The 288,153-nt window shown below is 39.1% G+C and overlaps 1 protein-coding gene across 3 annotated transcripts; it reads right to left on the reverse strand.

The window, feature by feature from the left end:
• Positions 1–2,644: 2,644 nt before the first annotated feature.
• On the reverse strand, positions 2,645–223,711 carry grid1a (glutamate receptor, ionotropic, delta 1a). 3 transcript variants are annotated; one of them, XM_069692942.1, is made up of 17 exons: positions 223,141–223,711; positions 221,366–221,521; positions 94,285–94,569; positions 79,785–79,990; positions 48,617–48,670; positions 40,456–40,629; positions 36,962–37,123; positions 35,658–35,777; positions 23,886–23,987; positions 22,230–22,427; positions 20,999–21,329; positions 18,229–18,367; positions 12,008–12,203; positions 10,073–10,239; positions 8,174–8,414; positions 4,632–4,770; positions 2,645–3,566 (listed from the first exon to the last, which is right to left on the reverse strand). In XM_069692942.1, exons 1-17 carry the CDS (start codon positions 223,217–223,219, stop codon positions 3,154–3,156), a joined length of 3,162 nt encoding a protein of 1,053 aa, XP_069549043.1. In that variant the 5' UTR covers positions 223,220–223,711; the 3' UTR covers positions 2,645–3,153. The 3 variants fall into 3 exon arrangements, with proteins under 3 accessions (XP_069549043.1, XP_069549042.1, XP_069549044.1); XM_069692941.1 differs by having other exon boundaries at positions 4,632–4,773; XM_069692943.1 differs by lacking the exon at positions 4,632–4,770 and having other exon boundaries at positions 223,141–223,709.
• Positions 223,712–288,153: the final 64,442 nt, after the last annotated feature.

Below are 288,153 nucleotides of genomic sequence, written 5' to 3' on the forward strand. Positions count from 1 at the left end.
CTCTCAAACTTGAGCAAAGCAATTTTCAAGTCCTTACTTCTTTGTTGAAGTTTTCTTTATTAGTGGGCACAGCACAGTCAAGTGGGGCCACCTTTGATAGAAAACTTGGACAAGCACTATCCTAACATCTCCTAGCATTGCAAAAAAAACTGGCCAGGTGCTACACCAGTTAACACAGTGGGAAGTGTTTGCAGTCAGGGACCACGTCCTTCTTTCTGCTGTAGTGACTCCTACAGGAAGTTTCATTGTTTTGTCCTGGTGAGATTCTTTGCCTTCCAGTGAAATCAAACAGATGGTGAATTAGAGGAGGCAGATGTTAGTCTATACCCTCACCAGGCCAAGAGTGCGGGTCAGTGGCTACAATGACCGTAGTACATAGAAAACCAAATTGACAACAGGAATTCCTCCCCTGACATGCAAAAGTGTTGGTGAAGAAAAAACTTCCACTCATACAAGCTGTCCTGACTCATGCAGTCATAGCACCACTGATGATGAGGAGAAGCATGATGAAAAAGCTTCATGCATCTAAATTGTTGCAGAAATTTTCTATTGCACCAGGTTTGGCTGCAGCTACGCACTGAGAAACTTTTCGACTTTCAGCAGATGAATGTCAAACAGCCTGAACATACATGAAATCGACATCTTTCTGCACAGTGAAACATCCACGAGAAGTAACAATAACCAAAGTATATTTTTCAGTGGAGATGGACTTGAATTGATCTTATCCCTCCTGTAGCAGTTTCTTGTTTTTCTTGGAAGTATTTGCACTGCTCTTTTCATGACTGTTGACCAATAGATCATTACAAAATGATTCCGGGAAAGTCTGCATCAAGTGGCTATTTTGATCTATGTGCAGCACATGGGAAGTCAAACTAAACATCTTATAATGCGCACCTGGTAGGCAGGTGTTGGGTTGTACCCTTGCACACGGTCATTGATTGTGTCTTAATAAATTGTGAAAAGAAGTTTAGAATTATACATTAACCAGAAAAACTGTAATACTGAAATTGCCATTTTCAGTCCACTCTTTTTGACATTTTATTCCAAGGGTATTTCAAAAGCTGGGTCCGATTGGTTGAGTGGAAATTAGGTCTTGAGGCTGAAGGGAGAGACTTACCAGAAGTCGCTTGATGAGTTGTTATCAGCAGTGGCAGTCTGCAAGATGAGAACAAGGACCTTGTAGGTTATAAACAGACATCAGCAGAGAGATCTATGTGGACAAGAGATAGCAGGTCAGCGAAATCCACAGGAGAGTGGTGAGGAATGCTTTATCAAAGCGCATCGCTCTACATTTGTTAACATCTCACTGGCTGAACACTGAACGGTTTGTGTGAGCTCATATAGAGGCTTTTCTGTCAAAGTCAAAACAGATAAACAGTATGATCCCCATCTCTCTTACTGTTATTTTATTGTTTATCTGCTTCATTGTTACGGCCCAAAAACATAAAATGAAATATGGAAAATAAAAAAAATGGCCTGTTTCATTTAAATCCAGGGTGACCTCCGCAGATTGCTTGCTAGTAGAAAACCCCAAATATGTTCAGATTACCATCACATAAGATAAAGACAGTCTGAAATCCTCTAGGAGTAGAGCGTATTTGACATTTAAAACAACAATGAGTGTAAATGAAACCTGGTAAGAGATTCACAATGTCATTAATTTGATACATTCAGTTTTTTTCCAGCCTTAGCTACATTTATTTGCCCATTTTGATTGTAACCTCCCCACATAAACATGATGACACAAACCAGCTCTGCCCCCAGCTATTGTTCCAATGACCACATTCATTCCTTATGCTGGGACTGGCATAGGGGTCCATTTTGTTCTTACAGGCCCCGTGTGTGCCTGTTTGGAGTGGTGGTGAAGTGACAGAGGGTTGTGATTTGGGCTCAATGTGAAGAGTTATCCTCAACCTCCATGTGAAAGTTTTTTTGTATCCCTTTTCTAAATGATTGTTGTGGCAAGCTGGACTGTCAGCGAGGCTGTTGTGGAGCAAACCTGGGCAGGAAGGGAGATTATCAATTGGCATTAAATTAACTAATCATGTGGAAAATTGGTTTTTGGGTGTTATTCTACTTTCCCAATCCAAGTTGTTGGCTGGAACAGGAAAATATTGTGGACCAACAAATGAGCTACATGATTAAGGATTCACCCTTTCTTCATAAAAATATGCAGAACTCATTATTTTTAGTTTTTATGTTTTCTTTAAAAAAAAAAAAATACATGTAGTTTTAAAGAGATTTTAACTTATGTACTTATTTACCAAAAAGCCATTTCCTTCTGCAAGAATTCTTCTAGCAAGAGAAATGGAAGAGGACATTTTGAGATAATGCCATCCAGGTCACATTGGCTTTGAAAAATACCATTAGCAATGAAACCACTCTAAATTTATCTTTTCAATGTTGTTTTAAAGATATTGTCAATACCAACTCCTCAATTTACTTTTTTTTTTTAAAATGAAGCATAAAAAAACAATAATAATGAGCCTTATTTCATTGTTCTGATTGTAGTTGTGGAAAAAGGCTTTTATTACCCTCCTATTGCGGTCCAAAGCAAACAATTGTATTGATCCCCGAGTCACGGCAACACACTGACACTATGACACTGGTATTCTTGATATGTATTCAAACACACGTCTGGATGTTTTTGTATTACACTTTTTATTTTTTTCATATGAAACAAATCAGTTCTTCCAATGTCTTTGAAGTGTGAAATGTCTTTTTCATGAATTCTCACGGTACATTCAATTAATGTTGATCTGAAAGAAAACATCTTTGAACTTGGCACTTAGAAAACAACCACAAAGAATTGTCACCTTTATTCATTTAGAACAAAATTTACAAAGCCATTCAAACAGTCATTTTTTTTTTAATACTTTTATGTTTTTTAAACTCAACTGTTGAGAATATTCAAAATACACTTTTTAATGTTGCTTCTCTCTCTCTTTGTACTTACAAATATGTACATTAAAGTCTCAGTGTCTTGTCGTGTTGTCCCTCTGACTCTTCATCACTGGTAATAAAAATCCTTTTTTTGTGTTTTATTTATATCTCTTCACACTGTTGGCACTCAGTTTAGCTCTCCACTATTCTGTTTGAGTGCAAGTGTCTGTGAGTGTTCGACGTGCTCAGATGGATGTCCCGTGGCTTGGCTCACTGACTTTTGGGATGGGTCCTCCTGGCACTGGTTGGTAGGACATTGGCATGGGTGTTTTGACTGGGCTCTGCCGGAAGAGCGCCCCGTTGGGAGCCCTGTGTTTGCAGCGGATAGAGGGCATGGTGGCACTGCTGAGGGGCAGGGGCAAGGTCCTGCCAGCGGCCACGCCCAGTGTCCTTCCTGCCCCATGACCCTCCTGGAGGAAGGTGGTCACAGAGAGTGGCGGCGGCCCCCGATGTGCTGGGTAGTCCCGAACAGACAAAGCCTCCAGGGACTGGCTGGGCTGAATGCTGCCAATGTCCAGGGCAGAGATCTCGATAGACTGGCCTGGCAGCTGCTTGTGAGCTAAATCCTCGTCCAGGAGGCTGTTCAAACGCTGGTGGACCTGTTCCAGGTTCACCTCTTTGTCCTAAAGATAGATGGAAAGAAAGGCAGAGCCAAAGAGTGTGTGTAGAATAAAAGAAGCCAGTGGAAAGGATGAGGGATAGAGGTTATAATGGAAGGGAGTACATGGATGTAATTAAGGAGGAGTGTGATAAAGGAAAAAAAGTGAAAATGAATGTACAGTGAAAAGGGGTATAAGTTTAAAAGAAAGAATGGGAAGAGGGCAGAGAGTGACAGAAGACAGAAAGACAGGTTATATTGGTTGTTTCATTGTCACCATCACAACTAGTTTTCTTCAGTACATGCAATGCAGTCTTTGGAACATCTAACACACATCTAATAATGTTCAAGTAAATGATGCTGAAATAAAACATTGGCTCATTTCAGCTTCATTCAAGAAACCAAAAAATATAAATTAAAAACATACTGTAGTTTTCAAGCAGCCGGCATCGAGAGAGACATTACCTTAAAAGAGTAAATGTTAAATATGGTGCCATAAAAGGTAATGTCTCCACTTTTGAGATTAACTTAAATGAAGATGTTACTTCATGCAGAAGTGTTTCAATTTTTTGCACAATTAGGTGACCACACATCTGCAGGAAGTGACTCTTGCATGAAGAGCATTAGTATTAGTTAACAAGACAGGCTCCAATGGACGCATAAATCCAATGAGTCAGACTTTGGAACAATAAAATTCAAATGAAGAAAAATTTGTTAATATCAGTTAATTTAAATTAGTCAAAAAATATTACTTTGTTCAATGAAGGGACATATATATATGATATGTGTATATATCATGATATGATATATATATGTGGGAGAGAAAGGGGAGAAGCCAACTAAAGAGCACATGATTGTTTATCACACAACAAATGTTAGCATGCTTGCTTTTGGTATTTTTTCTGTCATCATGCACCCACTTAAGTCGAGCCACACTGAAGACAGACAACACCAGACAGGCAAAGAACAGGAGAGACCATGGGGTGAGATGACAGATGAAGCAAATACAATCTACCCCTGCCCATGCCCCGCCCCTTCGCCCTGTCACAGCCAATGACCATCCAGCACAGAATGCCAGGCCTCTCCTGACCTGTGTCAAGAGCCTCGGCCTCCTCCCAGTCTCTCTCTCTGTCTGTCCATATGTCCCGCCTCCCTTCTGGTGAAGGGCTTCTTATGTCATTATATGTCAATGGACCAGAAACCCTTTGCAGACCATAATCCTTAGTCACCTGCTGGAGATCATAGACAACGATACATTACCAAAACGGTCCCCTGTGGATTCGGACATTGACATATAATTTCAAGTATAATAAAAGAATTAGCTTGACATTTTGGGAAATACTCTTATTGGCTTTCTTTCTGAAAATTAGATGAGATGTCTCACACTAGCGTCCGTGTGTTAGGTGGGGAAAGTTAAAAGAAAATCTAAGAAGTCAGACTGCTCTAAATACTTAGTTTGCGACGAGCTAACGTCAGATTGTCGCAGATTTCCTTATATGGTCATCACAGGCACAGCAAACCGAAGAAGTACACGGATGTGCTCATCCATCTATGCTCAATGTGTCTATAATAGCAAATGCTCAAGCAAAATAAGCCTATCAAACTATGTTCATACATATTTCCCACATGTATAACAGGTATATTCAGAAAGAAATCATGTATTGCTTGTGTTTGAAAGACTAAATCCACTGTTACACAAGGGTGGATCACTGACGTGTGCATACTTACTCCTGAAGGTTACAGCTTCCCCCTGCTCTCTGCACGTCAATGTGGTTGCTCTGTTTGCGCGCAACAGGAACAATCCTGGAACGTTTTTATTGCACCTTTTACAATAAGCAGGTAATGAGTGTGGTATTTACCAAATATCCTGTTGTGGTCTTTGTTACGGCAACTATTTGTGCTGTCCACTCATATTTTGGATCAGATTCACTTGTGTGGAAACTAATAAAATATTTGATTCAATTCTGCTTCTGAGTCAGCGTTGGATTATTTTAAAACTGTAGTGCTATTCAATTGCACTACGAATAAATATACTGTCTGTTCTGAAACATTAATCTGATAAAGAACAATTTGTGGTTTATGAGCAGAGTTCGTGGAATCTAAACATTTCTTGGTAACAGCTAAGCACAGCGACTTCCTGGAGTCTCGTCACTGTGAGGTTGCCAGGCAACCAGCAGATGCTGTGGAAAAAGCGTTGGGTTTCAAGAAATAGTTACACAATCTAACTCTTTGTAAAACCACAAATGAGTGAGAGCAATGCCAGATGTTCCCCCACTTCTAGTCTTTATTCTATGCTAAGCATCTATTTTACAGACAGATTACGATAGTGGTATCGATCTCCTCTAACTCTTTACAAGTAAGCAAATAAGAGTATTTCCCATTGTGTCAAAGTGTTTGTGATGTGTTCAGGCTTGCAGTAGAGTTTTGTTCGAACTGGCTGTCATAATTCCCACATACGATGTTTTTATGCTGTTATGTTGCCAGCAATGCTTAAAACATTTTAAAGTGATAATCCATCCAAAATCTTTTGATTAAAAATCACTCGTTTCTCACAGGCTTGAAATCTAGCTGAAACGTTTTTAAAGTAAAGAACAGCAGAATGAATGTTAAATGCATCTCTAACCAAATTCTTTCAAAACAATTATAATATTTTTTTATTGAACATACTGAGCGTTAGGATTTTTTTGAAAAAGTTAATAGTTGCGAAAAACTTGAAAAAAAATATAATTTACATTTTCCATAACTCAACATAATGCTTTTAAACTGCTTGTTTGGTCAGAGCTGTTAAAATTCAAAGGATATTCCAATTACATGGATGTAAATCTGGAAATACACACATTTGAGGAGCACAAACTACTTTTTTTTTTTTTGTACGTTCCCTTTATCAATCTTTTTTGAAAATTGTTGACCAGCTAATTCACTATTTGACTACTCATGTTTTCATTACCAGGAAAACTATCAGCCTTTTAGTGTGAGGGAACTGAGAGACATCCCCTCACTGATCAAACAGCAATTTGTGCAGTATAGATACGATTGTGCTCTTTGAGTCCTGCTGTTGCTTATTGCTGTGGCCAATGCTATGATCATAATATCATAATCTGCTATCATAACCTGACAGCTCTCAGACCATCTGTAAATCATTTTTATTCTGGGTTTTTTGGACTAGTTCTTTGCTTTATTGGACTGTACCAAGTTTAACTTTGGAGAGGGGGGGATTTAATTTAGGCTTCACATATGTTTTTTTCCAGATCCATTATTTGTATTTCCATAAAGAAAAGTTGATAGTTTTATGTGGCCATTTGTAAATACACAGAAATGTATTGAAAACAATGTGTAAGCACCCTTATTTATCACTGTGAGCAGCATGGTTGAACCAGACATTGTATAGGGAGCATTGCTGCATCTGCCATATCTGCTGTGAGCTGTTTGTAAGTCTGTTGCTAAGCTGCCTTTGTAAAAACTGAATAAGGAATACAGAGCTCTGGATATGTGACTGGACTCATACTGTTCTTTTCTATTTTTGTTCTATTTTACTTTTCCATAAACTTTGCTGCTGGCTGGCACCGAACTTTTTACTTTCCGACATAAACCCTACAGAGTCACATTTCTAGCCTTCAGAGCGTGAGTGTTTTATGCTCAAAAGATAGATTTTGGGTGGAAACGGCTTCCAGACGCATCTACAAACACAATATTGAGGCACGCAACCGTTATTACAGTCAACACATCTTGTGCCCTATAAATAATGACGGTGATATTTTTCTGTTGTGAATCTCACATGACGGCAGTATGTGGTCATTATGAGAGCAGCTGCATACAAAAGACTGAAATAGAAATCAACAGCAGTAACTCAAACTCTCATATGCACAAAAAAGCAACACTGATGGAGTTTGATTTACTGTGTGCTTTCAGAACAGGACTGGGTCTTAAATGGGTGATCTCATCCAGTATTGTTGGACTGTCAAGTCAAACAGGCAGGTCAAGGCTCAGATTTTTTACTATCTGCTTTTGCTCACACTTTAGTTTAGGGATCCATGTCAAGCCTTAGTTGTCTGGACGCCTCATGCAGAGGGGCTGCCCAGTCGACAGCAGCAAGATAAAGTCGGAGCTCTAAAGCATTAAGACTTGAATGGATAAGCTAAAGAGAGCTATTGTACAGCTGAAGCACGTATCGACTCAGAAGTACAATTTCAGTATGTGGTTTTGAATTTGCAATTCAGTGTTTAATATTATCTTTTCTGCTGCGGTTCTCTCACATGAGCACCAGTGATGATTTTTTTTTTTATGTGTCAGCATGAGAGAGAAGCCTCAGAGAAGTCCCTAACATAGCACCCCAACCTCTCTCCCAACATGAGAAGGAATGAGTAGATTGATCACATGATGTCTGGACTATCGTCAGGGGCACACCTATTATAACTGGGTGTACTGCAGCTCTACTAAATCGGGGCTGGTGTCAGCGCCTGCTGGATCCATAAAGTAGAGTGTGGCAGTGGCATCTCTGGGCAGGACCGGGGGGCCCGGGGGTCTGGGTCTCGACCGGGGCCTTGGAGGGGCAGGGGGACCCGTGGTGGCCACCATTGCCCGGTTCTGGGTTAGCGGGCCCGGGCCCTGGCCCGACGAGTTGTCAGTGGTCACCTCTTTGGGCTGCTCTCGCCGGCAGTGGTTGTTGTTCCACCATGTCTCCAGTGCAGCCACCAGGAGGGCCAGCAGCAGGCCGGCAGCAAGGATGCAGAAGACACCGGCAAAGCTGTGGAGACGCAGCGCCCGTCCCTCCGGCTGGGCGTCTGCGTGGCTCTGCAGGTCACAGCGGCCTTTCTTTGGCCACCATTTCTGCTTCAAGATGTCGAGGTCACCTTTTTCCTGAAGCTCCAAAATCCTGTGGAGAAGAAATGCGAAATAGTTCTTTCAAACACAGAAGGTGCAGTTTTGTGCAATAAGGACAATGAACAAATTCTTCAGAAGCACTGATTCAAAGTAAAGTTTGGCAAATCAAATTACAATGACAGCAGAGTAGAGAGTGGAAAATGTAATAATTTTCATAGACAAACAGGAGTGATAGAAAATCAATATATTGCTGTTCTGAATGATTACCATATTACTATCATGTAACAACAATTAAAAGACAATATTGTGTAGCTCATTAAAAAAGCTAATGGAAAAAAAGAAAAGCGCCCTATTAATGTACGGTATTAGCATCGACTGTAAGCTCATTAAAGACCCGTAGAGGGTAAAATGCTATTAAACACTACGGGTTTTAGTTTACAACTGTAGAGTGCAAGACTTGATGCTGATTGATTCTAAACAAGAGCTAAAAGCCCCGGCTGTATGAAAACAAGGCAAAGAAAAACAATCCCAGCTTCTTGAATAATCAGTTTCATATCAAATCGTATAAGTGTGAAAACAAAGATGATCAAACACTACAGTCAGCCCATTAATTAGCGCACAGAGAGCAGAGATAAATGGATGGCTGTTGTGAAGGAGAATGATGGCAGCTGAGTGCAAACCCAGGCGAGACAGTTCCCACTGGAACAGTTAGTTTTGTGAACAGTCGTTATTCAAACTATTCAACAGGAACTGGCACAAATGTGGCTGTGCACGAGTTTTCACATTCATTCAGAGCAAATAGGCAAACACGATATAAGCACAGCTGCCAGAGTCATTTATACACTTGTACACTCATGCAACATGATAATGTTTTCAAATATTCACCATTTCTTTTCCTGCAATTAATCAAAAAAGTTTGACCTTTCAGGGATTAGTCCCCATTTTTCAGATATTACCCACGAGAATTTACAATTTACACTGAAGAGCAACTTCCCTGTTCACTTGTAATATTGTGAGACTCCACTGAAAGTTCAACCAGACATGTTTTCACGAGAAATATTCTGGTTGCAAATATTGAAATTCTTACTACTGTAGATATCATTCTAAGTGTAATTTTTACAACATGATTATTATTTTGTACATCAGTTCTAATGGTTGTGATAACACTAACTGGAGACACAGTCACACTCTAAAAAAAAGGTCAAAGGTAAGAAATATGATCTTTCAGATGATCATACACTTTGTAAACACACATCTAGGTTCGTAAAAGTTGTTTGAAAAAATAAAAAAATAAGACAAACTGAAACACAGTTTACAGACCTACTTTCTGGTTCAACCTTGACCTGCAATACCTGCTCTAGTTATGTGCACTCATGGGATTATTAATGCAACAGGTAATTATTAATGAAAATGGTTGGATAATGTTACAAATGTTTACAACCTTTCTGATTGTCTGACTAACTGTATTTCATGCTGTTATTTTCAGGGATGCTGCTGTATTCTCAGATCTGTGGTGGCTATAGTATCATAACTGATAACAAGGATGGGCCGAACTACAGAGACAAAGGCCACTGATTTAAAATAATTAACATTTTGGATGATACCGACATCAAGAAATATCCTTTGGTTCCTTTACTGATCAGCTATAACTACTGCTTTGTAACTGATTTCTATCAAAAAACATTAGAAAATGCATGACGAAATACATACTTCTGAGAGAAGAGGTCTCTGTAAGGGCTGCCGTGCTGCAGGGCCATGCCATAGCCTCTGGTGCTCATGCTGTTTCCTGCTATAGTCAGTGTGCAGTCGTCGTCTGTCAGAGCAGCATACTCTACCACCGCCATGTCCCACAGAAAGGCATACGACTCTCGCTTTGCCTGGAAGTTTGGAAACGTTTCCGTGATACAGACACAAAAACAGAAACAGGATAATTGCATAACAACATGTTTTATAGTAAAGTGACAGTAGCTTAGCTATAAACCATTTTTTTTTTTTTTTTCAGTTTTGGTTTGCTCATCAGAGACAGAGATTGGACTGTACAGACGAGCAAAAACACTTTTATACACAACTAGATACAAAGTGACTCTACCACAATCAGTAAAAACTGTTATTTCTCTGTTTTAGCATTTAGCACTTTAATTGTATGGGTTAAATCATTTTTCTGGAGTTTACCCTGGTCGTGTCCCTTCCAAGCACCACATTTAACCCTCAAATGGCATGTTCAATTACAACAACATGCTATTTTCTCGTCATTTGGATTATTTAAATTTGGAAAGGATTGAAAAACACATTTCCTTCCATTTTTATATCTTTAACTCATGTCCCCGTGTTAGTGGAGGGGTACTCAGAAAGATCACTCGCTGGAAAAAGCATTGAGTAGACCAAAACTAAGTATTTGCTCAGGAATTAGCACAGGCCTTTTGCCCTCTCAGAGCAAACACTGAACAGCTTGAGATTTCTTTACAAAGACGAGAACAATAGTTGTATCCGTATTTCTTTTTTTTTTTTTTTTCCAGCTTTGCATTCCTCTGCTTGCAGCATATTTTCAGAGACACAATCATACGCTATAGCCTGAAGGGAACACTGTGTAGAACAACCAAGGCTGAATTCTATCTTAAATCCCTTTGGTTCTGTATTTATTTATTGTTGTGTACATATTTCTCTGACACAGGTTCCCCTTGTGGTTTTCTTACATCCTACATATTCCAGAATAAAACTGCTCACAACTAATACAGACGAACAAACGTTTTAGCTCACATCTCATTCGGCTTACAAAGAGCTGTCAAGTTCACTCACCTTTGATACATAAACACATGAAGGAGACATTCCCATCACACTCATCAAAGTATGAAACTGAAGTCAGAATGAAGAACATGCAGTAGTTGTTTTCTTTGTTAGCTATGAAAGGCTTTTTTCTCAATAGATATGTTTGCTGTTAAAATTGAGAAGAGTTTTCCTCTGAAGTATGTATCTGTTCATTTCCAACTGGTCTGATGACACAATAATAAACAGTAACAACAATAAAGCTGTTAACTGATAAGTGCATGTGTCAGACTGTAATTTGTCTAATCAAGGATTATTGTTCAGGCAGCCTTTTGTAAATGTGCTTGTGTTAAAGAGACATGTAAGAATGCACAAAATATTAGTTTAGCAGCACATATGGTTTATGAGAATAATTAGAAAAAGCTCACTTCAGTAGATTAAATTACTGCACTCACATGCCTCAGAGAATCAGGCATGAAAATGATTCAGCTAATTTTAAGTTTGTTCCTACCTGGTTAGTAAATCAGAGAGAGTTAATTATCTTCAAGACTGCGCTTATGTTTCACAGTATTAATATCTCCCTGAGCTGAAAATATAATTTTCAGAAAATATAATTTTCAGAAAATATAATTTTCAGAAAATTATTTTACAAGTATTTGGAATACAAAGACCATCTTACATTGCCTGCTTCTTGGACTGAAACGGTTTGTTGAGTAGTTTAACATGGGAACAACTGTTCTGATTGAGTCTGACTACTCGTATTCTGTTGTTCCGTGTCAGGAAAAAGTTACCATAAAAGAGCATAAAGTTATGAAGTGTGGTCTCAGCAGGAAAAACAAACATGTCTTAATAACATTTTCTTCATGGAGACCAAATACTGACCTTCTTGATGCCCTCTGATGGGCTTGAGACAGAGTTGTCAAAGCCGTTGTTCTTGTTAATGATCTTCCAGAGTTCGGCAAACGTGCTGTCCTGTTCCAGAGGGTTGGTGCCTTTGGCCCGGAAATACTCATACACAGCCGAGTCCCTCACTGTCCCATAAACCAGGTCCACCTGCTTAGACAGGTCCTGGAATGACCTATAGTGCAGACACATTGGAGAATTAATGACAAATAATAACAATCTGAAACTGACATGTCTCATGTAGAATACTATTTTATTATAAATGAAAGCAGGAAGTATGACTAAAATGCAAATTAAAACATCACAAAAACACTGTTAAACCTACTTTAAATAAAGCAGTAATTTGTTTCCCCCATATGTTTACAAATATAACTTTTTAAAGCAGTGGGGGAAAAAAATGTTGCACTAATCTGTAAGTGTATGACATAAATTTCCATCTTGTGGGGAATACATTTGGTTTATATTTGGATCATAAACTGAGGCATTAATCTCACATTATCGTATTATTATTATTGTTATTATCATGAGAAACAACACAGCTCAAATCCTCTATAGTGCAAAATATTGACAATCACTATTCTGCAAGACAGTTTTTTGATGCTTATTTATCACTAATCTAGACAACCTATTCTGTATATGTGGGATATGAAGATTTGTGTACCCGCGTGTAGCAGAATCAGAAAAGGCAAAGTGATTCAAGCTGCTACCAGCTCTCTATTTCTCTTTCATTCCTCCACATAAGCCTCTTGGCTTGTACAGTATTTGCCCTCTGTTTAAAATTCAAGATTTAACTCCCTCTAGTTTCACTCAGACCAATCAGTAGGCTTTAAATCTGACCTGCCTTGCTAATGCACATTGGAGCAAATCACTAATCAGCGTGCCCTTATCAACTAAATTAGCTGCACCTGTAGCATGCTTCTTGCTGCTTCTGATGTCGACACCACCGCTTTCCTAGCTCTGAATCAGGCTGGAGCACCATAACTGCAGCCTGGATTCACAGTAATGATGACCAGGATGTGACTTTTCCATTCCTGACCGATTACAATTACTCAAAGAGTTTGCACCACTTCCAACTAACTCGGATCTCCATTTTAGTATTTTAAAACTTGCCTCTCTGGATCAAATTGTCCATTATACAAATGCTGTGTATGAAATAAGCTCAGAAAAGACGCTCAGTGCAGCAAGTGTATTTTATGTATAAAGATAATTGCTCATTTTGCACAGCATCATCTGTGCTAAATGTCAGTGTCAGCGCAATTAGAGTTTGCTTCCAATGTAATCTGTCCGGGAGATTACCTACTTGCTTGACTGGTGTTAGTTTGAAATGTCTGACATGCTGTTCTGTGCATTCCTTAAAAAATATATATATATATATATATATTAGAATAACCACAGTATATTTATAGAATTTACATTGTCTTATTCCAATTTTCTAAAAAGTGAGAGAATCAAACAGTTTATCTTGAGATGATAATGTAGGACCAAATCAACCATTTAATTAGAAGCCTATATAGTGTGGCAGGGATTGTTAGGGGGAAAAAAGGCGAGAGAGAAAGAAACAACTGATTAGATATTTCATGGTCTCCCGCTTATGCTGTCAGATTAAACGACAAGGTTTACTGCGCCGAGTAAAATATTCAGCTTTAATTTTGTCTAACAGCTTACTTTTATGTAACTACGCAAGCTTTGTAACCTACAGTGCGCTGTGGAAGTATATATTTAAGATAAATCAACGCTATGAATATTTAGATGCACCAGCTGGAGTGAAAAGAATGAATAAAAAAAAGTGAAAGACCTTTTATTGTAAGAACAAATAGTAAAAACAACACACAGATAGTGCCACATGCAAAATCAAAGATACAGTAAAAGTAAACCACTAACAAGTATTAATATCAGCTATTTGAAGCAGACACTGTATACTGTATGTACTGAGAACATCTGTTGTCGATTCTTGAGTCCTTTTTCTTGTTTACCCTTTCTTTCTAATAGCAGTGAAAAATTCCCTTTAATTTGTGATCAATACAGACAGGTAAAACCTAGCTGCTCTGTTCATTACCACTAATGACTGAACCAAGATTGAAAGATGCCCAACACAGCCACATTTCTTCCTCCCTTCCTTCTTCATTCTTACCACTCACTGCTACAGAAACACATTGCATGTCAAGAATATCCTTCTCTTAAAATCATATGACTTTCTGTGTGCATGTCACTAATTTCCATATATTTTAGTCCGAATTAAATATACTGAATGTTTGGCTGCACAGTCAGATATGGTTATAGTTAGGTTTTTTTAAATATAAAACTGGCCAAAGGAACAACAACAACAACTAAAAAAAACAACCAAAAAACATAACAAATAAAAGAGTTCAGCCAAAGAGTTAATCTAATTAGTATGAATCCATGTGATAACCTGGAGGGAATAAGTAATCTGATGGTCTCTCTTTTGCTCTCTCTCACACTCAGTCAAGAAAAAAACATTAGCTTTAACGTTGTAGAAAAGAAATTCACCTGTGTCACTCGGCGTAGGAGTTTTGTAATGGCTCATTTTCACAGAGGGTAAACAAAAGGGGAAGAAGCCATGAAGTGTTCAGAAACATTTTCTAATATGCAAATGTTGTCTTAAATAACCATATTCTTGTTTATTGTTCCCCTTACACCACAATAATGTATCATGCAAATACACATTTAGAAACCCTGCAGAGGCACACATATACAGTATCTAAATTGAAGGTATACAGTCTCTCTCTTGACACTAAAAATCCAAACTGCTGCTTTTTGGCAGTGCACTAGCGTCTTTAACTTGACTTGTGGAAGAAAGTTGATTTCTCCAAGAATTATAACATCTTGAATGTGAGTATTAGAGGAGCTTTGGTCACCATTTGTAATTTAAACGTATTATCTGGTGTTGTCTGCATAAAAAAAGAGACATTACATTTATCAATGAGGGTGCCAAGTTACAGCAAAGGGGATTAAAACGATGGAAGCCATAACTGAGCAATGAGTGAACCTTTGCAGTACAGTGGGGAAGATAAAAAAAAAAAACAGTAATAGACCAATCCTAATTTTTAGAGCAGTCTATGCGTACTTCAGTGTGGGTAATAACAACCCAGCTCTTCTGCCTTGACCAAAATAATAGCATGGACCCAGTTGTGGAGTTTTAACGAAGCAAAGGCATCTTCATTCTTCCTCTTTGCTTCTTGCAGTACTTTTTAGAAAATGAAGTTTGCATCCCGTGTCTGAAAGAGTTATATTCCCAACCATTTACATAACCCTGGACTACTGTCTCCTTGACAGGGGAAATATTTTTGCACATTTTATCCTCATTGGAAATGCATTTCTTTCCGGAGCCAACCTGCAGCATGTCTTATAGAACAAAAGGAAAGACAGCAATAGCTGCTCACAAAAGGAGTCAATTTTTGTCTCTATTTTCTGAACCATCTGTCCTCCAGTGGTTCTATGAATGTGCACAAACAGACGTCGCCCTCAAAGGAGATTTGCATTGTGGATTTTAAGGTGTGTTTGTAAAAATGATGCAAAGGCAGCGAGTTCTCACTCTGACAGAAAGCCTCTACACCAAATATTTATCAGGTCTCAAAAGCCTTAATATTTGTTCAGAAAACAGGCATACACTAACTAAACATTTATTTGTTTTTGAGAAATAATATTAAAGACAGTTACATACTAATAAAGAATACAGAGCGATGTGGCAGATTACTACTGTGGTTTGTTTTTGATAAACACTGATTTTGTAATAATAAAACAACAAAGAAAAAAGACCGGCAGTCTCTTTAAGGATCTTGGAACAACATCAAGAAGGCAGGTGGAGAACCACAAACAAGAGACAGAGAGAGAGAAAAACAAAATACTTATTACATCAAATAATAGATCTGAGAGGTTATTTCTTTATCTCTGATAAAAAACGAACAAATCACATCCCCACACTTTGCTGGTCAGATGTGACCAAAGGAATGCAAATTTTGTTTCATTTTAGTTTTGTTAATAAAACAATTATCTACTTTCTCCACCTGTCCTAAATTTAACAAATTATTTTTTTTGGGGGGGGGGGGGGAGGTTTGTCTCACTTTAGATACGAAGGGGCACATTTACTAAAGTTACAAGCAAATTACAGATTTCAGTCAAAGTGACTGCAGTTCTGATGGTACGGCTTGATGCTGGCCAATTTAAGAAGTGACTCATGCATATCAGTAAAGCAACGGAGAACAAACGCTTGTAGCTGTAAATACTGGTTGAAGACACCAATAAACATTTTGGAATTTTAAACAAAAGATATTGAAGAATATCAAGATATATAGTATGTAGGCTCTTATACTAAATAAGTACTGTAGTCCTGTGCTATTCCTGCTCACATTCTCCTAACAAACAAAAAGTGTAATTTTAGTGAATACAAATAATTTTAGCAGCTAATTTTAGTTTAGCACGTTTACCATCTCCAGAAGATTTGATCTATTACAATATGTCTCAGCTACCTTGTGAGGCAGCTAGATTCACAAGGTAAAAAAATCCGTTGTGTCCGAACCAGCTGTAGTTCAGACCAGTGAGCATCCTACGAGGACCCACTGGCAGCTCCAGGCGTGATTCAGGTGCAACGGAAAGTAAATGATTGTTCAAAAACAAAACTTATCTGATTGGTTGAAGTTAGTTTGTGACAGACAGTTATAGACAGATGGCTTATCCAGTATTTTTTTAAAGGTCCTTGCCCTTTTCCAAACAGTTTCCAAGGGTTGTCTTCTCAGATGGTTTTGAGTAGCAAAGCATCTGGCACATCTGGTTGATGTCTCCGGTTTCACTCCTCAAAGTCTGTTCAGATTTTCTACTCAGTCTGTTTAGATTAGCACAATGTTAAATGCAACACAGGTTATTTCTATAAAGTAGTTACTTCTGAGAACAGCAGACTACATGTACATCATGTGTCGTGATTGTTCCAACTTAAGATTTGTCACATTAACCTTCCCGTTAACTCCTGAATGCAATCATTTGCAGATAAGTTTGCTTCCTAAACTGTACCAGAAAAAAATGAATGTCCCTGTATTTGCCATTCCAGACATAAACACAGACAAGGTCTCTTCACAGGTGAGCTGTGTGCTGCTTAGCATTCACTCCCTCCACTCAGAAATCCACATGTTGCTATTTGTTCAACAGAACACAGACCCAATGCAATCAAATGCCTCTCTAGCCCAGTCTTTGGGGAGAGACAGCACACCAAATTGGATTCACTGACAAATAACATTTGGACTGAGGACAGGCTAGTTGTTAGACAGTGGGTCAAAAATTACAGAAACACTCTGCACCAAGTGGAGCTGATGAGAAATGCACACAGATCAATCTTCAACCTGAGCCATAACACTTGTCTTTATATTCACAGTATGAAAAAGATCAAATGTATCGTACCTCGAGGAACCTTTCCACGCTGTAGTGCATAAAATAACACCTATATGTGTTTCCACTCTGCAACGAACTTACTATGATAGACATACCTCAAGAGATATACACACATACATTCAAGGCTGAGGGACAACATGATTATACGAAAGCATTTAGAAGCTTTAAATAGGATTTTCCACATCACAGCTTGTGTTCAGGTGTTGGAAGTTTCTACTGCATTTGTAAAAAAAAAAAAAAAAAAAAAGTTGTATAAAACCTTTTGTGACTGCATGAAGTTCAATGATTGCCTCAAGTGATGTCACAGCAGTCAGCTCGATTCCGGCTGAAGAGTTCAAGTTTGAAAATGAAAGAAGTCTGAGAATGTGGAGTAAAATACTTGAGCTTAGCAAGACTCTGTGGCCTGCCCCTCGTCTCTGCTTGAGGCTCAAGGCAACATTCGCTGCTACTACCCTGAGACACCCAAATCTTTCACAATTTATGTTGGTCGTTGGGCTACATTGAGGGTAAGGCACAAGCGAGCTTTTTACAAGGAAGAAAAATATGTGGAATATATATCTCTATATATATATATATATATTCCACATATTTTTCTTTTATATATAGAATCTATAGATTTAGATCATTTGTTTTAAGTGTGCATTAGTCTGCAATGCTAAATTGTTGGTGTACTCCTTTAAGTGGTCATCAATGCTAATGTTTTTAAATTTAGAAAATACATCAGCATTTTAAAGAGAGTCCTTATACCTTGGCCATCTGACTTTGTTGAAACACTGTAATAGAAAAACACTGTGTCTTACCGGACAGCGTTGTCCATGCGTGACACGGTGAGGTAGGCAGCCAGGTTTGCAGTGTAGGACGAACACACAATGAGGGTGAAAAGCCACCAGCTGCCCATGACGATACGCAGAGCCACTGATCCCAGGATGGAGTCGCTGCCTGTGGGGGTGCAGATAGAAACACGCAGGGTTAAAAGCTACACACGCCATTATCTTTACCATCTGTTAAAGAGTCACATTAAAACATCAAGTAACGATTACTGTTATTATTTATTTATATGACAATTATTTTCTCAATTACTCTATTGTTGTTCTGATAGTCAAAAATGCCAGTTATAATTTACCCAGCCAAAGCGATGTATTCAAACTGCCTGTTTCCTTCAAAATGTCTTTTCATAAATGACAAAGACAGCGTTGTTGTCACAAGTGAGAAGTTACAGATATCAAAACTATGCTGTTGCTTTTGATGGCAATGATTTCCTGCCCTTCAGTATTGTAAGGTATTTCCTTGTCATTTATCTCTGTAATTATTATTACTATCATTATCATTACTATTATTGAACAATATGTTTTGTGTTATCTACATTCTACTTTCTTTGTTTGGGTGTTGTGGTTTGATGGTTATGATGTGTGGGTTGGTTGGAGAAAATGTATTTTCATACATTGTATATGACCTTGTCTGTTGTATCGTATTGTATGTTTATATTGGACCCCTTAAAACAAGGGGGTTCCTCTCAAGGGTCTGTCTGTTAATAAAGTTGAAATATTGAATGTTTCAGTATTTCAAAGATGAAGTACTGCTCAAAAGAATCACAAAAAACAATTGATTTTCAGAATAGTTTCAGAAGTGAGTGAATTCTGGTGCTGCCAAAATGCATGGGTTTCCTTTGGTATTATCAGGGCCTTATTGTTTCAATTAGTTTTTATATCATAAGCGAGCCAAGATAATAAAGATTTATTTATCTTAAAATTGTACATTTGGAGTGCCATGGATTATTTCCTTTATTTCGAATGAGGACTTTGGCTAATTCTGAGTTGTTTTTTTAAAATAAGTTTTCTCACTTTTGAGATAGTACTCCTATTTGCATGTAACACCTGAGCAGCTGATTCTGTGCATATGAAAAATCGGTGTAATAACTGTAAGTTTTAATCATTTATTTTCCCATGGGCTGTGTCTATTCAAAACATTCTACCCTGAAATGTTACTTTCATTATTTTACATTCTATTACACATCTTCATCCAGTTTTTTTTTCAAAGAACACACTACTCATTAAAAGTTGTTCTTCTTTCTCTCTTTCTTCACATCTTTAATCATTACTTATCCTTATATTCTTTGAGGTTAAAAGACTGTTTCATATTAGCTTTGCTATCTTCCACTTTTTGACTGTAATACTAACTTGTTCTCTGCAAACATCCCAAAACAGCTTATGAGGTGCATGAGAAAAATGTCAGCATGCATTCTAATTTTGAAGAGTAAAGCCACAGAAATGTCATCTGAAAGTTTCAGGAATATGAAATGTAATGAAAACATATTTGTCTGAAAGTGTCACAATCAAACAGCTGCACCCCTAGGACAGCTTGGGAAAAAAACTGAGGGCCTTGTCAGATTCATAACACTCTGGCATCAGTCATTTTTATTACATATGGCTTTGACTGATTTCTTAAGGTCATTGAATGTGAAATGTGCATCTTGGAAACTTTACTTGATCTTCCTCTACTGCAGTGGTCTGTGGTGCAGTCTCTTTCATCATTGAAACAAATTGATTAGACCCTTTAATCATCAGGAAGAAGTGTTATTTTCTCTCGTTCTCCAAGGCAGTTTCAGATTATTTCCTCCCTCTCCCTGACCTCCTTATGGAAACAAAAAGAAAGGCAGCCACTTGGAAAAAGGCAGTGGTGAAAGTTAGTGTTTGGGGTGGATACTTTTTTTTTTTTTTTAAAAGACACGCTTTGGCATATCATTACGAAATCATTGGGGGGAGGGCGGGGGGGGGGGTGTTATGTTTGCCAAGTTTATGCACTCTGACAATGGCACACCATGCTTCAGCAGTCAGATCCATATCAAAGCGACCTACGTCATCCCCACAAAAAAAAGCAATATACTTGACTGAAACAAAAAGTGGCAACGTTGGAATATGAGCCAGATTTGAGAAGGGGAAAAAAAGGCACAGAAAAGACATGAATTTAGCTTCTCTTGAAAATATAGTGGGTGTTGGGTTAAAAAAAAGGCTCAAAGGCAGTGTGCCAGACTTTGATAGATGCAGTTCAGGCTATAACATCAGTTGCTGAAGTAGTCATTTATCCAAAATGGACATACCTGGATCTCCACCAGACATAAAGATGGGATATTCTCCTTGAGAAGGGCACCTTTAGAAAATGCTAAGGTATGCGTTGTCCCTCAAACTACTGAATCAGCATGTGCTGTTTAGTGACATCCACATGTGTGTTTCAATAGATTGGAATTTTTTATTTTTATCTTTAGTCTTTAACTTCTGGATTAGGTTTAAATGTTTCTTCTTCACTTTTTGTTCTGCTTCATTTCAGGTTTCACGTTAAGAACTGCATGACTGGTGCTTAGTATCCAATGACACCGCAGACAAAAAGCAGACAGGTTTTTACTCGGTGACAATGGTTCTATCAATGAACACACCTTTAAAAATAGTAAAGTAGAGACAGATTGGAGAGTGATTCGTTAGATTTAAAACCTTCCTAGGCGTGGCTATCCAATACACGATTTGTAATGGCTGTCCTTGCATGTTGGCATTGTGAATCCCAAACTCTGTCACCCACCTTGTTGCACAAAAGCACCGTAGACAATCCAGATAGCGCTCTGAAGTGAGGTGGAGACAGAAGGTGGTGGGTGGCCTCCTGTATTGCTGTGGCAGCGCACGGCCTGGATACGCCTTAGCAAGAAGATCATGATGCCCACCACAGGGATGGCTGCGGCAATGCATGCCCACACTGCCAGGTCAAATGGTGCCAGTAAAGAAAAAATGTTGATCTTTTCCTCTGACTTGTGCATCAGGATTCCCACTGAATAGTCCAGGTAGCGCTTGCTGAAGTCGACCACACTCTCGCGCTCCGGCGTGATGGTGATGGCTGATATGGCCAAGTCAGCTCGCTGTGAATAGAGTCACATGTTACCATTTTAGTAACTTTATAACATTTCTTTTTAAATCAATATAATATGTTGTCACACATCTGAAGAGAAATATATGGTCAATGTCTCCTCACCAGTTAGAAGTTTGTGTTGTTTTTTTGTGGCTGTAACAAGATATTAAAACCCTGTGGCTGAATTTTAAAATTGAGTCTTAGCTCCCATCAGGTACATCACACTTATAACAACAACTTTGCTTTTTTTAATTCACAACTGTATTATGATACTCCGTTCTACATTGAAAAATACAATCAGCAATCATCTACATTTGTAACAGTTGGGCTGAGGAAACACTATTCATGTGTTTTATCAAGTCTGTTTTTTTCTAAACAAAAAGCATCAGATTTATCACATCGGTTTTGATTGTTGAATTTAACATCACATTGTTCACAATGTCATTGTTTAATCACAGCTCGAGCTAATAATTAATAATATTAAAATCTTAGGGAAAGAATGCATATGACCTGCAGAAATAATCTAGTCTAAAATTGTCAACCGTAATATTATATATTGTTTTTTTGTCAAGTAGCTGCTGTACCTCTCAAAGATGTAGTATATAAAGCCATTTATTTCAGCACTATGAAATGGAAAACCTGTTAACTTTATCCTCTACTTTGCCAAGCATCCCTTCAAACAGCAGAAATCTGAGCCACTTCTATCAAACTGTGATGCTATCCACTGGAAAAAAAAAACTGATTTGCAGATAGAGGTTGTTGGCCGGTGCAATGTTTGATCTTTCCACTTTACTCAGGCTTATAATTAAACCCCCATTTCAAAACAAGACAATATGGTCTGACTCCACAGTGAAAAAAAAATTTGGTTTGCAATCTGGCCATTGATTGAATAAAAAGAAAACACGCCAACCTTGCCAATGAGTTCTCCAATCATGCCATTCCAGGATCCATTAGGGAGTGCTGAGCCATACTTCCCATCTCCGACTTGGTAGATGTCATACTTGAAGCCCAGGATCTTGGCGAGTGCGTCCAGCACATCAATTGAGAAACCCTTGTATCTCTTAGGTTGGCCCAGAATGTTTTCTGCCACCATCACAAAAGGCTCTTCCTGTTTAAAATAATAATGTTAAAAATGGTTAAATTGATTTTCAGATAACTCACATAATGATAATGCTGAGAAATGTGTGTGGATTTTATCTGTGCGGTCGTGATTGAGACTCAAACTTTGAAAAGAGAAGCGTAAGTGTGTATTTAATCACCGGCATGTCATTTATCAAGATGCACCAAACTCTCCTCAGGGCCAGATTGGCAACTGAAGCGAGGACACATTCAGTCATCTTAAGAATGGTGGGGTGACACCTTTATGAAGAGCTTCTAGGTGATCTAAGTTAAACTTCATCTTAATAAAATAGTTTCCGTAGCAACTGTTGACCCAAAACACATGGTGCCCTGGCAAGTGTTATGGTTCATCAACGTGGAAATTGCCATTTCAAATTTATTGCACCGACCCATGGTTCTTCTTTATGGTTTGGAAGTGACAGGGCAGAATTACATGGGTGAAGGTGAAGTAAAGTGAGCTGAGAAAGCTAGGGGAGAGCGACAGGGAAGAGAGGAGGGTAGTTAAAGTGGGCAGGGGCAAATGACTTGATTAAGTGACACTGCCAGGAAAGGGCTGAGCAGAACTTATGTGAATAAATATGGTGCAGGTAAATCATGTGTGAAGAAGAGGAAAAACGGGGAGGGGGGAGAAGTGACTGAGGGTAAGGACGAGGGTAGAAGAGACTTCACTGGAATAGATACAGTTAGTTTAAGAATAGCTGCTGCAGTGTAGCAGTGATTTTTAATGGCGTTGGTCTAGAAGAAGACCTAATATTCTTGTTTCCTGTGTGTGTAGGTGTGAAGTGTCCTCTGTCACAATGTTCATCTTAATATTTTGAGTAGAACTACTAAAAAATGTCAATGTACTTCCTTCTAAACCACTGATAATTTTCAAATCCTGAGTTAAGAGGTAAGTCTTGGTATAGGACTTTTTCATTGACCTTGTCTGAGTTTCACTCTTGAGTTGAACTTGTCTGTGTTTATTCTTAGACTGAGGTGTCTTTAACAGCCCGGTCATTATTTATGAGCACTAGGGCTGGGCAGTAGCATTGTATTGTATTCTGCTTTATCATTTAAAAAAAATTCTGTTGTTCAAATGAAAGATTTCAGGCAAACTTTAAGCAAAACTTAAGCCCTTATCTTCCCTGGAAAGTAAAACTCTTATTGTGAAACATCAGCAGTATCATTAACAGCAGCTTAACACTGAGAAACCAAGGTAATGCAGAATTAATTACAGTGAAATTAGCCTATGAAAACAATAATATTATGTCTGTTAAAATAAATGGTTCACATGTGAAATACAAACTGTTTCAGTGTTTATTTTAGTTCTTAATCTCTTAATCTCTTGGTGAAAAACACAATCTCATAAATGTGTTGATGTGTTTTTACTGTTGTATTTGATTTTGTACTCAGATATTTGCTTACTCAGGCCAAGTGTTAATAGATTTAGTTTACTCCCACAACTTACCAGTAACGTTACAATCTTGAGCGTTACTCCCTGCATACCGCTCTCTATCCGATTCTCCTTCAGGCTACCATTCAAACCGCGAGTGGAGTCCCAAGATGCAAGCTAATAGGAAGAAAGAGAAATCATATAGATGAGGAAAAGAGATAAAAAATGGAAAATCCTCTGCAGGACAAAGATGCTGAAGGTGCTATCTTGCAAAATCTATCACAGATCTAATTAAAGCATGAATACTGTGCAAGACAACAAAGTGAGAGAACAATATCTTTCTATCTGTCAGTTTGTGGCTCAGTTGGTAATGATCAGCACTGAGTCACTGATGTCTACTTTAACATCTAAACTGGTTACCAAGACAACAAGAGCTGTCCATTAGCATTCTATCTGAACCTCTATTCAACTTCCATCGCAGAATACTGACATATTTTGACACGCTTTCTAAGCAATCTTCAGCATACTTAACTTGTAATCATACAGACAGAGGTGGTGATGCAAATGAAAATGAGGAGTATGATTATGATAAGGGAGAGAAAAATAATCATACATTTAAGTATAATTTGAGCGTAATGCAAAAATTGCAGAATAACAACCAAATAGATAACATTTCAGACACAGTACATGGAGTTAGTTTCCAGAATTTAAACTACCCCTCTGCTTTAAAACTCTCATTCCACTCTGTCAACATTTTGAGTCATGTCTCAGGTTGTGAAGCTGATGTTTGTTAAATTATTAATCAGTGCTGCTAGCTGGACAAGGATTCTCAAGGATCTGACATGTCATTTGGAGTGGTCTTTGAGATTTGAGCTGACAGGACAAGAATGCTGGCCCAAGGTCAAACAACCAGCCTTCCTGGCCACAGCACACATTCAGAAACACACTGCACTCTACAACATAGAGAGACAATACTGAAAGTATGTAAAATGCCTTTTGTTTTGTTACATTACTCAAATATCGAGGTAAATCTTTGCGTTCTTATTCCAACTTTTTATGTATTACAATAACATTTTGTTACTTGCTACTTGCCTTTTCTAATCAATTCAATTTACTTAATATAACAACATATATTTCAGTCCACTCATTTATTAAATGTTTGAGATAAGTTAGTTTATCTATTTGTATGTACTTGTGTGTGTTACTGATGCCAGTCTATCTTAAGGTTGTTTTTTTCTGACGAGGACAAACTGCACACGTTTCTTATGAGGTTCCATTTGGCTACAGTTGAGACTGATGAGAAAAACAAAGTGAACAAACAAAAACCTGTGTGCCTGACTGACACCATTTGCAGAACCAAAATTAAAATTACAAACAATTATGCAATCAGGATAAAACAACAATTTCTACATATACCAAGGGCGGCAAACAAAGGCATTCAACTGTGAATGAAGCAGAAGAAGCAGGCAATCAGAGAAGTTTGCAAAAACATTCATAGACTAGTTCACGATCAGTTAAATCTTTTGTTCTGCACGAGCCATGTGATCCTACAAATACGCTTGTTTTAAGAGTACACTGCGATGCTATCTTTAGCTTTACTGCAAACTGATCAATAAAGTGAAGTGATGAAGTGAATCTTGCTTATAACCCACCAGCTTGTGTGGGTATATGTAAACAGTTTTGTGTGTGCCAATGTTATAGAGATCAGCAGTTAATTAAAATAAAAAGTAGTTATGCAGCACAGTATGTGTGCACACATCTTCGTATCTCTGATAGCTGTTTGCTGAACTGCACTTTGCTTAAAAAATGTGAAATAAATATTCTTGTGACAGCAGATCTGGAGCCATAGGTGGCTTATGAGTACAGCTTTGTCGGCATGTACTGCACAGTCTTATTGTAGTAGTGTCAACTTGTTTGTCTGTGTATGTAGATGTAGACTGATGAGCCAAAACATTACGTCCACCCCTGACTAATATGCTGTTGGTCCCTCATGTACCGGCAAACAACTCTGACTGCTGAAGCATGCACTCAAAACAAGACCTGTGAAGGTGCCCTGTGGAATCTGGCACATTAGCAGCAGATCCTTTAAGTCCTGTAAGTTGCAAGGAGTTGTTCCACGCATCCTGCAACTCCCTGTGACCAGTTCATGGTGTGTCCTCACTTGAACCACTGTTAAGAGGTAATCACCACCGCTGACTAGGAGTATAAGCTTGGTCGTTTCTGCAATGCTGACGTCTTTACACTAACATGTCCATTTGTCTCACATCCAACATGCTGAGTAAGAGAACTGATGTTATTTGCTTCAGCTGTAAGTGGTCATAATGTCTTGGCTCATCGGTGTATGTGATTGGCCGGTGTGTTTGCGTTTATGAGTGTGTGTTGGGGGCAAAATGTCAGCTTGCGTCGCTTGCTTCACAGGGGGCTATTTTCTCCATGAGCAGCTTTGTCCTCAGTGAAAAACACTGAGCAATCTCTGCTCTGTAAACTGAAGAACACTAAAGAGGAACACTTCTACTTCACAGAGCTTTGCACACCAGCATGCCACTGGGAAGGTCACAAACAATACATACAGCGGAGCCACACCGAAAGTATTTTAGTAGAGGAGGTAAAAAAAAAAACAACAACAACTAAACTCCGGAGACTCAGAATTTGCATCTTTAATACATGTTAAGATACGTCATTGTTGTTTCTTTTCATAATAATGAAAGCAGTGGTGGTAAATTAAGTCCATAACCACTTTACTCTTAAAATTGAACAAAGTCCTCATCACATTTAGCCTTTGTTGTGGCTCAAACAGGAAAAAGAGAACTGAATTGTCAAACTACCAAAATTAAGCAATATAAACTTTATAAAACAGGTTGCATTTGTTAGATTAAAATGAATGTTGAAATTCAAGCATATACCAAAGGACTTATTTGACATCAAATTTAAACTCTCAATCAATAAAACTGAGACTGGGATTTAAATAACAGGCTGTACTTAATCAATATAATATTCACTGATTTTAGAAGAATAAATCATGTTTTTTGTCATGCAATTTTAAGGCAGCTTCTTTCACTCATAGATTTAGGTGAGAACCAAGTCACATATTGCAGTGCACCAACTGTGAGATTGTGAGAAAGTGAGCTTTTTCATTCATTATGTGAGGGTCCATGCTTTGTTTTTATCCCACAATGGGACGTGGTGCTGATACGATCTTTCAATGTGCTTTTTAAAATGTCTCAATAATAATAATAACAGAGCTGCTATTTAGGGAATGGTCAAAAGGCTCAATACCTCTGAATAATCATCTGTAATGGGGCTGAGTAAATGCTAATGACCATTTGAAATCAACAATGGGATGGAAGTCAAATAGCTCAAATAACTGTCTCAATTACAGCATCCCCTAAAAGTCTTACAGGCTGCACTTGTTTCCATTTCATGGAACAATTTAAACTGCATCATTATGGACATGGAAGTATCATTTCAGCTCGTTGCAGCTATTCCGGCTCTCTTTTTGCCTGCTTCTTTGTTGCATAAGGTGCCTATATATTGACCAGCCTATCATCCAACAAGCTACTTATGGACCCCCTCTCCTTTATCTAACTCTTGGTGAGTTGTGTGAATGTGTGTGCCTGTGTGTTAAACTGCGTTAATGTATATGTCATACTGTAATTGCCTCCTTCATTTACTATTTGCATTTTTCTCAGGTGTGTCTCTGCATGTGTCCCTGAATCCATTGTTATTGTTACCAAAGTGTCTTCAAGGCCAAACATCGTAACTTCTAACAATGCAACAAAAGTCAGTTCTTGTCATGTAAGATATAAGTTATATTTCCAAGCGAGTACCACTATTTTTGGATGTGACGGCTGAAAGACACCGTGTCATGTGTCCCCGAACAACAAGGTTTGAACAAGAGTTCTGACATCAAAGCAAATACACCAAGGACAGACACCTTAGCAATGGGTGGTGAATCAGCCACCAAATACCATATAAGAACCAAGAGGAACAAGACTACAACAAACATGTCAAGGGAAATGGAAAAAGCCTCCACCAACCAGTGTTAAGTGTTACAAGTACAGCGAGAGGGTGACAAATAATGGACGAAGAACAGAGGAAGAAGAAGAACAGACTTGGAAATGGTATCTGCTTTACTCCATTGGTAACAGAACATCTAACTGTGGTTGCTGTTTTTTAGGTGGAAGTTTGGCGTGGGTATTATTCTTTTCTGTTATTGCTGTATGATTCATTATTGAATTGTGGAGATGGTGAAGCTGCAAAGTAAAGTAACCATCAATTTATATTCAGTGGAAGCATACTTTATGCAAACATTAAGTTAAACAATCTACTTTATAGTCTAGCATGATGGGGTTTGTCTTGATACCGCAAATAGTAAAGTTTTTTGTGTCAGCAAGTCTCACATGCTGTCTTCCAATTATCAAACCCCGAATTATGCAATTTATCGTTATGGTTTCTTACCAGCTTGTTATCTCATAAATTTGCAACCTGGATTGACTTAAATTGTCGTCCCTGTTGAGGGAAGACCCTTCCCTTTGGCTAGTCACTCAGTCAGTGTAAGGATAGCTCCTAGCAACTATATTTTAGTACACTGCTGCTGTGGGTTCAGACAGATGTCATGGTAATCGGATTAGCTGTATGCTGACAGCACAAATGCTATTTGCTGTTCTTTTTTTTTTTTTTTTTTTACTGAGATGATGACTTTGTGTTTGCTGCATGAGCAGTTGATAGGCTGTGGTCCAGTACCCTTCAGTGCTCAAACTCAGAGCCCAACAGAATTTAATGTGGCAACATCCTGGCAGAACCACTTGTGGCAACAGTGTCCACCCTTCCTGCTGCTCAGCAAAAGTTATGTCGATCCATGTGTGAATCCATGTGGTCATAATGTGTCTTTACCAATGCATAGAATACACTTATTTCATTATGTTCCACTTTGCCTCCCACATTCAAGAGGACAAGGCTGAAATGGTGCCGTACGTGCTATCTCTAATCACCAGAACCACATAAAAAAATAAGCCGGCCATTTGAATTAGTCAAGACAGGAGACGTCTTATCTGTCCTGATATACTCTAGTATAGATGAGCCTGCCAGACATGGCGCCAGACTATCACTCTAACCTCTAAAAAGTAACATGAGGCAGGATTCACTTTATAGGACAGAGAAATGGAATAAAGGGGAAAGGCAATGAATAAAAAGGAAAAAGAAACAAGGAAAGATGAAATTGTATTCCTCTGCCAAATAGATCAAAATCAATAAGAAACATATCAGGAAAATGAAAGCTTCCAATGATCACATTTTCCCCTGTTTTCCTTCATTCCTGCATTTATTTACTGAATGTCTTTCATGTAAGTAGTTTTCAAATATACACTAATGTGTTATCTTGTCATAGTATCAGTAGTTAGATCAGTGCAGTATAGAAATAGAGTTATCTTTAATCCTCACTGTTTTTGCATTTTTTTTTCCCCTTGAAGAAAGACGGAGTTTTGCACACAGTGTAAGTTTCAAAGATAATGCCAGACTGAAATGCAAAAGTTATCCTAAAAAAGTGAAGACCTGATTCTGTTTCCAACTCATCATTTTTACTTCTGACCTGAAACTTTTTATTTTGTATTTTTTTGCCAGACCTTGTGAAGTGAGAGCAACAAAGAGCAGGTACCTTAGATCATGTTGTGCATTTGAAATCAAATATGTGGCTGTAAGGTTGGTGACATTGGTTCTGTATTATTTTCATGATGGATTGGAACACATGAGAGAGAATACATTAAGGGATGTAGAGAAATATCATCCTCTTCTCATCTAACTATTTGAGACTCTCAAGCGGGTTTACTTTTGCCAGTGCAGAATAGCACTAAGAGCCACTATAAATGGGTATGGACAGTTTAATGCTTTGTTTTTTAATTCAGACGCTTGTGAGAAAAGGCAATTTTCAAACGGTAGCAGTTAAACATATTACAGAATTAGATTATAATGCTGCTGTGATCTACTTATAAATGCAGATACAACTTGGCAGATTGAATACTGTGTTCCACAATGCTAAATTGGATATGGTTAAAAGAGCTTTAAGTAATTTGTTAATTTTAGTGATGTCAATTGCTCCACTGAGGAATTCGATAATCAACAGGTATCTGGCACTGCTCACAGTGGCATGCAATGGATTTTAATATAAAAGCCTAATTATCACTTCAGAGATGGGTAATTATCTAATGAGAGCACAGACCCAGCAAAAATAATTGATGAAATGTTACCAGTACTGTATTATGGTGCAAAATATGCAACCTAATAATGTTTCAAATATATTCATGGTAATACTGTTTTTATGTTTTTGGGGCTCGTGAAATGTTACTGGCTCATAGCACTGCCCTTAATCCACCAGTGGGTGAAAATCCAGGCAGGTAGAAGAGGTTTCAAAAACACTGTAGGAGTAGGAAAAGTGAGTTTCAAAAAGCTAAACATCTCAGTGACTGGCAAATTAATCGCTGGATCAACAGCCCCATCAACCCTCTGCAGATCTATTATTGGCAAGAGAGAAGTGCCATTTAGAAACTATTTAAAGATGCTGTAAAGCAAATTCCATGATTTACTTCTCAGTACATTATATACGTGTGAAATGAGTCACTGAAAGCATGTGCAAAGCTAGAAAACGTTGTCGCACTGAAATGTTGAGTTAGACCGTTAAACAGACGTTAGACCCGTTTTCAGCTCAGGTTTTGTTTAGGCGGAGCTAAAACCTAACCTATCTACCTCACAACTACCTATCTACGTCAGATCACAGCCGGTTTATATAACCTTCTGCATGGCTCCTCCTCTCACGCGGTGAAACGCTATAAAAGCCTGGAGCTCATTTGCATAAGAGGCCATTCCACTCGACTTCAGTTGCTACTCCTGCCGTAGTCAGATTGTTATTGTACATCAGCTCGCTGCTGCAGGATGTCTCCCGGTGTAACGTTACAATCAGCGACCCTCTCGGTTACATGTACCGGTACCGGTCCGGATAAACGAGCCCAACTACATGTGCAGGAGGCTGCAGAGAGCAGGTGGAGGTGGAGGTGGAGGTGGAGGGACATCAGTGAAAGAGAAAGACTGTCGGCTCGACCTGAGCAGGTTCAAAGTTTGAATTGATGTGACGTAATGAATTGATATGATGTAATGAATTGACATGTGATATAATGCAGCGTTGTGCATGTTGCAGTCGTTACAGAACTAAATCAACTCCTCCGCTCTTATTATCTCCAGTATTGTAATTTAGGTGCGTTAGAAGTAGTTGGAGACTCACTGTCTGCTGTCTCTGGTGTCCAGTTTTACTCCTGTGTTACAGCTCAGGGGGACGAGCTGGATTTGATTGCATCTGTATGTTTCACTCATTGGACAAATAAATTCTGATTCTATTCTGTTTTCACAAAGCAGGCTGCCCCATCCACCAGAGAGACAGAGTGCCAGTGTGACATCATGCATAAAGTCACCCAAGAGGTTGGATGTCAGTTGGGAAAAGAACTGCAGCCACAGGACTGTCATACAGAACACTGAAGACCTTCCAGCGAGTGGACGGAGCTTCAGCTCCTTCAGGCGACACGCCTCCCCAGTCTCAGAGCAGAGAAGACTGATGATTTTCTCACTATTTCAAAGCCTAATTTAACATACTTGTCGGTGTTTTTTTTTTTTCATTCAAATTTGGATGGGCAGTTAACAGCCCATACTTCTGTGGTGTGATGAACTTAAAACTCATTTTCATTTCTACTTTACAGCATCTTTAATGTCTTTTCTGCTTCAGGAGTTAGTGAGAAATAGGGTTGAGGAGTATGATGAATACATCAGCTATCAACTACCTTTCCACATGCAATGTGGCACATTAGAGCTCAGGTGACCCCCTACATACCCTTAATCAACATCAGCAATCGCCAGCTGAAGGGTGACGATGGCCAATCGGAAAATTGTTGTCCTTTCATCTGAACTTAGTGGCTGATGCAACAAAGTGTCGGGACACTTGTCTCTTCCTTGGCATCACAGGACCAAATGTGAGCTGGCTCCGGTCATCGCTGAGCTGACAGATTTGGCTCGGTTTTGAGGGTATGGATTTAGTCTGCTTTAAGGATAAGAATCAGCTCCCGTTAGAGGCACTTGGGCTAGTTTTGAGCCAGTGTTGGCAAACAGAGTTGGATACATGCCCTTGTTCTGATTTTGGTGTTATTCTTTAAATCTGGCAAGGATCTAGCGACCAGATGTTCCAGACAGAGGCTGCTGATGACAAAGCCATTATAGCTACCTGGGAGAAGATATAATCTTGTAATAAGCAACTGAAATCGAAATAAAAGCTATTACGGTATTGTAACTAACAATACAGAAAATATCTTTCAAATTTTAAACCTGATTTCTAAGGTTAATGGAATAGTAACATTTCTCAGGCAGCCACACTATACATCATTTCCAGCACAGTTTAGGCTCTCTAGAAATGACACGAGTGGTACTTTTTGTACAGACATTACGCCTAGAAAATTGGATGATGACAATTTGCAGCGGCCCCTTTGAGAGAATGCACACCATCAAACAGACATACAGTATTAAGGTGATATTAATAGTGTAAAAATGTGATTTTGAAAAATACAACAAACTGTTATTGTGGACACGTGAGAAGTAACTACTGCATGATGCATGCAAGAACTAGGAGGAACAAGTACACTGAAATGAATTGACTTTTCCCTATGAGAGCTTCGAGTAAGCTGGAAGTCATTAGCAATATCTGCTTAGAGACGAGCTGACACATCAATAAGAGCAGAGTGGGAAACCAAAAAAACAACAACAACAGCATCGATCACTCTGCATCAGCACTGGATGGTGGGGAAAACTCACAGTAGCCATCCAGGAAATAGTATTTCAGTCTTCATTACAGTTTCTAACCAGAGAGACGCCTCATCTAAGAGCCATCAGGCTGGGAAGAAAATGGACTGAATGCAGATAAATGATGATGGAGAGGGAGGAAACCGGGGCTGAGAAATGAGGAGAAACAGGTTACAGAAGAAGGGAAGAAGTGACCAGAGAGGGGAGGATGAGGAGGATAGGAGACAAGAAGCAAAGTTAAAAGAGAGGAAAAAAGGGATAAAATGAGGATGGCTCTGAGAGGCGGATATGGGTCGACAGGTGGAGCACAACATGGAATCACTGTTACACTCTGCTCCAAAGAACACAGAAACATGGCATTATACCGCAGAGAAAATGATCTAATGGACAGGTATTTTTCAGTGGTAGTCATCAGTTTTACACAATACCAGGCAAGAAACATGCTGAACGTATACATAAATAACCTATTACAGAGGTGAATATATGTCTGTTTTCTCCCAGTAACTGGTTCTGACGCACAGACATGCTAGATAATGAACAACAGTACTGAATGCATTTGACATCCCATTATCTGGCCTTGCTGTCCCCTTCTGCCTCTAATGATTTTGAGATACAAGTGCCCACATGTTAGTGTGCTCCCTGGCCTCTTTGTGTCTGACATCCCAAACTGTGGACACAATACATGTTTATTTTCTATTTGTGAAACACACTGTTTGAGTTGTGTATTAATGTGTGACTCTGTTGATGGACCTGAATGTGTATGTACAATATGTTCTTCTGTGTGTGTGTGTGTGTGTGTGTGTGTGTGTGTGTGTGTGTGTGTGTGTGTGTGTGTGTGTGTGTGTGTGTGTGTGTGTGTGTGTGTGTGTGTGTGTGTGTGTGTCCTTCGAGCTAATGCTATTGGCCACATTATGATGAATTGGCTTCATGATTTCAGTTAAGCTGAGTGGTGATTAAATCTTCATTACTGCTTCTGGTCAGTCCTGCTCTACATAGATTGCCAAGAAACTCAATTCTTCTTCATTCTGCAAGAGGTCCCTGACTGAATCAGGACAAACAACGACAAACAAATTACAGCTCAAAGAGGGGCACGCAAATACTGCTCTCAAGCTCTCACTTAAACTCTACGACACTCAAAGATCAAACATGTTTCGCAGTAAAGAGACCGCAATCTGCTCACGGAGCTGGCTTGTCAAACATGTAAATGTCTGTGCTCATCACATAACCACAGATCAAACATGTAAAGTGTAAGTACTGTGGGTTTTTTTCTCGCTAAAATAAACCCTAATACACAAACATAGCTTGTTTGTGAGTACAGGTGGCATGAAGCGCACATTTTATTTATTTGAACTCTTTGGTTATGGCAGGCCAACATGGTTTGTGTGATGAAATGCAAGATTAAAGCAGAATATCTGTTTAAATTGGGCGCTCCAGTAGATGGCACCCGTATACCTGACACCTCACTGACAAATGTTAAGCCCTGTGACCACAGTTAAGGAATCAGACTACAGCTGATTTTCTATCTTACCAGTACGTTAATTGAATTCACAAGACACCAGCAGAGGGTCCATGGGATAATGAGAAAATATTTAATGTCACTTGTATTCCTCTTCTCGCATAGTAAATAGTCATAGTGGGAAAAGTCAAAGGAAAGCCCGCTTCACCAGATATTTCACAGTACCTGCCATTCCATGAACACCTACAGAAAGGACATTTTTGTAAGACCTTAAAATTGTATCTACTGAGAAAAAGCTTCTAAAGTGGACATCTATATAGATCAAGAATATAATTTAAAACTCTCGATGACTTACAAAGCTCTTAATGACCAGGCTCCATCATATCTTAGAGATCTTATAGAACCATATAATCCTAGCAGAGCACTTCGCTCTCAGTACGCTGGTCTACTTGTGGTTCCTAGAGTTTACAGAAGTAGAATGGGAGGCAGAGCCTTCAGTTTTCAGGCTCCTCTCCTGTGGAACCAGCTCCCAGTTTGTGTTCGAGGGGCAGAAACCCTCTCTAGCTTTAAGATTAGACTCAAAACGTTCCTTTTTGATAAAGCTTATAGTTTGGTCTGGCTCAGGTAGACCTGAACCAACCCTTAGTTATGCTGTTATAGGCCGACGCTGCTGGGGGACTTCGTTACATGCTGAGCTTCTTTTCTTTCCTCCTACTCTTTAACTGACTTATACCTCACCATCCTTTTCTCTCCCATAGCTTTTTCTTATTGTCTGTTGTCTCCATTCAGTTCCCTCGCTCGCGTAGTTTCTCTTCTTTCTTTTGCAGATGTCCCGTCATGGAGCTGTATGTCTCTGCCTTGCGCTTGTCGTCTCCACCAACAGTTCTTCTCTTCTATCTCTATGCTGTCCTTTTCTCTCTCTGCTCTCCTCTCACCCCAATCGGTGGAGGCAGATGGCCGCCCACCTCTGAGCCTGGTTCTGTCGGAGGTTTCTTCCTGTTAAGAGGGAGTTTTTCCTTCCCTCTGTTGGAGGTTTTTCTCCCTTAAAGAGGAGTTTTTTCCCTCCTAGCTTATGTGGGAATTGTTGAATTGTTGGGTTTCTCTATATTATTGTAAAGTCTTGCTGTAAGGACTTTAATGTGTTAAGTGCCATGAAATAACCCATGTTGTGATTTGGCGCTATATAAATAAAATTGAATTGAATTGAATATAGGAACTTTAATTGTCTTCTCTGCTGCCTTATGCATATAACTTGGACATGCCACCGTTGTCAAATGAAAAAGGTACAGCACCCCACAGTGAAATAGATTAATAGATTCATTTAGTGCACAGCAACATGATTATTTCTGTCAGCCTGAGTGGAGAGAAAAAAATGGACCACTACAAGCATTATTGAATCTCTGAGCGGCGTTAAAGTAAAAAAAATAAAAATAATAATACATTTTTCAAAAGATAAGTCATTTGCATTTAAATTTCATTTAACACCATAAAATCTGGCCTAAAACATTCAAATATTTAAGTTAGTTTCTCATGAGGTGTCCTGACCAGACAAGTGAACTCACCCGTTTCACGTCCTTCCCAAATGTCTCACTGTAGCTGGTCCCAAGAATCTCAAACTGTACATGAGAATTGGAGCCTTCAGCGCGGAAGTCCATCAGTCCTGTCAGGCCACTGATCCGTCCCTGTAGCAACAATAGCAGAATATAGTTGCTGTTTGAGACATCACGACACAGGAGTGGAAGAGGCCATGGTGACTTAGAATTTTATTTGTGTGTGTGCGCCTGTTCTGTTTGTGTAGGCAAAGAAAATTAGCACACAATTAGTCTAATACAAATGCTAATCCTTTTAACACATTATATTTTTCATCAAAATGTTAAAAAAATTTAAATGTTAAAATAAATAAAAAATAAAGTATAAAAACGTTTTTATAAAGTATATATAAGTATAAATATTTTATATAATATATAGAAAGCACAGCATGTATGGGAAGAAATTTTAACAACAAAAAACAGAGTTGTAGTTTTGGTAGCATTGTACAGAATTGTGATGTTTTACAGTAATTATTAAAGGGAGCATTTCAATGTTGTTTATCATCCATCATACCGTAAAATGTATGTAAATTATCCCTTTAATTGTACACTCACAACCCTGACCATATATGTAGCTCATTGGGATAGTATGACGTTATTACAGAGATTTTTGATTTGAAGGTTTTGCTGTTAAAGTAAAATCACTTTTCATGAATAATTCTGATACATTTCTGAAAGTTTGACATTTGGTTTGAATGATGCAAACAACACCATAGGATGAAACACCATGAGCACTACTGCGTCATTGTTTCTTCATGCCCGACTTGGTCCTCTTGTGTTCCACTTGAGATTAAACCAGCACAACTCTTTGCAAGAATGAAAAAATATATTATCAGAATAAAATGCATTACATCAAGCTACTTTGTAGTATCTGAGGCCTTATTTCAATGTACAAACTGAGAGGGTTACACAAGCAAACAGAGCTCAGTCAGCCACAAATCCATTTCAACATCAAACATGGAGATCACATTTATTAATCAGCTTCCTTGAAGGCATTTAGAAAATAAGTGAATCTGAATGTGAGTCTCCGGCAGGGTTCATAGTGTAATGCACTTTCAGTTTACATTGAAGAGTGTTTTGACTGTATAAATCCCCTACTTATACTTGCTAGTGCTTCTCATAAAAAAATTGTATGCACATTTTCTGTATGTAACTACTGATATAATCATCCATGACAGAATATTGCTGAAACTATCATTTAGCATTTTCTACAAAATAGCAAATACAAACCAGAAGCTAAATTCAACAAGAAAATTGGTAACTTCAAACTGGACTACCTTTTGGATCGTGTCCAGCATAGACCAGCCTCCATTCCACGGCTTGGTGGACTTCCTCATGCAGTTAAGGCTGGCCATACTGTGCCACTTCCTGTCCTCCAGTTTCCTATAGAAGGCGTTGGCCAGCATCAAAACACTGTCATATAGGTAGAGGTTGGACACCTGATAGGTAGGGGGAAAAAAACATGCAATTTTAAGAAGTGTATTCTTGTATTTTCTGAGGTCTGCATTGCAACTCTGAACAGCACACAAACTCTGGATACAACAAATAAAAAGACAAATATATGTTTTCAGGGCTTAACGAAATATCAATTGGCCCCCATTGGGAACCCTTGTGAGTGACGCAGTGACACAACTGTACTTGTTTTCAGTCTTGCTGCAGTTTGTAAGGTTGGATTCTGAAAAAAAGAGTCTGACAGATGAATAAAATCTTCCTGCTTGAAAAGAGAATGGAGGTTACAGCTGGTAGGAAGATTTTTGTTTTCCCAACAATGTCATGGCTACTTTTCGGTTATGACAGTCTTGACTGTCCACATTAATATTTGCATGAGAGTTTCTGATCAAACACCTAGGTTGATTTGCTGAATAATGATGTGATATGACTACATGCAGCTGGTGGAATTATTTACTTGACACAACACTGGCAAAAGACAAAGGTGACAATAGCACTGTGGTGTGATATGAAAAGAACAATTATTTCTGGTTCAACAATCTTGTCTAATGAATTTCAGAACTGCCATCAGTCCAACTGTCTCCCCTTCAACTGTAGCACACCCTGTTAAGAATCATGTCTGCTGCCTCCTGTCCATGTGTGACAGGAAATTTGATTGGTCCTTGAGGTCAAAGTCAAGTCAAATACTCGCACAGCAGAATATTCGTAGAAGCGATACAAGCTACCACTCCAGGCATTCAGTTAATGACATGTTTAGACATCATTTCAAGCCTCACAGTGTTAAGATATCCTACAAGTCAACTACACATGCCTCAAGGTCGCTGAGTCTGAAGCAAAGCCCAGGTGAAATGCAACTTGGTACTGTACATAGGGTCAGGATTTCTGAGGTTACAACACAGCTGTCGGGTTGTGAACGTGATTAGAACAGGAATGCACTGCAGTCAACACAGCGTTTAACTATTCTGATGAATGCCTAAACTGCCATTACCCCATGCTTAACCCTCTTTCATTTAAATTATTGAGGACTATGGGTGCACACACCACATGGTTTTGCCATCTGTCTGGAGTATGGATAAAAAGCAATTTGAACATTTCAAAGGAGCAGCAGGGAGCACAGCCATTGCACTCCAGATGGATTGAGGAAAAGAAAAGTCTGAGAGGTGTAAGGAGATGATCTTAGGTCTCTGTAGAAAGTAAGTGCCAAGGTGAACAAGGTTTCGCTGAAAAACCAAAGAGGAGAATGACATTGTGTTGGAGAGATAACTGAGTTGTACGGCATATTTTCTTTACTGACCCTCTTTGTCATTGACTGAATTTATCTTATGTTGATTTCCTGGTTGATAAAGCCTTTGCACACATCCTAGATAGCAGTATTTGGTTTAGAGCATGTAGTACTTTCTACAACAAAAGTCTTTGTTAAGCCTGTGGTATTTCAGTAGTTTATTAACAAGTAATATATGGATTTTAGTTTATCTACAATTTGGGTGTATTCATATTTTTAAGATGATTTGCATGTCAATAAAAAAAGAAAAAAAAAGAAGAAGCTTTCCATTCATTTAAAACAATAATTTACTCTGTTCTGCCAATTATTCCCTGGACACAGTGGGCTGCAGTCATTTATATTCATGGTCATTCATGTCCATCATACTTGTCTTACCTAGGGAGTGCAATATGAATTCAGTAGCATACATAATCAGTTCATATTTGTATTCATGTGGCACTTGTCAGATGCTTGCCTGTACTGTCCCACACTATGGCTGCATGCTTATGTTGTACAGTCACAACTAAAAGTGTGAAGAATGCATCAAATTAAGCAGCAATCACGCTCACAACCCCTTAAAGCATTTGTGCTATCTGCAACACAATTGTTGTTTTTGTGTTCCCCTGAAAGTGGATGAAATATGCTCGATTCTCCTGAAACACAAAGTTACTGCCCTAAAAATACTCACAGCAACAGGGATTAAAAGTAAGAAAGAAAAACACAACCTTGCCACTATTCAAACACTCGGTACGGTTTCATCCATCATGCTGGTTCTATGTTGTGCATAACCCATCCTCAAAGCTCAGAGTCTGAACCTGAAAGTAACTTATGCTGGTGAATATGTGATTGTTTGGAACATACTGACAATTTCAACGGACAATGGAAACTTCACAGTTGAGATTTTGCATTAGATGTTTTGCTGTTTTTTACTGATAAAAAACAAAAACAAAAACAAAAACAAAAAACTGCCACTAGAATCCATTGTAACTGACTGAATTCAAACTGACTGTATGTAGTAAAACAACCTTATACAGCTGCCTTTCAAGCCAACGACAAGCAACCATTTGAATTCACACAGAGTATCAGTATAATTATGAAATACTTTGGATTTTAAATAATTTTCATCTCAATCATGTATCCTGATGCCATTTCTATTATCTGTTCTCAGAACATGTTGCATTCCTCTATGTCACAATATATTCTGCTTCTTTCATGTTTTAGTGCTATAGTTTAATGATTAAAGTGCTACACTTTTCTTAAAATGTCATTAATTTCTGATGAGTTCTCCTGGTTGGCTTGTTATACAAATCTTTAGGAAGGGAGCCTTTTTGATGCAGATTTTATTGATACTGTGCAGGAAGGAAAGGTTATTGTTTGCAATGTAACCTTACAAAACATGTAATACGGTTGTGACATTATGCTTCTCTCCCAATTGGATACTATCACATGTCAGTAGTTTTATTTTAACCCTTTAGCACTCTCTTAAGGCCTTGCAAATAAAAAACCCATCATTGGGAACACCACTTACCAATATGGCCTTCTTCCTGTTAGTTAAATAAATTACTGTTATAATGAAATAAATCAAATGCTCAAATCAATATCAATCAAATCAGTAAATTATTACCACTGGAGCTTTGATTCTTAAGCACGAGGCTCATCACGAGCTGGAAGTGTTGCTTCCAGTGAATAGACAATCAGAAAACAACACTGTATTGATTCAGGAATCACACATTGATTTAAAAATGGTAAAATAAAGAATCCCAATACTTAAATGAGTTGATATTTTGCACCCATCCTAATATGAAAAACCTTATCTTTGTGTCTGACAAATGATTTAGCACTGTAAAAGCCTTTTTAAAATTTTTTTTTTTATGTATTTTTATTCCAGGTGGGTTGGACACTTGTTAGTGCATGACACAATAATATCACTATCTAACATCCTAGCTTTTGATTTTGTTTGTTTGGAATTGTTTTTTCACATGATGACCCCTGGTCAGCCTGGGCAGACCAATACAATCTGCATAACAATAATTTAGCTTCAATAGTTTAAATGGTTTTTACCTCCAGGGACTGCAGATAGCCTTCCTGCGGGTCACAGAGCAGCGAGGAGATGCGATGATTGTTTCTCATACAACGAACGTTGGTGTCCCTCCACAATGGGAAGATCTGACGAATGATGGTCATGCGCCCCAGAGAGCTGTGAACCAGCTCCATGATGTCAGCATCGCTCACCTCCTGAATACAAAGATGACAGAGTAGAGAGAGGAGGTGAGTTTTACCCGGCTTTCCATTGAACTTAAGTCAAGTATAATGGCACACTCTTTTTGTGTAGAGTGCAGAGTGGAAATTTGGATAAGACAGGAAACTTTGGAGGGGATTGGCTGTGCCTGCTTCTTGAGCAATTAAAGTATCAGATGGCACCCTTGGGGGATATAGAGAAATTAAGTGAAATAGCTCCAACAAGTTAAATGGAGATAAATGATAGAGGCTAGGGTTAAAATTTCAGCTTTATGTGCTCAACTTCATTTTTAGACTGACTTTTTCCAGCTTATTTTGTTATTGAAATTAGATTGACAAATCAGTGAACATTTCAAATATATTCTTCAGAATTATAGTGCAGGTGACCCTTGGTCCACTTCTGTGGAGTTTGCTCGTGTGGAGAACCGGATCAATATTCACGAGACACAGAGCTGCCTGCTAGTCTCCAGAGCAGGACAGTGGTCAATGCTGAGGCAGATAGAGGAGTCACTTGGGAGATGTTGGGTTCATATACTATCTGACAATAAAGCTGTGAGTTTACAGTCGGGTCGAAACTCAAGCAGCTCGAGGTTGATATAATCCCTCACCATACATGCCTCCATACATGTTCTCTATCTGTTTTCCTAATCAGACATTTTGATCTCTCCCTTTTGCATCGACCTCTCTTACTCCTGGTCTCTGTCCACAGTCAATGTTAATTTCTCCAGGCTTCTGACATTGTAGTGCTTTTCTCATTTCATCCTAATGTGTTCAATCTCTTATTATTGTGCCATCACTCTTAGTCTTTCTTTGTATGTGTACCCTTCTTCCATTGTGCTTTTTTTTCCTGAATTATTTGTCCAAATTTTTGTTTAGCCACCTGCAAATTCCTTTGTACTTTTAAGCCTTTTTCTCAAATATGATTTGCATGATATATACGTATTTCAGAAAAATAAAAGACTATATTATGGAGATCAAAGTAAATAGATAATTTTAGTAAAACACTCAGGTAATTCTAGCTCATCTAGTTTTTTCCTCTGACTCCTGGAGTGACTCTTCACAGTCACTCAGGTGGAAAGGATGAATATTCATGAGTTGCCATCACACATTAATCAGACAAATTATGTCGCATGGTTCACAGAGCTGAACCCTCACGTCCAAGTTAATAACTTATGTTGCCATCCAGTCCGAGTATTCTGTCAGCATCACAGGGGACATTTATGTCATAACCTGACCTGGTGGTGACAGTGACCAATGGAACATGGCTCAGGGAGCATGTGCCTTTTTACCTCTGTTTGAGGAGACTGTACAGACCATTAAGCTACAATTTGGACAGCACTGTGATATCAAGTATTTTACTTATACAAGATGCAAAATGATCGACTTAAAAAATAAAAAGGACACATACTTGGCCGCTGACTACAGTGGTCATCCCATGCAGTTTTAAGGCAGTTGACGGTTTATTAGTCTATATGGGGCAGTGTATTTGATTATGATAGTCTAAGTGTAAAATTATATTATTATTTCTGACAGATCAAATACAAACTCCTATAAAATGATCACGCATTTACATGTACGTGAGTAGTTAAGCCCCTGAAGATAACCGAGTCAAAATTAAAAAAAAAAAAAAGTGATTAGCACAGCCATGTTTCAATGACAGCTGATGACCAAAATATATTAATCAAGTCTACTTCAGCTGACAGAAAGACTAAATTATCCTCTTTGTGCTGCTCAGTCCGTGTTATTAATCTCTTACCAGAAATAAATAAAACAATTGACCAGTAATCACAGTCCTTTAATTAGAAATGGAGGTGCTTTTTGAAGCTGCAGCAACTAAGATGACAGATAATGGGAGTCAGGACTGAAGAACAAAGCATTGTGTGTATGGTGAAAATATGAATTTTCCATGCAAATAAAACACATGCATACATATCTTTGTATTCAATTTAAATGTACGTTAAAAGGTAATACATATGTGGAAATAACCACAAGGTTACTTTATTATCCAATTATTGCTGTCTTATTGTCTTACAATGTATTTCATACTTCTAAAAAAAAAAAAAAAAAGCCTTTGCTGATTTGTGAGACTACGACATATATCTGTGGAGGCATTACTCATCATACAATAGACATGATACCTTTCTGAGGGTTCCTTAATTAAATCAATCCTATTCAGGCGGTGCTGCTGTGGTGAAAATGGATCAATAAGTGTCACACCTGAATTCATATTAAATGTTGCATATAACAAAGAGAACAGAGATGATGTATGTACTTGTTTGTTACACTGAGGACAAATATAATACAGCAGTCTTATAGGAAAGCATATTTACTACACAATACTGTTAGATTGCGTGTTATGTTGGGTACAGGCATCGCCACTTTTCATTTAGGATTTCACACATGCATGGGGCATTATAAAGTGACTTTTACTGTATATATTAAAAAGTGTCTTAACATCAAATCACAATAAAATAAATAAGATCTTAAAAATGATTCCTACAAAACTTAAAGCTATTACATGTACCTAAGTTTATTAATGTTTGTTCTGCATGTCTACAAGATTTTCATTAATAGCTTGAAAACTTACATACTAAAAGTGGCAGCAGTAAAACAGCACTATGCCAATGTTTAGTCAGACTAAGATGACATATTTGAGGTCTCTGTCAATCTCAGTCTCGTTTTGATGATTGTTTAATCCTTACATTGATAAATTACGCTAATGATGATTAAGCAATGGGTTTTATCTAGTTTTATTAATAATGCTCTGAAGTACTGACAGTAAAAACTGATTAAAAAACCACAACAGCTGATTGCCACTTCCCCAAAGGGATGAAAGCAGTTTGTTCATCTTAGATATCCAGTGGTGGGTGAACCACTGTCAGCTTTAACATACCATAGGTCTATGGCGTTTTAATTTCCTGAAATAGGTTTAAAATGCATTAGTTTGAGCAATCTGTGGGTGCATGCACACATTAAGATGGGATGTGTTTTAATTGTCACTGCCTCCCTTCATAATTTATCAATTAATCAAAACAGCTGCGTACGTTGCACATAATAATGCACTGTAACTGTAAATACTGTAAGAAAAGCAATGATCTGGCTGCTCACAGCTCACGACTTTCTGACAGGAAAGACTGAGTCAAAGGAAGTACCATTTGCAATAACATATGGTATGATCAGGCAGAAACACAATGCAATTTCATGCCAAACTGCACTTCACCGCCTGATCTGCATCAACATAACCTTAGCGTTTTCAACCGTCTCTTTGCTATTCTGCTTGTTGTGAGCGGAAATTCACTAATCTACTTCAAGTGCAAAAACATGGACTTTGACCAAAGAGGCGAACATTATGACTGTGTTAGCACTTCTGATGAGTTTGGGTAAGAGGCTGCTTAATTGGAACAGGATATCTTAAATGTGACATGCAAATAATTACAGCAATTAATTGATTCATGTGCTGCTTTTTTTTTTTTACTGTATAGTGCAATCCCATTACACAGATCATTGTTCATGAGACCAGTGTAAGCTGACTAAGTGATATTGGAACAGGAAGTACAGTGCAAACAAAGATCTGTGCTTGTGTTACATTTTAAGATTTCATTGGCACAATGAAACTTGAACTTCATCCTGGAGGAGTAGTGTGACTGTACATAATTTGAACGGCTCTCTTATGAACCCCAATGACTGTCAGTGCTGTGATATTGAGATCAGGTGGTTCATGAAGGGAGTCGCCTGTTTGGGTTCCCTTACATGTATGACCATGACAGAGGATGTCCCCTTTGGTCACCATTTTGACTTCTGAATTGGGTTTCCGCATGGATGCTCATTGTGATTAATGGTATAAGGGATCCCAACAGTAAATCCGGTGTTTTGGTAAATGCGACTTTATTCAATTCTCTATATAAACAATTAGAAGATTGAAAAATATATATATATTATTTTGGTCCTAAGTGGCTTCTTCCGTAATCGACTTTCCAATCCGATAATCTAGTATGGCGGAGGTCCCATCAGTAGAATAGGATTTCCGTCTGAGTTGCTTGATGGGCAGTTACCCAAGACATCAGTCATATCATGACTGTCCTTCTCGACTCTGTCTGTCAAAGCAGGCACAACCACCTAATCCATCAAATGTTCTCAAGTGTCACCGTCCCGCCTTTGAAGGGGAAAAAAATAACAAGAAATCCTCCCAGGATGTGCAATCCATCTGAGTCGACTAGACAGTGTCAGAGGCAGCCAGCCTTCTGTGTGCTAGCAGCTGGAGCACCCCGGTTTAGTGGGTGGTTTAGTGAAACAACTGTCGGCCTATCATTCCTGTGCCCTCCTGCTCACATCTAGCCCTGCTGCAGTTCTTACACACTGATTTCAAAGCTTTTCTCTTTTTTCCCTCAAGATTACGTTTGTCAATTGTGTGAAACTTACTCAGTGTAAGTTTCACATCATGAACTGTTTGCAATTCAAACCCACTCCTTTGGTTTAAAAATGCATTAGTGTCAATCCAAAACAAAAACTGTTGTAACTGAAGAAAAGTTATGTTGGGAGAAAAGCTTTTTGTTTTTAACTCAAACATTTTAGATATGACAGTTTTACATTGCATAATAAAAACAGAAATAATGGGCAACTATTTTGGAATCTTTCTACTTTCATTTGTTTAAGCAAAAATGCAAAAAATCTGCATATCCAACTTTTCAAATGTGAGTATTTGATTATTTTCTTTGTCGTAAATGATAGTAAACTTAATATCTTTTGGTTTTGTAGTGTTGGTGACACAAAACAACACAACTGAAGATGTCACCATTGACTGTGGGGAATCATACGTCACATTTTTGGAGACTATCAGAAAAGAATCTGCAGATTGATCAATAATGAAACTAAACGCTATTTTTAGCGCTGATAATGTCTTCTGTAAGTCTGGAGGGAGCATTGTTATCATTATGACAAATGATAGTAATTGAGTAATTTCAGTTTAGGCCTGCATTTATCAATTCATAACAGAAACTGTGCATTGCAAACTGGAGATATCAAAAAAAATGTGGTCATATACCAGTCAGGGAAGGTCTAATGAAAACACATTCAAGTTGCATTGAGAAAACATTGGTGATTTGTTCAATTTGGCCCATACTACAGACTAAAGGTCAGGATATATTGACCTCTGCTCCATCAACGAAGTTACTGTAAATCTTTTTTGGTTGTTTTTTTTGCAATGCAAGTGTAATCCTCCTGTTGTCATAGAGTAAAAAGACAAATCAGCGCATCAGTTTCTTTTGTTTGTCAATTATCCTTATTGTTTTTCGACTTGTGATTATACTGATGCATCGTCATTTTCCTTCTCCATCCCTCTCACTGTGGGCTCTTATCGCATTTCTAACTTGACAACTACATTCATTGTGATACTGATTGCCGAACATTTTGTCACGAGAGTTGCACGAAATGTGAGACCTCGCTTTGACTGCGTGAGGTCTAAAGGCCCGCTGGACTGCAGGGAGCTGATGGAGGTGGGAAAACGACAGCGAGCCTCACAATCACTTGGTTAAAATGTGTGTCACAACTCTGTCACGACCAGCTGAATAGTAGCAACTGTCTGCAGGGACTGATGGGGCATTCAGGGGAAGGAGGTAACGGGAAGCTGTTATTTCCCTGCAGGGTTTTGTAATAGAGCTGCACTGCATCTGGTCAGGCTAACGGGATTTTCTGATTTTGCATGCAGGAAACAGTATGTAGGTATATTATAGCCATGTAGCAAGGTGGGATTAGAGAGTCCGCCAGCAGCTGCAATGAAAAGAGAGTCATTCCAAGCAGATGCGGTTCGTAAAATGACTTTGTCTCTTCTCTCGTGTTTGAATGAATTAGAATAAAACATGTGCACAATCTTTGTGCCATAAGCCAAGTTAGGAGCATCTTAGAAATATAATCACAGGCTAATGGAAACAAATGAGCTTTGCACCTTCCTTTAAATCTCCTTCCCCTTTAGAGATAAGCAGGCGCTGTGGATAAATTGTTTATAGTTACATACACGCCTGGATTCAGTTTACAGGGTGATTCTTGTTGATGGTAACAGTGTCAGATGAGGAAAAAATAGAATTTAAGAAAAAGATGGACTTGTTAGCAGATCACAGTTTTCATGTTAGTTTTTTGGTATTTGAGAAGAGCTCTGGAGGCCAACGTCTGTGAGAAAAATAGGTCGGCATGAGCAGTAATTTAATTTTCTTGTTCGTCCTCTGAAAATGTCTGCGTTATTCTCATTTCAAGGTGATTGTCAGCTTCATGGCCAGTTTATCCTGGGTGATGAAATGGGAGGCAGGGACAGACGGAAAGTAGACGAAAGGATAAACAAAAATTGCACAGAGTGGGGCAGAGATGAAGCAACAATTATTTTCTTCACTGTCTTGGAAGAGAACAAGAGGGGCAGAGGGAAATGGAAACTATATATTGAGAAAGGGAAGCTGAGGAACAGTGAAAAAAGTGAATGATGATGTATTTTATAGTTTACAGATACAAACAGGCACTTTATTCCCCTTTAAAAGTGTACCAGGGAGAGATAACTCTGCAGTGAGCCACATCACATCGACCATTAAGCGAGTAGCATAGAAATTAACATGCCATTAGTTCATACTTTCCCAGAGTCTGATGCAATTAAAGTTAATGTCTTTGTGGAGGTCTGTAGTAAATGAGCAAGAGGCATGGATGGCTTTGTATGTGAATACTGCTTCAAATTACAGCCTCTATCTAATCATCTCATTTGAGACTACAAAAGTCTATCAGCAAAAAAAAAAAAAAAGATTTAAACTGCCAGATACAGAAAAGATTTTGAAGGGCTTAAGATCTCATTAGGCATTTTCAGTCAGTACTTGAGTCGTGTGCATGCTGAATGCATGGTAAAACTGTGACATTATATTAAAGCTCATTATAATCTAAAAGTAGGTAATTCAGGTTGCTAGACAGCAGGTTTTCAATACAATGAGCCTCACTAATCAAAATATAGATGACTGAAATATACAGAAATTCTGCACTGGGAATTTTTTATAAAAGCATAAGTAACTTTTTGTACGTTGGTTTGTCCGATGTGCATTGCAGCCAAAACGGGTTTTAAACTTCTGTTCGAGGTAATTGGTACACTGTAGAAGCATTCTCCTGAACTGCAGTGTCTTAATATTCTTACAAACATGGCTGTCAGGGGAACACAAGCACCTTTATCATGCTCTATGGATTATGAATCAATACGCGTCATGTTTTGTTTGCAATAACATGTTCTTACAAGTGAGGTGATGTTTCATTAAAATTCATTGGTACCTCCTTGAATAAGAGATGATACATTGCAAGGGTTTTGTCCTGATATAGTTAATTTGAACAAACATACAATATGTGGACACTAAGGTACGTTTGTGTCTGTGAGTACAAGATAGAGAGAGAGCCTGTTAAGCACAACAATGCTAATATTCCTGGTAAATAATCTGTGAGCAACTTCTTACCGGCTTTTACCTTTTTAACATCTTTTCATCCACTGCTTTTAGTATTTCGTGAATCTGATACCTCCCTCCACCCCATCTCCAAATCACTGAATCAATGGAAGTGCGGTGCTGAGGCGCCACAGCTAAAGATCCCTGTGAGTCCACTGTTCTGTATTCACAATGTGCACCTGAATGTTTTGCTGTTACAGCTACTTTAGAAGACTATTTAGGTCAATGTCAGACCCACTGAGCAGTGGTACAGAGAGGGAAAAGGTACACTAGTATCAGCAATTAAAGGGAGGGCAATTATACAATATCAAATAAAGGCCTAGTAGTCCCTCTGGCGGCAGAGATAAAATACAGACAAGCGATCCTCTGCTGATCTAAGTGATGATTATGAAAGTGTAGTTAGTGACAGGCTCAGAGGTGTTCATGTGTATGTGGGTGCCATGGCAGCACATGAAATGCTGTGTTGACAGAGGCAAACTGACACGAAGGTCTAAATTCACTGAGGTGCGTATCCAGGAATTTGGCCTCACCTCATTGGCGTAGACCCAGTGACTGTCCTTGGATGCCAGGTTGGTTTCCACGGCCTGCATTGATGAATGAAATGAAAAGGAACAGAAGAAGAGAGAGAGAAGTATAATTTGAGAACAGAGTGTGAAAATACATTGAGGTTTTACGATAGTTCGTGTCAGTCAAAACCCTCTGGGGTCTCTGGAGATTAATTTGTAAATGAAGACATCCTGGATCACATGTAGGGTGCTGGTCTGATGTCTCAGGGAAAGGAACAAAAAACATCATGGAACGGACCAAAGTCACACTGCCTGTAGCAAATTTGACAAATCAGCAATTATAAATAATGCTATGCTAAACAAACCAATTTTTACATTAGATGTGAGAATGAAGTCTGGAGTTGAGATGAATTTAATATGCCCACTCCTGTCAGATTCACTTCAGTTGCTCTAATTTCACCTTGCTTTATAAAATACATTTTGATAATGACATAGAAAACAGCCATAAGAAGTAAGTGCCATTACTGGATAGAAATCTGTAACCTGAGATTCTGTGGTGCAAGAGGTTCAACTACAAAAACAAAAACATGATTAATGGGTTGAATGTATACTGATTAGTAACGTGTGTAATGGGTTGTAATGACTTAGACAAACAGTTTTTATCATATAAGATATCAAATTTAGTATTTATATCTATACTGCACAGGAACACAATTTCTGGTATTTATTTTGAAACAATGCTTCTTTGCTGGGAGGACAGATTCCATAGTTAAAGCTCATGGCCTTTTGGTGCAGCACAAAGGTGTCTAAAATGTACAGATAGTCAAATGTCAAGAGGTAGAAACCTTATTTAAACACATAACAGCTGCTCTGGGAGCATTTTGGCTTAATTCACATACTGAATAGATTCATTTAAATACATAGGTTCAGCAGCTATTCAAGTATTAATCTTTATTTTGATCCTGCTGCTCTACTATCACAGCAATACATTCCCTGTCGAAGATCTAAACCAGATTACACATGTACAGAACTAAGATTTTTATTGGAGAGATTTATGTTGGAAAATCATATTTCTCTTATTCCCTACCCTCATCGTTATATAAGATAATATATAACTTTATTAATGCCCGGATGGGGGAATTTGGGTACAAGGTAGAGTTAAGACAGAAAGTGGACTAATCTGGTTACTGAAGCGTATGCAAATGTAATAAATGACCCAAAACCTCTCAGTAAAGGTAAACAACTCCCTGGAAATTACCAAAACCATCCCTGACATTATGGAGTTCCTCCACCTGTCAGAAGACTGCACACATTTGACATCTGTCATGCTTAGCGTCTGAATGCATGCCCTCTTCTGCAAATTGCTATCATTAGTGTCTAAATGAATCCCCTTCACATGAAGCAATGAAGACTGATGCCTGAACATATAACCAACAGAACCTTGCTGCAATTTTACGTAACAACACCATGCTCATCAATAATAGCCAGTGCAGAGTACAGCACCAAAAGCTGCAAATCGATCTTATAACCTTGGAAGAGTCATGATTTTATTTTAATACTTCTCTCATTGCCAGATTTATCTAATCAAACTGCAAGAGGACCACACCAGTGCAAGAGAAATATTTGCCTCCACGGTTGAAATACCATGTGTCATACTTAGAATTAACGAGTCATGCATTAAAAAAATGACCTTGAAATTCAAATGAATAGGCCAGCATTATAAGTGGAGGACTTGAATCACCAGACAGATGTTATTTGTTTCTACCCTCAAATATAACCTGCAGGAGTGTTTCCTAAATTAGTGCCCCTGGTTAGACACTTGGTTAGGAAAAGATAAGGGTTTGGGTTAAAATCATTTCTTAAACCTTGTTGTACATAAGAGTTACTTTTTTTTTTTTTTTTAAGTTATGCAACCTTCGTCTTCATGGCAACAGTAAATGTATTTTTTTAAAACTGTCCTGACTCACTGGAAACTGGAAGTGAACAGCATATCAACTTCATCTGAACTTCTTCACTTCTCCCGAATGTTGTTAATTATACGATCAGTAAAGGTCGCATACTTTAAAACTGTGGGCCGAAATAAGCTGCTTGGACAGAAGACCTGTTGGGTTATTTTTTTGAAGGACAACCTTAACAATAAATGTGCCTTAATGAAAGATCATGGTGCACTTTCCTCAAAGATAGGATCATGAAATATATACATTCACAAAGTCGGTACACTCAATTATATTACTATTTATGTAACATAAGCGTTTATCACACTGAAGGTGGCATTTCACATGATCAAGATAAAGGCAGCGAAAAAAGGACTACTGTGTCAAAAAAACATCCGGCACAACACTGGAGGGAATGTGCTTTCGTGTGTGTGCCTGCGTGCAATTCATTTCAGTGGTGGCTAAAAGATTAAAAGATGAAGGCTAAAATGTTCAAGGTTGAGCTGTGGGGACCACAATAGGCAAAAGGTAACCACAATAGGCAAAAGGTAAACAAAACAACAAAGACGCCAACGGATGAAATTGGGGCTTTTCTGTGTGTGTGTGTGTGTGTGTGTGTGTGTGTGTGTGTGTGTGTGTGTGTGTGTGTGTGTGTGTGTGTGTGTGTGTGTGTGTGTGTGTGTGTGTGTGTGTGTGTGTGTGTGTGTGTGTGTGTGTGTGAGAGCATAATAATCTGAACATTGTTAACCTTGTCTTAATGAATATATTTTTAGAGAAAGGTTTTAATAAATGTTTGAGCTTTACTATTTTAGCAGTAATTTTCCATCTCTTAATCAGCCGTGTAAAAAAAAAAAAATTGCCTTTTGCACATGGTGCAAGCCCATTTTTTCCACATGGTTGATTACATTAACACTTGCATCAATCGTGAATAACATAAACGGACAGTTTGCATTGACAAGAGAAATAACTTGACACATTCTCTTATCAGTAAAATGTGACTTGTGAAGCTAGCCCATAGACACACAATTCCCTTCAAATCTAAAGGTTAAATATATAAGATCATGAGATCACATTCTTGTAATCTTTTCAATGGGGAAATATCAGCAAGCTCCTTAATGTGTAAGTAATCCATTCATTCAAATTATGATAATGTCTCCCAGCCAGAAATAAAATCTGACAATGATAACTATTGTCTGCCTTGAAGAATAACTTTGACATTCAAGAGAGACGACAGCTCCTTGAACTGCATTCATTGTTGCAAACAAAATCTGTCAGATTCCATAATGGTAAAAACAAAGTCAAGTGATGTAGTGTGGGTTAGTTAATGTGTACCAGCTGGGAGGCAGTGTTTTGTTGAAGCCATGGGCACAACAGAATGCAACACTTGTGAGGTTCAGTATCAGTTCACAGCACAACCAAACACTGACAACTAAAGGCATAATGGAAATACTGTATACCCTTCTGAAGCTAAATTATATTTGTTTAACCTTGCTTCTGTACGACTATGAAAAACCCGTAATTGTGATGACATTCTGAGAACTCATTCATTTTGAGATAGTGTTGCTATTTTCTCCGAGATCATCTAAGAAAGCAAAAAGGGACAACGCCTACTGTTAAATGTGAACTGATATATATTGTATACAACAGAATAATGAGGTAAGGCCTAACATTTATTGTGTTTTTGTGTGGCCCATAGTTCAGGCAGTCCTCTATTCAAACATGTGAAATTAGTTTTATTGACAAGAACCTGGATGCTGAGGTCTCGGAAATACTGTGCTTACAGTACCTAAGGGATTTGCTCAGTAGGATTCAAAAATAGCAGCAATACAATACAGTAATACAAAAGCTTCATCTATTTAAGTACAATTCCGACATTATTGAGCCTAATCAGCCTCCCTCTAATTGCACTTAGACTTGTTTCTAACCAAGGTTTTTTCTCCATTTGCCTAAAATTCATCACACCAATGCCTAAAAATCCATTTGAGACATTAAACGTTATCAACATCCAGGCAGAGTAATGTCTGCTTTGTGTGTTTTCTTTCTTTCTATTCACTTCGGGAGATGATGTAACAGTGAAACTCTGGAGAGCAATGTGGTTTTGGAGAAGGAGGCATAGACAAAAGCCTGGAGTGACATCTGAGGAATATTCTATACTGTTGATACAGCCGACAGTAAGATCTCTAATCAGAGAGGCAAAGTACCTCAGGCATGTTCTTATACAGTAGCAATGCCACAAAGGCAGCCAAAGAATGCCAACTCCAATTTGAAACCGTGACAGCCGAAATGGGATTGAGAGGAATGGCGGTTTGAAGCATGTGAAAATTGAAGGGGGGAGGTTTGGGCAAGGTTCAGACGACTGAGGAGGAATCATCTGAATGTGGAGATGAGAGCGCTCAGTGTAAACACATCCAATTCAAATATTTGTTACAGTTCAAAATTATATTTTAAATGTTTGAAAAAAAAACCCAGTTAATTTGGATTGTACACTCAGCTGACTAGCTGATTAGGTACAATTTACTAAAACTAATACTATCAAATGCAACAATCCTGTATTAAACCATACCTTCATGTAGGTTGTAAATATTTAGATTTTGTTGAAACTGTTTTGCAGAGGCGTTTAAACTGTATGATCATTTTAAAGGCTGCAGTTTGTGGTACTGTTTGACTGTAGTTATATCGGTGTTTTTATGATTTGGACCCGTTCCCAAAGGTTGGATGTATTGCAGCACTGTAGCATTAGGCTGCATGTATGTACCTGATAAACTCATATATCTGCTACACCGCTTTTTCTGCTGAAGATGTTCTTCTATTAAATTGGTACAATAATACACATAGTTAATATTGCAATGCACATCTACTGTCTATAGATAGACACATATGTATATGTATACATATATATATATATATGTATCTATCTATAGACAGTAGATGAATACTGTGCAGTATACACTATATGTATGTATGAACAGTATAAAGGTATGCATACTGGAGTGGGAATGATCTGATACCACACTAAAATATATTATATTATATATTGTTACAATGCAAAATTGCAAAATTGCAATGCAAAATATTGTGATACTATCCCCCAACCCTTAATGAATACCTGTTGGTCTGATTATATCTAGGTTTCTAACTATTAAAAAAAGGCATCTGATTGGTTCCAAATTAATTTTGGAGCCTGACAACCAGCGCAGCCAGAGCATAAAAAAAAAAAAAAAAAAAAAAGAAATACAATAAAATACTTATTGACCCACAGCTTTGTGTGCAAACCTTGTTTCTGTAATGGTCACAACTTTCTCATTTGCTCACAGTTTAGTATGTAGAACCTATAAGTGAAACAAACCCTCATCCTTCATCTTTGAGCTAATGCTAGAAATTCAATGTATTTAAAACAGGTATCTACAGGATTAACACGTGGAGAGAATAAGCAGCCTTCTTCACAGCTGGGAAAAGTAAACTCACTTATTTGTTCACTCTTTGTTTGCTGTTCACATGTGACAGTGGCACCTGCTTGTTATTTGTTTGCACAAGATAGCATATCTGATGTTGAAAGTTTTCGATTGCTTTAATGATTCATTTTAATCCCTTCAGTGTATTTATTTTAATCTCAGCCTACACACCTACAATATTGAAATCTATATTATAAACTGAATAATTGCAAAACATGCACCTTCTTCAGGACACCTGCAATGCTAAAATAAATCTCAGACTATCATGATCAACATTACTTGAAAAAAATGTAGTTCATTTGCTGTGTTCATCTGAGATAAACAATATTCAGTCTTTTGAGGAAAAAAAACTGAACTGGCTAAAAAGTCTTCTAGTGCCTCTGTTTGTGTTTACTATTGTTTGGGTGGTAGTAGTAGGGCTTTTTTAAATTCAGCATATGAAATAACAATCAAAGAAACAATTGATGTATTAATTACACATTCATTATTAAAAAAAACATGTTTTATTAATAAAACCTTTGCAGTTTAATTAAATTGTGTTTGAAATGCAGTGTATTGTGTTGGTAGAAATTCAACAGTATCACTTTAGGAAAACCAATTACAGTATATGATATGTATAGATCATAAATCTAAATACATACCCCGTAGTCAAAGAGGGAAAGATTTGCACTGCTAACATCTATCTGTTCTTCCATTCTGTGCTCCCCCTTTTACATCTGGTATTAACATGAAAACTGTATCTGCATACATTATCTGGATAACGATATCCAATCCATGGTTATTAAAGTGAGTTCTGGTTATCTTGATTATGCCCACAATTTGATCACTTTGTCAGTCTGACCTTCTACAAATGTGGTCCGACTGTTACGATCGCATTCCGTTCCCAACGGGTTCTCCTTGCCTTAGCATGTGTTTTCCCTAAATCCAGGTACGTTATCTGGATACATTAACGTGCAGATTGTTAGAGTTTCTCATCTATGAAAGGCTCTCAAAATGTAGATGTGTTGAATTTATTCCTATTTCTCACACACTCTGCTCCCTCTTTTCCTCTGGCTCAATTTGTGAGCTCAATGATCACAGATTTGTCCGTATTTGAAGCAAGCCACCTCAGCTTTGAGGTCAAGGGTGGGTGCATAGCAACCAATGGCTTTTGTTGCTTTTGAGTGGGGGGCCTTTCACTTTGTCCTTGTAATTGACCATAATTTGAAGAGGGTGGACAATCAAAAGGTTTTGGTAACTTTCACACCTTTGTTTTCTTTCTGCTTTAGGATCTCACAATGAAACCAGGAAGGAGTAATGTGGCTTGTCATAAAAGATTCACAATGGTCCCTCTGAACCCAGCCGTGTCACCGTTGCTGTGGAAACCCACCTTCAGAGCACTTAATCTGCTCCATCGACACAGCATCGGACAAAAAGATGACAACTGCCCTCAGTAACAGACCCACTTAAACCATACAGGGATATACAGATTCAGCATTACCATCTTACTATAAAAGTAATGCTTGATGGTTAAAATATACAGCAACTGATGACATCAAGACTAAAGTCGGTCAGTTCTTAGTGATAATACAACACCTGAACAAATCTCATCTGACCTTACACTGCCTGTATTGAAGACCAGGTGGCCCTCCCAAGAAGATGGCACATGTGTGTCACATTAAAAACAAATCATGACTCCCATCTGCCATGGCACTAAGGCTGCTAGTTTCTCTCTGCATGTAGTTAACTTCCCACAGGCTTACGCTTTAAACATGAGTGGAATAGCTAATGTCCCCACTTGGAGACTCACCACATTAGCCCTGTTACGTGAACTAAAATTGGAGGAACCTTATCATTATGTCCTTGGCTGCAATACAGTGTCTGCATGTATTGCTTATTATATAGAAATCTGCAAAAGATACATGTCAACAACCATGTTTGGGATTTTTAAAATGTTTCTGTAGCCATACGATGTTTTGAAAAAATACAACAATCACCAACCATATATTTGAATCTTTGGTTATATGCTGAGTTATATTTTCCTCATCATTGAACTGATGTTTGCATTGCCAAACAACCCTCACTAACAGCTAAAGATGAAAAGGGGCGCTGATATTGTATATTTCTATGCTTAAAAACAACTCTTAGTAAGAGATGCTACAGTAATTTGGCATTGTTGTATTCTCAAAGTGGCCACTCTTTACTTCTCCTCTGACACATTCCTTCTGTGGGCTGCTGCACTTATTGTGAGCTATAATGTTGTGAGGGGGATTTCTGAAGAGTCACTAACAGGATTAAAACTAGGTGTGAAACTTTATGAATACCATAGCAGGCTGAAGAGCCTCCTGAGTGAAGGCGTTCAGTGAGACTGTAAGAACCTTCCGGGTGAGGGTTTTGGAGCTGTTGCTACTTTTTAAATATTGCAGTGGACATGGATTTAGCATGCATTTAACCCACCAAAACACGACTACTTTGAGACAGTCTTATAACGAGAGGAGCAAAACCCAACTTAAACCGGATCCTGTTACTGTATATTTATCTGATGCTTCTCTGCAGTTGAATTCTATACAATATTTATACTTTGAAAGTTTTGCAGTCTTTGTCAACACTTCATTAGCTTAGTTGTGACTGCTATTATAACTCAAAAATGTTTTCCTCATTTGTACAAAGCAGCCCACATAGTTCCTGCTGTTTGAAAAAAAAAAACCCCATCAAAGTACAAAGTTGCTGACAATACAGATATATTATCGGTTACATACAAATATTGCTTATCATTTGTTCTGAGCTTGTTGTAGAAACTACAAAATGAGTCTGACTGCCAGGTAAAGACTTCGATTGGTGACAAACTATATACAGCCAAGTTGTATTGATTTGATTTTAGTCTGTAGTTTAACTCTATTAAATCTCAAGGCTGGCTGCATCTCCATGATACTTAAGTTCAAAATCCAATATTTTTCGTTAGGTTATCACATACATGTATAGCTGCACGGAAACCCACATAAAACTCATGACAGAAAGAAATTATTTCAGTTGTGCAGCTTTGTAAGCCACAAAATTCAGGCTTAGCAGTTTAATGACATCCAAGTACACTTTCTGAACATGTCTTTGCAGAGGATGAGTTACTTTGCATTTCTGCAGGGTGCCCTTGGGGAAGCACTGAACATAAACTAAAGCCCTGCACCGGGGTAAATTTATGTTGTGGATCTTTGATGATATTTTCAATTGAATTTTTATTGCACAGCTGATGAATGTAATAGCCAAGGATAATTAACAAAGCGGAAACTGATTACCTCACCAAAAGATATTTTGTTCATCTGTGACTACAGTTACAGCACAAGGACGAGCAGATATATAGTCAATGTACTGTAAAAAGCAACACGAACCTATTCAATGTATACACATAATCACATATGTAGAATTACACAGTATATTAAGAATGGTATTTAAACACAGTGTAAAATGGGAGGAAAATAAACTGTTAGTGTGTGCTGCATGAAAATGGTATTGTTAAAGGCATGCAAAGGTGATGTAGTTATTTCCCTAACATCTCGGAAATCTTTCGGTTTACTTTTAAAAGGTTTATAAGAGGCTCTCTACAGGACTGAAACAGCTTTTTGATGCTGTATAGTAATCAAGGCTGAAAAATAAGACACCCCTGACCTGGGGGTAAGAACTGGCAGATGACCTGGAAAAGGATGCCTGAGCAAGACCTGCAAGTTACAATACTTACAGTGAATTTGGCAAGCAAAATCCCATAAAAATCTAAATCTGGAATTCATGTGACAAAGGATAGGAAAAAGAATGCTATTTAAATGCAACTGAATAATGCATAGCACCATTACCTAACATTAGTTGAGGTGAGTAAAATACAATAATTGTTTTCCATAAAGCACTTTGTACCATTCCAGGCCATTAGCTTTGAATAATGAATCACAGAACTTTCCTTTTACACTGAACTTCACACCTTAAAAACACATCTTAAAAGAGAGGTAAGCGATAAATAATTAAGCTCTCCCTTTAGTCAATGTTGCATTCAAGGCAGGATAGGTAGCTCCTTACAAAAGCTGAACAAAAATAAATCTCTGAATTCTTTAACTCAAACTTCTTGAAGCGGTTTTGTGTTGAGAGTCCATCGAATGCCACTTTCATCAGTTGTGTTCTACATAAAAATTCATTTAGTGGGAAGCTGAGAGCTATTGCTCCTTTCTGTATAGCCAGTAATAAACCACATTGAGTACATGCTAAGACATTTGCACAAGAATCCTCCATCACGGTATAGTTACACAGTCCTCGTTTTAATGACCACCATAATCTTTACAAAGCAGAATCCTTACACAAAACCCATGGCTCTCAAAGGCTCCCAGTGCATGTGTTGTGGACGTCTTTCTCACATTGCTTCTAACTATTTCCCAACACTTCTGCCTGCGTTGTGTTCTGGCTCTAACATGACCACGGGAGCTGAATGCTGCCATTCTAGTCAATGTGTGATATTCCACCAAACTCACCACAGCATCCCAGAAGCGGCTTGGCACTCTGCTGCACTAAAGATATACGCAGAGTCTATTTCTGACAGAAGTGGGATGGCGATTGCATCAATCTGCACAGAGCAGATCAGCCAGGCACTTAGTCAGACAGAGGAAAGCATCAAGCCTCCAGTCAATTTTCAAAATAAAACACTCTGTGCAGACTCCCAATCCTACACCACATTACTAAATCAATGTCTATCCCCCCAGTCTTTCAAGTTTGAGAAGAAATGCATTATCCTCCTGCTACAGACACTGTATGTTAAAGAGTTAGGAAATAATTATGGGGATGATTTTTTTTTTTTAAACAACTAAAACACAGCAAACTGTACTTTGAAGGCTCCACTAAAGAAAAAAATCACATGAATTTCACGTAAATAAAAACTCAACACGTGATTGTGCACATGCGAAACATGTGGCTTTGGAACGTTTTCATGGTGAAATGTGTGAAGCCCATGTGGATTACCATTTCCATATATTTTCCCAAGCTCATTACATGTTACAACATATGGTAAACAGGTGTCAATCCATGTGATCACGTGGCCTATGGAAAACATGGGAAAGTAGGAAATAACAAAATAACACAAAATAGCACATAACACAAGATATCATTTAACAACGTCCATCCGCTAGATGCACGAATTTAGGAAAAATGTCAGACAAAAACAGGCAGACAAAACACTCTGCTTCTGAAACCCTCCCAGTGGGTTGTGAAGCCATGCAGAAGACAGAATAAAACAGCATCTCTTGCGCGACGTAGAGGAACCATGTCTGGTAGAAAATGCAGGTAATAAAGCACTGCCCAGCAGGTAAGAAAACCTAGACAAGTTAAGACAACTCCAGACACAGTGCTATAATCTCTGCTCCAGGGTACACTGTCATACTGAGCTGCCTAAACTGCCCCAAAGTCGCTGTTCACAGAGGAAAACTGGAGAGAAGAGTGAGAACAAAGTTGAGGTGAGAAACTGGGAAAAAATGGAGGTGGTATTAAGATATGACAGCTTAGTCAGAATGTGATGAGAAGTGCCATGTCAGACGAGATTTTATCTCATGTCATCCCCACCTTTTTATTGTTTTTCACTCTTTTAATAAAAATGTTTCTGCTGGGTGGTGTGTCTTCGTAATTGCAGTAACCTGCTTCAAGGAAATGGAGCATATGTGGGAAAGAAGTACTCCAATTTTTATGATTAAATTCTTCCCCAAAAAAAGAAGAAGTGTTTTAGCCCCCTCCACACTGCAGTTTCTGATCAGCTTTCAAGGCTAACCCTGCTTGCATGCTACACCTGATGGACAACAACTGCCAAAACTTTCTGGGTGGAATTCATGCTCTAGTATTTTTGTTCCAGGAACGCAAACATGTACATATAAAAAGACATAAATCAACTTTTTCCTATGAAATGTGTACAAAAGAAGAAAAGCATTCGCTATATTTCATTTCTGTCACAAACCTTCTCTGAATGTGGATTTCCCCCCTTGGATGCAGTAATCTTTTATGTTATTTAATAGACTTCCTCAACTGAAAAGTCAATTTTGTTTTTGATATCATTCTAAAGTCATTTGTGGGCCACTCCTTTATTATTCTGCCCTGACAATGACTCTTTCCTTATTCACTGTGACAAGTGGAATACCACAGAAGAAGTCGTGCCAGGACAAAATAATGTGGAGAGTTTGATAAAACAGCTGCTTTTCAAAATCTGGACATTAACACTTGATAATTGGACAGGCGGAGTCCAATTGCTCAGTTATTCATCTTAATGCCAATGGTGTATGGTAAACAACAGGCATGGCCATCTGGATGTTATGTGCCAGTGTTTTGGGGATTTTAACATCCCCACCTTAAGCAAGGTTCTTACAATGGTGCTCAGTGTGTTGTGATACTGTAATGAGACTGAAGGTGCACTGGGCAGCTCTTTGTTGTAATACAGACGTGCGTGAGGCAAAGAGCCCCTGAAAAAGACCATTTAAATGAATTAAAAAAAAAAAAAAGAAAAGGTAGCTGTCCAATGAATAAAAGGTGCGCTGAAACATTTTGTCTTACAGCAGTCTTTTTTTTTATCATATAAAAGTGAGAGTCCGCAATGATATTTATTAAACCTGAAAGTAGAAACAGGAGAAGTGATTGCGTGTGTATTTTAGTACGACTGAAAGGTACGTATAAATCAGATAGGCAAATCTGGAGAGACGGTTGCTCTTATTGTGGTGAGAAGGAGACGCAGGAAACCAAAGAATACGTTGAGAACATGGTTTTACACCCGTGGAAATATTTTAGAGATGCTAGAGGGAAAAATTATTCAGACATATCGTTTGTCCAGCGATGACATTTCTGAGTTATTGAATGAAGTGAATGATGACTGACAGCCAATAACAAAGAGGAGCCACGAAATACTAGCAATGTCAAAACTTCTGATGACTCAGCATTTTTCTGCCTGTGTCATTCCAGCGTGTCGCTGCTTGGATATCCCACCCAGTCCCGTTACTCAGGTGTGCTGTCACTGTGTCCCACAGAATTCACAGGTAGCTTCATAAGATTCACGAGCACTCACGAGGCACTGAATGAAACTAACTCACCTGCTCATCACAGAAAGATCTGGACCTGCTGATCGGTGTTTATTAGAGGATCTCACCCACCATCCCTCCTGTAAATTGATGATGTTTTATTATTAAGCCTTTTTTTCCGCCTTTTTGTTTCCCTCGCAGTAGTGACTTTCTTACTAATAATCTCCTATATAGCGTTTTGTTCTTGTTATATTTATATTTCTTAATTTCAGTGGGATCAGATTTCCTTTTCCTTTTGTGGTTGTTCTGTGTTTTTCATACCTGGGATCACTTTAACACACGCAAACCCCTCATTTAAATGCAGCGATTTGCAACGGATTTCAATGACGCAATTACTCTTAGTAAATCACCTGCAAAACGGGTGAAAAAAAAAAGTGCAAACTTTTGGAAGAAACATGCAATTTAGTACCCTTTATTTGAGATCTTAGTAAATCAGGCCCAAAGTGTTTTGAAGTGAAAAGCGAGTGAATACATGTTGAGTCTAAAAAGAAAAGATGACGATACAGGAACAGTGGCCATAATGAATGACAAACAGGCACATTAGGTACATGGTGTTAATGCTTTGTTTTCTCAGAAAAAAAAAACACCACCAAGTAGAGCTCTTTTATAAATCACTGTGATGGGCCTGTATTGACACCGTCATCCTACTCTTTGCAGAAATCGAGAGCTTTTTCATGTGGGTGAGTGTCAGAGATCAGGAGACTGCTTCTCTGCACCAAAACTCTGCCTGATTAGGCACAAGTAAGCAAAATAAGTGGGCTGACTAATAAAAAAGAAATAAGAAAAGAGGGAGCAGGAGAGGTAACTGTGGGAGGTTAGCCGGGCCAAAGATGAACATGGATCTTATCCTAATTATTCCAGAACAGGGTGAGACTTGTCTTCTCAGAACACCATGGGAAAGAAGAGGTGTAAAAGAGAGTGGGAGTGAGAAAGTTAGGTTTTGACATAACGCTAATTCAAAACAGCGCTGACAGCCATGGAGGCTGCAGAGATAAGAGGAGTAGGAGGCGGTAGTGATGACACTTCTTCAACTACATCTCCTAACAATGTTGGGAGATATTATTAAGATATCTGTTTGTTTTTCAAATGTTTTGGAGCTGTTTGCTTAATCAGTCCTGTGTATACAACAATGTGCCTTGTTCAGGGCCACATGGAGGCTTTATAGAAATTACAAATTACAAGTAAACCACGCAATTAGAGCAAAGTCTGACTCGGCTGCAATAGTACAGACAGTAAATTAATCAAATGCACTGTAAATAAAGCATTTGTATATTATTGTTTGTAGTCCCTCGAGACCACTGTGGTTGCATCAAAGATACAAAGATACTTTTTGTCTGAGCAGGGGTTTACGTCTTTGCTAGGGAGGAATCTAATTTGCCAGGATGCTCTTTGTAGCGGCCTCAAGTAATGGTTATGCTGCTTTATAGCTGGCACAAGCTTTTCAATACACCTGAGGAGCACTTTAATTTAATCTGTCTCATCAAGATCAATAAATGTGTCTGAACTGTGATTCTGTGGGACATAGTGCCCGTTAATAGGCCACAATGATTTTAGAGTGACCATTTTCTACAACCTCATATATGCAGTTTGGTGCTCTGCTATACTTGAAATCAGCTTTAATCAAGCCTGGGGCCAGAATGTACGAAGGAAAAAAACGTTCTTATTTACATTAACGGAAGTCTAAAAGGGCATAATATGAAAACTCGTGTTTTGTGTAGTCGTTTTTTCATGCAGACCTTTTCATACAGTATGTAGTGGAATGCACAAGGAGGGCTGTGAAAAAAGAAAGACATGGGAGGTTGGGAGGAGAGGGGTTCCCAAAGCTGAGGAGAAGGCGGAGTCGTGGGAGAGGATAGGGGGTGCATGATCAAAGCCTATATTTTGAAATCACTTACTTCTCCATTAGTTTGATTAATGGGGCCAGCTTCACAGTCAGACAGAGGCAAGGGGCTTGAAAAATGATGCAATTACTGCTTTTTGAATGGAGGGCTGAACAGGCCTGTTTGAAAGAAGGATCTGGAGGAGATTCTACAGGGCATCCTGGACAGCAGACTCTCTGCTCTTCATCCATCTATCCCCCCACTGCCACACACCCTGAAGCCTCACAGCACTACTATAACCCTTCCCCTCCAAGGCGTCTCTCATCAGGTTTAGCTGCATGCTTCACTGGCCCTCTCTAAGCTGGGGAAGCATATTACAGTATAAATTGTGATTAATATGTATCAACAGCATCTTTCCATGTTTGTGTCACATTCTGTTTAACACTCAGATGATACTCCACTCCATTGCCTCAAGGCACTCTTTATTCATGTCATGGTTTTTTTTTTGCAACATGTATTCCTGCACATTTATACTAATATTGTTTAAACAGTCATTCAGAAATCTTAAAATAATGTTACGTGAATCTCTTAAGTGATCATAGCTTGGACAGAAAAGTCTTGAGTGCCACTTCCAAAGATGTTTTAATGAAAAATTATGACAGTTATCTCCAACGGCTTTGAAATGTCCACCTTAATTGGGTGGACATAATTACACATAATGCATACAACAAAGGATGCTGTTATATCATCCTCTTATACCATATCTAAAGTGTGTGGATCTCCATCATATTAAAACATAAGACAGTTTACTCTGTCTTAATATCAGGGGGATGTAAATTGTCAATTAAACAAGAAAGAAGAAACCTGATTTGTAAAAATCTTCTTAAAGGAGACTGTTCGTTGAATAAAGATACTTAAAGTGGAGAAATGCTTTAAAGATTTACAAAAGCACTTAGACAGTCGTTTCATCTGAACATGATCCGAGATGAACTTTACAATAGATGTCATTGAAACACTTAAACACCCATTGCCTCATTCTAGCTGCTTTTATGAGCCATTGTGTGTGGAATGCAGTCTGTGGGAGACAAAACAACAAATTGGTTTCTTTGTTCAACTTTACTAATGAGCACAAGTGACTGCACCATCCAGAGAATGGGAGGAAGAGAACAAAATTAATTAACAGAAGCAAAGAAAACCTGTGACAGTGAGAGAGAGAAAGACGGGCATGCAGGGAAGAATTCCTACTTGTCGAAATCTTTGTAATCCACTGCATTTAAGCAGGTATGTGGCAACTCTTCTGGAAAGTAGAAAAGGCAGGAAAACCTTTACTTAAATGCCACCTAGTGCGTGTAGTTTTGGATAGTAACTTATTTTCAACCACTTTTTCTGTTGTAACTGTGATTACATTTTCTTCTCTATTCGGGGAGTCCTGATTATGACAGCAATGAGACTGCAAATGTCTCTTTTCTGTCAAGTCTGGACAGTTTTTTGTTTTGGAAGTTTTTGTTTTTTATCTGCTTAAGGTAAAAATAGCTTTTTGTCAAAATGTGGCCTCATGTTATATCAGTGTGTGTGTGCCTGTATAATTGCTTTTGTGTGTGTGTGTGTCTGTGCTTTCAGGTAAAAACGTTCATCATGAGTTTTGAAACAGAGATACAGAAAGAAAAGAAGTAGAAACACTAGAGGAAAACCGTCAGGGATCACTCTTGGGAGAAAGTTGAGCAAAATTTTAGAAGAGCAAATGGATGGAAGCAAAAACCAAAAAGTGAATTTCTTTGCTCATTTATGTAGTATGTTTCTAACGTGGTACACATTTAATTTGACAGGAGACATGTCAGCATGATAATATTTTAAATATTTCAGCTTTAAACTACATTTAAATTAATTATGAGATAATGGGGAAGTGTTGTCATAATGAATGAAGCAACATTCTTGGCAGAGTGAAATCCTAGTTTGAAATATGTCCCTCTGCTCCTTTAGACATTAGCATTTACAGTGATTCTCTTCTATGTGCTTTTTGGGTTGGAGTTTTTAGACTAAAATCAGTTAAGGATTTTACACAATGCTCCCAATGCACCGTAAATTCACTAATGCGATTGCAGAGGCACTCGCGGCCCTATGAAACTCCCACAGGCTTGTGGGAAACGCTTTTCTCACGACAGCAGATTTCTGCAGTGGGGTGCTGATGACCTGTTGCAGGAATAATAGCCCCGTTAAGTGATTGGGACAGCATCCGTAATACCCATGATTATAGATACTCAGGAAATCTATATTCCTTGGTGAAATGTTATACTTTGTCAATCACACCATCCAGAAATGAGTATAGCACACCATGCTATATTAATTTCGGGAAAGTTGCTTGTTTATTTGTGAATTCCTTCATAATGAAAATGAACCTAAAGCAACCAACAAATAACAAATAGCTGCAATATCAGGCTATTCTGGTAATTTCCGAAGAAACTGACCAATACATGAGGAGAATACTTATAAGTAAAGTAATTCAAGCTGCCGATGTATTTTTTTTAGAAAATGTCAATGTTCACCAGAAAACCAATTTAGATTTTACAGATCACATACCTCAGTGAATGCACCTGCATATCTTCCATACTGTAGTTATGCATAAAATGAAATACAATATATGGGCATATCTTTCATATATGGGTGTTAACACATAGCCTGGCTCCGCCATACTATTACATCAAGCTTCAGTTTTCATTACTGTGATTATTGTTTGGAAACGCGGCTCAGCCACTCTGAAGGGTGGCTGAATCAGGGGCTAGTGTCAGTGGGTAAGTATGATGATGTTGAAGACGAGTGTTCTTAAAAAACAACACGTAGTTGCAGCAGTGTTAGAGTCTTGGCGCATACTGATTGGTTAAAGCTGCTCCAATCACTTCAAAATTACCCCAACGTTGACGCCCAGTAGGATGCAATGACTGCAAACAATTCCCTAGAGTGTATCCAGACTCATATATGCACAAAGAGAATTTGGGTGTGGTAACACCAGACTAGTTAACACTTGGACCTGCACATGAGACATCACAAGAACATATGAATATGCATGTGCACATGCTGGACACCGACTCATAGACTCTTGGGTAAGAACAACATAGGGAGAAGGAAACAGTAAGCAAGTATAACAGGTTAGAAGAGGGGTAAAAGGACACCTGAACCGGCATTTATATTTATATTCTTCCCACTGGGCCTGTACTTTAATTGAACATTTTCTCTAGAGCTTTTGGACTGTGATAGGCTGTGTGCTGGGTACCAATACAGTTCTTGTTTTCCAAGTGGTTGGCTTTGCAATTACCCTTATAACTCGTACTGTATTTTGAGTCTGCCACTTGGGAATTGGGCAATAATCCTGAGCCCACAGCAACAATTTCACAGAGACAGAACTTTCCGATAAAATTGTAGGGTTTTGGTATAATTGCATCCCATATTATGCTGCAGGGAGACAAATATACAGAATGATACAGCTATTAACACACAAAGACAAAGTAACTGTGTCTTGACTATTCCCGTTTTACAATAATATGAGCTACATAGGGCTTTAGCAAAAAATTTGAAATGGCTCAAATGATTCTACGACACTAAAAATAATTATCATGCATTAAGTATGAGTGCATTTAAGAAATTCAAAGCAGCAGTCCGATAAACTGTGATCCTACTGCAGGCTCACTCATGGAAAACAACGAGAAAAACAGGCTCTGCATGAGCACCTCGCTATTTAAAGAACTTCTGACACTTATGTATAACTCTAGGGGTCACCAGATAAATGAGATAGACTTCACTAGGTGCCTTTTATGAGATTAACTGCTCTCCCTCCAGAAGAAATAAAAATTACCCAAGAGGTTTACTGTTTCAATAATGCTAAGCATGACTCATGATCACAAACATTAATCAAAGTTTATCACCCTCTGTCAGGACAAGGATGTGTTTTGGGTCCTGCCACTGAAATACATAAACTGAGAAAAAGGCCTGATTTATACAGCTGACTGTTTCATATTTCCTTTCCTTTCAAAGTAAAAGCATAAAGAACAAGGTTAGAGCAATCACAGAGGCCAGAAAGCCACTGATGGCCGGGCCTTTATTGTTGTTTTCATCACTTACCTCATTATCATTATGATAATCACCTTTACTACTACCACTTTCACCATCAGTAGCACAATGCTGGAGTTATTTACCCTTTGAAGGCCCTTGCCCACATTTAAAAAAAAGTCCCCTGACGTTTATTAATGTGAAGAAATAAGCCATCACTTCGAATACACCGCCGCTTTAATTCTCCATGCCTTACTTATGAAAAGGCAAATTATTTATGAAAAGCTCTTTAACTTCAGCAGATGATTCATACTTGTGCAAGTAATAACAATCCATCAAGTAAAGAGCTTGCCAACTGCCCTGGTTTCAGTTTTAATACTGGAGTTTGGATATACAACCATTTCTCTTCCTTTCTTCCATGAAATATGTACATGAAGATGTGGTTTTATTTAGGTTTTGTTGGAGTAAACTACTTTGTTACAAAGTGCTGCGGTGTTGGAGGTAAACTATTGTATGCACAGGCAAACTCATCCTGAATATTTAATGTTCACAGTTACTGAACGTTGCCGAGTTTCGCACGAGCTCCTCAGGAGGTTCCATTAATTGATCGTGGAGCCATCTATTATTTACCTGTCAAGTTCTGGCATTTATTCGTCATGCAAAGCAATTACGTTTTCTCTGTGTGCACTACAGTTTCTCCATGCTCCATGATAATAACACTTGACTCATTATGTAGAAAAATCACAAAGGGTTGCTAAATTTAGTCACAGCCAGCTAAAGTGTTCTGACTAAAGCCAAAGACAGGAATAGAAATGATTTATTGGAGTGTACTAAAGCTACAAAAAGATACTTCCACTAAAACATGTTTCCTAATATTGGGGTATATTATTGTCTGTCCTGTGATTATTTCCACATTAATAAATTACTGCAAGAGGTCTAATGGTATGAATCTATACCATAATGTACCTGTCTATACAGCAAACAGAAAGATGACACAACAAATAAAGAGAGAATATTACAGAACAAAACAAGTTAGCAGAGAGGCTGAAGAAAAATGAACACAGAAAGAGAAATGGAGACACAGATAAAAGTATACAGTGCAATAAGAGGGCAGAGCAAAGGAGATGAGGTTATGGGAAAAAAGCAAGGGCAGAAAGATAAAGTGCCCATGTAGGGGGAAACATGAAACCATTAAGATGGGAAAAATACAAAGAGGAAAAGAGGGAATGTCCTGTAACAGGGACAGAGGGGGAGAGAGAGACAAAGAGAGAGAGAAGAGGAGAGAACAGAGGGCAGCAGAGGATGAGATGTAGGACAATGATAGATCGTTTTCTGGCAGGCTCAATTTGTCATGCTGTTATTGGGAGGAAAATGGAATAGAGGAGCGTCAGTGAGGGTCAGAGAGAGAGGACAGGGGTCCAGAGGTGGGACCATTAAGCCAGGGGGGAGCGATGCCTGCGGATGGTAAGCGAGATAAACTCCACACACCTCTTCACCTCTGGCCTTCAACAGATGATCACTGAGTTTACAGGGCTCTGATCACTCCATCCCAGTAACCACTGTCCGACACTGGTTGATAAGTTGATGTCTAAACACATCTTTATCAGTATCAAAGAACACTCTCCGAGAAAATGATGATATGACCAAAGGTTTTGTTACAACCTGGGTATGTCAAGTTTAAATACATGTACTTTTATTACTATGACAGATACAGTTTGAAGCTAGAGGGACTAAAAGTCAGGATACTCTGCTGCACAGATTTTTACCATTATTTAATAAATTGTTTCTCCCCCAACTTTAAAGGAATTGTGTTACATCATTTCTCAAGTGCCCCCTTGAAAAGTGTGTTTTATGTTTTTTGCATCAATTAGCACTATTACATCCCAAATTGCCCTCTCAGCTTACAGTTGACAGTGGAGTTTAAAGATACCAACCCAACTGTAATTGAGCTTAAAACAGGTTTCCCCTGTGTGCACTACAGTTCCCTTGTAGTAAAGGTTTAAGTTATTGTGGATAAAAATCAGGACATTTCGGTATTTGTGGGCCCTTTTGATTAATATAACACAATCATTGACTGTAGCTTTAACACAGGCAGTGAAATTTGACGCTTAATAAAGTTGCAATTATTGTTGCAATTATTTTAACATGTAATAAACTTAAAATTAATTATCTGTTACCTATGTTATTTGTGGTTAGGAAACATTTTCATTTTACAACCCCAATGTGAATAAATAAGAAGAAATATCAACCTCTTGATAGAGTCAGGGGATCACCAAACACATTACACTTCAACATGGATGTCCAAATAGAATTTGGGGGCAAGCCATCCAAGGTTTGGTGAAATATTGTATTTAGTCTGCACTAAAGTGGTGGATAGTGCTGGGTATCGAACTTCGATACTGTTATAGCACCGATCAAATGGTTTTGGCAAAATACCTTTTTATTCAGCACCAAATTTCGATACCTTATATAAATTCTGCATTGTTTACACACTAGTGAATCTCATCAGCGTCAAATCATTTACCATGTGTAGCCTCTACTTTGGTGGCCCGCCCACATAGATAACAATTACTTGGTTTTCAACTTCTGTAAGTAAATCTTACATTACAACACCTTAATTTAGTCTTTTTAAATAGATTTTTGACCATACAAATGTCTGAGTTGCATGTGCTGCCATAACTAGAGATTTCTCTGTGTGCAGGTGTCAAGCTAGCATCTTCCGATAGCATGAGAGGCATTGAGTATTGGTAAATTGTAATGTCTATAGCGATAATTTGCATGTGAGGCTTTAAGGGGACATCTGTTAATTTTAGTTACAAAAAACAACACTCTCCCCCTCTAAACTGCATGGAAACTATGTGTACCGTAATATGAAATGTCATGTTCTTTCTAATTTTCTGAATGTAATAATTGATAAAAAAAGTATTGTTTAGGAACTGCTATCTAAGTCAAGGTATTGGTTTAGACATTTTTTGAATAATATCCAGCCCCAGTGGAGGACTGACTGGCCAACACTGGCTGCCCTAGAGTCCAGGTACTATGACTGTAAACATCAAGAGTCATGATCAAACATGATTACATTCCCAGACTGCAATGATTGTCTGTTTACACAGTAGATATATTCCTAATACTGAATAGGCTCTTATAATTTGTCCTCTATTTAAAACTTTACCAGCACTTCACCTGCTAAGTACAAGGCATCCCTAATGTGTTGCTTTGTTTGTCGCCTTTAAAATGATGCCACTCAATCCACCGTGGCCTTCATTTGTATTCTGGGTCAGTTTAATTCAATCTTCTGGTTGGCTGTAAGTGTGTTTTTCTATCATGTTGATACATTTTTTTTTTTTAAATTAAAAAAAAAATAGGCTGCGCAATACTTTTGGAGCTTTTTAATTATACCTGGCCTCACTCATTAGCACTAAGGGAGGGGGTGTAGACAGAACTGGCAGTGATAAATCTGGGGAGGGAATCAGGGGTGACGCAGTGAAGGTGTGCACGTGTTTGGGCATCCTTCTGTGTGTGCACAAATGCAAAGGATGTTGTTTGTGCCAGCACTACGCTTCCCTGCACCAACACCATGCTCTCTGTGTCGGGTTAATGAGTCATGCTGGGATCCACACCTCCAGGTCATGGCCAACTTTATTCCATCTGAGAGAGAGGGGGAAGTCCAGGTGCCAAGACACAAGTGAATATTTTGTTATAAATGTGAGAAAATCGACTTATTGAGAATCGACTGAAGATCAATATTTTTAATATATCAAATTGTAACGTGTCATCTGTGAAACTAAGAAATGCTGTCAAAAACTGGAACAACAATAGAAATTGGGTACAAATGGGAAAAAGGCAAAAGAAAAAGAATTGGGTGCAGAAAATCAAGACAGTCTAGACATCAGGGATATAAGCTTTTACTTCTGAAAGGTGCTGGAGGTGGAAAATTGTTTTAGACCTTCTCCACAGTTCGATAACAACTTGATCTGGATTAAAACATTGCAGGTAAAACTTGAGTAAATTACTTTTTTTCTCCAATCCTTCAAGTTTTGTAAGCCTGCAGTCTGTTATTTAACATTTCAAAAAAAGAAAAAAAAATCCCCTCAATGTAACATTAAAGTAGATGAAATCTCCAAAACCAAATTTTTCTTCCATACTGTTTCAACCTGTGACAGGCACTTTGACAAAACAATTGTGAAGGACATAAAAATGTTACTAAAAGAGAGCTTACTGTCAAGAGGCACCTACAGTATATGGTTTTGCTGTCAGAGAGCTGTGGGTAAAGTGTGTGAGACTTGCATGCATGCATCTCTGTGTGTCTCTGTTGTGCCCCACTAGCTGTCATGTCAACAGCACCAAATTTCCCGAGCAAGAAAAGCCATCATAGCCATCTTTTTTCCAAAGCACCCCATCATAGCATGTCAACTGGGGCCGCGTTTAAATCGACGTCCACAAGCGTTTGTGACAATAAGACGGAAGAGTCCTTGGCATCAAAACACAATTCATAGCAAGGGCAAATGTGTTTATTGCGTCTCAAACTTGAGTGTCACTGGGGTGCATTTTTAATCAGCAATTCATGGTGTCAAATCTTGACAAGTGAATTTGTTTCCAACACTGTAACCTCATCTGCCATGCAGTCCACCAGGGCGCCCACGTTGTAGAAGCCCGTCTGTGATTCTGTTGTCATTCAGACAACAGGCACCAAAGTCATTTTTTTAACTGTTAGTTGTGATTTTTTTTTTTTAGTCACAGAATGACATTTAAAAAGAGCGAGATGACAAAACAGAGAAAGTATTTATTGAAAACAAAGAAAATTATTTTAACTATCAAACTGTATTTGTTGGACTCTGCCAGAGTTATTCTGGCTAAAGGCAACCAAATAAAAAGTCAGTTTTATGCTACATTTCTGCTCAATACACAAGACCTTGAGACAGTGCACAAACAGCTCCAGCATATTTGCTCAGTGATGGCATTTAAATTGCCTCCTACCCTTTAAAATAAATATTTTGATGTTGGTTTCCGTGATCATTGATGGCACAGATTGAAGAAAAAGCAAAATACTCAAGAGCATCAGTTACGATTTAAAAGGAGGCAGGAAGGAAACGCAGTAATCCACAACCACCAGTGTAGCAGATGAAGGTCACATGCGGAATGACTTCAATGCTTTGGCAGTTCACACCGAGCCCAGCTGACATGATAAGGGGCATGTTTGCTTTGGACACTACAAGGTGGAAAACCCAATATACAGAATAAAGAACCGTGACAGACTGTGGATATCTGGGTTTCACTTTGGGTTCTGTCACAAAGCTGAATAATGATCATATTTACTTTTAAAGACAGTTGTGTATAAAATAGAATATCATCAATGCTCCACAGTTTTTTCACCATTTTTCATTTATAGCATAAATATAACTGAAAATTAGCAGGGCAATATGCACCAGGGGAATCTTCTGTACATTATTTTAAACTGCAGACAACCAATATCCACTGAATTAAAATATGATGATTAAAAGATTCTCTGTGCAACATAACAGTATTTTAAAATGCCATCAGCATATAGTTCATGCAGGGGATACGTTTTCATTCAAGATTAGATAGTAATAAGGTACAACATAGTCTTTGCTGACTTCCTTCCAGCTCTCATAGCAGCAGATACGCATGATACACCCGTGAACAAGTTTTCATCTTTTCCGTGTTAGATGTGCAACGAGGGTATGATTTCATAGGCTAGATTTAAATGTTTACAGCTGCCAAAGTATATTACTTAATTGACTCTCAGCACAATGGCCATCTATTTCTGCTAGTTTAAAATCTCCCATCTTCAATAGGTACTGTTTGTCACAAACCACACAGTCACTCAGCACACGTCTTTTGTCTTTCTCCACTGCCATCTCTTCCATTAGATTTCACCCATTATTGTTTCATACAGAGGTGCTTTATTATGTTGGAGGAGCCCCTCTAGCTCCCCATCTCTTTCTCATCGTTGACCTTTCCTCCCTACATCCATCTCCTTCTGTCCTTTATTTCTCTCTTTATTCTACCTCTCCTGTTTGTGCTCTCTCTCTCTCTCTCTCTGTTCCTATCGTCCCCTTTTAAGCCTCCTGGCACCCTGCACAGCATCTCTCCCTCTCTCTCACGTTACCTGGCAGCGGGCAGCGGTGCTTGTCAATCTTGTAGCTTGGTGTAGCTGCTGCACAGGAGGCACACCTCACCCTGCGTCTCTGTCCCATCCATCAACTGCCCTGCAGAGCTGGCATACCAGCTGACGCCACCCACTTGGAAACGCTGGATTTCTCACTTTCTGATAATCAGTTCCTCCAGGATTTTGGGGGCTTTTTTTTGTGATTGTTGCAATCAAAAATGCCTGATTTTACAGAAGCTTTTCTCAAAAAGTGCGATGCCTTTTGAGAAAGTTTACTTGTTGTTTTTTTCTTCAGTGGTACAATTTCTGGAATTGCCAAAAATGTCATGTCGAGGGAAGACATTTTGAATTATTTTTATCACCAAATAAATCAAGAATCATGTAATGCATTCGTATGATGATATGCATACTGCACATTACAGAAATAGCCTAAACAACTTCAGTTCAATTGCTTTTATTCCCTGAACTTATACAACATTTTATTTAACACATGATTTAGGGAAGCGCGATAATTGGTAGAATAATTCTCATTATACCAAATTTCCCATAAACCCATCAGTTTTGGTTTTGGCGTTTTTTTTCCAATCGTCAAGCATGTGGTTTGTTTTAATGATGAGAAGAGGTTGAAGGTCCTTGCTAACTATGACAAAATTGCAAAGCCCCTGTAAAAGTTGTGGGGATTAGATAAACGTGCATTACTTATTGTGATCACAAGATTTCCTGGAGTGATGGAAAAATACTACACTAAATTTATAGTTGTATAATTGAGTGTATTTATCTTACAATCAGAGTTCGCATTCAGAACAGTTATTTCAGTTTCTTGAAGCATTTTAAACAGCGGTGATGAAAATAAATAATTATCTCTCAAAGACAGAGCTCAGAGAGCCAAAAACCTAATTTGAGTGTCTTCACGATATATAGCTTGGAGCTGCTCCGTTGACATTAATTGGTAAGTGACTTTGGTAACTCATAAAATGTGTCGAGTTTTTGTACCTAAATGCGCATCATTTTAAGTAAGTGATTTAGCAAATGCTTCTCGAATACAACCCAAGGACATCAAAATGAGACAGTTGAAAGCTTAAAATTCCACGTAATGGCCCTCTAAAAGGCTCGCGTGACTCAAGTGAAATTCCCCTATCATGAAGGTAACAGAGAGTAGCTGGGTGTCAAGAACGAGGCGGCACTGAATCTGACAGAAGACGCTACATCCTCTCATGGCTGAAGTAAACAAGAGATGAGATGGCAACTGTCTCGATGAGAGAAAACAAGAGCCCCGAATTTTAGCATGAAGCCACAGACACTGTCAATGACATATGCAGCTTGTTCAAAGTATGAGAAATGACTCCGGCCTGAGAGTAGACAGGGCGAGTGACAACTGACTCATGATGGAATATGTTATGCTGGGAAATAGAGCATCGTCAGAATAAAGTAGATTTGAGTAGAATATGATTTAGGATGACCTTCCTCATGTAGTGGATTAAAACAACTTTAAATTAAAGTTAGGAATATTAGGTAATGGTTAAAATAGTCCTTTGACAAACTGCCGTCCGACAAAAGTGCCTTTTCTTCATCTGACCAATATATATTCAGACAATTTTTCCTCACCTTCATCTGACCTTGACGAAAAAAAAGTAGGCATGAACAGATGAGAAAGTAGGCCCTCAAGCATAGCCATGTAAACAACCCAACACCCTCCAAAACAGGATGAAAACGAGACTGAAATACAGTGAGAGGCCATTTCATTTGTAGTCATATAGTTTTTTATATTTTGTGTCTCTTGCTGGTTGTTTGCATTTCTCTACTTTTTTTTTAATTCTCTTTATAGTCGTCTTGCATGCCAATGTAGTTGTTTTGGGTCTCGTTGCAGTCCTGTTTCCACTCTTCATGGTAATTTTGGATCTCTTTGTAGTCCTCTTGGGTCCCTTTGGAATTCTTTGTGACCATTTCACATCTCTGTTGTCATTTCGCGTTTCTCTGTCATCCTTTCTAATCTCTTTGTAATCGTTTTCCATCTCTATGTAGTCATCTCATGTCTCTGTATTCCTGTTGCATCTCTCTGGGGTCATTTTACAGCTCCTTGCGGTCATCTAAAGTCATTATTTATCTCGTGGCTTCTCTTTGTAGTTGCCATGGGTTTATTGGTAGTCTTTGCACAACTCTTTGTGGTCGTTTTTGCTTCTCTTGTCTTTGTAGTTTCCATTGGTTTGTTTTTATCTCCTTTCATATCTCTCTGTAGTCCTTTTGCATCTCTGTTGTAGTCATTGTGCGTCTTCTTGTTGCTTTACACCTCTTTGTGGTAGTTTTATTGTGACCTTATAGGTCTTCTAAGTAATGCCACTATGTACTATACGTAAGCACTGAAAATGAATAAAAGTAAAGCAGAAGAGAGGAAGGGAAAATAATAGAGCACAACAAACTCTGAATCCCACAGATGACAACTTTAGAGAGCAGCATTAATCAGAGCAGGTCGCTAAGGTAAAGAGCACCACTACTCTGTTACAACTGATTAACACCACACAGTTTCACAGACAATACTTAAACCCTACCGTAATGCATTTTGTCACACCTTGCACAAATCTTTGAGACAACTAATCAAATTAATTCCAGTTGGTTATTAAGATTTTTTTTTTTTTTTTTTTTTAACCATTTACATTATTGCCGTCTGCGATATGTTTTTGATCCAGAAGTTTATGAGTACTCAATTCTCCAAGGTATCATCATCATTCTCCATTTATACATTAGGCATTTTTACATTTTCTGCCCCAGCATCTCTAGTGAGGAGTGGGTACACTCTGCGACTACAGCTACCGAGTTATTAATGAAGCTTTGATGAATTTACAAATCTCCTCCACTTCTAATATATTAACATATTCAGAGGAGCATGTGGGGGCTGTGCTGAACGTGAAGCTGTGCTTATTTCTTAGTCCCCAAGATGCCTCATGTTAATTGTATGAGGGATGATAAGGAATATGATTAAATGCAAACTTATGAGAAGAAAAGATGTCTGCGGCAGACTGTGTACATGTACACACACACACAAAAAAAATCTCAATTCATTGGAGCAGAGGAAGATCAAAGGAGAGTGCCATTAATGAGACTTGAAAGCCTCTGTGTATTCAAAACCTGTGCACTGATTTATTTGTGTGTATTGTAAGCACTTCACTTTTAGAATTATAGTGGAACATTGACAAGAAGCTAATTGGAATGCAGGTCAGTGTCTGAAGACTTGTTTCTACAGTATTTGCTTACAATCGATAGAACAATAAAATGAGTAAGAGCAGAAGATTAGGGATATGCAACCCAACCTGACCCTTTCCAACACCTGTTTTAAATACCCTCCAGTGAAAATCACGTTTTTAACCTTGTTAGCATGTCCATGTGGTGGTTCTTATATAGTAGAAGACACATCATGAATAAAGTAAGCAGCAAATGCCTTGGCTGAGCATTTTTGTTTTGGAACTGCATTGACAGTCTGACAGTCACATACTCAAGGAACCAATCCGGTCAAATTGTGGGGTGGCGCTTTCAATGTCTTCAAGCTACAGGAGAGTGGGTCCAATTTTTCTTTTTGTTTGATGAACATAGATTCGTTTTTAGAGGTTCAAACAATGCCAGGAGAGGAATTTAAGTTTACAAGACAATAAAGTTATGGTAAGGATTACCATTAGGTAAGCAGAAATAAAAAGACAAAATAAGGATATACATTTTCTTATGTAAAGCAATGCAATATATAATCATGCCTTTTTTAGTTCCTTTCATCAGTACTCTAGCACTGTCTCCATCGTTACCAACAAGATGAATACGTATACTTTTTGTGTCATGTAGAAATGCCTTAATTGCAGCACTTAAGTCTCATATTTCTGGCAGGTGACATTACAGGAAATATGAAAAGTTTTTTTCATCAAGAGAAAATAACCCCCCTCAGCATCCTGGAAACAAGCAGATTGAAATTAAAATAAAGCATAAAACATCAATATATTTGTTCTGATTCACAGTCTCTGAATTTACATCTCTCATTGCCTTGATAGAAAGATGCACATTTTTGTTTTGTTCAATCTTCACTAATTAGGCTGGATAAGTGGCCTTAAGATATGTTATAAATTTCGTCTTTCTTTCATGGCAATAAAGGAAATGTAAAAATGTTTTTTTTTTTTTATCCATTGAAAATGATGGGCTTGATAAACAAAAATTCTTTCTTAAGTAGTAACTTATGAGCAAGAGTTATACGATGCTAAATCTAGGCAAAAATGTGCTGGGTGCTAGAGCTAATGAGGTTTTTAAAAGAATCATGGGCAATCTGTTGTCTGTGCGCAGAGGACTTTAGGCAGTCCATGCAAAGGAGTTAAATATAATGATTTAGTTTGACTTCACTTGCATCTGTCCAATTACTGTTGAACATTTAAACTTGGGAACTATGTAATAAAAAGACTGTATCTTCCACTCAAAATGCTCTATATTGATGCAAAACTACTCAAATTGAAGAGACCTGGTAATTCAATGTAGAATCCTTTGTTATATTTTTAATTAAATGTGTTCATGCTCAGAGTCTGAAGGACAAAAATTGCTTAATTGTCCAAATACTTCTGATCTGTACTGTAAATGGGATTCTGATAGACATTAATTTATCTATCGCAACCTTTTAGTTCGCAAGGATGCATGAATAAAAAGAGATACAGACACATGGCAAAGACCACACAGCACAACCAAGGACTTTGTTAACGTTAAACAGGGGGTGTAACTGGCATATTTTCTTTTACCTACCATCCTATTTTAATGGCCATTTATCTACGGCCCTATTTCAAATTTTTCATTTGACTCGGAACATCTTCAGTGTTTTATCAGTGTTTCTCTGTCCTTGCCAGATATGCAAAAGATTAAGTATCAGATTGTAACGTGTTTCCTGTCTAACCACTCAGCTTACTTTTATGTTGCCATATTTTTCACTGTCTCCAACATGGCCAATGCTATGCTACCCTATTCTTTAATCACACCAAAGCACTATAGCACATCATTATTCGACAGGGTTTAACCAAGTGGTTATCATGAGAAAAAAGTATCGCAAATGATTAAAGGAAACTTTCCACTTTTGGCAGCCCTAAGAGAAACTTGTTTGTTATTTTAAGGCAGCAATTCATCTTTTCTGAACTGTTTTGAGGGAAGGGCAGCTAATTAACTAATGCACTTTGAACCTTGAAGGTGAGACAAAAGAGGAAGAGATGTTTAAAGAATGGAGAGTTAGATGCATTAACTTCTGTACAGCCCCCTGATCCTAACTGCTATAATTAGCTGAAATGATGTAGCAGAAATGATGTAGAAGGGGCAAATGGATGAGAAGTCTGCAACAGCTTCCAAATTAGGAGAGCAGGAGGTAATATGAGCAACGAAAGATGCAAATCCTCTGGGGCTGTACACAGTTTATTCCGACTGTTTTTTTTTAACTTCGCCTGGGGTTATATGCAGTGCTTTGATGTGTACAGTAAAAAAAACTTCCTGTATTGGCACGGAATTGAGGAGTGAATGGATGTTTTAGAAATACGGTTTCTGCTGTCCAAAGATATGTTTGTAATATTTCATGCGAAGGTGAAAATGTATCTCTTTCTGAACTTTGCCCTTTTTTGGGGTTTCTTCTCAACTTAAAACTGGTGCAGACAGGCCAGTGAGTCATTTTTTTTAATTTTTTTTTATCAGTTTTAAAGGGAAGAGTCTCGAGTGTGCCCCGAGTGTTAGATTAAGCAATATTACACAAGAGGGTGTGCTTTAATGTGATTATTGGCAGGACAGTGATGCGGTCAGGACCGAGGCGCTTGCGATTATACAACAAGTTACCATGTCAATAAAATAAAATCAAAATGTATTCATATTATGGGGCAATTCCCTCTTTAAGTATAAAACTTTTTGTTAGTGTGATCTCCATTTCCATGGCAATACGTGACGAACAACTGGGAAACAAACAATCAGTCGCATCAGTAGAAGCGAATGTAATGTATGCAATGTTTACCACTCCAAGAAGTAGTCCGAACCTTAGTAACAATGTCGCAACAGAGACGAGATCTAGTCCGTTTTATTGCTTTCCAGAGATTGTTTCTCAAACTGAATAAATACAGCATATAGAAACAGTAAACAGCTTATCTCGCTCAATCTTGTCGTAACTAAGATATCCACTGAAAAAAGATATTGATACATTCATGTATTTTTTACGATTTTAGCACCATGTCATGTTGAAACCAAACCGTTCAAGCTAGCGGCCACTATCATTTTAAGTGCCCGACTATCTGTGGTGTTACGGTATAGGTGCTCGGAGCGACAAAAAAGGACCAAAAGATTGCACCAAATGGGTCACATTTAAACGACCTATAACAAGTAAAACAACATTATACTGCATATTATATGAAATTCAATTCCAATTATATATTCCCATTGAGAAGGCGGAGCGATATTTCAAGTAATGAGCAGGGTGTGCTTTATGGTGATTTGAGCACGTTCCAAATGTACAGTTGACCAATCAGATCGCTGGGTTGGAACTACTTGTATAATATCCATTGAAACCGAGGTCATCTATCTCCATGGCTATTTTTTTTTAATGTTTTACATTTACTACAGTTAAAACTCTTGAATGTTTGATCAACTGTCAGATTAGGGAAACTACAAGTTTCAGTTCATGGATCTTTAATATGCTTGTTTTATGTCTTGCTCTTTGACACTGTTCGTGTTGCTGATCACTTAATGAAAAAAAAAAAGTATTCGCTGTATAGCCTACCTGGTGGATGAACACCTGTGCGCCTCGAGGGCTCATCAGCAACACGGCCCTCCGTAAGGTGTCCCGGTACCGGTTGAGCTCCTCAGTGCGCATCGTGCTGAAGAGGTCGGTGAAGACTCGACTGATGTTGCGGTCAACCCTCTGTAAGGAAACGTCCAGACCCAGCCGAGACGCCTGGTCCATAAAGGTTTGCAAACCCCGGATATCTGATGGAAGAGAAAAGATGGCATGAGGATGTGACAAAGGCAGAGACACAAACAGACAGAGACAGGGAAAGAATAACGCCTCAAACAGGTGCTGTCTCATATTGTGCTTTATTCCTGGAGCATTTAATTAGAATTGTGAATAAACAACCTGAGCTTTTTGACACCTGCACATACACTCAAAATTTTCAGGCTTCGTTCCAAGGGCTTCAAGGCGGGTTTTGTTCTTTGCTCCTGATCTAAAGCGTGACAAAACCCAACTAGCCCTCCTGTCTTTCTGTTTCCTGGGGTTTACAGGATATGAAACTGCAGGCAGGTGTTGCTGTCCCCAGAGATCTTTGTGCATGTGTCTGTGCTCACTATACAGGGAACCACTTAAAAAAGCCTGCACTGCACACACAAATCGAAGATGATGTGCAGCAGAGGGCTCACAATAAGCACACCAATCCTAGCAGTCACAGGGGGAGCAGCCACCTGGGGTGCGTGTCAAGTTATGCTGCATTGTTAAAAAGAGAGTTTAGGCAAAATCACCAGGGCCAGACCTCTCTTTGTATCCACAGTGGATGTATGTGTGTGTGTGTGTCGGGGCGGGGGGAGGGGGGTAGGTTTTCCCTCACTGCATCTCTGAAGGTTTGATGAGTCATAGAGTGCCCTACTGTTCTAGTATTGAGAATAGACAATATACAGTCATAGAAAGGCAAACCGGCTCATAGACAATATATGGCTGCACAAATTCACGACTCGCATCCACACACAGAGAGACACACATTGTAGGGATATGGTGCCTAGTTGAGGTAATATAGTAAAAGAAACTGCACATATTTTTTTGCTGCTCAGGGCCAAACTCTAAATTAGTACAATATGAAAGCCCTGCCCTGGTCTAAGCAGAAAGGCAACATATTTGTACATCATCCCCATTTCTCTCTCCTCCTCGGGGCGAACTGAAGTAGCAATGTGACTAAATACCATATGAAACAAATCATAAGAATTAGATGCGATGTTTGATTTTGTTTGTGCGGTTGTTGTATTGCAATACATTTTTTGGGTAACATAAATACTCACATCTGCTGCTGGATTCTCTTCAGAATAAAAATGTTCAAAGGGCAGAACAAAACGTGAAATTAAATCATTCATCATTTTGAAGCGTCTCCAGACTCTTACTGCAGCATTCTTTGAAAACCCCCTTCCTTTGCAAACACACACGCATACTGCTTTCTTCTGTCTCTGAATTGAAATGGTTACCCTTGGTGCTATAGTTTGAATACAATGGGTAAAAGCTCAACCTCTGAGAAATCCCTCCTTTTGTTAAAGCATAAACACAATTTGCAAGCTAATGATGGTTTCTTCTCTCGTGTCCCACGACTGGATTCTTACAATTAGAGGAATTCTGGCTACAATACTTTCTATATACAATATTCTCTGCAGTATTATATACACTAACTCTGCATACTTTGTCTGTACTCTGTCAATCAGATAGAGATGTCCACGATTATTATTTTCCTGCTGATATCAAGAAATCACAATGATCACAGTCTTACTTCTGTAATGTAAAACCAGTTGTTTGTGATCATTTTACCTTTAAGAATTCTGAAAACTATACTGTGCCATCTGACAGAAACCTGTATCTCGATTTTCCATATGACTGATCCTCCATCTTTATGCGATGGGTCTATTTTTGCTGAACCGCATGCATCTCCGAAGCGTGAAATTTACTTTTGAATGTTTGTAAGTATGCCTTCCATTTGATACTGACCTTGTCTTAACACACATGAAGCAAAACCAGTTGTTTGTGTTTATAATTAGAGTGCGAGAGAATTAAACCGAGAGAAGGAGGGAGGGAGATGGTCGATTTCTGACTTCTGTTCAGTCTTCGACACATTCTGTAAATGCACATACTGTGCTGAGCCAAACTCACCATATGGTTGTTATTATTTGTTTATTAACTAAGAAGTAGATTGAGAAGTAGTGTGAAATCCCTTTTGTAAAATTAATTCAGACACTTGTCCCGTTCTAGACTGTCGTTCATTGTGAGCCATCCCTGTTACATGAAACCTGAAGGATATAAATGAATAAACACACAAATGAACAGTTAATGTGTATGGGTTATCCAAGAAGATTTATCAACTCTGTTTAATGATGTGACAGCTCAGATATTGACAACATGATTAACAATGTGATGTCTTCATATGAATGCAAGTTTTACAACCTGTATGAATGAGATTCCCCTATACAGATTTTTAATATAACAACAACCAACCTAATGAAAGGCTTATCAATTCTTTGAACGATGCACTATAGATTGAATCAATATGACAAAAAATCTTGACAACTGATCAACAGTTCTTCGTAGTAACATGAGCTGTTTGGTGAAAATTTGTATGGAATGAAATGTACTGTAACGAAACAAACAAGGGTTTTTAATCCCATGAAGAGCCAAGGGAAAGCTACCATGCGATAACCACTCCAGGACCCCGATAGAAACATCGGACTTCAAAGTCAGCGATCCAAACCCAAAGCAGGCTTTTTCACGGGGCGACCGTGTCAGCCCTGGACAGGGCTGCAGAAAAGAGGATTAACGTGGAATTAAAGGTCTGATTTCTGGACATGTTTACCCAAGCGTCATTTCTGAACACAAATCTGGTTCTGAAAGTTTTAGATATTAAAACTTACCCTTGCTGTGGGCCCACTGTATCAGCCTCAACTTTCTCACTCTGAAAACTGGAAACTTACTTGCAACTCTTGATTTCAGTCTGTCCCTTTCCTTTTTTGCTTAACAGCATGTCCCCATTTCAGAGAGAACAGGAAAGATAGATTTAGAGAGACCTAGAAATGCCCCTTGAAGATACTCCAAAATCCTTTTCAGCTCTATCTTACTCAAGTTGAAACTAAAGTGGGACTCCCTTTTGAATGGGAGCAGTGCAGAAATGAGCATATCATGATCAAAGGGCTCAGAGGTTTTTACTGAGCTGTCAAGCTGTATTGCAATCCAAGTGCGAAAGCCTGACAAATGGGTACACTATTAGCCTGTGTTTACTCAAAATTGAGATGAGTTTGTTAAAGCAATCACTATTATTCCTGCAACAATAACATCAGTTCATGATATGCAAAATATATATATTTTTTTAATTTGCGATGTATCAGGCGCCACAAGAGCAATTAACACAACACAGACAGAAAGCATAAAGAAATTATAGCTTCTGTTTCAATTCACCGTCTTTTTACTGACTGCAGATCCTCTATGTCAACACAGTATCGAACAGTGAGTTTGATTTTATTATATTCATTTTCTGAATAAAGGGACAACAAAATATTTCTTACAGCACGTTATGAGAACCATGCATCTCATGACTTCTGCTTAAGCATCTGTCAAATAGAAGACGGACATTTGTAATATCCTCTTATATGCAGGCTAATATGAAGTTTCGACTCATTCTTTTCTGCGTTTGCCAATTCTCAGGAAACAATGCACTGATTTTTTTTAAATAAAAGACATCGGTTTGGGCCAATTTTCAGTTTGGTTGTATGGCTACATTCAAACATTGTGTTTTTCACTGCAAGAAGACAGTGATGGGAAAATAATTAACAACAAATGAGGACCGCTTAGAAATAAAGTAACCTTAGAAAATGCTTCCCATAACAAAAGTAATGAGAAAAATGGGGGGACCAACAAATTAATTTTGAATTAAAAAAAAGTACCAGCTTAATCACTGAGAATCTGTGCTGCAAGTTGCGCTGATAAAATCCAGTTTTTCAGTCATATTTCTGTATTACTGATTTTTTTCATTACCAATTTTTACTATCTAAAATAAGCACATTTTTTTGCTTAAAAACAAACAAACAATTAGCTCTATCAAAAAGAGACAGGACATACTCTGGCATGCTTGCATACAAAATACATATACATAAATAAAAAATGTTTTTAGGTCATTCTTGGGATCGTAGCACAGGTTTCTGTTTTGGGGCATGTATGTGTGGATGTGCTAACATACCTTGTCACTCTTTATCTATCTGTATGCATTTATTACTGTATGTGTTATGGACTGTGACTTGAAGATCAACAAACCCAACACCTTGCAGAATAAAACAGGAAGTGAAGAAAAACGTATTATGTTTTTGCACCATTCCAGACACCATGAACAATGCGTTAACATCGCCTGCTTGGCCTCTAACCTTGCTACTACAACCGACTTTTCTGGACACTCCTTTCACACCGAAAGGCGTGTCCAAACAGGTCGGTTATGGTAGCAAGGTTAATTGGTTCATCCCTAAATGCTGGGCAGAGTTCAAATTCATAACAGGCTCAAGAACAGGCAGTTTGTGTCTATGCCTTTAAGGCGCATTGATGATCTTCTCCACTGATTGGTTGACTATTTTTAAGAGATGCACTCTCTGGCCAACCACAGGTTTTCTTTGGTTGTGTAGCTTGCTACAACATAATGAACACTCACTTAGCAGTGTGTTGTTCTGAGGGCGGACATATGACATGAGTGTGAGTTTGTGACGTCACAAACTTACGGAAGTCCAAATGACATAGTTGCTAAACATGGGCTGGGTGCATTTCTCTGTTGAATAAGCGTTCTGACACTTTCACAGTATTTAAATGGGACCTAAACCTGCTTTGTAATAAAAAATAAATTAAAAAAAGTAAGAGAATCTGAACCTTTACAATACAGGACCTTTAAATTAAATCCATCACTACTGAGCTTCAAAATCTTGTCGATGCTTTTATGTAATGTTTGGGTTATATTTGTGTTGGCCTTTCATTTGGTTGTTTTAGACTAGCTGCTTACTGATATACTTTTAATGACTGAATATTTGCATCACTTTCTGTTTTGCTGAAAAACTATAAAAACATTTTTTAAATAAAAAAACGAAGGGAAGCACAGTCAACAAAATGTTTCCAATATAGGCAGTATGGTGTGACTATGTAGAGCAGGCTGAGATGGAGTTACAGTCCTGGACTGAATCATTATTTCAGTCTGGGCCTTGTGAATGGTCTGAAAGATACAGAACAGTGATTGCATTTTTGGCTTACGACATCACCATGTGAGACGTAGTCCAAGACGGAAATAAAATTAATTGCCCCACTTAAATTTGGCTGACATGCTTTTTGATAATGATTCAATACTGTGTGCTCAGAAGGGAGGCAGACCAGAATGCAACAATTGGAATGATAAAAATGTTATAATAAAAACTGGCATTAATGTAGAGTCAATAAACAGAAAAATCATTCCTGCACAAAATTGTAGGGTGACAACAGTGCAAACTATGTTTTTTTTTTACACTTTAATAAAAAGGTTATGTGGCTCCCATATGGTCGTGCAGGATTTATTTGTTCGGTTCCCAACATCTATCAAGAGTAAAACTATTCCCTGCTATCTATATAACTACATACTAAATTACATAGCTCAAAAATATTCCCCATATTTTTACAGTTTCTCTTCTTTTACACACCTTTCCTCCTCTTTTTTACTTTCTCTTTTATCTTCTCTTTCTCTTTGTTCATATGGAAAGCCAATTAATATAAGGTTGCATGTACGTTCACTGCCTCGGAAATTACCTGACATGTTAGTTGGCAGTGTTAAAGACCTTATGGCCTAAATGTAGCATTAATTAAGATGAAATAAAGTAACATCATAAGAAGTTTATGAAAGAGTATGTCATTATACAGAAGCATATTCACTACTGTTTCTCTAATATGCCACCAGCCCTAATTGTTTACAGTATGCATTACAGACTTGATACAAACTCTGCAGGAGATACCCTTTGTGTTTGTCTGTGTTCAGACCTGGCCTGTGTTATAAATGCATGTTTTACATTAGGAATCATCTCCTGCGTGGGACCAAAAGCAGCTTAATCAATCTCACACCTAATACCAGCCTAATTCTCTCCTCCTCTAACAGAGAGACACTCACCACTGGGAGGACAAGGACAGATGTAGCTGCTCCAGTCATTACTAAGTGCAGGTTAACGCAGACCGACCTGCCAAGGAGCCTACTGATGTTCCAGAAAATCGACCCCTTTTTTTAGAAATCCTATAATCGTGCCTCTGTCACCTTTTATGTTCTCCTTGTTATGATAAAATGACAAAGCAATTTTATAGAAGCTTTTGTTTGCATATTGTCTACCCACCCTCATCCCACCTCCTCAGAATCAATAACTGGCTTCCTTTTAGATACACAGAGTTGTGAGTACTTTGTTAAGCACACCTGAAACAGAATTTAAAAAGCCATAAACATTACACATTTCAAGCCATGCTGGAAGCCCTGTGAGGCTGTACTGAGGTACAGCAATGCAAATGTCCATGATGATGCAAATATGCAGATGTTAAGCATTTTGTTTACTATGTTAACCATTGTAGTTTAGTGAAACCAGTGCCTTTTGACAGCCAACACTTTGGTTTGGATTTATCATCTAGACAGGCAGGGTATGTTAGATTTAAATCAAACCTTGGCATGACTGACTTATTGAATCTGCAGCCTTTCTGTTGAACAGTGTCCATTTTAATGGACGATGTTTCTTTATAAAATAAAAATTAAAAAAAAAATTTAAAATAAAAAAAAGCAGAGAAGAGAGCAGGAACCTGGGTTGTGTCTGGTCATGTTGAGATCTAAAATATAATATATATATATATATATATATATATATATAAAAATGTTGATTCACAGCACAAAGTCAGTTAAATCCTGCCCAAAAGGCAACAGGAACAATTGTTTGTGTATAAAAGTTGAATTTGATAAACTCGCTTTGAGAACAATACCCACAAGAGGCTGCCTGGTCTTTAATGACAAAGTAAGGGTTTGATGTCAAGAAGTTTGTTTTTCAGTAGGAGAGATTAACTGTCACGACCTTGACATACACCGAGTCAGTTTTGTCTTTTTAAAATAAAAAGCTGAAGCATTAGACTACTCTTCAGGACTGTCAAGGAGCACGGTTCAAATGATCAAAAGTAGGATTGTCTGAAGGAAGAAAAACACCACTGGCTATAATAATTGCTACTGATGAGAAAGAGCAAACAAAACAGTAAAAGAAAAAAACAAAACAAAAAGAGGAAAGAGGAGGGAAAGAACAACAAAAAGGAAAAAGCTGAAAGGGTCTGTTGGTTAGCAATGGTTTGTTATAGTATTATCATATCATTTTGTTCTCTCCTATTCTCCAGAAAGCACAAAAGGCAGAAACACATAATGATGCTTTGCAGTCGTAATACAATGTCCCCCTGCCTCTTATGGAGCTATAGTAGCATTGGAATTAGGTTATCTCTGTTCCTTGTGACAGAAATTATGGAAAATGCTCTCTCACAACAGAGAATCAAATTATTTGGTGAAAATGTACGATTACAAATGGAACCAGAAGAGGTGAAGCTTTAGAAGTTGTTTACATAATGTGCTTTTTATGCAACTGATGCATTGTTGGAGACGAGAATGTATCGGCTCCCCTGATACACTTCATTACACCGAGCTACTCTTTGCCACTGAGGTCAGGGAAGACAGTTGTTTAAGCTGCGATAAAACACATATCTCGGTCCATACACCCCGACTGCTGAGTCGGTTGTTACTGTCATTTTTCAATAGCAAAGGATTCAAGAAACAATATAGATTATAATTGTGATTTCTAGGTTAGTGCAACATACCTACTGAGGTTTTGGATATCTCTTTGTGCATAATTGCTACAGTGTGATGCCTGGAGCAACATCTGAGTGTGTGCTTTTTCTCATTTTCTCCATCATCATCTTATGCAGACTAATGCACCATCAGCAAACTGATGACACAGCATCCCAGCAACACGCAGCCTTATCACACCACATCCAGACATCCATCACACAAAGTTCACACCCCCTTTAAATATAGCGATGGCCTCAGTATAGTAATCCTCCTTCTAATTAATTTTAAAATTAAATATCTTATCAACATGTTCTTTCAGACAGTTTTGGTCAAAAGGCTTAAATATCAGATAAAAAATAGAACAAAATTATATTTTTTAAATCTCTGAAACGGTCATGTTTCTGAAGACAGTGATACTCTACATTTACTAGATTGAGATTCACAGACTAAATGCTCTGATGCTCCCCGATTAGCACGGTGCCTTGTCACAGTCAATCAGCAAATCTGATTATGGTTATTGAAAAAAAGACATCCTTAGGCAATGCTGATGATATTCTACGGTCCAAAATAATACTGTAACTGTAATTTAATGGTTAACATCTCAATGCATCTTGCAGCCATGTTATTGTTATGTACATAATAGGATATAATATCACAGCAATCCAGATGTACACAATCATTTGAGGACCCTGGGCCAATTGCATATTTTGTTGAATAAAGATGGAAATAATCAGCAACAGCAAACAGATATTAAAACCTGCAAAAAGTAAAAGCTCTGTTATTTCATAGACAAGTACAACCCTGTTTCCAAAAAAGTTGGGACAGTGTGTAAAGTGTGAATAAATCATTGTATTCTGTTTTTATTTACATTTTACACAGCGTCCCAACTTTTTGGGAAACAGGGTTGTAAAAGAAATCAGAATCAAGTTAACAGTTGACACACTGTGTGCAGATGTTAAACATATTGTGCAACCAAAAATGCTAAAAAGTCTCTCAAATCTGTAAGTGATCTGCAAGGAAGAGCTGCAATTATGAAATGTTGAAAACAAAGACCCTTAGCTGGTTACATAAGGTTATGATAGCTGCTACTGCAGTGCTTAATAAATGCTGACTCAGTGCTTTAAGTACATGCCACAATTACAGATTTTTCTTTTTCTATTTGTTTGAGTTCATTAAAGAAAAAGCAATAGTGCACTTACATTTGAAAAATGTTTAATGTTTTTTTTGCTGCAAGGGATGTATTTACTTCTTTTCATATGAAAACAATTAACAACATATTTTATTTGCTCCAGGGGCTCAAACCTTTGCATACAACTGCTTCTGCAGCACAATGATGTGTTAAAGGTATTATAATAACAAGTTTTCTGCTTACCACTTACTGCCCTTATGTATTAGACCAAAAGAAAAGATTTCCATCCCACCAAATGTCATGAAACTTGAAAGGGGAGCGTGAGATTTGTGGCAAACATTGATTTTGATAATGTTATTACATTTGTATTGGTTCCAACGCTAAAAGCAGCTATCTGCTTATCATATTTTTTTTAGATTTTTTATTTTATTTTTATGAAGCAATTATACTGTCTATTGTTCTAGGTTCCAAAAATTGACAATGGCTCAAGAATGTGACAAATATCATTAAAATAAACTTTCCTGATTACCCAGCAGTTTTAATTGGAAAATGTACTGTACAAACCTGTATTATTCAGAATAATTTCAAGAATAAGTTTTCATTCAAATTCATTTTTTTTTCTTTCTTGTGTATTTATTGGCTACTGGGCTTACATAAACAAATAGATCATCTCCTGATAATTGCCAAAGCCCAAGATCTTTACATTTGTGAAATGTCTTTAATGTCTGTAGTTAAAAATATGTCATCAACCAATGTTTCAAGCTTTTCTGCCAACAGAAAGTGTTTGAATATTTTTAAATCTAAATCTGAATCCACTTTTAGGAAGTAGCACATTTGCCCTCCGGGTAAATAAATTAAGTGCAATAGACCAAATGTTGTCGAATTAAATGTTGTGTATTTTTTTCAGTCCCGCTTCCCCAGGTTATGATAAAGTAAGCAAACCGAACTAACCTTGTATTACACGTCTCAAGTGCTTTAACACCAGAAAAAAACAACTACTAAAATTACAGCAGCCAAATAATTGAGTGAATAAATTATTTGATAGACTAGAAGTGTTATTAATGCACCTAAAAAAGCTTTCAAAGTGCTTTTCAAGTGATGTATAAAACGTATAGTATGTTACAATAACAAAAATAATTTTTTAGACCAAAAATGGTCAAATCAATGATTTAATCACAAAGTGGTTTATAGAGTGAGTACTTTTGATTAAGAATGATTGAGTGGATAATTTTATTAAATTCAGTGGAGAACACATTTGTTTTTCAAGGTAGTCAGTCTTTGTGTAGTAGAGTAATAAAAAGCTGCTTTTTGTGGCTGTTTGAGTAACAGAACATCTAAGATTTGAGAAGTCTGTCTCCTTATGTTGAATGAAAAAAAGAGTTTTGTTGAAAAACATGTGCTATGTAAACTATCAAAAAGGTATTATTATTGAAACTCAGGAATTGTATTGACACTCGTCTTGCCAATACAAGCACAATACTCCCTGCAGTTTGGAAAGGTAAATACAACTCAAGCAACTCAACGAAGCTGAAGAAAGTACACACTGATCACATTTCTTATACACACATTTATCAGACACACACATGCAAACAAAAATATAATACGAGTAGAAATAATTGAACTGCTGCAGCTACTTCCCCCTGCTCACTCGTGCGAAGTATAAATTCAACATTCCCCGAGTGCCAACACAGATTTGCAGAGAGTACTTCTCTCTGCAGACGGTAGTGTGGGTCACTGTAGTACTGCTTCAAGGCAGGCACCACGGGTATTTTGACTGCTCTGTGATGAGGATCCTAATTAGGCGCTACATTCCTTAATTAAATGAGTGCACAGTTAAACAGTGTAACACAAGCACAAATGTCAATGGTGCCGACTTAAAAAAGGCTATTTTGTTCGAACAGTGCCTTATTAAACTGAGCCTTGATGCATTACACATACAGTACTGTGCAAAAATCTGATGGACATTCGATGTTCAGATTCTTATCCACTGTGCAACACCATCAGGGAGGTGATCTATTCACATTCAAATTCATCCTGCAGCATGACAGTCAGCCCAAACATACATTCACAGTCATAAAGAATCATCTTCAGCGACAAGAAGAACAAGGAGTCCTGCTACAGATTGTATCGCCCCTACATACTGTAGCTCTGATCTCAACAGCATTGAGTCCGTCTCTTCTATCTCTTTAGTACATGCAGAGAAAGAAGCGGTTAAGAAAGCCTGAATCCACAGAAGAACTGTGAAGTTCTCCAAGATGCTTGGAACAGCTTTCCTGCCAAGTACCTTATAAAAACTGTACCTAGGAGAATCACTACTGTTTCAAAGGCCACAGCAAATATTGATTGGATCTATATATTTTTTTCTGTTTACGTCTGTTTGTATGAAGTGACTTTATTAACTGTGCCACAGAGACTCCTCCAAGTATCAACATGGACTCCTCCCCTGAGAAATGTGAGGAATTTTGCCAACACAGTCCAAAGCCCCCCTGCACAAGATACAATGATTTATTTTTAAACTGCCTCATTCTTTCAGTCAGAGGTGATTAAAATAGTGATGCCCTCTGTGTTTGATCTCAACATGCTGCCAGTGAGATTATAGAGAAGTGTATATTTCTGTCAGCCACTTTCTCTATAACAAATGTCACTATTGACCCATTCAGCCCCATTTTATTTTAAGAGTGCAATTGCTCAAAACCATCTGAAAAATACTTGCTTTAGATGCCAACTCCCAGGACATTTTCAGACCAATCTCCCAACTACCTTTTCTTTCTAAGGCTCCTGGGAAAATGCAGCTAAACAATTGATTTCTCTTTTCTTTTCTTTTTTTTGGGGGGGAGGGTTAAACTAACTATTTGAGATATTTCAGTCTAGATTTAAGGCAAACCACAATATTGAGCCTGCACTCCCTCTAGTGCTGAATGATCTGGTTGCCACTAACGCTGGAACATCTTCAGTTTTAGTTCTGTTAGACCTAAGTGCTTTTTTTGATACTGTTGATCATTTTGTTTTATTGGAGCATCTCACTAACTGGTGGGTGTCTCTGTTTTAGTTTAAAGTGGTTTATTTTCTACTTAAACGATAGATCTTCTAGTGTAGCCATTTGCAGGTCACAGTCACCCACTGTGAATATCACATGTGGGATACCCCAGGGTTCAGTCCTTGGTCCACTCTTGTTCTATAAATATTACCCCTGGGGTAAGTCATCTGCAGACATAATGTGAGGTTCCAATCATATGCAGATGGCACACACTTGTACCTCTCATTTAAAGGCAATTATATTTTTATAAAATGAATGCACTCAGTGACTGAATTTATGACCTTAAATACCGGAGTGCACAGAGCTTTCTGAATATTGATAAAGCTGGGGTAATTATCATTGGCCTTGACACAGATAATGCCCCAAACTTCAGAAATGTTTGTGTCATCTGTAATAATCACTTCAGACTCTCCAAATTGATTTCAATATTATTTAACAGATATCTTCAGACTGTCCTCAATGCTTTCAATTCCTCTCGTTCTGACTTTTTTCACTCACTCTACAGATGTCCGAGTCATCATAGTTTACATAAAATACAGTTTGTCCAGAATGCTCAAGTTAGTCTCTGAGGAAGAACATTACTCTTAGTTTAGCTTCTCTTTATTTGCTCCCAGTTCATTTTAAAAATGTATTTCAAGATATTATTGATAACTTTAAGGACCAGTCTAGGCTCAAGTACATTTCTGATCTTCTGATGCTGTATGTGTCTGGTCGCAATCTGAGATGATTAGCCAAGGCTCTGCTTGAGCATTCCACAGTCCAGGCTGAGGACTAAGGGCGACCATGCCTCCAGGCCTTTTCTGATAGGGCCCCTGATCTCTGGAACAAGATTGGTGAGGTCCATACCTTCTTTTAAATCCCTCCTAAAAAAATATTTTTATAAGTGCGCCTTTATATGGTTTTATATTATATTTTAAGTTATTTCTTAAAACTGATCATATACAAAGGCATTATCTTACTTTATCTCATATGTAGCTCCTTAGCGTTCACATTTCTTTTCAATGGACTATTTAATTTAAACTTTGCTTTTAATTATAATTTTTCTTGTAAAGCACTTGCAATGTAAACAAAGTATATTATTGTCCTTACTTTACTTCAGTGCCTAAAACAGTACTGTACGTTCCCTCTTACTGGGCTGGCAATTAAGTGCACTGTGCTGCATACTGTTATCGTGGTTTCTGATAGAATAAGATTTAGTGAATGGATGTGTATTGCCACAGGGGAAAAATATGTCTGAAAATTCTCTAAAATACAGATGGATCCATCGATCGACAAACTGCAAAACAGACACATAGAAAAACAACCTAACTAGTCGCACGGAGACATAGACATCTATTTAGTTGAAGACACAGAGCTGGTTAGGGAAGCAGCTGATCAGAAATGAGATGGATAGTTAGCCAGACAGTCAGTACCACAAACAGAAAGCAAGCCAGTCACAGAAAAAGCTCTCGAACGAAACAGATGGTCAGACACATGGTGACCTAGCTAGTCAAACAGAGATGTAGGGAGCTGGCTAGTCAGAAAAGAACAAGACAGCCAGTAAGACTGCTTGTTAGAGCAACACACAGGCAGACAGAAAAACAGACAGACAGATACTCTTCCACGGTGGAATTTTTATCAATCCAACTCAATGCTGAGAGAGCGCTTTCTAAAGGGGATTCCAATGTCAAAAACAAGTCCAAGGACAGATCTCTGTAAATATCACATGCATTCACACAGATCACTGCCTTAGTGTCGAAACTCTGGTTTGTAAACTTGCATGGGTTGTTGGGTGGCTGCATTCCCTGGAGGGCTTGCTTTACTATCCACTACATCAACTGTAGCGTAGCTGTTTCGAGTACTGGAAAAATAAAACAGATTTATACTCCCTTCTAGATTGCACTCTTCCAAGTAGTAAAAAGATTAGCCAGCAGAGGCAGAGTCTCATCTGAGGAATGGCAATGCAGCAATATATACTTGTTTTCATCTTTCTAGCCTTATACTGCCTTGCCTATCATTCCTTTATCCACAGTGCCTTTAGGCAAATGTAGGTCAAGAGCGGTCTGGTCCACAGAGACATTGTGGTGAGAATAATAAAACAGAAATGAATAACATTTGAGAACATATAAAGTACAGTTGGGATACATCCCAACAGAATGAGGGTGCCACAAATGAGCCAATTCGGCTCAGATTTATCTCGTCATGAAGATGCTACTAATGGTGAATTCAGCAACCAGATCTTGTTTTTTCTTACAATTTCTACTGAAGTTTTGATTTATTTTTTACAGTACAGTATGTGTGTGTCTGTGTGGGAGGGATGATCTTATTTCATCTTAGTTCCCACTTGGTGTATTGTTTTCTGCATATTAATTATCAGTGTGAATACAGCTTTATTTCAGCTGCAGCCTGATCTCCCCCTGACACTGCTGGTGGTTTTGGAGCGTTTACATTTAAATGCAAATCGTGAGATCACGTGAGATCATCTCACATACAAATGCTATGTTTATGAGATACATTTAACGATCAGGTACTCTCATTTATCTACACTCACCGTAGTCGCTTTCGTAAAAGATGATGAACTTCTGCCAGTAGAGTTCTGAGATAAGGGTGAGCAGGACATCGCTGATTCGAACAGGTGGGCGGGCGGCCAATGTGTAGCTCTCTCCGTCTGGGCTGGGGTTGAGCTGGCAGGCAGTGCGGGGTCCACCATCCCCATTTCTTTGAATGAATAAGTGGGGGATGTGCATTGCGTCCGTCAGAGACTGCAGCGCACTTGCAGCTGCACAGCCAGTGGATGTGACCAGAGCAAGGATCCCCTGGTTCATCAACTCACATGCTAGACAGAGGAAAGAAAAAGAGAAAGTGTGAATCCAGAGAAAAGAGTAAAGAAATAATGCAAGGAGATGGACAGACATTAGGGCGAACAATGCAAAACCATCATGCCTCCAGCTACAGCTGTTGCTGGAACAGAGGTGTAAAAACCAAGAGCAGTACAAAACAACAGATAGAGAAAATCAGGATCAGAAGAAGAAAAGGAATGAGTTAAAACTGAAAAAAAAAAAAATGTCATCAATTTAAACATCTTGCTTTTAAAAATATTTTCTGACAGCACAGTGGACTTAAAAGTTTGAGATGGCTCTGTGTATTCATTTTGGGATTATGTCTGAGCCTCTGCAGTTGAGAACAGATCACAGAAAGTCAGGGGATGGCACTGAAGTTGTATTATAATGTGTAGATGAGAGATTCAGAGAGGGGCATCCTCTAATCCTTTTCCACAGTAAAAAATTAGACAGCTGATTAAAGGGGAAATTGTTGCTAAAGGTAACAGCCACTTGAAAACAGCAGATGACTCAAAGCAACAGGAGACAGCGTGGTTCTTAGCAAAACAGAAGAGAAGTGGAGCCTGAGTGGGAGGAATCTGTCACAAATAAAAATGAGGAACATTTGAGCAGCATACAGTAGAGTTAGATGAAAAATGATTCCTCACACTAGTCTCAGCTAAATAATGTCCCACATACCTTTCACTCTGTCTCTCACTTTCATGCACGATGAATATCTGTATACAAGCAGGGATTAAGACTGCAGACACATGCTTGCAATGTCTGTGGTGGGTCTTAACGTCCCTACATTTTTATTTACACATGTAATTTGGGCAAAATCTGTTTTAGATCGTCTTAAAGCAGTGATAATGTCTGGTGGGGGAAAATGCCAAAAATCTTTCAACCATGAAAAGGACATCTTTGAAGTTTAAAATTGACAAGAAAAGCTGTTCTAAGCAGTGGTAAATAGTTAAGGACAGCAGGTAGACTTCAGGTTGAAGTGATCTGGCATATTTGACGTGTGTTATTTACTCCTTATATAATCTGACATGAACAATATCCTAAAAAGACGATTGAGTCAACCAAAATGAAACGATGTTTAGTCCATATTAAACAGACTTTATTTTTGCCACTGTAAAGAATTACACTACAACATATCTTAGGCCTTTCTTTTGCAAAATAATTTCAAACCTCTACATTGCATACCGATAGATGCAGTGTTGGTAGGTAAGACACATCATAGCTCATCACATCTACAAAATGGGATAATGATCTTAATTTCACAAGCAGGCTAAAACTAACGACATGCAACCCCCATCAGGTAATTTTAATAAGATACAATATTCACTCTGATCTGATATCACATTCTCATCTTATATTCCTGTCATGTTTCTTTGTGGAAAATCACTGAACATTTTCTTAACCATCATAATTTCCGGTACTGTCCCAGGCATCAGCCTGCCAAAGTTGCTCTTGTTCCGCTTTGTCTTTTTATACTCTTTTCTATATTTATTTACATCCTCTGGATTTCTGTTTTTATGAAGTAGAAAGCTGAAGGAGCTGAAGAGAAAATACCAGAGCTGCAGAGCTGGGAGGAAACGATGGCTAAGGAAGAGAACATACTGACCGTGTCTTTTACATTCATTACAGGGACTGTGAGATTGTTGGCGGTTAAAATGGACGAGTTAACATTACTGACAAAGCGAGAGTGTTTTTCTGAGACATGTCTGCAAGGCAACATACAGGTGAGATGGAAATTGTGGAACTGATAAACTCTGTAAGAAGCTTTAAAAGATCCTCTAATGTTTTCAACAGAAAAATTCACTGATATACTCAATAGAGGAAAGTCAGAGGAACATGTCCCATAGACTGTTCTACACTTGTAGATAATGAGAGGCTTCACTCGGCACACTGCAACAAGTCTTCCATAGTCATAATTTGCATTTTGGAGCACTTCATCCAGTGACTCCTATTGTTTTACTTTGACGACCCACAACATTTATTCTGTATGCATTTTATCTTAATTACTCTGTTGTTTTTTCTTTTTAGTTATTGTAACTTTTAAGAAACATCTGGCACTACCATTTCCTTTGGGATTGAAAAAGTTTTATCCTATTTTATCCTTCTTGATTATTCAAATAATAAAGCAAAATGTATTTGTCTCCTCTTATGTTACAAAATGCAAAACACAGAAAAAGGCAATTACCACAAAAGAGAAAGTGATGGGAATCCAAATGCAAAACAGTTAACATGAAGAATATTGGATTTGCATTTAATTTGAAGCGTTATTTCTGTTATGAGCTGCATAATCATCTACTCCAGGGATTGTCAAATTTTGCGTGTGACACAGGACGGGCTTCAGCAAGCGCTGCTTTTAAAATTCAACTCACTCTTTTTCACACAGCAGGGATGTTATAATTTCAGCACAAAAAGTTGAGCATATTGTACAAAACAGCAATTAAATGTTCTCACTGCATTTCATAATACAGCCTCATTATACTGTATAGTCTGTATAGTGTCTGAAAAGCAACAGCGCTGCGACCATCTTATATCATACAAACCTTTGAGACAGAACACTATAAGAAGACAACATGAACATGTCAAATCCCATGATGTCAAATCCACCATGATATATGTCAAGATGTGAAGAAAAAGGAGAGTGGTTGTGGAGAAAAGACATGAGGCGAGAGGTCTGAGAGGGAAGGGTGAGGCGGAGGGGTGGGGGGGGGGGGGGTTCTGAATGGAGTCATACTGGCAAAGGGTTGTGTATGCATGCCTTAATGTATGGCAGAGGGGAAGGACTATTAATGTGACAAATGACAATTTTATCTGCTGACTGCAAGCACACGACTGCATTAAGGCACTGTAAATCATGAGTACAGGGAGTCCAGGGAAACTAAATAACATACTAAGGAGTAGCTGGAAAGTAGAAAAATCACACATTGGTAGACGCAGATGCACCGTAGATGTTGTAGCGGAAGTGCAACAACAAAAAAAGAGTGCAGAGCAAGAAGGAAAAATGGAAAGGGTATGAGAGAAGGGCAGATAATGTTACTGTTTGTATGTGAGTGTGAGTGGGAGAGACAGACACAGATGTATATGCATGCCAACATGTGAAACAGGGCACTTGGCAAGTATTCTGTAATTCACCATGAAATGCCAGCACTCTGCTCTGTAAAAGTCATGTAACTGACAGTACTGCAAATCTAGAGCATGCTTTAACTCTGATACAATGTTTAAATGAGTCATTTGGCACCAATAAAATTTGTATTGCACCAAACTGAAAACAGAAACAGTGTGTTCCTGCTAGTTCTGAATCCCTTTCAACAGCCGGATCAGTATAAACTTTACAGGAATGGATATAGTGTTATTTTTGTTTAGACCCTGCTTGTTCATTTATTAAATCTGAAAGTATTAGTCCATTACCAGAAAATACATCTGCAACAGTTCTGATAATTGACTACATGTAAAATGACAAAAAAATATTTAATTTAAAGCATCTTTAATGTTGTGGCCTCCTTTCTGTTTTTACATATTCATAATGTTGAAACTGTTATGAATGAAGATAGTTTGCATCTTGGACCTACTCAGACCTTCCCAATGCCTTCTGTGCAAGCTCAGCCATCCCAATGAGTGAGTTGAATCTATTTTTTGTCATTGTATTTTCTGAGAATTTACATCTGTGGGTCTCAATTTCAAACAGCTGACAATACAGTCATTTCCTGTAGTAGCAGTTGTACTCCCTCAAAAGGGAGGCCACTTGTGGAGTGGTTAAAAAAAACCACAGGACTAAACAAGTAATTAATAATGAATCGCTCCTTTAACAGATGGATCGATAGTAAATATAATCAGTAGTCACAGCTATACCAGATGTCATGGTATAACTACTGCCAATAAATGAGGCAGCGTTCAGAATGATTGACAACCTTTGTTTTTTCGCCTGTGTTACTGTTAGCGCTTCTGTTTCCAAAGTTACTGCAGTATCATTTTCATCTCACATGTTCCACCATCTGCCAGTCCAAGAAGTTGAACTCTTTACTCGAAATCGTGCTTTAAGATTAATTGAAACTTTTTTTTACTTTTAAAGAGCCGTTACCGTTAACCACCCTCCTTCAGCCATTTTTACCAGACTGTGGCTAAAGTGCATCTGCAGCCATTTTGGCTTCATAATGGACACCCCGGGCGTATTATACAGCAGACAGCCAACTGACAGGAGGGAGGAGTGCTCTACAGTCATTGGCAAGGATGATAATGGTGGAATAATGACTCTTAAATGTTCTCCCTGAAGTGGACAGAGGCCATCATTCATTTCCTACTGGCTAACTGACATTTAATGTCAGCATATAACTGCAGTCTTATACATGCGTCTCAAAGGAATAGCTCCCCTTGCCAGGATGTAGCATGTGACGTAACCAAAAATCATGCTGTGACTGCATGTAATTATGTATATTTGAAAAAAATGGATGAATATATGGATCAGGTATTGAAGGATAGATGTCTTTTCACTAGTTTTTTAAGAGCTTACGAGGAGTAACATTGGGGAGATGCAAACAGCAGCTGCTTTATTTGGAAAGAGATTTACTAATGTAACAAGCCCACTGTGGAGTCATTTTCTTCTCAGTGTGGTCGATCGAGGGATGATGAATTCAGTTGAGGTGTATGAATTTTTAAACACTTCTAATCAACGTTGCATATCTTTAAGACGCTGATACAGTTACCATCACATGCATCATGTTTTTATTTCCCAAACTGTCAGCAAATGAAGCGACCAAATTAGAGAAGGGGCTTGAAGAGCGCATGCAGTATCTTTCATGTTCCTACACTCATGATTGAAAGTGTTATAAAGGACATCTGGCCTGTGGATTAGGGCTGATCAACTAAAGCACATGGCATTTTTCTGCATAAATCCTTGCCTCATCAAACCAGATAAGTTATGCGCAGATGGGCAGGAGATTAGGAAAAGTATCATCAAGACACCAGGCTGAAAAAAAGAAGATATTACAGCGTTTTGCCTTACAATCTGCTTTGCCATTAAAAGTGGATGTCGTCAGTGTCTTGCCCTGATTTTACCAATGTAATATGAAGGGATGGAACAAACCACCACACCACTGCTGCGATGAATATTGCATGAATTGGGTCTGTCTCAGTGATTTCACAGTCTAAATAAAACGATCTCATTTAGCAATTCTAGGATTCAGAGGAGTCACCACTGAGATAAATGTTTCAATGTTGTCAACACTACTCTACCCTGCAGCAACAATAGTGTAACTCTGATTTTATTGAGACAGCTTGTAATACATTCAATGAAAATGGTGTGATTTATATTAATCAGGGAGATGTTTGAAATGGCTTTGACGTATTATTATATTCCTTGTTATTGTCAGGATTAGTATACATTTATTCCTTCTAAATATGAAATTATGAGATAAGGGAAATGATTCAACGTATAAATTGGAAGCTGATTGAAAAAAATAGTTTTGGTTTACAAAGAAAACAATCTTTGACTTAATATATAATTCTAATCTTGACAAGGAAACTACAACAGCTTGAATACACTCTTGAATTTGTGCTTAAATTGTTGGAGCAAAAACTAAACTAAAAACTGTAAGAAAAATGAAGAGCTATCACACATATTTCTGAACTGTCAACACTAGATTATACTCCTTAAGTGTTATCCAAACGCAACAGGACATGCTTGAAGTTTTACCCGTCATCCGAAAACCTTCTTCAGTTCTAACTGACTGGTCCTGTTGCCTTCAGTTCACACTATAGACTATGACCTGGATGACTGAGATTCTTCACAGTTACTGATCACATTCCTCCTCTTTTCAGCACAAAGTACTGATCACAAAATAAAGTGCTGACATTTAGTCTACAGCAAAATTAGTGACAAATGTTTTTTTAAATATTCAGCAAGGAAATCTGGTACATGGTGCTCTTCTTTAAAGCTGTTTTATCTGGTGAAAATGTCATAAGAGGTTTAAAAGATCCATATCATAGTCATCAATGTGGACACTGATGTTGTGTTATTTCCTTATAAATGGGCCCCTTCCACTCTGCTTTTGGCAACATCCTACAACATAATAGTTCTTCACCACACAGAAAGGAAAGATCACGATTATATGGCAGCTGTGCCAAGGCTTAGTTCAACATTTAAGAGTACAGCAACGTTGCATCTCGAGTAAGAATGAATCTCTCTCTCGCTCTTCTTCACTCACTCAGTCCCGTCTTGTGCTTTCGTTTGGAAAGATAAACATCCATGGCCTTTCCCCAGGACCTGCTCTCCTGCTGTCAGACTACGATAAGGGTACATATGCCTGTCAATACTATTGATGCTAAGACTGCCCATGTCATCTGAACTGCTATGGTGTATTTCACTGCAGTAAATTATACCCTCCAGACAACTGACAGGTAGAATAGCAGTATAAGGCTTTGTGCAGCATACTGTTTATTTCCAGGACATAGATACAATAATAGCAGGACCTGTGCTGTGCAGTGCAGTGCAAACCAACAAAACAGCACTGTAATAAATATGACCTTGGTGATGCTTTACTGTTCAATTTCTGTTTTGTCTTGTGGCGTCAGGATAACCTCACATTGCTGTATAATGCAATTCAATACAACACAAAAACCTTTCAGCCTCGAAAATTAACTGTCTGCCCAAAAATGTCTTACCTTACAGAGGATGCATTTGTGGGGGTGTTTTGAAATGGGATTGCAGGTGGGTCAGGAATATGCTGACAATGTAATAACATTATCCCTGATGTGGCATGTCAGTCCCGTCAGTTTTGTCTGTCTAATAATCTTAAAGAACTAATAAGATGAGAAAAAAAAATTGCATCACAGTATATTATTCATGTCAATGTTTCCACTTCTTTATATGGTAGACACTTAAAAGCCCTAAAAAATCTCACCAGTGCTAAGATTTAAAAATAAAAAAAAAGCTGTTGAATGATTCCAAGAAGAAGAAAAAAAAAGGTGATTAAATGGCATATTTTGAATTGTTATAGTACTGTCATAGAAAAACCGCTTAACATTCTAGAGCTGCTGTCGTTGTCACAAAAGAAATATATTCCGTTACGTAGCATAATATGGGAACAGTATTTCTTCGATCTTATATAGCATGCAGAGTAAATCATATTAAAGTGACCAGAGACCACAGGACTGTGTTTTCATTGGTAGGTTATACATAGTTACATGGTCTGATAATTGTCTTAACCATGTAGCACAATCTGAAAAAGAAAATCTTCCATTAAGCAATTAAAACCTTGTAGAGAGTTTCAAATTTACAACCTGAGTCGCCATCTTTTGATATCTTACCCTTGTTTATATTTAATGATAACCGGGTTAACCTTTAAAATACACAGACAAGGAACATTTGCCTCCAGGTACACACAAAGAGGAAAAATGTAATTATTATGAAGAGATGATTATCATATAAATAATGACAAACCAGAAGAACAGAAGAAAGAAGAACTGAGTTTACTATGAGACTACTGAACTAAATACTTATATTCTCTGATTGCAAAATCAAATCAACTTTTCTCCTAGAGCTAGAACTCAAAAGTAAATGGCTCTTGTTGCTATTACTTATCAGCACTTCTTGACTTCCTACTGTCTGAAACGGCTCCACTAACTTCTAAATGATTCACTGTGATGGTGGAAGCGTTGCACTACAAGTAGTAGGCCGTACATTGGCTAGCATCTTTGTAGGCCTTAAACCATGCTTCACAAGTCTTGTTAATCTTATCGGTCACAATATGTGACAACACAGGAGTCTTCACCTTCACCCCAGCCATTTTTCAAAATTGTGTGTTTTATGCAAAACATATTTTATAATTGCTTCGTGTGCTCTTTGTTCAGTGCTTGAGATGCTGCAGTTTCTTTTTTTTTCTTTCTTTTTTTATATACAGTGTATTGAAAACCAAAATGGCTTGTGGGTTGACAATAAGACCCAATATGTTATGTAGTGCTTTCATGTCTCCTCGACTATGTTCCTATTTTTTTGAGAGCTGGTTCTCATTATTTATGACATCACAGCTGACAAGACTAGACAGCTGCTGCGCCCTGTGAAATTTATGCTCAAAGATATTGTTTGGCAGCTGGTACCCAAGGAAAGAGGCCCGGAGTTTGTATTTCTGCACCCCTGGAGAAGAGCTTGACCTAATGCAACCCGCTCTATACATTTGGTAAATTAACACACAGAGGGGTGGCACACCCAATGCACCGTTATCAGAAAGAGTCACTAACTGCTACTCCATCAATGAATCATATGCCACCAGCCAATGATAAAAACAACAACACCATAACATGATACATCTTGCTGCCGTGTCTCGTGGCATCAGTTTCTACTGTTGAACAATTGGTAGTGACTTCACCCTTTTCCCCGAAGCACTGCGCGTTTCATGTACTTCACAGAGGAGACATGTGCGGGAAGTCTCAGCCTGCAACATAAAAGATCGTGACTTTCCTTCCAACATTATCTTGATTTCGGTTATAACAAAACGACAAATGTCACTCTGAAACTGTGTTTATATGAAGCCATTTAAATGCGTCCCCACCACTCTGTTTCCCTCGTTATCTCTCTTCTCCTTCCATCCTCTTTTAGAGTGCTTTCGACTCTGTCACTTGTTCTCTCATCAACTTAGCACAGCCACTGTTCCTTCCAGGGCTAATATGGTCAGTCTAATGTGAATAACAGTCCTTTGCAGACGCAATGATGCGGGTGTGTTTTTTTTGTTTTGTGTTTTTGCTTGTATGAGGTTGATTAGCCTTCTTACTATCAACATGCAGCTGTGCCTGTTGGGACAAGGTGCTCTACTGGCAGCAGTGAGCTGAATGTTGAAATAGGTGAATAGGGAGCCTAGCTTTTATATGGCAAACATGTGTTTGGGTTTTGTGGTGATTGATTTGGATGGTGCTATTGAACAAGATATGCTTGCATTTTCAGAGGATAATCATGACTCATTCACCACTGGGAAAGGGACAGACTAGGTGGAATTAGGAAACATCTCACGTTCTCTCTTGGTAATGTGTCATTTGCTCTGATACCATCTCTTTTTTCCTCTCTGTGTCTGTTGTTTTCTGGTCTCCTTTTCTTTCTCCTTGTCTACATATCTCCCTCTGTCTTTTCTTTCTCATTTGATCCCTCTGTGTTTGCCTCTCACTTGTCCTGTTAATGTCACCCTGCATGTTATTCATTACAACCTGCCCTTGTCTTTCTCAGCTCATCTGCATCTCAAGCATGCAAAAATAAATAATGAAATATTACAAGTTCACTCAGCGTTGCTCTCTTCCTCTGTTGTACAAAGTCAGGCCACAAGGTTCAAGGATTAAACAACATGATTGGAATAATCTGTCAGCAGGTTTTGTTTCTCCTACAAGCAGCTTTTTAAAAGTCTGCGTTCAACAACGGTGCTCAAATATCTGGCAGCTCTTTAGGGTCTAATAATAGGACAGAGTTGCAAAACCAGTGGTTGCATCAACTCTTCACAAAAAAAACCAAGCCTATGCCTTTCCAATGAAAATCAAAGCTAAATGTAATATGTAAGGTTAAGTCAGTCTGAATTTCAACATATGCTGCTCAGTCCCTTATTCTTTCATCTCCTCAACTGCGCTAACATGTGGTATATGCGATAACTGTGTAAAGAAGTAGTTGAGGGCTCCAGAGTAAAACCTCTTTAAGTGCCTAAGTGATTTAGTTTTCCCCTGACATCTCGCAGACACATGTTTTTAAATTCATTTGGCAATCCTGCTCTCATTTCATACATCGACTCAGTCTGTCTGCAGCAGCTAATATTTTCGGTAGCAAAAGCGCAACTTTACACTGAAGTACATCTGTGAGTTGTTTGAGAAGTGGCCTGTGATGTATTCTAGCCAGATGTTGAATAGGTATAAATGCACATCTTTCTTAAAGATGCATACATTCTCTTTACCTCCCACAAAATGTCATTAAGTATCATGAAGAGCTCATGAGGATGATACAACTAAAGCTTAGTGTATTAATACAATTCATGGATGTGTTTGTTTCAGTTATGGACAACAGTGAGACACTTTAAATGATAAAAAGGAGGAGACATCTATACATTAAACAATATATGTGGTGGCGAACACAACATAAAACCATGCAGTAAAGCAAACAAACATCATATCAATAGGGAACAGCAACACACTTGCTTTTTTTTAGCAGATTAGGAATACTATGAAGAAAGGCAGTTACTTCAGGATGTCTCGTACTACTTTGACAATCTGCACCACTGCAAGTGTCTGCATGAGTCACCACCTGACTTTCAACCTCCTAGTGCTTCTGAAGTGATTGGGTATCACCTAACATAATTGGCAGTGAACAATTCCTCATCACATCAAAGGTATTTGTTGCACCATTTATGTCAAATTTGTGTAAAAATGTAGGCTTTAAGCAACTAAAGCCCTCCAGTGACATTATTTGCAGTGTTTTAGACATGTCGGTAATGGTAGTCCAATGCATTAAGAGTTAGTTAGCCAAACAACCCCACTGTCCCCATTGGCACTCAAATCCCCAGCCAACTCTTCCCAAAGCATGAACAAGGCCGGATATATGTTCATATGCAAGCCTGACGGGAAATACTGTATTTACCCATTTTGTAAAGTAACTTCAATCGTTAACTGAGACCTGACTCAGTGTTAAATCTGCTTGATGGGCTTATATTGCTGATTCATTCTGCTGAGTTAAGCAATACACGGATGAAATGGCAAGCAGTTAAAAGACACAAGACCTGTGTAATGTAGCATTTGGCATCAGTGCTGGACAGTAAGGGACATTTGACCACCCCCTCAATGCTGAAAACGCAAATAACAAAATTACAGCGAGGTGCTTTAACATATTTTACCACATTTAAATAAAAATGCATTAAATCAATAAACTAAAAGGTCTGAAGAACTGTTGTCCTCTAACTGTTTTAAAGCCACAAAGCCAACAATGATGTGTCTTTCTCCTCCGTGAGACCTGTAAACTCCACAGGCAGTCGTGACATTTTAAAGGAAGTAAATATTAATGAAATTGCAATTAACACTAGTCAGGTCTTTAGATGAGGGTAATGGTGCAGGCAAAAGTAAACAAACTATAATAAGGCAGATGGGAGAAGGACCGATTTAATTTTAAGTTCTGTTATGCAGCTATGGTTGAATTGAAAGGTTGGCAGTTTAACCCCAGGTCCTACTTTCCAAAGCTGAGGTGTCCTTGGGCAAAACTCTGAAGCCTAAGTTCCTCCCAATGGCAGGCAAGCATCTTGAATGGTAGCTCTGCCACAGTTGGTGTGTGAATGTGAGTGTGAACGGGAGGCAAATTGTAAAGTGTTTTGAGACTGCCAAGGTAAAAGGCGTTAGAAAGTGCAGGACATTTACCATATACTCTTAGAGATGCCTTTATAGGGGTAATTTGGAATGATTCAAAACATTTTGAAAATTTGTATTTAACTAGATCTGTTAACTCACTATCTATCACCAATTGAGATAACATAAAGGGGATTGACCCACTGATGAAAGGGCTTACATTTGCAGTATTAGGAATTGAATGAGCTTGGTGTTTTTGGCAACATTCCTAAGAAAAATCACAAGTTGTACACAGTTTGTGACGCGTTTTTCCTCCCACATAAGTAGTTGTTCAGCCAGAGAGGGTAGACGAGTCTATTAAAACAGTCTTGCTCTTCAACTCACCTGTTTGCTAACTGTAAGTACAGCTTATCACCACAGGTGTTGCCAAAGAGAACGAAATGGAGATCTTCGAGAGCAACTTTAAGTAAATTGTGCATAGACCAATTCATTAATGCAAAAGGTGTAACATTTCTCTCTCTGTATTTCTAATCTGTATTCAAGTGTTTTTAATTCTGAGCACCAAAATCTTCTCAGTCAAAAAGCTTATCTGGATTTCATATGCACTAGTTGCACAAATAAGGAATTATTTTAATTAGATCAACAGCAGCTTATCCATCATCCATTTGCTATTTAATAATGTAATTAAGAATTCCTCTCTCTAACTTATCACTCCTTTGGTTCTATTTTAAGCAAAAACAAATATTCATAAATCTGTGTTCTTGTGTAAGAAAAAAAAAGAAAAGGTATATGTTGTGTATATTCTGTAAACAGGAAGAGCTTGTTGCTTTGCTTCGGATTTTGTAAAAACAAAAAAAGTAAGGCTTTTGGTGGCAAAAAGCTGTTCTAGTTTTACTCTTATTTTCCATGTTATTACATGGAACTAAATAATGAGCATGTACTGTCAAAAACCAAAGAGCTAAAGCCCTAATAACCGAGAACAAATTTGCTTGAGGACTTGAGTACGTCCTCTATATCTCAGAAGAATTTCCTGTCTCATAAAGGTACGGTTCTTTCCTTTTTACCAAAGAGGCGCTGACTTTTCCCTTGAAATCTGCTCCCTTCTTAACGTTAGCACTGTCCTGTTGAAAAACAAATTAGCTCATTATCCTTGAAAGACTGGGCACATAGAAGCAGCATGCGTGACGAGCCAAGCCTTTGGTTGTGCCAAGCTGAAAATGTCAACATACTACCTTGAGAGTGCGCATTAAACTCAGCCGGTAATGGCTGTCACAAGACAGATCCCCATTATCAAGTCCATTAAGGCACCACACTCCTTCCCAGTAAAAAAAAACAAAAAACATCCAACAAGCTGCAGGATTTTAAAGTTCAGAATGAGCATCTGTAGATAAATGCCAAGGTGACACATTATCCATGGCACTGCCAACAACACACATCCCTGAGTTCAATAAATATCAACTGAATGAGACATTTGTGCTAAAATATCCTTTTTAAATATATTTTCGTGCATGTATGAGTGTGTAAGCATGTCCAAGGTCAGCCATGTGATGTGTCATTAAATTTGCATGAAAACCTAATTTCAATTCCCATACGGGATGAACAGTGAAAATGAACTGGCATAATGTCACCTCTTTTACTGTCTATCTTTCATTCAAGGTGTACCATATTAATCTGAAAGCCATTCTAACCCATAATAGTATTTTTCCCCCCCAAAAAAAATCTGTTCTCAGTGGTAGGAGCTGTGTCTCTAACATAATCTACAAAACCAACTTCAAACAAGTTAAATGGGCATACAGAAGTTGTTTGTCATGTTTTTTGTTATGATTTCATTGATGCCATGATACATTTCCTGTCAGCTACCAACACTATTTGGACAGAAACTGTTAACTGTAGATACAGCTCAAGTAACCGTTTCAGGAGTTCTCATTGTCTCACATCCTAAATAGCAAACGACTAATCATTTCTTGAATTAGGATCCAATTTCCTAATCTCCAGCCTTTCTTTCTGTTCTGTTGTGTTCTGCACTCTAGTTTTTTTTATTAATTTCCTCTTTTGGGAAATGAGTAGTGAGCAGAGAAACAACAAAATGCGGAAGGGAGGTCCCTCATGCATGAAATGAAAGAGAGCTTTGCCCTCCTGTAGGGGCTGACATTGACGTATTCCCCAAAAGTAAAAGTGTGCATTCACCCCAGCCACTTATTACATTTCACCAACAGACCCTCTATATTTGTCCTCTTCAACTTTACATGGGTGCACATCCTGTCACTCTATAACAACCACTGGTAACCACTTGACAACTGTTTCCCTGGTAACAGGCCCATTCAAGATATTAGCCATACTTATAGCTGTGTGTGTGTGTGTGTGTGTGTGTGTGTGTGTGTGTGTGTGTGTGTGTGTGTGTGTGTGTGTGTGTGTGTGTGTGTGTGTGTGTGTGTGTGTGTGTGTGTGTGTGTGTGTGTGTGTGTGTGTGTGTGTGTGTGTGTGTGTGTGTGTGTGTGTGTGCACAGTTCAGAATATAAGCAGGGCGGTACATTAACCTTGTTGGAAAGATGCAGTTGAACAAAACAAAACTCTACATGCAAAAACACCATTGAGGTCAGTATGTCAGTGCTATTTGTTTTTAAGAAAATCATGCAACTGAGTGCCCTGCATGTAGGAGTTTAGTGTGATCTGATTATTGTAAGGGCTACAGCATCACATGTTTTCACCATTTAAATAGCCATTATACAATATAATGAGGAAGGAAGCATCTACATGTTGTTTCTTCACGTGTTATTCAGGTCCTGCTTTGAAATGTCACCAGTCTGTAAGTATCTACTATGTGTCCACTATCATTTGCTGCAAGGGTTTTCACATTCACCACACATACTTTATCACCTGTTCATAGCAGAGTGTCTCAGTATGTCATTCATTACCATGAGTTTCTTAATTTCTCGTGCTGAAGGAGCCAATCAACTGGCCTGATAAAAGACTAACATAATATTTATTGTATAACTCCAAAGTCACCCATTAATACTGACAAAGTTAAATAATATTGCCACTTTTTGAGTAAAAAACAAAAAAGTCAGTTTATTCCTTGTATCAAGTGAAAAATATATTAACTAGTAGTAGCACTGGATATACTGTAATTGAATAATATCTCAGCATATTATTCATGAGGCATTTTGCCCCCTTTTGTTTTAGTCTCTGTTAAATCTTGTATTGCTGTGACAACAGAATAATCTCCAAGGGTATCAATAAAGTACAATCTAATCCAAGATTAACCCTAATGTACTGCGTGTATCTCCTGGTACCGCTCGAAGCAACACAATGCCACATATTTTCCAGTGTGCCAATTCAACGAGTGGCGTGAGAGAGACACACAGGCTGGGCCATCTGCTTATGGATTCAGAGGTGAATGTGAGCAGACAGAGAATCTAGTGAAAATATGATTTAGTTTATGTAGTCCCTAAGTAAGCTGTCATCCCCCATAATGCATGAAGGGAGCTGGCAAAAGTAGGTCTATTACCATGTTGATAACATCAATTTCAAGTGTCAGTACAGGGTGAGCTAATACCCCATCCTGCAAGGCTCCTCTCGTCTCCTCAGCCACAGGGGTTCTGCTTTGATTAAAATCACAAACTAGCCATTCTTCCAGATGCCTTGCAGCCCTCTACCTCCAATGGTGATAAGATTTATTTAATACCTCCAGGGTGTTTTCACTTTTGCTGGAGGGTGCTGCATCTACTGGTAGAAATGTCAAAAATGGTGTTTCTGAAGGCTTTTACCCTATTAGAGGGACTTACTGGTTTAAGGTCAGGACCACCACACTGCCGCGATGATGGATGCAGTGGAAAGTGAAGTTTGACTGTGTATTTACAATCATCTGTCAGTCTAGACTTTGCCCCTCAAACTTTGTAAAAGTTTGTATTGACTTTTAGGGCATTATAAATGTAATCATCTCAAACTTTGGCACCCCCCCCCACACACACACACACACACTAGTATAAAAAAAACATTTTTTAAAAAACAAAAAAACTTTGGGGCAGACGGCAATAGACCTTTTTTTTCACAGCAGACATTTTGACTGGTCATTTTAAGGAAAACACAGGACAAGCCAGGACATGCACAAAAGCAGGACGTTCCATAAATGGAAAGCAGCCAACATTATTACACCTATGCTTTCCCTACAATGACAAGTCAAAATGTCTGACATGAAAAGAAGGATGTATTTATGGTAAGAATCCCTGAGGAATTTCCACCATATTGTCCATCAAGCTGTGTGTGGAGAAGAGCGGTGAACTCCTAAATATATAACACAGTAATACATCACTAAGTAGTGGTTTGAGTACCAAAAACAGACTTTTAAGTATGCTTGACAAATATAGATCTGTTGTTGTTATCATAGTAGGGATTCAAGAGGGGTAGATCTGCACAGTTCCACTGCTAAATATAAACGAAGAGAACAAGAATGTTTGGACCAGTTATGTTTGTAATTATCTATTTGTTGCTCTCTTATACAGCTTTTTTTTGGTATGACACACAGGTGGCTTATTGCTGAATCACCCTCTCCTGTACTGTGCTCCAGTGAACACTGATCTGAGTGACCCAGCAGACCTGAGCTGCCATCTGCTTCAGGATCCCTGCCGTCTTGTCTCAGTCTCTCAGATGTTAAACTGATCTGTGTGTGATGTTTCCCAACCCCAAATCCTTTTGTCTGTCTGCTTCAATCCTCACCTTGTTTTTCTCTCTGCTGTGTATCCTTTCCCTCATTTTTTACAACTTGACCTCCGAACAGCACAATGTATTTACAGTACTTCAAAAGTTTCTACCCACAATGCAGTGCGGCAGATACATCATTGATCATTAACAGTGCAAACATACTCGTCCTGGAAAACCGGTAAAACATTTCACAGTTAAATGATATCGACTGCTACATCTAGTGTCTCATATAGGCACTGTATCACCTACCAGCACAACAGCATCATTAGAGTGTTCAAGGTCTAAGCGAGAATTAATACAGGTCTCTAGTTGAGAGACCTTTATTAATGTATGCACCGTACCAGAGAGATTCTCTAAATATACACTGTGGTATAACAGACTAGCTGCAGCAGCTGCAGGAACTCTGTATTCTGCATACCACAAGGTTTGAATTTATGGCTCCATCATACAAAATAGCAATTAATGAGATACATTAGGCCCACTTGAACACTAACGATGGGTCATGAGTTTCATAATTTGGAACAGGCTACTTATAAAAAATACAAAAATGAATTGTTTATGTTGCTTTACGAATGCCAGGTAGTAATGCATAGCTCCTGCCAGGAGGTGGCAGTAATACATATCAAAGCTGTTTGCGAACCACTATTGAACAGACAAAGAAGGAGAAGAACTTGTTTCTACCAGGCTGCTATGATGCAAACGGTTTAAACATGCAAAGACAGCCATCAAAAAGTTCTGCGTGGAACTCCTTCAAACGAAACTGAGGTAGTGCAAACTCTGCCAGGTAAAGCTAGCATATCATAAGTTTACCGAGGCTGTGCAAAGTCATTTGAGAGCGAAGCATGGAGCAGACACTCCATCCAATGATCAAAGTTTGATGTTAGACATGCTGAGTGGCTCTCATCTCAGAGATGCCAGCTTAACGCATGTTTTCCATCAGGTTTGTCCAAGGTAAGAGTTTTCGAAGGTTGAGGGCATTTGTTGAGCCCAAAGTTACATTTGTCTTTGAATAATAGTTGCCAGTAAATATCGCCTCGCAACTGGCTCTCTTTTTCACCTCTCTCCCTCTCTCGTAACTACTCTTATATCCTTTCACTGCCCTCCTAGAAAATGTACCATGCAGATCTCTCTCTTATTCTGTCTGATTGTACTTCCCAGATTTTGGCCTCATCTCCAAGTCTCTTTTGCTCCTTGCTTTTGCCATCTCTCTCTCTCTCTCTCTCTTTCCCTCTCTGTATTGTAAATAAGTCCAACAACCGAGCGAGCACTCAATTTCCCACTGGCTTTGTAGTTGTTTAGCCCTGAATTCAAAATGATAGCCGAGGGAGCACAGAGCAAACCACGCAGGCCAAGATCAGTTGAACTTGTTAATTCTCATAGGAGCTAACAGCAAAGATGTTTTTTTTATACTATATGTTTTCATATACAGTATTACAGTGCTATATACTATCAAATAAAGTAAAAAAAAAACGTGAAAAATGATAGGATATGGTTCAATAACTTAGGAATCAAATTTATTTCTTGCCGATGAGATGAGAAGATTGAAACCACTCTCATGTCCGTCCACTGAATGAGAAGCAGCAGCCAGGAAACAGTTGGCTAAGCTTGGCAGAGAAACTGGAAGCTCTGGAGAAACAGCTAGCCTGGCTCCATCCAAAGGTAAACAAATCCACCTACTAGACCTTTTGAAGCTCACTAATTAACATTTTATATCTATTTTTATTTAGTTTTATCTTTGGTCACGTATAGCCGCACTGTTCTCCTCTGATTGAAGTCTAAAATTAAAATACTTATTATGATAAATAATTATTTTAAGGGTTAAGAATGCTGTTGAGTTTGCAAACATAATTTTTGATTCTGTAAATAACACTTGAACCTCAAATGTGTCCTCCTTCCTCGTCAAGCTGTCTTGGCATAACCCCGCTTACTGTAATTCAGCGGTACTGGTAATTATGCACTTATCCTTTAATAGAGAACAAATTCAAGCCTTTGTTCCTTTGGCTGTTGAGCAGATTACTTACTGAAGAATTTAGATTTTAACAAGGTGTAAAGATCAGATGGACCATGCCCACAAAGTACCCTGTTCTTCAGTTGCTATCAAACAGCTAACAAGCAGATGCCTCCCGCTCGTTCTCCTTTGCCCACCTGTCTGTTCGCATTATTAAACTTACAAGCTTCTAGCAGGCATTTTATGGACCTTGTGTTGCTAATTGGCCCATCCCACACTCCGGTTCAACTAAGAACCTGCTGCAGGTAGTGTGCAGATGCTGACAAGAATCCTGCCTTTCCTACTTAACTCTTGATGTAGAAAGTACCTTAAGTGCCTTTTTCACACAGTAGCCTCAAACCTCCGATGATATACTGGACAGCAGATGGTAATGTATTTTGTCTGACTGAAATTTCAACAGACTTGAATCATAAAAACATGTTCCGATCCTTTTTGGCACAATATCATAATTATAAAACACTACTGTAAATCATTTCTTCGAACATGAACAGAATACTGCTATTTATCAGTTTTCAACTTGTCCTCTACTTCATTTGAAAGGGGATAAAACAATACAATTGGTCTTGATGCAATGGTGGAGGTGGCTTTAGCAACGTGCTGATGACACACTGAGAAAAGTCTGGGCTCTATCTGTAGCATTAATAGATGCTGACGATCGACTAGAACCATGCCATGTCACCTAAACTCCCAACATTTATCCAGAGCCCTTTCAGCAGGGCACCTGTTGGTTCACAGCTCCACCATGACTGATGGGTGAAAATTAAAGCTCCCTTTGAGGGAACAAGAGATTTATTACATTCCCACCACAGGCCAACTGTTTCAAAGAATGAAGTGAAAACCAACGCTGCCTTCTGACACCTGTTGCTAGTATAGAATGCTGTCTAAGACAATTTTCAGCAAAAACATGCTAAATTGCTGCTACAACTGTTCCAGACGTATCACCGAATGAAACAATATTGTTCATTTTTAACTAGGGTATCTTTAACGTTTTCTACGACCACTTTGAATAAATGTAAACCCTCACATTTACAACATGGCAAAAGTCACCAATAAATTATGATTTTGCGCTGTCACAATTATCCCATACTGATTTTCTTTACACTTTTCCACATTTAGTTATTTAAACTGAAGCCAATAGGAAATATCTGACCACACATCAATAAATCGACATCTGTAGATCCATGTACAGTAAATGAGTGGGCCAGAGTCAGCTCAGATTTTTGTAAATCAATTTCACAGAAATGGGTGTAATTAAAATAAGTTAAATGTCAGTCTAAAGTATTCTTTGGTTAGGTATGGGTATAATAAGGTTGTAAACTATTAATGAGTCTGTAGTTTTGTTTACCCGTTTCAGTATAATCCAAAAATAGTGACTGAAAAATGGTACAGACGTTTTGTTGCATTTTGGCTTGCTAACGCAGAACTGATTTAGTTAAAAGCTAAAACCATCACCAATGAGGTTCCCGCCTATATATCTATATATTTTTTTATTTTTTTATTTTTTTAATTGAAGTACGATTCATCCAAAAAAAGGTGTGCTTCAGTGAAATATTAGTGTATGGACTGAACATTTTATAACTTATCAAAGTAAAACTTTTATTACTTTAACTTATAAAAGACAAAAGTTATTTTCTATACTATGCTTCTTGTGCTTTTCAAGTGTTGAAGTCATGTTCCATCTTTCCTGCATTGCAACATGGAGGCCTTCTGAGAATTATATTTATGAACATTAAAAATTCTCTCTCATCTGTTGCCTCGGGTTTTATTTTACATCTTCTTAACTCACATTTTGCCTACCTGTTCGAAACATCGATCGCTCGAGGCATTCTTCTTGTGGGCTCAGAATCTGATCTTTTGTTGAATGCCAGCGCGATAAAAAAAAAAAGTCTAAATATATAGAAAAAAAATACTTTTGATTTGTACTGTCAAGAAATACTTCATGCATCGAGTCTCCATTTAATGCCACACATTGGCTGCCTTTATCAGACTCATATCTGTTTCACTCACTGCCACTTCTGTTCATTCACTATCATTGAGGAGATCAGGCGTTTAATGTGTGTAGAATGTGGCTATCTTATCCTGTAGAGTCCCCTAGGCCTATTTGTTAGCTGTCAGTGACTATCTACCTTCATTCCTACCCCATTGTGTTTGCTGGCTCATGCTGCCAGGAACTGGATCTGTCAAAAGGCTGTCCCCGTAGGGTAATAGCAGAGCTCAACATTTTGTTAAATCGATCCCGGGAGAAGCATTAAAAAAAAGAACAAGAGTAGGAGAGTAAGGATGAGAGGGAAAGCAATACCACACCAGGAAGAGAGTTACAGGGTGATGCTGAGGAATAAGCAGACACGTGAGGGCTAAAAGAGTTTAGAGATTAAAAAAAAAAAAAAAAAAAAAAAGAAACAAAGAAAAGATGATGGATAGTGGAAATGAAAGCGAGGTAGCAAGGAAAATCTCCTAGCACAACAGATGGCTGGTAGGTGAAAGGAGATGAAATGATGAGATGAAGGATGTGCAGAAAAGAAAGCTGGAATAAACTGAATGGAAAAGAAAGATAAGGAACATGCATCGGTGTTGCATTTTTGGGCAGAGCAGTGGTTATTCAGCCCATTAATATGTAGCATGTGTGATATACCTTTGATCGACCCCACACACCTTTTCAACCCCACTTCCACAGACATTGTAGAGACTACCAAGGAACATGCTAACAAATAATGTGTGTGTGTGTGTGTGTGTGTGTGTGTGTGTGTGTGTGTGTGTGTGTGCGTGCGTGCGTGCGTGCGTGCGTGTGTGCGTGTGTGTGTGTGTGTGTGTGTGTGTGTGTTACAGAGGAAGGGAAAAGTGAGTCCAAGCCAAGGTGAAATAAAGACACTGACCAAATAGGGGAAGGGATGGAAAGAAAAGGAGAAAAAGAGAATGACTTAGCAAAGGAGTGGCAGATGGAAGAAGGGATAATGAGGAAAAAGAGAGCGATAGAACTGTGAGTGAAATCGTATGCATTTCCGCAGCAGGACAGCCGGATGGCACTCTGCACTGAGGGCCAAACATCCTCATTAGGAGCCCTGCTGCTGCCCCAAACATACATCAGCGGAACCGCACACAAACAAATGTTGGGGGGAGAAACATGCGCTGTGGCAAGCCAGTTCGCTGCCAGTGAAAGTGCATGCAAGTGGGCAAAAACCAGGAATATATCTAAAAATAACACAGTGTTAGCCAGAATACATCCAAACTAAAATAGCACGCAGAAGTCCCTGCTTAAGATTATTTTCCAGTTCCATTTTTAAGCCAGAAAAAAAATAAGGGAAAGTCCTGCTAGACACTGACTCCTCTAATAGTGACCGACTCATGTAAACATCTGATTTGGAAAAGCAGAAGAACATAAACAGTACATATTCATATGTTGTCCCTAATCTTTGATGTGTTGCAGAAAATTGGACATGTCCCAATTTTCATTCATAAACTTGAATTGTATGGCAGTAATAAGAAATGTCATGCTTCTATTTGCATAGAAAAAGGATTTCCCATCATAAACATCATCCTCTCCTCACTTCCTTAACTCAGCAAAACAGACACACACACCAACACACACAGGTACAAACACACAGAGGGCAGAAATGCTCTTTTGTCAGACAGCAGGTTTGTGGTAACTCGAGTGATGGAAGACAGAACAGCGACCTGACAAGGACAGACAGCAACATCTCTCTCTCCCTTCCCTCCAGCCCTGAGGGCTTTGATAAGAGCGGACATTTTAATTTGCTAGGTCAAAACAAATGCTTCAAGACTCTGCTGGCAGGCCCAAGAAAACCTAATGGGCTCTTGAGGACTGCGCTGGCAGAGAGAACGCAGAAACTCATTCATAGTACATTAATCTACTGTAGTTTCTTATGGTCATCATTTTCTAATGGGTCCTCAGCCCCAAAAAAATGTAATAAACCAAAACAGAGACTCTACCATGTAATTAATGTATCATATGATGAAGTGCATATCATTTACAGAGGCACAATGTATGACACCTAATGTCAATAGTTTGATGTGTTGGGAAATATGCTTATTTGACTTGTTTCTTTCTGTTTTGTAGGGATTTAACAAAGGAGATAAAATATGGAAAAATAATGAGCTTCACTGATCTTCTCATTTTAATCTTGGCAAAAAAGTATTTCCAAAAATGTAAAACTATTACTTAAATGTGTGCCTATGAGCTCTCAGTTATAGAGATGCAAACGTAGGCTACAAAGTCTTGGCCAATAATTATTTTCCAAAGTTTTTGACCAATTTCGGAACAATACTTATTTGATACCAATTTTACAATAAGATAAATTTGTAGTTTTGATGCAGTTTAAAGGCAGAGAATGTAACCCAGGTTGTTTTCTGTAGATACAACTGATAGATGTCCTCTAAATGTCTCACGTGACCATTGTAAAGAAAATCAGCGCAGTCATTCTGGTCTTATTCTCTCCTGACAATGCCCTTAAACGGCACCAAAGCAGACAATGTATAATTAAACGGAGTCATAACACACCACTGCACAATGATGGCCATTATAACCCCAGTAACTGACTCATTACAAATGAGTATGAGCCATTACTGAACTTCTGATATTATAAAATCCCCTGACTAGGGTAAAAAATGTTTGATTGTATTCATTCATAGTAGAATGAGAAAATAATAGTGATCATACGTGCTGTGATAATGACACAGTTTAGTCCTAAAGTAAAAGCACCAGCTAGTTAAACATGATGTACTAAACACATTACATCTTCAAATACAATGTCACTTAAAAGCTTATAAACCTTTTAAAAACACACACCTGAATAATATGTTCCCTGTTGTATACAAATAATGTTTAAAAAAAAAAAAAAAAAAAAAAAGGTACATGTTGTTGTCCTGCTTGATGTGAGAAATGTTTTCTTGTGTTAGAGATTCAGGAAGCGTGAGAGATGTTCTACACAAACGCCCCAGTAATAATCTGCCAAATGGTACTGTTCTATTTTAACACTAGATGAAATCTCATGGTGGTGTGCAGTATAAAATGTTTTTATGACAATGCTGTCAAACATTTGGCAGTCTATGTGTAACCTTCCTGTTACATTGGAATTAATTACTTCCACATGCGAAAATGCTAAAAGTAGCAGGTTCATACAGGAGCTTTGAAATATGCCTTCAACCGTGTGCTTTGTTGTGACTATACTGTCTTCTTGACAAATTGAGTTAGTTTAGAAGTAATCTCAGAGTAACTGTTCTGCAATTAGCTTGAGAGTACACAACAGCGGTTGATTTTCACATCACCCTCTCAGCAGGATTCACTCCCCCAATGCCGAGCAAAAATATTTACTCTGCGCACAGTATTTTAGGGGTTATTACCCTTGAGCTGCTTCAACACATTTTCCAGCATGAACAAACTCCGAAACTAAAACTGGTTGACAAAACAACAGAAGTAGCATGTAAAGTAGGTAAAGCCAGAAAAACAGACCTCTTGAATTCTCAAGTGTTCATGAATAAATAAAAAAACAGAAAATACAATATTTAATGAGGTAGCAAATCTACAGACAGCAAACACAATCAGGAAGGTCTCCTTATAAAATCTCCTTGCTGTGGACAAGAAGGGCTGAACACCACAAGGCAAATATGGTCAACATGGGTTGTTTGCAGGAAATCTGTTCCACGAAGCTACTTTGACAAGACTTTTACATTGAAATAATATACTGTAACTGGGAATGATCATCTCTGTACAGAAGTTTTATAAGGAAACTGTTGGTTTTAGTTTTAACTTTGCAATTATTCAGACTTAAGTGACACTTTTGGGACATTTGCATTGGTCTAGAAAGCATGAACACACAAAAATGAAAGCTGAAAAGATCAAAGAGTCCTTTTATCAATAAAATATGAAAATAAACTTCATCCAACGAGAGTAAGGAGAAAGTGGAGATCTGACCCTGGCACTTTCTTATCAATCATGTACCACACGGCCATCAAGACTTGTGCAGAAGGAATTCTAGTTTTATTTCAAGGGGATGCAAATCTTTCAGTGGAGTAAAGTAGGGCAGCGAGACATGCTGGTGTTGATTCAGAGGTATTACGGAGTCAATTTGGAACATACTTTGATGCCTTCCCAGGCTGGTGAAATTCTTCAGTAATGAGCAGGTTCAAGGTTTTTCACTCTCTCATCAGTGGGCTTTAAAAGCCTTCCTTGGCTCGGGCCAACATGTTGCAGAGGTGCAGAGAAAGGTGAGCTCCCAGTGTCTCAGTTTTAGAAAGTCAAAAAAAATGACAGGAGAGAAACCTCTGCCTTTTGTAGCCAAACAACCAGACAGAGAACCTCATCAAAGGATCAGTGTAGATAGAACCAATTAATTACGAACACTGAAAAGGATACAAAATAAAATTGGTCTTTTTTCGTATTTTCTATCTGTGGCTACTGCTTGCAGATGACAATATCAGTACTCTGGATTGTCAAGTGCATTTAAATAATTTCACAAACTGATCCTCATTCAGCCTTTACACAGCTAAAAGCAATTGCTCTCTGTCCAGCAGTTTATAACACAGATGTAGTAATGCATTAAGGAACATCCTAATCATCTTCAAATCCAATTACTGATCCATTCCAAGTGTTTCAATTAAAAAGGAGTTATTGACAAAGCTGTTGATTAGAATGTATTTTCCCTAGTTTAATAGTTTAAGCCTGGCACAAAATCTACAGTGCTTTAAGCCAGAGTGTGTGCGTTGTGTTGTGTGTTGTGTGCGTTGTGTGTTAGTGATTTGGTTGACAGGACAACACATCACTGATCAGGACCATGTTTACTTATTTATTACAGCATTCCTGCCCACATGTTTTGTGTGTGCATGCACTCTCTATGAGGGAATATGTTGGCTTCTACCAGATCGCCCAAATCCCACAACTGATCCCTCTGCCATGTTCATCCTCTCTGCACAAACTGCAGTTTATCTAAAAACAGAGCTTTTATAGTTCTGAGTAAAACTCCCAGTCTCGTGTTTTGATTAGATGTATTTTGATAGAGAGTAACATGTTTTTTTTTTTTCAGTAAAGATTTGTCAACTGTTTAGTTGGAGTTTAGCTGGAAAGCAACAAATCCGTCTGTAGTAGCGATGGCTCTGAGTATAATGCCAGCAACAAGCGCCACCTGCTCCAGCTATTCATCCATCCACACATAAGGAGGTGGACAGACGGGTACAAAATCCACACCACTGTCACTCAGCCGGTGGTTACAGGAATGGACTGATAGCTGAATGAATGGACTGATAAAATGAGCTCACGTTCTCTTACAATAACAGCAGAAGACTGTTGTCCGGGGGACGGAAAGGATGCAAGCTCGACACTAATTATCTACTGTATTTTCTTCCTCATTCTTTTTTCTGTGTTCTTGACTTTATTTGACAGTAGATGTGGAGGAGGCAGACAGGGGACAAGAAGGGGAAGCAGGGAGGTATGACATGCAACAAAGGCCCGCTGCCCGAATCAAACTGTGGACACTGTGTGGCATGCTCCGTGTCAAGTATTTTATTTGTTGGGCAAAGAGGTGCTCTCTGTCCTTACAGTACATGCCATGATGTAAATGTGACTCTGTGCTACGGATAAAAATTGAATGAAACTATGGATGTCCTTTCCTATGAACTTAACTTTCTTGTGCAAGTAGTTTTAAGAGCTGCAGTGCAACAAATTATCATATTCAGACATCTGTGACATCTTACATTCACGCCATCATCATGAAGTACTTGTTATCTGTTAAGGTGAAGAAAGACAACCGAGTTATGCAGACTAAGTACAGTAATGCGTCAAAGATGACAGGCCCTTCATTATGACGACAAGTGAAGAGTAGAACTGCAGGGCTCACCCTGGGATATTTCTACCATGGTTAAATCAAGTGAAGAAATCTCCTCCTCAGCCGTGTTCTGATGACATATCATGTTTTGAGAAGAGTTTAGTTATGTGAGCCTCGTTTTTTTTATTTTGTTGTAAAAGTAATTTTGAGGGTGATGTCTTACCCAGTTATGTAGCTAATTTTGAATGTTTGGCAAGGTATAATTTAGACAAAACTCACACTGAAACACTGGTTTGTTTGTTTGTTTGTTTTTTTGGAACAATATTTTAATGTTGGCATATACAGTATGTATAATACAAATTGTTGATGTGTGAAGCTATTGCTCCATTCACTGGGTAAACCTCCGTAATGGCACACAGACAAGATTCCCTGGCCTACCTCAGAGTCCAAAGTCCATGTAAAACTGGCAAACACATGTCTATCAAACACACACACTCAACACACAACCAAAGTATATACATGAACACAGAAATGGCTCCTTGTCCTGGAGTTGGGGAGAAAAACTAGCCAAATACTGGCACTGACCACAGACCTCGTTAACAATGCCAAAACAAAATGCAGCACTAATCCCAATTAGGCTTCTGTAATGAGGGGAGCCTGCACACAAGGAGGAAGTGCCAGGCTGCATCCCTAAAACTCAATTACACAGCCATCCAGGAAAGGAAAGCAGTGACTGAGCTCAGTTATGTGTGTTTATGTAATTTTGTAAGAGTGTGTGTGTATGCATGCAAGTGTGCAGATATGGCTCTAACTATAAAGAAACAACAATGGACACAGAGTGAGGAAGCAAAGGGATTGTGTGGGCGCGGAAGAGGCTCTAACTCCAAAAGAGCACACACAGAGCGAGGCTTAATTCAAAGTCAGTGTTGTTTTTTTAGGGGAAGCAGGGGTTGACACAGGAAGTGCCTTTGAGGCTGTAGCCAGAAGCCAGCTCAAATAACTCACAAATACAAACAAAATTTGTTACTAAGCTCACACAAGGTTATCCGACACACAGGTGTTAGCTCTGCACACACACACAAGAAAAGTGGATACAAGTGACAACTGACATTTACCTAAGTTTAAAGAGGTATTTGTTTTATTTAATGTCAATGAGAAATGTCTGATGGAGAGGTCTTTACTGAGCTACTTGTCTATATGGAACAGACCCCCAATCCGGGAACCTGATCCCACCTGGGTCCACATTATAGTATATCTAGCAGGGGCTAGTTTTACTGCTAAAGGGCATTGGACTTAGTATCCATGACTCTGTCCTCAGTGCATTTTTATGTTGTTTGACTGCAGCTACTGGTCATTAGTCGCACATCATGATGCTTTCAGTGTTAGTGGGTCTAACTATCCTTGGGACTATCCTTTGAGTTGGTTGTAGAAATCTTTTTATGTTATGCTGATCAATATACTATTAATATGATTTTGGACAACCAGAACATGTGTTTTGTGCTTTTCTTTGAATTTGGGTTTGTTGATAGTAGTGTTTCCACGACAGGATCTTCTTTGGACTGGGTTAGAGCTCTTCTTTTTAAAACATTCATTTTTACTAAGCCTTAAGTTTGTCCGAAAGAAATGTTTGAGAAACAAGACAAAAGATATTTATTAAAAAAAAAAAAAACCGTTCTAAGGTATATTCTTTTACAGGTGTAGATAACTACACAAATGCCCTTCCAATTTCAGTGATTATTGATGACAGCAATGATACCCCGCATGGTGCTGGGGAAAAATATGTCATCGTGATTATCTTCTTTACTGACTTGGCTATGTGCCCATGGAAATTAGGTCTTTCAAAGTTCTGAACCTGTTCAAATTGAAACGCTACATTCTAATAATAAAGTTGAAGTTATCAAAGTTGAGTTAATTAAAGTATCAATGGAAAATGTTATGGAAGCTGAGATGAGTGTGAGAATCCACCATTTGGCAAGGTAGGCTCAATAGACCCCCTTGCCTTTTCGCAAGTATACTCATGGATAGTTACTTCTGCATGCAGAAAGAGTGACGATGTGAAAGCCTTTCACACTTTCTTCATGCAGTTTTACTTCAGGACCAATTTATTGTGAATATTCTCTTGGCTCTAAGAAAACCTAGCCAGGTAGAAGGAGACAAGCTGATTTCATTTCAATACAATTACAGTCTGATTTGATCACACAATTACCCACCGTGCACTCAAATTCAGATGACCTGCAGACATGAGCTGTATTCATAATGTGATACAGATTAGTAAAAGATTGAAATTGATTTCTTAACTTTTTTGCACAAAGTTTTAGGAATCCTGCATGCCTCACTGTGTGGGTGCATATCAGTAGGCATATGAACATGTACTATCATCATGTGCTTATGATGCTTTCATCCTATATTTCTATTAAAAGGTAAAATGTTTCATAAAAAGAATTCCTCTTGAATGGTATTGGAGGGAATAATCTGTATCACATTACTTGTCGATTTAACCTGAAAAGACATATTGACAGAAATGGCTGGTGATCACATGCTAACTTGTTGGATTAATAGGCCTTGACTGATGTGTGTGTGTGTGGCTGTGTAGGGAGAGGGAGTTCGAGTATCTCCTGTAAAGGTCACCCAGCCCCCGATTAGACACATCAGCAACAAGGGAACTGCCACCGCTTATACCATTAAAATCCCGGCTGTTCACAAATGAATATTAACTTCTCATGAATGAGGAAAATAACACACTCATAATACTGGAAGAATTTATCTCCAACCTTTTATCAGAGTACAACATTGCTGCAATATAACAGGTAACAAAAAAAATGATTTTTTTTATAGAATAGAATAAGATGTATGGAGGTTGAATTGGATAATGGTTTGCAATGCTATTACAGAGCCTGAAAAGGTGCTATTTGGAATGAGATTCATATTTTGAATACAACTACGTGTGCCTGCATGAATTGGTGACTGTATGCCATTTTCTTTTAATTCTCTTATCATTTAATGTTTCAGGAAAACTTAGCCTGAATTTTTAAGCTCACTGCCACCATTGAAACACCTCAAGAATGCCTCACCTCCAAATCCCTTCACACATGCATGCGCAGCTATAATTGAATTCCTCCTATTTTTCAGAGTAATCGGTGAGAAGCCCTCACCTCTGGCTATTTTTATGTTCACGTTGCTGCCATTCAAAGTTTGAATGATGGCAAAATTCTGATGAAGTCCCTTTTATGACTCTCCCCATCGCTCTATCTCAGACACACACACACACACACACACACACACACACACACACACACACACACACACACACACACACACACACACACACACACACACACAGAGAGAGAGAGAGAGAGAGAGAGAGAGAGAGAGACACAGACAGACAGACTCACATGCTGGATCACACTACATTTCTCTGAGCAGACAATTCTGTTATTTGTCACCCGTTTCTCTTTTCCTTGATGACTTCATTTGAATAATTCGTCGAGGTAAGATAGTAACAACAACATTAAGAAATGTCCAATGTGTTAATGCATGTTGCCTCCAGGAGTAATTGCACGTCTCACTCTCTCTTTCTCTTTCGGGTAAGATAAATGCTTCTTGTAGTTAAATGATCTGGAACGATATATCGTAACAATGAAAGTAATCAGGTTTTATATGGATAGACAATCAGTCCAAAAACATATATATTCTTGGCTTTGGAAAGAGACAAAACACAAATGTGACAGTGCTTTTCCCTTTGTATTCTTAAATGAGAGCTGTCCACCAAATGTTACTGAAAACTAATGGTTGGACTGGTGAATTTACTTGGGGTTAATCCCAACAGGAAACAAAATGGTTTCTCTTGTTCTAACTCAAGTATTTCTATAATTTCAAAAGTAATTTCAACATTAAACAATAAAAAGAAACCTTCAATAGACTGTAAAATATCAGACACTGTGTTATCCCAAGATACTCCCTTACCAGCAGGATTACAGTAATTGAAAAGAGCAAAACGTGTATTTGCATTTGCAACCAACTTTGTATGGCTAAAAGGGATTAGTGGTAGGGGTTTACAAACTATATACCGAGAACTAATAGCATGATTAGAATATTTGTATTCTTGTTCAATGAACAGGTCAAGTGAGGACTGAGTGTAAATTAAAGCTCCTGCCTTTTATCTTGTCCATTTTCTAATCCTTTTCACTTCCATCACTCTAGTTTTGTTTCAGATCTGCCTCACGTTCTCGTGGTCCTCCATTGTGAGCCTCCATCCTTCTTCCTGCTATCTCACAGTCACTGTGGGTCTCCCCATCTCTTTCTTCTGGGCCCTAATTTCATCAGCATGGGAATGTGGGACACAAGGACTTCTTTTCATCGCCACCTCGTAAAAATGCGCGACAAGGAGCTGCTAGCTAAAAGCTAATCTTGAGACAACAGACAATTAATCTCCACTTTTCCAATTTAATCTCCACTCTCACTTTCTTTCTTTACTCAGTTCTCCTTTTTCCCCATCATCCCCGTGCACCTTTTACACCACGTTATCCATGCCAATAAGAAAACAGGAGCCAGTGGTTATCTGTAATTCCATTTACAAAGACACAATAATTAGAGTATATTCAGAGGTCTAGCAATTACCACAGACGTCAGCTTCTTCCAATGATTCTGTTTTAATTAGTCTGAAGTGCTTGAAAAGATGTGATACACAATTCAAAAGTGATTCTTATGCCTATTTTTTTCAATTGAGAGAAAACATTATTTTTCCGCCTAAAACGCACAAACATGCTCACAGACTTAGAGTATATTATCGATATAATTCATCTGCAACTGTGCTCACAGATATAAAGTAAATCCATTGGTTCTGCTGCAGGAGTTGCCAGAACTGAACCCCTTCATACAGCCATAGCTAATAAGCCCATTAAAATATGTTTGTGTCTCCTATCAAGTGCAAAATATAAATATTCTTACATTTACGGAGACCTTTTGCAAATAAGCTATTTTAGAAACATGACGTGGAAAATGTGATGAGTAAATGTATAATCCTTTGGGTAGTTCTCAATGGAAAGCATGTACTTTTATTACTTTTAATGCATAAAAATATCAGCATTGAGGTGTTTTCTTTTATTATATACGACACTGAATAGTTGGTCTTGAGAAAAGAACCAAATGTAGCCTCAAAAATGTATACTTTCAAAAACTAGCCGATTAAACAAAATTAAATTGTGCTACTAAATAACCTGAGCAAACAAGCCAATAGCTTTGCCACAAAGTTATATGCTGGATGAATTTGTACTGCAAAACAATCACAGTTAACAGATGATGACATGACATAGACATCAGTAATCATTATAGGTTAAATATTCACCGGGAAAAGCAGTTATCAGAAATGCTGAATGGTGCATCTACAACTGTTTACAGTAGCTAGACTGGAAGTCCTCTTAATAATTCAACATTTAAAATGCTGTACTCTGCTGCAAGCTATGAGTCATCATAAGGAATCTGACATACACCTTTTTGACTGACATTAAACATTCAGCTTGCCTCAGCAAGATAAATCAAACACCCAAGAACTGGACACCCATATAAGCATCAGTTTTCACATCAAATATACTTTATACTCCTTATGATGCACCATTTGCTTTGCCAACCAACTGTCTTCAGCCCTAGCTACAGAGTTGCATTATCTTGGCTCGTTCTATTATTTGTGTTGAGGCTGAGAGGTGAAAACTAAGCTGAGGATTTCAGACCAAAAAAAATTGGAGGGTGTGTGAACCGAAGATCCTCTGAAAAAATGCCATGCTTAGCCGAGCCAAGCTGGCTCAGTCCTTTCAGTGGGTGATCGTATTTCTACTCTTTCCAAGGGAGGCCTCGGCATCATAAAGTGCTTACTCACCACAGGAGACTGGACTGTCCTGTGACATCAACACACAGCTTGTTAACTTCAAAATTAACAGCTTCAGAGACAAACAGAGCGTTTGTATTACCTGAGGCCATTCAAAATCAATTACAGAATAGATACTGTAAATAGAAAATGCTGCTTCAGAAGTGACCACTAAAGGTCAGAGTCAAATGGGAGGAGGATCGAAACAAACTACATCCATTGCATATTCAGCAGACTGCTATGTATCGCCTTATTAACGCAGCAAATCAGTCAAGAAGAAGGGCAAATATCCCGAGAACATTATAGAGAGTGCACTGCAGTAGGGCAATCAATGTCACTTAACACTTTCTAGTGAACCCAGCCCACTTGAGTGGGAGTGAATGATAGTTGAGCACTCAGCAATCTTAATTAGTAAAATATTAAAATGCCTCTCAAAGGAACTTTAGCTTTGATGGATGATATCGGACCCGTCCCACTGACTATGATGTCACAACAGTGACCTGCCCCCTGCCGACCCGCTGAGAGAGGAAATGAAGGGAGAGAGAAGATCACATGGCCTGTGGTCAGATGTGAGAGGTGATTTAACATTGGTGAGGGTTTCTCTCCCAGCACTCAGACTAACAGGAAGGCATCGGCCCACAATGTGCCATCATGCTGATCCCACTCTTACTGTACAAAGAGAAACAAGTGACATCATTGTCTGACCTGAAGTCAATGTCATGTTTCCTATTGCAGCTTCACATTGTTTATTTCTGTGTTAATAATACTACTTCTTGACCCCATTACAGTATGCTGCATGTGTGTGCCCATCTATGTTGTTTTTACTTCCTCAGTTCAATCTCGCTTTCTATTTTTATCTCCCTTCTCTGAGTTAATGGGCTGACCTTGAGCTGATTGGGCAAGATTGATCGCTGCTCAGATGGAAAAAGTGGAAGACACTGGAGAGACCCAAGAAGGAAAGTGGGAGGACACTTGACTTCTCATATAGCCTCTTTCTGTGATCTGGTGATGAAGAACATCTTTAAGCATCGTTAGACAGAAGTAATTATCACTTCCCTCCATACTACTCAAGTACACTGTGAACCCTTTAAACTGACAGCACCTATCCGACGCAACTGCCTCCAGCTTATAGACGTCTTTCCTGGCTCTATGTTTCTGCCTCCCTGTCATGTATTAACCATGTTACTCTTGAGATAACCCCTCATTTATACACATAGATGAACACAGCCCTGGTATATGTGGCAGAAGCTATGCGAGCCAGAATTAGAGCTGTGACTACGTTTTTTTAAAACTGGCATACAGCAAAACTCACTGGGTAGGCACACAGGACTCCACACTCAAGATTTAAAGAATTCATGACACAAAGTGAACTGCTTAAACTGTTCCAATCAGGCAACCAAGACTGGTGCTGACGCAAAAAAAACGTCACACATGGCTGCTCAATTAATGATTGTTGTTGTAAAATGCACAAGCAGATCTTCATTATTCAGCTACTAAAGAACTCATATTGGCTGTAATTCCATAATGTTTCTGAGTTGCAGGATTTTGTGCAGGTTTCTGGTTGCTGACAAGGACACAAACTTCCAGATTTAGTCACGTGGATGGTACCAGTCCAAACAGCAAATCCTTTCGCCTGTATGCCTGACTGATTGTGTGTCCACATGCTTGTGGATGTTTGCATGCACAGTATTAATCAAAAAATAAAAATAAATTCAAATGTTGAGTTATGTCCTCTTTGGTTCTTTAACTAAGTCTTTCTCCTGGAAGAAGCACAACCGTTGTGTTAAGACAGTGCGCAGTACTTGAGAGAGAACACCACCTAAGGCTCGTCTAATGTTTTATGGAAAATGCATAACTTCTGTGTCTTCACATCGGAGCAGTGCTCCTCCACATAGAGGCTTTGAGCCAACTGAGCCATTAGGCCTGTGCTGTACTTTGAGACTGTGTTTACAGGGCAAACAGAAAAAAAACATCACACAGCTGTTGACAAAAGGAAAAAAAAAAAAAAAAAAAACTGCAACAGAGCTGGGCAACAACAGATAAAACCGGAATGCAGAAAATATTCAGAGGTGATATACAGTCTGAAAAGAAAAGAATAAATCCCTGTACAATAATGCAATCCAGTGCAACAGCAACACTCACAGTAGCCTCACTACAGCCAACATTCCTATATAATTGGTCTACAGTAACTAACAGAATGTAGACTGTGGGGTTTAGTCTGACATTGGCAGACTATTGCAGGCCACATTCGACTCACCTTATTTGATCTCTGTCTTACAAACAGCAAAAATCTACATGCTGAAAAATGTCTAGTTTGACAATGATTTGAATCATGCAAAATTGCAGCTTAGTTCTTTTATTTTGCAGGAATTGTTGTCATTTCTATGCTCTCAACTTCCCACGTACAAATGTTACACCAGAATATGTTCCTCTCTAACATTATTGAGCAAAGGCAAGTCAATGCATTGTGGGCTTGACGCCACCTGAGATGATTTTGATTGATTTAAAAGAAACTCAAAGAAGCCTGAGTGTATTTTCCCCTGTAGCAAAATGATATATGAGTGCAGCCAGACCATTCTGGTTAAGTGAGACTACCATTGCATTGACACCTGCCACCCTGTTTCCTATAAATGTCACTTATATGCAACTATTCAGTGCATTATTTCGTGGAGCATTGAGTGCCATTGCACAAAGCAGTCTAATGATGAGCTACCTTGTACATGTACAGTCGCTATCACATTGTGTAGCTTGAAAGAAAGCGATGAGTTTTAGAAGGATGTTGATTCTTGAAAAAAAACTCGGTCTAGATTCCGAAAAGCTCTGACTGAAATTAAAGAGCCCTCCAATATTTTTTCTTTATTCAGTTTTGATTTAGCATTGTTAGCCAACTCAATGAGAAAAAGGTCATTCACGTAATTTTTCTTTCAATGCTGAAACTATTCACAAAAAGAAAGCATAAAAAAAAAAAAAATCTAATAGTGAGGTTTTACAATGAAAAACATTTTTGAATTACAAAAGATTATTAGTACAGAACAAAAGGGTCATGTTAGTTACACTGTTTTGTTCAGCTAAATGGAATGAGAAAATAGTGAAACGTAAAGTTGCCTAAACAACAGCTATATAAACAATACAAAAGTGGATTTCTTGAGTGGAGTCCTTGCAGTTGTTTGAAAAGAGGTGAGGTGGGCTTTAAAACTTGTATCTACCTATTATAGACCTCAGACCTTGAGCACTTCACCACTTTGAACACAATAAATGAATGTGTCCTTTATTGTGTCTCATGGATTCTTACTCTGTGTACAGCTTTGAGATTAAAAATTTAAAAAAAAAGACTACAAGAAAGTGCCTTCTTTTACCAGCGACTATTACTGCAGTACGGAAGATACTTTTTCCTGGAATAAAGGATGATATTTGTCAATAAACAGGAATAGTTAATTTGATCAATAATTGACTTATGCCACAGATAACCAAGCCACATAAAATGAGAAGAAAATTGAAAGTAAACTAAAATGAAAAATATTTAAGTGGTAACACTTGAAAATATTTGGTTTTGAATAATAAATGGATGCATTTAAATGGAACTTTTATCCAAAGCACTTTACATTCACACACCAATGGCAGCTTGCATAGTGCTGGCAACTATGCGGGGTTCAGTGTCTCACCAGAGGACACTTTGAAAGGTGGACAGGAAGAACTGGGGATCAAACAGCCAATGTGAAATTAAAGTGGTCAGTCCAGTTATGTACTGGACTGGCCACTTTAATTTTCATTACTGTAAATCATAAAACTGTAAATCATAAAAATCTATCTGAAGGCTGAAGTAAGGGTCTAACATGAGTTGGAGCACAAACAAGCTTAAAATAACACTATGTATTGTGCGTTAAACAGAGAAAATCTAATACAAATCAATTTGTCTCATCTGTATCCAGTTAAGTAAAAAAAAAAGCAACATCAACAATCTTATTTTTTTAGTCAGGTGATGCTTAAGTACACACTTGATCCTGAAAAACATAAGGACCAACAGAATAAACACTTTTGTGAATGTATTCACACATGTATGCATATATAGGCTTTAATATACTTGTAGCAAGAGTCAGAAAGAAACTTTACTGCAGCTATTTTATAATTATGTAACATTTCTCACACCACTAATACATGCAATGTGTAACAGCATGCAGCACAGGCAGCAGATAAAGGCACAAATGATATGACCAACCAAGAGACACTCAGGACGGAACATTCATCATGTGTCTTTCCATCCGCCCCTCAGTTTCATGGGCTTTCTGTGTGATTGATAGTCAGCATAACTGTGACTAACGTGTTGTCCGACTTAATTAGCAAAGATGAATAGCGGCGTGTTGAGGCAGTGTGAGCCTTGTTTGTGAAAAAAAAACCTGCATGTGGAGAGCTGCCCACCAGAAGCAGCGAAGAGTAAAACCACAGCACCTTGCCAATGGAGCTTAGTGCTCACTACGCAGTGTGAAATGCAAGGCAGAGTTAAGCTAATCAGTCCATTAAGACAGTGAGCACTTTTTAATGTGGAAGTTCATACTTATATCTTCAGTCACTTCTCCAACAAGTCATGTTGATGTCTTACAATCCTACGTCTAGTTTCTTAATAGTGTCTTGTCTCAAGTGTTTTTTCCTAATCATTATATCAAACATTCAGATAAAAACTGTTTGCTGTTGTGCAGTTGAAAACGCAACTTTACGTTATACTACTCCAAATATAACCCAAAGCTTTTGCCAATACGAACATGTCACCTCAAAAGCTTGGACTTATTCTGTATATCTCGCTCATATAGTCAGAAGTAGAAACGATTTTCACACCAAAGTGGCAGCAAAGTGGAATCACTTTTCAAACTGACCTTGTGCGCCCTCTGCAAAGCAGCCTACTCCTGTTAGGGATAGAAGCAGCACATGGAAAACTAAATATAAAGACAGAGAAATGCTTGAACATATATCAGCCAATCATCTCTACGTAGAAATAAAGCCAATGAATGCTCTGTTAATATTAGTGGTCTGTCCATATTGTTTTCTGACCCGTACATTGAGGAATTGTGCCCTCACGTGAGTGCCTTTCTCTGTATTCTTCCCAAACATAGCCTACATCCCATTTGGACTCTTTCTTTATTTCTCTACTAATCTAGCTGCAATTACCTATGGTTATTCAACCAACTCACTGAACCTCCATTAATTTACATACCATCCAGTGACATCCTTGAATTTCAAAGTGGATCTTGTACCCTGTTCTAGAGGAAGAGCTGCTTTTACCTCTACTTTTTCTCCCACAGTGCATGCAGAGAAGCATCCAGCTTATTAACTATATACTGGTATTCTAATGGTACTTGTATCAGCCAATACCCAAAGCCGAGGTATCTGCATTGGATATCGGAAATGGAAATGTCAGATCAGTGCATACAAGATACCTGCACAATGCAGCCACGCCTTAGGTCAGAGATCAATGACTGATCTTGAAATGGTTACGTCAGACCTGTGGCCACTCTTTGAAAAAATAAAGAAGCTGAGCTGTCAACTGCTCATGATTTGGTGGTTTTTGATCTAATTTTCTGTGAAGGTTTGGGAAATTAAGTTGTAACAGATGCAAACTTTTATCGTGAGGGCTTCCATAATCTGTGGCCCTGAGGTGGTTGGGAGTTCCCATATCGTGGCAAGCAGATCGGAAGTTGTCTGCTGAACACCATCAGGAAGAAAGATTGTGAAGAGGAAGGCTTTTTGAGCATGATTGTTGGGGCAGGCTTAACGTGTGGAGAGGTACCAATGGCCCAGAATAACTCCAGCTGTGTTACTCATAATTCCTCCGTTTGGTAGAAGAGTTTTGGATAGCTTCAAAGAGTTAAAGGACAACCATTCAGTGACTCAGCAGGAGAAGGTGGGGATCACTCAGGCTTAATGCAGTCAAGGAAGGGAAGGCAGAACTAGAAGGAGCAGGAGGATGAAATACATCTCTTTGCCAGATCACTAGAGTAGTCAGCAGAGCCTTCAGTGACAAGGCACCAAGTAAAGAGGAGAGGTGACCTGTGCATTTGAAAGCTTTAGGTACCGTAGTGCTGTCGTGAATGACACATCTCCTAGACCTTGGACAGCCCAATGGGAGTGGTGGCCCTCTTTTTAAAAAAAAAAAAAGTCAGGTTTGAGGGTGTATGAGGATTTCACACTGAGCCTCCTTGGGGAAAACAGATGACATGGTGCTGAAAAGGAGACTACAGCTGATTGATGGATCACTCTTCCAGAGAATCACAAATACTGGAGAAAAAAAAATGTAATAATGAAGGCAGTGCAAAAGATAGACACTTGTTTTTTTCCCCCACCCAAACCAAAGCCTGCGTTTTTGTTTTTGTTTTTGTTTTTGTTTTTCCAGGAGATAATTAATCATTTTAAGTTTTTAGATTTTGGAAATTGGCTAAAAGTCATAGAGAAATGGCAACATTTTTTTTAAATTAATAACTTGATAAGGATTTTTCTAATTAACTTTTATCCCTGTTTGCTTTTGCTATCAGTGATTAAATTGAATTGTTCCCACGCTTTCTATTGTGAAACTGTGGCAAATTAGTGCATACAGGAAAAATGTTGCAGTTATTTTCAGCAAATGTTTATGCCTCAATAACTAAAATCACTGTGCAAACTGGATTGATTGTTTCAGACTGATGGTTTCTTAAATGATAGATTTTCCCATCAGCATTTGCATACAACAGTTGATCATGCTTCTCATTACGCAAAAGAAAAAAGGGGCCTCTGAGGAGATCGGAAATACAATTTAACTAATCAAAATGAGTCAGAGTAAAAGGTCTGAACAAAGTGAGCTTTGTGCGATTTGGGTAAAGTGATGCAGAAAATCTCCAATAAATATTGTCAACAACTTGAAACCAGCTCATTTTGAAAAAATGTATCCGAATTGAACTGCTGAAGCAGACCAGCAGACAAGTGATGAACACATTTTAATTCAGTCAGGAAAGCAATCTCCCATATGAGAGAGGTAGGGAGGAAGGGAGGCTGGGTGAGCTCTGAAAAGATAATTCTGTTTCCTTGTTTTACTGTTACAGTCTTCATGCCAGACACAAAGGAGAAAGACAGCATTTAAAGGAATGAGCTGTACTGTGGGGCTCAGCTTTTCTGCAAGTCAAAGCATTCATGTATGGAGGACAAGACATCAAGGAATTTGGAGCTGGCTCGCATAAAGTAAGGAGGCACCAAGGGCTCACAATCAATAAGTCACTGATGCATTTCAAGGTTGTAACAAAGAAACTAAAGCATAAAAGAGGAGCAACCCACGTGTTTCAGAAAATTCAGGCAAAATCATTATTATCTTTATTACTAGTAGTAGTAGATTCATAGCACAATTCTACATGTGAATCAACTTCTTCAGTGGGCTGTCAGTTTACATAAGCTAGCTTCCGCGGCCTTCGGGAGTAGGGCTCCATATTTTTGCATCACACTGTCCTTCCAGCAATTTAACTTTGCTAAGTTGAGGGCATGTGTTGTTAATGTGGAGATTTAGTTTTGAGATATAAAAACGAGCACTTTGATGTTAACAAAGACGCTTCCAAAGTGATGAAAATACAAGCAGTCATTACTGAAAATTGTGCTTAAAATTCCTAATTTACAGACAGAAAATATCAAAAACACAGATACATTTCCACACAAACTTATCCTTCATCAGCATTAATTTTGTTTTGTTCAAAGCCCATAGTAAGTTAGCCACAAGGCAGACAACTTGCACCTTTCAAACCCATGGCAGTTTGGTCCAACAATGAGGCCTTCCATTATAAACAAACTGTATATCACCATTAACAAGCTATCCAGCCAAGCAGAAAGGATAACAAGCTGCATAGCAGAAGACTGCGTCTTGTGTCGGCCAAAGTGGGAAGACCCTTACATCTTGGGTCAACAGCCATTTCTGAATCATCTTCCAAATCCAAAAAGTTGACCTAAGAGTCAGTTCTGTATTTTTGAAAAACACCACAAGCTTAATGAGTGGTGAAATGGTCCCTTGTGTTTGTACAAACACACTCAAACATCTACACACCTAACTGTGACTTGTGTCTGCCAAGCAGTGACAGGGCCACATCCCACTGTGCTAATGGACCCTCCCGCTTTGTAAATGAGACGGGGCTCTCTTTGAATGACAACCCGTAGAAAGCAGTGAGTCGCTTAAAAAAAACGGTCACGCTGGACTCAGTGGCTCGGGTAAACAAGAAAACAAACATACATAAACTTCCATATACACACAGATAGCCAGCTGCCAGACGCTCATTAAACCATCAGCACCTCCTGAAGTCAACTCATCCGGTGGGTGAGATGGCAGCGAGCCAGCAGCACCCCTTTTTCAATGCCTCATTTACCCCATCAGGACGGGTATCACCAGCAAAATAGGCATCGTGGATATTTACATGCAAGCCAGTGTTGCAGCTGGGAATGCAGTCTCCATGTTGAGTAGGGGAGATTTATTTATTTATTTCTATATCAGCATTAAAAAGACCCTAAAAAGAAGAAGAAAGACAGAATGAGTAATAGACTCCCCAAAACATATGAGCGCTTGATCAAATTAATATATACGTATATATTTATAAAGATGAAAAATAGAGTACCCTTTGACTTAATAGCAACCTACACATGACCATAATCCAATTCTCCACCACCAATGATTGTTTTTGTCTTTACCCAGTTCTCTCTCACTCTATTTGTTATGTCCATAATAGTGAGAGACCATTTAGTGCTTCTCTCCTCTGACCTGTGCAAACAGTTTGGTTTTGTGTCACAAGGGGAAGGCTCGGATAGGAAAATTAATCATTCAAGTACGTGACAGCCTCGACCACGGGTGGCTGTCACAGCAGGCACTGCAGTTAGACTCGGCCCAAACCCAGTGCGGGGAAGAATAACTCGACAGACCTATGACTCCTATGACCGAAGCACTGCAATAGGGCCACTGCAGCTGCAGCTATTATACAGCATGTCTTCTGCAAAGCCAAACGGAAAACTCTTGGGGAAATATGATGCTGAGTACACACTTACAAGAGTTCAAATCTGCTGTCATCTCATGGATATAAATGAACTAAGCATTTTCAAAATAGCAATCATATCTATGCAGCACTAATGTGTAAAAAAAAAATATATATATATATATATATATAAGATAACTTGATTATGGTCTTAAAGTATTAATGGCTGGGTAAAAAATAAAAGTAACTAACTAATTCTAATTCATTATCAGGCGGTGTATGATCAATTCAATCAACAACAACAAACTATGTATTTAAATATGCAAAGACTTCCTTGAGTATGTGATGTATTTTAATTACTTGGGTTTTACGTTGCGGAGTCAGGTGTTTTTATTAAACGTGAAAAGTAGAAAGTGAGAAATTAAACAAAAACAAGAAGAGAAAAACAAAAAGAAGGCAAGGTCAATTACATGCATGGCATTCAGAACAAAAGTACTTCCATCTAAATGCTTTTTATGTGCTTCATACCCCGAATGATCCGCTTAGATTGACTGAAGACTTTGCTAGGTCACACCAAACACACCTGATTCATAAATGCACCAGGATATGTTGAAGTAACAACCGTGTAAACAAGCAGGTATAAGCCGAGAGCTTTTCACACTCCAATTAGCTAGTATTAAAAGCTGACAGTGTGAGATTTGTCAATCACAGGGTGTTAGGGTAAAAAGCGGATCAGGGGTCTGCATGTTTATGACATCTCAATCCTTTATGTTGCAAATCAAAGTGCATTCAGTTACTTTGTCAGAAAACCTTTTGTATTTTGCTCTTGTTTATTTACACCATGCTGTAATTTGATCAAGAAAATTAAAGGACAGTAAAGTACATCTCCACATATTGAAGACATGCCAAAACCTTGTCATAAGTGAATTTCAAGGATTTTTTTTTTTCTGATGATATTTTTCTTGTAATCTTTCCAGCTACACACACTGTAGGTGTTATTTAACAAAATGAAAAGTACACCCTCTTTAAAAGACCTGGAAAATATGCATGCCAGAGTCTGTTCTTGCTTGTTGTAGATACTATCACTGCTGGATTGTTATGGCAGTACTTTAAATAACTACGTGTCAGACGGACCAAGGAGTAGTGAGGTTGGATTCCGGCGCCTCAGAGATGTGTCTGGCTTTTGTTATTTCCCTACAGCCATGTTATTCAGAATTGTTCTCGGACAAATGCTGCTCTGTGCTTTCAACTTTAATCCAAAATGGCGGCACACATGACCAGCTCTACTGTTTCTCTAGGCTAGCCAATGACAAAAAGCATAGATTCAGGACCATCACCAACAAGACTGCGTCAAAACCTAGCATATGACTAGACTGTGCAAGAAACACTAGAGGGGTTTTTAATTTGAATTGGATACAGGAAGTTGCAGTATTTTGCCTATCTTTGTGACTTCATCAGTCAGTAATTTTAAATATTGGAGAGTTGGAGAATCTCCTCCTTTTTGCATAGCCACACAAGTGTTTTGTTTTAATAATGTATAATATGAATTATTATAATATATAAATGTATAGCTTTCTTAGGGATAGTTTTCACTAGTCTGATTTGTGAAGCTCATGGGTAATACATATAGTTTTGTATTTTTCTATAAAGAACTTAAGTCAGTATTTTTTAGTTAATTATACTGACTATGCAATTACCATTTCCTACATTATACACACTGATCCAGAAGTATACACAGAGAGTGATCTATTAAAATTCAAGGCACTGGTGGTAGAGCCTATGGTACACTGAACTCAGAACCAGAATAAGATGCACTGAGCGAGGGGAACTGGTAGGAGATAATATAATGCATAAATCTGTGAATAACGGCTGTCTCTTATTCCTTTCTGTCTAGATATGTATCAGTGGATATGACTGATGTTTGAGGGGAAAGGTCTGAAAAAACATCCGCGTTGAGGTGGCTTTTGCACTCACACTGATGCCACATACAGAAGAAAAAAAGATACCACTCTTACATGCACAACATCTAAATCTTAACCTCACACCAAATTAAAGGGAAAAAAAAAAAAAAAAACACGAGGGAATGAAAAAGAAAATCTGGCACATTTGCTTTAGCTGGATGATGTTGTTCACAGTCTGCTACTGACAAATGTAGCACAGCATTTCAGGTTGCACTCGCCCTGACTCACAATGCCATTTAGTCTATTAAAAGCAGAGCCAGCTCACTGGATGTGCCATGTCTCACACCATGTAAGCATTTTCACAAATCAAGATAAACAGCATAAACACAGGCATCACAGTTTGCTCCCTGGCAGAGAGTTCAGGTTTTGCATTCCCTGATTCAAAGAGACAGCGGGTGTCCAAACAACCTTTACACAACAACACTGCCATTGTTCCTTAAATACACTGCAGTTCCCAATCGCAGGTCAAGTCGCTGACAATGTCTAACAAGGAAGTATTTAGCCCTCCAGGCAGGAATTAAATCTGAGCAAAAATGAATGCGTTGGGATGACTTTGCATTGAGGGAGTTTGTTATGTAAAGATGTGATGTCAGAATTCTTTGAAGAGGTCCTGCTTATGAACAAAGAAACAACTTAAAATCGGCCTCACAAATGGTAAGTGCAATAGCAGAACAATAGAACTCTGGACATATTGACAGAGTAACAAAAAAAAATTCACATAAAAGGTTTGTTCATGTAATTCTGAGTCTACCGAAGCCAGAATATACTGTTCCTTATTGAGGATGTATCAGAACATTTCATCACTTCAAAAAGCAAGCTTTTTTGGAGAGATACTCACAGCAATTAATCTAAAGTACAAAATCACTGGGAGGCATAAGATTTTGTTCAAAGTGTAATTATTTAAGTGTATCTTGGTTCAATGATAACGTTATATCACATTGTTCAAACTAGAAGATAAAGACTAGAGATAACATTTCTGTAGTCAGATGCTTCATCTACATTTCTTTGTTTCTGCAAACAGAATATGACCTAATAAAATATATTTCCTTATTTATATTCACTTTTATGTTGGAAGTTTTGACACACATTGTTAACATTTCAGCATGTGCTGTCATCTTGAAGTGTGAGCTCTAAGATAGCTTCTATTATCTTTGGACCCTTCTTATTAACGCGTGATATGATTTCCATTGAAAGGTGCTGGGGATTCTAAAAATAAGGCACTGTGGAGCCAAATGGTGAAAACTTTCAAATTATCATCCACATCAAACACAAAAGATGATTTCCATTATAATCCATTAGGCCCAAACAGCCAGCACTACAGCGAGCAGCCATGCCATAATCCTGAGAACATGACATTTCATTCAAGTGTATTTCTGGATTTGAATTCACTGTGAATAGACAGCAGAAACTGAATTTCATAAATGTTACCATGGATGTCGGTGTGAAGGTCTGAAAGAAAGTAAGGACATATAAAGTGTGTGTTCAGTGTGAAAGTGTATGTGCTTCTATTTGCTTTGTGTGTGTGAGATGTGTGTTGTGCGCATACTTATGTGCACATGTGTACTTGGTGCACGTGTGAATGTATAAAAAAGATTGAGTAAAATGGAGAACATGGCTGCCTGAAACCCCTGGAGCTCAGTCACAGAGACAGAATACTGATAGAGAAATCCACAGCCTTCACACTCCACTGGCTCCTATCTCTATCTGCCCCCCAAACCGCCCTCCACCGCACTGTCTTGCCGTGCGCTCTCACCCTGATCTATCCCTTCCTATTTCAAGATTTCTCTCCATCATTTTTATATTTGATTCATGCACACTCAAAATGATCAGCTCTCACAATCCCTGTTTCCTTCGCTGGTCAATATTGCTGCTAGTAAATACCGCTTCATCTAATCCCTCTCTGATTCTTCTACCCAACATATTACCACGTCTCACTGCCCATCTCTGTCACTCACCTCATTTCCTTCTTTCCCACTATCTCTAAATGCTTGTTAGCTTAAGCCAGACTTAGGAGTCCCTCTAGCTTTGCCATCTCAATTAAGAGTCTACAGCTCATTCAATGAGCCCTTAATCCGCAGTGAGGAGTAACATGAACACATTTGCCCCTGAATATGTTCCTCTTAATATGGGCTCAAACTCTGTCCCCACTGGGGTGGGCTGCTGCTGTGTGCTCAAGTGAAAAAACATCAGCTTGTGCAGAAAGTCCCCATGTACTAGATCTGATCTCCTGTGGATCTTACTTTTTGCTAACTCATTTGGTTCTTACTGAAGAACATGACATGCAGTCCAAAACCAAAAGCAGATAGACAGCTGCTCTCTGTACCACAGGGGGTAAACACTAGGTAGCTGGCAAACATTCACTCATGTTGATGCGTTTTGAACTTCTACAACGTATACAGGCATCTGTTTTCCAATCCCCTCCTGCTCCCAAAGCTGTGCATCTCATTATACTCAGAGAAACAACCAACACTGCTTTTTAGGCATTCAAAAAATGTAATTATGTGCACATATGGGCAGAGCCTTGAGCCCCCCCAGTGTCATGGCTTAGTGTGGGATTATGACAAAGTGGGCCAATGTGATTCCATTCAGCATTCAAAGCCATATCAGCAGGGAAGACAACAGTGCCATCTTGGTGTGTGTGTGTGTGTGTGTGTGTGTGTGTGTGTGTGTGTGTGTGTGTGTGTGTGTGTGTGTGTGTGTGTGTGTGTGTGTGTGTGTGTGTGTGTGTGTGTGTGTGTGTGTGTGTGTGTGTGTGTGTGTGTGTGTGTGTGTGTGTGTGTACGTGTGTGGACCTCTTTCAGGCCAGTGGGAACCAAATGTCCAAGAGCATATACAGGGATGTCTTCTTCTGCAGTTATACAAGCAAATATATGCTTTTAGTCCTCATACACTGATGTTTCACATTGACTGTGTGTGTGTGTGTGTGTGTGTGTGTGTGTGTGTGTGTGTGTGTGTGTGTGTGTGTGTGTGTGTGTGTGTGTGTGTGTGTGTGTGTGTGTGTGTGTGTGTGTGTGTGTGTGTGTGTGTGTGTGTGTGTGTGTGTGTGTGTGTGTGTGTGTGTGTGTAAAACTTTAAAACTTGTCTTACCTGGTGATGAGGAATGGCCGTATTAATTCAAAATACAGAGTGAGACAGGAGAAAAAGAAAGAGAGAAAGGGAGAGAAAACAGAGACACACAGTTAGTTATGCACTGTATCAAATCCATTTTGAGTTAAAAGAGTCACCGGCAAAGTGACATCTATCAATGTCATTGTGCCCACGTCCATATTTGAGCAGTCATTAATCATAGAGTCTAGACTGATGTGGGCCATAATGGCACACACAGGGTAGGTCTTCCTGTGATTTAAGCTCAAGTCTGTGCTGTATCCACAATTCATGTGTGAAAAGGCCAGATGAATATTTCAAAATTATAATTTTGCTATTTTCCATGCAGAAGACTGATGTTGAATATTGCATATTTGAGTGTAGACACTTGGTTAAATAGTGTCTGCACACAATGAAACAACTACTACTACTTGGACATCAATTTCTGCTAGGGCAGAGAGTGGAGACACCCTTAAAGAAATCTCAGTCAAAGGCTTTCTGAAATGAGTTAAAATCATTTGGGGTTATTGTATCATAAAATTATTTTTTTTAAAAGGAGTCTTTTTAAACTGATTTTACAGAGCTTTGCAGTCCTACAGCACGCTCATAAACTGGGGCAGCTAAAAAAAATGTTCCCTGTTGTAGAGCCAGGCTTAAAATATTTTAGGCTTGGTACAATTTTTTTTTTTTTGTCAACCACTACACAATATTCATCTTTCATTTTTATTTCATTTTTTGTACACGGCATGAAATTAACTGTAATTAAATAATTGTAGGGTGAAGTAAAAAAAAAAAAATGAAGAACCGCTTCGACAAAGCTTTATTTGTTGAACTGTCTTTATCCACTTCTGTCACTCACCTAAAAGGAGCAAAGTCTCAGTGAAGTCAATCTTAACAGACTTCTGTTCCCCAAAACACCTCACACGCAAGGTATCGCCCGACGCTACAAGTTACTGATGTTCCCGAAATGCCTCAATTGTAAGCCATCACTTGACGCCACAATTTACATATATCGTGTAAATGCTTCATGTTATTAGTAGATACTAGCTTTCCAGCTGCACACAAAGAAGCCTCCTGTAACTGTAGCTCACAGATTTCAGGTTTATGCCCAAAAGATAGTTTGGAAAGAGTACAACTTGGCATTCTGATGTAAGATTTAAGCTAAATAAGTTGAAACCAAGGGATTTTATTCACGTGGGTGTGCCACCCGAATAGAGGCTATGTACTGTTGATGCCCTCTGACACTGATGACATTTACTTGTGTAAGCGAAGAAAAAGTTATGGGTTTTGAAATTTTAAAACGTGGTTGAAAGTATCAAACTTCTGTACCAACCTCTTATAAAATACAAAAAAAAATGAGCCTTCAGAAGGTTTTGAAACTGAGATTTAATCTGTACAGTAAAACAGAAGTTGTTTTTATAACGTTTCAATGAGGACTATTTATTGATTTATGAAATCTGTAGGTACTGTGAACAGGTACTGCAGCCTAGACTGGCAGCCGGAGGTCGAGCAGAGAAAACAGTGGGGAGTTGGACTGTTGGTGGTGTAAAAATACCCTGGAAGGTCAATGTGTTGAGTCAGCTCCATCTCACCGTGGAAGGCACACTTCAGCTGCCGGAGTTACACTTACAGTAGATACCGCTAGATTTCTGTACAGTACTTGAAGTGCAGTGTATATCTGAGTGCACATTTTCTGCATGAACATCCCTCACATTTGTGAGAAATGTGAAAGGGGCACTTCAACGATTACTTCCAAGTTTCTACAGATGGCATACATTTTTGGCGTAATGACTGGTAAGCCTACTTCTCTATGAGCAGAATACATCTGGAAAGAGTCACACGTTGCAATAAATATGGCAGTCTCAGCTGGTACGATTGCTGTTTGCTGCTTCACTGTGCCCAACTCAAGAGGATATTTGGAAATAACAAGGTGCTCCGCTCATTCAAAGTAGAGTTAAACTGCTTTATTTTTTTTTGCATTAAATTAGGCATCTTTCTTACCAGTATTTAGCACCACATCTTGTCTGCACCATATTAAAGTAATCTGCCACTGTTTGTTTTCTCTTTTCTTCAATGGCAAAAAGACCAATAAGCGTTGCAAAATCTTCCCACATTCGCTGAATCACAAAAGCAGTAAACCAAAGAAAACCTCTATATATGTTGTATGGCATTTGATACTGGGGACTTACAGGAACAATTCCACACTTTTGTTGTGGATATCGTGTCAGTATGAAAGGTAAATGCAGTCAGCTGAAGCAATAAGTTCTGGCATGTGTGCTGTACTGACAGACAAAGCTGAGTTTTCTGCTATTAGAAAGGTGCCAGCAGTGCCGACGCATACCTGGATGGATTGGATACGAGCTTTTGACGCCATCACCATCTAGTGAATGTCTGTTTGTCCTGGAAAAGAAATACGTCTTCGCACGGGAGTCATTCCTTATCGAGGGTCTAAGGATAGGATGCTGTAGCCTAAAGATCATAAACCTTCCTGAGGCAAAATGTGTTTGGTGATATTGGGCTATATAAATAAAACTGTCTTGAAAACTGAATTAACTAAAGGGAATGTGGAGGAAAAGAGACATGTTTGGTTTTTTTAGCCCGTGTAAAATAAAGAAAAAACTGTTGAAGTGACTGATGAGTTTATTGTAGACACCAGTGGAAAGCCAAATTTCCCTCTTTGGATGATAAAAAAAAATTGGCCTGAATAAAATTGTCTTTCCTCTCCCTCTCTCCTTTCCTCAGCGTGGTGATAAGATGCTCTGCCTATTTGGACCACGCTTTTCTGTTTGCTCTTATCGGCACGTCTGATCACACTGCTTTTAAAATGGGTGGCTGGAGAGTAAGTGCTCCTTGCTCTCTCACCCTGTCATTGCTATGTTCAATTAGATCCTGTGGAGCCCAGATCCAGCCCCTTTTAGCCTTCCCTTCCCTAAGCCCTTCTAAACACCTTGACTGTGACCTTCCCTTTTGGCTGTCTAGCCCTAGGAAATGAACACACACGCACACACACCCCTAAATGAGTCCATGATTAATCACAATTAGCGTACAATTATGTGCAAAACACATGTGAGCATCTGTGTTGTGTGTGCCTGCATTGAGCTCGTTGTGCGTGTTGTTTCCTAGAGCTGGTATTTCAGTCTGTTTTTGTATTCTCTAGCTGCTCCAACCTTTTAAATCTTCTCTGCAACAATGTGATAATTACTGTAAAAACCTCAATCTCTCTACAATGATAGAACCTCAGTCTTGAGTAGAGACTCAAGATTTTCAAAGAGCCTTGTAAAATAAAGCAAACTTACCACAGAACAGAAGATAACATGCCCAATGTGAGATTTAAGCTGAAATCCGGCATACAGGGTAAATGTACTGTATATTTACAGTAGTTTTTGAATGAAGCAAGCAACTATAATCTGATTTAGTCAATGCAATGTGCTCATTTAAATGGATAACATGGCTATGGGGGAACGAAACATCACCCAAGGACAGCTATTAAATGCCCATAATTGTGGGCTGCTTGTTCCTCTGTGATGCCTCTTCTATCATAATCAACATGAAAAATAAACAACATACATCGACACAAGACACAAAATGGATACCTGAGCCTACAGCCACAATGCAATTTCAGTAATAAGCATATACTGAGCCATGGACAAAAGAACTCAGGGCCAAGAAAAGTTTATGCAGGTCAAGTAGATTTCTACTTTCATTTGAAGCAACAATATGCCAGCGAGTCCCTGCAAAAAGGAGTTTGACTGTCATGAAACGTAACAAGACAGACTGGAAGAGCAACCTCAGTGTAAACACACTGACAAGGCTGCTCGTCATTGGCCTGGAGGGTCCAGACATGGAGCAGTTCAAGTCCATGTCGTGGACAGGTGGTACACAAGCAGACAGGAGGAGCTTGGAGTGAACACGCGCACACAAACAAATACCACTTTGGTCTTTCTCTGACCGTTCCATCTTCACAACTATATTTCTGCAGATCCAGAATTTCTCCTACACAGGCTGTACTCAAGATGCTCGTCCAGGTAATTTAAGACTCGCCTTACTGAAAATCACCGTTTCAACTTTGATCATTCTTACATTTGAATGCCTTATTTCACTCTTTAAAATACGATGTAATGCTTGGCCACACTTCTCTTTGAGTTGCTTGCGCTGCAGTAACCGGGTGGGGACTCGAGGCTTCTCTGTGCACAACCGCCTAGCTAACATCTACCGACAGCCTGCATGTGAGGCGCTCATAGGGAGGATCTGCAAATTTTACAGTAGCTGCAAAAAAAAAAAAAAAAAAAAAAACTGGGTTACACTCTCCCCCTCTAAAATGCATCAACAAATGCATGCACATCTGTTACACGACACCCTACTAAACAATGCAAGTACATTACCAGAAATTCTGTTCTTATTACGTAAGCGACCAGGTCTGAAGGGAACTTCCCCGTTCTGTATATTATGTAGTTAATTGAGCTACTGGCCAAGTGGGCCACTGGGGATAAAATGTCAGATTGGACACTGTCTCACATCTTTGTAGATTCACTAAGCAATAAAGTCTCAAAATCCCATTCAGAGTTTCAGTAATTCAAGCCAGAGGAGGAAAGTCATGCATCATACAATACTGCAGGGTGCACTGGCGCTAATAAGTCTGAGTTAGTGTATTAAGCTCTGTTTATTTGGTTGTGCATTTTATAATATCTAATTACACCTCTGTGTATAAATAGTTACTGAAATCAAGTCAAACAATGAGTGTGAGGTTAAAGTGCTGCCTTTCTTCAGTCTCTCACTGTTTTATCCCAGGTATTACATGGATGTCTTATATTCACTTGAATGTGACTCTCAGCTTGGATTTTGCAAAGATTTAAAAATAATCCCAATGTTTTGCTTGTGAAGTGCATTTGTGCTGTCTTTAAAATAAATGCAATTTATTGTGCAATTTTATTACCTAATGCAGAGAAACATCTGCCTTTGTGAGTGCAATCGTCTGGTTATTATGTGTAATTATCTGAAATGTTTTCAGATGCACGCAGGAAAATGGCTATACAACTCTTTTAATGTCATGATCGTGGAGGCTCATGAGTGTATGTGTTAGACACGGCCGATGGAAACTACACACTAAAAAAATTAAAATGTATATGACAATCACTTATCTTCCTTTTGCTTGAATCTCTTCAAACCATAGCCCACTGTCAATAAATAGTGGACATGTATCAAGTAGGTCATTTTCTGCTGTATTGTTGCCATACAAAGGACAATTTCTGATAAATTCACAGAAAAATATAACCACATTGAGATATAAAACAGACGAGTAAGACTCTCAGTCTACAGCCTGCAAAGGGGGAACTGCAATGAATAAAAAAAATTAAAAAAAAAAAATCAATGCACGTGTTTTATAAGAACATAAATAGTTTTCAATAAACCAATCTGCCTGTTAAGTGTTTTGTTCATAAATAGATTCATTTAGCCTTGTACTATTAGAAGAAAGAGAATAAGCGCTTAAGTGCGAAATTCCTGACACTGCTTAAATGTCATGTAAAATATTACATGACAGATAATCATACCTGTATAAATTGCATATATCACAATGCTAGGGGGATACAAAATACCAGGTATGAAAGAGCATTTTTGAATACCCCAGTAGTGCCTCCTTTCACATGTATGAATGCAACATTGAAAGGAACTTTAGGCACACAGTTACAGTGTCTTTTCTTTAGAATCAGCCTTGGTAATATCCTTACTACTTACAAAACAACTGCACCATCTACATTTCCCTAGAACAAGCTGCAGTCATTAGGCACATATACACGTACAATATTTTTTGACTGCTTCCAGTTCAGCGGTTATAGAAACAGTCTGATGAAGCACAGCTTGTCAATTGCAGGCTTCCCAGATTATGCTCATTCAGGCTAATTTAGGTTGTCATGGGAGGCACTGTGGTGGCCATAACCACCCCCTCTAATGCCAGTCTGTACCGGCCTGAATCAACATGACACTGTCAGCACCATCCTGCCAGGGAGGCTTAAAAGCAAGCATCAATATTCTGACTGGGGAAGGGACAGGAACGATGGCGGGGAGGGGATGTTTCTTAATGTCACAACTCAGTGTTTGTGAGCACGCACATACTGTAGGTCATCTGTTATTTAAGAAGTAGACACCAAGATAACGTTAACAGCTTGCGTGGCAACAAATAATACTGAGTTTAAGACGAGTTATAAGTCAAGTAGACAATCTTATTTTTCTTATTATAAGTCAAAAAATTAAAAAAAACATTCACTGTGATTTAAAACGATAAAACATTCAATGTGCTGCATGTTAGGAGTGGATTATGATGAGTGAAAGGTCATCTCTGCTCTTCACAGATGAAAGGATGTTTTTTTTTTCCTTCTGTTGAAAGCAGTTTGGGAGATATTATCCCAAATATATTCAATGGATAAGTATGTTTATTTTGAATAAGGAGGGTGAAGATGCAGGCCATAGGTGGCATGTTTGTGAAGAGCCAAGGACTGTTTGAATCACAGTGAATTGGTACGTTGCAAACTTGCTAAATCACTGAGTCTGAATTTTGTGCCTTCCATTGTATTTTCTTTTAAATGGTTTCTTCTCTTTGAAGGGACTGAATTAGGTAACAATAGGTCAGGGTGATTTGTTTGAACATTATCCAAGAACATGAACAGAATTGGACAAAGTTTTGGTTCATTGTGTGACCCAGGAGTTTGAGTTGGGCATCTAATGAAGTCTTTCATCAGTGTCTTCAATCTCTGTTCAGAGGATAAACATCCTTGCAGGCTCCTTGTTTAAATGTTTTGTCTGGACCCTTGTATGCTTTTATTTGGCTCATGAATGAGGCTTGAGAAGAGTTGATTTAAGTCATTGTGCCACTCGACAGGAAGGTCCAGTTAGGACTGTCCCTTTTAGTGCATTGGCAACATGTGCAGCAGTCTTACAACAGTCCACTATCTCCTGCTGTCAGGGTTAGGTCACAAAATGCTGTAGGTATGCATTTAACCATTTCAGACATTTGACAAAATGCAGTTACGAGACAGTTCGTTCCTTTTAAATGCTCAATCTTCGTGAAATGCACCTTTTAAAGGGCACAAACCCAAAGTTATGAGATGTTTTCTTATTGCCACCACACACTGTGGCACATTAATGTCAACCCCACCGTATGTCAACTTTTAAAGTCTGAATCACTATTTACTAAGAGCTATGAGAGGCTCTTTAAGGCACTTCAGTTCCTTGAAAATACTTGTATTTTAGCTTAATTTACAGCCTCTAATTCACTCCTGACTAAATAATATTCCTTTCTCTGGGGTCATAACAGACTGAACACAGCCAAAAGGAAAATGTGGAGGGAACATATGTGACAGAACATACAGTGAACATTTTTTCATTTTACACAGTTCATTATTTTTTAAGCTGCCTCACCTCTTATGCTGCCAACTGTACTAACACCGCTACTGTGTGCCAACAGCCGTTGGAGAAGCCAATAATGTTTAACACTAGCACTGTCAAACTGGATGCCCCTGACCTCAAAAAAAAGAAGAAAAAAAGAAAAAAAAAAAAGCAGTTTCATGTTCCAGGCAATATCACAAACTCTATTATTCACTTCTCTACAAAAAAAAGATCAACTCACAGTTAGTAATGCATGAAATAAAAGTGGTCTTCATATTATGAGTTGATAAGCAAGGAAATGCAGTTATTGTTACTGATCTCATAATGGAATTGCAGATAATAATTATACCCGATAATGCAGAGCACACTTAAAATCCGGTTGGGAGTGAGAGTTTCTTCCTGCACTGCTCTCTCCATCACTTGCTGTTGGGGATGGGGCACACAAACACACAAATTTATTTCACACACTCATTATCCACATATGCAACAAAATACACCAATAAGGGAGAGCTGTTAAAAAAGTAAACTTTCAGAAATGCAGCATCTTCAACCACTATGCCCACAGTCTTAGCATTATAACCAATATCAATATTGTGATATGGGTCTAAATATCTTCGATTTTGGACATTGTAAGATCATTCTATGCCATAATTGTTGTCTTCTCCTGGTTTTAAAAGCAGCATTACAGCAAACTGATATAATTTTCTGAATGCACCAGACTGTTGTAGCTGCTCTATTATTTCCCTTTACCCACTTGGTCATTATAATAATATTACTGTTATTTACTGTCGCATACTGATCGAGGTTCGTTGGTCAAAAATATTGTGATATTTGATTTTGTCCATATTGCCCAGCCCTGGCTTACCGTTGTAAATAAGCTAATAATGAATGCTGTTTACACAGCGGTTGAGAGTATTAGCTATGTATCTGGAAGTTAATCAAATTCTTGTAGACTTTGATACAAACCTTTCCTTCCTCATCTCTACCAACTGTCCAGCAGAGATCACTACACATCAGCAGCAGCTGAAGAAAGACAAAAGGCCAATAGCTCAATAGCTTTTAAATAATTATTGGTATCAGCTACAACACACAGACAATATTGGGTTGTTATCTGCCCTGAAATTCCATATAAGTGCATTTCTACTCACCAACGTCCATCTAGTCTGCAGTTATTGATTAAAAAAGTTCAGAGACACAGAATATTACGTTATTGGATAATGCAAGAGTGATTTATATTCATTTATCTTCAACTGTTTTTGATATATTTAAATGTATTTTTTTCTTAAAACAACAATAACCAAACACAAGATACTATAAAGACTACTAGCCCATATAATCTCTCTGACTTGTGCACGGCCGTAAAATGCAACTCTCATAAAAGCATTCAAATTGGACATGAAGCTTGCATGCACATACGAGTCTTTACCAGAGAAATCAAGGCCTCCGACTGTGCCAGTGTTTGAAGGAGCGGCTGCAGCCTGGGGATAGCTGTCTGTGCATTTCAGACTGAGGCAGACTGAGTCACATTCTCCCTGAGTGTTTCCAAAGAGATGAAGACAGGCATGGCAGCTTTCACCACTTTTCACCTGAGAAGCAACCTCAGCTGAAGCACTTAGGACAGCAGCCAACATTTGCTGCAGTTACTGTGCTGACTCAGCTCATACGAGCACATGTTCATTGTTGTGTGTTTTGAAGGGATTCTGATGGGTGTTGCTGAGGCTTTTGCAATGTGCTGTTTTAATGATGCTGTCATTGCTGTGAATCAGTAATCAAGAAAAGCAAGGATTTGGAGCACACATGGTGTATTCAAATGATAATGAATTAATTGAAGTTCTCAAGTGAGGAACTGTCGTTGACATGAGGGCCCTGTTCACACCTGGCATTAAAATGAGTCTTCGGAGATCACAAGTGGAAAGCAGGTGTGAATGTATTCAAGATGCATTGAAACCCAGGTGGTCTGGGCCATATATGGCCACACTGTTTTATCAATGTGTATGCAAATGTATCATTGTCCACATAGGACTGCCTACCTTTGTGTAAGCAATAGAAACAATATCCAATAGAAAAAAATACCCTGTATGATTGTGACGGAGGAAGCTGAACTGTACATGAAGTAAGAAAGACTTGTGTTTATTTATTTATTACTGTAAATAAATTCTAAACAGCAGGCTGTACAGCGTGCGGGAAAGGTCTGTGTGAGCTGTGTGACAGCGAGGGCTGTTTTGAAGTTTGTTTTCTTGCTTTCATAATCCACCTACTCAACCCCCTCTGGAAGGAGGTAGAACTGTGTGCTGCGGAAATACAGCTGTTTAAGCCTTGACAACCAAAAAGAGACAACACAATGCAAAGATGTGGATATTGGAAAACTGAAATTACATTTAAAGTGGTGCATTTACTGTCTTAATGTCACAATAGAAGCCAAGTCAAGTGCACAAGTCAAGAGCAGCAGGCTGCTTGACAGTTTTGAAGTATGACTGAGGTAGCTATGAATATTGCTCCTTGTAAAATCATATGCCGTCTCGATCATGAAGATCATGCACTTACTATTTCGTGCTTTATAAAAGCAGTTTCTCATACAGCAATGGCTGATGAGCAGAGTTAATTAGCAAGCGGCAGGAATGCTCTAGGGTTTATGTAATGTTACACCCACTCTGTCAGGGCAGATTAGCCCAGTACAGAGGGGAAAGGGCATGAACAAGCAAATGAACATGGGAAATAAAGGAACAGATTCCTTCCAGTCTGGCTGAATGCCAGGCTGTGACAGCCCATGTAGAAATACCGCAATTCTGTTGGGATCCAGCTGCCCTCAAATTGAGAGGGAGGCAGCAGTTGTGCAAGGTCTGAGCATTTGTGGAAAAAAATAAACGAAAGGAATGATTGGGATTTGTAATAATGGCCCAGGTTTATCTCTTCTTTTATAAAACTCAACTAGGGTATCGGGACTGGTGTTGAATATTTTTGAAAAATAACCAGCCCTACACTTGCAGTAGCTAAGATATTCTATCTATAGAAGGCAACTTGCACAATTTACTTTTAGGTGGAATACTGAGGTGAAGTACCTGACTATTAATGTAGGACTACAGGAACCATCATTTGCATACAGCATTAACACATCATTCTACACCAGGGATCTCCAACCTGTAGATCCAAGGAGTTCTCAGAGGGGAAAAAAAAAAAAAAAAAAAAAAGGTTAGAGACCCTTTTACTATACACTCTCTAGTCTATGTTTCACTACATTCCTTGTCTGCAACATTATCCAAAAAAAAGGGGAAAAAAAAAAAGAAAGAAAAATCCCCACAAGTGTAGTTTTGGCCTCAAGAAACTTTCCAGTATCTCTGTATCATCAATAATACCTTAGCAGGGAGAGTCTGGTGTAAAATACACCAAGCTGAAGAAGCTGAATGCTGCTAATTTTACAGAAGCTGTCATACAAAGATATGTGTGAGTGTTTGATGCAACCAGCACCCAGATCCAGGAGAATTTGCAATCAGATCTCCAGTGTCACAGCTCTCTAGGCTGGTGGTTTACATCTAACAGCAGTCAAAAATCCCCTGTGCTCTAGTGAACATTAAAAGTACTTTTGCTTTGTCCCTTCAAAATCTCCTGAAGACTTGCCTAGCCAGCCTGTCATCTCGATTAAAAGAAGAAAATAATGAATGGGAATGGATTATCATGCTTTTCACTATTTGTTTATATCATTACAGACGCAGGACATGATTGCAGTGCTGTTATGCCTGTTGTTTGATTCCATGTATGATGTGGTTGACAAGGAAGAAACAAGTGAAAATTGGATTGAGGACCACAAATACAATATACCACATACTGTCCTCACACATTTAAGACTAAATGTAATAAGCAGATGTCTGGTTGAATATCAGTTCAAATCACAATTAATAACATATGTCAGTCAAAATTCAGTGAGGTCTTATTGTTCAGTAGCAGATGTTATGGAGTGCTCTTCTGGGAGAGATAAGTATTTTTTGTAATAAATTATTCTGTTATTGCTGTCACTGCTGCTACTGTTTTAAGATTAAGATTAAAGCTGCAAATCTGCCATTCAACAAGCAATGATGAAACTGTCTTTAGGGCAACATTTCCTTCCCTCACAATAATGGATTTCACTTAATTTCACTCATTTCTCCTCTTCGCCATTTTGTTTTTGCATGAATGAACACAATGCTGTTGTTCTTTGTCACAGAGGTGGAATTAAGCCACCTCGGGTATATGCACCATGATGAATGCTGTGGAGAAGATGAAATAATCACAAACAGTGCCATCACCGTTTGGCGCCATAGCACAGCCGTATGTCTAAAAAAGAAATCTTGGTCGGTAACAGCAGAAACACAACACTAATGAGTTATCTATTGTTATTAATTGGCATACTATAAACATCTGTTTATGTAGGCTTTAAAAACTGAAAAAAAATCCTTTATACTTGAGTGCATCGCTGCAGTTTGCTGACTAAATGAATACATTCAAAAGGTTAAATGGTAAAACATCTGCAGGACATCAAGCACTCAGGGAGAGTCATGACTTTGGACCTTGTGGATTGAGTGCAACCCGATGCAATGTAGCATCAACCTCAACCCGCGACTGACCCTTGCTCGTGGGGAAGTCAGACCGACCTTGGCGTGCATATAAACTTGAATTCATGCACACACGCACAAACACACGCACTAACACACACACTAACACACACAGGCAATGCAGATGCCGGTACACAGAAGATCCATTCCAGTCAGTGAGCAAGGTTCAGCAATGACAAGAAACTTTATAGTCTAAAGAGACTGCAGACAAAGGATGCATGGAAACAACGCAGCACTATGTTGCTTTGACTTTCAGTGGACACTTAGTTACACAACTCTAAAGGGAAAACTTTTTCTATTTTAGGCTAAGAAACACAGCTACATGCATCAAGCGAGAAAGTAACTTTTTTTAAAAAGTGGAGTAAAGTAAAAAAAAAAAAACTATCCTGCATTAATGACCTGCGTCTGGATGAGGACAGGGAAAATGCACGGTAATCCAAGTGTAAAATCAAAGTGTGTACAGCTTCTGTTATAATTTGAATGTGAGCAGGTAGAGCTTGCACTGTGACTGACTCTCAGGCAGGTGTAAATTCATTTTTGCGTTTGTATTTCTAAAGATAATAATAACATCATGCAAAACAGGATCCACAGCAGCTACAAAGTTGTCAAATACAAAGCAAAATGACCCGTCACTGTTTATTGCCTCCCACAAAAAAATATTTTGTAAAAGATTGCTTTTCATGTAAAAGAAAAAAAAAATCCTTTCAATGTTGGTTGTTCAGTGTCGTGCACAATGACCCCAGTTTTGCTGTTGCCGATAATGCCATCTCCCCACCTTCTCTCAGCTTTGTATAGTGTGCAAAAACATGACCAGATCAAAGTGAGAAGAGAGCGAGAATCCCTGCAAAACAAGGCGTAACTGTTCCATCCATTAATCACTATCACAGCAGTATCCATGATACCACGACTTCTAATCTGGGTCTTACTTGTTAAGCAGATTTAAACTGGAAAAGAGATATCAGAGTGCAAACTAACTTCAGAGAAAGTAATTAGTCAGTGAATGACCTATTCTGACCACTAAATCAAGAAATGCTCAGAGTTAAAGACAGAAATAGGAACAAACAGAACAGGCAGGAAAAGAGCACCTCTCATTCCTCTGAGTGAAAATGCACTCTATTGAAACATGTGCTGATGTGATAAACACTTAAACTATCTCAAAGGTGGGCGCTCACCTGGCCTTGCTACCAGCAGCCGAGAAAGAGTCTCAAAACTTTCCTGCAACACACTGAAGTGCTTATTACCATCAAGGCCAAGGTCCATGTTTTTTTTTTTTTTTTTACTGAGCATTGTCATGTGTTACCATAGTTGGACAACATTGCCTCAAGATAGGAACATTGGGTACATGCAGTACTGGCATGTGTATACAGTATGTGTCCTGCCTACGCATAACTCGATGGATGCAATAACAGATACAACTCCAGTGTATTACACCATATGATTCAACAGAACCTCAAACTCGAAAATACCTTCGAGTTGAAGCGACATCTCTTTAAAACAGTTTCAAATGAAACAAAAGTCTTGAAGGTAGAACTGATTGCGAGGCTGTTGTTATTGCACTGCATTAGTTTTAGCTGGGTGCACCTGATAAACTGGAAACTTTAATATGACAGCACTCTACAGCGTGAAGATGAACACCAAGACAAATCCAATGGAAATGTGTTTACACATTTATAATGTTATACTCTACAAGACGAATGTAGCTGCACCAGCAGTCTGCTGTGAACTATTTTTTTCTGCCAGTTTTCTCTGGCAACTGTTTGTGCCACAGCCCCCTCCTTTCTCTTCCTTTATTTGTAGATACTTGATCAAACAAGTTCTTTAATCAAACTGCCACTCATTGCCTCGAGTCTCACCTGGGTGAGGAGAGGATGTTCCCCTGACAGACAGAGACTTTGTCGGCTGTCCAGAACACCCAGATCCCACTGTGTCCAGGCTGTGCACTACTTTCATGAGTTCTATCAACAACAGTGTGGAGGCAAAATGACTCTGCTTGATGAGAGGCAAATTAAAACATTTGCAATTAAGTTGCTTCAGATGTGCCTGACAGGGCCAGGCTGTAAAACTGGATGCAGATCCAGAGACCAGGTTGAGCATTGATAAGAAGGTGAAGAAGGTGAGGGGATGAGGCAAGTGCTACCTACTCCCCATCATCATCATCTCTGTGTGTCTTGTTTTTCTCAGTTGTTCTCTACTGAAGCGTTTGAACCCAGAGTTCAACGCCTACTAAAAAAGAGGTGAGGAAAAGGGTACAAGAATGGAAATGGGACCCAAGGGCTTCTCATTATTTCAGAGAATCGGCTTCCACCTCTTTCCACCTCTCGGTCACTGCTCGCTTTCGCCCACTTCCCAAATACTGATTTCCTGTACATCCAATGGCATGATACTGCTAGATAGCTTTATGAATCCTACACTTTTAATTAAATTATGCTTTTCCCTGACTTGCAAAATAGTTTAGACAAAAGTAGCAAGGTTTTAAACAATTTAATTTGAATAATCCTTATCCTGTATCAGAGGAGGATTACATTTACATAACCATGACCTGGATTTCTTTGTAAATCTATGGATTTGTTTCAATCTCTTAAAGTAATCATAGTATTTCTGTAAAAGCTAGAATTGAATGTATCCCAAAATGTGTCAAAGTGTGGTGCCATAAAATAAAATGCTATCAAAAGGTAAATGTACGATATTCTTATATTGCTGTTTGGATAAGACTACCCAATGTGTGTTCTTTGACAGCAAGGACTTTTGACTACTGTCTTCATGTGCAGAGCCCTCTGTATCTCAGCCTGATCAAAGCAGCGAGTAGCCCTGACTAAGACAAGACCGGAAGATCTCCAGATAGATGAATAGATTAGCATCATTAATTGCAGTGACACAGGGATTTAATTGTGGCTCTTGTATTCCAGCTAGCATGGTCCCCAACAGGCCATCTCTCAGTGGTAAAGCACAGCCGACTCAGCAGTGGCTGAGATGTTAATTTCATAGGGCCAGTTTATTTCCATTTCATTTGCAAAGCGCCGCCTTTTCATCTAGTTGCGTCCACTTGACAAGGAAGGTAATTATCAGTGGCTGGGATTTATGCAAAGATGACAACAATACTTGTGCAAAAACAAACTGAGAGATCTTTTTTGTTTATCGGAAGAGGCAAGGAGAAACTGGGAGGGAAAAGGCTGTGAAGCAGAGTAAAGGGTAATAATGACTTAACTGATACTCGGTGCTGAAGCTGAACAGAGTTTGTGCAACATGTACTGAATAAAAGCTGTGATATAACACACACAGAGGTATAATGTGAAAAACAGACTGAGAAAATATGCAGGCCTCTCATAAAAAAATACAAGGGAAACAGCACATTTTCATTATTGATTAGCCATTCGTTTTCTTTCTGATCTATTAACATCAGAAAACAGCGATTTCTTCGACCAACAAGTGAAGGAATGTAGCAGGCAGCAGATGATCTCATCTGAAAACATGGGATAATTACATTTTTGGCATTTTGCTTGAAAAATTACAAATGATTAATTAATTATTGAAATAGTAGCTAGTAAATTTTCTTTTGATCAACTTTATCATTGGGGTTTCAAAAGACACTTTTTCCTGTTATGTGCAGGTGCTGTTAGAAGTTCCAAATGTCACGTACATTTTAAATTAACATTGCACCCCTTTACAATCAATGTTGTTAACAAGTTTAAAAGAAGATAAAACTCGAAACATTCAGCACAGTGTAGCAACTTTGGAGGTCTCTCGGAGACAAAAGGACGTCTCTCAAGTAGAGCATGAAATCAATATGCATGAATAGCAATCATGTGACCTCACAAAAAGCGCTTTAATCTTCAAGAACACATTCTTCGCTGGTAAACTATGACACATATATTAATATTCTATAAACATGATCTCTCACGATAAATGACAAGCGACATTGACAAATTGTGGATTGTTTGCCACAGATGGGAAAAAATAACAATGGCTCTAAACTGTGCACATATGAATGAAATGAAACAATACACAGAAATAATGATAAACCAATATTTCTCCATCACTTTCTCAGTGAAATGTCTTTGTTCAAATTTGAGTCAGGATTGGATATCATGCGTAGAGACTGTTCTGTTGGTTGAGTGCGTCCTATTATGCTAAGCAAATTTAATATATTGCAGAGAAGTGTTTAAGAGAATACTACGATTTATTAAATAATAATCTAGTCAGAGCTATTAGATAAGATCATTAACTGAGCTTTGTGAAGAAACACTCTTGGCTCTCTTGACTGTTAACTTCTTTCAATCAGTCTTTCTTTTACTTCAATGGACTATCCATTTCCCACAGATGGGAGAGCAAAAGATGAAGCAAAATAAAAAGCACCAGAGATAAAAGGAGAAAATGCCACATGACAGCACAAGAGAGGCCTATTTAATTTGCCAGGACCAAAGCATGACCAAAGCTGGGGAACGCTATGAATAAATGACATGCATTATTTCACATGGATCTGCTCTAACTTTCACTGTTTTTGTTAACTTTGTCATTTGCCTGCTCTCACCACTCACAGCACCACGCCTGCACAAATGGGAGATTCTGAAATGAGTCCAGAGTGCCGGCATGTTCCTCCTCCCCTTTGTCTGTGCAGTAAAGAATGTCCCCTCACTGCTGCTGTGTAAATGTCCCCTGCTTTGCTGATGGATCTTCGCAGGGTGGATTCAACAGCAGGTTCTGATTGAATTTCCCACCATCAGATTAATCTCAAGCAGACACATGGAGCCATCTGCACAGATGCATAAAAATGCTTATGTATAGTCAATCCACATGAATATGAACATAATCAAACCCATCTATGCAAAAAATACAGGCGCACACATGCAAAGTGAATGTGAATAACCGATAAACAGCTTTTTGTTTCACTCCTTAACTGCACTGTATGGGCCACTTTGTATTGTTTGACATGTAGAATGAAGGTACCATAAAAACAGTTAGCTCTGTCAACACAGTGTCCAGTGCATGAAGAGTGGATGTCCTGCGGGAACACATGAAGCTCAGCGGCCACTCCTGAAATAAATTTAACAATAAAAATCTAATGCCGGAAACTATTCATATTCAAACAATCCACTCTCAGAACCCAATTACCAATGTGACCACAATGCAACAATGTCACAATGAGAGTTGACAGCTATGATTATTTATCCTGACGTGACTGTACTTTGCAACTAATTGCCTGTTTTACTCTGAAAAATATCCACTGTTTCGGTGCTTTGGTGTTAAAGTTGAAAAACAAAACTTAAGACAGCGTAATTAGCACCGTCTACATAGAGCCAATTTAACATATTCAGTTCAAGCATAGTAGATTTAGTCCTAATGTGATGGCAGGTCATATTAGCCTATTAAAATGTATCACGATCATGTCATTTGATGATGTATCAGGTTAGTTAATGCAGCAGTGTGTCTCTGCAAACTGGTTTCAAAACAACAGGAGCCCATGACCTCCAGTGAATAAAGTTGCAGATACAGGAGTGGCTTGTGGCAAATGCATCAGTGGGTTTCTATTTGAAGGCATTAACAGTGACAGAAATTAAATAAAACTACGCAGATGCGTATCTATAGGTTTCTAATGCAGTCTGAAATTGTTGCAATATGACTGAAATTATGGTAAATTGAGCCAAAATCTCAATTTAAATGGGAAATTATCATTGTCAAGGTAGGATTGCTTTGTCTGTATCTAACATGGTTTTTGAAAATGTTATCTGTTTTCAGGGTTCACATTTCTTATCTCTTTGCATTTTAACAAGATTCTTAAACAAAATTCTGATCTATTATTTGTGTCTGGGTTCCAAAAGCCACTTCTGCCCCTCACCAGCTGATTGTAGATATGGTAAACATACTTTGGAAGACATTCTTTGTCCTTTATACATATGTTTAGGTGCAGAGGAAGGAATAGGAAAACAATTTCTATGGAACAGTTGTTTCCCCTCATATCTGTTTGTGCTCTGACAAAGGTGTCATTTCAACAATCTTGCAGACTGTCAAAGTACTTTGTTTAGTAGTTGGTTCAAAATTAAACATTTTGAAGTGTCATTGTGAAATATCGCTCGAATGTGTCAGTTTGCAAGATGTTATTCATTATTTTTTTCTGTTTCAATTGTTTTACAAGCATGCTACAGTTTTATGGATAAAAGCTTTGCAAAAATAACTCAAACTGTATTTCTAGAAAGCTACTTTCAGAGCATAGACCACTGTCAATGCCAGTAGTCCACTTTTGTATCTTCTTATTATGAAGTGCAAATCTGCATCCGTAACAAAAAATATACGAAGTGCGATCAAAAAGTTTAGACTGTTTCCGTTTGGCACAAACAGAGCACAACACAGTAATGTGCACAGAGCGGGGGGAAGCTTTAACTCTCATAAGATTCCAAGTTACGTCCCTTAATCAACATGAGCACCTGAGCTACACATGTTTTTGTGCCCAATGACAAGTGGTCACCATGCACATGAAACTTTGACAGAGAGCGTACAGCAAATTTCCTTGTCAAACTCAGGAAATAGGCAGCCCTTGAAATGCTTCAGAAAATTTACAGCAGTGAAGCAATGAGCCGGGTGATGTATGTATTGAGAGATATTCACATTTCAAGAAGGGCAGAATGCCGTGGAACAGTTTAATAAGTGTGCAGTTAATGCTGATTTCCAAGGTGTGGGGCAGGGTATGATGAAACACTCAAATGACACTTCCTTACATTGTTCTCACTCATGTTCATCATGGTGACAAGACTAACCACAGACCAATATAACAAAACAGACAGCTGTGTACTTTGTCAAGACCCTTCAGTTACAGAGCTGTGATCCAACTTTCTTCTTAGACACCTTCACAATCTTGTAAGATCATTCGTCACCCTGAAACGCAGGTTTCTATGATAGCAGAAAAATCCAACAATAGACACGATAACAAACTCCATTGAAGCTCTACAGAACGGAATCAGTAGTTCTTTTGTGGCTTCTGAAGGCAAGAAAGGGAATTGTTAGCCTTTCTTACACTGCACGTCCATTTAAATCACTTGCTGCTTTACAACAATGCTCATGAGAGCTGGGCGGTAAATATATGAAATTAAAATGTTTATCTCCACATTCCATGTTTTACAATAAAAAGAGGTAATTATCGTGTAAATTAATGAATAATATTAAATTAAATAAATTCTAACAAACGGCGCAAATATATACAGAATGGCACACTTAAGAGAAATATTAAACAACATCCACCTCTAAAATTACCACGTTAATTCACTCGGATATAAATTGTTATCCATCATGTTCTCAAAACTAATTTTCCATAATGGAAAATGGACTGTTTAAGATAAATACTGTGTACTGTATGAGGGTATGAGGCAATACAAGAAATCACATTTAAAATGCCATTTTGTTCAGTCTAATGGATGAGTCACTCGACATTCTCTACATAAGACATACGTAAACATGGTTTTCTTGGCCCAGTAACAAAGGTTATATGTGCAAGACTAACAAAAGAAAGGAACCAGCAGCAACACTGTAATCCTATTACATATTGTAAACAGCAGGAGCAGCTATGCAACAATGACAAAGTTGCACCACTTGCAAGGTTGACACTGTGCTTTCTTTGTTAAATAAAAAAATATGTAAATAAAAATCAAACTGTATCTGTAACACTACAGATAAAAAAATGGGTTCATATTGTCTCCTGACAAATGCTAACTGTCAGAGAAAATGATTTTCACTGCTTCAAAATCCTGACAGGAGACAGTGTGACAAAATACACAACGGCAGACTACATAGTTATGTATTTCATGTTTTACTTAAACAACAGAAAAACCTCCAACAGTGGGGACTTCTCTTCTTTTTTAATTAATGGTGCCCCAGGGAAACCTGAAATTTCCATTTTACTGAAGTAATTTGGTCTGATTTCATCGTCTTTAGTTAATGCTGGCAATGTTCAAATATGTTTGACTGCCAGATCTCACACATGCCGTTGTCTCCAAGGAAACGGCGCCAGATGAAATTACTACTGTGACTCCAGAGAACTATTTCTCACTGCTCATGCTGTTTGAGAGACAACAGAGGAAGCAGCTGAATTAATTTGAGATCTTGCCCCACCCTACCTTTCACAGGTATCTTTAGAAGATAAGGTTCAAAGAAGAGTAACCCTGAGAAGATAGCTAACTTTAGACTTTGGCATATGGTTTGCACCTTTATCCTAGAGCAGCTTGAACATTACAGAGGAATCACTCTCCCAGGACAGATTATAATCACTGAGTTCCAGCCATCAACTTTACGTTCACTTCTTTGCCCTGTTTCTCTACAGCTATACTGCGAGTGACACAGCATTTGGGACTAATAAGAGCATGCAGACACTGATGTCATCGAGGTAACTGCTGGTTTCTACGCCAGATGGCAAACTCTATTTCACCCCTTTCTTCTCGTCCTCTCGCTCATTTTTCTCAGGTTTATCATGGATGCCAATCAATGCTAACGTTAATCTTGCAGAGAACGATATCGCCGCCCGGCAAAGATTGCATCATGAGGCCCGCCGTCAAGTCAAATGAATGTAGATGCATTTATGAGATGCACGCTTCTGTTTACAGCCATAATTTCTCTCAGTGGGGGTTATCACTGCGAAGCACCCTGCGTATAGATCATCTGTTAAACACATCTCATCTCTCATGCTCTCTGCCTTCCATCCTCCCACAGCAAAACAGTGGCTAATTAGTTCTACCCAGTTTTGTACTCATTTACTGCAGCACTTTGGTGCTCATCCTCAAATCTCAAAAGGTGTTTAAAGATAAATGCGTCCGCCGCTACTGTTGTCCGTCTGTGTGTGTTTGTGCCTGTCGGTGTGTTCTGCCTGATGAAGAAGTCGTGCCGGGATGATGATGTAGCGGTTCATGATAAGCGACTGTGAATCAAACTGTGTTGAATCGCAGCATCGGGGAGAAAATGACTGAAAGAGAGAGAGAGAGAGAGAGAGAGACAGAGGGAGGGAGAGTGGGGGCTGTGGGGGGGGGGTATTGAGAAGAGAAAGAGAGACAAGAGCCGCTGAGCCTCTGGGCTCGGTAATTGTAATGGTGTCAAATGAATAAGGTCATTAGTGTTAATGTCTTTTAGGGCATTACAGTCTATTTGTTATGTCCTTTATACACCCAGACATTGCCTGGATTTTGACACAGAGGCTAAAGTATAATTTGCATGAAATGTATAACAAACAGCTTCTCTTTCCATTTCATTTTCTTACTTTTAGATTTTAGAATGATGACTTTGCATGAAACCATGGAGCCATTCTCAGCTGCAGATTAACTCAAATGAAGATGAGTTTTTATGGATATTTCGGTAATAAGTTTAGTTTTTTTTCCAATTATCTAATAACTTTCACCCATAAAGCAAACTGACAGCCTGTACAAATTCCAAGAGTTAATTTGAAATGCAAAGAATTAAAAAATAAATAAAACTCAGAGGTAAAACAATAGACAATTAATAATGTTGTCAAAAAAACTGAAAAATAATTGGAAACTATATTGATAAGCACCTATTTGTTTGAATTATCACTCAAGCAAAAATGCCAACTATTTCTAGTTGTATCTTCTAATTTATGTCTGATTTACTGCCTTAATCTGATTTATATGGTAAACTAGTTTTGACAAAACCACTAATTCCAAGATGTCATTAAGAGCTGTTGTGATTGAGTCATTTTTCACTGTTTCCTGACATTTTATAGACCAATCAATTAATTGAAAAAAATCATCAGACTAATCAATAAGTAAAGTAACCATTACTTGCAGCCTTACAGAAAGGAATGCAAACCATATTGATAATGAGCCCCTGACTGCTGTCACATGCATCTGTGTGCTGCTACTGCCCCTTGACCTTGCTGGGTGCCCCCCGGCCCTGGGCAGCCCCATTTGTCTACTTGATGTGGCTGACAGTCTGTCTACCCAGCAGGTTCTCTAAGGCCTGACTTTCGGCCACTGACCCGCACTGATGAAAAACCAGGCCGTCTGTTAGCTTTTTAAGCCAGGCTTGCAACCCACAAATATGCATGGGCACACTTAAACTGTACACAAACAAATCAAATGCAGCATATTAATACTGTACACATATATGAGTAAAAACACTCACACATGCACAGTTGCCACATTAACATGTCTCAGCTGGTAAGGAGCGTCTGTACTAACACCATGACTCCTGCCATATGGCCAGTGACATACTGCTCTTCATTAGGGCTCAAAGCAACAGCCCTCCGGGCCAAAGCTGTAACTCGCTGACACATCATGGGCAAAAAGGCTGCTGCCTAAATGGCCTAAATGACCTTATGAACATCTATTGTAATGCTTAATAGTCTCAAAAGCAAAGGATTAAAATAAGTCTTTATATACTAATAGAAAGCAGCTTGTGTCTTCCACAGTTCTCAAAACTGGCAAATAGAATTATACTTAGGAGGATGAGGGCTGTTGCTGAGTAATGCTGATTAATGTTGTATTTCTGCAGTAGTCCTTAAAGCAGCTATTTGTCACAGCAACTTGTAAATGCCAAATTAGAAGCACAAATAACAGGATATACAGAAGGTAAGAATAATAGCATAAAATATTTTTCCACATAATACATTTATTCAGTTCAATTCACTTTCATACATTTGTGAAGCCCAGTGTTTTGTTGGGAGCCTGTTAGAAGTCATTATTTTGCTGTGTATAAATTGTAGTGCTCAGATTCTAACTACTAGTTTTTATCTCTTCAAAAGAACCACATGTTGTGAACAATTGCTGCATGCTACCTCTTTCTGTCTAAAATCACTACATATGTTGAATATAAATACCTGTTTTGTAGGCGAACCGAAACCTCTGGGTCAGCTAATTTATATTTATTATCAGAAAGCAAGGGTTTGTATTGTTGTCTACAAAGAGAAAAAAAACGTATAATGTAACGGCAAATATAATATAAGACTACTGTTTGTGATTATCCATCTGATCAGTGTAAACAAATGAAGGTTGTCCCTTCATCTCTGCAGTTGTACTGCTTTCTTACTCTTACTGCTTTTTATCTTCCTCTCTATCTCTAGCCTAACCACATTTTTGTAAAGAATACTGAAAATTGTTGTTTATTTTCAGCAAATATACTTCTGAAATTCTCTGGTGATTCAAACTTTCTACCAGAATTTTTTTTTTTTTAAGATAATCAAAACACGTTTGTCATTTCTATGCTTGAATCTAGTTTTTCCAGAGTTAATTTTTGTTAGTAATTTGGAAAAAGAATAACATTTTCAACTGTGCTGAGTTTCCTTGGATTGATACCTCTGGGTTTATCTATCAGTAGCTGTTTCTGCACTGAAAAAAATAATAACTAGCTTATCTGGATCATTTTCCAATAGAAAACAATACTCATTTTGTGCTTATGTACACCTTTATGATGGTGATGCAAGTCTGTTTCTCAAAGTGGGAGTTTGAGGATCGGTTTATCTGTGAATTGCATGTGAAGCATTTAGGGACTATTGGAAAGTTGTAGCATCTATTGATATGCGAAATGTTAAAGGGAAATCCGAAAATTGTAGCTACAGAAAATAACCTAGGTTACACTCTCCCCCTCTAAACTGAATGAAACTAAAGATTTGTACCGTAATGTGAAAACTAGATTTCCGGGTTGTTGTTTTTTTGTTTTTTTTAATGGATTTTCTGAAATTGTTATCCAGCAAAGTTTCAAAGTATTGGTAGTGGTAAATATTGGAAAATGTTCAGCAAAACCCAGCCCTAACCTTGTTACCAGGTACCAGGACAGTCAGTTACACTCCTACACCTGTTAATTGGGTTGTGAAAAATGACTTGCTGCTGTTGAGAGCAACACTCTTAGCCCTACACCCAACAATATTAGTGAGCCTAGAAAGATTGCAAAGTGTGTAGTTAAATAGTTAATTATTTGATGTCACGTGGTCAGGTTGTGTGATTTGGAAACCTTCTGTTCAATCATTTCCACTGTATGCACAATCAGATTGCTTTGATAGAAACTATCTCTCGTTTAACGGGCTGCTCACAACCACAGATCATTTAAGTGCTTAATAAAAGCTATAATTTAAAATTCCACTTGTACACTCTGCTCACTTACACTTCAGTTAACTGAGGTTGTTACCTCCAATAAATGTAACAACTACAGTTAAACTTCAATTTTAACACATTCTTTATCATCTGATTCGGTAAACTAGATTGCAGTTCTGTATCAGAAATGTTTGCTTAAATTTCAGTTTTACATCCCTTTTTGCTGAGAGCAGCTGTATTGACTGATAACTTGTTTGGTTTGAAAAATGTCAGCATGGAGTCAAACTTGCCGGTCATTTTCCCAGAACTCGTGATGACATTTCAGTTTGTCCGACCAAATGAAATAGATTTAAAAAAATAAAAAATAAACAGACTTGGGCTGCATCAAAATTGAAAGAAATGCATTGCCAGGTCAGGTTTTTTGTGCCAAATGTTTTTCCCTTTGAGGCCTCAGAACGTCACAGTTGTTCTCTGTGTTGACAGTCTGACCGTGAGGTTTGTGGAAAGTGACGTTCTGCCCCTTTTAAAATGTGAATGTCACTTAAAACAATTCTTCCAGCTCATTGTTTCATTGTCTTATATTTTCTGAAGCCTTTCAAGAGTCTCCACTGCCAAATTCCTAAGTTCGACACAAGTTACATGGACTTTCTGCTTACGTTCATGATGACATGAAAAAAAATGCAGACATGCCGGTGGTCACAAAAACGCATGTCTCTCAGATACTGATGTTGATCAAGCAACAAAACCTGTAATACCTACTAAGGTTATAGCTTCCCCCTGCTCTGTGCACTTCACGGTGCTGATCTCCGTTCACACGCAACAGGAAAAGTCTCGTTTGATTGGCACTTGTATGAAATTTCAATATTGAGCAAAAGAATACTTAAAATATATATTTTTTTTAAATTGGCTGTGAAAGCTACTATTTTACTTTTGCTCCAGATAAAACATGTTGAAAACGTCATTAACACCACACGAATGAGCTCATCAGCAACTGTAAGAAGGCCGGGACCTTCTCACATTTCCATTATAATGTTGCTTTAACGGTCAGTTAATTCACTGTGGAAATACATTTTTATGTATTATGTAAATGTCCATACATTAATTTTTGCTCTTGGTATATTCAATCTGTGAGGGTATGGCATGCCCTCAAATGCATTCATGCACATGCATATGCTTTAAAAGATATGCTATTTTCCACAGCTCTCTGAGGTTTCAGTATTCAGAGGGCCCCTGTGCAACTGTTTGAACAGCGACTATGCTATATGATGAGGTCTGACTATGAAAAAAAAAAAAAGGAGAGACAAATGTGTACAGGGCCAGTTTCCAGGAAGATAAGAAGGTAAAATGCATGGCAGGTAGATCAAGGAGGAGGTAGGAGCTACCTGTGGTACTATCCAACTTCCCATCTTCCCTGCAGCCTTTCATAGATAACAACAAGAACAAGATCGGGCAAATCTGCAAAACACCCCTGTCATCGCAGCAGCACAAACAAGCACACCTGGAGTGGGAGATTAAAAAAAAAAAAAAAAAAAAAATGCAATGAAATGATAAAATGCAAAACAAATGCAATGAAATGATAAATGATTTAACCCCCCAACCCTCACCCTGTTTTCAAGATGTTTTGTTGTTCTTTTTGCACAATGCCACCCCAATTAATTAAAAAAAAAACAATTTGGTAACTATTGACAATTACAAAGTCACTGTAGTTATAATGGCTGCAGTGTTAAAATTAAAACCATTCTGTTGTGAGCTGCAGATTTACAGTGTTACATTGTTAACTGGCAATGGACTGTATTATGCATATTATCTAGTAATGGTTGCTTTGGGTATCTTAGTGCCTTATCAAAACAGTACTGCTTATAGAGGAACGGTTTTATTATGCATACACACACGAATAAAGGATTGCATAAATACCGGTGCTGTCTTTCGGTATATTGGGCTAAACTGGTCAATGGACTGTGCAAATGAGGGCCTTAGCAGCCTTTCCATGGAGTAACAGAAAACATTATTGCTTGGAACCACAGAGTCATAGGTGGTAATTGTATTTTAGATTAAAAGCTTAGTAGGCTGATGCTTGGTGCTGCCCGAGTCAATAAGGAGGCCTGGTTAGGGGAGTGCACGCTGGAGCCGCTGCAGTAATTAACTACATGTTCCTGAGTTTTATTTGTGATCAAGTATGGAGATTAAAAGCAGTGGTGGTCAGGAAGGAAACTGCATTAAACAGGTGCACTGAGTGCCAAGGGGATTTTTAAGTTCACTGCAGGCTTGCTGGGAATATAACTGATAACAGAGCCCTGTATAGGTGTCTGCATCCTCCAGCAGTGCAGAGAGGTTCACAAAAAAACATGCTCAACTTCCAAAGCGTTCCCATTCGAGTATCACAACTGACTCTTTATTCCGTAAAGTGGTCTTAGCTGGATTCCCTGACTGTAAGTCTGGGTGTCTTATCAAATGAGATAGCCGTGTCACACTGAGCAATCACACTGAGCTGTTGACATTTTAAGAAATCCCTACTGTGTCATCCCAGGTGAAAAATCATCTTCAGCTCAATAACAATCTATTATGGATAGGGTTTCGTTGAGACACAAAGCCCTCACAATGGGTTCTCAGCATAAGGCGGAAAATACAGTGGGTCTGTTGTTTTTCTATTCACTAAATTATCGACCTCACTTCACAAATACTGATGAATCAATGTTTAATGGCTGACAAACAAAAATACAATAAAAAAAGGATCACAACCAGGTTGTTGTCTAATATCAAAGCAAAATAAACATTTTGGATCGCCACAGTAAGAGAGGAGGAAGCTGTAGCTGCCCAAAAATTCAAAAGGAGGATTCAAGTCCCTGTACTCAATAGAAAAGGAAAGAGAAAGAATAAACACCATGATCATCTCCTATCCAGTCTCAAACAGATGCACTGACCTCTCGGCTGTCTGCTGAAGAGTGGATTGCTAACACTTGACTTAGCCTCTGTAATTCCTCACCTACTGCAGCCTGTCTACCTTTCAACCTGCAGCTCCTTCAGGTCTTGCTACTCTTTCACACCTCACCTCAACACAAATATAAATGTGTATTCACATCAATGGATTGATTTCTCAGACACAAAAATATGAATGCACACATAAATAATAAACCTGCTTTCTCCTGCATTCTCCTCTGTTTTTCGCCTTCAAGTCATGCTCGTCAGTTTTTGTTAGGCTGGAGATATACATACTTTAAACTATGTGTTGCATGATGGCTGCCTTGCATATCCTGGGTCTGTTTGGAGTGTTGATTGTGCACGTCTTGAGAAAATACCGCGACACATACGCAAGATGCATTATACCCATGACCGGTAAGGGTGGTGTAGGGGTGGTATGGAGATGTGACGGGGTCAGGTATATTTGTGCACAAAGAAAATGCTATAAATACATGGTCGGTATGTTGCCAACGGCTGTTTTTCCCCCTGTGATCTCAGAATCATCAAAGTTGTGGCGCCCTTGATTGTTCCCATGCTTATTGTTTAAATGAAGCAAATCAGGATGCTTGAATGGTTTCCTTGTTTCTCTGGTGTGTCTACGAGTAGAGTCCTCCACTAACACAGAGGCAAGTATGAGAGCAAAATGTTCACGCAAATGGTTGTAAATGCAAACACATGGCTTGAAAGCAAATATATCTTCGGTGTTAACGGAAGTGAGAGTGTAAGCCACACATGAACATGAACATGCACTTTTTTTACAGAATTATATTGTGTACAAGTATTCTAGGATCATTAAAGAGAGCTGCTTTTACCAAGCAAATAGCCATTTTCAATCTGTCCCACTATCACATTAACGTACATTCCAGACACAAACTAATCTGTGGTTTGACAATTATATTATGAAACAAATATTGCAGAAGAGAATTTCCCTGGTTATTAAGAGGACAAAAACCTCTCATTAAAATGCCACACATAATAACCACACTTTCATAATTCAGTGGTTTGTCAGATAAGGTAATTATTTCTTTTATATAATAATAAATGGTCAAAGGAATTGTGCAGAGTTCCGACAACTGAAAACTCCTCTGTATGAGGTGATGTTTTTCAGTGTCCAACTGTATGATCTTAGAAGAAGTGCTGAGACTTAAAACTATAAACTGATCTGGCATTTGCAAGTAGTACAAACTTTATATAACTGGCTTTGCTGATTAAAAGCTCTTTGCAAGGTAACACATTTTGCAAGCCACTAAGACATCAAACAGAAATCTGTTTTCAATTAAGCCAAATTCCATGTAGACATATCTAGTTATTGCAAATCCATAAAAACAAGAGCACTTAAGGAACAGGTAATGAGTAAGAGGACTCTATCATCTCTACTTGAATTTTTGCATCACTCATTACCTCATACAAGCAACACCTGTTGGCTATTTATTTTTCTTCCACTCTATTACCTTTTCAAACTTAAAGCTTTACAGCAGGGTCCCTTCTGTTTCACCATCCTGTCTGGCAAACAAGTAGCGCTTCTCCCTCAATCATAAACCAACTCATTTACAAATCCAGCTGCACCTGTTGCACAGGTGGGGTTCCTGCCACTCTTGCCAACATCTTAGCACCACCATTAGAGTTTTATATAGACGCACGCATTTTGTATCAATAAAATTGTCCGTCTTGATCAAAGTGGCCCGCTACTTTTATTTTTGACAGGATAAAACCTAAGTGGTCATTTCCACAGAGGGGCATTTTTGGCAGCCAACGCTCTGACAAACAGAAACTCCGGTAGCCTCGCAAATAAACTAAGAAACAAATGCAATCGACAGCTATGTTTGCTGGCAGTTACGCACAAATTACCGTTCCGTGTAGAAACAATTTGAAAAAAGTTTGAAAACTTCTTGCATCAAAGATCGACATTATTCCCACTTTGCAAGGCCACTCTTGCTGCTTTCAACAAAGTTTTACCTGCAGACACCTGCCTGCTACTGGACGCAATATTTTGTTATGGGAGTGATCGATTTGTTTCACTGGGCATCCTCGCTGGACGGAGCATAAAAAAAAAAAAAAAAAAAATTAAAAATCGGTGATAATAGAGTTTAAGTATAAGCAATCATTAATAGGCTACAATACTAATATGATAAATAATGCAGACATATCAGCTGTCTGCCACAGACACATTCAGATAATCACTGAAGTAATCACCTCAGAAAGTGGTTCATTAACTTAGTATCTACTGAACAACTGTCTGTCTCTTTTTTATTTGTATAAGAGTTAATTTCACTTGTATGAAAATGATCCAAAAAAATGCGCAATGGACTTTAAAGTAAAGCATTGTCTTGAAGATGATGAAAGAAACATTGGAATAAAGTATGTAGAAATTAGTACATCAGCCTATAACAATCTATTCTCAAGTAAATTAGTATATTTATTTGATAAAATAAAAAAAATCCTCGAATTATGGCAATTGCAAATATTCTTCTAAAATATTACTGATTCAGTTATTTGGAAGCTGATTGTGTCTGATTGTGTTCTTATTCTGCTCTTAATTATCACTGAAGCAATTTCTAATTTATTCAGTTATATAATTGACAGAAAAATAATCACCACTTTCTGTGCAAAATAACCAAACACCTAATTTTTTTTAATGTGATGGTAACATGGTTTAGAGTGTTGGTGAGGCAGTTTAATGTCGCCTCTTAATGAAACTGTGATGGTCATTTGTCGCTATTTCTGGACATCTAATGGCCCAAAAGAAACAATCATCCCAATAACTTATAACAACTATTATGATTTGTTGCAGCCTTGCTCTGGATTTGTCCCTTATTTTTGTCTTGGTATCTTCACGCACTCTATCCCTTCTTGTATGTGTAACTGAAACACTGCTGGTCACCTATCACATAAACTCATGCTACCCAAATTGAACCAAAAAAACACAACCACCCAAATATATAATGTATCCTCATAATGTCAGAAGGGATGTTGTCTTAACAGCTAGAATTGTGTGTTTCTCTTGTATAATACAGTGGCTGAAATCAGAAAGGCTGTCATTTCAGACAAGGATATGACATACGGAGCATGTGTTTATGTATTAACTCCATTTCTAGCCTTTATGTATGCTTGATGCAAGTCTTTCCACTGTGATTGGAGGAGTATGGCAGCGTTGTAAAAGCCCATCATTCTGGCTTTTATTTTTCTCCACCAGTCACATTTTCATACATAGAGCTGACAGACTATTGAACATCATTACAGCCATGCTTTCAGTGCCTTCTGGCACTGTAATGAATACCTATTTTGAGGTGTAGCAGTGTGAAAGTAAACAGTACCTGCTCCTCCTTCACACCTGTCATGCAGAAACATACAAGTAAACACGCACAATGACACCCTGAGAAATAGACTCATTTGGCACATGTAGACATTCAGACAAATAGGATGATAGTTCAAGAAAATATGCAAATGCTATTTTTCTCCCTTTTATGACCACGCAGAGAGAAATGTGCATATTGCAATTGTTTTTGTTGCGTTTGAGGGTGCTGACAGCTGGCGTATGGGAGTGGGGCATGCATTTGCAGTGGTGCTGCATTAATTGAATCAAAGACTGATGAGTGTGCATACCAGGCTATTCACTCTGCCCGGCTCCAAAACAAAAAGCCACGATCCCCACTATCTTTCTTCCAGTGGCCCTTCCGACCCATCTCACAACATATGTCCTTTTGCTCCCCCACCCTACCCTGAACTCTGAGTTAATCATTTAGAAATAATTAAATTCAATAAAGCAGAACAGATTAAATAAGAAACAACAACCGGGCGTTAAGGGGCAGGGTGTTTAGCAGCAGCTTCCTCCCCCACTGTATGGAAGAGCAAACGTGCTGACACAGAGATAGAGACGGACAGACGGAGAGAAACACAAAGAAAGAGAGGAAGGAATGGCTTACAAGACTTTTGGTGAGAGACACAAAGACAAATCGGAGTAGCAGCAACAAAAAGGTATGATGGGATAGGAGGAAAAGCAAGGGAATAAAAAGGAGAAGTGTGAAGAACAGAGAGGCTTGAGGTGTGGTTAAATATTCATGAAGGCTGAGTGGTGATGGGTAGTGACGTAGAGCAGGGAGGGAGATAGCGTAGGCTGAAGAGAGAGCGGCAAATAATGAGCACAGAGAAAGACACCATCATGCTTTACTACACAGCTGGAGGCGCACTCGCAGTCAAGGTGCAGGCAAGACTCAAATACAAATGTGCAATTATCTTTAGGCAAACACACGTGCATGCAAACTTCCCTTTGACTCAATAAAAAAATGTGTTTACACGTATAGACATAGGTCTTGTCATGATTGAATTACCGGGATTTAAAGGCTGGCTTCCTACATTTTACGTACTGTCAACAAATGAAATATCACACCAACAATATATTTTGCACTTATTCCACACTTTCTGGCATCCTTACCCAGTCTTTTGCTTTAACCCTATGTGTTTTTTTTTCTAAAGATGTACATCTTTAAAAATGTTACACAAATGAACTCGTAGTTTAATTTTTAAAAATGATCAGTACTTTCATTATACAGCTGGGAACTTAATTTGACTTCATCAGAAATGTTTCTTGGGCACAGTGCATGCTGAATCGACAAAAACAAAAAGGACTACAGTGCCCATGTTCATTTTTATAAAGGCACATGTTAGTCAGAGCAAAAGTATGGCTCTTTTGTGTGTTCTGTTTTGTGAAAATAAAACACAGTTCAGTATGAGGCTTTGGCTACACAGACAATAACTGTTATCTTTGATGTTAACATGGGGTTTGTTGACATATATAAAAATATAGAAGCCACCAAACTTATCCTTAAAGAACAAAGTAAATTGGTTACGTTTCCCAGAAATTGGATTCCTATTGGCCACTGCTTCGCAAAGGAGAGCAGTACCGACACTGACCTGGATATACTGTATGTATTTCACCTTCTTGCTTTGGTTTACATCTCATCACCACTGCTTGATATTTAAGCATTCTCACATAAAAATTCATAAAATCCCTCCGCACCTTGTTTTTCAGAGGAGATGATTTGTAAACTGGGCTGTAGTTTTGGCTGATATGCAGGGCTTTTTAATTAGGTATCATTTTTAAAGCTGGCTCTGGGTCCAGTTAACTCCCTCTTGGCTTTGCACTGGAGTAGAAGCTATTGACCGGACTGCACTGGATTGGACATAAACACTGTATTAGTGTGATTGGTTGGATAGAGTTGATCCATGCTGGGGGCAGCCTGTCTGCCTGCCTGCTGCTGCTAACCAATCTCTGAGGGAAAATCGGAATTCAATTAGTCTGGCCAGAGGAGCTATCTCTCTCTCTATTTCTCTTTCTTATATTTGTTATCCAATCTATTGGCCCTTCTCTAACTTGCACTCTTGCTATCTTCCCCGTTCTCTTTCTCCTTTTTTTCCTGCCCCTTTCTTCTTTTCTCCCTATATCCGTCCAAATTTCCTTATGACTGCTGCTGCAAACCTGACTCGGAGGGCAGAGCGGAATTCAGTTAGTTCAGTCTAGGGCGCTCTCTCTTGTTTACTATTCATCCTTGCATTCTTGCACTTCATCGGATCGTCACTCTGATCTTTCCTCTCGCTTTCTCTCCTTCTCCTAGGTATCTACTTGGCCCTCCTCCTGCTTCCTCCATGCTGGAGTATAAATCCTTATTGATGGAAGGATAGGGCATGGGCAGAGAACAAAAAAAAAAAAGAAAGAAAAGAAAGCTGGGGGGAGAAATGGAAAACGATAGCAATAAGAGTCAGTTGACATCCAGGGGGCTATTAAAAAGAGAAAGGGAAGATAAAAGAGGCGGGAAGCGATGAGATGGACCTGTAAAGAGAGATGATGGGATAATGGAGTGAAAAAGTAAGAGGTATAAATAACTGGTTATGATGGCAGCAAGACGAACAAAGGCACACAGATGAGAAAGGGTTGTAAAGAACAAAGAAATACGAAGTGATGGACTAAGGAAATAAAATGAGACTAAGGACCAGGAGAAAGAGAGACATGACAGAAGCACACAGAGCAAAGAGGAAATGTGGGAGGCTCACATGAAATGTATTCATCATGAATATCTGATTCCTGATGCGACAGATGTTCTGAAATCCAGTCAGCATATCCCTTCACTCCCAGTTCCCTACATGTCTCCCATTATCAAGCTTCTCTGGCTGTGAACCCACAATAAAATCTGCATTATCACAAACTAATACAACATGACAAGCTGCTCTTGTGAAAGTGCAGATTCGGGCTACTTTCAAATCCCGTCAAATAGCGATTAATTCAGGTCGCAACCTGTGGACGTTTTTATTGCTTTGAGTCTTCAGTATAAGGAAGTGGTAAGAGTTGCCTGAAAAACACTTCAGATATTATTACTATTACTACAGTGAGATATGCACACTGTGCTGCAGCGCCTGCCAACAGCTTGTAGTATGCTCATCCACAAATCCCAGGAGTATCACGGGTGGTCCGCTTCCCTTTGACGAGCATCTACTCTCGATATTTTTGTGGGATTTCAAAGTTGTAGAGGGTGTAAAGTTTTCTATTACGGTCTACTCGAAGAGAGGGAAGTAGTGTTTCATCAAAAAGACAGGAGTGTAACATGCCGGGCTTGATGTCAAAATTCAGCATTGAGAGGCCCCCCCCCCCCCCCCCCCCCCCCCCCCCCCCCCCCCCCCCCCCCCCCCCCCCCCCCCCCCCCCCCCCCCCCCCCCCCCCCCCCCCCCCCCCCCCCCCCCCCCCCCCCCCCCCCCCCCCCCCCCCCCCCCCCCCCCCCCCCCCCCCCCCCCCCCCCCCCCCCCCCCCCCCCCCCCCCCCCCCCCCCCCCCCCCCCCCCCCCCCCCCCCCAAAAAAAAAAAAAAAAAACAGATTTAAAGCGGGCCAATATTTATATAGTTATACAATGTTTGCAAGTAGCTACAGTGTTTTACTCTGGGCTTCACGAAAAGACAATCGTTGACTTTTATCTTTGTTTGACTCAGGATTTTCTGAAAATGAACACAGTCAATACAGAAAGATTAACAGTTAAGCCAAGCTCCATTTCTCTCTAGTATTACTGCAAATATGAGTAAGGTTTAACATTTGTTTCATTTATTAGGAGCTCTTATTTTAACTGTGCATGTGATTTACAATGTGCTGGGGGAAATTTTGGCATAAGCTACTTATGTACTTAAACTGAAATAATAAATAGCATTGACCCAAGTCTGTACCCGTTTAAATATGTCACTGTACCTCTGGATAATGCACAGCAGCATGAAAACTTTAGTCCCAAGAAATTATTAGTTATTGTATTATCTTGATCTAAATGCACAAGCTGACTGAGGTCATGTTTGATACTTCTATTTAACGTCATGTTGCATTTTACACATGGGCGTTAAATTTCAGGGCTTATGATACAGAGGAAACTCATTAATGTACATGTTGAAAATGTGCTGCTTAGTGTTCATGAAAGTAGCAGGGTTTTTTGTATCTTAATTTTCTTCATCATAAATTGATGGGATTTGTATTGGGTGTCTCAGATCTGTTCTTGTAAGTCTTAAATGACTAGTTCTTAAACCTGACTTGAGTAAATCTGATCACATTAGCTCTCAGTTAGCTTTAATAAACAGCTTCTGGTTCAATCATTGTGTTAGACTCACTCAAGGCAGGCTTTTCCCTAAAAGCCCTGATTTTCTGCACTTTCTTTTCTTTTTAAACATTTCCGAGCTTATAAAATTTGATTTCCGTCACAATGTAGTGTCAGAGTTTTAGCTCACTGAGCAACCACAACAGTTAGACATTGTTCATGAAAATGTAAGCCTGCAATGGTCACCATTCTCACACCTTGAAATAAGGATTTGTTTAGTCACTTTCATGACTATGTTGGCAGTTTGGCTGATCTATTGATGTATGTTAGCTGAAATTCAAAGCCAACAAAACAGCTGTACTAATTTATAAGGTGTTGCTTTTAAGACATTCATGGCAAAAGGCTTAGACAAAGCTGCTGATCCAACTGAAAGATAGCAGGGCGCGACCGGTTTTGATTAGCATGCTGTATGGGGAAGATAAGATGGCATTGGAGGAGTGGTGGAAGACTGGGGAGTTAAAAGGGTTTTCAAGACCAATCGTACTCAACATCTTTTTCTTTTTTGAAGGGAATTGCCTTGGAGCAAGCAAATACAATTTGCAGTATTTTCTCTCTGGGTGTGTGTGTGTGTGTGTGTGTGTGTGTGTGTGTGTGTGTGTGTGTGTGTGTGTGTGTGTGTGTGTGTGTGTGTGTGTGTGTGTGTGTGTGTGTGTGTGTGTGTGTGTGTGTGTGTGTGTGTCTAGCTGCCTGACAGTGGGCACGAGAAAGAAGGGGAAGAGGTAAGGAAAAGTTGTGCCATGTACATATATTTTCTGTTTAAGCAAGAGGGAGCTTTTCAAATCCCCAGAGAGCAGAAGCGTTTCCTATCTGTCCCTGTGTTTCAAGGGGGAATAAAAGCAATCTTCAAATGGCATCGGCAGTTGAGGAGCACTTGAACCCAATCAGCAACTGTCAGACCCAAATGGACCACTGGAGAGTTTCTGTGGTGAAGGAAGCTTAATGCCAATCACACTAAACACTCACATTCACACACATCAATCAGGTGTTCTCATAAGGTCTGAGGTAATAGAAGCACTAAAATCGGACACTGCTTGCACCTCTGGGGGGTCAACAAACACTTTGACAGGGAATAGCACAGCTTTGATGTAACAGATGCAAGAAACCCATCGTTATGGGGCTAATCACACAGGGGAAAACTACAGCCCTGTCATGGGCTGTTCATTTATTTAATTTCCAAGAAAAATGCCTATCTCCTGTTTGTCCTCCCATGATTGCTGATTACAATATTGCACGGTACACACACTTCAGACGTCACATCCTTCTTTATCTACACCAGTCTCCTCCATTGTCCACAACGTTTTTGAGCCTTCATTTTTCCGGGCATGACAGCACACGTTGCCAAAACAAGTCACAGTCAGACCATGTGGGCTGGTAGAGCTAGTAAAGCTGGGGATCATGAACAAGGTTAGGCTGATTAAAAATAATGAGCTGTCCATATGCTAGCCCAATCCGGTATCACACCAGAGCATGTGATGCAACTGTCAGTTCACTACAGCATACTGGGTCAGTGTTACAGTTTGGCTCACTTAAGTGTAAAAAAAACAAAACAACAACATGTGGCTAGTGCTACCTACCCACATAATAGGTCAGGGTTCGGAAAAGATTTCTTTAAAGAAATCCATGTTGCATTCTTACATCAGATGACCTCGGTCACATGAAGTGTACTTGTTTTTTTTTTTACTGTGGAAAGAGGCAAAAACATAGACTGTTTAAAAAAAAGTGGATGTAGCATCTGGTTAAAAAAAGTTAGGCCATTGCGGAAGTTCTTGCAAGTGCAATACCACGGAGGGCCACCAGGGGTTGGCTCAAGAAAGACTCTGGCTCCTTGGGTTCCCATTCAACTTCTCATCATATACAAAGTCAATACCTTTTTTCCATAATTCATTATAGTGTCATTTACTAAAGTCAATACTTATTAGTTTTCTGGTGGTACATTAGCAAATAATTCCATCTAAAATTAGATATTAGGCCTCAGAAAGAGATATTTTTGAGGGGGTGTCTGTTTGATTGATAGGCTCGTGATGAAGTCAGGTTTCCTTTTAGTGGATGGGCGCAGTGTCCACAGATATCCAAGCAGATTCACAGCTTGCTTGTCTCAAGCTCGTCCAAATATGGTCACTTCTGGCTTCAAAATAACAAGATGGCGACAGACAAAATATCAAACCCGAGGCTTCAGAAGTGTTATGCTGTACAGATTTTAAAGCTATTTTAGGGCACATTGAAATATGGCTATAATAATTATTTGAGTGAAATGATTTACCTGAGCAAACACCTCCTGGACAGAGGAGGAATAGACTGAAGAAATATTACATCTTTATCTGACTCATTTATTCATTCAGTGAATTCAATTTTGTCATGCACAACAAATAGTCAAAGTGTGAAATTTGTTAGTTATCATATTTCTTTGTAAAATGCAACATGGGATTCATTCCTTTTTAAAGCATTACTACATAAATAATGTAATTTTACTCACCATTAATAATATGGAAACGCCATTATTTGGCTTACACTTTTTTAGATACATGGTTCAGTGTGAATATGTTACAGGTACGTTGTAGAAGTATGGAATAGTTTCACCAACAAATACTGTTGGCTTGGATGGTTTTTTTTAAATCTTGTAACAGAGAGAAAGAGATAAGTGGTACAGAGCAGCAGGTCCTGAAGAAAGTCAGAGAGCAGCAGACAGGGAGTTCAGATGGTGTCGATATGTCTGATGTCTGTCTATAGGGGTGGTTACACTGACTGACACTACATCTATCAGTCATCGCAGTTGAAGCTTGTGTGCCTGACAAACTCTTGAATAAGATCAGTCTTAAAGCCTGCTCTCCAGACAGACATGCCACTTGTTCACCTTTTTATAACTCTGCCAAAGGTCGGAGTTAGTTATTAGCGTGCGGGCCATGGTAGTTATTTTAAAGTAAAACACTGCTCTAATACGTGGTTTCAAATTGATGATTGTTTTGCATGCTCAAAAAAAACATATCACCTATTCTGAAAACATTACTTCCCTTCTAATATCTGAATAATACAGAGAAAATGAATTACATTTCTCTAAAAATTCATTTTAAGTTAAAGAGTTTTATCCATTTATTTAGAACTAATAAGGAAAATAGTGCCGTTCCCTGCAAATTTCTTCCGGTACACTCACAGTGTCTGCTGTCATGGAGGCTTAACCCAAAATAAAAGTTAAGTGTCTCTTTTCTTTTGGATCCACCATTTTCCACCTGACCTCTCCTTTGCTAATTGTTGTGAAACACATCACACCTGCTTTTTCTAATAGTTCTTTTTACAACAAGAAATGTGCAGAGTGAACCTTGAATGGCCGTGAAATGGAACTTCCAGACACCGTACATGTAAAACAAGAAGGCCATAGCTTTTACAACTTTTACATCCATTTGTCAGACTACAATCAGAGGACTGAAAGAGAAAGCGGACAAAACAACCTTGACTCAAGTGAATATAGAAATGACCTTTAAAAATATTCCATTTATGTTTTTATCACAAAATTGTGTATAATGATTAGTAAATTAAATGCAGAATGGATTGAAGTTCTTGGAAGATGACAATTGTTCAGAATGCAAGCATGCAGTCCACAGCTATTTCACATGGAGGGAGACAGTGATGAAGCACATTTAATTAACCTCTGATAAATTCAGGTGGTTGTTCAAACAGTCGTGACTTTTAAAGTGACAGGAAACAAAATGAAGAGCATGGTATTGGAAGATGGAGAGGTAAGTCTTAGAAAGTAAAGGCGATTGTTTGAGTTTTATGAATTATTATAGAGATTATTGTTTGACTGCGTTTGGCTAAGGAAAAAGGATCTGATATTTTTATCGGATGAGATGGGCTGGCTGCATGCCAGTGTTAGTGTGTGCAACAATTGCAAACGCCACCTGTACCCACTTAAATCCAGTTTGAGTGGACATGGAGTGGTCTTTGCAAATTTGGAGGGCCTGTTGCATGGAAAGCGGGAAAAGGGCACTGCCATGGCCACATGACGCTTTCTCCCGGTGCCAACCTTCGATGCTACGCAGCTTAAATGCCTGGTACAGGCAGGAAACTCGTCTGATCTGTGCTTTTGATTTACTTTGAGGATAAGGGCACACAAGATTGCACTTAAGCCAAGACAACATTTAGACAGCGTCAGTGGGTGGTACATCCCTGCTGTGTAACCATGGCGACATCTCATGTGGTGAGTACAGGGTGGTTTGCGGTACACAATTAAGTTTCTTCAGATTCTGGCTCTGGCTATTAAGCTATCATGCCAAACAAGTTTGATTTATTTGAACTCCCACTTCTTTTTATGACATGTTTCAGTCTATATATATAACATCTTATTGCGGCATATTTTAAGACAAAATACAGTTTTGAAATTCGTTATATATTCAGTGAAAACACTGTGGTGTAACTAGAAGACCTTTGTGGTTTTAATCATCACCAATTAGAAAAATAAAAACTGGTATACACATAAAAGCAAACAAAGAGAAAACTGAGAAAAGGGATAAAAGAAAAAAAATCTAAGAGCATCAACACAAAATTCTACAGAAAAAGAAAGCTGTGGGCTTGAAATGGAAAGCAACAGCCTCTGAACCAAATGTAAAGTGAACATTGGCATTGATTTTACAAGATGAAAAGCACTCTGAGATAAGAAAAGCCTGGAGAGAGATGCAGATGTGAGTCTTGAATTGTTGCTCTTTTGTCTCTGGTTAGCCCTTTTCAACTTGTTAGTTTTCCCATTTTTGTTACAGTTGACAGTAGGTAGCTTCTTTGTCATTACTTTGTTCCACTACACAGTTTTAATTGTCAACATTATTGTACGTAGCATGTAGTTTTCATCTTAGTATTTGCTTTTCAATTTTACATACTAAGATGGTAACTGAACAATCCAACCCTGTTTAATTTGCTGTCACTCTAATAATGGTACAACAATGGAGTTTTGTCAGTGATTTCCCAATAAAAACAATTACTTGGAAATGTAGTGTCAAAAAAGTGATTATATTGTAGACATGTTTTTTGTTCATCGCAAAAAACACTTCCACAATGAGACAGAAAATAAAAACAAAGGGTGTGAAACAGTGAATTAGCACTTTAATTGTATTTTGAGATAATGAGTTTTGCATCAGGATTGAGGAAAACAAATACTGAGGATATGCGAATGGCCTGCCAGCAAGTGAACTGGGCTCTACCATTGATTACCTATTGAGAACAGCAGAGCAGAAACTGGCCAAAGCAGTAAACAAGTGGAAATCCCTCACTACAAAAAGTTGCCTTGCAGTCAGCGTTTCAGTGGTGACCAACAGAATCAGCTTGCCAATGTGCTGAACTAAGCCGCACTATATAGTGGATCAAATGATGCCCCTGTCTGTCATATACACACAGGGAAAATCGAATCAGGTTACCAATGTAAGGGCAGTATGTGTTATAGAAAGTAATGACAAGATACAAGTAATCCTCTTCGATAAAAAAAATTATGATATTATAAGTTTATCGCAGTGATTAGCAACTGGTACAACTTATTTACACCACGAAACATTCCCATTACCGATCAATACTGCAATCTTTACCGCCACCAAGTAGGATATGTTTTGGGTGTGGTTTGTTTGTTTGTCTATTTGTCAGCAGGATATCAGAGAAATTGGCTGCCTGATTTCAATTAAACTTGGTGAAAAAACCCATTGCATTTTGAAACAGATCCAAAGCACGCAGCGGATCCACAAACTTTTTTCACTTTTATTAACATTGCGAGAGAAGAACATCTGGCCTACTAAACGTCATACATCCTAAAATCCGGTCGATGGTAGTGAAGGAGTGGTACTAGTAAGAAGGTGACAAAATATGGCCCATTCACATTCTACATTCACAGCTACCTCTGGGATACATATGTACTCGCCAATACAATTTACACCAAGCAGTCATTTTGGAGTGCCCAGGGACGGTGGTTTCATCAGGGAGAATTGGAACGAGTACAACAGCTCAGATGTGAGGCTTAGTTTGGGATTTGTTTTTCTCCATTCAGTCTTTCACCTGATCTGATCTGATCTCTGCCCGCTCTTCTTTTATTTAATGAATGTCCTCTGTGATTCTGCTGAACTGGTTTATCTTTTTTTCTTTTAGTTAATATCATGTTATTTCCGACACACAACAGACCCACAGCTGTGGGAGAGATGCAGCGAAGACACGCTGTGGATCAATAATTAATGAATAATTAATTAATCTAGGGAGCCGAACGTGTCAGGCTGTGAATTAGACTTATAAAATCCAGTGTTCAGACCATAACAAACATGTAATACGTCATAGCCCCATATTTGTAACAGACAGCGCATCAAATAGCCTACCTGTAGCTTAAATTCCTCTTCTCATGTATCTGTTTGTCTTGTAGTTTATCTCCTGTAATTTCCGACACACATCAGACACACAGCTGTTAGAGGCCCCGCCCCCTTTGATCCACAGCACCTGAGACACAATGGAACAATTAATTAATCTGAACCGAATCCTTGGGGTTCTGATGTTCAGGTTCCTGTTCTTGTGGTTATTTACTTGTATTTTTTTGTGACGTAGCCAACATGTTCATTTGCATAAACAGCAGGGGAAGTGAGATCCAACCTCAAGTGGTCACCCAGGACGCATGTTCATGCAAGGTGGAAGCACTTGGCCTAAAGCTGGCCACTTGATCCACTCACGGCCAGGCCAGATGTCTGGATTGAAATAGCTAAATGGAAACAGCCCCATAGAAGAGTGGAGTATTGTACTTGGCAGAGGTCTCCACTCTCCAAGTGCCCTTCTAGTTTTATATATAGCAGCAGTATTAAGAGCACAAGCTGACCTTTGACCTTTCTGTTGAATCACCACAACATGACCATCATTCTTAATGAGCAGCTAAGATAAGAAGGAAATTAAAAGGATTTAAAGTTAAAAGGAAGCTGTAACAGACTGGTGGTTTGGCATTAATGCTTTTGTAAGTGTGTGTGAGTGTATATGTTTAAGTGCGCATGTAAGCAATACAGAAAATAGAGGGGAAAGAGGTGAAGATAGGTTTCTGTTTGATCCTTTGAGATGTCAGTATCTGTGTTATAGTAATTATTAAAAGATTAGCACAGAAAAAAATCAACAAAGACGGGAAACACATCCACAATGTTGGATTACAGCGGCCTCTACAGCTTTTCCTCCTTTGTCTTCTTATTTATTTCTCCTCATGCCAGCGTTACTGAACTACGCACGAAACCCCTCGAAACACATACATGCAACCAAGCATGCTCACAAAGAACCCTGGTTGGAAAACAACTGGATATATTCAATTCATGTTGACAGAGTACAAGAGTGGCACAAAGTGTAGGCCTTTGTCAGCTCCAATCAAGAAGTACTTGTGAGCTTTTCTCTTTTGTTATGTTTTCCCCAGTGCCGTGTTTATCTTCATCATGTCACGGTTGCACAGTCTCAGTCAAGCTGACTGGGAGTGAGCAGCACCCTTTGAGTTTAGTGCTTCACACACATCTACCAAATACCTGAAAGCCCAAAACGGGCTGCTAATCAAATATAAATGGAGTTCAACTTTCAGGAAAGGGTTCAAGAAATTTTGCCAGCGGTGTTGATAAGAACATGGAAGCACTTCTTTTGTTTGTTACCATTTATCTTATCTTCTGAAAAAGTGATCAGAAATGTGAGTTACCATTTGTAAAAAAAAAACGTGGATTGTCTCACAACCCCTTAAATTTATCTTGTGATCATTTGGACCCTTATATCAACTCGCATCAAAATGTGTGATAGCTACGTTGGTTCACAGCACAACATGTATTTGTTTTACAATAGCGGCTCACAAATTGTGAGATGCCTTTGTTTTTCTTGGCCTGTTCTTTGCTACTGGCCTGCATCCACAACACGTGGCGGTCCCACAAAGCCTGCTGGCGTCTCAGATACAAGTTGTCCTAGATTTAGGCACCAAAACCGCATGGTTGGGTCAAGGAAAGGATCATGGTTTGGACTAAAATATGTAATTATGAACTTGAATATGTTACATAGATTTGCTTACTTGCCTGTTTTCCCATGCAACACAAACAGTCACTCTTTCAACTTCATAACATGACAGTATTTGACAACCCTGTCTCAAGTGCAGGCATCTCATAATTTTAGAGGCCTTATTGTTAAACCAATCTGTTCTGCACTATAGACCTGTGTAGCAATTACACATTTTTGATGTAAGACTTAGCTGAATATATCTATCAGAGGGGCAATGTTTCTTCTGATACAATAAACACATTTTGTTGATATTATTTTCTGCACTATAACTTAAAACAGAACGTTAAATGCATCTCTTTTTTGCATTGGAGTCCTTGTACCTTGCAGCCTTACGAAATGTACTCGACCACACAAGTAGTTTGTCCACTGTTGGTCTTTATGGCTCATTGTTGTCTGTGTTTAGCTGTTTTCTAGAAGCTACATGAAGCGCGCCACCGATGAATAACCCTGAACTGACTCCCTTCGGGCCTTACTTGTGTTATTGAATACACATTGCATATTCTATCACCATATAAGCTCTCATACACCCTCATGAAGGACCAGTGCCAAGCAGAGTGTGGTTACTCTCTCAGGAGCTACTCTAACAGGCCTGCCTGTCTAAGCAGATGGTGGTCATGATGTGTGGTAAGGCCGAGTGCACTTGCCTTACAGTTTCAAATCAGCCGCAATGGTAAGAGACATTTTAAAGATTAAACTTTATACAGAATAGATGGTTAATTAAGGCTTCATTTCAGTGATGGGGAATATATTGGAAGACATTTGTTATTCACACAAAAAGGTCAAAGCAAAAAAAAAAAAACTAAATCAATGAATAGTTTCCTCCCATATCAATTCCTTCCTAAAGGAGAGAGAAATCAGAAATGAAAGGAGAAACGTCTGGTAAATGGCACCATGTGCTAATAGCACGCTGTAAGAAGAAATGAGATGGAAGATTATGCATTATCTAACCTCAGAAATCTGAGGAGATACGAGATGAAAATGACAAGCAAGGGAATACTTTGGTGCGAAGAGTGTAATGGGATAAAGAGTAATTTAAATGCTGTAGCTTGGTGTCATTGTTATCATCATGTTACACAACCCTCACAGTGGAGCCAGTTTTCTGTCATATATATTCGTGTACTGTGTGAACCCATTTGCCTATGTATGGCACACACTAACATATTCTCAGTTGTCTTCATTTTCTTTCACCCTCAGCTTTCTACACTCCATGCAGATCACTTTCAACAACCTACACACATTATGAGACACATATACGCACAGCAATTCTCGCATACACACACACACACACACACACACACACACACACACACACACACACACACACACACACACACACACACACACACACACACACACACACACACACACACACACACACACACACACATTGGGCACGGCTCATAAGGAACATCCATCAGCACTGAATACACACTTGTGAATCTAACGCTCAATAAAGCAAATATAAACCCCCAGTTCCCGTTATCTGTCTTCAGCAGGAGCCAAAGCTGTGACAGAAAGAGAGAAGAGAAGAGGAGAGGAGAGGAGAGGAGAGGAGAGGAGAGGAGAGGAGAGGAGAGGAGAGGAGAGGAGAGGAGAGGAGAGGAGAGGAGAGGAGAGGAGAGGAGAGGAGAGGAGAGGAGAGGAGAGGAGAGGAGGACATGAGGAGAAGCCACACTGATGCATCAGCACATCAACTTTCCTCCAGTAAGTGTTTATGAAATCAGCCCCCATTATCAGAATATCACACTTACAGACACATATACAAGAAAATATCTCCATTGCCATGAATCCATCTGAAGCTACATGCACAACAGACACACACCAGAGGAGAGCGGTGCATTGAGCAGAGACAAAGACTTGTTATTTACGGGGTTGAATACCATAATTCTAAAGTCACCTCTGCCTTTTTCTTGCTTTTTCTGTGTCTCATTTTGCATAACATCATCGAGCATTTCCTCTACAGTGTCCTACGTGTTTCGCTTGTAGCGGTGCCAATGATACAATATAGATGCAAGACTGTGTGTGCCTAAGCGTATACACATTTTTTACACACACACGCTTTTATTTTTTCCATGTAAATGTGTGCCCAAACATCTCCACCGCTGCTTATGCGACACATTTCTGCAATGGAAAATTCATGAGATTCATGGCACACAGAACTGGATTTATGGGTAACTTTTGAGATCAATCGGAGTCCGAGCTGTCATCACAAAGAACTACACTTCACACACACTTCTGAGGGGTGTACTACAAAGCGAGATTAATGGGTTAGAGAGGTATGTTGAGACTAAGGCCAGGGTTGGCAATGTCACGAAGGTAGCTCTCTTTTAAAACTGGCTAGATCTGGCTAGTAACTTATGCTGCAAACTTAACCTGGTCCTGAGCAGTTTATGTTGGAAATCGTTTTTTCCACATCCTTCCATCATTTAGCAGCTGCAGCTGTGCTGCTTTCAGTGTGGATTATGTGTTTTTTTTTAATTATAGTTTGCTAGTCATTTTTAAAATATGTGGCTCTTCTGTCAGTACCCTTGTCCATGTTTGTGATTGCTCGGATACTGCAAACACCTCCTCTTTTATGTGAACGCGCTCAGAAGCCAAAAGCAGAAAGCCTGAGTTAACAGAGAAAAGCTAAAAACCCACCGTCGTAGTACCGATTATCTCTGAATGGCGAATTTCCGCTTTGTTGAGCCAGCTCAGGCAAAGACAGCCTTGGTATGTTGAATTTTCTTTGCAGTATAACCACTCTGGAGTTAGTTAAACAAATTACAGAGTCCAAACACAACCCGCTACTTACATTTGAGCAAGTAACAACAACAGAAAACATAACACGCATTAAACGTCAGAAACAATTGAGCATACATTAAGGGTGCCCTGTGGAGTTTAGCAATCTGTAGTTCTCACCATTGTGTGTGTCCTTAAGGGTAACAACACATGTCTTTACTCATAAAACATTTGCACAAACATGTAATGTTTTGTTCACTTCAGTTATGTGTACTGTCTAGCAGTCCTCCTTTTTCTGCCTATGTTTGTACTCTATTGGGTGTTTCTGTGCATTACCACCACCATCGAAGAGCTAAATCGCTTGAAACTGACGACAGAATGTGACTCGCACCATGTGTGTGCTCATGCATGTTCATGTGTGTCTATGCAACAGAACAGTCAACCACTTGTCAAGACTCTCCATATTGGCAATAGCGGTCAAACACTCCACAAGTTGCCTTTAAGGCAGGAGGTTGCGTTGACGACGACCAGATTTATATTCCATCCGATACTGGTTTCTTCTACCACTGAAGGCAATTGGTTTCTTACCTTAACCATGATCACTTTTTTTGTTTTCACCAATCTTGTAATGTTAACCATTGAGTTGACAGTTCATGAGAGATGTTTTTGTCATCTACACAATTTTGGACTGTTTTTGTCATTTAAGGAGATGGACTGGTGTCATCAACATGTTTAACTGAGGCAGATGAGATGGAAATGGCTTCCTGTCTACTACTGCCCAGACCTGGGGTTCCTTCCTCGAAACACCACAGGTCCTCGTCCTTGTCACTGCACAAGTGACTCCCAGTATTCACTTGAGGCATCCTCCTGGGGTAGCTCATCACTAGTCTTTGAAAAGAAGCAGCTGGCAGCACTATGTGTCATAGAGGTAGCAAATGACTGCCTGCAGGCCACCTCAGGCTAACTGTAGGGTTAGTAGTATTGGACAATTAGAGTTTAGGCAATCTGGTGTTCCAAATTGGGGAGGAAAAAAAAGGGGAAAAATCCCCAAAAGTGTTGAGATATTTGTCATTTGTATTGAGCAAAAAGGGCTTCACCACTGAGATTTCCCTCATATCTTCTGTACGGTATTAAATAAGGATCAGATGCATACAGTGCCTGACACACAGATGCGTTGGTGTGTCATCCCAGCATGACACGCTTTTTATGTGACTGATTCCCTCCTTCTCAGGATGGTGTTTGTGGATCTCTGGGATTAGCCATGTTAGTTGGTCAGCAGACACTCCTTTGTTGCTGCTCCCTCATGAGAAAGGTCAAGCTTGAGTGAAATCAGCCAATAAGAACTCCACTGGCCCCTGTGGCAGTTGACACACACCACTGCATTTTCTCTAGCTTTACGCTTGACCATAACTGATTTCCCTCCTCACTCTGCAGCCATTTATGACACCGCCTTGTGTTATCATAGCCCCCCAGGTGAGGCCCTGCTTCCGTGGAAGGAAGGGAGAGGGAGAGACTGATAAGGCAGTGATGGAGGGAAGAAGACAGAGAAAAGAAGAGGAAGAGATGAAAGGATAAACAGAAAATGCAAGTGAGGTTTGGATGTAGAGATATAAACATGAAGTCAGTGATGTATTTTTCTTTTCTTTCTCTGTCATGCATTTTTGTATGCAAAGTACCAGGCTCAGTATAATTGGCTGACATCTTTTTTTTTTCTCAGATGCAAGCATACAGCACAAATAAATCAGAACTTGCAATGCAATGTTCAAGATGTCATGGAGATGGTTTTAAGGATTCATTGGCTGTTTCTGTAGGAGTCACTGAAGCATGATGGTACATTATCAATAAGCATATCGCTGTCTGAGGGAATGAAGACTTCCATCACGCTTTGAGCATGGCTGCAGCTGTAACTAATGCGTCTGTATTTAGGTTAATCAGTTGCTATGATGACTCCTATACAGTAGCTGATATTTTTTCAAATTTTACATTCAGCACCTTCGTCCCTGAGTGCATTAGTCAGTCTGTAGTTATAGTAGTAGAATATTTTCAACAAATTCAGCAGACCATTCAGTGGTGAATGGGGTTTCTGTGAAAGCGGGAGGTGTAATTTCCGTGTTGGGGAGACCTATTGTGCCTACTGTGTTATCTCACAACCAGGTCAGGACTCACTTACCCAAACTCAAAGGAATAAAGAAGAAGTTAAAGCTCCAACTACCTCACAACTAAGCCCTCTGGTCTTTGCAGAGGGACGCACGCAAAGATAGGTGGCATTTGTTTAAACATATTCAAACAATGACAAATGCTCTATCGATCCAGCATCTCAACTGATGACGTCATTGTATGAATGAGAATCTCAGAAAAGAATCTGAGCAATAAGAAGAAATATCCCAGAAATAAAACACTTCTGTTTGGTAGGTTGCAAATAGATAAAGATGAGGAGCTAATATGCACAAAAATACAATTATTTCAGTGTGTTTTCCCTTTTTAGATTTCGACAATAACTTTATACAAACCATGAAAGTCTTGTTTTGACCTCCAGTTTCCTAATAGCTAATGTTGGTGAAAAAATATAGAGGGTTACTATACAATGTGCCTGAAAATGTTTCCAGGCATAAACCTACTCAAACCTACATTTATTTACAGGTTCCAAACATTACCAGAAGCTATTCATACACCTTCATAGAGGAGACCGACTGTTGAGTTAAGTTAAGTGAAAGCCTTTCACAACTGAGGGCAGGATGGCCCAGTGTAGATTTGTGGGCTCAATAAAGCCAGACTTTTATTTGTTGTTATCTGAATGACTACCCTGATTGAGATGCTATACATCACAGACAAATCCTGCTAAGCATGCAATGTGAAAAGGCTCTGCAGGGAAACAGAACAAACCTAACATTTTCTTTTCTGAGATGCTGTCAGTGAAAAACATCTCAAAGTGAGACATATCTACAAGCTGAAAATCTCTCTAAATGTAAATGTTGACAGGACATCCTATTTGATGTATTACATTCAGCCTTCCTGTGCAATTCTGGCAAGCCATCTGTGTTCTGCAGCTCACTTTTGAAAGCTTGGCCACATGTAGCATGGAGGGCGTTTTTTTGGACTGTCAACATTTTCAATACCGCAACTTAACTATGTGTAAAGGCTTCTGAATGTCTGTGGTGAGTGACATCCTTGTAAATAAAACGTTATCTGCAAGTAAGCTGTAAGTATAGGACATGATATTCAATTTTTCTTAATGTTTGTGTTTGATTCCAATTCACATATAGTTATTCAAAGCTGATGCATTTCTTTCTCAGGGGTGTGAGGACAAAATGGTGTGGACATGTTCTCCACCCAGCCATCAGTATTCATAACCTCTGTGTCAGATCAGGCGAGGGCTTCTGTTTCGATTAAACTTTGCCCACTGCGGGACAACATTTACGTGAGAGGACAGCTGATATTTTCACACTGTAATTAGAGGCATAGGTCAATGAAAAACACAGGCAGCTGCTACACAATCACTTCTTACTCCCCAAGTAGTGGTGTGAGGATCAGTAATGGAATATCGATATTTCTGATCACAAGGCTTCTATTCCAGAATCCTATTGATTCTTTTATTAAAAGATTGATATCTGAACTCAGTCATTCAGTGTAAATGTGTATTTTATCAACAGGGGACACTGTCAAAAGTACATACTCTACCACAAGGATCGAGTCTTAATAATGCGTTGTTTAAGGGAACTACTTCTCCTTACGCCTGTGATCATATGCAAACAACAGCTCTATAAATGCATGAGCCACTGAAACTGGTCTGAAGAGGGGGAAAATGGTGCTTCTATAGTGAGAGAGACTTTTATTACAGAAAATGTTCCAGTACAGAGAGAGAGTGTAACAATGGTGATGTTTATCTGTGACCATGAGAAACAGCAGTCTGTGTGCTGCTTTTTCCAAACAACAGGAGTTCACAGCATTCCTAAATAAATAAATGCCACAATAAATAGCTATATAAATATCAAGTGAGAAATTCAGCTTACAGAGAGATTTGTATCCCAGGGATCACTGGGGACAATAAAAGACTTGATAAAAATATTTCTCAAAATATTTCTCAATTTTATTATCATATATTTATCAATATTAGTCCATGATGCTAAAATGGTTGTTTGATTATCAATACTATGTATAATTTATGTAATTTGCATTTTCATAAAGACAATTCTCTTAATTGTCTCATTTGTTTTGACTGACAGCTCACAGATTTATATAACTATTTACTAAGATAGTTACCTATTTCATTTTGCATTTCACTGGCATTTTCACTCATTTTAATTTGAATAACACAATTTTCTACATAAAACTGCAAGCCGGTGTAACCTGTCGAGACCTCTACTCGTCTAGAGGCTGCATATTCACGCTAACTAAATAAGATTCAGCACAGTGCAGTGTAGCTTGATCAGTCAATTTATCTTGTGTATTTGTATTGTCTGTGGATGATTCTCCAAGAGCAGCAGCACTCACAAGATGGCTGGAAAATGAAGTGGGCACAGCTTACTTTTGTTTTTCTCATTCTGAACACGTTAAGCTTTTGTACACAACAAGTATTGGAGTTGGTATCGGCATTGCTATCAGGGAAACAGCCAGGGTTTTTACTTTGTATCAGATTGGAAGGGAAATAAGTCCCGTCACACATCACTGCAGCCCAGCAAATCAGTGCTGACTCAGACAATAGAGCTGAAGACCACCTTTAACCAGACCGGTATATATTCACTGGAGGGAGAAAAACATTGAGGATGATCCTTACAATTCATTTGTATTGTCTACAAATGGAAACCATACTTTATAGCTTGATCAATATCTTTCTTTGTCATTAAATAAGTAATGTATGCATATTAACATCTTGGAGTAGAACAATGCTTTTCCATATTAGAAAACATAGTTCTGGTGGTTTTAGTGTCTATTAACCAAATATGTGCTGTTTTAAAGTGCAGCACCTGCGAGTCCATTTTGAGCAGGCTTTCACCCCCACTGCTTTGATTGTCGACAACAACTACCAGGAAATAAAAACTATCAATGTGTAAAAACTCTTCGCCTTGACTACAGTGAGGGCCTGTTGAACTCTGGTTCCGTTACCCATTCATTTGTTAATGTCGTTAAAACCTCTCCCCTCAGTTGATTGGCTTTATTGATCTTGAAGTCAAAGTATCAAATTACTATAGAACAGAAATGCAGAAACAGTTTCTTCCCCGGAGGCAAATCAGGTGTATCTTTTCAAGAATTGCTCACTTGTTTTTCTTTCATTAACCTCTAGGGTGAGCTCTTATCAGCATATTATGCTTGACGCTTGTCATTTGATGAGAAAGAAAAACAAACTTTTCAGATAAAACTGCCTAATTAGTGAACAATTCAAACCAGAACCAAATAAACACTATTTTACGAGAATATTTACGATATTAAATATATGAGTTGTTTGCTCAGCATTCAAAACTAATCTATTTTTATCAATTTTGTTTGCTGTTTTCTATCTTTCTAATGTAGATGTGACTCAGTACACCTGCCCACTGTCCTCCCACACCAGTTGTACAGTACTGAATCAAAGAGTAGTGACGTTTGAGGAGGTGAGTAAATATCTCCCTCTCTTTCCTCCCTCTCCCTGAGGGAGCTCAGCTCGGTTGAGCTGTGCTGTTGCTCCTTACGGCACAGCCTTTTCATCAGATGCCGCTAGATGCAGGGAGAAGCCATGTTGGGCTAAGGGGGGTAGGGGGGGGGTAACCAGACACTAAGACTAACAACCTGCTAAACTAGGTGCTAACCACTCTGTATGCGAAGCCACCCCCAGACAGGATGTGTGTGTGTAGGTGAGCCTTAAATTGGTGGATAAACTTTCGGTCAAATGTGGAAACACGAGCACAGACGACACAGCAGTAAACATGCTAATAATGTTGTGATGAATTTTCAACCGTTTCGAAATGCCACCAGTGCTAAATTAAACTCTCATAAAATGAGGAATATGAAGCTGCAGTAGATGTATACCCGGTGATGATCATGTCATGGTCTCAGAAATCACGGCTGGGTATTGATGGAGATGTTTGATTTTTACTGGAGTATAAAATGGTCTGACTAACAGTTCATTATGATGCTGTCTCACAAGACCTCCTTCTCGGTCACAAACTTTATTGTCTGCTGTGGCTCAACTCTCTAAAAAAAAAAATCGTGATTCCCCAAATACTAAGGGAAATAATCAAATCAAAAAATTAAATCTGAATATAAATATTTTGATGATGAGTTCACTGGACAAAAGTACCAGAGAAATAAAATGTCAGTCTTCCTCAGTAACACAGACCCTCAGTGCAGAGAATGTATTCACCTGTGACTCATGAGTTAAATGTTTAAATGAGTAGTAAATAATCCATTGCTTTATTGATTAGTATAAACTGATGGGTGAATGCCCTTTATGTTTTCAGAACTGCAGCAGTGTTTCAAAAAATACAGACAAAAAGCAATTCAGAAAAAGAATGGTAAAATTCCAACATAGAGGTCAATGACTTAGTAATACCATCAACAAAGGGCACTGTGAGAACATAGACCTCTGCCAAGGCCAATAGTTCAAGCTGCTGTGATGTGCAAATCTGGAAGGGCAACCACTATACTGTATGTGTCTGGATATATCTACAACTGAAGCGATATACCAGTCTCACTTCTCTCCTATGAGACCAATGTCCCTGAGTACTCCACAGGAGTCTACTGGCCATCAGGCGTACCGGGACAAATCCCAGCGGGCTGCTGTAGAGGTGGATCGGCAGACCATCAAAAGTCTTTTCTGGTCCTCGGTGTGTCCCTGTCATTCACAGTGCGCATGGGAGCGTATTGTGGTTGGCCCATCCCAGTGGACAAGTGCGGGGCTTTTTTCTTTCCCAGTACACCCCTGGTGACCCATAACGACTGCCTGCTGAGCAAATACCTGTGTATCTCGGAGTATTACTGGTCCCCATGAATGTGTATATGGAGTCTTTTTATTTCTAGGATGGCCTATGTTTTGTCATTATTGTGCTTGACTGCCATCCACTGGAATTTATGATGTATTGCATTTCGTAGGTCAAATGCCTTATTTTGCATTGCTAACGACAGTGAAAAATTATTTGTGGATCCATCCACATGTTTCAGGACGGCTCAAAAATGTTATGGGTTTATGCTTGGCCCATGTTACACCATTCCACCAAGCTAAATCTAAATCAGGTTCATATACAAACAGGCTACAAACTGCTCCAAAAACATAACCTCCTTGGCACAGGTAAGAGCAAAACCGACATTTGCTTATGATGCGATGGGTTAAAAAAAAAATCTGGAAACACTGCCTTTCACCTTGTGCATCACTCAGTAATTGCAAGACAGTTAGGGTTATCAGCACACATGCAGACCATACATTCATACATGCAATCAATGAACCAGCACACTAATATTAGGCATATCTTCAATTCACAGATGCCTATATAGCATAACAAGGTTGTGGCTGCCACTAGAGGCAATGCCTTAAGGTTATTACAAATAAATCATTTGTCAGATATAAAAAGCTGCAGGTTTGTAGTTTGAATGCTATATATGAGCAGAAGTGGACGTCATCACACCCCCTCTTAGGGCCTCTTCTAGAAACGAAACCTTTCAAACCCAAATAAATACGAATTAACAGGCACTGTGTCTTGTGTGTGTGTGTGTGTGTGTGTGTGTGTGTGTGTGTGTGTGTGTGTGTGTGTGTGTGTGTGTGTGTGTGTGTGTGTGTGTGTGTGTGTGTGTGTGTGTGTGTGTGTGTGTATATTTGCAGGGTGCTTGCATATACGTGTATGTTTGTTTGGTAAATGTGCTTTGCCTGTCTGCATCCCTGTTCCTGTTACCGTCTCCAAGGAACTGCTGGATGTGATCAATCCAAGCTCCACAGAGCAGCAGCAAATCTATAGAGAACAGACAGCTTTCTATCCAATTCTTTGTATAATCGGCAGGTTAGAAGTTCATCCTGCCAGAGAGGCCTATATGTAATGCGAAGCTAGCATAAAAAAGATGAATATACCAAATCTCTTAATTTGATCATGGGTGAAAACAGTGTGAAAGCACTCAGTTCTCCTGGTTAAATTAGGTGGAATTCCCCGTGGAATGATACAGACCACGTCCTATTCACTTCCTCATTCATAGGAAACACAGGGGCGTTGAGGAGGATGACAATTTCATTTTGGGCAAGTAATTTATCAGCATGGAGGCGCCAGAGATTTGAGGTGTAATGATGTGATTCACTGGCCATGTTGAGAAAGGTCAGAACTAAGATAAATGTCATCACTGGTGAATCCGGGGGAGTTGCCCGGACTACAGAAATAAACACAAGACAGGTATTGACTCACGGCAGGTTAGTGCTGCCTCCTGCTGCTTTAGATCCTTTGGCCATTGACAGATAATAACAAAGACATTCAAAAGATTAACTTTTATTTCTCTGGTGGAGTTCAGTGTATGATGTGTGATTAAAATAATACTACACTGGCCATGAAAGAAATCAAAAGAGACATGTTGCATAAAATAACAGCTGACAATGCCAGCTATAGGTACCTACATTATAAATAGTACATCCTGTGATTTCCCTGTGGAACTTATCAACCTTAAGGCACTCGTTGTATGCTAAAGCACTGCATTAGAAGCACAGTGATTGATCTCAGCCTCCCACCCACACTGACAGTGGGTGATGCAGTACCTGAAGGCTTGACTTTGTGCCAGGCGGAAAGATATGCCTCGAAAGAAGTTGGTCAAAGGATGTGATTGTAAGAATGAATTCAGGATAAGATCGAGAAAAGAAAGAAAAGGACAGCAATAGAGCAGAGCAGAAAAAATAAATATTTTCCATCTACAACCCCTGAAATATTAAAAGTAAATCACACAAAGTAAAATAACTGTTATGTTATCATGATGTTTTAATTTTAGATTTGCTGGTTGACTTCTGTGCTTTCAAGTAAGCTGCATGCTCTTTACACCCATTTTCTTAATGACCCATCTTTTTTTAGTTCCAATAGTTTTGAGGTGACAAATATCATAAGCGAACAATAATCCCATTGATGGTTCATTCTTCCACTGGAGTGGCCAATAACATTTTTACTGGAGTGCCTATTAAGTGATGTGTGGTTTGTGTCTATGTCAGCTTTATCTGTCCCAAGATGTTTGTTTTATTTAGACAAGGAATGCAAAGCAATAGGCGTAAGCAATGCAATATAAAACAATACAAATACAACCCAAAATGCGATAAAACAGCAGAGATGCACAGGGTTTATGACAGTAAGAATATCTACAGGATCATAACCTTAAAGCTACGATGTTCAACAACAGCTTAAAACACTTAAATACAAATGCTACTGTTGAACAGCAAGTAGATAAGTAGACAACAATGCACCCAATGACCATTCTGTCATCACCATCATGATCATATCACGAACATCAACATCATCATCTGTTCTCTGACACTTGTTATATAGCATAAAACAAACAAATATGTGTGTTTGTGTGTGACTGAGGCAGATAAAGAGTGTGTTATTGCATCTATTACTCTGCATGGCGGCCTTTTTTTAAACCCATTTCAATCAGCATGACACAATTGATCGCATTTTTTCTTTTTTGTCAGGATAGATCATTCATCCAGCCTATTTTTTTTTAATTTTTAACAAATTGTCATCTAATTATGAAAAGTATCACCTGTAAAACATGTGACCTGAACACAGCACATGAAAAGCTCAGTTTTAGTCTGTGACATTTCACAAAAAAACCTGGGTAAAAAAAGGCAAATCTATTCTAAAATGTCATTAATGTTATTTCCCATTACAACGAACCAGATGTCAGAGCATCACACTTTAGAGCATGAATGTTATATTTCAACAATGTGTTCATTAAAGATGGAAACGTCATTTAGAAGCCTTTCACAATCATGCTAAATCCACACAGGTGTTTTCACTTAAATTGGCTGATAAGAGCTTTTCTACTTTTCTACTTTTCTTCGAGTGGGTGTCTACAGATCTGTGATTGATTGACAGAAGTCGTCTCAAGTGCCCAAAGAGGACTAATGTTATGATTTGGTGCTGTATAAATAAAACTGAATTGAATTTCTCCCATTCTCCTGTCAGCTTTGGTTCAGCTGTTAGGGTGGGACATATTACAATGTATCATTAGATTTTCATACCAATCGAGCACCTTACTTAAGTCCCATCATAGTGCAGCTCCACCTGCCTTAAACTTGACAAAAAGATTAATCATCCAGAATGGCAAAAAAACACCAATGTGGGTGTTGCTGACAATAAAAAAACAACAACAACAAAAAAAACAGACACAGTATTGACCTGATTTCCGCAACAGACATTTTGACTTCTTAAACCATTAAGGTAATACAGTAGTTTGACATTTTGAGAAATATGTTTATTTACCTTGTCTATATAAATGTAAAACACATTGAGCAAATAAGGCTTTTGCTCAAAATGTCAAACATTTCTTTCTGTGAACAAGCGTCATAGTCAAATTGCATGAATCACATGATACTTAAACTGATACTTTGGATACCTATAAAAAATAAGCACAACATTATACACCTTTTAATATTTATGCCGGGCATCAGACTACATGATACTTGTGAGATAATCGTGTAAATGGACAGATAATGTGGTGTTTATAACAAGTCCTTCATCCTCAATGACCATGCAGATTGTTTGTGCCTTAGCAACTGATATAAGCCACAGAAGATTGCTGGCAAAGGGAGAAATAACACAAACAAACTGTCAAAGAATTTGGTTGAGTTAATCATTTGTGGAGATGACTGATGCTGTCTCACACGACCACCACAGGTCGCTTAACAATTAAACGTAACTATGGGTCGCAAAAAGCTGCTTGCACAAACGACCTGGGTCGACTTTTATGAGGACAGTCTCCACAACTGAGGTGAAAATGAGAATCAGGTGCAATTGTTTTACCTTGTGTACTATATCATGGTGGAAGACAACTGACGCAGCAACCAGGACGCCTCATGATGTCTTGACAAAAAGAATACATGGGGAGGAATTTGCTTTTCCCTGCCTTACCAAGCGTTATAACTTCTCTACTGCTAGCTGGAACAGTAAAGTTGGTCTCTGACATCATCTTTTTGAGCCCCTATGTACATCACTGAAAGCTGGTACAGACAGAAAACTAATGAACTGTGTGTCATGTTTCTCTACAACTGACAACGAGCATTTCTGTCTGTATGATCTGACACACGGACCATCTCAGAACACAAGAACATTATGCTGTGTAATCTTGGCATTACATTTCCATCCCCATCACAAAATTACAGCACCCTGCCAACGTTGGAGTAAATATCTGCTTCCGAGTCCAACATTAACCCCTCTACGTCAATATGTGTGCAAAAGATGTACCTGTGTCCACATTCTTGCCTGTGCACCACAGGGATTGGCTGTTGACAGTTTAATCCCAATAAATCCAGCCATCTAAATGATTATGGGTCTCAGGCAGCAAATTGATCAATACAGAGATAGAGAAAGGGATGAGCCATAGGCCGCCAGCTCCTCAGATCTTGTTGCTTTCAGCCACGTCAGAGCGAACTCCGGTGAACAAGGGGGAACTGAAGGGGACTGCAGCATTTTTAATTTCCAAACAGCCTGCCTTATCATTGTGTCAAGGGAAAACCAATTGGTGATTCACAAGCAAGAGCTTTAAAGTGTCTGGTCGCTTATTAAGCAACACAGCACACAGTCAACAACACACACACATTCAAGTATACAGGAGATTTAATCAGATGTCTATGTCAGATCTATATAGAGATATATATGAATGCAATCAAATCCTCAGCATGCATACAAATGTTTACAATACACAATCACTCATTATAATACATTATCTGTTCACTGCGGCATATGCACATTGGTACTGATGCATACACAAATATACCTTTCATCATAATTCCTCACTATTAATCATAGAGGAGTTGCTGAGGATTTCATTAGTCTCCTCAGTATTTTTCTAAATATGAGATGCATATAAAACAACAATATAAAATAACTGAAACATTTGCATAAATTAATCTCTATGGTTGGAGTGTATGACTTCTAATGCAACACAAAAGCATATATTACCCACAGCATGCAGTGAACATATTATTTGCACACTGCTAAGTTGTACTAATGTGCATGGATGATGCATACATGTATATGTATGTGGATGTATTTGTGTGTATGAGTGAGAGAAAGACAAAAAAAAAAAAATCAACCTTTCCCTACCTTTCAACATGTAGTATTAAAGTAAACCCATGGGAGATAGACACTGCACCCCACATGCAACATCACTCTCCAGCCAGCATTGGTAGTTAGAACCACAGCATTAATAAATGGAGTCCGATCACCTCCAGGCTGCATCTATCAACACATCTTCAAATCCTATTTAAGTCCTAAAATTCCCTGCGAGTTATTTCTGTCGACCAGATGGTGCCAAACAACCCTAACCAGCAAAATGTATTAACTCTCATTTTTAGGGGAGGAGCGCCCAGGCATGATTGAAGTGCAGTGCTACAAATGGTTTTGAAAGTCTTCAGAAAAGATGGTGGGAAAGTGAGTGGGCTAATCCCCGGAGAGCAGGGGCGATAAACTGGCTAATGGCTTCGACATTCACGGCCACATAACTGTCGTCTCTGTGCTACCAACTCTAATCTCTTCAGGGGCCCTAACCTACTGGCCTCCTGTGCATAAACCTCTCCTACGTTTTGTGAATCACAGCTTAAATGCTGCCAGATTGACAGTTCATAACATCCTGAGGGCCTTATTCACTACAGATCGTATCTTACCACTAGAGGTCCGACTAAATGATACTAAAGTTTCCAAACTAGGAGATTCCTCTTCAGAGCTTTTCACACAGCTGCTCAGAGACACTTTTAGGAAAGAGCTAAGACAACTCCTAAACTAAGAGAAGGAGAGGGAATGAGCCACACTGCAATGGAAGAGATCATATTTCATGCATGAAATCATCTAGTGATTGCTTGACAGGTGAAGGCCTCAAGTGAATTAGTGTATCATAATTCATTGATAGACAGGAGTGTAAAAGATTGACCGAACAAATCTTCATGCATTAATTGACCAGTTCTACAAATAGTGCAAATTTGATCTGGAAATCCATAAATGGCATATTTATTCAATTAATTTGGTGTCATTGTAAAATGTACATACTGTCAATCAAACTGGACTTTGAAGATCTAATTTTGGTTTGATTAATAATTCTGACAGATTCATTGTCAGTGTTTTTTGCTGCACAAACCATCACCACCAGTGGGATTGTTGTAATTTATATGTGAGCCTTCTGAATATGCCTTTAAAAGTTCAACAAGATGGCATTTTTTTCTACTGTATATCTGATCCTATGATGTGCGCTACTTGCAGGAGCTGATTGATTGAGAGTTGCCTTGACTTAGACGTCCTCTGGACAATCTTTAGCGTCTTATGGAGCTGTTTTTTAGCACTAAAAGGCTTTAAGAATTATTGGACCAAATCCTTAAGTGTCTAAAACTTGGGGCTCATAAAACTCTTATATTTAGGAGTTTCTCTTAACTCTGCAAGTTCGAAGCTATGTTTAGCCATCAGGTGTTTTGTGAATATTGCCCCTGGGATCCAGGAATGTGTTCGGTGTCCAGCAGCAGCCGATTACTGTTAAAATTATGAGCCTGTGAGGCTATATGGGAGTACAAGTACTACTCAATGGGAAAATGAAGTATGTGAATTACAGTGGGGAGAGTACATTTACTGTGTTACTGCGAATTACTGCGAATGGATCACAAAAAGAAGCCCTCATCATCTCAACGCGAACAAGTGAGTTTCTGGGAATAGGTAGAGGAAGCTCAATACAGCAGCATTAATGGAAGATGAATGAAGACAAGCTGCAGAAAAACAGCATGATGTGGTCTTAAAAGAGTCCCACCCTCCATTGAGTCACAAGATAAATCTCATGGGTTGAGATGATTCATGTAGAAACAAAGGGGGAAAAAACAATTCTGCTGCGCACATCTGTATTTATCTGAATTAATAATATAATAATAATGTAACTAAAGTAACTAAAATGGAACTGAAGTACATTTGAGTAAATGTAAATTATTCCCAGAGTGATCAGATTATTTTAAACCCAATGATTCTACATCCCAATTGAAAGCCTGGTATCACACGAAAAAGCCTCTTATACAACTTTCAGTCTGCGAGGTCATGTCAGCGTCACGTTTTGCCTCGCCTTGGTGTGAAAAAGGTACACGCACATATGAGAGGTGTCGAAGAAGGAAGTCGAAGTGACAAACTAAAAAGAGTGATGAAGTCTGAGTAAGGGATTCGGTTGTGGGTGGTTGGAGTAATCAAACTGAGGACTTTCACCCGGGAGACCAGGATTCAAGTCTGTGAGAAAGGATGCGTTTTTTTTAACAAATCTTTTCCAAACGCTAATTGACCTTACTTTTAACGCCGAGGTGAGGAAAAACGTGACACTGACAGTGTCCTGCAGTGATACTGGATCACATATTTTATTGCATGCATTTTACCATTATCTAACACTAACATTACATTGAACTCAATATTTATATTTTTATTTGGCATACATGGTGAAAAAGCCAATGAAGGCCGTCAGGCAGACATCTATTCACTTCTACTCTGCAACATACTGGATAACGCACTCTCTGCAACAGAGCCCTCAGTGCTCTGCTCATTCTGTTGCTCTGCAATGCCTGCTGATACACTGCTCATCTGAAAGCATGACTGGAGATGCTGCATAAAGAGTTTCATAAGCCCCCGCACCCAGCCAGCATCGACCCGTGTCCTCTGAGTCCAAGTTTCCCCGGGGGAAGTTATTATCATCCCTCTCCTTTTCTCTTCGGAGGTCGATGTGCGGTTATGGAGGTGACAAGGTTACGGACTTCATGACAAATATTTGGACCACAAATAGCCAAAGAATTATTTTCATTACTGACTCATCTTTCTCTTTTTGGAATTGAATAATTGTTTAGGCTATCACGAAAACAGTGAAAAATACAGATCATAATGTAACACATTTTAGTTTTGAAATGATGTAAAACACACTAGCCTCGCTTCTTCTGACTTTCTTGTGTTTAAATTGGAAGCTCTTGGTCTTGTTATGTTCAAATGTACAGCCAGATCACCCACAGATGTCAAGAGGGTTTCACACTATTTGCCTTATCTCATGTTACAGACTGACAACTAAATGCAGGAGCAAGCTGTTATGCGAACAGGCTCTTTGAATAATAATTATAACATGATACTTAATAAAGCCTTACACCTAGAGTGTTTGTTCACTCATCAGCTGCAGTCGTACACTCAGAACTTGCAGAAACCTGGTTCAAGGATGCTTAATCAGAAGAGATGTAAATATTTGCTAACATAAGGGCAAACACTACAGACTTGTGAGTGAGGCATGGCTTCCTTACTGACTATATCACAACTCAGGCTCCAGTGAGCCACTTTGTAGACGAGACTGGTAAGAATGGAGACAACAGCAACTTTAACTCCACTACCTGTTGGCCAGTGATGGGGACAAAGGGCAAAAAGTAATTAGTGAGGCTGAGCTTGTGATTGCTCGAGGGAGAAGAATGACCCCTACAACACGATATATTTAAATGTTTATGTAATTGTCCAGCCCCCAGGGAGAGAGGACAGAGACGCCCTATTACGCATTATGCAATCTGGTAATTTATCCTGTTCTACTGTGCAATCATGTTCTCGTCCTACGAGGTGAGCTAATCTGAAAACACACAAACATACATCAGCAGTGACTCACACACGCCGTCAAATTCCTCCAACATTTATTATAAAACAAAGGAAATCTTTGGGTCATGTTTCTAGAAAACTTACATAAAAGTCTGCACTGTAACAATTGTTTGATTCTTTCACAACACATCGTCTGAGAAAACCAGAATGAACACCACGGCTATGTTGACAGTTTTGTAGAATTCATAAATACGTGAATAAGAATGGATGTTTCCTTGCGGCTCTTGTTCGTCATTTGTTCTGACCCTATTGTTTAGAATTTTGATGGCTGACACCCACTGTGCTATTTATTTGATAGCTTTTTGTCTGCTGCCTCAAGCTCTTCATTTTAAAGCAAAAGTATTATTCTTCTCAAAATTGAATACCTTAGTTCCTACTAAAAAACTAATATTGTCATAACACAATTCTGTATACATAGAAGGAAAGCAAAGATGCATGCTGTGACCATGCAATAACTGAAGACTTATAGCCATCAGTGGGTGGCAGATTTTCAACTTTGTCCGTATAAATGTGGAAATAAACAGTAGTGTTGTGCATACAGGGCCCCCCTGTGTCTCACAATGCCCTTGAAGAGCTCCTGCAGGAGCAAAGAGGAGCGCCAGAGAGAGGTCTAATCAGCCTGTGACAAATCAGCCTGTTCTCCAGCTTGTTTTTCATTTGGATAATGCAAACCTCCTCTTCTAAGTGATAAAACAACCTCTGTGGTGTGGTCTTTACACAGCCAGATTAAATGTGATCACCTTGCCAACCTACCCTAGGAGATTGCCATGATTAACAGGCAAAAGAGAATAATGATAATCATATGCAGGATAATAGCCCATACCAAATGGCTGCATGATCTGTACATGAATCACAACCCATTTCCCACCCTAAAGGACACGGTTTTATCCTTTGGCAGGATTTAAGCAAGAACTATCTGATTTTTTTTTAACCCATATGTGACCTAAATCAAATTATCTCACTACCAATTTAAAATATAAAAGCCCCTTGCAATAAATCTGGGTCACAAAGTGTTAAAATATCGTCTCTGTTTTATTCTGTGTTCTGTGCAATTTGTATTATTTTTATTCTGTGTGATTATACACCTTCAAAGTCACCTAAAGGGCTGCAAACTGGAGCGCACACACAGACAGTGAGGTTGAGACCTCATGAATGTTACAACGAGGTTAATAACCCAGGGCAAATATTAGCTCAGCTTCAAACAACACCATAATGACTACATGAGAGGGGCTGAGACAGAGGGAGAAACATTGTAAAAGGGCTTTGTGTAACCCCATTACAGTGTGTGCAGCACTGTAAACGCTTGTAAAAGTGTGTAAAAAGCTTGAGTATTCAAGTTTGTGTAAGTTTGTTTGTCTGCGTGCCCAAAACACAAGCTGGGTATGTGAAAATGAACAGATTTGTTGGACATAAGCAGTATAATTCTGGGTGTGTATACCCATTAATGAAAGCCTAATCACATCGGAAAAGCCCATGGCACAACACCAGAACTTTATTTTCCCTCGTAAGCAGAAGGGAGTTTGAGGTATTTATGCAGGCTGTATATTCACAACAGATAGAGTGAAAACTGGCAGCCAGCATCCCGTGAATTAGAGGTAGTGCATTCACAGTTAAATTCATTAGCATCGACTCATTTTTATGATATATGTGATACTCAAAGAGCTAGCATTCAAGTAAGACCTCTGACAGGCTTTAGCATTACCCACAACCCTCAGGGAAATCCACCGCAGAACCAATCCATATGAGTGGGGAGGTACAATGAGAAAAAATGCAGTAACAGAGCACATTATTAGGCTGAAAACAAACACACAACAAAAGGGAGATGAAAAAAAGTAATGAGAAACAAGAGGAACTGAATTTTAAAATTGACTCTGTAATGAGATTGCCTCTTGAGACTGAGCATGGACAAAGTAGACGAAAATGCAAAATAAACATGAACACATCTGCAAAAGGAAAAGTGTAGCACCGTGTTTCTCTGTTCTTGAAAGGGTCATTAGTGTTCAGTAACAAAGACGGAGATCTGCAGATTGAACATTGGAGCGTCAGCGGGTTGCTATAGCTAACTTTGTGCTGTGTCTGTGAAAAGCAGAAGGGCGCTGCCAGGCAACTACTTTCCTACTGAAGAAGGGAGAAGTCATCCTCCCTTTTTTGGCACAATTATCATGTGTGATGGAAAGGTCACACTCATCAGGTTATATCTTGTCCTTTGTAATAAAGCATGTGAGGTAAATACTAAAGGGGCTCCGTCTCCATTGACTGAATATTGAATGTGGTGAGGAAAATGCAAAAGCTGCTTCACTGCTCCAAACTGTGGGTGGAGAAAATGTATTTTAAACATCAAAATCAACTATATTTGGTTAAGCACAGCTATTATGTACAAGCAATGCATAAAAAAAACCAACATATATAGTTTGTACAGTATAACAAGTGCAAAGAAACTCAAGCTACAAAGAATAATGATTTTTCATGCTTATATGCCAGGCTGTCATATAAGGTAGTTTTTTTTTTTTGTATTATTATTTCTCCAATATAGACCTAGCTTATTACAAAGAACAGGAGGTTATTGCAGCAATGGTGGCACTGAGTTTACTACTTGTTTGACAGCACATACTGAAAGTGTTTAGTTTCTATTTATGCGAAAATGAGAAGGTAAACATATTGCTATATGTGATAGAGAGAGAGAGAGAGAGAGAGAGAGAGAGAGAGAGAGAGAGAGAGAGAGAGAGAGAGAGAGAGACCAACATAAATATTATTCTATTATTATTATTATTATGAAAATTAAAAATAGTTAATGAAAAATTAATTGAAAAAGTTTTACATATGATTTTCAATCTGTAATATTAAGGTAAATAAAATAACAATTATGAACGGTACTACTATCTTTGTTTTTTTTTTAACAAGAACTCCACTTAGCAGTTAAAGTATGAAGTCATTTCTAATCTTCTCTAAACAGTAAAGACAACTACAGTTTGAGGTTGACATGAGAATAGCCATAAAGCTTTTTTCCTTTATAAAAACCAAGGGTATATTTATTACAGTAACAACATTAAAAGCCCTTTACTGCAGCAGTGCTTTCCAATATGACTGTTTGTCATTGTGTTCCAGTGCCTATACTGTATTCATGAATTCATGTTCATGGATGGCCATAATTTCATTCTGAAATATTCTATATGTAATAAGAGGAAACTTCAAAGGATCTGTATTAATTGTGTGACCTTAACTCTGGACTACAGTGATTTCTGCTGAGTGGATGGAAAGGCATCCTTTCCTTTGATCATTACAACTTTTAGCAGAGGGAGGTGAGGTCATTTAGAAGCTGGATCCCTACGGGGAACTAAACGAGAGAATCATCAATTCAAACGGGATGGCCAAATCCTTTTGCTCAAACAGTGCTGATCAGACGTAATCACAGGGTTGTTACACTGTGAGACGGTGATGACTCTGGGAATGAGCCCAGAATTGACGCCACACTGTGATGAGGATGAGACAACTCCAGGGAAAGATTAGCAAAACTTTATTCCCTATACAGGCACCCACTCCTCCGGAGGCTCTGTGAACGGAGGCCAAAAAAGGCCTTAACCCACTATGTGTAAAAAGAGCAAATGCACACATCATTAGAGAGTCAGCGGTAGCCTTAAGGTTCAAGAAGTGAACTCCTGAGATGAAATCCTCAGGCAGAGGGAATAGATGAAAGTGGATCTCTTTCATTCAGTAGCAGCTGCTGATATGACTTTTTAACACTTAGGTCTGGAGAGTGAACATATTGTAAGGCAGAGATTTTATGTATCTGTTTGGGTCCGGATTATCAGCTGGGTCAAGTGAAAAATGTTCAATAAACAAACCATGATGAACATTAAAAAGATTAAAAAATAAATTAATAAAAAAAAGATTGTATAATTGTGATATGATACAAAACTCAATTACTGGAAATTAACCTGCCAAAATAAAATCTATGTGCTCCCGAAAAAAAGGTTTCTGTAAAATTTTGGCCTGAATCCGAAGCAAACTTTGCACATTTTACGTTATTTATTGAGCTGCACTGTATATATACAACACTGTGTACACGCTTACTGAAGCCTTTGAGACTTTATAGTTAATACCCCCTGTTAAATTCAAGGTCCATTGTAATATTAAACCTAATCAATAATGAACACTGCCGAGCTTATCCAGGGTCAAACAACGTCAAAGAAAACGCCGCTACTGTGCTCTTGTTCTTTGTGTTTGAAGACCAACATTGATCCTCACCAAAAACCAGCACCATGTGAAACCCACTGAGAGCAGCAGTGACAAAGTTTCTACGCCTTTTCCTCTTCCTGCGACACAGCAGCAGGATAAACTATTCATAGTGCGCACAGAATGAGAAATAGAGTAAAAGGGTGACATTAAGAAGCAATAAAAGGAGTTGAGATCGGCTGTGTTGGATTAGAAACCATGATAACAGCTGTGGTACGGGTGAGTTTAAAAAGGATAGCAAAACCTGAATTGGCATTGACAGCAGGGACAATTGAGGATTGAAAGGCATTACAGGACTATCGAGATTATTGATGACACATTCCAAGAGCCTTCCTTATTGAGACCTTGTGCTCCGATAGAGGAAAACTTAATCAGAGATTTACACCGTTTAAAGCAAAATCCTAAAAGCCGTGAGCCCGTTCCTCACTGAGGGGATGAAACTGAGCCTCTGCGAAAGACTATACGCACACACCAACACACACCACCAGACAAATGTATTAACAGACGCATTAATGAATACAAACAGTGGCAAGCTCCTCATTTGGCACGTAACAAAAGTGTGTATCAATCCTAAACAACTGACATGATGATGGGCATACACTTTTTAATCTACAAAATAAAAAAATAAAAAAAGGAATAGTTCTGATCCCGGTTAAATCAAGTTAATATTGTTCCAATCAAACCCAGAAAAGCCAACCAGCATTAAAAATTAATTTAGCTTAAGTACTTAACTCCACTTAACTAACCTGAAACCAAAAACAGATGTGTGGCATCAAAAGATACTCAAACTAAACAACACGGAATAGGACCAGCCCTTGAAATATTTAAACAGAAAGACATCTCATAAACCCACACCGCAATGATTCCACCACCGCTCATCCTGTGGGAACCAACAAAAGCAAAGCAAATCCCAGGAGCTGCACCAACTTTGACTTTTCTGGCTGATGTACTTTCCTCTCCTCTGGGCTTAAAAGGGAAAGAACCGAGTGTTGCTGCTCCTGCTCCCTCTCTTTCTTTTTCCTGACGCAGGTCTTCACTGAATATTCCTGTCGCTAATCCACGGTATCACCTCCGTTTTCTACGCCACACAGAATCACATTCGGCTGCTCCCCTGAAAAGAGTGTCTGATTTGAAGGAGCCACTGCTCAGTCATATTAACAGACATAATAAGAATTCCCAGAGAGTCAGCATCAGCATTTGAAAACAATGCCCCAAACATCCCTGATCATGTGGTTATTGAGAGGCAGGTAATCATTGCTCCTGTGACAGATATTTAAAATGCCACCGACTTGTTCCTGCAAGTGCCTTTATTTTTATGCCGCCAGCGCCTACCGTCTTCAGGTCCCTCCATTTGTTTTTCCCTTGTCAACAGTTGGACAGAGAAAAATTGTTTTCTCACATAGGGAGCAGTTTCCATATCAACCAATGCATTGGATCAAGGCATTAGATTACGCAGTCCAAGTGCAGGACGAAAGAGGGATACATGAACAAGAAAGGAAGCATGGTGCATCAGAAGCATGCAGCGTTGTGGTATCTTGACATCTTGTTATGGGGTTTTTGAAGGATTGAAACTCATTAACATGCCGATGTAGGAAGAGCAACCAGCTAGTTTGTTGTACTTTCACATTCACATCTGCATCCTGCACACACACACACACACACACACACACACACACACACACACACACACACACACACACACACACACACACACACACACACACACACACACACACACACACAGTAGTAACTCTCAGTAGCCACATACAGGCATGTGACAACAATCATGCACACTGTTTGTGCCGGAATAAATGTGCCTGTGGCCCAGACTTTCCATTTTTGTCCTGTTAAAAAGAGGCTTTGTTATGATGGTGAGTGGGCATGCGGTGTGTCAGTGAGGGACAACTATTCAATCGGGAGATGCCTCGTTTTTTTTTCGCCTCTCTTCCTGGTTGCATGGACTGCCGGGGCATTGCTAAGAGGAAGCTACCAATGCCAGAAATGAATGCATTGCCTTGACTGACATCCTCCTGCTATTCAAGAGAAAAGAGGAAGATGGAGACATGATCTGAAACGCTGCCACCTCCTCCTCCACTACTCTTCCTCTTCTATTCCCCGTGAGGCAATCTGCTTCTCTTCCTACTCAGCTTTTGTATATTTTCATAGTTCCTTCAAGGCATCTTTTTTCTGACTGTGATACCGTTATAGTATGGGAAAGATGATGCCCTACATACTGAAACTTTTAATTGTGTTCCCCACGTTTGACCTCTTGAAGATGCAGCACTTCTACGCATTTCATTACATTTTCATTGTTGTTGCCCGGGACACAGCGTTTTCTGCTATGCTAGTGGTGAAGGCACAGAGAAATAAGGTCTAAGTGCTTGAAAATCACTGGCACAGATGTTATTTTTGCCTGAGAGTGGGGTTTTGTTTGTTTCTTTTGCTTTCTGTGTTTGTGTACCTTAATCCAATTTCTACCTGGATAAACTCTCAAACACCCTGTTAGGAGTGCGCCACACATGGGCAAATCATATCATCGTTTGGAAGTCAGTGGGTGTTGCATCTGCCAGTGTGAAAATGTTCTTGTGCTCCTTTCCCTCGTCTATCATCAAAATAACTTTATACAAATGTATGAAGAAAAATCTGCTGCTGTTCGAGCAGAAGAGTCAGTCTGGTTGTTTAAGGTCTGATTTTCCTTCTGTTTACACAAAACCAAAGCTATATTGTTCTTAAAAAGACACGTACGCAGTTCTTTTTCCTCATACAGAAAACAAAAACATGAACCTAAGGCATGACCCTTGGTACACTGCTCCTCTTTAAAGACTGCACAGAGGATTGGGACACTGTGAGGATTTAAGTATACACATGGAATTCATATAATAATGAGAAAATGCATAATGCAATTCCCTGATGCGGGAATCGAGGAACATGCTTCAAATATTTAAAGCCAGTTGTCATGTACCTTCACATCCTGAACTCATATATAAAATGTCTGCACTTATCTGGAGGACAAAATCACATTGAGTTCCACGCTTCTGGTAGCTAAACCCCTTCTGTGGATTCACTTTGCTCTCTAAGTGGCATCTATTATGGGGTTGTTTTAGACCACCAAGAGATCAGTTAAGTCAAGCCAGAAAAAGACAAAACAAATACAGAACTAGTACTGGTGGGAAAAATTAGATAGTTATCAAAATGTAACATTTCATTTAATTTATTTTAATCTAATTTTAACTGTTTTAAATTAAATTAATGTGATGTCTTGTGTTCAACTTTAATTGTTCTTATGCATTTTATTTAATTTTCCTTTTTTTTTTATTACATTTGAACACGTTTTTATGTTGCTCTAGATCTGTTTTTATGTGAAGCATTGCATGTGATTATCTTGCTGTGAAGCACTTTGAGCTGCATTTCTTGTTTGAAAGGTGCTATACAAATACAGTTTATTATTATTTTGAAAAACCCCAATAGTTATGGTGTTTAAAAGAGGACATGTTTAACCCAACTTGTATGAAAACCTAGCTATGTCAGAAATATCTGTGGGGGATGATGTTGTCTTTGTCAGAAAATCCAGTATTAATAAATTACTGAACACAATTTAAACTTCCTGATTTCAGCTGAATGCTAACACCATAATTCTAAACTGCAAAAAAAAAAAAAAATACACATCATTTTAAGAACTCAAATGTCAAGAGATCGTGATGGTCATTGAGATTCATCCTCTGGGATATCATAGACATCTGTATAAAATGTCACAGTAATCAATGCTCATTAATTTAAACGGGAACAAAGTGGTGGACAAACGAACAGAGACTGCCATCCCAAGAGAAATGTTGCTGGCATATCTAAATTCAAAGTTGCTTTGAGAGCGTACTGGCTTTAAATCCTTAAATTGTGTCACACACACACACAGTTTATAACACTGATTTTGGCCCCTGAAACCAATTCTCATGCTTAAAGGGCAGATTAAGTTTTACAGTATCTCTGTAACTCTGTGTATGTCTACCTGAACTTCTACACCTTTGGAGGTTGTGTTTATTCGAGCACAGGACCAGGCTGAAATCATGACTGTGTGAGGTTGAACCTGGGTCACAGCAGTTGTTGCAGTGTTGCAGATTTTAAACGGCACAATAACACACCAAAAAAAACATGTCAAGGCTCAAAGCAAAGCGCTCAGAGATGTACCAAACATGACAGGCGCAAGACATTTAAACCCACAATTAGACATGCAGTAAATGCTATATCATGCTCATTGTAATTATTTACATAATCCCAATGTGCTCTGCTCCTTTGTGAGAAAAGTAAACATGGAGTGATTGAAGTGACAGTGGAAAAACTGGAGCAAAAGCAAATGCTTTGGAAACAAATTGTCTGAGTATCTCAGAGTGACACAATAATGTGAGATGATGAACCTTTTCTGACTTGATCAAGTGAAAGAATGAATCATTCACATTGCCGTGGGTTTGAAAAGGCTCAGAGATGCAAACAGCATATTAACGCTGTTCCTGTCACTGCTGCCTTCTCAGAGTAAAGTGATCCTCTTTAACCTGTTACAACAAGTCAGAAGCCTTTGAGGCTGCATAAAACCTCTTCATCTGTGGTCGGTTCACAGGTTGGAGCTTTGAAAAACCAACAACAAATACAAATATAGTGATATCTTTGTGAGAACACGCTCTCTTCGACAAGGTATAACCTCAAAGTACATTACTTAAATATAAAAAAATCTGGTTCCACCCAAAAAAGCGCCTCCATAAACTGACAAAATAAAGACAGATCTTAGCTTCCAGTTTGTAAAACGCAGTTCACACTCTACATGTTAAGGCATGACACCTGTGCAGAACAGCAATCTATCAGTGTAGCTGTAAACAAGATACTCACTGGAGAGAGTACTGCTGCACAACTCTACCCGGCATAAAGATGGGGATTCGGTGTCTGAATTTTATAAAAATGTATAATGTGAACCGGAACATTTACATACACTGTATGTTGTCGTAATGTTGTATGTTTCATGTATAACTTTTCTATTGTAAATTATTTGAATTACGACAGGATGTAGAGAGTAATTTGAAAGATGATTTTATATTTCACTGTATATTTTTAGTCCCACTAGCACTGTGAATGGCAATATGGCAGTCACATATGCCTGTATATGAAAAATATCAGTGTGAAGAGGTGCCATGGTTTCTAAAAGTTTGGGAATGTCATGTGTTGAAGGGAAAGTGGCAAACTCAATCAGTGCGGAAATGTGCTAAACTGCAGTTCCTCAAATGACCACTTGAGGCTGGCTCCAAAAGTGAGTCAATCCCAATGGAGCCCCATGTTAAAATGCCTAACTTTACAGCAGAAATTAACATGTTTACAGCCTGGCACAAAAAAACAGTTCTGGTCTTTATAGTTGATCTCCCTATTCATGACAACTGTATAGGGAGGATTTTTTTTATATAACTCACCCATTGAAGTTGTACCAAGGTTTATACTATACTGTGACAGGTGCGTACTGTCACAGCTGGCTAACTGCCAACAGGTTCCAGCAACAGACTGTCTGCCAGCTCAGCTCCACCTCCAACACCTCTTTGCCCATTTTTGGATTAGCTGGGGGTTAGGTAGCATCAGGCCCACACTCATCTTCAAATTCCATTTTTCAGGAAACCTATGAGTGATGTCATCGAGGTCACATCTATCTTTTTATACAGTCTATGTTGGAGAACAGCACATACATTTAACAACAGTTGGCTGTTGGGTGTTTCTGGGGAGAGGGCAAACTAATTAGATGTGCTTTACATTGAGATGATTAAAAGAAAAAAACGAGGGGATTCAATAAAACCGTGGCAAGCTTGTTCAAGATGTAATTAACACCAAGCAATGACAACTAGCTTTGACTCCACTTACAGAGAACTGATGTTGCTGATGAATGCAAAAGTACAACAGGAATTAGGCCTATGCATCCCATAAGCAATCCCAGACAGATTTATCTCGATGTGCTAGTACAAAGGATTAGATATCGTAACAAAATCCTGTAAACAACTCATTTTAGAAACAGTAACAAATAATTTACAGCATCGGAGACTGACCTCTTATCTTCAGCTGAGACAATGTGTATGTATGTAAGACATATTGTACATCAGTAAGACGTATTGATGGCTGTAAGACATATTGACCTTAAGTGCTTTGGTCTGTTTATTCTCATTGTTCCAGTTAGACAAGGAAGTCCATTTCTCCCTTTCCAAGCAATAATGTGAACCGCCCCATGTAAAAGAGAATAACAACTTGCTCTCAGCTGTGATGTGCTGCATCATGTACTGTGAAACGGAAATGTAGCTGATGCTTGAGCACAAAAAAGTGACTCAAGAATAAATCTGGATATCACCATGAGCTCAGTAATCACGCCATAACTTGTGATGATTTTCACTCGAGAATAAAGTGAAAGGCTTATTCATCAGCCAAACCGATTGATGTACTGTATATTCATACTGCAATGCATATTCGACCCAATTTTGACTGATGCCTGCCTGTTTTGCCCTCTACACTCTTTTAGGCTTTCACCCATGAGGTTTAAGCTGGGTTTTGATTTCACTCAGAGAGAGCTTACACACTAGCTTAGCCTCATCTTTGGATAAAATCCATGCTGCCTGGGCATGGTAAAGGACCCATGGCAATGTGAGAGAGACAGAGAGTCGGAGAGGAAGGCTGAGGAGGGCTTCTTGTGACAGATGGTCCCACTCGCCATTCGTGTCTGTGGGCAGTAATGCAAACAATGGCTCCCAAATACATTTTGGCATCACTTCATCAATGAGGCTAGTGAGCCGAGTGTGCGGTTTCAAATGACGTTGCCCTTCTTGTCTTCCAAACAGCCCAATATTTTATAACCTCTGCTCCTTTTTTCCCAGCATTAGCTCTCCCTCTGCCTTCATCCATCTCCATCAATCGGCTTTCTCCCTTATCGTCACTCTCGCTCCCCAGTTCACTCTGCTTCACCAGCACTCCTATTCCAGTCCCAACCCCACCCATCTCTCTCCTCCCTCGGCCTGTAAAGGGTGACATCGGACATAGCCACAGAGCATTTCTTTGGCTGACTTCTGTTTAGCCTCTAATAGGATTTACTCAGGGGCTGATTTTCTGCTCTTTGTCTTCCATCCTGGAATGAAGGCTTCTTGCAGCCAATGGTGCAGGTGGTGGGTAGTAAATTATACACACTTCCCTCTGAGCTAGTCAGCACCAGGAGTGAGTGAGGCAGGGGGGATCAGGTGTGTGGGGGTTACAAGCTTCCATCACCGAGACTGTTTTCGCGAGCAACACTGCCTCGCACCAGAAACACAAAACCACTTTTCAAACACTCACACATTTCAGCACATAACCACACACACAAGAAGCCACATATTCATACCACCATGCACAAACAAACTAATTCTCTCCCAGCATTTATACACCCACCCTGCCTCGCTCATCTCTGTCATCTCAGCACACTTTCGGCAGCTCAATAATGTCAAAGCATAACAGTGTATACAAAGAGAAATGATGCTAGTAACTTATGGGAATGCGATGTATAACAACGGACTGAGGCCGAGGGCCTCATCGGCATCAGTCTGATTGGACAGGACATCTCCTCTGGGCTACCCCACCCCTCCTCCCTCTCTCTCCATGGCTAACTCTCACTCGCTCTAACAGGTAGAGTAGTATTGATGGCCAAACCCCAGTGGTGGTTGGGGGCTGTTTGGGGTTGTGGCAAAGCACTAACATCTGTCATGGTGTTCTCTACAGCTCGTTATAAATCTGTCACACCAGAGACGGTAGCGACATGAATAAGACATGGGGCTGCGAGACCTGTGATAGGGAAAACATATGTTGTGTGTTCATGTGCATGTGTAACAGGCAGCTTGTTACCTTATGTGTGGCATGTGTGCAGGCGATCTTTTTTGCTCTTTTGGCCATTCGTCACAGATCAGATGCAGCTGTCACATTGGAAAATCCATACAGGTGCTAAATGTCTTTCAAGCCACAATTATAGGGAACAGCCAGAATACATTTTGCCTGATAGTTTGACGTCAGCGGCTGACAGTGCAAAATGACCCAAATAATATCCTCTGATGCCAAATTTAAAACACATCTTTTTTTTTCTGCATTTGTCCTTCAAAGGCAGATAGACAGGCTTACCACCCAGAAGCCATCAGTCAGCCTCGCACACAATCCCCCCCCCCCCCCCCCCCCCCCCCCCCCCCCCCCCCCCCCCCCCCAGAACATCCTCAGTCAAACATGCCAGGTTGAAAAGCGATGAGAATACTTTAATGTCGGCCTTCAGCTGTCTGCCAGTGAGGCATCATGGAGAGTGTGATGACATAAATGAACAAAAACTCAACATGACTGCCACTCTCTCTAATTAGAGCAGTACTGTAATACGGATTTTATCGCAGACCAAACATAACTTGCCCATTTCCTAAAAAGACCCTCCATAAAAATCTGCATTGCATTGCTCTCACTCTCTCCCAATTATTTTTTTTTTTTATCTCAGTGTTTATGGGGCTCTGTTAAAACTTGTTTCAACACTTCACCACGAGGCTGGCCCTGTTTACTCAATTTAAAAGATTACTAAAATCCCAAGTCATGGTGACATTTAGCACGGCGCTCATGATTTCTTTGAATACAGATCAGACGTGGCATTTAAGTGAATTGACGCTTTTCATGAAGTTAATCAACAGACCAAGTCTTTTGACTCCCGAGCCAAAATCACTTTCACAATCCTCTGGGGTTTTTTTTCCTTTTATAATTGGATACTTATGAATGTCTCTGAGCTCCCTGCAAGAAGAGTCTGAGAACTGCCAAATGAGACATCTGTTGCAGATGTTGAGGCTACGTGACGTAGAACTATCCCACTACAGGAGAGCGATACTGACCAGCTGTTCCTGTTCAGCGCAGAGGACAAAAGCTGTAGGCCTGCTAAGCAGATCCAGCATTTAACAGCCTTGACCTCTCTGCATCACTCCCTTTCTGTATTCTGCCCTCTCTCCCTGCTTCTCTCTGTGGCAGGTGCAGCTCAGCAGTTGCTAGACATTGCTGACTCCGGCTATTCTAAAGAAAAGCTTCAGGAATACATATTCTTCACTGTGTGTCAGTCCACGGCGCCGACAGGGCCTCCGCTGTGCCATTCGCACTGTATGGTGTGAATGGCTCAGGTATAGGAGTACAGGTTTTTATAATCCACAGAACCGGGCTGTCGGTTACATAACAGGTGTAATGTGGCCGAAAGATGACCTGTGCATCAAAACGAAGTAGTATTATGCCTTTGAAATCTCTTTCAAAAGGGTGTAAAGAAGCCGACAGCATAAACAATGACTATTCAGTAGCACGAGAGTACAGTAAACAGTGAACAGGGATCCAAATTAACTGTCACAGCTCTGAACATAGTGCTCCATAAACACACCTACATACACACATCGAATAAAACATAAACACGTCCAAGCCCTGTGATATACTGTTTCTCACACATTCTTTACTGTTTTGTTGAACAACAAAAACATAAACTGTCTACATTTATGCAAATTCCACACAAAACCCCACGGCAACATAAACACCTCTCCTATGATCAGAAGCCCGAAACAATCAGGATGGCATTTATTCAAGATAAAATTCGTTAGGTCAGCAGCAGTTCAATTCATTCACCCAATAAAACAACAACAAAATATCTCATCCCCTGCGTATTTTATATGGCAGTTAAGCAATGCAGTGAAATTCAGCTGCAATGCCTAATGGGAATGGCTCATTGTGTGTGGATAGTATTGAATGGTGTCCACTGTGATAACTGTGAACACCGTATTGGACAACAGTGACTCCAAGTATAAAAACAGTGAGGTTTCAATAAATAAGAAAAGTCCAACGGTTTGTTAAAAAGTAGTTAGCAGAGTAAAAAGTAAACTGGTGCTGTAAATTAATATAATAAGAATCAGCAGTCAAGTTATTGGAAGAACAACACAGCAATCCATCTACAAAGTAGCATAATTCAAAATTGACTCACCAGAGCAGACAGCTGGTGGCACATAGTAAGCTCATAGAAAAACTAACTTCTACCAAAATGGTGGATGTAACAATGACGGTCAAGCAGCTTTGGACCTCTGCCAGTAGTGGTTGCTACTAGCAACGGAAAGTTCATCTTAAGCCGAACACCGGTGGGAAAAAATGTTGTCTGCGTCCAAAATCCCACGCTTGTTCACTCATTCACTGCTCACCACATAATACACACTCAATGCTTTACTAATTTTTCACTGTTGAATTGAGATTTCAAACTCATACTTATCATTATCATCATTTTGCATCATCAATGACAGCGGTTGAGGCAGGCCCACACCTGTAATTTTCGCATCAATAAACTGGAAAAGAGCATTGTGGGAGTTTTAGCAGAGTAGCCTGCCATGGACATTACAATTATCATAATGAATTTTGTTATTGCACTATGTAGTAAACAAATTTACACAATAAAGAATTTGGAAAGTCAAATGAATGGTAGCCATCAAACATGGTGCATTCTGTTGTAAACAACGAGAGACCTCAGATACAGCCAGAGTGAATATGTAGATGTACATCTGTTTAAATATTTAGATTATTTCTAAACTGATATTATGATATTCTGACATTTATTTAGACGTCTATCTTATTCTGTGTATTTTCTTTTTTCAGTAGGTTTGGTTGAATATACATTTGTGCTTCTACCGTATTGCTTGCATTGGCAGCAGCTGGATGTTATGATCGGTTTTACATCACTTTTCCATTTTTAATTCATGCTTAGATTCTGACTAGTTTTTAGGACTTCTTGTGTCAACGCTGGTGGTACTTTGTGGCAGAAGAATCCACGCCAGTTGAGAATCACTGGTTTATTATTACTATTTATGAACAGCTGAGATGAGTATAAATCTGCCTTTCTAATCAGCTGGTCTTCTGAAGAGCAAGCAATCATTTTCTTTGCCATGAACTCGACCACTTGTATCGATTTTGTGCAAACACAAGCAACCAGTGAAAGGTTAACCCCACATGGATGCTGAGTAGTGAGTCTCACATTGTGAAGGGATTAAATGAAAAATACACCTCTGCCACAATATCACTTAGCTGATTAAGGCCGCAGCAGCTTTTCTACAGGCCAATGAAGAGCTTATGATGGATTAAAATAACTGCTGGGTAATTAACAGGGGCTGGTAAAATGGTCTGATCATCCTCCCCATGTGCAGAGCTGGTGAAACAACATAAAAACACAAACAAATCCATTACCCGGATTTATGCAGCATTATAAAATTCACCGGAACAATAATAGGGAAAGGGCAGCATCACATCATGTTGAGAGCACAGTGAAGAACGGGTTGTCATAAATAGAGAATCTGATGGAGGACTCATCGATGTTACTTTATCGATGGCAACACTGTCAAAGAAACCCTAATTTCAACATTAATCATTTCAGTTGGAGGAAAGTAAAACATGAAAAAAAAGACAACAGAACTGCACAATGAGTTTTTCAAAGGCTATTTGCTTACAGGGACATGACAGGAAATGAATTAAATCCTCCTTGACGTTACCTTGGCAGGGGTTAGATGAAAATGGAGGGTCACTAGTGGTGTGGTGTGAGAAGAGGACTCAGTGGGACAGAACACTCAACAAATTACTGCACATTAGAGTGGCCAGATGGCTGTGTTTTCTACCTGCTTCGTTCCAAATGTATTCTTTAAAAAGTGATGGAAACCTGCAGGGGCTTATGAAAAAAGCACCTTATGAAAAAATATTTTAAAGTCACCGCCACTCTGCTATCCTGCTTACACTGTCAAGGGACACACTGGGGTGAAGTCTATTTAAATACTTCATCATATTGGAAGTACATTGCACACAGTTGACGTTTTATCCACCAATTTGTTTTTCCTTCATCATCACAGGTAACACTAAACACATAATGCCCTCGTACAGCAGACCAAAGTAACGCATGTCATGTTTGCTGATACGAGGCTTTTCTTCCCTAATAATTTTAGTTTTTCTACGCATGCTTCACAGCCTATTTCAAATGAACCAAACAATACAGACATACCCGAACCGTGACCAGTGAAACCAAATGGGTTGTATTTTTTTACTTGAACAGTTCCACCTCTACTGTAAACAGAAAGGATGAACATGGTACACGTTTTACCTCCAAAACATAAGCATATTGGCTGTTAGCATTGTTTGCATGTTTTGCATTCTGACATCATCCAAACCCCAATCAGTCCAATACAGGTTACTGTGTCAGAGTCACCTTTTGCTTTGCCTTGTCATGAAAAGTAAGATGCCTTAGGTTTAACCACCAAAAAACACTTGGGTAGATTTAGTAAAAAAAAAAAAAAAATCCCCCAAAAAATATGGTATGGTATTAGGCAGAAAAACTGTTAGGCTAGGATCAGAAAAAGATTTCTTTAAAGAAATGTATTTAAAAGAACCCTGGTCTCCTCGATGAATGACCTGCGTTTGATCTCAGGCTGTGACTCAGATGGTAGCGTGGGTTGAGCGAGTAAAGTTGGCAGTTCAATTCCCAGGTTCCACCCGTCCACATGTCAAAGCGACCTTGGGCAAAAAAAAACGAACCTTATGGTGCTCCCGATGGCAGGTGAGCCACCTTGCTCACGCAGTGACTGCATCGTCACCATTAATTTGAGAGTGTGTGTGTGAATGGGAAACATTGTAAAGAACTTTGTAGACCGCTAAGGTAAAAACACGTTATATAAGTGCAGACAATTTACCTCCATCACGTGACCTTCTTCTTCGACCCTGAGCATTTATGCATGTACTTCACACGCCGATGCAAGGCAAAATGTTACACTGGCACGAGATCATCTGTTCCATCTGTGCAGGTGGAATAGACACGTTGGAGTGATACCAGGCTGCATTATCTGTGTGCTTCAGTTCAGTCTTACAGAGCTGCTAACATGTCTGTAGACTCTTGTTAAAACTTACTGTGTTAACAAACTGCAAGACAGAAAAAGGGTTTTGAAAACGTGTGTACTTTTCTACCCTAGAGGACAAACTCGTACTTTTAAATCAAGGTGTACAATCTGGAAATAAATTCTCCAGATGTGAGGGAAATATGTTAAAAGGCACATTTCTCTTCTCTTAAAAGGTGCCACAGCCTGACGTTTTTGTGATTTATGAGAAAATACAAAGACATTCAGCATTGTATTTCCAGGATATATAAAGTGTGTACTGCTTTACTATACTGTATACAGTACATTGTGAGCATGGTCTGAAATTCAGCTATCTAAATACTTTTTCAGTCATGAATTGTAAAAAGAAAAAACATGTTATCTACCCTCAACTCAACCGTGGCAGAGAATTATATATATTTATGTATAATCTAACACGCTTTTCCATCTATGTTATCATTCTTGCCATTGATTTAACTTGATCTCTAACATTACAAAAACTGTAGTTTTTTTCCTGTGACAGTATGACAAGCTGATGACATGTAAAAACATAATTCTGCTGACAGACATCAATACTTGTGAGAAATATATTCTTCTGAGTTTTTCGCTCTCGCCGTTGAAATCATCCTGTTCATTCCCTCCAGTTGCTCCGGCCTATAAATAGGACAGCATCTGCCAGTTGTGTGGTCAGGCAGTATATCTAGCCAGCCTTGAGCTGTCATCTTTAAACGATAAGAGCGTGGGAGGACTGAATAGTTGAATGTTTCTGTGTGCATGGTGTCGGTGCAACATCCCTGTTAATATATGTTCCACCAGTGCAAGGACAAAGGGACCCAAATAGGGACAAACATGACAGTGCAACTACTCCCTCGCTCTCTGGACTGGCAAATTTTCCTCATCACCTCACTGCTATCTTACCTCTCCTCCTGCTCTTCTTTAAGCCACTCATGTTTATTCAGGTTTTGATCATTATCCTCCTTTTTTTTTTTTTTTTTTCCCTTTTTTCCACCACAGCTGTTGGTACTCATGGTTATCTTCTCCTTGCTGCTCTTCTCACTCTAAATCTAGCTCGCTTATTTCCCTCTACTTCCACTGTATCCACAACCTCTATCAGCTCATCCTCATTCCTCTCACTCGCTCACCCTCCCATCCCCTCCCTGTTTATGCCTACCCTCTCCTCCCCACCCCCTTTGCCATGCCGTGGCAAGGTCCTGACTGCCACTCACAATGGGATGGCAGTGAACAAAAGAGCAAAGCAAAAGGTTAACTTATCCCACTTGTCACTCAACACTCACCACGCTGCCTTGTGTCTAGTGCTAGAATCTGAGGACACCCATTGGTTCTCATTTCATCGACTGCACATTATTCCCCGCTCTCTCCAGAAACCAAATGCCCCCTCATCAACCACTTTTGTGAATGTTTGATTATTAGCCTAGCCGTAAACAATAACTAAGCATGTTAAATGATACCCAATCAAGGCAAATAAAAGACGGTTCAATCAGAGGATATAAGCTTATCAATACAAAATAACAAGCTATGCAGTGACGAAAAGCATCAACAACAGCTTCTGTGTCCTTAAGCTTTTGTACAGACATGGCATTGTGTTAAACTGCTGTCAAGAGCATTGTCAAAAGAAGCCATTGTTAGGATAATTGATATGAGTTCAACGTGCATATTTTCCACCAAGTGTAGGCGTAAAGCTCCATCTTTGACAGTGAAGTAATTAGAGTATGGCACAAATGGCAAATAATTTGCTAGCAATTTTGCTCGGTTTAATTATCTTTTCTTTTTTTTTTTACATTATTAATGTTATCTCTGGGGGAACAAGGGGTGGATTTCTACTCTGTGTACTTAAGGTTTATTTAGAGAAGCTGAATGAGACCAGTGGGCCTGACCACGACTTTAGTTTACAAACGTAATTTTAAATAGAATACTAGATTTCTGAGACGTTGTTGAGGACAAAGCAAAATGACACGAGCTAATTTTAGTAAAAAGGAAAAACATATTATTATCTTTGCCTGTTAGGGTTACTCTGAACAGCAATGAGTCATCGAGGCCTTTGTGCAACTGGGGACAAAAGTACAGTGTGGTAACTAAGTGCAGGGTGCATAAACAGCTTTTGAAGGTCCCAAGGAGCCGATTAAAGTCTTACTGATTCATTTTAGCAGAAGAAATTTAATCAATTTGTATTCAAATAATAGTGTATGGGACCACCTCCCAATGTCTGAGAGAGATAACCTTGGCTAAAATAATTGCATTGCTAATTTCCTGTGCGATATGTGGAGGAGTGTACATTCAGAATAGGGAATCCAAATGAGGCAGACAAAACATTTAAAGGAAAAAGCTGAAGGATGATAAATGTGCATAAACAAGATTATAGCAATCATCATTCAAAGAGACATAAAAAGCGAGAAAGATTTTTTTTTTTTTTTTTTTGGTCTCTCCTGATAGTATATCTGCGATTGGTGCTGGAAATACATTTGATCATGTTCAAATGATTTTTATTTCACATAACATTTTATCTTTTGCGGTCATGCTGTAACTCAATGCTTCCACCTAGCTTTTCAACCACAGAAGACACCTTGCTATGGTACAGAGACAAGAGTTTTTGCAGGTGGTGCCATTTCCCTCACTCACAGAGACACGTTAATCATCACCATTGCCTGTTCTACTAGCCATCGCATCAACATGTGAATGACCAACACTCTCTCAGGGCCCGAAACATCGGAACACTCGAGACTTCCACGCAGCAAATATCGTACTTCTTGCTTGGCCGTAACAAAAGGCGCTGAGCAAAGAGGATCGCCTTCCCGACGTGCCCCGCGGTTCCATGTAATCAGAAAGAATAGCAGTGGCAATTTATAGCAAAAAAAAAAAAAAAAAAAAAAAAAAAAATTATGCAATGGGGGGGGGGGGGGGGTTCACACTCACCTTCCTGCACGGCCTGAAAGGGGTTGTTGGGTTCGATAAGTTTCACAGAGTGGGTGATTTTCTCGCTCTGCAGAATGTCGTCGTTCAGACTCAGGTCTGAGATGGCAAGTTGGAAAATCTCGTCATCTCTCACTGCGTTTTCCTCGAATATGGCACCTGTTGAACAAAGTGATACGTTATTTGAAGAGTTTAGTCAAACTTGAGTAAAGTGTGGTTGCGGGCTGGAGTTGAAAGTCTAAGAACTGGTGAATAAATAACACCTCTATTGTTGAACGACCGCCAATACAGGCTACGCAGAAGCTTTTTTTTTTTTTTTTGGCGTTATTGTCCTAAGCCTGTCGAAGCGACGCATGACTGAATTAAATTGTTGTTTGTTTTTGTGTTGTATTTACTCCTAAAGTTGCGCAACGTGTGCATCTCCAGTTCGCCCTGATGAGATTTCAGCACCACGGAGAGCGTCACAGCCTCAACACGTTAACACGAAGTTATCTGATTCATATTTTAGCTTGACTCTAAACTTAGAAACTGACTGTTTATGCCAATGCACCCGACACCCACTAAGCATTATAGGCCTTATGCAGAAGGAACAGTGACGCTGTCTCGCCCTCTACCTCGTTCTTATTCTGTTTATCAAAAATGGTATCAGCTGCATGGGAGAGCACATATATCACCGAAAAGGGTTTCAGGAAATGAGAACTATAATTGGGGTACCGTAACGTTATGCGGGATATCAGCCAATATTATCTGGATGGAGTCCCACCGCTGTATTAAGCCAGTGACAGAGCACCTGCTGCTTGCCAGACTGTTGCAGTAAACTGTGAGGCGGCGGCAGCAGCGGAGGAGCTCCGAGACGAAATTTGCTCACAGTGACATTGACATTTTTATCTTGAGATTTGAAGGCCAGTCATGAGTGGCTACGTGACTGTAAAATGAACAGGGGGCACCAATCAAGGTAATTATTCAGTGTTTGCGCGTGTGGGGGGGGGGGAGGGAGGGGGTGTCGTGAATGCATTTGAAAACTATCAAATGAAAACGATGCGATATCTAAGGACACACAAACACTAGCTGGTTTGAACACCGTGGTGAGTTTAAAGCACCCCCCACACACACACACACACACACACACACACACACACACACACACACACACACATACACTTCTCTGCAGCGATGGTTTGAAGTTTGAGTACAAAGAGGCTCTATGCGTTCTGCATCTCTAAAACGAAACTCCACTGACATTCCCTCTGTCTTGGTATTGACATTGCAGTCACGTTCCGGTGAAAGTTGAGGCTTGTCGGGTAAACACAAGAGGTAGCTCGGTCTAAAAAAGCCTCAGCCGATCTGCGATTGCACGTTAATTTCGTCAAAGCGTCAATGAAACGGGCCATTGTGCTTCCTGTAATCTGTATTTTAAATATGCAGGACTGCAATTTACAGGCCGGCAGTGATGAGGTTTAGATGTGAAGCCAGCAGAAATGCAGTGATCTGCCGTCGAAAAGTGAAAGAAATGTCTGCAACAAAATTGGCTGTTAAAAAAAAAAATAAGGATGATAACAAAATAGCAACGGTAGTAAAGGTCAGAGCTACGGCCGTTTACAAAAAAACCAACTTTTCAACTCGTTTGAGAGTCAAATTGTTGCCTAAACACAGGATGCAAGCTGAACAGACTATTTATCCCGCCCTCTCACCAAAATCCTGTGATCAAGGAGCCTGCTGAGCTTTATTCCTGCACCCACTTTACACCCAAACTGCATCTTGTTTTATCGGACGCTTACCGATATGTATGATTGAGTCCGCTTTGACCGATTTGCACTGCAATATCCACAGGGAAAGGCAGATCAGCAGCAACTCCATCTCGGGATTTCAGTGAAGCGGCTCATCCAAGCTCTGCTCGGCTGTCCTGTACTGTCCAAATGGAGCAACCAAAGCAAAAAAAAAAAAAAAAGAAGGAAAGAAAAAAGGTGATCAAAAACCCAGTGTCAAACAGAACCACGATCCTCCTCCTGCCAGACCAGACTCGCGTAAAAACCCTAGAGAAATGACCAGGTTTTTTTTTTTTTTTTTTTTTCTTTTTTGAACCAACAAAACAAGTCGACCGCAGGAAGGTGGGCTCAAAATGACAAGGAAGAACCGACGGAGACCCGAGGTAAGACTGAAAAGGACAGTTAGCCCGGTGAGAGACCGGCGTTACCTCTCACTCTCGCCTCTCTCCCTGTGCTCCGGCGTCTAAAAGCATGGCAAGCAGCAAAAAAAAAAAAAAAAAAATGCGGAGGAGGGACACCCCTCTAACTACACACAGAGAGAGTATACACACACACACACACACACACACACACACACACACACACAAAACACTCTCTTTCAGTCCTGTCTCCGTCACGTGACTGCAGAGACTTCACGACTCGGCTGCTGTCCCGACAAACCGGGTAGAAATGATTTGGACTAGCCGGAGAAAGACGCGTGGAGAGCCGATAATTGAACACGCGATTGGAAGATTCGAACAGGCAAAGCAACAACAACAACAAAAAAATACCAAAAAATACCACCAAAAAAAAACTCTAGCAAGCCTGGATGCCTCACAGAAAACGAAAAGACAACATGACAAGCGCGTACACGCAACAAACAGATTCGGCTCGAGAGATGAAAAGTCGACGGAGGTGCGAACAGTTTACTTTAGGGAGAAGTTGACGCTTTGAGGGGGGGAAGACGAGAGGCTCTGGCCACATTTCACCGACATTCAGCGGCGACGGAGTGCAGCTGATGTGGGCAGAGGAGAGGATTTACACCGTGATCCTCGGCGAAGGGCTGATGGATGAGGGACAGACGTGACAGAAGACACAACGCCTGACCAAACCAGCTGGAAGGAGTTAAACGGAGGAGCATTTTGCGGAGGAACAAAACACACAATGCCTTTATGCTTTGTCGTAGCTGCTTTACTTGGTCGATTAATTGATTATTGTTTCAGAAAATGTGTTGCCTTGGTGTTTATTTGTTCGCGGGATTAAGGTATTGTGGGCTAATTTTTAAGGACACGCTTGTTTGCGACTCAGTCTGCAGGGTGCCAGTAATTCCTGTTGGGTAGCCTACGATTCCCACACCTCACAATGCTCGAGCAATGCCCGGCGTGTGAAGAAGAAGAAGAAGAAGAAGAAGAAGAAGAGGAGGAAGAAGAAGAAACGGGAGTTTCTAGATAGGCATAATCTTACAATTAAAGGATATTTCTCGTGGCTGTAATAAAAACGGAAATATCTCTTAATTGTTTGGTTAAGTCTGTCAGAGGCGCAGAGCACAAACTTTCAGCACCAGCAGCAGTGGACAGCTCCTTCACTAAACTGCACATGAGAAAAGACAACTGTAGAGCCAACACAGTCAGCAGCCTCACTGTCCACTGTATGTTTCTTTGTGGCTTTCTTTCCAGGAGACTAAAGTCTTTGTTGCAGTCCATAATTGGGAAAATAATGCTTTACACACCTCGTAGACCACTTCGTTCGCTTTCATGTCTTCTGTATCACCCTTTGGATTTTAAATGCAGCCAAGGAATAAACTTACATCCCTCCAAAGTTTTTGTAAAAATCACACACTACCCCTACTGGTCACCTGTGGATGCTGCAGCTGTTGTAGCGCAAAACATCTCCATCTTTTCACACCGATTAATGTAATGTGTCATGTGTGATGGTGAGCCCAAATTCTCCATCATTTTCTGAAATTTACATGACAGAATAGAGTAAATGGAAGCTGAAAAAGCCTTTTACAGCACACCGCTTTTGATGACAAATTGAGCCAATAACACTCCAACATCTAAAAAAAAATGGGAATAATAGTAGATTATTAAACCTGAATATTTGGTAACCTTCATATTAGTGACATATATCAGAGTTTATGTGGAGCAGTAGCTTTGACAAGAAAAAAAAAACATACCGCGAGAATGAATTATTGCCCTTTGATCCCAATTACAGTTCTCATAAGACAGTAGATCAATCTAGACTCATTTCAAAGGGATTGAAACAGAAAGATTAACCTTGAGATTTGGATTTTTCAGCTGACAGCCATCCAAAACACCATAAAAAATTCATCAGATCCCAGCAGAGGAATACATCTCTTAATTTTGCTGATCTATGAAGCAATATGTTGCTGAAATTTCATGAATAAATTATTCATTTTTAATGGTGGCTTAACTGGCGTTTCACACAGGTCTACAAAAGGCTTCTCTCATTGTGTTCTCTCGTTTATTCTCGAGATGCAAATCTGCCTCTCTCTTACTCTCTCCTCTTCTCCTTGAGGGAGCAATGCATTTTAATATACACTCTGTGCTAAATCTCCATAAGAATATTCAAGATATGATCCTTGTGAAGAATGCCTGAGGTGTAATGAAGTGGCCCAATATCATGTACATGTTTTATACACATAAGATGATGAATAATTAAAAGAGAAAGATCAGGATTTTCTGAATCAATCACGGATCATATCCCGGATATGGCACTAATAACAAAGTTACAACTGCCTGGTTCAGAATGTGAAATAAATATTGTATAAAGTGACTGTGTTGCTCCTGGTTTACAGGTGAGCTGATTTGTGAGTATAAGTGGAAAGTCTTGTTATCATGTTGCGTGTTGGCCATCACACAAGACCGGCATGTTGAAAATAATGTATGTCCTTTAATATTTATTCTCTGCATATATAGTGGTATTTATGAGATATATGAATGAATAGTGCGGTGTGTTTTGCAGCACAAGTAGGTGAGTTCCATGCATTAGTAAGTAGATTCATCATAATAGAGAGGCTAGCTTTTTCATAGAAAGTAGGCCATCCAATGGATAATCACCCTTTTTTTTTTGGATTCATTACGCAGTTGATTCATGGTCCAAGAACGTCCCCTAATGATGTTACCCAAATTCTAAAAATGTGTGTGTTTTGTTCCTTCAGGTTCAGGTCAGGAGTGCACCTCCACTGGTGTCGACGTAAGTTTGCCTCAAAAAGTGCTGCGAACAGTCACCGAGACATTGGCGGGTAGGTCACGCCTGCTCTCAGCAAGGAAGGTGGAATTTCATTGTCACACAAACCTGAGTCATTAACGTTTATGGCTCCGAGCAACAGAGTGAAAAGGAAAGACAGACTTTTATTCCTCCTTTTTGAATCAAGGCCAAAAAGTGAATTCAGATGAAGAGTACATTCAGAAGTATCAAAGCCCCAAACATACCTTCTGTTAGTTGTGAATACATCCAGTAAATACTACTGCTACACACAGACCTCTTAACACCCCATTCTTCTTTGAATTACTTGTTTTATGTCTCAGTTTAATCTTAAATTATTTTTCACATGCATGGTTTGGGGCAGTGCACACTTCTACCTGTGAAGAGATTGCTGTTTAAAGTATTATACGCATGCTTCGCTCTATGTGCAGCTCATCTCTGTCTTCACTGATTTGCGGTACTATTAGCGTGATTGTATATTCATAGCATTTGCCTTTGATTCCAAGAATAGAAGTCTTTTTACCCGTCTACGATTCAAACACAGTAATTCAGTCTTTCTACACAGTGGAGAGTGACTACCGGCTGTAGCTATTGTGTTCTCTCTTATCCTCGTACATTGAGTGCTAATTTGAGAGCTATGATGCAATACCACTACAGGGAGAACTGGACAGAGCTGACATCATGCAATCAAAGTACTGTACATGTGCATAATTAGCAGTTACTGTAGCAACTGGCAGGTATACAGTATGTTAATGTTCTTAGTGTCACCGATGAGGAACGCACTGAGAGCAGCACCAGTGCTCCACAAGTACGGTAGCATATTTATAGCATAAGCTGGTTTAGCTCGAGATTCTGCTTTAACGTTACGCGTCGACTGAAGAGTCTGTCTCTCTGCAGATGCCTCTGTCCATCCCATTGTGAACCCGGATGTCGTTATATGAAGCCCCTGCACCAATTTTGAGGAGGGTTAAATCTGAGACAAGTTGAAAATCTATTCATGTCAAGCAGAAATGTGCGGGGAATAGCAATAAGTGTCTGCAGCACTAGAGGTGAATAAGCAAAGCTCTCTCTTCCAAACACACAGCCTGAGGTAACATTATAGATTAATCATGTTATGGGAGAATAAGCACAACCTCCATCACAGACTCAGAATTTCAATGAGAGAATTGTTGACTCTCCTCAACGTTACATATTTTAGCATTACACCTTATTGAACCTTAGTAAAATATGTAATGAATATATAAATGATTATATGGAAAATTTATACCAGTGAACAGAAGCTCTGAAATGTAAGGAAATGAAATTCAATCTGTGCCATTTCGGCAGAAAAAAAAAACATTGCCAGCTGCCACAGTAGAGGTTTCGTAAGTTTTCCAACCTGGAAACATAACTCTGGACTCAGTCTTAGTCAGGCACGCAGCCTTCAAACATAGACTTGCCCATTGATTTAAGCCTTGTTATGATAGGATGCTGCTTCTGTAATCCGCACAAGGTCAAGGCCTGCTTTAAATATTGCCCATAGCTTTCATTAGTCTAAGTAAGACAGCCTTTAAATAAATGCCATAAAGCATTATACTAAATAGCCCACAGTATAGACAGGCAGTATGATCAGTTGTGGTCTGAGATATGCAAGAGTTTTTTTTTCTTTCTGGAAACAAGCTTCACATACTGGGGGGGGAGAGTCCATTTCTGCTGTTCTGTTGTTTATCCTTTTCCCTGTTCCTGTTCCCTAACCGCATGCTTCAGCTTCATGTCAGTGTACAACTGAAAGTGGATTGTGGTTACTCCTATTAAAAATAAAAGAAGAGGAGCACATGTAAGAGATGTGGTCAGTGTTTTCTGTTTTTGCTGTCCACCGTACAGGGTTCATACATGCCTGTGGGGACACAATGAAATGTAGTGAGTCTACCGTCTGTCTGTCTTTTTATTTGTCTTTCAGAAAATATGAAACCACCTGCAAATGTAAGAGTCCTCACATTCCTGTGTGTTTAAATCTGCCGATGAATTGACAGTCAAATTAAATCTTGTTATTGCAACTAACACTGCGTCCTTATTATCCAACATTAGCAGGATATGCAAAACACCAATTTCGCCTGCAGAGGTGCTTACCATTTATACACCTAATAGAAACTATTCACTATTCAGCCATTTGTTTTGGGTGCCCTGAGCAGCGCTATTGAACCTGATGCCTGTGTCAGCTACATTTCACTCCAGCTGTGCCTGCAAGACAGTCATTAGTGAAAGAGGTTGTTTAAAGGGGAGCCAATTAGCAGAAACGCACTTGGAAAACTACCTGCAAAGAGATTGAACGCCTTGCAAATGAAGACAACAAAATTGTTTGACTATTTTAGTTTTTATGAGCAGGTCAATCTGATTCATTATTAAATCCCATATTAAAGGAGAACTACCAAAGGTCACTTGAGAACACAAACAGTGGTGAGATGCACAGAGGCCCTTGTCTGAGATTTAAAGTCTGTTGCGAAAGCCTGGAAAACATTTATTATTTCAATTATCCACATTGCGTAGCAAGTGTCACAGAAGAAAAGAAAACATCTCAAACGCTTATGAAAGTTCTCCATTTCTGTAGCCATATTTCCACAGAAAAGAATCTAAAGCTGAGATGCAAATTGCTTTCACAGCAGCAGGCTCTCATTTAGCAGCCATAAAATACTGTCACGTAAACTCACCATTTACTATAAATTAACTCCACACACAGCACAGGTAATATTATGGTACAAGCTCTACAGGTGGTAGCCTCTGCTTGTGATCATATATATATATATTATTAAACACATTATAGAAGCAGGAAAGAGAGAAGTGTTGCCAACAGCAGAGCCCCAACGAGTCAAAGTTAGATTGTAGCGCTCTGGAAAGTTGGCCCCTGTGTAGTGAACCAACAAAGTGTCTCTTCCTGCAATTTTCCGTCCCTCCTTTTTACCTTTCTCTCATGCCCCAAAACCACTCCTTTCTTGCCCTTTCATTGCAACCCACACAGATGTTCCTGAAAGACCTATTTCTCTTCGCCATCGTGTGCGTAAGAAGTAGAGATGGCAAGAGTCTTAGTATTCAGGTCGGTTCCTAGTCTTCTTTTAACTCTACAGGGTTCCTTCCTTACCTTTGGCCTGAAAAACTTATTTTAAGAAGTTAAAGCCTAAGGCCTAATGACAAAATCTAACACAATAAGTGTTACCGATATGAAACCAAATTGGATTTCCTTGCACTAAATGTATGCACTCCACTACTTGTGAAACTCATCCTGCAACTTCCTATGCAGATATGTCGCCTTTTAGCCAGTTACTGCTCACAGCCAAGATTTATCAGCACCCTAGTAAATCTGTCACTTCCATACTGAAAATATGCAGGAATATGCCTCATTTCCTTTTTTTAAAGCAGATATTTTTTTAAAGCAGATATTATATATAAAATCTCTGCAGTTATATTACTGGCTTCCATTTGGGTAATTATCCTTCAAATTTGGGGTAAGTGACAGAGTATCCTGGTGGCATCTGATTAATTAGAATGGGATTTAATAGGTCTATCTTGGCTCAATTGGATTAATTAATTGGCAGATGATATAGTCTAGTGTTGCGGGACTATTACACTAACTGTCACACTGCATTTGATGACAAGGTGCCAAGCGATCCATTCAGTGACACAAACATGATTTGGCTAGGATATTATCCAACTGAGGAAGACCTTAGATCATTTTAAATACAGCTGCTATAAGACTTAACAGTAATGGCAAAGTCATTAATAGTCCGGTAAATGTACATGACTTCATGCAGTTGTCATTCACAATGAAAGGGGTTCCCCTGTGGATTGTAGGACCCATTTACTATTAGCAGAAAGGTGCAGTGCTGAAGACCTGCGCTCCTTTCTTTCATTTACATGCAATTATCTTCTGTCTTCTCTGAATATGCATCACTGAAAAGGAGACTGAGAGTACTGGTGGTAGCTATTTTAGCCATGACAACTTGAAAGGTTCATTCTTTTAATTTGGAAAACATAAAGTTGGGGGAACTAACAAGTCTTCCAAATTAGATTTAAAAAAATAGTTTCTGTAATTGCCTTTCAGAATAACACAAAAGTCAATCCCCCAAGGAAATTAGCAAAAATTCAAGTAATCTGCGCAATATTTACAGAAGCTTGCAATTTTTCAGCAATTTTTCTGCAGAAAATGTCCTCAACAGAATCTCGGCTGAAAAAGATTCAAAGGAAAATATTACTGTGATGATTATTTTTAAATATTTTTTTTTCCAAATATTTTAACAATGCAAGAGAATGTGCAGAACATACTGAATACAGTACATTAAACATTACAGAAAATTACATAAATTAAGAAAGACAAATTTGCAAATAAATGAAATAAAATTAAGTAAACTGTACTGTGATAATTATTATCAAAGGAAGTGATTACAATGATTCCAAATGATTAATCTTCATCAAGTGGTGTTTAAAAAAAAAATTTTTTTAAAAAAAATCACCCCAAAAACCTTCCCAAAATACATTGCAATTTTTGAGAAAATCGACCTCAAAATCAAGCATTTTTGATCGCAACAGTCCCCCCAAAAAATCTTGAAAGGAATGAAAAGTGTTGCCTTCCAAAACCATTACAAATCTCTTTTGGAAATATAAGACCATATTTCAACCTACTCTGGTTTAGACATAATTATTAATTCCTTAGAATTGGTTGGAACTGTCAAGGTTCGTGGATTGTCATGTCCATGAATATAGTAATATTTTTTTAAAGAGACCAAAACTGACTGACAGTAAAAGAACCAACAGTCTCTTGCGTTGAAGCCCCACATTTTATTGACCTATCCATCCACTCTGACATCCTCCCTCTGTGGACTTTGGGGCTCCATAACAATGTCACAATACGTTCTGCTTTCTTCCCGAAAGACTTAATACAATAACTACGAAGGTTGCTTAAGGGATTTATTGTTTGAATGTAGACATATGCTGTTTTGGGACATTTGCTGTGGAGTACAGTCTCTTTGACCTCATAATCTCTTGTACATGGCTCCTAAAATGTTTGATTCTGCATTTCCAAAAATGCATTTTAACAGAATTAGACTTTTCCTGCTCAGTTATTTCAAATTTCAAAGCTAGAGTGTGTAACATAGTAGGATTCTGATTATACATTTGCTGACTCACACCGAACTGAACTGACTGATGACATTATTGCTCAATGTTACACAAGACTGAGCTTGTGTCCTTAAGGTGAAAGTCCATGTGGGACCTCTTCACCATGATTGCTGACGTTCTCAGCAAACATAGCAGCAGTAGCCTGCTTCTGTAAATTCCTCCTGCACAACATAATGACATTTATAATGCTGCTGGTGTTCAACCATAGACTGCATTAACATGGATTTAGTCTTCAGCTAAGAAAAGCCAATGTAAAAGTGCCTTGAAGTGAACTACCACCGAGGGCCAATCAACTTCTCTCATGAAACTCTAATACTTACAAACCAGCAGTTCACAAACCAACGGGTGGGTTGCTGCCTGTATTTAACCGACTCTCTCCCACACAACTCCTCCTCTTCATCCACTACACAGGCTCCCTGTTGCAGCCCACATTCAGTTGAAGACTCTGGTGCTGGCCTACAGTGCAACGAAGAAAACGGCTTTTTTATTTTTTTTATTTCTACCTCCGTGTCAAAGTCGAAACCCAGCATCCAGGACCGCATCGACACACCAGGGTTTTGTGTCTGGTCATCTCAGTTGCGACTCTAATTTCTTCCGGCCCTGCAGTGGTGGAATGAATTCCTCACTGACGTCAGGACAACAGAGTCACTGTTAATCTTCCTCCGCTGTTTGAAAACCCTTACTCACAAAAAACTAAACACTGGAAAACTCCCATACACACTTGCACCAAGTTGTTTGCAAATTTTGGATGACATCTGGCTCTCGTTCTTGTTGAGTTTGAATGTATCTATAGCAATATCTTTTACCAAACTTATTCAGAGCCGCGTAGTCAGTCTGCAACTATTTACGTGCTGAGCAGTATTACCAATGACGAATAAACTTATGTTGATTTGTAAAATCAGTAGAGTCCACCTTTCATTTTACCTGAACAGTTAGTAATTAGGACTCCTTATACTGACTCATTTTTCAGTGGAAACAACACACAGCCCAGAATCAAATGCAGTTTTAGTTCACTTTTAGGGGCGTTTCACACCTGAAAGTTCGGACCAAGATCCAAACCAAGTTTCAGGTTTTGATTACAATACAAAAAATGGATTTGGTTGGTGTTGGTTTCATATGGCAATTTTGTGAGTTCTCTAAAGAGCTTGGCATGGCATACTGACTTCATGGCATCCTCGTCTACGAATGCTCCGTCCCCCTATCCTTGACATTGATTGGTTCGTAGACAGGCGTGCATCCGTCAGCAGTGTGCTGTCAATTCGGCCAGTAACCTTTTCCAGTTGAAAAGAGGAAATGAAGAAACAGAATCTTTATGTTGCCACTAAAGTATTATTATCATTGCATTACTACCAGCACTTATTTTCCTCTCAGAAAGTAAGATATTTTGTCACTTTTATATGTTTTTTTAAGTGGAAAAATATAAATTTAATTTTCCGTTTTTAGTTTTCCTGTTCTGTTGTTCAATGCATTACAATAGGTTGCCCAAACTTCCCGTATTTGGTCCAAAAGTCCAAACCATAAAAAAGTGTTTTCACACTGCAAATAAATCCAACCTTTGGTCAGTTTGACCTAGACCAAGAGCACTTCCTTTAATCGGAACAACATTTTGTTCCTATGGTCTGGACCCCGCTACCACTAAACTGAAATGTCTGAAGGTCCTGACAAAAGAATGTGTGAAAGAACCCTAAAACAGCATAGAACAAGAAAAAGATGATAATTCAGAGATAAAACAGAAATACCAGCTTGGTAAAACAACAACAACAACAACAACAACAACAACATATTACTATTATCATTGAACTTTAAGTCAATCTAAAACGCAGATAAAATACTTATCTCTTGATCATGTTGTTATGAGCTGTTGGTGTTTATGTAGGACAACAGTGGTATGTGAATGTTTGAGAACACATTGCTGTTAATAAAACAGATTTAAACATTTTGTATGACTAAGGGTGTCTTGTGTTTTTGGCCAGCCGTGGGCTTTTTAGGAGGATAATATTTTATTTCATCTCCATGTCAGCCTTAGCTGCGGGCAACTTACCTCTTGCTGACAGACAATAACAGCATTTATTCACAATGACTGTGACAGGGAGAGTGGGTGCGTATGGTCAGGGAAATTGTGTATTTGTGTGTAACGTAAACGTATTTTTCATTTATACTTTTGCCCGGGGGAATATTTGATTCTAAAAGGCTTCTGCGCCATCGATTAAATTTGTTTAAAGCCTGGTTCAGCTGGAGTGCTGTGACAACTATTTGATCAGCATTTAGAGGAAATACTTTGTTGAGATCTGAGGGTTGAGTTCAAGCCACACGGTGGCATATAATCGATTGCATAAATGGCTTTTCAATTGGCTTTAAAATGTCCAAATTAGCCTAAGCCTAACCATGGAGGCTCCTGAAGAGAGCTGACACAGAAAATATGTTTATTCTTGGTATTTATTATTAAATTTAACCTGGCTACTGTAATAGATTGAAGAGGAAAAATTAGATAGAGGAAAAAAACAATATCCAGATCTTTGCAATAAGGATTTGAGTGTGGTGTGATTTCATTATTTAAAAGTTTGAAGAAAGCAGCACGTATATATGGATGTTGCCAAGCAGCAACAGAAATGGCCTGAAGGTTCCACCTTTTTAAACAATTCACTGAATTTGAACCCATATTCATAGCCGTGTGAGAGCGTCCACCTGCATCGCTGTTTGGATGGTGATGGTAATGGATTTTGTGTGTGTGTGTGTGTGTGTGTGTGTGTGTGTGTGTGTGTGTGTGTGTGTGTGTGTGTGTGTGTGTGTGTGTGTGTGTGTGTGTGTGTGTGTGTGTGTGTGTGTGTGTGTGAGAGAAGATGAGAGGGTTGATGCATCTTTAACCAGCTCAGTGCTGAGCCACTGTCATGGTCCAGAGCTTTGACACTTTTGAATATATTCTTTAGAAGTGATGAACTGCTTCAAATATTTTGTTCTCTCTCTCCCTGCGTGCTTGTGTGTGTTTGTGTCCCTTTCATCTTCATGTTGTTCGGACATAAATCCATTTGCACTGAGGGGACTTCACTCCCTTTTGAAGATAAAAGTCCCCAGAATGTAAATCATTACATTTTAGGGCAAAGACCATGTTTAAGGTTACGTAGGTACTCAGCATGTGACTGGAAGTGAATGTAATGTCAACACAACAGTGTGTGTGAGTGAATTTTCTCTCTCTGTCTCTCTCTGTCTCTCACTCTGTCTCTCACTCTGTCTCTCACTCTCTCACTCACACTCTCAAAACAGCAATCGTCTCCTGGCAGCTGAATCCCAACTCCAGTCTGCTGAGGCCGATAATGCAAACAGGTGAATCGCTGGCAGAATTTTGACATGCACACCGTCCTCTGTTTAATTGGTACACTGAGGGATAAATGTGGTTTGATGACAGCTGCCTGTAGATAAGTTTCTTATTACAGTTGCATTATGAAAACCTTCTGACTGATTTCCAGTAATTTTTTGTGTTGCAGCTGAAAGATTATAACCACCGACACCTCGGTGGGGGGAGAGTATTAAACAACGAAAACTGATGCGACTCGTAAAATGAATAAAGGTCTCTCGAACCCCATTAAATAGATATTGAAAGTCATGGTACCACATCAAAGCCGAAATTCTTCTGTACATTTTGTATTTATACTCAAGGGTTACACTAACATTTCGACCAAACATGTATGGAGTAACGTGTAATCCGTACATAAACAGAGTAAAGGTATGTTGTGTGATTATTAAAATGTCTGCATTCATTTAAGTCAACTGGTTATTCTTTATGTTTGTACACTCAGTCTACATGTGTTTTGTGACTACGTTCCTCACAGTGTGTAGTGGGTGGTGCTGTGGGAGTGTGGGTTCCTGGGGCTGCTGACTGGGTCATTATATAACTGAAAGGAAAGCATTGACTTGGCAAGAAGCCAAGCACGTTTTCAGTGGGAATTGGACTCCGCCAGGGTTGTCCCATGTCTCTGAACCCCGTTTAAGATCTTCATCAACAGGAACTCGGGGCAAGTCCGAGGCCATGGTTCTTTGCCCAAAAATTAGGTATTGCTCCATCTGAGTTGGAGTGAGTTACTGCTCCGAGACTTCGGGTATCTCCGTGTCTTTTTCACAAGTGAGGGTATAATGGAGCGTGAGATCAAGACGGGATTTTTTTTTTTTCTGTTTGTTTACTCTTTTATTTTACAGGTCAGAGAGTGATAATAAATATTGACATTTTAATTAATTACTAGTTCACAATTTTTTTATAACTGTGACTATGTGCCACTATTTGAGTGCCTAAACTGTCATTTTAATATGACTGCAAATGAGCCACTGATTAATATTTACATTTAAAATGACAAAATATTATTTTATGCATTTCATTTGTTTTCTCTGCAGGGAGGAAGAGGACCGACTCCAGTCAGTCACTACCCTGCTGAGAGTGGAGCTGTTAAGTGTTAATGAAAAATAGTTTGTTCGAAGGGGCGGATAACTAACCAGCTCATTTTCTGCAATTGTTTGATTTATTGTAGATGTAAGTGTGGCAAGCAAGGAGGGGTTTGCACGCGCGTGAGACTGTTTGCTTTCAGCAAGGGCTCCATTTGTTTTTCTTGAGCTGACTTTTTAAGAGACATGATGTTCTGTGTTCAGACAGTTGACAGCCGCTGTGCTGAGCTGCCGAGGTGGCCAAGATGATCTTGCCGAGTGAATGGCACAAAAACAATTAGCATGTCTACTACCTTCTGACATTCGGCATATTTGAACTTGCATGAAAGTGTGAAGAATAATTAAGAGAAAATCAATGTCATCTTTTAATGCAACTGTGTGAAATGAGGCCAAGAATTTTACAAAATCTGTTTTCATCTAGACTGTACACTTTTTAGACATCAGGCACATCAATTTTTGAATAAAACCGAATATGAAATGCCATTATCTCAAATGAGAAAAATTTTAAACCTAATTTCCTTCCTGACTAAAATGCCAAGGAACTTCTGCCTTGACTTCTTTTGGAGCCCATACCGAACATGTAGAAAACGCAGCTCTAATAAAGCACAATGAAGATGACACTAACATATGTTGTAAAATAGTGGCCGTGACACGTGCAATTCAGCCGCCCATAAAAAAAAGACATGAAAAGGGAAGCAATAGAGAGGAGTATCTTCATGTGGTGATGAGGCTTGTGAGGGCAGGAGATTGACTGTGGAGGTGTTTGACAAATCGGCAGTGAAATTACTCTTTCCTACTCTTTCCTATTCCACTCCCTCGTCCAGCACAGCACAACTACCGCCACCACCTCCAGACCCGGCAATTGGAGGAGAAAAGCTGATCGGTCATTGAACAGATGTGTGAATGTGTAAGTGTGTGTGCGTGTCTCTCTGGCTTTCTTGTGAACATGCACACGTGCTTGTCTGCAGGAGAGTTTCATTATCCCGTCGTTGATCCCCGACAGTAGCCAGATCGCCTGATCTCAGCATCAGTCTCGCAGACTGGTGTATAGCGATGAGATTCCTTATATGGCACAGAGTCCAAGCAATCAGAACTGGGATATCCATCAAAGAGCTGGCCATTCAGTAGTGAGCAGCTCACTGAGCCGATTTTGAGCCTCATAATACTTTCCAAATCATCACTCCATTAGTTCAGAGAGAGAGAGAGGTAAATGGGGCGGGGGGCAAGGGAAGAGGGAGAGGGGGGGTAGAGAAGTGACAAACGAGACAAAGCTCATTGATTTTTCCTTTAGAGGTGATCAGTCAGTCCAGCGAAGCGTGTGCGGGGTGTTTTTAGAGCTCTTAAATGACAGGACAATAGAGCAAAGACTGAGGTCAGGTGCCTTACAGACCGGCTCTCAACAGAAAATGAAATTATACACAGAATATTTCCTGCAACATAAAATATGCAAGACCATTTACACAAGAGTTTCAACATGACAATTTTCAAATGAAGCCCCCGTTATTAATGACAAGGAGCATTACTTTGTGAAGAGACCAAGATGCCAAGTTGCAACACATTACCCGTGACAGATGTTTTCTTTACAACAACCCCACTGCTAGCCAATAACCATTTACAAGCTGGTTTGGCGTTTTATGATCTTTATTTATTTAGATACGTTAAATCATTACATGCAATATTCCATACTTCATAAACCTCAAGAAATTAGTGTTGAAGAGGTCATTCCACTGCTTGAGACATTAACCCCAAGGTTGCTCTGACTTGAAGTTTTAAATTGAGCCGTGATGGGAAGGCGCTCTCGATGAGTAGATAATGCCACTCTGTAAAGTCTTACAGGCATTTCAAATCTACGATTACAGCATTGACCAGACATATAACCCATTCCAATAAGTCCAATCACTGCTGATAGATACAATGTATGTTGCATTTTTTATTTCGAAGAGGTAGATTTTATTTTACATATCTAATTAGAAAAAAATATATAGAAATGCCTTCACCATAACGTGCATTAACTCTACGTCCATTTTAAATCTCGCTTCCCTTGTCAAGGCCATCCTGGCAGTAACAAATTAGGTACCAGGTGTCCTGTGGGCAGCAGACAGAACATAGAGCAGATAAGCATGGCCTTGCCTTCCTGCCAAAGGACATGACAGATTATGAAAGAACTCATGCATATTCTCATATGCTGTCTCCATTCTGAGAGAGCACAGCTACTGTACAGAGACTTTCTGTAGAAGACTGCAGGCTATAGCACACCCCACCACTACCAACCCCCCACTGCCCCTGACAAGTGGTCATAAAATGGGATTTCATGGCTTTAGGGGTTACGCAGAGGTCTAGTTATTGCTCTAGTAATGTCAACCCATCATGCACATGCACGTACTCATACACAAAGACATGAATACACACAGAAATAACCATGTAGAATGTCCATATCCTAATTAGCATGCCTGTCTGCACTCATGTGTGTTCACACAGACACATGCAAATGTCTAATGCACAAGCGAGGAAATCCTCGTGCATCATTTCCACAACATTACCCACTTTTGATCATTGTATAATTACACTTACAGAAACAGCTTTGGGGGTCTACAAACTTGAAACACTTCATAAATAACTATCTAAAATGGTTGCACAAGACAATTAAGTTCCATGTGTGTTTTAAAAATGTGAAATACTTCTTACATGGTTCGGTAGACTATTAGCTAAAAGAAAAAACGAATTTACATATATATAGTATGTTTAAAGATGCTGTAAAGTAGAAATGAAAATGAAGTTTAAGTTCATCACACCACAGAAGTATGGGCTGTTAACTGCCCATCCAAATTTGAATGAAAAAAAACACCGACAAGTATATTAAAGTAGGCTTTGAAATAGTGAGAAAATCATCAGTCTTCTCTGCTCTGAGACTGGGGAGGCGTGTCGCCTGAAGGAGCTGAAGCTCCGCCCACTCACTGGGAGGTGTTCAGTGTCCTGTATGACAGTCCTGTGGCTGCAGTTCTTTTCCCCACTAAGCGGTTCGTCTGACATCCAACCTCTCGGGTGACTTTATGCATGATGTCACACTGGCACTCTGTCTCTCTGCTGGATGGAGCAGCCTGCTTTGTGAAAACAGAATATAATTAGAATTTATTTGTCCTATGAGTGAAACATACAGAAGCAATCAAATCCAACTTGTCCCCCTGAGCTGTAACACAGGAGTAAAACTGGACACCAGAGACAGCAGACAGTGAGTCTCCAACTACTTCTAACGCACCTAAATTACAATACTGGAGATAATAAGAGTGGAGGAGTTGCCTTAGTTCTGTAATTATATCATGTCAATTCAAATTTTGAACCTGCTCAGTGAGCCGAAAGTCTTTCTCTTTCACTGATGTCCCTCCACCTCCACCTGCTCTCTGCAGCCTCCTGCACATGTAGTTGGGCTCGTTTATCCAGACCAGTACCGGTACATGTAACCGAGAGGGTCGCTGATTGTAACGTTACACCAGAGTACAAAAACAACAACCCTCATTAATCGGGAGGACCAGATCTCCTCTGGTCCATGTTTACCATCACCCCGACATGTAAAATACAGAGTTACATATATTATGGTTCCTAACCAGAGCTATATTGAGACGCATAAAAAAAATCTGGTTATCGGAGCATTTTCCTCTGAACTCTGCTTGGCTACGACCTCAATAGAAGCTAATTAGCACATTAGCTCCCATTTCACCAAAATACCGTTATTCTACACCGAGTAAAATCACGTTAGGGATTTGCACCGCAGACTAAATGTAGCAGAATTACCTCTGGAAAAGCTATCTAATATAATTAGAACAAGCACACAGAACTTACACTGAGTGGTGAACTGCTGGCGGCGGACGGTGCCGGTGCGACCGGACAATGAACGGCCGGGAGGGCGATGCTCGGTACAGCTCCAAGCTGCAGGAGAAGCCGTGTGTCCGTGAACTGCATCTGTCTCCGGTCCAAATTGAAACTACCTGTCGTGAAATGGTCACTGCAGAGGCGGCTGTTGGTGTCAATCCTAATGTTTCCTTTAGTTAGGCTCTTCACGAAATCAATCCACCTCTTTTTCCTTTCTTCATCAGTAGGAAATTTAAATAGCGATGCAGCGCTGCTTTGGAGGTTCTTGCTTCCAGGAAAGATGCACCTGCGGGTGGAGGGAGAAATCCTGCAGCAGCGAGCTGATGTACAATAACAATCTGACTACGGCAGGAGTAGCAACTGAAGTCGAGTGGGATGACCTCTTATGCAAATGAGCTCCAGGCTTTTATACCGTTTCACCGTGTGAGAGGAGGAGCCACGCAGAAGGTTATATAAACCGGCTGTGCGGTAGCCCTGTGACGTAGATAGGCTACCTTTTAGCCCCGCCTAAAAATAACCTGAGCTGAAGACAGATGAGAAACTGTTTAACGGTCTAACTCCACATTTCAGTGCGACAAAGTTTTCAAACTTTGCACATGCTTTCAGCAACTCATTTCAAATGTATATAATGTACTGAGAAGCAAATCTTGGAATTTGCTTTACAGCATCTTTAAGGTTCGCAGGGTGTATGTATTACAAATTCACACTACCCATTATGAGGTACTCTTTTATGAATGTACTTTCATCTTATTGGATTTACTCAGGGTGTGACAGTATTTGCCATGACTGCAATTATAAAGCTCAAGAAACCACTGTACTAATTGTGACCAGGATGAAATAAATATATTAATGAAGAAATGGAAACTGCTGTGATTAAGTTGGAAATTATGGACGCAGAAAAATAAGTCAAGTGTACCTTATATTTTTAAAGCTACACGTGACTTGAGGTTGAACAGCAACAAATCACAGCAAACCTGAAGTTAGAAAAAAATACAGCAATGCTAGCAGCTATACTTGTGCTTTTCTAAATGTTAAAATTGTATTAAAAACCATCCAATAATTGTTGAAGTATTTTAGTTTGGATCAAAGTGGTAGACAGACATTACTATAATGTAATAAAGTGGTCAATAAAAGTATTAATTAAAGTGGTGTTTAATGAATTATGAGCCCAGTGTGTTTGAAATGTTGTAGACAGCATGAAAAAAAAAACTGCAAACATACATATACAATCACCCCACCACACACACGCACACGCACACACACACACACACACACACACACACACACACACACACACACACACACACACACACACACACACACACACACACACACACACACACTCTCCACTATCTGCCACAGGCTCATATATGATTTTCTCAGAGTGATTTAATATCTATGTCGTTAACCTTTTCATCCTAAGTGAGTTAGAAAGGCTTAAATAAGAAAGTTGCTCTTGTTGTTTCAATAACTGCCACTTCATGACCTGTGTAATGGAGCAAACTACCCGCTGTGCAGAGCGTTGTTCATCCAACAGCATTCACTTTTTACGTGGGCAAGCAATCAATACACATTCATGTGTTTCATACCAATGTTCACTGATCAGTGTTGACCTGCCCCTCACAAAAGCTATTACATATGTATATTTGAATGTAGCTCCTGATTGCATGATTAATGCACCTTCATGTGAACTTGTATCTGCATGAAACTGATGATACTTAAAAAGAAAATACTCTGTAGCGTAACTTGTAATTTACATGACAACATTTTCCTATTTATCTTTATGACCGTGTTTGATGTTCCTAAAATATATTTTACCCCGAACAGCTCATTATTTACATGGAAATTAATCATTATACAAAATGGCCAGTTAACTCCAGGAAATAGTATGTCCTTCTTAGCACTGTCACACTCAACAATCAGCTGTCAGCGGGCAATAAAAGAGCGTTTTCCTCACTTCATTCATATGCATTTCATTTGATTGTTAATACATCATTAGTGTATGTATATATATATATAGGCATATATATATATATATATATATATATATATATATATATATATATATATACATATATATCAAGATAGTGATTGAAATTAAATGTTCACTTGCAATCTTTCTAAAGATAAACTGCTTATCAGTCACAGCTGTAATGAAGAAACATCAGGTGGTGCAGAAGGCATGAAATCATTATGTGTAGTTTATATTGAAACAATATGCCTTTACAACAGCGTTAAATTCTGTAACACAATATGTGTCCAAAAAGACCATTCTGTTGCAATAAACAATCCTTCTAGACATTCTAATGAGGTATAATAATAAAAAATGAGAGATTATTTGATATTTTTCTTGGAAGCCGACTACAAACAAAAACCTCACAGACATGGTTTTTTTTGCTGGATCAAGGTTAAAGTCATTACAAGTTTCTTCAGCAGTTAAAACCAAAGAAGTGGGAACAAGGGAGAAAAAGGAAATGAGAAAAACAGACTTTTAAATGTGTTCTCAAAATGCAGCTCCCATATCAACCTTAATGAGCATCAGTATCCTTGTGTGGAGCTGTGCTTGTCCGGCTTGTAGTAAACCAATGAACCACTCAGGCCCTTAAAATAAACATGAGGCGGGAGAATAAAAATCGATCGAGTAACAGCGCACAACAGTGGCAAACTCAAAGCAACATGATTCGCTGAGGTGAGAAGGGAGGAGGCTGGGCTCTCACCTCTGAGTCTACAGCTACGCATCAATCGTTCATTCACATTTTGACTAGTACCAAAACTCTGCAGGGCAGAACAGGCAGAAGCCACGAGAAAAGAGAGGTCAGGGGATTCTACTGAGGCAGGGAAGAAGTCATCCTGGGGTAAAAGATGACAGCAGTTATTTATGGCGATAGATTGGGTGAAAACATGTCCTTAGAACGTGCATAAGTTTCTTGGCAATGCATTAAAAAATAAAAATAAAAAATAAAGCCTTAGATGATAGAAAAGAACAACCTTTGAACATGCTGGAAACACTGTACAAGCTTCACACTGGGAAAACAGAAGCAAAAGAAGTCGCACAAGGCAAGCAAGCTCATCCTCTTAAAGCCTCCATGTTTCTAAAAAAGCGTCTGCAGAGAACAGGGATTCAACTGATCCTGTGCAGTTCATGACATGCTTGCTTGAATATCAGACAAAAATCTGAAGCACACAGACAGCGGTAGAAATGTGGGGTGTTTTTCATTTCGCCTGTACCATCTGGGGCTTGATATGCGACTTGGGAGTGGAGATTAAAGACTATGAACAGAATGCATCAAAAAACCTGTCACTGAATCATAAGGGAGAAATAAGATCAGACTTTCACTTGGGGGACATTATCACAGGCGAGCCGAGCTCTGGTGCACTCTCACTTCCACTAAGACGACTACAAATATGTAAAAATATGGATGACCTAATAGCTGAATGGTTACAGCGTATACCACACAGGGTAAAATGCCCTTAACAGCAGAGTCCTCCATTTGACTCTCAGCCTGCTTTACAGTATGTCACTCCCTGCGCTCTCTCCCCATGTTTTCGGTGTATCACTCTTCTGCACTGTCGATTAAAAGCACCAAATTATAACCTTGATATCTAAAAACAGCAAAAGCTTGGATCCCTGCGGGACACTGAGGCAGCACAGTCGACAACATGGCAATGTGTACACCTTAGCGGTGCAGTGTTTGATTTGTTCTTAAGTGTTTATTCATACAGTTGGTAAACAGTTGCTGTGTCCTTGAGCCGAGTTGTGAATCACTTCACAATGCTGTTCTGTTCCGAACCCTGACATGCCAGCAGAGCGAATGCAAAAGAGTAATATCCTCGGAAGGATCAATAACACATACACACAGTAGTATTTAACTATCCTTCAGTGGAGCAGTGTCATGTGGTTACATGTCTATTTCAAAAGGGAAATCTGGCCCCCAAACAACCTTCCACATCCATCAAATCAAAAGTCAAATATAGTTTAGGACCACTGCTGTTGTTAAATACATCAATGCAATGGGTGATACAGGCACTGTAGTTTATTTTAAACATAATCCCAAATACACCATTGAGATGGCATAAATAAACCCAAGTGCACCACGTATCTGAAAATAGTTCCCCACAAACGAGTCACCCTGTTTGAGTAACATTTGCTGAAAAAAAAAAAATCTATTTGTAAGACCAACAGTTTAGGATTGACAGCAACACTCATCCTGGAGGGTAAACATGTATAGAGATGGACTAACATGTTGCTGGTTTTGACCCATTCATTGGAATTTCTTACAAAAACAAAAATAATATATTATAAGGAACCAAGAAACCAAAGTGGTGGCTTACATAGAAGGGGAATCACACATTACAAGGGAAAAATATGGAGCAAAACAAAATGTAAATGAAGGCGATCCTTGTTCGAATAATGAACAAATAGGAGTGCATTTACACTTGAAAGTTTATCCAAAACATCCCAGCCAGCAGAGGTGAAATATTAAGTACAGAGGACAGCATTTTGACAAGTAGAGGAACAAAGACAAATAAGTCAAAACTGAGATCACAAAAAAAAAATGATGAAATCTGTTTCCCCTCTTACTTTCGCTGCCAATTCTGAGGCATGTGTTTTACGCCTAAAACTTTTGGCAGTTTTACTTTCATCAGTCATGATAATGTTTTAATCTCAATAAACAATATTCTGCTGCTAATTCATGTTAAGAGTTCATAAAAAGTAGACTAATCTGATGTTTTGTAGTATGTAGAAGTGTGACAGGAATGAAAACCACCAAACACACACACACACACACACACACACACACACACACACGTATAACCTTAAGGGAAAGAACACAACGAATTTTGCTCTGTCTATTTTTCTCTCAGTGAATTTACACATTGATACAGAAGACATACAGAGCAACAACAACAAAGCTTAACAAAGTGAACTGCAACTTGACTGGTTGTCAGAGGCATGCAACCATGAGGCGTTAATTCTAAGTTTCAATTTATTTCTGTTATGTGCATGAATACAGGCTGAGCCTTCGTAAATTGTTGCATCATCATAAGGGAAGAAAAACAAAAAAAACTCAAAAAAGAGCGACCCAGAGAGGCCTATTAAACATGCCTTCAACTCTCGCCAATGTTTCAACCTCATTCAAGTTCAGTCAGACTCATCTGAGGTCAACCGTGGTGTGGGACCTGTATATATGTGCATGTGTGTGTCTGAGCACAGCTATCTCTGCTGTGCAGCTCTGCACCCTGGGCCCCGGCTGAGTTGACAGACGTGCACTGCCACCCACCCGAATGCCACCAAAAGAGTTCCCCTCTTGGCTGAAATGGTTGTGTGACTGTGTGTGTAGACATTTCTATTGAACGTATGTGTCAAAAAAAAAAAGAGATGTGAAAGTGGGGCATTTATTTAGTATGCCTCCAATAATGTTCAGTAACTTGAAGCTGTAACGTTTGGTCTACTAAATAATAGATCAAGATGTTGGTAGTTAGATTTTTCATCAAACACATTAGGAGCCACACAGTCACGAAGGCCATCATGACAAGACCCATTTCAGGATAAGCTTTCTCGCAGTAGAAGAAGAGGAGACTCATGCTCATGGGCTCCAGTGACCTGTTATCACACAATCCCTGTGCTGCTTCAGAGACTCAAATCATCCATCTATTACCCATGTAGGCTCATTGGTCTGGAGCTCATACTCAAACTCAAACCCGGCAAACATTTACACTCACATTACACCTTCAGGTCATTTTAAGTCGCTACTTCACCTAGCCTGCATGCAGGACTGTGGGTGGACTCTGGAGAACCTGTGAGAAACCCACACAGACGAAGGAAAACATAAAAACTATGCACAGGAAGGCCCCGACCGGAGGAAGGAGGTTTGCAGCAACAAACAGCACTGGTATTGAGGTCTAAGGCTAATAAAAGACTGCCTCCGACACCAGGAGGGGATTTTACAAGTATAACTGGTAGACGAGCAGTTCCTAAATGAACCACCGGTGGGTCTTTTTTCACAGGAGATCATTTTTACTTTTCATGGTCGGAAAACCAAAACCGTGTGACATGGTGGCTCTGTCTCAGTAAGCCATGATATTGTGTCAGTAAGCCTGCATGTGCAATACCGAGAACCTAAAACTGAAGCAGCTGAATGGAATTCAACCATCATTCACTTCAGTTTTCACACTTGTCCTTTTCCTGCTGTGGCATGTCAAAACCTCGTGTGAAAAAGCCCCGTGGTGAAGGACAAATTGAGCAGCTGATGTTAATCATCTGATGCTAGCATGACTTCAGGGCTGAGAGCAGAATGCTTTTCAGCACCAAGGCGGGAGGAAGCCTGCCCTTTATGTCCTTACACTCTGAAAAGAGAATCTGAGCCGTGGTTGAAGTAACGTCATGTTTCGAATGAGTCTCATTCAGTTTTCTGCTTGAGTGATGGTAGTCTACATTTGCGGACTATATCAACTTAGTATTACACTTTGCACTCTTAACTTGCTATTCTTATTTCAGTAAAAGCACGTCAGTTAAGTTTTTCTTCGTATTGTACGTCTGACGTCATGACGTCCACGCCTTTTTCCAGATCTCCACCCCCCACCCCTCCTCACAAGTTCAGGTCCATCACACAACAAAATATTTTATGAGCCAAATCTATTATGTTAGATATAAAATGATCCACCTGAATGGATTTCGTGTAACATTTGATTGTTTCTTAATATCATAACTGGAAAGTTGTATATTTATGTTGTGTACTGTTTCAGCTGCTTATGAGCACGTTTGCAGCAACATTGAACTCGGTAAGGCTTATGTTATCTTGCCAGCCGCGCACGCGGTTCTGTTCAGACTTCTGTGTGTGTGTGTGTGTGTGTGTGTGTGTGTGTGTGTGTGTGTGTGTGTGTGTGTGTGTGTGTGTGTGTGTGTGTGTGCGTGTGTCATTATTGACGTGTCAGTGTGCCAATAAGCTGCTATATCAACTAACGTCACTGCTTACAGACTCCAGTCCTCTCACTCGGTTGTCAAACAACCGTGAGCTCGACAGTCATATGTAATACTGCTTAAACATGCTTAACTTTGAATAGAATTTTCTCCTACGCTTAATATTAATGGGCTTTATTTTTCTTACAATTTGTCCTGGACTGGTGGTGGCTACTTCAGAACCGGACCCAATACTCATTGGACTGCCTCAGGTAAGTCATATTTCTAATATAGAGTGCTCCAATGTTATCTACGCACAGTAATGCAGCTGTGTGTACATTACAGTGTGGTCTGACGTGAACAAAGTAGGCTTAAAAACTGAAGAACAGCAGCCCTGTTCCAACAGAAAGAGGTCATAGTGGAACGGATTAAGTCTTTATTTGGGTTTTGTTACAGTGAGCTTTTATGAATTAGTCATAATTTGTTGTGGTCGAGATTTAAGTATAACACTGACTGAATTTTCATTTTAAGTTTTCATATTTGTTATACTTTTTGGTGTATTGAGATTTTGGCCATCGTTACAGGCATGCTTCAGGAGTTAAAACTGAGAACAGGCCAAGTCCAGTTGCATTTCCTTTCATTCACAATATCATAGCCACTGTTGTTGTTTTTTTTTCTTTTGTTTTAGATAAATGCCAGAGTTTCAGAGACTAATGGCTATTCCTCTTGAGGAGAGGTTCGTGGCACAGTTAGACGTGCACACAAGGGAGCTGATCCGAGTCATCCGTTCCAGAGGAGGAACAACATGCCAAAAGACTGCTGGCATCCTCGACACTCTGGACCAGGTAGACCTTGAACATTAAGTCAGTGTTTCCCATACATATGCTTTACCTGGGCGTCTTGCCCGAGTCCAGTTTAAAGTAATGCTGCTGCAGTTTGCTACTGAAGATGGTTAATTTATATACAGTACATTTTGTGGAGTTTTTCTCTCAAAAAACTCAAAAGAACTAATTAGTGTCATTACAGTATTAAATCAATAATGATTAACATCTTAACAATATCCATCCCTGTTCCTCACTGTATATAAGTTTCCTCAGAGATTTGAAAAAAATACAATTAATTAAAATGATTTTGTCCTGAAAGCCCTCATCATCTTCCTGGGAGAAGATGCAGAGGAACTGATCAAGGAGTATCTTGTAAATCTGCACATCTTGTCGGAAGTGACACAGAAATATATCCTAGTATCATAGGAATTGGAGGTGTTGAATGGACTGACCTCGGTTGCCTCAGCTTGTGACCTACTTCTAGGTTTGATACATGTACTCAACCTAGCTCATCCCAAACCCCTTCGTTTCACTTTTGAGGTTCCCCAGAAAATCTTCATGCAGCTTGAGCAGCACAAGCTGTCCCCCAAAATCCAAAATCTATATGGCAGACTTCAAAGCTCACAGTAAGGATACACTCTGATTTATTGCTCCTCTGGGCCACAAACTGGCCTAGTACCATGTTACAGGAGCACAGTAGTGTTCATGAAGCATGTAACAATTTAGCCTTTTTCGAATGTCAGGCATTTGTTTGATCCCAGAGACATTATTAACACAACAAATATTCCCGAAAGCACAATGTTATATGCTTTTTCACAGATTTTGCAACACTTTTTTTGTATAAGGAATTCGTTATTATTTCCTCAGAACATGGTTTGTTCTCTTCGTGGGAAAAGGTTTCATTTAACTTTTGATGTGTTTGGAAAAAAAAACAGTTACATAGCATACAGTATCTGTAGTACAGGCTGTGTTTGTGGTACAAGCTCACAAGAAGAACCCCGTGTGGTGTTAAGATTATGGTTATATGTGTTATGTCTGTTTACTACATGTTAGTTTTACAACAAAACTAGTTAACATTACTGATCATGGCATGTATGTTCCATGTTTATTTTTATTGATGCCATTGGAAAGTTTTTGCCTCATGGCCAAATTCTGTTTCACACTTTTTTGGGCCAAAACGTTATGTATTAAGAGTGTTGTGCATTATTTGCATATTTGTTTGTCTTTGTGACCATAAAGTTAATAAAGTCTTAATATTAACAAATTCAAGTCTATTTTTTGTCTCTAGCCAATGTAAAATTGTAATTGTTTGAGAAATATTTTAATGACATTTAACTAAGTAAAATAACACACTAATGGTACTACAAAAACTACTGTGGCTGAATGTATGCTATTAGGTTGTTGAAGAACAGTATTTTACTTTAGGATAAGGCAAATATTTGAGCTGGAAAAACATAACATTTTAAGTTGACGCTTTAAATTGGAGTTGCATGAATGTAAACTGTTGATTTGAAATTAATCCAGTTTTTAAGTTAGTTCTGACTTAAATCAATTGTGTTAATATAACTTGATAAATTAAGTTGGAACAAACTTAATTCAACTGTGCGTTACCAATTGAAGTAATTTTATTAAGTAGGTCCCAACTATTTTCTTTTTAGAGTGTAGCTGGAAAGTAAAGGTGTGAAGGTGAGCACAGTGAGTGGGATTATTGGTGATTCTATATGTTCTCCAGTTGCTTTAAACATCCATGAAAATCATTCAATCCATCAAATCCCTGCAGCCATCTGAAGGCAGCACTGCATGACCGTCCACTGTGCTTCCCCTTTTTTTTTTTTTTAAATCCTGCGCAAATGGCACCAAGCTGCTACAAACTAAACGCAATCAATACTTAACATTAATCTGTATGACTTGGTATTCTGTATATTTGATTACAAAGGTTCATTCATCTTGTGTCATTGTCTCTTTTCCAACTTTCTTTTTAGCAAAAGCAATATTTCATATATTATTTTTGAGAAGCATTACAGTAAAAACATACTATTGTATCTATTCTGTGTAATGTGACCATTTATGATGGGAAATACAGAATAAATAAAACTAAAGCAGCTCAAAATTATGCAGTCACATGAATTGATACGTTAACATTTTCTATAATTTAATTCTGGGATCATTGTACGAGTTAAATAAGAAACGACATCATCTGCCTCCGGCTGCTGATTTGAGGTATTGGCTGTTGAACGAATGTCTTCAATACATTTTTTTTTTTTTTTTTTTTTTAAAGAATCATACAAACTTTTTGTCTGGCAATGGATTCATTTTTGTCTGTTTTAGATTATTACCTGGTTTAATCATGTCCCTAAAACTATTTCATCAAACATTATAACAACACAATAGTCCATAGATCATGTAGACTCATGCAGAGGTTGAAGAACAACTCTTCATTTGAGGTATTTTATGGATTTTTTTTTCATTCTTTATCATCCTTGAAGGACTCCAAAGCTCAGTTCAGATCAAAGATTTGCGATGAGACAAAATCATTTTAGAATCCGCAGGGAAACGTTGCAGCAGTGTGAACTGGTCCGTCTCAGGTTGACTCACACCAGCTGATGATGTCGCCTGAGACTCCGCTTGTCAAGTCAAAAGCGGACTGTTTAGAACATAAGCACAATTTTGTTTTTTTTGCTCTCGCCACTTTCATCACTACTGAATTGCTGCTGTTTAACCAGAACATTTCAAGTAACTACCACTAACCTCATTCTTGTTTTAAGATGCCACAAATTATATCCAGCTACAAAAAAAAAGCACGAAAATCCGAGACTTAAAAGGGAAGTACAGAGTCGTTGCCTTGAAGATGTTACACCATCTCGTCTGGTTTCTTTGCTGTAAACTGGCAGGTTTCAGGATGCTGCAGGCTGGAGAATTGCAAGAAGTTGCAAGTTTTAAATAATTTCATAGCAAATCTTTGGTTTGAACTGGCGTCCAGAGAATTTACCAAGTCTACAAACAATGGGCTAGTTATCTAGTTTTAATGAATGCATGAATCCATATATGACTGCAAATGAGTTGGCAACAAGCGCATTAATTTGTTATATCTGTAAAGGTGACAACACTCACCACTGCCCACACAGTCAAGAGATTTCACACATTTCTCCTATTTATTGAGACGTTATTGGCTGCCATTCAGCCCCTACAGTGAACAGACCTTCTCCCTGGTAAATCCCAACACTTAATTACACACATAACGTGTGAGATTTGTTCAGGCTGCATCACCCTTGATCATGCAAGAGCCAGCCGTCTGACAGGCTTAACATATTAAGGTCTAAGCTTGTAGCTTCTGTGTTTGGCCATCTTTGGCGATGTCGCACCTTAATTCATTCATTTTGTTTAATTAAAACATTCAACTCCAGGATAGTCTTCAAACTATTTGTCTTTGGCAGTATTCTGGCACATAATTAACTACTTACTCACTCACTTCCTGTGGGTTTTCATTTGACAGGTTACCAATTTCTAAATCAAAAAGGTCACCTCTACTCAGCTGCATGAAAGTGGCTCTCGTGTTTACAGTTGTGCTGGCCCAAAATGAACAGCCGAGTACCGTTATTTGACCGAAAGGACTGACGAGGAGCTTCTGGACTCATTGAAATCATTCACACACCAGAGTTTGACAGTAGACCCTGTGTGATTGTTAGATAGCTAGCCTGCATACTGTAACTCTTGCTTCTTGAATTTAGAGCCTATTTTATAAACCATTTTGCATTTTGATTTAAATACTTTTATTGCTTCCAGATTGAGAATTTCTGTAAAAAAAAAAATACTTGCATCCACACAATTGATCCGTTTTAGTGATGTACAGGCATAAAGTCTGGACACACTGAGGTCGGCCTACATAAACACTATTTTAGAATTTGAAAGGTGTGTAAATAGTTTTTGTCGTCGTTTGGTATCAAGCCTTTGAACCCGAGTATGATTAAGAGAAAGAGAACAAGACTTTGTATTTGTAGTACTGATACTCAAGCGACAAAATTCGGAACACTTACTTATTTGGGTTATAGCTTCCTCCTGCTTTGTGCACCTCACGGTGCTGCTCATCTTTTGCGCGCTGCAGGAGCATCGGCATTTTTTTGATACACCCTCGTATGTAGTGGCGAACTAACAAAGAAAAGCGCTGAAATCAAACAGGTGCACAGAAATTAAGTAAACAACAATATTCAATCGATCGATGCGTAGATAGATGTATATGAATATTATTAAAACTGTATTTGTCTCGTGTTAACTGGGTGATGTTTTAAGGCTCTGCAGTCAAAGCAAGGGAAGTGAAAATTATATGTTCCTTCATCCCATTTTCATGAGGTAGATCAAAATGTGATCAAACAGTGTGTGCAATAAACTTTGAACCTCTGAAGAAAGGGCCGTCATGGTAGAAGAAGAATACATACGTGTGTGTGTGTGTGTGTGTGTGTGTGTGTGTGTGTGTGTGTGTGTGTGTGTGTGTGTGTGTGTGTGTGTGTGTGTGTGTGTGTGTGTGTGTGTGTGTGTGAGGCAGATATGGAAAGGAGGACAGCGAGAGAACTGCTCTTCTTAAAAGTGTTGCCTGGGGCTTTTTATGCTACAAAGTCTATCCTCAGATCAAATGTGATGGGTAAGGTCTTCATCAGATGGAAAATTCCAGCTCACAACATCCCGACAAGAGATAATAAGCCGTACTGTATTTCTGCAAAACTTTCTCAGCATTTCACACGTGTGGCTGGTTTAAACATAGTCTTCACACATGTAACAAATAATAAAAACCATGCAACACTCTTGACAATCTTAATAATAACAACACACTTTACTCCTATGGCTGAAGATTGTAGTTATTTTATAAAAATCCCGCAAGACTTGGACTTAGTGGCAAATATTTGAAAGTTGTTTTTCTACATTTTGACCTTAATATCCACATTAAGCTGGAACTAACTGCTGAAAACAAATATTTTCTCCAAAGTAGCTGAGCTTTTTGAAAACAAGAACTATTTCTGAGAATTTTCACTTCTGCCCTCTGTTCTTTAAACCCACCCTGTAAGCAAACAAATTTGAAAACAGCACTTGATGCAAAAGATATTAAGCTGATTTGGCTGAATACAGAGACATGAAGCTGAATTAACAGTTTGTTGGTCACTTGGGGATGCTGGAAAAAGTTGGAAACAACACTGACCTAGCACCCCCTGAAGCTGTTATACACAGTGGGTACGGAAAGTATTCAGACCCCTTTAAATTTTTCACTCTTTGTTTCATTGCAGCCATTTGCTAAAATCAAAAAAGTTCATTTTAGTTCTCATTAATGTACACTCAGCACCCCATCTTGACAGAAAAAAACAAAAATGTAGAAATTTGTGCAAATTAATAAAAAAAGAAAAACTGAAATACCACATGGTCATAAGTATTCAGACCCTTTGCTCTGACACTCATATTTAACTCACATGCTGTCCATTTCTTCTGATCCTCCTTGAGATGGTTCTACTCCTTCATTGGAGTCCAGCTGTGTTTAATTAAACTGACTTGATTAGGAAAGGCACACACCTGTCTATATAAGACCTTACAGCTCACAGTGCATGTCAGAGCAAATGAGAATCATGAGGTTGAAGGAACTGTCCAAGGAGCTCAGAGACAGAATTGTGGCAAGGCACAGATCTGGCCAAGGTTACAAAATAATTTCTGCAGCACTCAAGGTTCCTAAGAGCACAGTGGCCTCCATAATCCTTAAATGGAAGAAGTTTGGGACGACCAGAACTCTTCCTAGACCTGGCCGTCCAGCCAAACTGAGCAATCGTGGGAGAAGAGCCTTGGTGAGAGAGGTAAAGAAGAACCCAAAGATCACTGTGGCTGAGCTCCAGAGATGCAGTAGGGAGATGGGAGAAAGTTCCACAAAGTCAACTATCACTGCAGCCCTCCACCAGTCGGGGCTTTATGGCAGAGTGGCCCGACGGAAGCCTCTCCTCAGTGCAAGACATATGAAAGCCCGCATAGAGTTTGCCAAAAAACACATGAAGGTCTCCCAGACTATGAGAAATAAGATTCTCTAGTCTGATGAGACCAAGATTGAACTTTTTGGCGTTAATTCTAAGCGGTATGTGTGGAGAAAACCAGGCACTGCTCATCACCTGCCCAATACAATCCCAACAGTGAAACATGGTGGTGACAGCATCATGCTATGTTGTTTTTTTTCAGCTGCAGGGACAGGACGACTGGTTGCAATTGAAGGAAAGATGAATGCGGCCAAGTACAGAGATATCCTGGAAGAAAACCTCTTCCAGAGTGCTCTGGACCTCAGACTGGGCCGAAGGTTCACCTTCCAACAAGACAATTTTTTTTGATTTTATACACTTTATTAATCCCCGAGGGGAAATTTCTTTACTACAGCAAGGGGGCTCTCAGGGGGGAGATGCTGCAGCAGGCTGCCACTAGCGCGGCGCCAGGTAACCTGACCTGAGGTGCATGTTTTTGGATGATGGGAGGAAGCCGGAGAACCTGGAGAGAACCCACGCAAGCACAGGGAGAACATGCAAACTCCGCACAGAAAGGCCCAGGACCGGATTCGAACCCGGAACCTTTTTTGCTGTGAGGTGACAGTGCTAACCACTGCACCACCGTGCTGCCCCTAAGCATGACCCTAAGCACACAGCTAAAATAAGAAAGGAGTGGCTTCGGAACAACTCTGTGACCATTCTTGACTGGCCCAGCCAGAGCCCTGACCTAAACCCAATTGAGCATCTCTGGAGAGACCTGAAAATGGCTGTCCACCAACGTTCACCATCCAACCTGACGGAACTGGAGAGGATCTGCAAGGAAGAATGGCAGAGGATCCCCAAATCCAGGTGTGAAAAGCTTGTTGCATCATTCCCAAGAAGACTCATGGCTGTACTAGCTCAAAAGGGTGCTTCTACTCAATACTGAGCAAAGGGTCTGAATACTTATGACCATGTGATATTTCAGTTTTTCTTTTTTAATAAATTTGCACAAATTTCTACATTTCTGTTTTTTTCTGTCAAGATGGGGTGCTGAGTGTACATTAATGAGAAATAAAATGAACTTTTTTGATTTTAGCAAATGGCTGCAATGAAACAAAGAGTGAAAAATTTAAAGGGATCTGAATACTTTCCGTACCCACTGTATATATATCCTAAGCATATATCTTCAGCAAAAACAGACAAACGTATAGAGTCATGTTTGTTGAGACCTCAAGACCATGAATCTTGATATCAGAATCTTTAACTGCTGGATACGCTGCATTCAAAGGCTAACTCTATCCGCAGTTTGGTGAGGGGCAGGGCGTTTCGTCCCTTTATCCAGACGAATAATGCTCAAAACACTTCATCTGGCTCATTGTTTCATTGCCGTAGGCTTGCTGAAGCATTTGCCAATTTCTTGACACAAATTTTGATGTGGGCTCTCAAATTTGAGGTCCACAGTAAAAATTGCAAATGTGCAGCTACTAGAGGACACAAAAATGCGTGTAACACTGCTGCTAATGTTGATCGAGCGACATAACTTGGAAACTTTCTCACCAAACGTTTTGCTGCCCACTGCTCCATGCTCTTTATTGTGCCGTCTTCAGTTTGTGTGCTACAGGACATCTAACTGTTATTACTGGTGGTAACACAAGGCCAGTGTACAGTGGCACTGAGGTGCAAAACACAACAACAAAAAGAAAATGCAAAAGCTCCCCCAAAAACCTGGGAAGGATGGACAGGGCCATGTACCGTGAAATCTTGGGCAACAACCTCCTTCCCTCAGCCAGGACACTGAAAATGGGTCACGGATGGGTCTTCCAGCACGACAATGACCCAAGGCAACAAAGAAGTGGAAGAAGCACATCAAGGTCATGGAGTGGCCAAGCCAGTCTCCGGACCTTAATCCCATAGAAAATCTGTGGAAGGAGCTGAAGCTTTGAGTTGCCAAGCAACAGCCTCAAAACCTCAAGGATTTGGAGAGGATCTGCAAAGAGGAGTGGACCAAAATCCCTCCTGAAATGTGCGCAAACCTGGTGACCAACTACAAGAAACGTCTGACCTCCGTGCTTGCCAACACCAGTTTCTCCACCAAGTACTGAGTCGTGTTTTGCTAGGGGATCAAATACATATTTCCCACAATCAAATGCAAATCAATTTATAACTTTTATATGATGTGATTTTCTGGATTATTTTTTTTTTGGGGGGGGGGGGAATATTCTGTCTCTCACTGTTAAAATAAACATGCCATTACAATTATAGACCGTTTATTTCTTTGTCAGTGGGCAAATCGGCAAGGGATCAAATAATTATTTCCTTCACTGTATGTGTTTTGCACTTCAGTACCGCTCGTTTTTGTTGTTGCATTTTCTTTTTGTTGTTGTGTTTTGCATCTCAGTGCCACTGGCTCAAAACACTCCACCCCACACCTCCAGCCTTCGCTCGTTTATCTAATCAAGCCAATTCATGGACTAAAGTACATCAGGTATTTGAACCTGTATTTGAACAAGTTATTATGTTGGCACTTGTAAATATTCTACTGGTATCCAGTATTCAGCAGAAGGTTATGTTTTGATCTTGTACAATATGACACAGCTCAGGCAAAGCAGCTGCTTCATTCATTTAATCGTAAAACATGACCACAATGTTTATCAAATAAGTTTCTCATTCATCAGCCATGTGCACGTGCACCGAGTCCAAGTCATTTTGACCTTTGATTTTTTTTTTTTTTCTAATTGGAGTCTACTGGCTAGTTGAACTGTCGTGACCAGTCTCCAAGAAAACCTCCACGAGTAATGAAGAAAACAGAGCGCACCTAATTAGTGACGCGTGTATTCAAACAGGGTAAGCATAATCTGAGAACATTGGAATTAATTAGCGCTACAAATGCTTACTGTTACTCAGCAGATCTAATTCAAATTCAGACCACGTGGACACACTGTGTTTTAAGGCATCCATCAGGTCTCGCTAACCTGATTGATGCCCATATGATGGGGAAAAAGAAAAGCCATTAGAAGAGCCAGATCCCACAAGCTCATTAAGTGGCTTGCTGTAAATTTAGCCACAGGTCAGCATTCAAGTCAAGTAAAAAATAGAAGTGGGTGAGCTTCTTTCTGGATCCATGATGTGCATTTAAAAGGCTGTCGCAAAGTGCACAGTTAAATATTTTATATTATTACACAGCTGCACTGCATGAAGACAAATATCCTATTGATTGCCTGTCAGACTTGATATGTAGCTGTAATAAAAAAAAAAAGCGTTCCATTGATACGGGGAATTTTTCTGCAGCATGCAACCCAATTACAAACATAATCAACATGTCTATTTTTATGAAATATAAAACACAATAAGTTCATAAAAAAATAATTGTAAACCAGCTTCGTGTTATTTCTACGCCTATTGTATGTGAACGCTGAGCAGATCAAGTGGCAGGTTCATTATTGAAAAAGGTATTTCAATTTTTTTTTAGATGACCTGTAACCTTTTCTAAAACACCCTCCAATGTTCTTTGTAAAAAAGCTAATTTCCTAAAAACACTCAAATCCAAGAGACAGAGAGAAAGTAAGATGAGTTTTGGTTGAAACTGAAAATAGATCTGATATGAAGAATCTCTTCAAGTAGACCAAATACCATCTCTGCTCCACTTTACTGTTTGAAAAGTTTAAAAATAGCAAAGCTATCAACTGACTGACGCAGTACCGAGTATATGAATAGATCACTGAGAATCATATATTAATACATCTTGTCGACAATGACGTGCAGAATCTATCGGTTATATCCTTCACAGTTCCGATTGTGTTGCAAACTTTCAAATCTAGAAGAAAAGACATGTTTTTGGGGATTACTGTTCAACCCCCTCCACCTGGAGGTCCCTTTCCCGGGACCAGGCCGGATCTGCTATAAAACACAAATTGCACCATTTTTCAAAGGTTGCCAAGCAACACACTCACTGAAGAGGGCACCGAGTACAACTACGACTAAAATAGCATTAGTTGTGTTTCTATTTTAGTCACATCAAATTTGGTGGAGTTGAAGTTGAAGGTGTTATTAACTCTTTTAATAGGGTGCAGGATAAAAATGGCTTGCTGGATTTTTTTTTTTCCAAATGTAACTTTCAAAAAACTAAAAAAAGGCTTTCACCCATATTTTTTAACCAAAGTTGTTTCTTTCGGCATCATAGTTTTTCTACCGTCAGCCAGCTAATTAAATTTGTGGGTGATTTTTTTTTTTTTTTTTTTTTTTTTTTTTTTTAATCTTCTTGGGTATAAATTTCAATTTCAGACTCCAGAGGTTCAGTATAGTTACAATAAGAACTCAACCAACAGAGTAATAGCTCACTGCATTGTAGTCCTAAAGAGTGCGCCCTAGAACTTTGTGAGCTGATAGCTAATGGCCCCACCTCTCTCAAATATTGAGGGGAAAAAAACAAAACACTTTTGTCATGAACATGAATAACATAATTTCAACCGTAGTAATAGAAACAACTGTACTGTTTAGTGTCACAGGGGGGAAATTAGCATTCAAGTTGTGAGGCCAACAACAAAACAATTAAACCTCAACATCCACAACAACGCCAACTTCTCACAGATAGATCATATTGGCAAACCCTTTCTAGTAATTACCACTGCTTTGTTTTTCTATTTCTGTTTTGAAAGATTGGATAATTTTCACATGCTAACCCAGGCCGAGGTTCACATCCTTGTGGTTAGATTTAGGCAACAAGTACTTTGTTTAAACCTGCAATAATATATTTCTTTCAGCAAGCTGTTAAACATCTGCTTATTTACACATTTGGCAGATACAGAGCAAAATTATCATTTATTTGGAGTAGTGTTTCTACAACTTGGCAAATGTAAGTCCAATACTTGCTCTCTGTTTTTGATCTATACCAGCTCCTGAGGGAAATATCTGGCTTTAACCAGCTGAATGCACCACTGGAATTCATACAATTTCTATAACTTCCAGGGACTGGGACTGTGTGTAAGCTGAAAAAAAAAAAAAAAAAAAAATCCAGCAATGGTCAGGTATTATCACTCAATAGCGACTGTATCCAGGTGGCAACAAAATGCAAAAAATAAAATCCAATGGTGCTGAAAAAAAACAATTTCCCAATTTGCAAGACTAATTTGATGAGCAAGCAATGTCTGTTGGAATAATTGGTCCTTGATCTGAGCACTACTTTGTTCCAGAAAACATCATCCATCTCTGCCAGATGCACACTGCCACAGGGAAAGCCACGGGGAGGAGTCTTTAATGATGGGTGTCAGACTATGCATATCTTTCCTTTTTCCTATGCCAAATATGAAGCCTAAAGAAAGACCTGCCGTAGTTATTGAGCTACTCCTGCTCATATATAGAGATATAGAGATGGATAGATGGATAGATGGATATACCATAACTAACTACCATAGCTAAAGAAAGGTACCAGAGCCAATGACCTTCAACATCACCACTTGCTGTTAGTCAACCAAGAGAACCCTTTAGCTATTCCCTTCTGTACTGTGCAGTACGTTTTGCAGGACTTGACCACATTGTTCAATTGCCAGTGAGTTAATTTTGGCCACATTATTGCTAACAATTTGGAGTAATATGAACTGCCATTAACTCTGTATCTATTAGTCTTTCAGCACAAAATAAAAGAGGCTATTGGAAAGCTAACAGCTGATCTCTTGCTCATTGGGTCTTTCTCATTTTTGGTCCCACAGAGTATATATGCACTTATAATGCAAATAGTTACTTTAGGAAGTTTGTGACAGAAAATGTATGCATCTTTTAGAGACATTTGTCTCTAAACCTGCAACTCTGTAGCCACTACACACTGCAAGTGATTTGTTTTTTTTGTTTGACAGGGAAATGGCCAAATAGAAGCATTTATCAAAACAGTATTTCTTATCAATACACAACACACTTAGGCTGATGACATTTCAGAGCCATGGTCGAGGCCATACACTCTAACTTGTGCAAACCTCAGTGGGCTAAACGATCAATAGGTCTACTCGACAATGGAGAAAGGGGATGGCAAGGTGGATGCATTTTGGCCATTTTGCTAACATGTGAAATGGCAGCCCCCTTACATCGCCTCCTGACTACAAAGAAAACAACAACAAAAAACCCTAAAAAAAAAAAAAAACTTACCAATTCTGGGAAATGTGCGCACCTGTTCTGTCTCCAATGCCAAGTCAAGACAAGCCTAATGACATCATCTGGGTTATTTTCTGACTAGTTGTCAGGACTTTGGCATTTTATTAACCTGGCCCCTATTTTCCCATCATTCTGGGTCTAAATGAGAAATGGGGACACCAATTTTTGAAAATGGTCCAGTATTGAGCCGGAGCGCTTCAGCTGGCAGCCATAAAACCGGCTGCAGTAAAATACTTTGGGGCAGTTACGTCCTGTTAATATATGTCCACTAACTGTGGTTTTGCTACTGCAGTATGTGTATATAGATCCCTTCCATAATGTTTATAGACGGTTATTTTAAGACTCCGAGCCTGTTCGTCGCAAAAACAAGCACTTTTAGTGGCATTTATGGGGCGCAATATAATATACCATTGCAGGTTAACCCAAGCTGGAAAATACTCCATTTTTTTCCTTTTGAGAAATGTTCCACTAATCATGATATCTACGCATAATAACATGATAAAATGCAAAAAAGTTACAGATCCACCAAACATTATAATAGTAAGACAACATGCTAACCTTAGCATTCTGCTGATTATTCAGCAGGTTTGGCTTTCATATTCCAGTTTAGCCAAGCAAAGTGTGATCATTTGAACTTAATTTGACAAAATGTTCTAAATTTATCCTGAAAAAAATCTATCACATCAAAGGTGCTTTAACGTTTTGATTCAGACAACAGGTTTGACCTTGGTGTCATCCTCAGGCCAAAGTTGTTTGTCTGACAATTGTATTCTCATGGATACTGTACAAGGCTAAGGACTTTTTAAACTTGCCCTCATCCTTCCTCAAGATACTCCAGTTGAAGTTAAAGTAATGTTTTGCTTTTTTACACATCTTCCCATATTAAGTGAAAATAAATCTGCATTGCTATTGGTTATCTATTATTCATGTGAATAATTGACCTGATGTATCTTTATTTATTCATATTTATTAATGCATAAATGCATCAACAAGTCCCTCAAACCACACAACCATACAAGTTGTTCGTTTGTATTGACACGTACAACCCACAGGAGTGTTTCCTGGATTAGCACACCTGATTCGTTTTAAGCACAAAAAACATTTGGTTAAGGTTAGGTAAAGAACGGTTTGGGTTAAAAGTATCATTTGAAAAAGTGTTGTGCATTAAAGTTACTGCTTCCTTAAAGTAATGAAACCATTGTCGTTATGGAAACAGTAAATGCAGTCTCGATAAACTGTTGATGCATGGTTGCAATCGGGAAGCGAACACAGTATCTCCTGCACCAAAGTTCACCTTTGTGTCGAACCATCCAACCAAACCGCCTCCAAACCGGAAAAAAAACCGAACTATACAAACGTCATCTGAACTGCGTCACCTCTCCAGGAGGATAACATCCTTGTTATTTATACGACCGCTAAAGGTTGCTTAACTTCAAAACATAGCTCTCTGTCATAATAAGCTCCTTGCACTAAAGACCTATAGTGTTGTTGTTTTTTTAGAGGAGGACTGTCTCATAAATGTGCGAGTTCTTCAGGTGCACCCCTTTTGCATGTACGACAGTGTACCTACTAGCTGCAACCATTTGTTCTGATGTATTGAAAACATAATTTGCAGCCCAATGTGAAATATAATAAACCAGTAACTTCACATTGGGTACCCGTATCCTTATACGTTGAGCTCATCTATGATTGAAGAGAGAAATTGCAGCAATTGCCTCTCTTCATGTTTCCACAGGAGGTCATTTGCAAAAGCAGCTTATTACCCGAGCGCAATTGTATGTACATGGTTCTTTGTCTGCATATACAGCACATAACATCCTTACGTAAACACCATCAGGATTGTATAAAATATATCATCTAGATTTCCCAAATGTGCAAGAAGGTGCAAAAGGGAGAGCAGATTAATGGCACAATAAAACAGATTTACGTCGACTTGTATAGTATGTGCCCTTGTATAGATGTGCATCTGTGCGTCTGTAGTGTGTATGAATCCGTTTGTTCTTGTACTTGTATCTGTATGAGGACGAGATGGCCACAAAAATGATTAAGGGAGGAAAAGCGTTCTAAGTGAGAATATTTCTTGGAGTGGGAACATTTGCAGATCAGATTTGGGTTATGTTAGGGCTTTTACAGTTAGATTTAAGATTTTTGGATTAAAATTTGGTTTAGAATTAGAGAAATTCCTAAGGGTTGGGTAATACAATTACACTCAGCTCAAGGCTTTTCGGTCAGTGGGTTACACAAAGGCTGACATTTCAGGCTTGGCAGCAGTGAATTCAGCTAGAAAAAAAAAATTTGACTAAAATTTAAAAGAAAAAAAAAATCAATCCCTATAAAGATAGAAAAGCTTATTAACACAACAGGAGAGGGGGTGTTTGAGTGGGTAGGTACGCGTGTCAGTGTTCTTAAACATCTTTAATCCATATGTTCTGATGCATTTTGCAGCCTCGGTGGGTTTATGTTAACTTTATGCATAATGCAGCATGTGGGGTTTTATATAGTGCATTGCATATAAAATGCTTCTATGTGTCAGAGGAATAAAACACAATCAGTAGTTTATCAAAAAGGGCATGATGGTACAATACTCCTGGGTCTGTGGGTGTGTATATGATGCCTGCTGTATTTCAGACTCCCGCAATCTCAATTAAGCCATACTTTCTCTGTTTTTGTCTGTACAGACTGGGGACTGAAGTTGTTTAGTACCTTTATCTTTTAATCAGTCTTCAGGTTACCACGCTGCCCTCAGATGTAGGCCTGCTGCTGATGAGGTTAAAAGTGGCTTCAGTGCTCTTTGCCTCCGTCTCCCCTCTACGGCCAGTCATTATACCCATTTTGTCGCCTGTCTTCTCTCGTGCTCTGCCTTGCCAAATTCCAGTAGCAAATTGCTTAAAAACACCAAAGAAATAGGACAAAAGGAGACGTAGTCTGCAGCCTCCGGTAGTCTATTCAGGGTTATGATAACACTACACAGGGTCATTATTAACATTATCCCAACTCCTGGTCAGAAAAGAGATCTTTAAAATCAACACCAAGACACGAAGACTCGACACAAGAGACGCCAGGGGACAAAGATCTGCACTGAATAAAACGGTGAAGGCTCAGCTCAGTGTTCATATGAATGACTGTGCAGGATATATTTGCGATCTAGTTTTCCTCACGTCCACACACTCAGCACGGCGAACACAGCCGCTGTGAAGTCAACTCGGGAAAAAGTGTATCACTGTTAGCCCTGTTGGTGCAGTGGTAGCACGAGCGCACGCGCAGTGTGAAGTCCTTATGTTGCTAACTGGTCTCAGAAGGCCACCACTGATGCAGTGAGGGATCCAGGCAGTGGCGTGAAGGTGATGACTAGGTTTACACACGGTACCTGCTAAATCAGCTAAATCACTTATCAGTTACAGAACTCGTATTTTGTCTGCACAACGGCACCTTGAACTAAATACTGACATCAGCATGCTAACATGCTCAAAAACAATGCTGACAAGCTGGTGTTTAGCAAGTATAATTTTTGACCAAGTTCACCATCTTTAACATTTTCTTATTAGCACCAAACACAAAGCACAGATGGAAATCTTTTTAATTTGGCAGGAATTTGGTCATAAATAAAAATGACCAACATGACCACCAAAAAATGAACATCTGTTGACAAATTTTGTTCCATCCAACTGTCAATAAAAATGTTTCTTTTAAAAAGTAAAATTTTTAACCTTTGGGGAAAATTCTGAAAATTACCAAGTCGGTGGGACTTCTGTGGGAACGTTCGGCAGTCCATTCATATTTTTAGTCTGTGTCACTTTCACTACAAATGAATTATTTCAATAAGCCAACATAAAATAATTTTTTCTTTTCTGCAGTTTATCAGTACAATTGTTTAATTATCAAAACCCCAAACACATACAAGATTTGTGTCTGGAATTTCCTTTTTATTAGCTTTATGTCTTCTAAATTTATTTTTTATTCAAAACCTTCAACTTCCACAGTCCTACATCTCTGCATCGATGAGCTTCATTACTTTCTATCTACACTTGTATTCAAGGTGAGTCGTTTCACAAGTCTCTGCCTTTTGATCTCCAGCACAACTCTGAATCGTTTAAAATGTCAATTCAAAACAAAGTCACAAGCAGCAGTTCTTGTTTATTCAAGCTTAACATGTTAGTAACACATTGAGGTGTGATTCCATCATGTCTAAACCAGGGTTTTATGAACACTAAAGACACAAATAGACTATTAAACTACAGCCTCTAAACAAAGGTAAACAAAGCGTGGGTGAAATCTGACAGATGTTATGAATTGTTCACATTTAATCCCCACAAGAAATGTTAATGTTGGTCTTCTTTGAGCAAAACTGAATAAAAAAAATAAAAAAAATTGTTTGAAAATAGAAAATAAGTGTGGAAGCAAGTCATTGACAACAGTTTATTAATGTTTTGGATTCATTTAGCCATTTGTGGTATAATTTAATTAGCACAGGTAAATTCTCGTATCAAAACGCATCACCCACGTCGGGCTTATTTACACAATTTGAATATGCAAGCAAAGCCTTCACCTGATCTTTCTGTAACTGCATTATTAAGCTGCTACAAATGTTTGATTAGGATATTAGAGTCCTCTGTCAAACATACAAGGGGGGATTTGAGGAAGCTTATTCGACAGCTCAACTTCGAGGTCAAACAGCTGCAACAATGTTTTTAATTAACCACCAACAAACAAAAAGAGAGGGGCAAGGTGGATCATAAAGTGTCCTAGAGAAGTGAACTATCATGTCGTTTGCCAACAACTCGTTCAAAAGAGCTACTCTTTTGGGTAAACGAACTTATCACCTCATGAAGGGATCCATTCATTTCTAAATTCAGTTGAGCTCTCAGTCAGTAGCAAGTGAACATGCAGGGATACACAACAAGATACACAATGAGGGCGGAATGATTGAAAAAGTAATATGCACTCTGGCTAAATTTCGTAAAGAGAAATTTAAGGTAACAGTCCCCTCTAGTGGAGGCGCTTGTTGTGTCTGTTTTTACAGCTTTCAATGTCTAAAGAAAAAAAAAAAGTTGAGTGGCTGAAGACTTTCTGAGATGCCTTCACTGTGAGGGAACCGTGCATGTTCAGGGAACGGTTCACTGAGCTGAACATGAGCCCCGAATGCTAGTCAGCGGCTCGGACTGACGGAATCAGGCTCAGCAAGTTCAAGAAAAACGTTGAACTGTACATCAGTTATTCATACTTTAAAGTCATTAAAAAACTGTGTTTATATCTGATAATTAGCAAAGAAACTTTTAAAATATCAAGAATTATAAAACAGACTTTGGTGCGTTTGCCCAAGCAACAGCACTTTCTGTTGTAGAAGCCAAGGATCACGAGGAAAATACATTGCATGGTCCCTGTTGCAGTCAGTGAGTGGGACTATGCAATCAGACCTCCAGTCAAGCACTGCACAAGTCGCTGAATGAATATTTTTGATCGAATTTTTTTAATGAACTAATTCTAGGAACTTGGGCCACAAGGGGCCAGTCTAAAACCCTGACCTCTCCGAGGGACAAGATGAAAGAGGATTCCCCCTTTTGGGCATCAAAACAGCCCGCCTGTAAATGTTCTCTGCACAGGAGCGCACATCAGTCAAACACAGCTCATTTCATTATTCTGCCTGCAGAGAGAGACCCGAGGGGGATCAGTTTCAACACTATCCATGCACACCAACCACACCTCCACTCACTTCACTTGGCACACAGATGCCTGAGGTCTAGTTTAAAAAAAAAAAAAAAAGGTAAATAGAGAGAATCAAACAAATCTCCTTTTGCCCCCCCCCCCCCCTTTCCTCTTGTCTTCTGGTATAAATGACATTGGAACAGAGCTGTCGATTTATATTTAGTCATGATATATGATGATCCTATCTGTACTCATCCCTACAATCTTTGTTAATACAAATTCTGGCTCCACTGTTATGCCTGCTTGCCTGGGGATTGCTTTCTAGATTTAGTCTGGCCCTCACCTATTCTTCTCCTCTGCACTGTTGCACTGTTTCTTCCCATCTCATCATTCTCGCTCTACTTCTCTTCATCTCTCTATTCTGGTCTATCTATTTTTCTGACTGTGACTCCCTCTCTTATTTGTGTGTGCGAGTGTGTTCCTCAGAAGCAGTCAGCGGAGGAGGAGTGTGGCAGGACTGTATGATTATTCACCCAGTGAAAGGAAGACAGCTTTTTCTACTCACTCACTCAGCCCACGGCCAGTTTGCCTATCTGTGATTAAATTCATCAACACCCTCCCCATCTTCCACACGCAGACACACGATTCTCCTCAGAGAGTTACCATCAGAGGTCCTTCTCTGCCAGAAATAGCTTCACACAGAGAACATTTCTTTACATCAGGTTCAGTGGAAGTCTACATTTTGCGCACTTAAGAATATATTCCCTCACCTCCACCGTAAGAGCAGAAGTGATCTTTGTGCTTGGACCATAAACACCACTTGAATCAGGTGTATGCAGTTTTTTTTTTTTCTCACATTTATGCAAACTTGCAGACTGTGTTTCCCAATAGGCCATTACAAACCAAATTGTTATTATGCAAATAAGGACCGCAAATGAGTGGAAGGGATGATAGTTGTACTACTGGGATGGTCCAAGGCTGCCAGCAGTATGAATTAATTGTGTCCTAGCATGTGGGGCCGGAGGAAGCAACAGCAGGAGGGGGCTTTATCCCTCTCGGTGCGGCCTGGAGCTCTGCTTGAGTTTTAGATCTGGTGATTAGGCTGTGAGGTCGAGCTACTCAGCGGAAACCTCCTCTGAATTCTGTGGAACTGCTGAAGGCATGTTCTTCACCACATCACAAGTGGACGAGGGTGGGAGGAGGGGGCAGGGGCTTCTCTTAAAAAAAAAAAAAAAAAATGCAGCCTCAAATTCAGCTGGCCAGTACACAAAAGATGAGAAGACCTAAAGGTCCTTTGATTTGAATCCATTTGACTCCTCTCATTGTGAGACTTCCGATTGAAAAACCTTAGGCAGGGCTGATGCCTCTGACAAGAGTTTTCTTGCCTTGACCGAAGTCCATCACAGGGTGGACGCTTTGGCTTCTTCGTTGCAGCCATGTGTTTCGCTTTATCACAATTCAGCTCTGCATTGTAAGACGTATTTGTTAAATATGTAAAACTAAAACTCAATGCGATTACACCCAAGCAAACATACGGGTATTCCAATTTGTAGTTAACTCAGAATTCACTTGAAAATAACTGCTTGATATGCAAATTCCCAGGATACTCACACTGCAAGGCAAAAAAGGCCCAAGGCTGTATCTCCACTCAAGGCACTGCATTATTCACGAGACTGACTGCTGTGGATTTTGGTGAACAGCATGAAAATACCCCTGCATCTCTTACGGACAAGGTATAAATCTGATCTGATACACCTATACCCATCAGCTCTGGCTCTCCTTTCCATAAAGAAAACAGGCTGTTTTCTCCACTAATATTCCAGGTAGCGCTCATGTCTGAAAGCAAATCTCGCACAAAGGTTCACAACAATAACACACCGAGATCGGAATCAAATAAATGTTTGTTTTTTGGTGCACTGCACAGTACAACCTTGGATAACAAAAAGGGAGCGTTTAGTCAAACACATTCAGGAATGTACAAAGAAAATTGAAAAGAAATTAAAGGACTTTTTGCGAATCAGTTTTTGCATTTGTCTCGACAGTGTGATGAGATGCATTTGTTTACAGAAGTGTGTATCCACAGGGGACCTTTGCACCGCTACGAAATATACTGAAGTGAATAAAATTATGACCCAAACGCAATGCGAACACTCTCAATTGAGATGTGAAAAGTGTGTCCATCATACAATATATTCCGAATAAATCGCAGTATTGCACCCTATACAGGAAAGTAAATACTGTGCATGCTGCATCAGGGAACAACAAAGACCAGGACTGAGCTTATACAGGTGTTTGTCAACCTTAACAGATAAAGCGCTTTACAATTTGTTGCCTCTCATTCATCCAGTCACACACACAAACACACACATACAACAATAGTAGAGGAGCTGCCGTGCAAGACTCTGGCCTGGGGTTCATCATTTAGGCCCAAAAATACTTCAGTACGAGGACATGGGAGCCGAGGATCAAACCACATATTGTGACAGAAAAAAAAAAATCCTCATTAAAAATAGGGCACCGTTGTGCTTGTTGAGTGCTGTATTAAATGCTCAAACAGGGCCTGAAACCACCTCCTTCAACAACCCTGATGTTGGAATTAACGGGGTCATGTCTGACATTTTCTGTAACTTTCTGAAACAGACAATCCCGCCTGTACTTTCCTGAATGAAGTCGGGATGAACTAAATTCAACAGCACACGGGCCAGATGTTTGGAGGGAAAAAAAAAACTAGGCAGAGTTTGAACCCGTCTCTCAAGCTCTGCTTTTCCATTTTTTTTTCTTTTTCATTTTTCATGCGCAGAAAAGAGTACAAAAAACAATTAATGCTTTATAGAGTATGCACCATTTTCCCCGCTCAGCCCAATAATTATCACATTTTGTCTGTCTTGGCTATAACACCCAAAAAAATAGTTCTTTCGGCCACATGAAAAGCTGACTTCTACTTATAAAATTTATATTATAAATAAATAATATTAAAAATATATATATTATTCACATCTTGTAATGATGCAGATCTCTAATTTACAAGTCTGGTCCTTTATCAGTTCTCAAAAGTTTCCAGTATTAAACAATTTAAGAACTCGATAGGCAGTTTCTTATTGTCTCTTCACATTGCAATGCTAAAGGAAACTTAAGTTGAGGTACAACAACATTGTTGACTTGTTATTTAAATCAGATCTTACCCAACCCTCCGGTTTTGCCAATGACGTGACTGACTGACAGCCAACACACCAACTACCCACCTCCAGATTCAGAGTACAAAATTTGATAAGATATTAGGTTTGTCAATATCAATGACACAAGTAAAGACTGCCTCAAGCTAACATGTAACTGCATTAAGTGACTGCCATCTGATGGTTTAAGAGTAATTCATGTCCTTTTGTTTATGCCTTTGCCAAACATAACCACTGTGCACACCTCCAACATCTCCAAGTCGATCTGCAGGAATGACAGCCATGCTGCCAAACATCCATGACATGAAAATGAGCTGCTTCTAATCTGCCATTTCGTTCGGGGTGCTGCTCCTGAAGCAGTTGCCGTGAAGTGCCTTCTGCACAGCAGTTAAGTCCTTCGCTGGGAATTCCTTAATTGCATCACTCGGCAATCATGACACACTCTGATCCCCCCGGGAAGATGAGCATTCCTTTCCATTCGTGTCAATCAAATTTGCTGTGCTTAACCTGTGTCACCTGTCACTCATCTGATTAAACACTGCGAGTAAAGAGGAATGCCGTCAGGGGAACTGTCGCTGGGTGTAACGGTTTTCAATAAAGATTTTCTTGATTCCTGTTGTTCTGGGTTTTGCACCCTCATGGTTGAAATGCACTTAATGTAAGTCGCTATGGATAAAAGCGTCAGCTAAATGAAATGTAATGTAATTTGTTTGTTGCAGTCTCATCAACATGTCTGCAGCACGTCTGTGTGTTTTACCTTGACATGCTGATAAGTGATCGCTTGAAAACATGTACGTGTGCACGTAACCGACATTTACATGTTAGTATAGAAGTTTTGTCAATAAAAACAACTCAGCATAATGCAGTCAATTTCATTCCCAAGATGAGTTCCAATACTTATCTACAATTAGTGTTTGGTTTTTTTTTTTCCCTCCTGCCTAATTTTTTTATTATGCTATTATGCTGAGATGTGTGATAGAAAAACATTTGATAATGTAGTGAAAATGTTGTACTTGCAGCATGTGGATGGAAAGTACTTACAGTTCTCAGAAACAATGGAAATTTTCACATTTACAATTCCCTGAAAAACTGTGCAAACTCCGTCTACTAAATGGGCCTTGAGGTAAGGCTGTTTCATCATCTGTTATGTGCAAGGTAAAATAAAAATGGAAGTTCAGCTGCTGAAATACATATCTGAATGAAAACACTCGTCTCTGTGCTTCTTAACGAAGTGAAGTATTCGAAAGTCGGTGGAAAGTCAAACAGTATAAATTATTTAGGTATATTCCCACATTACATTGGTTGGTAGTTCTGAAAGATAAACTCACCAAAAACTATCACAAGGCACTACTTCATGCATTTCTGACTTATCTGATTTTATCCGCTAACAATAACTTCCAGCTAAAACTCTCATCTTTCCAGGAAGTCAATTCTAAATAATGAGTACCTCTCCAGATTTGGAAGCATCCAATTTCCCCTGCCTTTCTTAAATTTGCTATAACTGACATCTGTCCCACCCAGCGCACATCTATCTTCAAATACTTACAGCAGCTGTTGATAGGTAACTTTGCACACCTGCATGTGCATATTGTATCAAAACAATATTAATGGTCAATGAATAAAACTCAAATTAAAGCAGCATACAAAAGTTCTGTTGAAATTCAACTGTACATGTAGGCAAGTTGCCTTCCGTAGTTCAGCACTTTAATATGGTGACAAAGAAATAACCTATCATGCATTATGCTTTTATGTTAGTAAGAAAAGTAATTTAATCCCACGACTGTGTTATTTAGTTATGAATTAGTCATGTTAATCCTCAATCTTCAGGCTGATCAGTCTCCATTTCTCCTTAGGTGACCTAGAAACCCATGGCTGAACCACTAACAGTAAATATTCTGCTTTGTAACCAAGACCTACAGGGGATTTCTAATTAGGTAAGGAAACAGTACAACACTGCGAGTAGAAGATGGGAGGATCCTGGAGGAAGTGTGGAGAAGGGGGCTGATTGGGGAATAAGGAGAGAGGAAGCAAATAACAGGAAAGAGGTGGGAATAGGGGGGGGAGACTGAAGGGAAAAACAGTGGAAGATGACAGGAAGACTGGGGACCTATCAATTAATTATAAAGACGCCGGCAACTAGAGACCGTCATAGATGCAAGGGATAGAGCCGCAGTGATATGAGAAGAAGTACAGTAGGTAAGATGCGCAGGAACAAGTCAGATGACTATGGAGATTTGCACATGGAGAGAGGATTGCAGAAAAAGATATTTGATACAAACATTAAAAAAAAAAAAAAAAAAGATCAGCAATAAAACTATATTGAGAGAATGATGGGGGAGTAAAAGAGCTTCATATTCATGGGCCTCTCAAACATGATCTGAGACAGCAGCAGGTCCATGTTCCAGCCACTTTGTGCCTACATACCTGCCTGTCAACCTGCCAGCTCTGCATGTCCTGCGGATGATGTTGCAGAGGGGCCCGCGCTCCGTGCCGCCGACACATTCCAACACAGAGGCCCTTTGAGTAGGCATGAGACGGCGGTGATGTGGTGAAGGACCAGCCTGGGTCAGCCAGCACTACAGAACTAATACGTGCCTAGATTTTTACCACAAAACCCCCTCGGGCCCCACAGTCAATGAGCCCAGAGATTGCTGTGCCGCTTTCACTTTGGGAGCTCGGGATCCGAGAGTGAGAGTGGAGGGGAGAAGCCCTGAGAATGAGAAGTAAAACAAATAAGACGTTTCAGCAGAGGAGATGGCGGGCTGCTTCTATGCCTCGCTAGCCCCCGATGTGTATTCAACTTTAGCAGCAACACAACACAACATCTGAGCAGCATACTGTAATCTCGCTACTGTCAGCAACAGCTACAAAATGATTTTAAATAAGAAACTAAAATCAGAAGGTTTCAAAAGCATTCTCCGTTTGTACATATTTGCAATTCACAAGGGCACCATAGGCCTTGTCCAAATCATACTTACAAATGATGTTTGGGAGTGCTGGTAAGTGGGTTCACAGGAGTGTGGTCAGGTAAGCCGGAGACCACCTAGCACATCAAATCAAAACAAATCTTTCAGGAAATAGACCATTAGGGCAACAGTACAGAGTGAACTTCATCAAGGCATTTAGGACACGTCCTGGACGCCAATTTTGCATTGGCAGCATTGTTCAGATCACAGATAGAGATGTGTAACACTTTGACAGAATGCATTTGCCCTCTCTTTTACTATTCCCAGCCACATATTGTAGATAATACCCCTTCCTTTCGGAAGAACTTTTAAAGATTTTAAAAACGCGCACATTTTTAATAAAAACAAGACAGAGCAACTTTCACATCTTTCAAAGCTGGTGCACATCCATGTTATCTTTTTTTTGTCCACTTCCATGGAGGGCTTTTTTTTTTTTTTTGGTGGTAACAGACAGGGCATTTATCAGACAAAAACTGTGCATTTTCACATTGTTTGGACTGTTATCACGACAGTATATTTGAAAATGCATTAAATTACTATTTACCAAACATTGGTAAAACAAAGCTTAAAGTTAAGGCTGACGAGCAGTGAAAAAAACCGCTTGGGTGCTGCAAACAAAGTGTTACAATATTAGGGAAACCTCTGTGTCCATGTAGCACACATACAGTGTTTTCGTGCCCACTGTTTCATGCACACAGTCAACATACTGCTGACGTCTGTCCTACAACACAGTGGTATTTAGTGAAAAATAAACATCTTTTGATGTGGACATGTACAACTTGCACTGCAACACCCGCTGCTTCCTCGACCGCCATTTTGAAAACAGGTACGTGGTTCCTCCCACGGGTCCCTCCCCTCTCTGTCCGCTTCGTAACCAGAGAAGTGTTCAGTACGACACCCGGGTACTTTACAGTGGATTGTAAATTGCCATTACTTGTAAGTGTGGACGCACCTGTGCACTCAAAGTAGCAAGTGTCACGCTGAATAAAAACACAGGAAACCAACAAACAAATCTTTATCCAGTTTATAATTAGGGTTGCAATCTATGTTAAAACAACAAACAAACCCCCCAAAAAACCCTAAATAACTATATGTCATCTTTGTGCAGTTTGACAAGTTTTGAAGCGAGACCTTGATTCTGTTTTCAGACATTTGCACACATCAAGGTGTTTTTTTTTAACATATTTGTTTTGGAATTTACTAAGACTGATTATTTTGTTGTACAACATTGTACAATTGTGAGGATTTGTATTTATTTATTTAGCCTATTTTCAAAATAATGGCTATAATTAGCATAGTCAACAAAATTAGTCTGGATTTCAGTCCTTTGTTCTCAATTTTAAAAAAATTCCCCTCGGGGATTAATAAAGTAAATACCTACCTACCTACCTACTTCTATTCATTGACATGGACTCACTTCAGTGGTAGCATATATGGCAATTAAGCATTAAGAAACCTTCAATCATACTGAGCAATGAAGACTAGTGGAACAAAAACAGAAGTGTTTGATTGCACAATCAATCTAGTGCCATGTATACAGCAATTCTATCTGACAGAGACATGAATCAAGGGATTTTATAAAAAAAAATAATATTTGGAATAAGACAAAATTCAAATTCTTTTCACCAAAGTTTCATGCTCTTGTTTTTGTTCTTATTCTTATTGCAATACTAAAAGAAAAAAAATAGGCTTCAGATGGCATTGAGGCAGATGCTTGTCTCATTAGACACTGATTCGCTGCTATCACAGGATCAAAGTATCCCACATATCCAGGTCAATTTCATGATAAAATCATCAGAGCTGAGTCGGTGTGTTTGATTGAACACCGTGGAGCTTCTTGATCACCGCCTGGACACCAAAACCTAATTCTCCGCTCCAGCCCAGTGAAAATAGAGTATTTCTCTCTCTTTTTCTCTCTCTCCCTCTTTTTCTCTCTCTCTCGCTCTCTTTTTCTCTCTTTTTCTCTCTCTAGACAATTAAATCCCAGTTTACTGCAGGGTGGATATTATCATCACTGCATCCGAAGCATAAACATGAAAGCTGATTCTTTCCCTGATGGCAATTGAATTCTTTTGTCTTCTGAGAGCACAATATATTTCAAAGGACCTGTGAGGTTGAGCACTCCGGGTCTTATTACGGGACAGCTCCAGGTGAAGCCCCGTCTCACTGAGCGCTGGTGTGATCGGCATACTGAGTGACAGAACACCAATAAAGCATGAGGAGGCAGGGGAAGGGAGGGACAAGGCGGGATGACAAGAAAATTAATGAGAGGTTTAAAATTAAATCATGAACATGGGAGAACAAAAAGGCATGCAGCCAAAAATAACAATGACACAGTTAAATCGAACAATACATCTTGATTGTGAGTCTGTAAGCATTGAGCTCTAAAGGGAGGAATATAAGGACAAAGTGCACAAAAGCCTGAATGGTCGCAAGCAAGAAAAAACACTCAGGAACTAATTTGTCAGTTTAGTAAGAAGATGCAACAGTGAGGTGGACGTCAAGTAATGGAGCATTCCTTCAAAACTCAGCATGATGCATTACTTTATTTAAGGAGGCTTAATGATTTATATAAGGATATCATGATTGATTGTTCTTTATATGCCATTTAGCACCTGACTTGGAGCTAATTAGGAATGATTAATTAAGAAAATGGTCAATTTGCTGATTCATGGAGATGTACGAGTCTGAAATTGAGATAGTTTCTAATTATTTTGTTGTTTCATACATTCCAGACCTTCATTTTACACTGTGTTTTAGCATCTTTTAGTTTGTTGTTTTTAATAACCATCAACTTTACTTTTTTGGTTCAGTGTCACTGCTCTCACCATGGGCGCTTCCAGCCGCAGCACGCGACTGTTTTCAGTTTGGAAAAGTCTGAAAACCCTGCTGCGCGCTGCCTGCCCAAAACCAAACTTAACTGAGAAAGTTAGTTGGTGTGGTGGTGGAGCATTTAAAGAGCCAGTTGTTGTTGTTGTTGTTTTTTTGTTGTTGTTGTTGGGTTTTTTTTTGGGGGGGGGGGGTGTTCAGGAGTTAGTGGAGATCAAAACAGAGCTACAAGGTGAGTGAAAATTGGACTTCTGTTCACCAGTGGGGCAAAAACATAGCTCCAAATGAATGATAATGTTACTCCATGTGTGTTGAATGTGTAAATAGGGAGCTATTCACCAACATATTCATCATATTGACTTTACAAGGTGACGATATGTCAATACTAAAGCTTGTTTTGCTGCTCTAAGTGACCAGAAAATGATCTAGGGCTGCTTTAAAATAAACTGAGGTTTACATGAATATAAAAATCTGACTCAAACTGGATTTGAGAACACGAGAAACATGTAATATATATCCGACATTGTGTTGCAATGCTAAAAAGCCTGCTGATGCATGTTAAGTCAATCTGAAAATTCCTTTCCATTCATCCATTAACTACACCCATTCATTCTGATGAAGAGTGGGAATCATTCTAGCACCCACTGAGTGAGATGCACAGGTTGCCAGTCTATTACGGGGCTGACACGTATATACTGAGAGCCATTCACACTCACATGCACACCTACAGGCAATTTTAGAGTTGCCAATTAACCGAACTGGCATGTCTTTGGAGTGTCGGAGGAAACCAAAACACCTGAAAACCAAAGCCAATATAGAGGATTACCCCTCTTTTTCCTCCCTAAAAGTAGGATTTGTTAATAAGGATTTGAGAGTCTGTGAACTATTTATAAATTAGCTTTTTTTTTTTCATGTCCTCTTTCCTGTCAGTTTCTAACATTTTCTTTCATTTCAGACCTTATAATTTCCTGCCTTTTAGCAAGAGAGCCATTTCACTCACCTGATCCCAACATGCCTGCATTCATTACTGCTCCAATTGTCTCACCAGCTCCCCAGTAAATATACCTGCATTCAAACACTCATCCATTTTCTAATGTCTCACCATAACACCATAACAATTTAGCGTCTCTTATTTATCCTTCTGCGAGTTAATGATTCCTGCTTTCCTGTCTTTGGAATTGTTTGCACTTGTTGACTGCCTGCCTGATGCTGAACTTTGTTTATAATTTCAACCAAACAAAACCTTATTGTATTCGCATGTGCTCTGTTCCTAAGTTTACCAAAGCACGTGGAAGGTGCTTTTGAACACTCGTTACAGTATGACATCACAGACCAATTCTTCTGTTGTAACCCCAGGGATCAAGTCTGCAAAGTGTTTTTGAACAGCCTACAAAATTGTGCAAATTGTATCTTCACTATCAACATCAGTCCACCAGTGCTCACATTTGAGTAAAGTAAATCTGACCTAATTCATCTTTAATTCACAGGGATGATTATGACATTCGTGTGGTGACCTTAATAAAAATTAGCTTTTTGATTTATAATTTCATGCAGAGCATTGAACATCCTGTTTCTGTCTTGTAAAAAAAAAAAAAAAAAAAAAAAGCTAATGAATCTGAACGCTAATGAAAACCAGTACTTCATATTTATAATCCAAATCACTTTTTGTCCTTCACGCTACAACGGAACCTCTGAAATCTGACAGCAACACCTATTGGTCAGCAGCATTGCTTTCATTATTGCTGTCACTAAACCCTCGGCACAGTGTCAGTCTGTGCTCTGTGCACAGTCATCACCGCCCCAAAAACCGAACAGCCTGGCAGGCCTGAAATTAGATGCAGCATCCCAGCAGGGGGCCAGCACAGTCCTCCCCAGAGACACGTGGTCCACTGGCTGATTTCAGAGCTGAAGCTCTGTTGGAGAAGGTAATTAAAAGAGATGGGAGCATCAATAGTGCATATGTGTGTAAGGAGAAGGGGATAAAAGGATGACAGAGGGGTATAATATTGATTTCGGTCTCGTGTGTAACATGTTTGTTCCTTATGTCCAACTGCAACTAACTGTGAAAGAATACAAAAGGCTTCAGTTCCCTGAATTGCTGCCGCTTCCATGACTACCACAAATAACCAAAGAGACACACAGAATGCACACTTAGAGGACAACAGAGAGCATTCATATGAAAAATAAAGAAATGATGCACTCACAAAAGAAGGCCACATAAATATGGTAACAACGTACATCATGACGGTGCGTGTATGGGCAGCAGGACGAAGGATGCAAGTGTAAATCAACAGTCGCGCAGGCAGATGCAGTGAAGGGACTTTAATTGAGGATTAGTTAAAGGTTTATAAGCAGGCAGGTGCAGACACAGGCAACTGCCAAGGTGGCGAGTGCAAGAATCTACAGCAATGAGAGACACACAATCTGACAGGAAGAAAGTGTAACTGGCTCAAATAACAGAACAGGTGCGCTATTGGGCGGGGAAGATCGGGAGATCAGGGGTGACTGCAAAGCAGGTGGATCGGAGAGCCAGGTGACTGGACAAGATAAAAAATCTGAGGAAATCTGGTGGACGAATGGAGAATGAAGAGCAGAGCAGGGTCAGGAATAATGTAATTGTCTCCAAGAAATCCAAATTAGATTGTTTTCCCAAAGGCATGTCGGTTGCTGGTAGAATTGCATCCTAATCAGCAGGAGGTGCTTTGGGTCAATGAAAGGGAATAAAATGCACAACTCTCACACATAAAATGCACAACTCTCACACATAAGGCTGGTGTTTGCACCTGGAGTTCCGTCTGTGTTTGGGTTGAGACAACAAAGCAAGCAAAAGTGGCTTTGACCAAATCTAAATAAAAGCATTGTCTCAGGTCACAGAGGACTTTTTTTTTGTTTTTGTTTTTTTTACATTAAACTGGACCACAAACTTTCCCTTACCTCAATCAAATACTCCGAGTGCCTGAACATAACCACAGAAAGTTAAGACAACAATATTGTACCGCAAGATCAGATGTTTTAGGGGAACAAAATATGACTATAACTACAATTTTCAATGTGTTTTGACATTTCTTTGTAATGCTTAAAGAAAACAAAGTCCAAGCACAATCATTTTTCATTCAAAAGCTGTAATTTAATTGCTAAGGAATGACATTTTTGAGACAGGGTTACAATATGTGTATGGGCAAGGTCTAGCGGACAGGTTTTTTTTCTGTCCAATACGTTACATTGATTCTTGTTTCAGCAGCCAACGGCAATACTCTTTCTGTCAGTGTGCTGTCAGAATCCGAGGAAGAGGTGAAAAGGCAAAAAAGAGATTGAAAACACTGCAGCCAGTGTGATTGTGAGAGTGAATAAGAATGGTTGAGGAAATAGGACAGAAAAATAGTGGAGACACAGAGACAGAAGAGAATTAGGAAGTTAGAAAATGGATATGTATCCTTCCCCCAGTGCATAATTGGGTGTGGGGGAGAGGGGGGTGATCGGGTGTAGCTCTGACTGGACAACTGAGGAAAATCAGAGCAGAGATTGCGGAAACTCTACTTGAACTTTGCAAAGTCTACCAGGCTGAGTCAATACAAGCAGGAGCTTAGGGAGAGCAAGGGAGGCACACATTGTTGTTGTGAATTTACCATGCAAATGTTTTTAGTCACGCATGGATTAAAAAACAACAAAGCCACTTTAACACCGGAGACCTCAGTTTAAAATGTTTTTATGCCTGGCAGGCTCAACACCACTCTTAAAAAGGTGCTGCAAAGTGGGTGTCAGCAATGATTATGTTGAACAACACTGAAAGATGGATGGATAGGTTCACCTTTACAGGCAGAGTGACCTCTCACTGGTTGATATTCACTGAGCGAAAAAGACTAAATGAGGGTTGTAACAGAATCACGTTTTCACATTAATGGGCTCCTGACTCACCAAAGGCCGATTTCTTTTCTGGTACTTCAATCCAGAGATATGGTCGGGATGGTACCCAGACAAACGTATCTTTCCTTTCGACCCCCCGAGGCCTTTCGGCTCAGACGTAGTTCATATCAATTAACGTGTTCATTGCAGAGGTTCATGATCCCCGGAGCGGTCGTGTGCATGGTGCGATGTAACAGTGAAGTGAGTTCATATTTTTCATGTTAATTTCTTGCCATAAGGTGAATATAAATTTGCTACAAAGCCTAATTGGTCGTCATTTCTAAGTGCATTTAATTATGTACATTCGAAAGTCACAAATGCAGTGCAAAAGCTACTTGAAGATACAGAACCCTGTTTCGTAGGTGGTTGGTTGTTCATCACTGTACATGTAAAATGCACAGCAGCCACCTAAAACAAATGTTTTTCAGTCCATTTGTTCCAGGCATTTGTCAGCTTTTCCAAACACATTTGTTTCTTTGTCTGCCGCTGCGCATTAGAAAAACAGTGTAATATGTTTGCATGTGTAGACACTCCATCTTTCAAATGTTTCAAGTTGACCAGGCCATCTGTGTTTAATCTGATCATTCATCAGTTTATGATGGCATCGAGGCCAACAAGCATAAAGGTCACTGATAAACTATAAGTTTGGACAAGAAAATAAAGCTATTTTTAAGCAACATTGGCAGCATGGCTCTATGGCTCTATGGCAATATTGGCCTGTATATTTCAAATAGTGTTAGATGTACTACCATGCAGTTTTTTTTATTAAAAGTCATGGTACCAAGAGGATTAGTCCTTATTTGCTTTAGTAAGCCCCTGGCAGCTCCTCTTTTGTCACTATGAGATTTACATTGTGGTTCAAAGTGAAATGTCAACAACTGAGTTATAAGAAGTTATCATGAAAATAATCAAAAACAAATCAAAATTCATCTAATACTTTGGTGCATGACTAAAGTCCAGGAAAGCTAACCAGATTGCCATCAGTTTGGGATATATTTTGTGTATGCCCAGTGTTTTGGTGGTTTATTTCAAAATGCAACATAGATGCTGAGCAGGAAGGTAACAGAGAACGGAAAAAAAAACATAAACGGTGTGAAAACAATCAGCAAACAGTGGGAAGATGGCTGGTATAAATACACTGACACTGATTGGTGGATTAGGAATAGGTGAGGTGGGCGTGTGAGTCATGTGGCGGGAACCATGAAGAGAAACTGAAGACATCTTGTAGGTGGATGCAGTACGACATGACTCATACGGGGAAATGTTGAACACAAAACAGGTCCGAGAAGTTGTGGCAAAACAACTACACCTGCTGAACATGTGTGTTAGTATTAGTATTCAAAGAACACACAAATGTACCAGGCGTGAATATGTTTTATATGTTGAAAAAGACTCTAAGCAAACTGTTTATGGAACTTTTATTTTGACATCTATAATGGCAAGGGAAGAAGGAAGTGTGAAGTAGGGAGAAGTGTAAGTAACAATTTGGAAGTAAAACGTATACGAAGAACAATAAACTAGCTTTGGAGCTACTCTTTATACCAAACAATTATGATGCCCATAACAACTTCAAACCAGTCACCAATCCAGCCAAACTTTCCACCATCGAAATAGCTTCTTCTCCTCAAACATCCACAACAGCTCTTCCACTTTTGGTGCAGTGAATATTATTTAATTTATCTTTCCAAACTGCAGAGGAAGACAATGTGTACCACATGCCACATGATGCTCAGTATATTCGAGGACGTATTTAAATTTCCAACTTTTCCCCGAAACAATCTCCATTAATTCAGACAGTGACTTCTTACATTATCTCGAGTGACTTTTAACAACCTGTAGAAAAAAAAAAAAAAAAGTGTGACTTAAGCAGTGGGTTATAGTGGAGAGAGAACGAGTAACAGGTATAATGAGAGCAAGACGGTGACAGTATTTCCTATTAAAAAAGAGACTTGTTTTACTCCATGTCTTCTCACTTGCATCATTGTATATTAAAGCAGCTGCTGCAGGAGAAGGAAATGGCATCTCTGATTATGTTACGATCTATTATATACAGTCTGTGGTTGCGGTAGATTTCCTCCTGTATAATTGCCAAATGCCAGTGCAAACTGTTGAGCCTAAAAAGAAAAATTGTGTTTAAATAACCCTAAAACATTATTATTTTGTTGCTTTTTCATCATAACTATGGCTCCAAACAAAATTGTTTCACATTCAAATGAGATTTAAACAAAGAATAGACTTGGTAAACATATGGCTAATAACTTTTTTAACATGATCACAGGGAGATTTTCTTGTAAGTACATATTTTGTGCCATTTGTTTTGTCATTTCCTGCTCAGTTTATTCTCAACAAGTTCAAGTGATTTTCTTGAGACAAGGTCTTTTTTCCCCACTAACACCAAATTCACATAAAACTCCCCCTCTATAATTTCAGGAATTGTGGATATTCATAATTTAGTCTCTTGGTAACTGTGAATTACATCACAGATCAAAAATCGTTAATCTTTGATTTGTCGCCTTGAGGAAACTCAGTCATGTTTACAAATTTGAATTACAGATACATAAAATAAGCAAGACTCATTATTTTTTTAAATGAATCTGTGATTTAATTTTGATTGTGGAGGAGCTCTCTGCCAGCATATGCTGAATTTTACATTTCCTCATAATGTGCCTCTGACCAAGCGGTGAGGACTGGAAAATTAGTTGAAAATACAGAAGATAGCAACGCTGAACTGAGTGGTATAACATGCCTGGAGGGTTCATCTCTTCGCACCATTAAAGAATCTGTCTGGTGAACCGTCTTTTACTTTATACAAGTTTCTAGGTGTTGTTGAAGTTCAAAATAAACTGCAATGAGCCTGCGTTCATTTCAGAATCACTGGATTCCACCTGAAAGACATTAGGATTTTAATGAAGAATACAAAAGAACAAAAGTTGCTTGCAGGACTTCGGGTTAAGCAATAAGGACTTGGGTTAGAAATACTCAAATACTGTAGAAATCAGAATAAACTGTAGCGTTGTCATGCAGCTACAATCAGTAAGGCTTGAAGCAAAAATCTCCACTTGGGAGATATCAGCCTGAAAATTTGCCTCGCTCTCACTGTTAACACTCACACAGGGAATAAAGTGCTTGTGTGCAAGAGTCATCAGCTTTAAAGGAAAATCCAAAATCCAAAACAGGGTCGTGAAGGAAAAAAAGTTTCTCTGAGTAAAATCTATGAGCAGGTGAGTTCAGTTTAGTGTGTTAAGAAAATCCTAAGCAATCCAGCAGCAAATCAATTCAGGCAGAATACAAAACATATTCCACTTAGCGACTGAAAAGGCAAAACACTCCCAAATCGATGCTTTCCTTTGTTATAAGCATAACCACAAACTTTTCTTCACCCTCAGGAGATAAGCTGTTATTTTTGGGTTTTTTTAAACTATGAAAAAGTTTCACAGTTCTTTTGTTCCTTGTTTTTCCCTTTTTCTTGTTCTACTACCTTCGCAGCAGACATGATGCATCTCCAGGGTATCACAGTCCTCCATGAAGGAAAAGGGTTACCTATATTACCAAAGGAGGCTTACCTGTTTTTTCATAATACGAATAATTGTCGCATAAAATTATGGGCAGTTATTCAACGTACTCACTGGAAACATTTAAGTGTTATTTATCAGCAGTATACAAACATGAAAAACGTGTGAGTCACTATAATGTAGTTGTCAGCAAGTGTTTAAAGCAGCTATAATGAGTATTTCCATAGAAAGACAGATAACTATTCATGTTCATTTCCATGCCTCTTAAACCTTGGAAGGCTTTTAATTTGAAGCAAGGGGTTTAAATGTGAAATGGATACAGGAGGTCACAGCATTCAGCTGACCAAATAGTCTGGGTTAGGGTTAGGGTTAGGGTTACTTTTGCCAAAATTAAACTTCGGCGCTCAACGTGTTTGCATGAGTTTTTAACATTGATAAACACGATCACAACGATGTCATACTGAGTTATCATCAACCATAAAGGAGCTGTTTTACACAGGTACTGACAGGGGAAGTTATGATTGTTGAAAAACATCAATAAACACGTGTTAACGTCCTTATATCTGTTTACTTTACAGTGAGTCATTTACAGAAATGGCAACAAGGCTGCTATTAATAGAATATAAGGAGATATAATTTTTCTGCTTTGAGCTCTGCAGGCTATAATGCAAAGTACTACAGCCTCCCAGGATTGTGGTGTTCATAAAAAAAAATGGCTCTACTATATGCAGTAACTTCCAAAAAATCTGTAGCCTGCATTTCATAAACACCAGTTTCCCTGTCACAGCTCCTGCTGCTGTTTTCTGAGCTGTTATGAAAACAGCCCAGTGTGCGAACATAACCCAACAACGCTCCGGATTTGAAGGATGGTGTGAAGTTCTGCTTTATTACCTCCCCCCATGAGGCTGAAGCTCTCCAGGGCTCTCGAGTCAAACCCTACAAAGCACAGTTCAACCACTTTTCTGATGATACCGAATGTTTTGCTCGAAGAGGATCTTGGCATGATCTCCGCAGTGTGTTCTCCCTCAGGCGCTACAGCCTTACAGGGCATCCCGCCACGAGAACAGATTAATATTAATTCCTTTCAAATTACTCAGAGATCCAATTATGCAAGATAATGCAAATACTGAGTCTCTCCGGTCTGTTATACTTCCTACCCTTAAAAAGAATAAATCTGCCAATTGGGAGCGGCATTGTCTGACACAGCTGTTTGTTTGTTTTTCTTTTCTGCTTATGAGCACCTTTAGTTTGTGGGCTTTTCTCCATGTTGGTGAAATATCTGGGCACAAGTGTAATCACATCTGGGAGATAAAGCCACCGCTAATGTATAATGCAACTAAAACTTTGCCATCAAATGCAGCTTCAGTATCGAAAGCCCTTTTTCGCCTTTCGTCATCTCTCGGGGCTGCATTGAAGGTTTTGCTTAGCTGAACGGCAGCCTCGAGGGAAGTATCACCGGGACTATTAGACCGGAAAAAGGGAGGTCTTCAAACTCCGTTTAGAGGCGTGTGCTGCTGATGGTTTTGATTTGCTGTTGTTGTTGTTGTTTTTAAGCCACAGGTGTCTCTGCTTGTTGGGCTGGCATGCCCTCAAATGCTTCACACTGGCATTTATTAGATCTCCGGCAACAAAACCAGCCAGGAAAAGTGAGAAAGAAATATATAAGAGAGAGAAAAGAACACGACAGAACGTAGTGGGAGAGAGACGGACAGTCTAGAAGGGGAAAACAAAAAAGGGACAGAGAGGCATGGTGACTGCAATGTAGACCATGTAGACTGCGTCTACTTTAATTGATATTTTGTGATATATATATAAATTTTACATTAAAAAATTATATATATATATAAAATTTGCTTTTTTTTATTGGTAGCTACAGGTATTGCAGCATCCCACAATTAGAAGGACACTGAGAAAACCTTGCCTGGAATTGCTCACAATTAAAACTTAAAGTACCGAGGCTACAGCACAACAAAGTCAACACCAAAACAACAAAAAACCGTAAAGCACGCTGTTGACATTGAAATAGCTCCTTGGTTAGACACCAGCAGAATTTCCCGAAAGACAACGGACAATCCCTCTAACTCTCTGCCAGTCACAAATTCAATCTCACACAAATCAGTGTCACGGGCAGCTGAAGAGGGCGGCACGGTGGTGCAGTGGTTAGCATTGTCGCCTCACAGCAAAAAGGTTCCGGGTTCGAATCCGGTCCTGGGCCTTTCTGTGCGGAGTTTGCATGTTCTCCCTGTGCTTGCGTGGGTTCTCCGGCTTCCTCCCATCATCCAAAAACATGCACCTCAGGTCAGGTTACCTGGCGCCGCGCTAGTGGCAGCCTGTTGCAGCAGCTCCCCCCTGAGAGCCCCCCCTGCTGTAGCGAAGAAATTTCCCTCGGGCATTAATAAAGTGAAATGAAAAAAATTGACCAACAGCTGTCACAGCTTCCTCGCAGAGAACGTGTTTACTGACTTCCTGACTGAAGTACCATTATAACCTCCCCTCCCTACGAGCTAACGCCTCTGAACACCGACATTTCCCATGTAAACATGTCACCCAGCTCATTCGTGAGCAGTTTTTTTGAGGAAAACAGCATGTACAAAAGAGTTAGAAAATAATTATGAGAAGGTCACACAGTACAGTGCCAATAGATCTTTAGAATAAACGGTGTAAACTTACTGTTAGACAGCTTGTTGTCCCACGTTAGCATCTAAACTAACGAAAGATGTATCTCCATTCCTGAAAACAAAATGGCAGATGAGAGTAACACGGGTTCAAGTGCAGAAAAAAATTGAAATAAACTCAAGAGATTTTATGTTTTTTTACTTTGGGTATATGACTTCCAATTGTTTTGTACAGCTTATCACAGACTCCACAATTTGTTTGAGTGGTCATTTTAAGTGCAACTTAATTAGCGGGTTCATTTGCAAAAAGGATACATATTCATTTCTTGGCAATCAATATTTATGATCCAAGATATATTCATGTATCATGTTTTCATCTGCTCCAGTGTTCATTATTTAGTATTTTTTTTGCAGTATTGATGTTTGTGGATGTGCTGCATAGCTTCTACTACCATGTTGTGCCTTTGAATGAAGCAAGTTTTGAATCATAAGTAGTAGAAGAAGAACTTTCTCCACTGCTGTTGAACTTTACTGCTGTTTTTGTCTCCGTTGCAACAGTTACATTTACACCGTGTGCACAATTATTAGGCAAGTGAGTATTTTTGACCATATCATTTTTATGCATATTTTCCAACTCCAAGCTGTAAAAACTTGAACACCTATTGGATTTAAGCACATCAGGTGATGTGTATTTGCGTAATGAGGGAGGGTGTGGCCTAAGGATATCAACACCCGATATCAAGGTGTGCATAATTATTAGGCAGCTTCTTCTCCTCAGGCAAAATGGACCAAAAAAAGAGATTTAACTGACTCTGAAAAGCAAAAAATTGTAAAAAGTCTTTCAGAGGGATTCAGTAGTCTTGAAATTGCCAAGATATTGGGGCGTGATCACAGAACCATCAAACGTTTTGTTGCAAATAGTCAACAGGGTCGCAAGAAACGTGCTGAGAAAAAAAGACGCAAATTAACTGCCAAAGATTTGAGAAGAATCCAACGTGAAGCTACCAGGAAGTTATTATCCTCCAGTGCTGTCATATTCCAGAACTGCAACCTACCTGCAGTGCCCAGAAGTACAAGGTGTTCAGTGCTCAGAGACACGGCCAAGGTAAGGAAGGCTGAAACCCGACCACCACTGAACAAGACACATAAGTTGAAACGTCAAGACTGGGCCAAGAAATATCCTAAGTCAGATTTTTCAGAGGTTTTATGGACTGATGAGATGAGAGTGACTCTCGACGGACCAGATGGACGGGCCCGTGGCCGGATCAGTAACGGGCACAGAGCTGCACTTTGACTCAGACGCCAGCAAGGTGGTGGGGTACTGGTATTATTAAAGATGAGCTAGTTGGACCTTTTCGGGTTGAAGATGGACTCAAAATCAATTCCCAAACCTGCTGCCAGTTTTTAGAAGACACTTTCTTCAAGCAGTGGTTCAGGAAAAAGTCTGCATCTTTCAAGAAGACCATGATTTTTATGCTGGACGACACTCCATCGCATGCATTGAAGTACTCCACTGCGTGGCTGGCCAGTAAAGGCCTTAAAGATGAAAGAATAATGACATGGCCCCCTTCCTCACCTCACCCAAACCCTGTTGAGAACTTGTGGGCCCTTCTTAAATGGGAGATTTACATTTGAAGGAAAACAGTAACCTCTCTGAACAGTATCTGGGAGGCTGTGGTTGTTGCTGCACAAAAAGTTGATTGTCAACAGATCAAGAAACTGACAGAATCCATGAATGGAAGGCTTATTACTGTTATTGAAAAGAAGGGTGGCTGTATTGGTCACTGATTTATTTTAAATTTAATTTTAATTTATTTTTTTGTAATTTCAGAAATGTTTATCTGTCAATTTTGAGTTGTTTATTATTCTCACTTTAACAGATGAAAATAAACAAGTGAGATGGGAACATTTTCGTTTTTCATTTAATTGCATAATAATTTTGCACACTAATAGTTGCCCAATAATTGTGCACACAAATATATTCTCTGAAGAAACCCAAAACCTCACTTTTACTTTCTTAAATATTCAGGTTTGAGGTTTATTAACATTTTGGATTGACTGAGAGCACTGTAGTTGTTCAATAATAAAATGAATCCTCAAAAATACCTACATTCTTGCTTAAGAATTGTGCTTTTGGGAGGCTACTTGATGCTTTTTCAAAATATGTTTCTTGAGTGAAACACTAAATTACTGGCCTACACCTTTTAAAAACCATTGGCAGAAATAATCTTGCACAGAAGAAAACCTGAAACTGTTCTGCACCGTTATCTCCTATCTACTGTGAAAATAGATGTGCTACAATACACTGCAGGATAAACTATAAGCACAGGAGGGCATCTTGGAGGGCGGGGGATGTAAGATTCCTCTGAGATATTGATAGACAAGATAAATTATACTCAACTGCCTGGTTCAAATTTGAGGGGCCATGGATCTAGTTTGTGCTTTCTATCTCTGACATCAGTTGGGAATTGTTGAGTTGTTGGTTTCTTCCCAAGCAGCAACCAACAGTGACATCACTCGTCAAGCCTCGAGTTCAGACAATGGCCGTCGCCGTCTTGCTATTTTGCAGCCTAAAATGACCATATTTGGATGAGCTGGGGACGAGCAAGTGGTGAATCTGACTGATCGATCTGATTGGAAACCCAAGGACACAATGCCCTGTCCACCAATAGTGGAACGCGAGTTCCCCACAGGCCTTTCAATCAAACAGAAACACCCCCAAAATGCCAGAGTTTCCAGTTCTAATATCTAATAAATGATGGGATAATTTTCATAAGGACAGACAGAAAATTAAAGAGTAACGAAGCGAAAGACACCAAATTGACTCGTGGGAAAACTATATTAATGTGTTATTTCATGAGAAGTTGAATGGGAGTCTATGGAGCCAGAAGATTTTTGGAGCCAACGCCTAGCGGCCCTCTTATAAAAGGGTGTCTATGGTTCCTACACAGCATGCCGTGAGGTCTCAACATGTTGAGTGCCCTGAAAACGCAATATAAAAATGTAATCAAATCACTGTTGCATGTCATCAACCTTTACAAATAAAGAAAAGTACATGTGGTGATTGTGTTCAAATTTCTCTCTCTCCCTTTTTTGGATGATTTCAGGAATGACAGATGAGCAAGTGTCCCTGAACGCCTCATAACATTCTTGTGACTCAGCCCACACACAAATGGTAATATACTGGCCACGTCTGCGAATACACAACAAGGTCAATGAGGGTCCACGTGATGGAAAATCACGTGGGTGTTGGCTCTCTGCAGACATCTCTGTGCTATGTTGTGCAGTCTTGCCCGCATAGCCAGTACACTACAAGGTCAACAACTGTGCAGGTGCATGGAAAGAGTTACTACATGCAGCTTCCCATGTATGTGTCTGCCACTGGGTATTCAAGCCCTTAGCTTTCTTTCACACACACGAGCCTCAATGACTTGTGTAAAAAGAAAAAAACAACGACTTAAAACTGCAAGCAGTGATGTACGGGCCCTCGCACTCCCGCGCGCCGCCTCCCCGACGCGCAGCGCGCGAGGGACCGCGTACCCCCGCTTAAAGTTGCTATTTTTGTCTCGTTTCCTGTCTCCAGCAGGGGGCGGTAGCGAGCCGTTTGGCCACGCCCACTCGCAAAACACATATCAGATGTATGGTCTCACCACGCCGGATGTACGCGACACGTTTCGTGAGGTCTCAAGCATCCGTTGACCTTAAACATCAACTTCCTGTGTCACGGGGAGACATCAAACTTTGCCGCATCGTCACGGCGACGCCCATTGACAAAGTCGAACGAACGTCTCAATATATCATCGACTACGTGTTTATGTTATTGTGACCCGACTTTACGTTCATGTGATCGACCAGCTCGACGCAGAACGTGAAAGTGTGAAAAG

Source organism: Brachyistius frenatus, unplaced genomic scaffold (genome assembly GCF_029030835.1).
Source record: "Brachyistius frenatus isolate BFR_SWC_R1_liver_20210118 unplaced genomic scaffold, ASM2903083v1 Contig_13, whole genome shotgun sequence".
Classification (NCBI taxonomy): Eukaryota; Metazoa; Chordata; class Actinopteri; family Embiotocidae; genus Brachyistius; species Brachyistius frenatus.

What these genes read in the sequence shown, in the direction of transcription:
- grid1a (XM_069692941.1), bottom strand. Translation starts at nt 223,219, where the DNA reads ATGGAGTTGCTGCTGATCTGCCTTTCCCTGTGGATATTGCAGTGCAAA. An exon ending in CTTTCAGGCCGTGCAGGAAG is followed by an intron (nt 94,570 to 221,365) that starts GTGAGTGTGAAC and finishes TCCTCTGTCTAG; the next exon opens with CATGTGAGTTGATGAACCAG. An exon ending in ACTGGGTCTACGCCAATGAG is followed by an intron (nt 40,630 to 48,616) that starts GTGAGGCCAAAT and finishes CTTTGTATTCAG; the next exon opens with GAGGTGAGCGATGCTGACAT.